The 288,358-nt window shown below is 47.9% G+C and overlaps 1 protein-coding gene across 2 annotated transcripts; it reads right to left on the reverse strand.

The window, feature by feature from the left end:
• Positions 1–26,145: 26,145 nt before the first annotated feature.
• Positions 26,146–157,136, reverse strand: PCNX1 (pecanex 1). Of its 2 annotated transcripts, XM_065404494.1 has the most exons (36): positions 156,984–157,136; positions 148,665–148,873; positions 145,170–145,275; positions 140,631–140,676; positions 139,087–139,176; positions 134,429–136,120; positions 108,769–108,901; positions 103,196–103,380; positions 92,061–92,151; positions 88,631–88,688; positions 86,194–86,411; positions 84,436–84,589; positions 80,979–81,011; positions 79,887–80,058; positions 77,909–78,019; positions 70,182–70,273; positions 68,318–68,427; positions 67,401–67,506; positions 65,557–65,649; positions 63,278–63,428; positions 59,109–59,250; positions 57,970–58,147; positions 57,173–57,281; positions 56,403–56,532; positions 55,095–55,153; positions 53,604–53,819; positions 52,892–53,145; positions 50,386–50,616; positions 48,859–48,959; positions 46,660–46,810; positions 43,363–43,593; positions 37,671–37,945; positions 35,947–36,152; positions 34,274–34,713; positions 32,754–32,894; positions 26,146–26,286 (listed from the first exon to the last, which is right to left on the reverse strand). In XM_065404494.1, the coding sequence occupies exons 1-36, from the start codon at positions 157,134–157,136 to the stop codon at positions 26,146–26,148; spliced, it is 7,008 nt and encodes a 2,335-aa protein (XP_065260566.1). The 2 variants fall into 2 exon arrangements, with proteins under 2 accessions (XP_065260566.1, XP_065260567.1); XM_065404495.1 differs by lacking the exons at positions 103,196–103,380; positions 108,769–108,901 and having other exon boundaries at positions 86,194–86,396.
• Positions 157,137–288,358: the final 131,222 nt, after the last annotated feature.

The raw sequence follows: 288,358 nt of genomic DNA on the forward strand, positions 1-288,358 counted from the left end.
TTTAATTTAAATTAAAAATCCAATAAAAAATCCATCTTTTTAAAACCATCCAATTTTATACACTCTGGTTCTCTGGTTTGAGAACTCTTAAGGTTATTTAGCAAGAATGAACAGGCCATTGCTGTAGCAGCATTGTGTGCAAGGTCAAATCACATATTTGGAGTGTTCATCACTAAACTCTAAGACAACATAGTTAATGAAGAGAATGCAGAGGAGATCCGTGGTAGGGCCACCCCCACTTACCTCCAGTCTGCTAGAAAGATGAGGAAGAGGTTGTTTCTCTTCCCTTGCATGTCTTTTCCCTATTTTGCTCTCGTTTGTCTTTTCTTCTTTTGCTATTTTTGTCTCTGATCCTCTCTTCTCACTCACTACCCTGTAACAGCTTCATTAGGAGCCAAGGCTTATTATTATTAATTATTATTATTATTAAAGTGACCCGAAAAGAGGAAAAAAACAGATTTGTGCCCTTTTCCCTTCTTTTTTGTTGTATGAAGAAGGCCTGAAAGTAAATTTGTGGGCTTTTTTTTTTTTAAAGGCAGCAGCTTCTTGTTTTTCTTATTTGAAATTCTGGTCTTTTCTACCCTGCTTTCCCTGGAAGACTAAGAAGAACTGGAGAACTGGTAGATTTATGACAAAGAGACCATACAAGTGAAACCTAATTAATGGATGGCGAAAGAATCAAACTTTCAGCACTGAAACCTCCAGCCAACCCTCCACTAAAACCAGAGAAGAGCAGACATGACATTCCTGCTATTTCTAGTATTATGAGAAGCAGCCACACAAACTCTTTTTGGGGTAGAGGTGAAGGAGAAGTCACTTTCAGGCCTTCTCAATCTGTCAAAGAAGCAAAAAGAGCACAAATCCAATGTTTTCCCTTTACAAGTCATGGTTAAGTGTTCACATGTGATCAGTGCTGTATAGGACATAAAAGAAGACAAGGTTCCCAGCCTAAGAAACTTACAAAGGTCTAAGACTGAGCACTGAAGTACTTTATACATTGAACCAATTGGGTTCAGAAACTAAACCCCCATCTACACTAGAAAAATAATTGGTGACACAGGATCCCCTCAACTAAGGCAGAAAACAGTCCATCCATTAGTATAAGCAGGGCCAAATGGTTTATAACACTAGTCACAGAAAGCCCGTGGTACAACAAGGTATCTAGCTGCTTTTTTTTTTTTTTTTTTTTTTTGCTATGATAAAGGTTAGACTCGTGTACTAGTGGTTAAATAATTTTCTGTCATTGTTTACGCAGAACAGAGGGGCTTGAAAATACCCATTATTATAGGGTCATTGACCTAGTATAAACACCCCCTACTAATGCATGATCCTAGTCAGTTTACCTCTACAGCCCGTTCTGTTGATAAGGCGGTATTGGTTAAAAAACTAATTTGGTTTACAGGGGAAGTAAAGGCAACTATAAAAATATCTAACAAATGGGAGAAAGGGGAAGATGATAGTAATGAATATAAATCAGAATCTAGAAATTGTAGACAATTGATGAGGGAAGCAAAGGGACACACGGAGAAATCTATGGCCAGCAGAGTTAAAGAGAACGAGTTTAAAAAAAAAAAAAAAAAGAATTCTGACAATGGTATTGTTCCATTACAGATGGAAATGGTAAAATTATCAATAATGCAGAAAAATGCAGACATGTTCAGTACAGGGGCGGCTCTTTGTTTTTTGCCGCCCCAAGCACGGCTGTCAGGCAGCTTTCGGCGGCGCACCTGTGGGCGGTCCGCTGGTCACGCGGATTCGGCGGCATGCCTGCGGGAGGTCCACAGGTGCCGCGCCTTCAGCGTTCCTGCCGCCGAATTGCCGCCGAAGCCGCGGGATTGGTGGACCTCCTGCACGCATGCCGCCGAATGCAGCCAGACTGCCGCCCTCACAGCGACCGGCAGGCCGCCCCCCGCGGCTTGCTGCTCCAGGCACGCGCTTGCTGCGCTGGTGCCTGGAGCCGCCCCTGGTTCAGTAAATATTTCTGTTCTGTACTGAGAAAAACACAGATGATATAGTCGTATCATATGATAACTCTCTTTCTTCAAATACATTGGAATGGACATGAGCAAGCAAGTGTGTGCGCGCTGGATGCATTGCTGCTGGAAAATTTTCCCTCAGTGGTATCCATCAGGTTGGCTCTGGTGCCCCCTGAAGTCACACCCTCATAGTGCCAGTATATAGGGGCCTGCTGCCCTGCCACCCCTCCAGTTGCTTCTTACTGCCCATGACTGTCGCTGGAACTTTAGCTTGTCTCTTGCGTTTCACAAGTGCTTCTTCTCAGCGGACTTTTCTGTAAAATAATTGTAAATAGTTACCATTAGTATTAGGTTAGTTCTTAGCTAAGTAGTGTAGTATAGTTAGTAGCATTCCCCACTTAGTGGGACTACCCCACCATGGGCACCAGGGTATGCCTCGGTCCCCAGGGTTTAAACTATGTGCAGCATGCCACAAACCAATGCCAGTTAGTGACCTGCATGAAAGTTGCCTTAAGTGTCTGGGAGAGGCTCAGGTGCAGGAATGGTGCAGGATCTGCAGGAGCTTCAGACCGAGGACAAAAAAGGACAGGGACACTAGACTGAAGTTCCTCTTTATGGAGGTAGTACTCCATCCCCCTTCGGCACTGACTCAGGTGAAATCAGCATCGTGTACTTCTATGTCAGTCTGAGGGAGGCGCAGTTCTACATCCCCAGCACCAAGAAATGTATCCAGGCTGATGGTCCAGGACTTCCGGCACCGACATGAGTCCTCGGTGCTGAGGAACTCAACTCCAGCGCAGGAATCTTGGCACTGCTCACCATCGCCAGTGGCGAAGAAAAAACAGAAAAAGACGGACCGGGGGCACTCTCTAACCCCAAGGTCTACAGGCCATAGGGATGCTGTCAGTGTGACTTGTGCCAAGCCACTTAGAGCAGCAATGGGGCATGTGGCACTGTCGACTTCGGCCCCAGCAAGGGCGCATTGAGTCTGGTACCTTCGGACTCCCCACCTAGGGAGAGCCACCACAGTGCAACAGCCCTGACTCTACTGTCAACATTGGAGGCTTTTGAGGTAGCAAGGACTTCCTTTCCCTCCTGGTGCCACTATCCCATACCATTTGAGAGATGTCAGCAGCAGCAGCAGAGCCGAGGGCTACCATGGCACTGAGGCTGGTACTGGCAAAGGACAAGATGGCCATGATAGTGCAGCATAGATCCCCTCATTCACGCACTGCTCTCCGCAACTGCCCTGGTCACCGAGAAGCAACTCCTTGGACTCTGATTTGGAAGCAGAGTCCTGCATAGGAGCAGACATTGCTCCAATCAACGGCACCCTGTGGGGGACATGAGCCAGGGCATGCTTCCAGTGGGCAAATGCCACTGCAGTGGCCATTTTGGAGCCCCTGGAAACTCCAGTCTATCCAGGGATCCCAGTCTAGAAAATTCTTCTCTGTGATATCGGAGGCACGAGCTCCCCGCCCATCTCCCTCAGAGAGGGGATTGGTCCCTGGTGCCGAGCCTGGTACTAAACCATAGGACTTCCCCTCAGAGGACTTATCTGGAGCAGAGGGAGAAGTACAGGGCCCTGTGCCTGTACAGGCCTCATTATCTTCCTCCCCCGCTGAGGCAGTGGGGTGAGGGGGGGGAACAGCTATGACGTCGACCCAGGATGATTATAGGGCGCATCAGGAACTCATGCAGAGGGTAGACCAGAATGTGAGCCTAAAACCAGAGGATATCTCTGAATCCTTCCATGGCTTAATGGATATTTTAGCAACTTCAGGACTATTGCGCGTGACTCTGCTGTTGAATGATGCCATCCTAGAGCCTATAAAAGTGCTCTGGCAGACCCACACATCCCTCCAACCTACTGCTAAGAGGATGGAGTGGAAATACTTTGTCCCTCCCAAGGGGTATGAGTTTTTGTATATAAACCCCCCACCCCCAAGGCTCGCTGGTCTTTTTGGTGGCGCATGAAAGGGAGAGACAGGGGCAACAAGGGCTGTCCCTAAGGCCAAAGATGCCATAAGACTCTACTTTTTTTTGGCAGAAAGGTCTACTCTACTGGTTGCCTTCAGTTAAGGATTGCCAACCACCAGGCTTTCCTGGGTCGGTATGACTTTAACTCCTGGACTGCAATGGCAAAGTTCAGGGAGCTCCTGCCGTTGGAATCCAAGGGTGAATTTTCAGTGCTGGTGGAGGAAGGCAAAGCAGTAGCCAAAGCATCCCTCCAGGTGGCTCTGGACATGGCAGACTCTGCAGCCCGCTCCATGGCTTCTGCAGTAGTCATGAGGCAGAGCTTGTGGCTTCAGTCTTTGGGGCTGCCCTATGAGGTCCAGCAGATGATCCAGGACCTGCCGTTTGAAGGCAGATTGCTCTTTTCGGAGCAAACTGATTCAAAGCTCCATAGTTTGAAAGACTCAAGGGCTACTTTGAAATTCTTGGGTCTGCATACATCAGCCCCCATTAGGAAGCCCAACCAATGGCCTGCTTTTGCCCTCTGCAGACCACAGCAGAGGTAGGAATACAGTAGGAGAAGGAACAGAGGCTACAAGAGAAGGCCTCCATCCCAATCCTCATCTGCTCCCTCAAGACATTTGGCAGGGTCTCAGCAGGCCTTTTTAGGGTGTGCCTGAGGACAGCTTACCAGGACAGTGTCTGGATCCTATGTCCCCTGCGTTTGTGGACTGGTTATCCCACTTCTGTCAGGCGTGGGCCCGCATTACCACGGATCACAGGGTACTGTGCACATTAGATACACCCTTCAATTCAGTTGTTCCCCTCCTTCCCACCCTCCCTCCCTGTCCCTCTTCAGGGACCCTTCTCATGAGAGACTTTTAGCTCAGGAGGTGCAATTGCTCCTAAGGGCAGGAGCAGTGGAGGAGGTTCTACCGGAGCTAAGGGGCTGGGAGTTCTACTCCCATTACTTCCTAATCCCAAAGGCCAATGGTGATCTCAGACTGATCCTGGACCTGCGAAACCTCAACAGATTCATAAAGAAACTGAGGTTCCACATGGTCTCCTTGGCCTCCATTATCCCCTCTCTGGATCCAGGGGACTGGTATGCCACCCTCAATTTAAAGGATGATTTAGTTGGGAATTGGTCCTGCTTTGAGCAGGGGGTTGGACTAGATGACCTCCTGAGGTCCCTTCCAACCCTGATATTCTATGATTCTATGATGCGTATTTCCACATTGCTGAAGTTAGACATTTTTAAATCAGTAGGGCCAAATAGCTTGCATCCGAGAGTTTTAAAAAGAGCTCAGTGGACCATTAATGTTGATTTTCAATAAGTCTTGGAACACTGGGAAAATTCCAGAAGACTGGAAGAAACTAATGTTGTACCAGTATTTAAAAAGGATAAATAGGATGACCTGGGTAAGTATAGGGTTGTCAGTCGGACATTAATCCCAGGCAAGATAATAAAGCGGCTGATATGGGACTCAATTAATAAAGAATTAAAAAAGAGAGTAATGTAACTAATACCAGTCAACATGGATTTATGGAAAATAGATCCTGTCAAACTAACTTGATATTTGTTTTTGGATGAGATTACAAATTTGGTTGATAAAGTTAATAATGTTGATGTAATATAGTTAGACTTCTGTAGGGCATTTGACTTGGTACCGTATGACATTTTGATTTAAAAACTAGATCAATATAAAATTAACATGGTATATGTTACCGCCCAAGTGCTCGAGGCGGACTTCAAATGGTCCGTGGCCCGGTGTGCTTGGCACCAATAAAGACACCGAGGGGAGAAAGCAAGCCAAGTTTATTTCAGAGCTCTGAAATGGCACTAGGAGACCAGCATGTCTCAAATCCAGTGCAACAAATACAAATAACTTTTACCTTTTATACTTCAAGCAGTCTCTGTGTAAGCCTTTGTCCTGTTACTCCCTCTTACACCTCCCACCCCTCCCTTCTCTAGCAGTTACAATTAGAAAAGTTCCCATACGCCTGCTTATCTTGTGGCCTTGCAAGGCCTGTTTACAGCAGTCTGCCTGCTAGAAAAGCTGACCCTTACATTTCTGCTTCAGCTTGCTACAAAGCCTGTAAGCAGCGAGCACAGAAGTAGGTGAGAGTTCACAAGATGGGGTTTGGGGGTGCAGATAGGCCCAGAGCAAAAGAGCTTCATCGACACTTTGGTCTTCCACTCTCCCGAGTTACCTGGTAGCTATGCCTAGTAGCCCCCCAACAATCCCTCCTTTGAGAACACTCAACAAACCTTTGTCAGAGTTTTCTCATACTCTAAAGACAAAATGCGATTAAGCTCCATACAATCAGGATTATCAATGAGAGGGTATAAAGGAACCTCTGGGGAGGGAGAGGTACAAATCTTACATATTAGCACTTTACAGCAAATGAGCAAAAGAACAAGAATAAAACATATCACCACACCTGTGAGCAAGATGCGAACAATGTTTCCCCCTATATCCCCTAGTTCCCCTAAACCAGGTATCCAACCCCAAAGGGAATCCAAAATAGTGGGTTCCCCTTCCTGGGCCTTCCACTGGTTAAAGGCCCGTTCTGCTGACAAGATGTGCTTGTTAATGTCCTGTGAAAACTCTGGGACACAGGTACAACACTCTTCTCCAATAAGGGCACTGACCCCACCTCGTGAGGCTAACACATAATCTAGGGCCTGTCGGTTCTGCAAAGCCAGCAGTCGAAGCTGGTATAGCTCAGAACTTATGCTTTTCTCTATGGCTAGGGTATCATTGGCAAACTGGGTGAGAAATTTAGATAGTCTTCTGTAAAGTTGGGCTAGTCGTCCCACCCCATAGGAAGGGAGGGCTATCATCCCAAACCTGTCTCCTTCACTGATGGGTTCTAAGGTAGCTCTCAAGGACCGATAGTACCTGGGACGACCTGAAGGAGCCTTGGGTAGAATGCGGAGGGGAGGAGCAAGATAGCCTTTGTAACAGCTACCATGCCAACCATTAGGAAGCCATTTGTAGGCACTAGTACCACAAACCCAAATACCCAGAGGACAAGAAGAATTGTCACTAAACAAGTCAAAAAATAACAAGACCAAATACAGAGGCCAGGTCCGCCTTCTGTGAGAAAATAAAACCAATGCTCAGGGTTTTCGCGGGGAGTATGCCGTGACTGTTCAGAAAGATCACAACGCATTCCCAGCGATCCTTACTGTCTTTTGAATAACAGCTTAAGTCCTAAATCGTCGTTAGCAGTCTTCTCCGCAGGCTGGACAGTCCACTGTTTAGGAGCGGGCACTGCTTTCAGTCGAGAGTGATGAATCCAGTTCTTGTGTCCTTCGACCTTTGCCGCTGTATGGGTGACAAGCAGGACGGTGTGGGGTCCCTTCCACTTCTCTTGGAGAGGCTCGTCCTTCCAGGTCCGCACGAGAACGGAGTCACCAGGCTGCAGGGAGTGGACCGGAGTATCCAGCAGAAGAGGCTGTGAATCTTTGGTGTACCTGTGCAGAAAAGAAAGAACAGCAGAAAGAGGGCACATGTACTGAGACAAAAAACCACACCCCACTTCCCATTCCCTTGCCAGAACTGGGGTACCATTCATAGGCCATGCTCTTCCAAACAAAATCTCGAAGGGACTAAGCCCTATCCTACCCTTAGGGAGAACACGAATGCGAAGTAACACAAGGGGTAAGGCATCAGGCCACTTAAGAGAGGCCTCCTGACAGACCTTTGAAAGGTGTCTCTTGAGCGTCTGATTTGTGCGTTCCACTACTCCACTGGCTTGTGGTCGCCAGGGTGTGTGGAGTTTCCAGGGGATTTGCAGAGCACTTGATATCTTTTGAACCACTTGAGATGTGAAGTGTGTTCCATTATCAGATTCCATCCATTGGGGGAGGCCGAAGCGAGGAATAATTTCCTTGACAAACTTAAGAGGCAGTGTTGTTGCGACATGGGAAGGCTTCAGGCCATCCGCTGAATCGATCCACTAAAACAAGAAGGTACCTGTACCCTTGAGTCCTGGGAAACTCAGTAAAGTCTATTTGCCACACCAATCCTGGGCCTGGGGTAGGTTCCAGGGTGGCTGGTGGCACTGCTACTCCTGGTCGTGGGTTATTCTTTTGGCAAATTAAACATTCAGCTTGTACCTGTGATGCTAGGGGTTTAAGTCCAGAGGTTAGAAAATATTTAGTCATGAGCTGGGTGAGAGCCTCTCTGCCTGCGTGTGTGGTTTGATGCAGTTTCTGCAACACCGGTCGAATCAGGCCCTTGGGCAGGAGGATTTTTCCCTCTGTGGAATAAAACCATCCCTCTTTTTCCTGGAGACCAAGACTGTCAGCCAGGTTTCTGTCCTCTTGGGAGTACTGAGGGGCTGCAAGCTCACCCACTGATGGGATGAGGGCATGCATTTGGGCATTCTCCTCTGTTGGTGATTTCAGGGTAGCAGCTCGCTTAGCTTCCCTGTCTGCTCTGGCATTGCCCTTGGTTACATCTTGATCTTCCCTTTGATGGGTTTTGCAATGCACCACTGCTACTGCTGAGGGGAGTTGTACTGCTTCTAAAAGCCGGAGAATTTGAGACCCATGCTTGACCGGAGAGCCTTGAGCTGTTAACATTCCCCTTTGCTTCCACAAACCAGCGTGGGCATGCAATACCCCAAAAGCATACTTTGAATCAGTAAAGATATTAACCCGTTTGTCTTTTGCCAGCTCGAGGGCACGGGTCAGGGCCACTAGTTCAGCAAGCTGGGCAGACGTTCCTGCCGGTAAACTCTCAGCTTCCACGGTATCATGAAGAGACACAATAGCATAACCAGCCCTCCTTTGCCCATCCACAACAGTACTACTTCCATCTGTATACCATTCCAAGTCAGCATTTGGGAGTGGCTGATCTTTTAGATCTGGGCGGCTAGAATACTGAACATCTATGATTTCTAAACAGTCATGTTCCTGCCTTTCTGTCTCTGGTAGCAGTGTAGCTGGATTAAGGGAGGGACAGATCTGCAGGGTGACTTCAAGATTCTCTAACAGCTTTGCCTGGTACCGAGCAACCCGAGCCTGTGTGAGCCAAAGACCCCCCTTAGTGTCCAGCAAGGCTCGGACCATATGAGGAACATACACTTGCACAGCTCCTCCCAGTGTCAGCTTCTCCGCTTCCCCAAGCACCAGAGCAGTAGCTGCGACCGCCCTCAAACAGGCTGACCATCCCTTTGAAACTTGATCCAGTTGTTTAGAAAAGTATGCTACAGGACGCTTCCAGGCACCTAATAGCTGGGTAAGCATTCCCAAAGCTACCCCTTTTCGTTCATGCACATACAGTTGGAACGGCTTAGATATATCGGGCAAGCCGAGGGCTGGAGCTTCCATTAGTTTCCTTTTCAAGATCTTAAATGCCCTGTCCGCTTCTGGGGACCAGTGAAAGGGGTCTTGATCCGCTCCCTTAACACATTCATACAGAGGTTTAGCCCACAGTCCAAACTCTGGAATCCATATTCTGCAAAAGCCTGCCATGCCCAGGAATGCTCTAAGCCGTTTATGGTTGCTGGGGATGGGAACTTGGCAGATAGCCTCCTTTCTTTCGTTTGAGAGCTGTCTCTCTCCCTGCCTGATGTGAAATCCCAGATATTGAACCTCTGAAAGAGCAATTTGGGCTTTGCTTTGAGATACCCTGTATCCTCGCAATCCAATAAAGTTTAGGAGACTCACAGTAGCTCTGAAACAAGGGATTAGACCTACAGCAGCAATTAACAAATCATCTACATATTGCAGCAAGAGGGCTCTGTCTGAATTATCCCACTCCTCCAAGTCTCTGGCCAAAGCCTGTCCAAACAGAGTGGGGGAATTTTTAAATCCTTGAGCCAATACAGTCCAACAAAACTGCCTTTTAACCCTTCTGTTGTCCTCATTATGCCTTGCAGTATTTTGCTGATCTCAGTTGCTTGGGCACATTCAGCCCCCCCTCCTTTTGGTTGTCAGCAAAGTCTTGGCTGTGAACACTGACCTTGGACTGAGGCCAGCTGTATTTTCCTCTCAGTTAACTCATTCTGTGCTTTTTCCTCTTCTCCCTTTCTCAGCTTCTTCTAACTTCCAAAGGAACCTTCCACTCTTCACTCATACACCTTTCCTCCAACCATTAACACATACTCATTGCCATCATATACTTTTCCAGTAACATAACTTCTATACAGAGCCTTGAAGCAACAAACCAGGACGAGCACACTCACTTCTGAGGATTCCACTCTGTACAACCTCTGGTGTCCAATAGCTTTCCCTTTTAAACCTTAAATGCCTCTCTGTGCCTTCTCCTTAGCCTTAGCTGTAACCTGATTCCGCTCCACTTCAGACAACAGGGTTCCCATAAGTACATTACAATCATCCCAGTCAGGCTTATGGCTAGCTAGACTGACCCTATCTGTGCTGGCCGTTCCTGTGTTCCTGGCCGGGCTACCACACTCTCAGTAATCAACGGATACAATCCCACGGGGGGGGGGGGGGGGGAGGGTACTCTCTAAAGCCTGTGGGGGCGGAGGAGCCGAAGGGGACACCGATTCTGGCATTACAACAGTGGGAGGGTTCTGGGGTTTAGCAGCACATACTACCGAGCCTGTCGGAGTCAAATGACACTTGAGCAAAATATCAGTCCTATTTCTTAACACCATAAACGTATACGCATAGAGATGTTCATTCCATTTACCTGTTTTCTGACAAAACAAAAGCAACTGAAGGATCGTGTTGTAATTAAGTGATCCTTCCGGTGGCCACCTTTCTTGGCACTCCAGCTGGTACTGAGGCCAATCAACTGTACAGAACCTTTTCAATTTACTTTTAATCAACTGATCAGATCCAAACACCTTCCAGTTCACCAGAATGCATTCTAAAGGTGTACACTGTACCCTGCCGGCTGTACTCTGTCCCTGCCCCATACTGAGGGAGACTCTGGGCGTCCCCAAGTCACAACAGGTAGACCTCTGGGCGTCCCCAGGTCAAGACAGATAAAGTCCCCACTGGACTATTCCTACCTTATCCACGGGTCCGGTTCTGCACCGTCGCCCTATCGACGGGACCGGTTCCCCACCGTCGCCCGCAGCTGCTTCTCCACTGTCTGTGTGTGTTGCACCGTTGTGCCCTCCGGGGTCGAACAAACCACGTCTCTGCCGAGGCCCCCGATGAAGTCACCGGTGCGCGCTGGGCGTCGGTCGTCGTCGTAATCCGTCGGCCACCAGGAGGGATCCGGGCAAGGCTAAATTTCAGCCTCGAGCCCACCCAGGGACGCCAAAACTGTTACCGCCCAAGTGCTCGAGGCGGACTTCAAATGGTCCGTTGCCCGGTGTGCTTGGCACCAATAAAGACACCGAGGGGAGAAAGCAAGCCAAGTTTATTTCAGAGCTCTGAAATGGCACTAGGAGACCAGCATGTCTCAAATCCAGTGCAACAAATACAAATAACTTTTACCTTTTATACTTCAAGCAGTCTCTGTGTAAGCCTTTGTCCTGTTACTCCCTCTTACACCTCCCACCCCTCCCTTCTCTAGCAGTTACAATTAGAAAAGTTCCCATACGCCTGCTTATCTTGTGGCCTTGCAAGGCCTGTTTACAGCAGTCTGCCTGCTAGAAAAGCTGACCCTTACATTTCTGCTTCAGCTTGCTACAAAGCCTGTAAGCAGCGAGCACAGAAGTAGGTGAGAGTTCACAAGATGGGGTTTGGGGGTGCAGATAGGCCCAGAGCAAAAGAGCTTCATCGACACTTTGGTCTTCCACTCTCCCGAGTTACCTGGTAGCTATGCCTAGTAGCCCCCCAACAGTATACATTAAACGAATTAAAAGCTGACCAACTGATAGATCTCAAAATGAAATTGTAAATGGGGAATCATCATCGAGCATGTGTGTGTCTAGTGGATCTTGCAGGAATCGGTTCTTAGCCCTATGCTATTAAACATTCTTATCGATGACTTAGATAAAAACAGAATTATAATTGATAAAGTTTACGGATGACATAAAAATTGGGGTTGTGGTAAATAATGAAGATGACAGGTCACTGAAACAGAGCCATCTATATTGCTTGGTAAACTGGGCTCAAGCAAACAATATGCATTTTAATACAGCTAAATGTAAACATATGATCTGGGGACAAAGAATGTAGGCCATTGTGAAAGGGTTGACTCACTGCTAGCACCTCCTTGTAGCCAGAACTGGTGTAGCAGCTCTCTTCCCGTTGGGTACCTCCTGCCAACGGTTGCTCTGCCTCTGCGGAGGTCTGTCTCTTCCTGCAACTTGTCCCTCCAGCCAGGTCACTGAAGCTAGACAAATTTAGAGTGGAAATAACGTGTATTTTTTACAGTAAGGATAATAAACCATTGGAACAATTTACCAAGGCTCGTGGTAGACAGGGCCGGCTCTAACTTTTTTGCCACCCCAGGCAAAAAAGAAGAGAGCCGCCCTGCCGTACCCCCCCCCCCCGCGAGCACCGCCGAAATCCCCGCCCCCCAGCGCCGCACCGCCCGAAGCCCCGCCCCCTCCAAGCGCCGCGCCGCCCGAAGCCCCCGCCCCACCTCCGAGCGCCGCACCGAAGCCCCCGCCCCCCCTCCGAGCACCACGCCGCCCAAAGCCCCGCCCCCCCTCCGAGCACCACACCGCCCGAAGCCCCGCCCCCCCTCCGAGCGCCGCGCCGCCGAATCCAAAAATAAAAAATAAAAAATCGAGCGCCGCCCTGCCCCAAGGTGCCGCCCCAAGCACGTGCTTGGTTGGCTGGTGCCTGGAGCCGGCCCTGGTGGTAGATTCTCCATTGCTGGCAATTTTAAAAGTCAAGACGAAGCGTTTCTAAAAGCTCTGCTCTAGGGATTATTGTGGGGAAGTTCTATGGCCTTTGTTATACAGGAGATCAGACTAGATGATCACAATGGTCTCTTCTGGCCTTGGAATCTGTGAATCTTGAGCTGTGCACTAACTGGGACTTTGCAAGTGTCTGCATACCAGGACGCTGCAGGATTATGGCAGGAGGAGAGGAAGGAAAGTATTGCTCAGAAAACATCAAGGGACATGTAGACATAGTGGGAGATGATAAATACATGGCTACTCAGCTATACTTTGAGGCTCTCATGGCACAGAGTAGGTATAGCACAGGCAGTGGAGGTTCCCTCTAAACAAACAGTCACCTTTTCTTCTTTTGGAGAGACCCAAAGAGAGATTAGAGTTGTCCACTCTCATTCAATCCTTGGCTTCTCTGCTGAGACTACCAGCGCAATGTTTGCTTGTTTGTTGAAGACAAAGCAAGTTCCTACACAAACCATTAGATGGAATAACATTTGGTCACTGCCAGCACATACCTCTTTATCATCACCAAGCCATCCAGTCCTGTCCTTTCTTCCTCCACTCTTAAATGTTCATGGCTTAAACTAGTTCTCTAGAAGTACCTTGCTTTTTGCTGATCTAACACAAGACTATATATATAGTTATTTTTGGCACCCCTTTGACATGGATTGTGTTGCATTATGGATTTTTTTTTAAATTTAAGAGCATATCTAGTTTGTGCAAAACAAATTGTTCTGTCTTGCTATAAGAAGTTTTACAACCACTCAACTCATCCCACATAATATATCGAGGACACCAGATTGACTATTATTGGCTGTTACAAACAGATAAAAAGGGAAAGGAAGAAGCAGGGGTGGGGAGAGTGTGTGTTAGATGTGCCTACCCAGAACATCACCAATGATCACGAGGGTAACTTCAGATAAGAAGTGTTTGGATGAGTCTGTATGTGAACATACCAAGCCAGGGATGGCTTGAGCTCGTTTCCCGATGTGTGGGGATTTCTTCAGTGGCCCTTTGTGACCCTAGTGCAGCATTGAGAATGAGCAGACAGGCTGAAGCCAAAACTCTGATGGACATAAATAGCCAAACTCATCTCAAATAGGTGATTAATCCTGAAGCCTAATGATGGCAAATTAAATGTGAACACTTAACTTTACTACTTATTTTAGCAGTCTGGATAGTCTGATTGGGGGTGGAAATTAAAGTGGCACCATCTAATTCCTGGATACAACATATAAACAAGCAGAAAAGCAACTTTACAAAATATATGTAAAGATTGCATTTTTAATATTCCCTTCATGCCTGGACTTTGCAATCACTGGGCCTGGCACACACCAAAAAAGTTACTCAGCCTCTTCTACTTCTTCATACCAAGAATGTTATTTTATGCCAATTAAAAAGAATAGTGTTTTTCCTGAAGCCTCCTCTCAGACAGGTTGGGTCAGGCAGTCTGCATTAATCTCATGGTTATTGGCCATTATTCTACAGAGCCCTGTTCCAGCATAAAGAGTAAGGTTTTCACAACTAGCTCCCTTAGTATACACAGTGCAGTGAAGGTTGGAAAAAAGAAAGCAAAACAGGTGAATCTGTTGAGGTAAGATAGGTGCATTGGCTATAAAAGTAGACATTGCATATAATTTAAATAGGCATCCTCAGCAGACAGCCAGATGTAAGAGAAATCCCTCTCCTATATGAGATGTATAGATGCTGCCATCTGCTGGCAGATTTCTAAGTTTTAAACCTTTACCTGTGCAAGAGAAGGTGTATAGGATTAGACAAGTTCAGTGATCAGCAAGGACTAGTCAGGTTTCATTTGCAATTAAAAGGTTCCTGGAAAAGTTAGGTTTGGCAAAATGCTGATGCATCAGCATTGGGGGGAAGGGGTGACTGGACAGACAATGGATTCTTCTTCAAGTAGTGTCCCTAAAGTCTATCACTATAAGGCATGTTTTCCAATCCTTCAATCATTCTCATGGCAGATGAAATTCAGTGTGGATAAATGCAAAGTAATGCACATTGGAAAACATAATCCCAACTATACATATAAAATGATGGAATCTAAATTAACTGTTACCACTCAAGAAAGATCTTGGAGTCATTGTGGATAGTTCTCTGAAAACATCCACTCAATGTGCAGGGGCAGTCAAAAAAGCAAACAGAATGTTGGGAATCATTAAGAAAGGCATAGATAATAAGACAGAAAATATCATATTGCCTCTATATAAATCCACGGTACACCCACATCTTGAATACTGTGTGCAGATGTGGTCGCCCCATCTCAAAAAAGATATATTGGAATTGGAAAAGCTTCAGAAAAGGGCAACAAAAATTATTAAGGGTGTAGAACAGCTTCCGTATGAGAAGAGATTAATAAGATTGGGACTTTTCAGCTTGGAAAAGCAACGATGACTAAGGAGGGGGATATGATAGAGGTCTATAAAATCATGACTGGTGTGGGGAAAGTAAATAAGTTATTTATTTCTATTAACACAAGAACTAGGAGGTCAGCAATGAAATTAATAGGCAGCAGTTTTAAAACAAACAAAAGTATTTCTTCACACAACGCACAGTCAACCTGTGGAACTCTCTGCCAGAGGATGTTGTTAAGGCCAAGACTATAAAAGGATTAAAAAAAGAACTAGATAAAGTCATGGAGGTCCATCAATGGCAATTAGCCAGGATGGGCAGGGATGGTGTCCTTAGCCTCTGTTTGCGAGAAGCTGGGAATGGGCGACGGGATGGATCACTTGATGATTACCTGTTCTGTTCATTCCCTCTGGGGCATTGGCCACTGTCAGAAGACAGAGTATGGGGCTAGATGGACCTTTGGTCTGACCCAGTATGGCCGTTCTTATGTTCTGTTCTCATGGCTTTTCTCTGAACTCTCTCCAGCATTTCAGCATCCCTTTTGAAGTTCAGGCAGCAGATTCACAGCTTCCCAGAATAGAGGCTCCCATCCTGTAAGTATAGCCTATATTCTTTGTTCCTACACGTATGACTTTACATTTAGCTGTTTTAAAACATATTGATTGCCTGCACCCAGTTTACTAAGTGATCCAGGTTGCTCTGTATCAGTGACCTATCCTCTTACTCCTCCCCCTCCCAGCCCCCAGCCGCTTTGTGCCAATTTTAAACCCATTTAATGTGTGCCAGCTTGATTTTGTATTGTTCTAGTTTCTGTAATGTGTAATCGAGTCAAATGCCTTTCAGAAGTGTAAGTATATTACATCAACATTATCACCTTTGTCAACCAATCTTGTAATCTCATCAAAAAAGATAGTTTGATTAAAATCTACTGTACATAAACCCATGGTTTTGATTATATTAATCAAGTCCCATGTAAGCCATTCCATCATTTTGTCTGAGATCAGTGACAGGCTAAAGGTCAATTGCTGTAGTCATCACATTTACTCTTTTTAAATATTGTCCTCTAGAAAACTTCCCAGTGTTCAAAGACTTTTTGCAAAGTCAAGAGCGATCTTTCCAGATACACCTCTACCCCGATATAACGCTGTCCTCGGGAGCCAAAAAATCTGTGTTATAGGTGAAACCGTGTTATATCGAACTTGCTTTGATCCACCGGAGTGCGCAGCCCCGCCCCCCCGGAGCCGCTGCTTTACCGTGTTATATCGGGCCACGTTATATCGGGGTAGAGGTGTAGTTCTTTTACAACTCTTGGATCCAGGTTATCTGGACCCACTGATTTTAAAATGTCTGACTTTAATAGCTGCTGTCAACATCCTCCTGAGTTACTATCATCTTCACCTACTGAAATCAGCTATTGGTACACAAACTTAATAGTTACTGATGCTTCTACCCAGATCCTGGTGTGGTTTTGCAGAGACTGTAACTTGCAATTTCCACTTACTGATATCCAGGCTGGGGGGACCATCCAATGTGAAAGGTGCCTGCTGGTGGAATCTCTCAGGCAGCAGGTGGGAGAGCTACAGGAGGAGGTGGCTAGGTTGAGGAGCATCCGAATCCATGAGCAATTCCTGGACAGTGTCCATGTGGAGACAGCTGAGGTAGCTGTCCCAGTACACAGGACTGCTGATACACCACTGGTGGAGGAGGAGAGGGCTCAGGGTGGACACTGGCAGCTGGTTACTTCTGGCAGCAGGCAGTGCTCCACCCCTGCTCCGAACCCTCCCGCCGTGGTAATAGGTAACCGTTATGCTCTTCTTGATACAGGAGAGAAGGAATCACCCCCTACAGTAAAGGAGGAGAAGCCTCGTACCCCTAAGGCTGGGAGGTCTGCTGCCACCACTGCGAATAGGAAACGTAGGGTACTGGTGGTCGGAGACTCTCTGCTGAGGGGGATGGAGGTGCCCATCTGTTGCCCTGACATTTCATCTCGGGAGGTATGCTGCCTGCTGGGGGCCCGTATCCGAAATGTTATGGAGGCATTGTCGAGGATTATCCAGCCCTCTGACTACTACCCCATGCTACTCATCCATGTGGGCACAAATGATACTGCAAGGTGTGACACTGAGCGGATCAAGAGTGACTACAGGGCTCTGGGAGTACGGGTGAAGGAGTTTGGAGCGCAGGTGGTATTCTCTTCGATTCTTCCTGTCAAAGGTAGTGGCCTGGGCAGAGACAGATGCATCATGGAGGTGAATGCCTGGTTGCGAAGATGGTGTTGCCAGGAGGGCTTTGGCTTCCTTGACCACGGGATGCTATTCGAGGAAGGACTGCTAGGCAGAGATGGCGTTCACCTTTCGAGGAGGGGAAAGACCCTATTTGGACACAGACTGGCTAACCTAGTGAGGAGGGCTTTAAACTAGGTTCGACGGGGACAGGTGAGCAAAGCCCACAGGTAAGTGGGGAACATGGAAACCTGGGAGATGGGTCGGAAACAAGAGGGAGTGTGGGCTATAATGGCAGAGAGAAAGGAGGGTCAGGGCAAAACTGGGAGGCAAGATCGAACCAGTATCTTAGATGCCTATATACAAATGCCAGAAGTATGGGTAATAAGCAGGAAGAACTGGAAGTGCTAATAAATAAATACAACTATGACATTGTTGGCATCACTGAAACTTGGTGGGATGATACACATGATTGGAATGTTGGTGTGGATGGGTACAGCTTGCTCAGGAAGGATAGACAGGGGAAAAAGGGAGGAGGTGTTGCCTTATATATTAAAAATGTACACACTTGGACTGAGGTGGAGATGGAAGTGTTGAGAGTCTCTGGGTTAGGCTAAAAGGGGTAAAAAAACAAGGGTGATGTCATGCTAGGAGTCTACTACAGGCCACCTAACCAGGTGGAAGAGGTGGATGAGGCTTTTTTTAAACAACTAACAAAATCATCCAAAGCCCAAGATTTGGTGGTGATGGGGGACTTCAACTATCCGGATATATGTTGGGAAAATAACACAGCGGGGCACAGACTATCCAACAAATTCTTGGACTGCATTGCAGACAACTTTTTATTTCAGAAGGTTGAAAAAGCTACTGGGGGGAAGCTGTTCTAGACTTGATTTTAACAAATAGGGAGGAACTCATTGAGAATTTGAAAGTAGAAGGCAGCTTGGGTGAAAGTGATCATGAAATCATAGAGTTTGAAATTCTAAGGAAGGGTAGAAGGGAGTACAGCAAAATAGAGACAATGGATTTCAGGAAGGCGGATTTTGGTAAGCTCAGAAAGCTGATAGGTAAGGTCCCATGGGAATCAAGACTGAGGGGAAAAACAACTGAGGAGAGTTGGCAGTTTTTCAAAGGGACACTATTAAGGGCCCAAAAGCAAGCTATTCCGCTGGTTAGGAAAGATAGAAAATGTGGCAAAAGACCACCTTGGCTTAACCACGAGATCTTGCATGATCTAAAAAATAAAAAGGAGTCATATAAAAAATGGAAACTAGGACAGATTACAAAGGATGAATATAGGCAAACAACACAGGAATGCAGGGGCAAGAATTAGAAAGGCAAAGGCACAAAATGAGCTCAAATTAGCTACGGGAATAAAGGGAAACAAGAAGACTTTTTATCAATACATTAGAAGCAAGAGGAAGACCAAAGACAGGGTAGGCCCATTGCTCAGTGAAGAGGGAGAAACATTAACAGGAAACTTGGAAATGGCAGAGATGCTTAATGACTTCTTTGTTTCGGTCTTCACCGAGAAGTCTGAAGGAATGCCTAACCTAATGAATGCTAATGGGAAGGGGGTAGGTTTAGCAGATAAAATTTAAAAAGAACAAGTTAAAAATCACTTAGAAAAGTTAGATGCCTGCAAGTCACCAGGACCTGATGAAATGCATCCTAGAATACTCAAGGAGCTAATAGAGGAGGTATCTGAGCCTCTAGCTATTATCTTTGGAAAATCATGGGAGACGGGAGAGATTCCAGAAGACTAGAAAAGGGCAAATATAGTGCCCATCTATAAAAAGGGAAATAAAAACAACCCAGGAAACTACAGACCAGTTAGTTTAACTTCTGTGCCAGGGAAGATAATGGAGCAAGTAATTAAGGAAATCATCTGCAAACACTTGGAAGGTGGTAGGGAATAGCCAGCATGGATTTGTAAAGAACAAATTGTGTCAAATCAATCTGATAGCTTTCTTTGATAGGATAACGAGCCTTGTGGATAAAGGAGAAGCTGTGGATGGGGTATACCTAGACTTTAGTAAGGCATTTGATACGGTCTCGCATGATATTCTTATCGATAAACTAGGCAAATACAATTTAGATTGGGCTACTATTAGGTGGGTGCATAACTGGCTGGATAACCGTACTCAGAGAGTTGTTATTAATGGTTCCCAATCCTGCTGGAAAGGCATAACAAGTGGGGTTCTGCAGGGGTCTGTTTTGGGACCAGCTCTGTTCAATATCTTCATTAACGACTTAGATATTGGCATAGAAAGTATGCTTATTAAGTTTGTGGATGATACCAAACTGGGAGGGATTGCAACTGCTTTGGAGGACAGGGTCATAATTCAAAATGATCTGGACAAATTGGAGAAATGGTCTGAGGTAAACAGGATGAAGTTTAACAAAGACAAATGCAAAGTGCTCCACTTAGGAAGGAACAATCAGTTTCACACATACAGAATGGGAAGACACTGTCTAGGAAGGAGTATGGCAGAAAGGGATCTAGGGGTTATAGTTGACCACAAGCTAAATATGAGTCAACAGTGTGATGCTGTTGCAAAAAAAGCAAACCTTCTGGGATGTATTAACAGGTGTGTTGTGAGCAAGACACGAGAAGTAATTCTTCCGCTCTACTCTGTGCTGGTTAGGCCTCAACTGGAGTATTGTGTCCAGTTCTGGGCACCGCATTTCAAGAAAGATGTGGAGAAATTGGAGAGGGTCCAGAGAAGAGCAACAAGAATGATTAAAGGTCTTGAGAACATGACCTATGAAGGAAGGCTGAAAGAACTGGGTTTGTTTAGTTCGGAAAAGAGAAGACTGAGAGGGGACATGATAGCAGTTTTCAGGTATCTAAAAGGGTGTCATAAGGAGGAGGGAGAAAACTTGTTCACCTTAGCCTCTAAGGATAGAACAAGAAGCAATGGGCTTAAACTGCAGCAAGGGAGGTTTAGGTTGGACATTAGGAAAAAGTTCCTAACTGTCAGGGTGGTTAAACACTGGAATAAACTGCCTAGGGAGGTTGTGGAATCTCCATCTCTGGAGATATTTAAGAGTAGGTTAGATAAATGTCTATCAGGGATGGTCTAGACAGTATTTGGTCCTGCCATGAGGGCAGGGGACTGGACTCGATGACCTCTCGAGGTCCCTTCCAGTCCTAGAATCTATGAAAGGGCCTTCCCTCTTGGTGAGACACATTTTTAGCTTTAGGGGACTGTATGAATCCATTACTAAAGCCTAGATTTAGCACTAGTGTCTTGTGGCAAAGGACAGTGGAATTATTCTTGAGTTAAGGGGTAAAGCCTACATGCGGTTAATATTTGTTAACAGATTTGATGTCCATAATATACAGAGGTGCTCAGAAACAATGCTGATGGGCAGGATTTTAAGTGACATACTGTAAATATAACTATGAAGTAGAAGTGGTTGGGGCAACGCTTGTATTAACTAATAGGTAACATCTAAATGTGTCAACGCCTAGTACAGAGTAAGGGAACTCAGTTTAATATACCAGGGGTTCCTTCAGAATGAAGGCTACATTTTAGTCATGGGTATTTTTAGTAAAAGTCATGGACAGGTGACGGCCTATGACCTGACCATGACTTTTACTATATACCCCTGACTAAAACTGGGGGTGGGGGGGACAAGTTCCCTACCCAACTCCTGGGAAGTGACTGGCCCAAGGGCTGCTCGAGCTGCTCAGGTGGCTCCCGGGCCAGCCGTACGGGCTGCTGCAGAAGTCACGGAAAGTCACGAAATCCGTGAGCTCTGTGACCTCCATGACAAACATGGAGCCTTATTCATAATGAATGGGGAACTGAGTGATATACTGAGGTATAATTTAAAAAAAACATCTTTATAGTCATTTGCAAGGTTGGCATCCCATGGAAGATGAAGTGAAAATGCAAGAAATGAACAGCACAAATGAAAAAAGAAAATTTTATTTCTCAGTGTTTCTTCACTGTCAATACTGTCCTTTTTGATACAACACATTGCAAAAAAATCTCTGCTTTTTCCATTTTAAACAACTACAATATTTACAGGCGGTTTTCAATAACACACACGCAGACACATACACGCTTACAGACACACGCAAGTACATGTATCCCTATCCCTGGCAAGATATCCATATGCTGGTAGAGGCAATGTGTATTTTTCATAGCCCATTCAAAACTAAACCCACTCTCCCCATCTATGTTTTATTCCCCTCCTCCCTCAATTTTCTAATCAGCAGCTCATTGTCAGGCCTACTTAGGGTCCTTATGGAACAAGTTAACATTCAGCTCTATGATGTCTGTCTATCAAAGTCACGGGATGATTGAATTTACCAGAGGTTATATGTTCAAACTGTACACCAGAAATTATTAGATTGCTTGTATTCAAATGTTTGTGACTGAGTGATGTACATATACTCCTGAAGTCTTTTGGAGCAGCCATCTTAAATCATTTTTCTTGGAAATATACGTATACAACACTGAGGTGAAACAAGTAATGTACTGTAGTTCCCACCAAGGTGTTATGTAACCATTGTTTTATTAAGGCACATAAATACAACTAATTTCTTACACTGTCTAGCTTCACTGAGTGAACAACATCAGGCTATCATGGACTGAGTAATGCCAGACAAGAAGAGTTAAAGCCTATATAATAGGTATAAAATCCCCTTAATAAAATTAGCTACATAAAACCTGTGGTGGTTTAACCAGATATCCAATATGAGTTACTTACATATTTTGAATGATTATTCATTATAAGAAATCCAAGTTGTTCTACTCCAGTTTGTGGAGGGAGAGTCCATTCTCTATTAATAAAGGTCTTCAAAAAGTATAAGTTATGTATCTACACCACTGGGTCATTTAGTCTCTTGGATGTGGTATCAGTGAAGTGATTCACAGTTGGATATTATTCCCCAAGGCAAAACTTTTAGGGCATCTGCCACAAACTGCCAAAGGCACTAATACCACAGCATATCTATTCTGAATTTTCAGTTAATTATTCACCTAGGGTCTGCCCTAAAAGATCACCATCTCACAGAAAGCAGAATGGGGTAGAGGAAGGACTGGAGATGAACTGCAAAGAGCTAATATGAAAATTGAGTCAAGGTCAGAAATGTGCCAAGTGCCCCACTAAACAGGATATAGGGCCATTAAACTACTTACCTTTTTTAAAATCCTTCCACCCTCAACCCCATTGTGAAATCCTCTGGCACTTCCTGGTTTGCAGAGAGATCCCAGAATTAATCCATCACTCCATGACATCACAGATACCATGAGTTGCGTAGAAATTCAGGTATCAGTGGTGGTCATATGCATTCTGGGATGTCATTAGCAAAACCAGGAAGTATCAAAAGATTTCACAGGTAGCTAGTGTGGGAGAGGAGGAATTCAAGAATTTAAGTTAACTTTAATTGTGTTTTGCTGCTGAATGCCCCTGCAATCTGCTTAGTACAGACATTCAGTGTATTTCTGTACTTAAATATTCATTTTAGGTCAGCAGTAAGCCCTTAATGTATTTATCTATAGATACCACCTTTAGAGAAATCTACTTACAGAAACAAAGTAGATGTGGATCCATATTCCAGGACACTACAAAGCTAGTCTTAACTGGAATGTTAATACAGCAAAATACCAGCAACACACAATGCTGCCAGAGGATAGGAGTGAAACCCTGCCACCACCTTTCTACAAGGCTGAAGTTTCCATGTTGGACTGAGAAAGTTTAAGAACTCTATTCTACAGCCATGACACTCTAGTCTGGTAGGACAACAATGTGAGAATATTCAGTGCTTCCACTGCCCCTCAAAAATAAAAAATTCTTATGCCTCAGTATTAACTCCTAACGATTACACCACCACAAAAATGAAAGCATAGCAATCAATTTAAAATAAATCTTGCTGGAGCACAGGCTGACCTAACATATTTGGAGTCAGAAGAATTTGGGTAGGTTTTGTCCATCATGAACTCAAGAGCCCACTAATTTTATACAAATTAATAGACAATCCAATATAAAATAATTGAGATAATTTAAGGACTTTATAACCAAGTAACTGGAATATTGTACGGTGACAGAGATAATTTTTAAAAGCCGTATGGAAGGGTAAAATTGCAATTAGCTGATTTTTAGTGAGCATATCTGAAAAGTTAATAGTCAATTATTAGGATTTACAAGCAGTTCTGGTGTCGGTGAAATACAACTATCTGAATGACATCACACAGACTTACTAATAACGCTTTCAGCAGAAGCTATTAACCTGTTAACTAACAACGTTGCAATCGGTCTTCAAATGTCAACAGATTGGAAACCTTAAGATTAAAAATAGAGATCCACAAGTCATATTTACTGTTTAAGACATGCCTTGGTTCTTCTAAACTTTACCTTTTAATTTAACTTTGAATAATAAAGTGTTACTGTAGTATTTGTATATAGCGTCAAAGCATATTATTAGGAATGGACTTGTTTCTTGCCCGAGAGAGAGTAACAGAGATTGCACATAAAAACCATATTTGAAGAGGTGCTTCATCCAAGTTGTGATTTTTTATAATGGGCTGTATGTATTTACTTTGCTTTTTAAGCATCTGATTCTCTCAAGGCATCAGAACAGTAAAGAACCCTTGTATGAACACCAAAATCCCCAGAAAGGATGCTCATTCGTTCGTCTTTGTGAAACAATATTCCAACTGATCAAGGAAATGGATCTTGTAATTGTCAGCAGAGAAAGGGCATAAAAGTACAAACCTTCATTAAAAATGTGTTCAACTCAAACAGAAATTTTCTTCACTCATGACAGCAAAGCTACAAAACTGCCAATGAAGTCAGCTACTTCACTATGTTTTCAGATAACTAGGAGATAAATGTAACCACACTATCACGTGCACGTTTGGGAAGGTGTTTGGAACAGAAAAATGATGTCTAAGGTGGTAGATTCTGAACTGTGCATTTATGCAAAGATTAAATACTGCATATGTATAAACTGTACAGTAATATGCAATTGTAAAATGCACAGTACATAAAGTGTACAAGCTTTGCATAGTATACAACATAAGCAAAGCCCTACAACAGTGCACTAGGAATAGGATTCATAACTGACCAGACACTAGGCATAGAAAAGGCTACTTTTTCATAGCTAAAAGCATATAGTAACTTGAGTCAGAATATCAACAATGCTTTGCAGTAGGCATTTGCTTCCTACATTTTCCTTACCCCTTGTATATTTACTCTTACATAAGTATATAATGGACTAGATTTCAGTGCTGACAGAGAAATAATTGCAACACATCCCCTGCAATCTGCTAAAAGTCTCCCCCAGTTATACTACCTAGGAAGAAGAGGTAATGATGGGGGAGAGAAGATGGCTGCTCTCAAAAGCTAGGACTGTGTAAAGTTCTCTGCAGAACTGAGTATAATTCCAGATCAGAGACAGGAAACAATCACAACATGTACATTTTTCTCATGGATTAAGAGAATCAAGTCAGAGGAGCTGCAACTTAATTCTAAACTGAAGTTTTCTCCTCACACCTCCATGGTAAATTTGAGTTACTTGTTTCCCTGAATAACACATTTTAAAAAATACAATAAAACCTAGGATATGTAACACATGAATAATTGAACTTCACAGTTATAAATACTCAAATTACAGTTACATAGAATATATAATCATTGAAAATAAAATTCAAGTCATAGAAAAGAATGAAGACTAGAGGGAAAGGAAAGGTGAGATGGTAAAAATGATACAACAGTTTAGGGCTGTGCCTCCTCTATTATTCCTTTAAAAAAAAAATACCAATCAAACCTCAGTTGTTTAACTGGATTGAATCTGAAAACCTTCAAAGTCGCAGAAAATAGACATGGATCATGGACTAAGATTCACCTCTACCTCCCTCAAAAATCAAGTGCCTTTTCCAGAGAAGAGCCATCAGTATAACTGAGTTAGCTCCAGGTGTAAAGGAGCAGAGAAGTCAGGACTATCTAAGGGAGACAAAGGATGCAAATTAGTGCATTGGGACCCACTTTAAAGCTGAATATGTTGTACAGATGATTGATGCACCACAACCAAAATAGCCTTTGATATAGTTATGGGGATATTCAGGTACATTACTAGATATTTGGTATTCTGCCATTTATTCTGAAAAGGATGCAATGCACTGATATGAAATACAGACTATTGAACCAAACAGAATCCCTGGCACAGCTTTTACCGTCAACATGTATATGGAGAGGGAGGGGGTTAATCCCAAAGGCAATTTAAATAATGATATTTTATTTATATATAAATAAATGTTCTGAGCAATCTCAGATATTTTAGTGCATCGCTGTAAAAAATTAGTGCAGTTCTCTCATTAAAGATTTTAGCTCACAAGGAAGAAGATAATCTATATGTCTGTTCAGTCTCTCGCCATACAGAAAACCTCTATACAGCTTTACGCTGAACCAAAGGTTTGTATGCTAGTCACTTTCTTTAAATAAGGTGAATGGACGCCACATCCTCTGTGACAAAACATGGCAATTTTTGGCAAAGCAATAGAAAAATATGAGGCGCTCCTATTTTAGAACTGAAGTTTGTTGATTTAAAGCAATACACAATGCATAAAACAAAGTTTCAAAACAAAAATGATGTCTCAACAAATCTTTACCCTTCATGCAAATGTTTCCTCAGCAGCTAACAACTTAAAAAACCCCAGCTCTTACACTTCTTTATTTTGGGGAAGGGCCTTCTACAAGCCCCCTGTTTTCAAGTCCTGTCCTATAGCTGGACTAAAGTTTCATGCCCGGGGAGCATCCTCTCCTGACCCTTCCTCTCTTCTGAATCCTTGGAGGAGGGGAAGTTTCATTATCAGTGTGGCTCACACTTCAGCCCCAAGTTCTAGGACTCCAGTTTCAACCACAGCAACATATTTGTCTTCAATCTGGACCAGCAGGATGGTTTTATCTATGTGGGACCTACTCCCTGGATCTCTGCTGCAAGGCACCCAGCGGTGAATCACCTGGAAAAGGCAATCATAACAATATGAAAGGTTAGTTCCACACGGATTACTGCCATTTCATGGTGTTGATTTATAATTCTGTACCATAAGAGGGCAGAGGCAAAACTACTGAAAATGTCATACAACCTAACCACACATTTTTCAATGCTAATATATCCATGGATATATTATTCTTGTAATACTTCCTCAAAATCTGCTATAATCTCTTTATGCCAGTAAGGAAAGCTTGGAAATACACTAAATAACTAGAGAAATGCTGTTTGGCACACAAAATCCAATCTGAGGACGACGTATTTTGAGGGAAGAGGCCTATAAAGGAGGTAAGACTTTACTTTTCTGTGCTCTGCAGAATCTTAGCTTTTCTTTTTGGTTTTCCTACAACCATAGAGTTTTCTAGTCCTCTAGATACAAAAGATGAAGACAGTCCTTCCTACTGCGTATTACTACACCCCTGTGTTTTTGTATCTATAGCAGTAAAGGATGAAAACTCAGAGGTTTACTTTCTGTCATTCATCTCAGTGGAGTGTTAAAAGAATACTTAAGTCTGTTTAAAAACACACTCATCAAGCTTAAACTGTTACATATAAATTGTAAAGAACAGCTGGGGTTGGATTTCAGCAAGAGGAATCAAGTTAATCCAAACCAGACCCCATGTAACCACTGAAAACTCAGCGAAGAGCTGAGGGGTGGGGGAAGACAAGAAGAAACTTGGATATAATGAGGCTCCATTTACAGTGAAAATAAAGAGTCCCAAATTATTTTGGTGCACTGCAGTGAACAAACTGCTATTTAGGTTATAGTGATGCTCTAATGATTTAGACCAATGAGACGTGAAATATTACACTCCTCCCCAAAAGAGACTTTCAGAAACACAGGTTTGTTCTCTACCTCTACAAATTATTCACAAGATACCACAGAAAGGAACAGTATTTCAGAAGCATTCTTTGCTGTCTGTGCAGGAGCTTTGTTAAACTGCATTTCTTCAACCAAGAAAATCTGTGCTATTTTGGTATACATTTAACACACTTTCACAAGGCAGGGTACTGTATTGTATTTAATAGAAAAGCAGAAGCACACTTAGGAAAGAAGCAGGATGCACATAATGTTGAGAAATTTGAGACCAATTCAGTTAAGTCACCTTTAAAAGCATAATTTAAAAAAAAAAGTATAATTGTAGGGGCCAACAAAAAACCCCCAGTGATCACAGGAGAATTAATACATACTTTCTGAAAGCCAGTGTACAGAACATCTCAAACAAAAACCCAAGTAATTTCTACAATTTTTTTGAAACACAGCTTACAAACTAGGTACAGAAGACACACACAGATCTTAGAGCAGAGGTTCTGAACCCTTCATTGTGGGAGCTCTGGTCCTGCCCATCTCATGTCCCATCATGCAGTGTCCAAAAACAGATTCTGTCCATTCATTCTTCACTCTCCCCTCCAAACCTTTTCCCCTTTCTTTTTGTTCGTTTCTGCTCTGGTTCACCACTTCTCTCCCTAGTTACTCCCTCTGAAAGCTATTCTCTTCCCCCTGGTTACTCAACAGAAAGCTACGCGCTACTTGGTGTGGGGGGTGCTTATTAGTTGCTCAGTGGTCCAGGACACATGCTCCTGCAGCTGAGCTGGATGTTTTGAGAGTTTTCAGACAGTGCCTTTGGCTAGTAAGCGTCTTCTTGTGTCCCAGCGTGCACGAGCATCTCCCCTGCTCAGTTGCATTAAAAGACTGCAAAAGGAGATATACCTATCTCATAGAACTGGAAGGGACCTCAAAAGGTCATCGAGTCCAGCCCCCTGCCTTCACTAGCAGGACCAATTTTTGCCCCAGATCCCTAAGTGGCTCCCTCAAGGATTGAGCTCACAACCCTGGGTTTAGCAGGCCAACGCTCAAACCACTGAGAAGTGAGTTTCAAGTGAACTTTACCAACAGCAGCAAGTTTGTTATAGGGAGTTGGAGTAGATCTAATGTCATGAAGGTTTTACCACACAACTCCTTCTATGCATACTCCTGGAGGGAGTGCCCTCCCTCTTTCCCCAGGTTAAAAGACACCATCCTAGAGAAAAACCGCTAGCACTATGTTGGGGTCCACTAGGCATAGCTACCAGGTAACTCGGGAGAGTGGAAGGCCAAAGTGTCGATGAAACTCTTTTGCTCTGGGCCTACCTGAACCCCCAAACTCCATCTTGTGAACTCTCACCTACTTCTGTGTTAACTGCTTACATGCTCTGAAGCAGAAATGTATTGGTCAGCGTTTCTAGCAGATGGCTGCAGTTTCACTCAAACTAGCAGAAATAATAAGAGATAAGGAGGAGAGAAAGGAGGGGTAGTTAGTTTGCAGGCATCTAACCCAAGGTCGCAGAGACTGGGAAAGTTTTCTCACAAGCTTATGTAGAGTTTATTGTAACAGTTGTCTGAAGGGGAGGGGATGGGGAAACAGACAAAGAGATGTATGCAAACAGTTTGGAGTATAAAAGGTAAACGTTGTTTGTATTTGTTGCACTGGATTTGAGACATGCTGGTCTCCTAGTGCCATTTCAGAGCTCTGAAATAAACTTGGCTTGCTTTCTCCCCTCGGTGTCTTTATTGGTGCCAAGCACACCGGGCCACGGACCATTGTTGTCCCCTCGAGCCTCTTAGGCGGGCAACAACTATGTTCCAGAAAGGAAGTAATGCTCCGGAATTACTAAACAGAACTATTCACACAAATATTAATAGAAATAAACATTTAGATCAGCAGCTTATTCTAACTTTCAAACCCTCTCTTTTTAACCACCTTCTTATCATCAAACAGTGTAGATGATGGCATCCTGTGACAAGCAAGGCCAATTAACAAATTCCTTGGAAGCAATTGCCAAGTGACCCTGGCCAACTGCCAAGGAGTACTCAGAATGATATGCATTATCACTAGGATATTCCTTATCTGCAATGGCTAACACAGTAAGTTCCAAAACTAGAAGGCACAGTATTAACAACCTAGACCCTTAGTTTGCTTATTGTGTCTTATATACAATACCACTAGCAGCTGCTGTATTAAGTCAAGTTTACAGCTTAGATTTAATGTACATGAACCATAAGAGTGGACTGCGAATGGCAATACAAATTCAGTCAAGGACAAGGGGAATTTATTTCTGTGTTCTTCATTCACACACTTAAAAATCAAGTTAGACTCTAGCTGTTCATGGAAGCCAATACTTCTAAGCATAAGACACCGTAATAGTGTCTTACTATTCTGTCTACTCTGCACTAGAACAGAGCACTGGGTGTCGAGTTCATTTCCCTGCTGCCACTATCTGCCCTTGAACAAGTTGTAACTACTCTGCACTTCTCTTTCTTCCCTCTCTTCCCCAATAGGTACAATAGGCATAAGTTTTTACCATCTTCATAAAACACTTTGAGAGTCTTTGTTGAAAAGTGCTACAAGGAAAAAGTATGTTGCATTTTTGGCTGCCAATTCAAAGCATGTTTTTTCCTTCAGGACAAAATTTCCCATATGACAAGCCCTACAAGAAAGTTTAGGATGTTTTAAAAAGTCTCCTTAGGCTTCTCAGGGCTGATTGAAAAGAACTGGGGTAGGGTGGATCAAAGATTTTATAAAACTGTATATTTCTAAGAGAATCTCAATACCCAGCCTCCCTGGAATAGCTTCCTGGATGCTTGGGGGGAGTGGAGGCTGCAACCTCCACCAGTTTATTTTCTAATGCATACCACTGAATGACTATGTGGGAAGTCTGAACTGCTAAGCATTAGGAAGTACACTGCTACCTCGATAGAACGCCACCCGATATAACACGAATTCAGATATAACGCGGTAAAGCAGTGCTCCGGGGGGGTGGGGCTGCGCACTCTGGTGGATCAAAGCAAGTTCAATACAGCGTTATATCGAGGTAGAGATGTACTTGTTCCCAGTGCCAATCAATACATGCACACATGATTTTAGAGTAGTAGTGTGTCTTCCCTGGTAGTTCTTATGCCTTTTATATTTAAGGGCATTCTGACTTATTTGATTGCTCTGAATATTGTAGTGATCTTGAAGAACACCCCTGTTGGGGCCGAGCACTGATCCAGGAATGACTAACTGTGTATAAGTAAAATGATGAGATTTCTGAAAGGTAGAGTTGCAGTTTTCTAGAAAGGAAACTATTTCAGTACATAATAATCCTCTCCACTAGGTGCAGTGAAAGCTGAAGTTGCAGCTCTAACAGCGGAGGAGGAGAAGGGGGATTATAATTAATACGCCACTGGAAAAAACTTAGACTATATCTTTGTTTTCAGTTGAATCTCAGAACTTCCTTTTAATATACAGAAATGAACTGGAGCCCTAATTGTGTTATCTAACAAAGTGACATTTAAACATAATTGACTCAACTCTATTTGCAGTATAGTGATTTGATTTAAAGCCAAATACCATTAACCAAGCAATTCCTGTAATATTAAGGCTGGCTAGTAAATTCATCTTTAGCATACTCTCAGGAGTGGATAATTTTAGGAAAGGAAAACTGAAGGCTGGGTGAATAGTACAGTAATTGAAATGCAATGCACATAAAGCGTTTTGCTTTAGGTTTATTTGTTGTTGTCTTTTGTATAGGGCTATTGATTAATCGCAGTTAACTCATGCAATTAACTAAAAAATTAATTGCGATTAAAAAAATTCATCGCGATTAATTACAGTTTTAATTGCACTATTAAACAGTAGAATACCAATTGAAATTTATTAAATATTTTGGATGTTTTTCTACATTTTCATAAATATTGTATTGTGCTGTAATTGAAATCAAAGTGTATATTATTTTTGATTACAAATATTTGCAATGTAAAAATGATAAACAAAAGAAATAGTATTTTTCAATTCACCTCATACAAGTACTGAAGAGCAATCTCTTTGTTGTGAAACTGGAACGTACAAATGTAGATTTCCCCCCCCCTTACATAATTGCACTCAAAAACAAAACAATGTAAAACTTCAGAGCCTACAAAGTCCACTCAGTCCTACTTCTTGTTCAGCCAATCACTAAGACAAACAAGCTTGTTTACATTTACAGGAGATAATGCTGCCCTCTTATTGACGTCACCAGAAAGCGAGAACAGGCATTTGCATGACACTTTTGTAGCCGGCATTGCAAGGTATTTACATGCCAGATATGCTAAACATTTGTATGCCCCTTCATGCTTCAGCCACCATTCCAGAGGACATGCTTCCATCCTGATGATGCTCGTTAAAAAAAAAAAAAAAGGGTTAATTAAATTTGTGACTGAACTCCTTGTCGGGGAACTGTATGTCCCCTACTCTGTTTTACCCACATTCTGCCATATATTTCATGTTACAGCAGTCTTGGATGATGACCCAGCATATGTTGTTCATTTTAATAACACCTTTGCTGCAGATTTGACAAAATGCAAAAGTACCAATGTGAGCTTTCTAAAAGATAGCTACAGCACTCAACCCAATGTTTAAGAATCTGAAGTGCCTTCCAAAGTCTGAGGGGGATGAGGTGTGGAGCGTGATTTCAAAAGTCTTAAAGGAGCAACACGCGAATGCGGAAACCACAGAACCCGAACCACCAAAAAAGAAAATCAACCTTCTGCTGGTGGAATCTGACTCAGATAATGAAAATGAATATGCGTCAGTCCGCACTGCTTTGGATTGTTATCAAGCAGAACCCGTCATCAGCATGGATGCATGTCCCCTGGAATGGTGGTTGATGCATGAAGGGACCTATGAATCATTAGCACATCTGACACATAAATTTCTTGCTATGCCAGCTACAACAGTGCCACGAGAATGCCTGTTCTCACTTTCAGCTTGACATTGTAAAGAAGAAGAGGGCAGCATTGTCTCCTGCAAATGTAAACAAGCTTGTTTGTCTGAACAAGAAGTAGGACTGAGTGGACTTGCAGGCTCTAAAAATTTTAGATGGTTTTATTTTTGAAAGCAGTTTTTTTGTACATAATTCTACATTTGTAAGTTCAACTTCCATGACAAAGAGATTGCATTACAGTACTTATATGAGGTGAATTGAAAAATACTATTTCTTTTGGGTTTTTTACAGTGCAAATATTTGTAATAAAAAATAATTTAAAAATGAGCACTGTACACTTCACTTTGTATTCTGTGTTGTAATTGAAATCAGTATGTTTGAAAATGTAGAAAACATCAAAAATATTTAAATAAATGGTATTCTATTATTGGTTAACAGTGTGATTAATCATGCGATTAATTTTTTTAATCGCGTGACAACCCTACTTTTGCACCCTTTGGATTGGTTTCAGAAATTTCACCCAGTTCAAGTGAGGACCTAGGCTTCTTCTTGCATACAGGTAGTAACTCAAAAGAACATCTGCTCCATCAGCGTATGATCAAATATACCTTTTGAATGGTGTCTGCACAGTGTTTCAGACTGACCTTTAACAAAGTTGACTCCCCCTCCCCCCCCCCCAATTCACAAAATCAGCTTCCAAGTGAAACTTACATGGCCTTCCATGCCTTCCTGAGGACTCCAGTCTTTCCAGCTATTTCTTCCAGCTTTTAGCCGTATCACCTCATCTGGCCACTGCAGCTCCTTCCTTTTAGACATGTTGATCCCTTCCAGTACTTGGCTGGGATCCATTATCTAAAATGAAAAGTAGAAATTGATTTTAGACTATTATGGAGCCAATTAATGGTTAATAGTGAACCCATAACTGTTCCCTTAGATGCTACTCATAAAAATGTTGCTCTTTAAAGGACTGATCTTGCACCCACTAAAGTCAATGGCAAAGCTTCAGTGGATTTCAGTAGTGCAGATTCAAGCCCTAAGTTAGCTAAGAGCTACACTTCAAAAAACTTGAGTGGCACAGGCCTCCAGATTTGGGAATGTAGGGCACAAGGCTCAGAGGATTTATCACTAGGTAAAAGAACGAAGTTCCATTTAGGATGCTCAGCAGAGACCAGCCAGTGTTTTGAAATTAACAGGCTTTCTGCACTTGGAAGAGGCCAGCAGGAAAGCATTGTGGAAAACCTCTCTCAACTTGTGAACAAGCAGGAGCTGCTTAGATACCCACCATCACACTATGAGTTTACAGAAGGGACACGGAAGAAATATTTTTGGGAAAAAACAGTTTTAAAAGAGCGTCCCTGAACGTTAGCAGATCTTAGCTGTATTTTACTTAGTTCACCCCTGCCTGCATACAAAAGCTACAAAACTGAGGCCTGCCAAATTTATTCGCAATTGTCCGTCGTTACTGAATGACTATGACCAAGACAGGCTTCACTATGGTATTAAGTTTTGTCACCATGTGACGCAAGCTGGATACGACCTTTGTCCTATTAGTGACTTCTTCTAAATTTATCCCAGCAACACTCTATTGTAAACATATACAAGGGTTTATTGAAAGCTACATGAGCTAGAGTTTGTGTTTAACTTCCAGATTTCAACAAAACTACCAAGATTTCCCCTGGCAACTTAAATCAATGGTGAACTGGCACATGCTCAAAGACTTTGTATGTGGCAGTAACCAAGAAGTGAACAATGAAAAAGAAACTGACAATATTTTTACAGTGACTTCTACAGAAAATTTTCTTAGTTTGCAAATCAAAAGATACAAACTGCCAGTACTGCAAAGGAAGCTGTTCTGCCTTTCATGTTACAACCAGTAAATAAAGATACCGCAAGCAAAACTAAGCTTATAATTTTGTTGTTAATGTATGAAGCAGAACAGAATCTAGCTGACTCTCTCACAGCTGTGTGCTAAAATAAAACATGTCTGTAATGTGAGTAGATATTGCTCAGTATTCCAGTACGCCACCTGTTCAGAAAAATAAAGATGAACCTTTTTAGTCATAACTGCACTTCTGTTCTGCACTGAGAAACTCCAGGACATGTGTGTGGATAGAAGGCAGAGATAGTGTTATTTAGTTACCACAAGGTGTAAGATGATAAAAATACTGTAATGAGGGGAAAAAATAAGGGCTAAAAAAGTGTAGATTAACATGTTCTTCTGGCTGATTCACCTGGATTCTGTAAATAACTTCATCCCTTTTGGCTTGCATATGGTTTGCAGGGCTTGCATTACCACCTGACTGTGCATCAGTTACGTTATTCCCGCCTTCTGTTCCTAGAAAGCCCACAAGGGCATGTTGTTTACAGGCTGGGATGCTTTGGCTGGAGCTGCTGGAAGAGGGTAGGCCATGCTGCACGATGACAACGCCAGTCTGGCTAGTGGGTTCCATTTGGTTCACCATGGATAGGCGGGACTGGATGGAGGATGGGAGGTTACGAAGGGATATCTGACTGGTGGAAGAGCGTCGGCAAGGCACAAAGCCTGTAGTGGACGTGCGAAGTGATGAATGGCGACTGCTGTAGCAATAAGATGAATGGCTGGCTACCGAGGCACGGGCAGGGGAATGTCTGACAAGGCTTGACTGCACAGAGTGGGAGCTGTGACTGGTGCCTAAAAGAAAACAAAAAACAAAAACAGAATCAGGAGAGTTGATAGTTTTAATACATGCCTGCCACACATTTTAGATTTTAGACACTTACACAAAAAAGTGTTCTTGCACCTTGCTACAAAATTGATGGGCATATTAGAAATGCCTAGAATACTTCAGAGACCAGATGTACTGGTCCTCTCAACAATGAAATATTTGAATATGTTCAATTAATCTTAACTGGTTTAAGAAACTGATATTACATTGCTAGGAGCATAGATGCAAAAGTGTAAGTGTCCTTGATAAGTATGAGCCCAGCTCTTATTGCATTAATGAAGTATTTCTTTAATGCTCAAGAATTTGGTTTCTCATTCTACGTTGTCTAATTCTGTCAGTAACATTTGCAGTGTTTCAGAACACCAAATATTCTTAGTCAAACATGTGGCTTGACTGCACTCCTAAGTGTGCATCAGAAAGTTTAGTTACTTTTGCTGCCATTTTAACTAGTTCTGAAATGTTTAATTAGATTTGAAGTTGGCAAAGAAAAACCATGAGAATTTTAGCTCTTATTAGTGTTATTTAATGCATATTAATTAATTAATGCTCCTCTCTGGTGCCAGTTGTAGATACCCCATCACAATTATGGACCTTATAATGCTATATGGTATGATAAGATTCAGAAGCTGGCAATGTACTAATCTGTAAAATAGTTCTATTTTTCTTGAAAGGCAAATGAAAGCAACTATACCTAAGGGGAAACACGTGCTCAATTACTTCCAGTTCCTCACTAGATCACTAACGGCACTTTCTTGGGTACTGTTTAACTGAAACCCTGCAGCAACAGACAATTTACTCCACAGTAGCAGTAACGTTGTAGTAGCATAAAAGACAGATATTCACATGTATAAAACTCTTGCTATGAGTTTGGTATTTGTGAACACAAGGGAACAGTAGAACTGGTGTAGGTTAGCCATACTGTAGGGAGGTGCTATGAAAGGTTATCCCACTCAGCTCTGGTCAGCATATCAATCCTGATCTGCAATCCTCAAACCATTCCAGTAGCGGTCCAGAGACCTGCCACTGTGCTAAACTGCATTGTGATTTTGGGATATGAATCCATTACAGAATCAAATTAATGTTGTGTTTGTAGCCCAGCCCTGATCTACAGTGGTGAAAAATACCATTCCCTCTGGGACAGCTAGCCTATGTACAGTTCCAGTATTTTATATAATATACACACTTTAGGTTAGTTTTACCTAATGTTGAGGGGTGAGATGTGACAGGAGGGTGGAGTCCCACTCCAGGGCCCTGCCCTGTAATTAAATTCCCTCCTGCTTGTGACATGCTGCTTTGCGACTCATTGGCAGCTGCATTGTTACTTGTGCAGGGAGCCCCACCTCCAGCATCTGAATCTTCAATGTTTCCACCACTGTTGCAGCCAGCACCACAACCTTTCCTTAATCTGAGAACACAATGAGAATCAACTGTATTAGCGAACAGAAAAAAGTGACCAGACATCAGTTTCAACTATATTGCTTTTTCTTCTGTACTATGCTTTCCCCAACTTGTAGGTTGCTATCTGAGACAGCACTAAAAATATTTTCCTGACAAATAAAAGTAAATATCACTTAAATGTTTATGTAGTACCAACTGTTTAAAAATGTCACTTTGAGAATTCAGTGGTATTACTTTTAATAACAAATACTAGAATTTATTGCTCTTCTATTTTGTGGTCATATTAGCACCAGAGTTTATGCTGTTCTGTCTATAATGGCAGTCATTTATCTGATCTCTAATTTCAGGCTTTTCCTCATACTTTTTCTCTCTTTATGTTTAAAATGAGTAGGAAAAAACTGTTAGCTCTTTTCATCTGTTTCTTTTTTTATTGCTTTAGCAATGGATTTAAGTTATGACATACTTTAGTGACTATGATGTGCTAGGGTTCTTTGAGATTTTTATACTACCCATGCCAGCATTTGAACATTTAGGTGGGCTAATCAATTTGTTAGTTAGAGCCTGTAAGCTTTTATTTTTACTATGTTGCTTGGAAAGCTACGCTTCATTTAGACTCACTAAAGAAAGCACATTTACTCATCCTCCAGTCCCTAGTACTACCCTTGTTCTTCTGTTCTCAAATACATTGCTAAATCCTTTCCCAGTCTCTTTGCTTCTTGATCTAGGATTTTGAAGTATAATTAGCTTAGGTCTAATGCTTTGTTATGGTACTGTGACAGGTTATTCTAGCAATATGCTGGAGAAGTGGTTTGGGGTGGAGAAGAGATACATCACGGTTTGCAGTAAATACACCACACAATTTTGAGGAAGCAACCAATTTGTATTTATATACTATAGGTGTACAGCATGGTTATACCTACATTTAGTCAAATACTCGTGTAGTACTGACTAACATTTAGAATGTTGCTTACATATTCAAAGTGCTGTACAAAGTCATCAATCTTGAAAGCATTAATGCCTTGCATAATTTTACTCATGAGAGAGTCCCAGTTACTTCAGTGGGACTACTCACATATTTAAGCATGTTAAAGTCCCAGACCTGCATGAATCTTCCCCACACCTTTGTGAGGTAGATAATTATACTCCTCTTATGGACAGAATAAACTGAGGCATTGAAAAGTGACACACACAAACCCCACAGCACCTCACTGGCACAGCTGAGATTACAACTCAAGGCATAATGTTTCCACCTAGAATTATTTTTATGAGTTGTTAAAATTGGACACGATATTCTAATTGACAAAATTCTTGTGTTGTTGTTCACGTGGCCTGCTGAATAACACTCTTGCCATAGCAGTGGCCATGTGTTGCAATTGTGATTGAAGGGGAAAATACTGAGAGGCATCCACACTTCTGTGATTGAATGCCATAAATTATGCTCTGCTAAGATGTACTAACATCTTAGCATTGACAGTGATGTTGCTGAATAGCTGAATGCTCTTGAGAACTCACTCCCATAGCTCACCTGTGCCATGTGGACACTATGAAGTTTCTGATATTTCCCAAACTGATAGCTCCCCCAAGAAACTCCTTGAGCTGATCATGGCTATCCGAATAGGAAGTAGTCAAAGGCGAGACGTAGATTGGGTATCCAATGGGCTGGTCACAAGAAGAATTGATCATATTCCTCAAAGCCTGCTTTGCATTTTGGATGCTCCCTCTTTCTGGGTTACGGTTACGCAGGAAGACAAGTTCCTGCTGCTGCCCAGCCCAGAGGCCACGCACACACTCCTTATTTACCTGCAAAAGAACAGCAAAAAAATCAAGAAAAAAGGACATATTGGAAAACTAGTCAAGGGGAGGAAGAAAAAAAAGCTTCTAACCTTCCATAACTGTTCTTCTTTGAGATGTGTTACTCATGTCCATTCCAATATAGGTGCGTGCTTGCCCCGAGCACTGCCGCCAGAAAGTTTTTCCCTCTGTGGTATCTATCAGGTCGGGTGTGGTGCCCTCTGGAGTTGTGCTCTCATAGCGCTGGTATAAAGGACCCTGCCAACCCACCGACCCCTCAGTTCCATCTCGCCGGCTAACTCAGATAGTGAGGTAGGAGTGGGAGGTTTTGGATTGGACATAAGCAACACATCTTGGAGAACAGCAGCTACAGAAGGTTAGTAACCATTTTTTCTTCTTCGAGTGCTTGCTCATGTCCATTCTAATGTAGGTTACTCCCAAGCAGATGTAAGGGGTGGGGGTTGGAGTTCATTGACAAGCAGATTGTAGCACTGCTCTGCCAAACCTAGCATCGTCTTTAGCCTGCTAAATCATGGCATAGTGAGATGCGAAAGTGTGGACCGAAGACCACACTGCCGCTCTACAGATGTCCTAGATAGGGACCTGTGCCACAAATGCAACTGAAGATGTTTGTGCCCTTGTGGAGTGTGCTGTCAGGGACAGAGCAGGGACTTTCATCAGATTATAGCATTTGTGGCTACAGGACGTGATCCATGATGAAATTCTCTGGACTGAGACTGAAAGACCCTTCATCCTGTCTGTAATAGCCACAAAAAATTGAGTAATTTTTCAAAATGGATTTAGTTCTTTCCGTGTTGAAGGCCAGCGTGCGTCTGACATCTAGTTAGTGAAGCCTCTGCTCCTGTTTGTTGGCATGCAGTTTCAGATAGAAGACCAGAAGGAATATGTCCTGATTACTATGGAATTGAGAAACCATCTTTGGGATAAAGACTGGGTGAGGACATAACTCGACCTTGTCCTTGAAGAATACTGTGTATGGAGGTTCTGAAGTAATTGCCCTAATCTCCAATACCCTTCTGGCCTAAGTAATGGCCACCACGAAAGCCACCTTCCAGGACAAATAGAGCAGAGAATACATTGCCAATGGCTCGAATGGGGAACCCATGATCCTTGAGAACATCAGGTTGAGATCCCATGGGGTACAGCCTGTCAAGTCCCTTGAGAAACCGACTGCAGATCGAGTTTGCAAAGATGGACCAGCCATTCACCCACAGATGAAAAGCCGAAACTGCAGTCAGGTGGAGCTAATCGATTAAACCAATAGCCCCTGCTGTTTCAGGTGTAGCAAGCAGTCCAGAATGAATGGTACTGATGATTGCATGGGCAAGACACCTTTCTGTGCTCACCAGATCAAGAACCTTTTCCAATTTGCCAGGTATACAGTTCTAGCGGACGGCTTTCTACTCCCTAAAAGAACTTCTCGAACTAGTCCGGAGCATGAGCTTCCAGACCGTGAGATGAAAAGCCTTGAGGTTTGGGTGACGCAGGTGACTGTGGTCCTGGGATATTAGGTCTGGAACCTGAGGTAGTTGGATTGGTGTTTCTACTGATAGATTCAAGAGCACCATGAACCAGTGCTGGCGTGGCCAGGCTGGGGCTATCAGGATGATTCCTGCTCTGTCCCATCTAATCCTCAGCAAGACCTTGTGTATGAGAGGAATGGCTGAGAATGCATAGAACAGATGCCCCGTCCAGGGCAAGAGGAAGACATCTGTCAGAGATCCTGGACTGTGGCCCAAGAAACAGCAGAATTGGAGACACTTCCTGTTGCACCTCGTTGCAAATAGATCTATTTGGGGAATTCCCCACTTCTGAAAGATGACTTGTAGGATCTCTAGGCAGATGGACCACTCGTGGTGGTTGGAGAAAACCCTGCTGAGGTGATCAGCAAGTTGGTTCTGAGAATCTGGCAGATAGATTTCCTTGAGGTGAATCAAGTGGGCTATGCAAAATTCCCATAAGCGAAGTGCCTCCTGGCACAGGTGAGAAGAGCGTGCTCCACCCTGTCTGTTGATAGAGAACATGGCTGTTGTGTTGCCTGTAAGGACTGACATGCACCTGCCTGCTACATGGGTTTGGAATGCCTGGCAGGCCAGGCGAACTGCCCTGAGCTCTCTGACACTGATGTGCAACAAGAGCTCTTCTGGAGACCAGAGGACCTGAGTCCTGAGGAAGCCCAAGCAAGGTCACCATCCCATTGCCAAAGCGTCTCATGAGAGAGACTGACAGTTGGGGTCTTGAGAAAGGGACTCCTGCGCACACTGTTAGCAGGTCTAGCCACCGATTGTGGGAAGTAATCACCAATGGGGGAACTGTAGTGACTGAGTCTACATGATGTAGGCTTGGTGAGTATACTGACGCCAGCCACGCTTGGAGAGGTATGAGCCGAAGTCTTATGTGATGAACCACATAGGTGCAAGACGCCATGTGGCCCAGGAGCTGTAAGCAATTTCTTGCCATGATGACAGGGTGATTCTTGAGGCTTTCTGTAAGTTTCTATAAGTTTTCTGTGCTTGGAAGCATGCTTCTGGGAGAGAAGCTCTGGCCTGTACCAAGTCCAGAACTGCTCTGATGAATTCTATCCTCTGGACCAGAAAGAAGGTGTATGTCTGTGCATCTATGAGCAGACCTAAGTTCTGGAAGGTCAACTGTATTAGTCTCATATCTGTCTTTACCTGGAGTCTGGATCGACTTTTCATCAGCCAATCGTCGAGGTATGAATAAACCTGAACTCCTTATCTCCTCAAGAAGGCTACAACAACTGACATGCACTTCGTGAATACCTGAGGGTCCGCCAAGAGACAGAATGGGAGCACCATAAATTGGTAGTGCACATGGTTCATGACAAATTTGAGGAACCTCCTGTGTCCCTGAAAGATGGCAATGTGGAAATATGTGTCCTTTAAGTCAAGGGCAGCGCACCAGTCCCCTGGATCCAAGGAGGGAATGATGGAGGCCAAGGAGACCATGTGGAATTTCAGCTTCTTCGTGAATTTGTTGAGGTTTTGCAGGTCCAAAATTGGTCTGAGACCTGCAATTGGCTTTTGGGATTAGGAAGTATTGGGAGTAGAACTCTCAACCCCTTAGCTCTGGGGGAACCTCCTCCACTGATCCCACTCTTAAGAGTGATTGCACATCTTGGGTTAGAGTTGTTTGTGAGAAGGGTCCCTGAAGAGGAACAGGGAGGGAAGGTGGCAAGGAGGGGAACAAAAAAATTGAAGGGTGTATCCTACTGCGACCATGCATAGCACCCGATCAAAGTGGGATAACCAGTCCACAAAATCTGGGGAATTTGGATCCATAAACTGTCCTGGTACATCGTCCTTGAGCATCCCATCAAAAAGCCTGCTCTGACCCTGCCAAGTGTCTGGGGGTGAAGCTACAGATGAAGACTGTGGGGGAGGTTTCCGCCAGTAGCCCCTGCTCTTCCTGTTGCTACAGTCCTGTCAAGCAGGCGGGAGGAAGAAGCGAGCTGTTTGCTGTGGCCCTTGTCTCTTCTAAAAACTGAAGTTTGGAGTCTGTCCGCTCTGAAAAGATTGACGTATCTTCAAATGGCAGGTCCTGCAAAGTTTGTTGGACCTTGTGCGGCAAGCCCGAGGACAGCCCGATGTGGGTTGCACCCTGGCAGCATCTCTCTGTCCCACTGACATCAGTGTAGGTGATCAGCCTCTGTCTGTCTTCCTTTGCTTCTTCCTAGGCACTAGTGACGGTGAACGGTGCTTGGGCTCTCTCGCATTCACATCCTTATTTGGCACCAGGGATGACTGATGGTGCCGAGGTTCCTTAGGCATGGTCGGAGCATGTCACCTTGGTGCTGGAGCTGGGGAATGGCGCCGGACATCCCAAAATGAAGGCAGGGTGCTTCTTACTGAGGCCAACGTACTCGGTGCCGAGTCCAAGTGGCCCTGCTCCAATAGAGGTCAGAGTGCTGCCTCCATGAGGATAGAGCGGAGTCTAGCGTCTCTATCCTTTTTGGTGCGGGCTTAAAATCCCTACACAGCTGAGCTTCTCCCAGACACTTGAGGCAGCTGGAATGGGGGTCACTCACAGGCATAGGCTTGTGACAAGATTCACAAGGCTTGAAACCTGGAGACTGAGGCATGCCCTGGTTCTGGGGGGTGGGTCGGTTAATCCCACTTAGCAGGGTTCCTAACTAACTAACTTAATAACTGAAACTTAATTAATAAATACAATCAACTATATACAATAAGAGTAGAGAAAAGTTCACTAAGAAATACTTGCAACAGCAAGAACGAGCCGTAGTTCCAGCGACCATCGCGGGCCATAAGAAGGAACTGGTGGGTTGGCAGAGTCCTTTATACCGAATCTATGAGCGCGCAACTCCAGGGAGCAGCAGAGCCGACCTGACAGATACCACGGAGGTAAAATCTTTCTGGTGGCGATGCTCATGGCAAGCACACACCTACATTGGAATGGACATGAGCAAGCACACAAAGCAGAACTACATTATTATGGATAGAGCGTATAAAAGTGTACACAGCACTGTACAACCATCAAGCATTCATGCTCCCTGCTTCAAAGGACTCAATATATGGGCACAAGCTGCAAACAGTACAGAATAAAGTGCACAAATACATAATGGCAGGTGGGCCCTCTAATAGGAGCTGGATTCTAGTTTTTGAAGAGTGAGTGGCAGTTTGGCATATGTTAATTGAGGATTCTCTCACATACCTTGGGGTGGGGTGGGGGCATACATAGATGATGATATGAAGCAGATAAAAGGTCCATTTAAGAATGACACTTGAGTGGACAAAGGGGAGCAGCAGGAAATAAAGCTGAAATCCAAAGTTATCGAGAGACCTGGAAGAAAAGCTTAAGCGTTGTTCAGAAGAGGGGGCATCTGTGTAAATACTGAAGGGGCAGAAGTAAAGCTATGGTCAGACTAAGGCTACATTTATCACTGTTGTCTAACTGTAGATAAATTCAAAATTGCCACCAACAGTACAAGTCACAATATAGACATGCTTTCATGGGGCCATGTTTATACAGCAGGAGTATTATGCTGACTTTACAAGGTATTCGACACTTTCCAGACCTCATACACATAATGGACAAAAGGGCAATAAGAAGATAAACAATTAGGTCCAATGAAACAAACATAAAGGGACTGCTGAAACTGTGTTTTGCGGCTATTGTCACTAGGTATTTTCAGAGAGGACATTACACTTTTTTTTCTGTCAATATTTAATGTTCATAGACAGCACTATCTTGATAACCAATTAAGTACTCTCTCTCCATGAGGGCAGCCCAAGCAGTAACCGCTTACTGAGACAGGTAATGGGTTGGGCTGAAGTAGTAGTTTTCTAATTTTACACTAAATTCTAAAACACCATGAAGCAGCAGATCATATGTTCATTCCATGTGCATATACAATAAACACACACCTTGATTACTCTGAAACTGAGATACCGCTTGTTCAGCATGATGATTTTATATTCATTGGTGCCATCATCCATCACATGGCGGAGGGCAAGCAGGGAGGGAGAGTTGGAAAGGACAGCACTCCTCCAGGCAGGGTCCCCTTCATGTGCTATAACCAGGTTTTGCTCATGGGACACAATGGCTTCGTAGAGGACAGTAGGGTCATCGTATTCATCTGGGGAAGTGAAGTGATCCTGAATGAAAGCATTATTTGAGAACAGTTTAGTGTCATAGATGCTAATTGCGTAAAAAGTAGAAATTTCAGACCTCAGAAATGATAGATAATGCATTGCACAAAATTACATTAATCAAAAACAGATTCCCACCATTGTTCAGATGAGTTCAATATCCACCATATCAAATGTTTCTGTAAGTTTGGGGGTAGGGAGAATTTATCTAGTACTGGGAACGGTTAGTTATTATAATTTTTATACTGATTTTATTGTGTATCTAGTCACATTGCCTACGGAGAGGCTCAGAAGCCTTGAAGTTTAAAGCCAAAGAAGTAAAGTACTGAGTATTCAGTGAGAGGCTTCTTTTCAACAGTTGGTCTCATTTACTGTCAAAAAAATACATGATTGTGTGTTCAACACTGTCCCGCACAGTCACACACTAAAAAGAAATCGGGTTTCAGGCAAAACATCGTATACGTCATCATGCATTCACAACATCATACTATTGCTAGCCGCATATTTATACCACATATTTACAGGATCCATTCAGTATTAAGTTACGGCTCCTTCCGATACGAAAGTACAGATTTAAATTCCAAAGGGTGAAGACCATGTTTGGGTTTTTCTTTTTCTTTGTTTGCTTGTTTTAGTGCCTAGCACAATGAGGGCCCAATCCTGAGTGGAGATACCTCAGGCCACTACCAAAATGCAAATGAAAAGTCACCAGTTATCTGTACTATATATTAGTTCAAAGGGTTATGTTTAAAAATATTTGTATTTTTATGTACATTTTCCATTTCTCACTTTTATCGCACCATATTCAGGTGCACACTTTGTAGTGGCCTAAGTAATATCTTGAGAACGTTTCAGGATTTGTAAGTTGTAATCCTGCCACTTTCACCATGACTTTATATTACTCTACTGAAGTTGTTTTCTGCATTTACTCCTACCGTTTGTCATTTTATATACACTGCTAAATTAAGAGAATTCCATGATCTAATGGAACAAGCTAACTCAATTATTGCTATGTCATTGCATGATAATTTTTGGTGACTTTCAGACCTTGCAGTGAGGCAAGCACCGTAGATCTATTTAATTAGAGCAAGCTTTTTTATTTAATTCGCTCACAGCTTGGATCTTTTTGATTTTCATATTTCAACAGAACAGATTTTTGGATTGCCAATCCCTTTTCTCTACAAGTTGCATCTCAGTTGATGTTTGCTACATTTGCTGAACTTTGCCAATAGATTACAGTGGACACAGGGAAGCTTGCTGCTTCCCCTGTGCTCCCATTGCACTGGAGTGGTGGATACCAAATTTAAGCTGTTTTGAAATGCAAACTTTTTATTTTCAAGTAACAGTGAAAGCTCTGTTTCAGGACAGAGTGATAATTAGACCTACAAATAATTTCTGGAAACACTTGCACCAGCATTTTTTATTAAAGGCCCTGTAATGGTACATTAAAATAAATTCTGGCTCACATGAGAGAGAGAATTCCTTCAGGCGAACCCTGTTTCAAAGGCATAATTCCCCAAGAAGGTAAAAGCAGCCAAGCTCACACAGGAACAGTAAGAGGACATGGAAGGTGTTCACTGTGATTCTGAGATTTGCAGCTGATGCCTTGGTGATGGGGGTAGAGGAGTAACATTAAGTGTCGGTTGTTGTTTTCACACTTCTGCAGCTTTGAATATATGAGATTATTTTTTAGCCAGAGGCTCAGTCAAAAAAGAAAGGCAGGCCCAGGAATTGCACTCTGCAAGGACAGACAGGACCCTCCCCATTCAACCAGTTGCGTATGCAGGGGCGGGTAGGCTTCTCACCGGGGAGTTATCCATGGATCTTGCTAGGTGGCCCTTTTTGTTTCATACTGGCCCCTGACTAGTCAGTGTCTGGTGAATTTTTCAAGCCTTGTATCAGACTCATAGATTTTAAGGCCAGAAGAGATTATTGTGATCATATAATCTGACCTCCTGCACATCACAGGCCACAGAACCTCATCCATCCATAGACCTATAACCTCTAGCTGAGTTAGTGGAGTCCTCACATCATGAGACTTCAGGTTACAGAGAATCCACTCTGTAGTTTAGTTTAAACCAGCAAGTGACCAGTACCCCATGCTGCAGAGGAAGACAAAAAAAAACCCCAGGGTCTCTCCCAATCTGACCCAGGGCAAAATTCCTTCTCAACCCCAAATATGGCCATCAGTTGAACCCTGAGCATATTGACAAGACCCACATGCCAGGCACCTGGGAAAGAATTCTCTGTAGTAACTCAGAACCCTCCCAATCTAATGTCTCATCTCTGGCCGCTGGGGATTTTAGCTACTAGCAGTTGCAGATGGGCCATATACCATTGTAGGCAGTCTCATCATACCATTTCCTCCATTTACTTATGAAGCTCAGTCTTGAAGTCAGTTGGTTTTTTTTGCCCCCATTGCTCCTCTTAGAAGGCTGACCTTTACCAGAGATGAGCTGCAGAGAGTACAGTGTATGGAGGTGATGTGACCCCAGAGTCTATGCTTAGTTCCCAATGTATGAGTTATCCACCCCCACCACAAGCCCTTTTTCCCCCTCCCTTGAGTCCCTTATCTCTTTTTTCTCTCTCCTTACTTTCCGCTTCTTCACCAAAATGGCTAAATTAGATGTCCCAGTGGAACATCCCAACTCAAGAAATATCTGACGTGAGGCACTTAACTGCGAGGATTTCATGTCCTTAGAGCTATTCAAAATACAGAGAGGGGAAGGAAGAATGATTGAATGAATTCCCAAAAAGGGAACAGGACCAGTCAGGCAAGCCAATGAGTTTGACCAGGCAGAGATTATATTATATTGTATTAACTGAACATGGTTTCACCTCAATTTGATTAGCCAGAATGAAAGGGGCCCTATAAACATTTAAAACACTGTCTTTAAAAACATATTATAGACTTAGCTAGCTCTAGTCAACACACTGTTACCTTAAACAGGATTTAAAGCTTGCTATGCTGGCCAGGCAAGCTGTGTGGAAAACTGCTCCATATATCAAAATTTAATCCATCAGTATGGACAGAGCCAAACAACCATACATCCCCCCCGCTAACCTTATTACCTGATGTAGTTTGAGTGACATGCGTATTCCAGGAACCACCACTTTCCTCAGCAATTCCATGTCAGCAAAGATCCATTCATCTCGGATTGAAGAGATACGGAAGTCGCCCTTAAACAGGGCATGCAGCCCATACAGGAAAGATTCCAAATTACTGTTTGGGATGGAAAGTAACCCCAAAACATTAACACATTTAAAAACCTCCATATGCAGCATCCCTTCATTACATCAGTAGAAATACTGATTTACATAATATAACACTGAACTATAGAGACAGGTACAGTTGTCATATTCCTCTGTACACATATGAACATAAGAATGGCCACACTGGGTCAGACCAATGGTCCATCTGGCCCAGCATGTGGTCTTCTGACAGTGGCCAATGCCAGATGCTTCAGAGGGAATGAACGGAACGGCAATTATTGAGTGAGCCATTCTGTGTCATCCAGTCTCAGCATCTGGCAGTCAAAGGCTTAGGGACACCCAGAGCACGGGGCTGCATCCCTGATCATCTTGGCTAATAGTCATTGATGGACCTATCCTCCATGAACTTATCTAGTTCTTTTTTGAACCCAGTTATAGTTTTGGCCTTCACAGTATTCCCAGCAATGAGTTCCATAGGTTGACTGTGCACTGCGTGAAGAAGTAACTTCCTTATGTGCTAAACCTGCTGCCTATTAATTTCATTGGACAACCCCTGGTTCTTGTATTATGTGAAGGGGTAAATAACACTTCCTTATTCACTTCTCTACTCCATTCATAATTTTATAGACCTCGATCACATCTCCCATTAGTCATTTCTTTTCCAAGCTGAACAGTGCCAATCTTTTTAATCTCTTTTGATAAGGAAGCTGTTCCATACCCCATATCACTTCTTATACCCTTCGCTGCACTTTTTCAATTTCAAATATATCACATCAGTCTGGGGGGGAAGAGGGCAATAGCAGGCCTGTTTAAAAAAATAAAACCTAAGTTACAGCAACATGGGTATAATTAAAAATATGATAATTATATTAACGTTTGCAGTGGGCATGCTATAGTTACAGGAATTAGATAGTATATATTTGACCAAGAATGCTGAGGGTCAGATTAAGTTACAAGAATGCATCATTTTGATACTTTTTTTAAGCAGCTGGAACTTTCCAGGGGAGTGCAACACTACAGTGTATGTATCCATCAGGAGATTGCCTCAGTTGTGCCATTCTTGGTGCAAAGATTAAGAGCTTTACTACCTTCTTTTGCTTCATCTCATCACCTCCATTTAACTCACCACGAGGATTTGTCACCTAATTAAATTCCTAATTATAAATAACATATTTTTAAAAACTCAATTGCTATTATTATAAGTGCTCTTTTGCTATTTTCAAGTGACTCAGGCATTTAGACTCCTAAGCTTTTCCAAGCTAATTTAAAAGACCCTGTGAAAGTTATGGACCTTGTGATCTGCCCCAATGAAGTTACTGTATTTCAGCAAGATCATATATAGTGACAATCCTTCAGAGGGCCAACTAGGCAATCTCGCTGTAATATGGTGAACTCAGAGGAGGAGTTAGTCAACAGTTGTCCTTTCACATGTGATAAAGAGTAAGTGTGCTGTGCTTGGTGTCCAGGAGGAGGACAACGTTTTAGTATGTGTTTTTGAGTCACCAATTTCCGGTTTGCCAACACACACAACTACATTTTACACTAATCTGTAATACAACATCTACCAACCACAGGTGACATGAACTGGGCAGGCCAATGAACCTGTAACACTGGTCTAACCTGCATCTTGATGAAGATTATTCCGTGTGCCATGTGTTACAACACTCCTCCCTGCACCCGTTTTTATATATAGGCCTCATGCTGGGAGCAAGGAATGAAGTTCAATTTCAAAACTTGATTAATCCTGCTCATTTTTCAGCAGGTATCATGGACAAGGAAGGCGTGAAGGCCCCTCCACTCCACCACTCTCAATTTCAATTAGTTAAGGAAGTGAGATGTTCAGTTTCAAGTCTTCTACATACTTCATTTGCTGAGCCTTGGCACATCTTCATTGGATCATCCACAATATTTATGAAGGAGGGTGGCCTAGAGTATCTGTTCCTTTTGGGGGTCCAAGAAGAACATTGCTTTTGTATAAAGAGTTAGACATTACCCCAAACCTAGATGCTCGCAGGCACCCCTCCTCCAAAATCCCTAAAAACAAGAGCGTAGTATTACCTAGACATATGATGGGAAGCAGTCCCCAAAGCTCTCCGCCCCAGAACACAGAGTCCGTAACAAAGAGTCACCAAGGAGGAGTCTTTATCTGCATCCAGCAGCTGGTAGTAATAAATACATTAAAAAATAAAGAGTCATGTGGAGAAGGTAGGGAGAGATTCATACTATAGCAAAATATATTCTGATAGGAGGAGTGACAAAAAGGCAAATATAGAAAGCTACCAGAAATCAACTTCAAGTGGCACTTATGCTAAATAAAAATGGGTTGGCATTCAGAAGCACCCGAATTCAAATTAGGGGTTCTTTTCAAACAGTGCTTTGTAAACGCTGCCTTACTAATGAGATTTGTACAAAAAAGCACTACATTGCCATTTGAATTAGTTGCAAGCTGAATATAGTACGTACTTGCATACTCTGTTCTTGAATTCTAGGTTTGAGTCATAGAAAGACTAGTCTTGATGAATAGAGATGTAACAGGCATTTTAATGGACCAGGCTATACACCTCTCACTTAAAAGTTATAAACAATATATATTTGTGAGTTTACTTCAGAAGTATGTAGACTGCTTCCATTCATCAGAACACCCAGAGCAAAAAGCCATTTGTGTGGTGCTTTGTAAAGCAGTTCTACTGATGTAACACTTCATTATAAAGATAATTCTCTAGGCAGTAAAATGTCATGTATCCAAGTTATTAAATCTGCTTTCCACTACCCCCACAAAATAATTGCCAAGTGTCGGTCATGTAATAGAGGCAGACAGTTTTCTTTGATGGCCATTCTCCACGTCTAAAAAAGGTTTCAAATATTATACTTTCTAGAAGAGGCCTCCTTTTAGTCACTTACCTCCAATGAGCTCCCCACTCTAAAGACCCAGGTATGTCATTAAATCTAAAGGATCAGGAGACCCTTTTACCCACGCCCTGAAGACCATGTCTATCCATGGTCAAACCACACATTTGAGAATTTAAATAAGCAGACAGATGCCAGTGTAATTCTCTAGACACACTTTTGTATGAACTTCCTTAAAAGGGTGCAGGAGGTTTGGAAAGAGGACAAAGAGGCTAGGAGATGAAGTGGTCCAGAGAAGAGCTTCAAATTTGACCATGAGGTACCTAGCAATGCTTTTGGCAGTCGATTTTAGATACTATAGAGAAATTATTTTGCAGTTAGGATTGTTTTGATGAACATGAGTGACACCATGGCTATTCGAAGACCACTCTTCTCTGCCTAAGCAGAGGCCCAATCAAGCCAAATTATGTTGTGTGATTTGGTCGCCTCCTCCTTTCCCTAGTGCACTTCCAACTACATAATATACTACTTGCAATCTAAGACTAATTTGAATTTTGGTCTCAAGAGATCAAGGTCAAAGCATTAACTCATCAACCCAAACCCAATGTAACACTTTCCTGCAAATCAATTTGTAATCTAAATGTCAATAGACAGTTAAATCCAACCCTACCAAAGAAAACATATTTAAGAGACTTTCCTAGAAAAGTTTAATAGTTCTGGTCACTCAGTCATGCCTACCTTTTCTCTTCGGGAGCAGCAGTACTCTATCCAGTTGAGGTAAGTCATACAGAAACTTTCTCTGGAGACCCCTGCTAGATGATGATCATAATCCTCATCAATATTTGGATTAAATGTAGGGTCCACATCAACATAGTTGCAGTCTGCACATGGCTGTAATCCTTCCTGCATTGTCTCATTAGCTAACCATTCCTCCAGCTTGGGGGACGTTGTGACATAATAGATAATGCCCTGAAATGGTACAAGTTGAAAATATTACAACCTATACTACATATCAAGGAAATAGTTTAAATCTAATTTGTTGTATTAAATTGTGTATTTCTCTGTTACACACAAGCATGGAAATAGCACACCATACTGTTTGAAAGTGCACCAGGTTTGATTAGTGGGGGATTTGTGACAGGCTTGTTTGTTTGATATGTTTTTTAAAAAGGACTGAATTTAATGATTTTAGTTAAGAAAAAACAAACTTCAAGCCCTTGTGGCTGCAAAAAGAGCCTTCTAAATGTGAACCATAAGTCTGACAAGTATTTCAAGGCCAGATTTATTTACCCCTCAGAAGTATGAAAGATTATGATCGTATTTGAGACAGTGTGCGTATCGATCTTTTGAAGAGATCAAGGCCTGTTGGCTCAGGGTGACCATTGAAGATCTGGCAACTGGCATCTTTTTGCAGAAGTAGACATTTTCCATGGAGTCTTTGGCCAATATTTTCCCTCTAACACTGTTATGCAGTGATGTGCATGACAGTGGCCTTCTGCCCCCATTCCCCCATCCCAGAGGTGGCTGCATTTCAAAGATGGTGCCTGTACATACTTAATAGAGAGTTTTGGGATTCTTGGGAATGAAGAGATCACAAGTATAATTTCCTATCATTAACACAAAATAGTATTGATGTGCAACCTTTGCAAGCAATGAGAGTATGGCAGGCTCCATACATTCCCCCAGGTTCAACAAGGCCCATCTTAGTTTTGGATTTGCAATAATTACAGAAATATTTTTAACAAAGTTTTCCTGCAAATAACCTTAACAAAGGTGCACTTACCCAGATCTAAAACAAAGAAAATGATTGTTCAAAGGTATCAATCGAACAGCAAGGAGGAGTTTGAGGATTTGGATATTTTGTAGTAGTGATGGGGGAGGGGATGGAACTTTTTTCCTTCTTCGGTTCTGTCCTGGCCAGATTCATATTTGGGTAATTACCTTCTGTCCCCTAAGCTTCCACTGATGTTTCAGTTGGATACAGTAGTCACTCTCTGTCCTAGATTATTGTTACACATGGCTGTCCAAATGTGAAAATAGCTGTTACACTTTACCACAAGGCATGTCTACACTTGATTCTCAGCTCGTGATTCTCAGCTCGAGGAGACATACCCACACTAGCTCCTTGCGCTACAAATAGGGCCCTATCAAATTCACGGTCCATTTTGGTCAATTTCACGGTCATAGGATTTTAAAAATCATATATTTCATGATTTCAGTTATTTAAATCTAAAATGTTACAGTGTTGTAATTGTAGGGGTCCTGACCCAAAGAGGAGTTGGGGGGAGGGAGGGGGAGAAGGGTGTTTCACAAAGTTATTGTGAAAATTTAGTTGGTGTTGGTCCTGCTTTGAGCAGGGGGTTGGACTAGATGACCTCCTGAGGTCTCTTCCAACCCTGATCTTCCATGATTCTATCATTGTAGGGGGGCTTGCAGTACTGCTACCCTTATTTCTGTGCTGCTGCCTTCAGAACTGGGCAGCTGGAGAGTGGCGGCTGCTGGCCAGGAGCCCAGCTCTGAAGGCAGAGACGTCGCCAGCAGCAGTAGCACAGAAGTAAGGATGGCATGGTATGGTATTGCCACCCTTACTTCTGCGCGGCTGTCTGCAGAGCTGGGCCCTCAGTCAGCAGCTGCTACTCTCTGGCTGCCCAGCTCTGAAGGCAGCAGCACAGAAGTAAGGGTGGCATAGTATGGTATTGCTACCCTTACTTCTGCACTGCTGTTGGCAGGGCGCTGCCTTCAGAGCTGGGTGCCCGGCCAACAGCTGCCACTCTCCAGCTGCCCAGCTCTGAAGGCAGCGCTGAAGTAAGGGTGGTAATACCGGGATCCCCCTAAAATAACCTTGTAACCCCCCAGCAACTCCCTTTTGGGTCAGGACCCCCAGTTTGAGAAATGCTGGTCTCCCCTGTGAAATCTGTATAGTATAGGGTAAAAGCACACAAGACCAGATTTCACGGGGAAGACCGGATTTCATGATCCATGACACATTTTTCATGGCCATGAATTTGGTAGGGCCCTAGCTATAAATCACACCCCCAGCTCAACTTGTAGACATACCCTCAAACAAGCTGTTCTCCTATGGTGAATGAGAGATTCGTGTATTCATAACTTATATTGCATTGTGTAATCCTCCTGATGAAAGGCACTATATACACACAAAAGTGTTCATGCTTCCAATTCCTCAAAACAACATTATGACAGCTGAATTCCCCCACAGCCGCATTTGCTAGGTGCAGAGCCATACCTTTACATAATAAGTGGTGAGAATTTTCCGAAGATCGAAGACTTGAAGCATGGAAGCGGCACTGTTGTCTGTGATGCTGTAGCCTTCCAGAACATACTTTGTCACAAGCACTTCCCATGCCAGCCAGCGTTGACCAAAGGTAGCATTGAACGAAAGCATATGTGGGATGTGGCCAGGTTCACAGCAACAAAACCCTTCATCTTCCTCTACCCCCTCGGTGATAGCCTCTACTTCTCGTTGCTGACAGTAAGTGCCTTAGGGGATGTTAAGGAAAGTAAGAATTTAGAGGACTAATTTGAAGATAATTGATATTTTAAAAAGTTTGAGACACCAGAATACATCACAAATTATGTTTCTGTGAACAGCAGGTAAATTAAGCTACTGTCTCTAGCTTAACTATTTAATGAAAAAAATTAAAATTGCTTAGTTTTAATTTACCACTCTATATTCAAACATGCAACTCAGGTATAGGAAAAGAGAGTAACTGTCCATCATTGTACGTGTAACACATTAAAATGTAATGAGAAACCTATATTAGCTCTGTTATAGAGCTCTGGTTTTCTCTCACTTACATAACAGTGGCCACAGAGACCCTGAAGCCCAAGTTCAAAGCCACTGGTTTAGAGAACCAAACTGTAAATAAGTTAAACTTCTCAAAAGAGAGTCAACTTTGTAAGCAACCAAATGGGTAATCAAAGCATAGAACTCTTACCTCTGAATTCAAGCCCCCTCAGCTGGAAGGTGACAAGACCATTTCCTATCTCTATAAGGTGTACTAGTGCATTGAGGTAGTCAGAAGCTAGGATGAAGCAGTCCCCAGTACTGTAGTTCCCCCACCGCCCCAGCAACAGGTCTCCACACAGGCTGTGCTGAAGGGAACGGGTTAAATGCTCATAGAAGATTGAATTCAGGTTGTTATCATCTGAACCTGCAGGAAAAACCCAAGCTTCTATCAATTAAAACTTGTACTTTGCCATCAAGAAAATGTAGCAGTGAATGTAATGTTATTTCAAAGATCTCAATCTCTTTATAGAGGCAACTATTCAACTAACTGGAATTTATTCTGAACGCATTGATAGGTTTAAAAAAACTAAAACTGATTAACCTAACCATTAATTTCTGTGATCTCCAAGCCACTCCTTCAGTTTCACTCATACTACTCCCATGTACCTAACTCCATGCAGTGCTATGCTTAAGCACATAGGCAAAAAGGAATCAAGCAACAATCAGTAGTACTACTTTAGGATCCCACTGCCCTGGCACCTAGATACCCTTTAAGCAGTGCTCAGTTCCCAAATTGCCCTTGTTCATAGCACTCAAACGCTATAGAAAACAAAACAGCTGTGCGGATACTGCAACAGGAAGGAGAGAAGTAGGTAGGCATGGAAAGAAGAAAAACAAGGCAGAGTATATGGTAGTTTGGCGGAAGAGTTGGAGAAAAGGGGATGTGAGGGCAGACAATGGAATGGCAGAAAGGAAAAAAGATATCAGAAAATACAGCTGTGACGAGTAAGGAAGAGATGACCACTGATCTAAAAAAAATTGCTTCCACCTTTGTAGTTGTGTGGTTTAACAAGAAGGGTAATGGTGGAGCTTGATCAGTTCATTTCCAAAAGAAAGAGGTCCTCATTCCATCATTGGATCAATCTGTTTGTTTTGCGCACACAATAAAATGTAAACATTATGCCTCTTCCTAGGTGATTGAAACTATTCCCTAATTGGTTCAGACATAACAAAAAAAACCCCTAATGGTTAGGGTACAGACATTGTCCATAGTTAAAGCTATTCACAGTTAAGCTAGTAGGAACTTTAGTGTCAAAGTACATTGAGTTTACTTCTGTAATAATTCCCTTCCCCAGCTAAAGCAAAACCCCCTGAAGATTAACTACATTTATAAAAGAGGTAGGTATTTCCCCCCACATAAATTAGATTACAGAGGGTGCTATGTATATAAATACACACAAGTCAAGCACTTTAAAAGAAACCCAATTATAAGCTGGGCTACATGTACTGCAGTCATATAACATTCAGTGTAGGAGGTGAACCTCAACTTGATATGCAAACACAATTTTTAATTCTGTCATAAGGAGTTCCCAGACACAAATGGAAGTTGATGTGTGTCCCTTTCATGTTAGTAATATCTGTACATGACAGACTCACATCTCCACTCTGTACCATTTCAACCAAAAAGTAGGACTATTACCTGGATTTCTATCAAGCTGGGAAGCGAGTCTTGTGTTTGAATGGTCCACACGCTTTGTGCTGAAGACAACAAAATTAAAACAAAACATATTTAAGAGTTTTTCGTACTATAGGAGAATATAGGGAAAGGAGTTGTAAATGATGCTGTACCAAAGAAAAGGTTTTTTTATGATAGCTTTGAAAGTTTTGCCTGCAATTCTTCTTTACATTCAACTTAGAATCCTGCCAGTACATAACAATGCCTTTTAGCTGTAGTAGTGTTAGAATCCAATATACCAAAGCCCTCTCCTTTGCCCACAAAAAGCCAATTAAGGTAGATAGTTTCTAAGTTCTGCATGAAGTTTTAGCTATGTTACTTGCATTGAAGTCAACAGAAGTAGCAAAGCTAACACTTGGCTGTGCTCAAAGTTTACTTTTCAGGGTGGCACTAGTAGTTAAGAAGCACAAGTGCTGCTCCATTTTAGTTCTCCTCACCCCAAAAACTGCCATTATGTTCGCTGAAGGAGAAACCCAAATTTGTACACCAGGTTTTAAAAGCAAGGTCTTTAAATAATTTTACTCTGACAAGTGACTATAAATGACGCCTAGGTTTCATTCATATTTATTGTCCGTGACTCGACATGACACTTGCTCATTTTACATGTGAAATGATTTTCCCCTTAAATGCTAGTACCATAAGCTCATCTTGCCATCTGAATGTCAAGCTGGGTTTTTTCTGGTTCAGGCATCATCAAAGGTAAAAGGTTCTGCAGGCCACATCTTACCTCAATGATACCTGCATAACCCCACTGTTTCAGTCTAAGGGAAGGTTTAATTGAAGGTACTATCTGACCTGAAGAATCTTTTATTGGTGGTGGTGCATAAGCCAAGAACTGATATTGACTAAGATATCAGGGTGAGTTTTTGGTTTTGGGAGTTAGGAAAAAAATATTTTACTTGTAAAATGAGCAAATGTGAAATGGAGTTACCAGTACAAATAAGGAACCCGCAAATGCCCTTTGTATACAGTCACTTTTCAGACTCAATTTTCCCTTAAAATTTCTGTCATTTTGGAGCTTAAATTATCCAGTTTATATGCTAGTGTAAATAAAAGCCACATGACAGGAATGAAACGTAAGCACTGTCAGTGTAGAAACAGCTGCTATGATGTTTCAGAAAAATAATATACTTGTATGAAAGTATTAAAAGCCATGAACAAGTTCTCTCTAAAAAAAATCATAGCACCTAGAAATAAAAAGACCACATTCAGTCACAGCTTTCTCTACTAAACACAGCTGACATGGCTTCTTAATGGCTTAACTTCACCCACTTGTAGTCTCTTTCCCAGAATTTGACAGGTCTGACATATGAAGTGATGAATATTGCACTTCCCAGAAAGGGGTTCAGTGGGGTGGAGAAGAAAGCCGACACAGCTGCTTGGACAAACAACATTGCAGAATCTGTGGGGTGACAGGGTTAAGGAAGCCAAGACTACAACGTGGTTCTTTTGCAATATCACTTTTAATCATCAGATCTCAAAACCCTTTACAAAAAGGAAGGTAAGTATCATTATCCCCATTTTAGAGATGGGGAAAGTGAGGCACAGATGTTGTCATCAAGTCAGAACAAAGCAAGATCTCCCAAATCCCTCATGTATTATATAAAGGAAAAAATTATTCAGCAGTACTGGGCACCGTATTTCCCCCCCCCCCCCCCCCCCCCGCAAACAGGAAAAACAAGACTAGAATTGCGAACTTCTGTATTAAATGAGAATCAACACCTGACCCAGGACAGTAAACAAAGTGCAAGTCTCTATCTGCGGATAAGAGGCTTCAAACCATGAACTAAAGACTGGAGATAGTTGTTAAAAAAAGGTGAGCCCTACAATTTTTCCAATGGAATAACCTGGTCTAGGTCTTTTCTATGATGGAACTGTTCTAGTTTTAGTAGTATATCCATACAGCAAGTGCATATAGTTGTCATTCACATTCATTAGGCAGGATAAGGTATTCTCTAGATTTAATTAAGTAAGTATACTACAGTACGAGTCAAATTATAAATAGATGTAATTAACAACAAGTTGGAATCTTCAAAGGATACGTGGCACAGCAAAGGGCTGGGCAAAAGCATGGAAAGCAGAGCCCCACGTGATCTGCCAAGGAGCAATATAAGTATACACAAATCTCAATTTATAAAAGAGTTCCCAAAGCTAGAGAGAAAAGGGGAGAAGATAAAATATATAAATCATTTTGTGACTTAACTAAAATCAGGGGGTTTTACGTATGAACTTCTCAACAGAAAATACATATAATTTTGACTTGCAGTAAGATATACACTTACCATTATTTTGTATGAATTTGTTAAAAAACACTCCTTTATATAGATATTGAAGAATCACAACAGTAAAACAGATAAACATTAAACGAGTCTTAAAATACATTAGAACATAAGTTTGGGAAAAAAGTAAACAGTTTTAGTCATAAAAATAGAATCAAATATTGGGCTAAAACAGAGTTTCCCCCTTCAATCTCATTGGTTCACTCTCAGTGCTTTGGAAAACTACTGGTCTTGTAAGCACTTGAACTGGTCTGCCAAAGTGCTTCTAGCCATACTGTGTGTCAGGAAACTGAAAACTAAATCACATAATTCACATCTTCTCTGCTCCAAGGAAGTGCGGGGACTTTAAAAGAACAGATACCTTAACACATGCCAAGGCCAAAAAATTGATCCTGGGAACCAGAGATTCCCAGCTATCCAGTAGTATATGGTCATTTAATCATAGCACAGATGACCTGGGAGATTACATAACCACCAGAAGGCTTTTCATTCCTTGGATTCTCAAACACGGTGATCTGAAATACTCAGTTTCAGGAATGTGTTATTTTGTGTAAAGTTACCTTGCTGAAGAGTATGGACATGAAGAAGAGGTCTAGCAGCATGGTCTCAGAAAAACTTTTGTAGTCAAATGTAAAGAAGAGCACTGTGAAAATAACAGTGACATACTGGCAGGTTGGGTTGCTGAAAGAGGAACGTAACAACTTCAAACCAGCTATGGTGATCATTAAAGCGCCAATCCTACAAAAGGAGTGCAGAAAGAAAAGTTACTCATCTGCAGTCTACTGCTTACCTGCTGTTAAGGAATTCCAATTTCTTCACATTCAGTGCTTAATAGACATGTGAAGGTTTTTTCAGGTTACGACTATAGTCTTTCCTTCATTATTCCCAATTCAATCAACACTCTACAAAAACAATATTAGCACAATCTGTGGGATAGTCTTCCTAAGAGATATAGCAAAAAACCCATGTGTGACAAATGTGGAGCTGATATATAATAATGTCATGAATACTGAGAGGCAATAATTTTATTAACACTGTGACAGGGTCAAGGAAGGGACGTTTATTGTGCATTGGTTATTAGAATTTGCTGTATGATGATATTGGACTAACCTATATTAGGGGTGGTGGAATATTACACACCTATAATGCTCAAATTCAATGAGGTTTGTGTATGAAGATGACACAATGGCTTCCCAGATAAGAGCTCCCCAGAAAACACTTGAAAGACAATAAGAAAAGCTGTTAGCTTCAAGGATCCAGTCTCTAGTGAGTTGCAAACCATTCTCTGCGAGAACTGGGAGTTACTAGATGAAAGGGCTACAAACATTTCAAGTGTTATTTGATTCCTACAAAACTAAGGAGGCAACTGGCTGACATGGAGAGATTCTACAGAGGGAATTTAAAGAAGTTAAGTCTTCCCAGATCCACAGAATGGTAAAGCTTTTTAACAAACCTGAAAACTCAATTTTATGATTTCTGCATTTAAAAAGTTTACATATTTCATTCAAAATAAGCCATATGGTGATCCAGACATACGAGTTTGCCAGGTACTGACATTAGAAACTAATTGTTACTACTTTGCTTTAATTGCAACTCGTATTAACTATACTTCCACTGCGGCTGTCAATTACGACACCCTTTGCCATTTAGTTCCACCATATTGGGTATACTCAAGTTACTGACAATCTTTTCTACTTACTCTGTGTCCAGTTTCTTTGGACTAGCAATGTTCTTGGCACTGCTGCTGAGCTCATTGAGGACTATCAGTGGGTAGATAACATTCTTCTCCACAAAGAGGAGCCATACATGAAGTTTCTCAAACCACATTACATGGGCAGCATCTAAACAACAAAAGAGATCACAGATTATACTAGGGGCCTAAATAGCACAGGAGATTTCTAATAGGATGCAGTTCATTTTGGCTCTAGATCAGTAGTTCTAAACCAGCCTAGGTCATCTGAGACCAAAAGTTCTGGCCCTCTGGCAATTGTCAGGTGGCATACACAAAGATCTGGTAATCTTTAGTACTGAGGCAATTTGTGAATAACTGCTCTCTCCCTGCCAGTTTCAGCAGAGAACCCAAAGACGAATAAGGATTCTCAGACTGAACTACCTTCTCATCCATAAAAACAATCCTTCCAAGTCATGGCTGAATGTCATTGGAGAGAAGCTTGCACTACCGTATCTACATAAAGTTTCCTGTAGTTTTGGATTTTGGTAAATGTTACAGTTTCTGCATATCAGCAAACATGATTACTTTTTTGAAGCGATGGAAGCTGTTACCATAGCTACTGAACAAATTACATTTCATTTTGATTGTTATAAAATAATGTTTTTCCACCCATATTTGAATTAAAATGCTTCAGATACATGTCCCTACAGTCTAGAAGAATTTACCGTATATACATTACAAACATTGAATCTATCTCCCCATGTAAGTATTCTCACACTTCTTATCAAACTGTCTGTACTGGGCTATCTTGATTATCACTTCAAAAGTTTTTTTTCTCTTACTTAATTGGCCTCTCAGAGTTGGTTAGACAACTCCCACCTTTTCATGCTCTCTGTATGTGTATATATATCTCCTCAATATATGTTCCATTCTATGCATCCGAAGAAGTGGGCTGTAGCCCACGAAAGCTTATGCTCAAATAAATTTGTTAGTCTCTAAGGTGCCACAAGCACTCCTGTTTTTTTACCGTATATACTCTATCATAAGCCAGTTCATTTATAAGCCAACCCCCCCAAGATGGATAAGTAAAAATGGAAAATTTTTATGACCCATTCATAAGCCAACACTATAATTCAGGGGTCAGCAAACTTTGGCTCCCAGGCCATCAGGATAAGCCGCTGGTGGTCCGAGATGGTTTGTTTACCTTGGGCGTCCGCAGGCACGGAGGTAAACCTAAGTAAACAAAGTGTCCCGGCACACCAGCTGCTTTCCCGGACGGGCCGGGACAGCAACTGGTGGGGAAAATTTGGGGGGGGGGGGAGAAGCTTGGGGTCAGGGGAGTAACCCCTGTGACCACCCCCCACATGACCCCACCTCTAGCCCGGGACCCCCACACTCTCCCCATCCCATCCCTTCCCACCTTATCTGGGGAGGGCCAGGGGAGGATGTCTCTGGCCTTGCTGGAGCTTCTCTGGCAGGCTGGGCAGCACGGCCGTAGCCTGCTCCGGCGGGCCAGACCAGGTGGCGCGGCCATAGCATGTTCCAGCGGGCTGGGCGGCACGGCCGCAGCGTGCTCCGGCGGGCCGGGCAGAGCGACCGCAGCCTGCTTTGGGGGGCGGGGCCGAGCGGCACGGCTGCAGCCTGCCAGCCCCGGAGCTGCAGCTGCTTCGGAGGCTGGGGGGAGAGCAGCGTGGCCAGAAGTGGAGAGACTCTGGCCCCGCCTCTTCCCTTCTGGCTCTGCTGCCTCTCCTTGCTCCCTCTGTTGGGGGGAGGGGCTGTGTCCCATCTCTCCTCTCTATACCCGTTCATAAGCTGACCCCCTTCTCTGGTGCTTCCCTTTTTTACTAAAAAAATTCAGCTTATGAACGAGTATATACAGTAATTATCCTGCAATTATAAACTGACAACCAACAGCCTCTTTTGATTTTTTGTATTAATTGCAAAAAAATATATAATACGACATTGTTATTGTTGAGAGCAACACACACACAAAACTAAGGGGGAAAAATCAAGGTTACAGAACAGCACTCACACAGGCCTGGAATCAGCTCTGGATTATGTCAGTTTTCAATTATACCCCTCCCTCAATGATATCAAATCTGCTGGGAAGAGGTTGCAGGGGTACAAGGTGGCCACAAGCTCCCCATCACCAGGGAAGTCCATAGGCGTCCACAACAGTCAGAAAAGTGGGAGGCACTAGCCAGGAAATGAGTTAGGATAGCTGAGACATACTGATTCAAACATCTCCACTGCAGCCTTCGGTAGCAAGGCTTCTTTGGAGCCCCCAGCAGAAATTAAAGTTGCTCCCCTCCCATAGCAGAACCCTCAGGGAGGGCAGACTACTGCCTGCCCTACCTCAGGTGAATTCTCTCTGCTGTGCAAGGGGCCAAGCCATGGTACATTATGATCTGTAAAATTTCATATTGATGTATATGGCTTTAATTTTGCATATACATATTAGTATGAGAGACAATATTACAAACATGTGAGCACTGCAGCCTAATTACAACAAAAGTTTCTCAATTTGTGCGCATGTTAATTCTCAGCCATAAAATTGTATTTAGGTAGGTATTTCTCATTTATATTTTTCATCAAAAAAAATCTGATATCAAATCAGACTGACTGTATTTATTTGAACATGTAATCACTGAAATAATGGAATTTAAAATTGCAGCTATGGGTATTGATGCTGAGACAGCAATTCACCTGACTAAACTGCAGGTTAATTAGAAGGCGCCCACAAATACATTCTGGTATGGGATGAAGTTTTAGATACAAATCTGACAGCCCCTCTAGAACTAGGTAAAGAAATAAGATGCTTGCTTGCTATAAATTTATTTTCTCTTCTTTACTACTCAGCTATCTACTAATTTCTATTTACAGGGCTATTAGAATGTTATTGACCTGGCAGTTCTTATTTGCCATTAAATGACTCAAACAGGAGATAGTACTATTTGCTGCTTCTTGTATGCAATGCTAGATTTGGCTCAGGTTAACACTGAGATGTGTGAACTTATAAACTTCAATGAAAATTGTTTTTTACCTCTAAACCTGGCTGCCTGCGAACTCAAGATCTGAATGCAGAATTGGACAGTTCTCTGGTATATTTTCACTAGCCCAATTCAGCAATTGGAGCAAGAACTAGGAATCAGGAAACTTAGGTTCTATATAGATTTTTCCACTGGCTTGCCATGTAATCTTGTTGGAAATATTTAGGCACTGATCAGCATGGACAAATGCTTATGCATACACACTCCACACCATGTGAAGTAAGACTCCACTAAAGCCAACGGGGCTGCATGCAAACTATAGGTGGTCCAACCACACAGATTGGCTTGCAAGATTGGGGCCTTAGTTTCTGTCCGTTTTCCCACTTATAAATGGGTGTAATAATTTTCACCTCTATAAAGGCTTTTAAGATCCTCACATGAAGGATACTACTGTATGTAAATATAAACTCATGTTAACACTTTTTGTAAGGATTTTCTTTTGGTTAACTGGGGTATATTTGCTACCTTTTTCAAATGAAAGTTCCTTAGAAAACAAGTTTCATAAAGAGTTTCATTAATGAAAGAAATAAAATGGAGGTGCATTTGTTAGATTTATAGTGCAGATAAATGTATGTTTAAGCATGTATATATGTGTAGTTTCACACTTAGTACCCTTTAAAACAAATATAACGCACTGTACTATTCTATTTTCAGATGTTTGGCTGTTATTTCCAAACTAAATTTCTACAAACATGCCAAAAGCATTAGTTTTTAATAAGGACCAACATAGCCAGCTGAAAGTATACAAGTGGGTCTGAAATAACTAAAATAAAAACAATTTAAACCCTCCAAAATATTGAAAAAAAGACAGTGAAAAAATATATGTTTGCCAAAATGTTGCAAGAGAAGTTTCAGCACAGAGAGTAAGTTTTCGACACTTGTAAGATCCTGAAAAGGATTCAATGCAACTGCGGTCATCATAACAATAGCATTGCTAATGTGACGCCATCATTATTACTTACTAAAGATACATAAAATGCCACAGGATCAAGCAAGGCATGCTGAGGTAGGAAAGAATTAACACTGTCAATCAGAGACCCTGGAACATTTAAGCAATGAGAAGTTGTAAAGCAAAAAGTTAAAGTAATGGTTAATATAAACTGCTCAACCATTAGTGCAAATTTAAAAAAAATTACTGATACTTACTTCGGACTTCAAATTGATAATATTCCTTGGTTTTCAGCAATGAGTGAGAGAAACAGTGCCAAGGAAGCTGCTTTCGAAGTTGAGGCAGCACATAATGGGTTAAAAATCCTACTGAGCCCACCAACGCATACAAAATGTAGCTAAGGACAGGCTAAAGAAAAAGCAGAGTTGAACAAAAGATAGGTTCTCAGTCTTATAAACAAAAAGCAAATCAGTTAACAACTTGATGTTTTCTATAACCTTTATAAATCAGCCTGTAAAAGCACGTCTGGACTTCAATTCCCCTTTTAACATGAGAAAGTATGTCAACTGTAAGAATGTAAAATAATGAGTGTTGCCTCAGAGGATAACACTTCTAAGATAGACAGATTATTCTACTTTTGATCTTCCCTGAAGACTGGGTTGCTACCTTTTCTTCTATAGTATTGCTGATCTTCTTTCATAGACGGTTCTGATTCTTCTGCGTTTCATCTCTAAAATGGCAAAACTATTATCCTTGAAGGAGGATTTCTGCTAGATAAAAAGGAGGTGCAAGTGCAGAAGAGATTGATCCTCATTCTGGATTATATTTTTAAGATTTCTCTTGAAGAAGAGTTGAATAGCACCCTCTTACTGAAGTATACCCTTTACATACAGCAATATAACATCACCTCCATGTATGTGAGCGCACTGCTGTTAAAGAATTTTACAGCAACACTCACTATATGTGAACACAGTATCTTTAGAGACATGAAAACAACGAGAAGTCTGGTGGCACTTTAAAGACTAACAGATTTATTTGGGCATAAGCTTTCATAAGCCCACGAAAGCTTATGCCCAAATAAATCTGTTAGTCTTTAAGGTGCCACCGGACTCCTCGTTGTTTTTGTGGATACAGACTAACACGGCTACCCCTCTGACATTTAGAGACATGAGTATGCATTTTATATTACAGCAGTGCCTACTGCAGAGCTAAACTGGGGTTATGAATCATATTTTCATGGGTAGCAAGATGGCTGTGAATTCACAAACGTAAAACTTTTCATATGGGTCCGTCCAGAAGCTCATTTTTAAATTTCTGATGTCTTTGGCCATTTAAAATAAACCTGAGTGTAATAAACTATTTAGTTAACTCAACAGCAGATAACCAGTTGGGGATGGAGGCCACATTCATCAGGGATAGGTGGAGTTTGGGCTTTCCCTGGAAGGGACATCTGCCTTAGCAAAAACTAGTGTGGATGTGGTCATTTCTGCTCAACTAGAAGGACCCTCCATCTGAAAAAGTTTAGATTTAAAAATAAACAGACACAAATGCTTAACAAGAGCCTCTCCATTTTTGTAATGATAGAGAGCAATAGAGTACTGGAATTCTTCCAGAATGTATGCCATTTCTTTTCTTCGAATTACTTGGAACAGTGATGCTGGACAAACCAATTAGACATTCTAGTTCTTCCAGGTAGCCAAAATCCAGCGTATGTCATCTGTGTAGCAACTTGGTCCATCATATTTGCCCTGGCAATTTGATCTTTTGCTCAGAGTGAAAGTTACATTTGCTTTCAATACTGTAATCAAACTAGACAGTTTTAGAAGGTTTCTCCAGCTACTTAGGCAGCTAGCCTGATGTGTAAATAGCAAATTCCGCCACTGGATGTGCTTAGACAGACTCTTTCACTCACACAAATCCTGTTGCACAATGTGACCTTAAGTCACGTCAAGTTGAAAATATTTAAGGGTATTCTGAAGCATATGCTAATGATAGCTAGGCTGATAGGTGAAAGCTTAGAAAGCAACTGTAAGGAAAGGTCTCCTGCTCTCTTGATATCCTGCAAGGAACCATCCCTCTACCCCCCACTTCCATCCCATGGGAGATGGACACTGTCTAGGAGCGACAACTGGACACAACAGGTGAAACCCCTTTGAACCTTTTTGTCAGTTTACATTCTCCCTCCTCTAGAATGAGCCTGTAGGTATTTCTGTGGGTGGGTAGGGCGAAAGAAAGGCACTTTATCGAAAAAAGTGGAGCGCCTAGATAGAGAAGTAGGAGTGGGGAGGAGGGGAAGAAAAGGGAGAAGAATATTGGGGACACAAAAAAATTGAGATTTAAAAAGGTCTTCACGGCAGGTATTAGTCACACTGTATGTCCGAATAGCACCTAGTGTAAGTCATGCCCCAAGCCCAAATGGGGCCATTGGGTACAACCATAAAAGAGTATTAAATAGTAGCATTAGCAAAAAGGCATCTACAAGAAAAGAGGAAGTACAGATATTTTATAAATTGTGAGGCATAATGCAATAACTTACCTGCAAAACTGTGAATACTGTACTGACATGAATTGCAAAATAGAGTACACCAATGACGAGGCACACTATCAGGTCTGATTGTAACCGTTCATTCTATGGAATAAAAAGAAAATAGCTTGAGAGAACATAAATGTTGGTACTCTTCTTCCAGTCCCAGGGTCACCTCCACTTACCTCTTTGGTTAGTTAAAGGAATATGGGGAGCTATTGTCAAAAGAGTTCAGCACTGACCTAAATCTGCTTCCACTGAAGTCAACTGAACTTTCCTCTCTAATTTTGACAGCTGCAGCAGTTAGATAAGTGCTTTCAAAAATCCCACCATTTTTATTTCCCAACTCCCAAGAGAAGACTGCAACAAGCACCAGTGCATGGAAGATAACCCTTACTTACCTGGTTTTGATCAAGAGTATTTTCCCAAATGATTTAATTTAAAACATCTAATCACTGCCATAGGTGAAAAGTTAATGGACAAAACACTTTCATTCTGGATATTCTTCCCTTCCAAAGTTTGAGCCTATTGCCTCAATGTATGTAACTGAATTAAGAGCTTTTAAGGCCAGAAAGAAACACTGTGATCTAGTCTGTCCTCCTGCATAACACAGGCCAAAGATTTTCACCCAGTAATTCCTGCATCTAGCCCATAACTTCTTGCTGTGCTATAGCATCTCTTAGAAAGACGTGATCATGTTTTAAAGACTTCAAATGAAAGAATCCATCACATTCTTAGGTAAATTTTTCCAATGGTTCATTACCCTTGCTATTAAAAAAAAAATAACGCCCGCACATACATTATTTATTTTCTGAATTTGTCTAACTTCAGTTTGCAACCATTGGATCATGTTATGTCTTTGTCTGCTAGATTAAAGAGCCCCATACTATCTATCAGTAAATCTTCTCCCAGTGCAGGTACTTTTAGAACACAATTAATCTTCTCTTGGATAAATTAAATAGACTAAGCTTCTTAGGTTTCTCACTTACTGCTTGTTTATGTGAAACAGGATAACAACTGGATACTGTTATTTTCACAAGCATTTACAGTGGATTTACTCTAGGTATCCAAAGAATGTGATGATAAAATTAAGTCAACAGAGCAAGTCTCCAGTGTTACTAGAAGCAACTCATTCTTCATTAAAAAAATGCACCAGCTTTCCTTAGTTTTTAGTTTCTGTTTGTGGGCTGGATTGCCCAAAGCTCTTGTTTATCCAAAAATACTGAGTTAACATCTTTTGGCAACTATCACTCTTTTCCACTTGAGCCTTCATACACACACCAGGTATTACTGTGTTTATTTGGGTACATATTAAATTATGAACATGAATTACAGAACATCATCAATTATCCTTCACTGCTCTATCATTTGGGAGTTCTGGCCTTCCTAATTGTCTCTCTTTTTTGATAGCTTATATTGTCAAGGCACTGGTAATACTTTTTCTCAAGGCTGTGCATTTTTAATTGGGTGTATAGATAAAGATACAGTGTCGTTTCAATACGGATAGTCAATGAAGCAACAGACTCAGCATTTTATATTCAAAGTGGAAATGCATTCTAAAGGTAGATGCAATTGGTCTTCTGAATGTAAAATTTCGACTCAAATACCGATTAGCATTAACTCAATCCTTAAGGAGTTATTTTTCACCGTGTTAAATATAAGTACCTAAAATTCTTGAAGTCAAATGAAAGTCAATGGGACTTGAATGCCTTACTCCCTGAAAGTCCCAGCCCTGGACTGCAGAGTATATAGTGCTAACAAATTCCAACTAACTCAACACTAAACTAGTACATACTCTATTGGCCAGGATTCAGTATATGTCTGGGTTGAGTTTTACAAAAAGCCAGCCTACTTACCACTGAATTTCTAAGTTTTTCAGGTAAAGGATCTTTGACTTCAGACAGAGGATCCTCTGGGTTTTTGTCTTCGGAATTAGGAAAAAATTTTGATTGTACTAAAGAGCTAAAAAGATGCAAAGCAAGAATTCACTGTGATAAATACATTGATTTGGGTGGGTTTAGAAGAGGTAACAAAATAAGAGGCCTATTACAAATTAATAGAACATAAGCGGTCCCGATCTGCTATCTTTTGTGGCTCAACTTACTTAAAGGAGTTTAGAAATCTCAACAGGTATATAAAGGTAAGCCTACCTGTTTGCCTCATCTCTCTTTTACTGAAAGGAAAAGCTCAATAAAATCTGTTCAGATTTTCCACCCCCAACCCCCAAGTAGTCTCTGTTGGTCCAAATGCAAAATAGGCAACCAAGGACTCTAGTACTAACTAAAGCTCTAACAGACTAACCCACACTCCTTTAATTTGTAGGGCCATATTGACCAAGCAGCCAAACTCTTAGTATATGCTACTAATAATAAAGCGTGATATGGCCACATTTAGAAGCTTTTCAAAGTATTTTATGGCCTCTTTACCAATAGTATCTAAGTGGCTCACAACCTTTCATGTATTTATTCTTGCAACACCTCTATGAAGTAGGTAAGTATAATTATCCCTATTGCATACATAGGGAACTCAGACAGCGATTAAGTGACTTGCCCAATGTCACAAAGGAAGTTGTGGCAGCATAGGGAACTGTACCTGGGTTTTGAGAGTTCCCAGCCAGCATCCTAAGTACCAGACCATCACTCATCCCTCCCTTTTGTTTTCCACAGGGTTGGACCAACATCAGTTTCAGTAGTACTACTGGGTTTCTACTAATGATCACAATGTATCTCCTTTGAGAGTTGCCTTGAGGACAGATATACAGTCAGACACTTACAAAAGTACAGAAGGGTCACTACTCTGTCTGCTGAGATGATAGGATATCGCTACTAACAAGCCACAGAATATTGAGAAGAGGACTGGAATATGCTGGCCATCCCAAGAATCCTGGGGACAGAAGAATTAAATTTTAACAGAAAGACAAGGATATATAAAATCAGTATCACAAATCAGAAAACTTGTAAATTAATAAGAAAAAAGAAAGATGAAAAAAGTCATATGCTTTTCAAAATAAAGGTATTTTGTTAAAATGTTCACCTATACTTTCTGTAAGTTAAAGCCTTTAATCAGTTTTTATTCCCGTTAAATAAAGACTTGAACTGTCTCCTGTTCAAGTCAACGGAAAACTCCTATTAACCTTAATGATCATGTCCTAAGAGTGCTACCGTCTGATCAAGCATAAGGTTAGAATGCCCATGTTCATACACTTTATTTGTATAATTAGTGCTTATTTCATAAATATCTACATATTCGCTTCTAGTTTGCCTATAACCATGTTATGTAAGTGGCGAATACCATATGAACACCATAATAAATTGTTTTCAACTTTCCCTTGTGGTACTTGTTGACACACTGGGACCAGGTCTTCTTGGAGTCGGATTGCTTGGGAATGCAGCCCAAACCTGGTAGTAAACTCCATCTAAGGCTATAATAAATTAGTGTGCCTGTTCACTTGGGTTCAAAAGTAATTCACAAGGAATCCTCATTTTGGTTTTAGAAGACTGCAATAGTTTTATTATTTGAAGTTTATTTTACAAGTACCACACAGTCGTATGTAATTTACCCATGTAATTAAATGTTCAACAGTTTTAATGTACTGTACGTACTATTTACCACATACCGCATGATCATAATCCCTTAAAAATTATTCAAATTGAAGTTCCATTCTGAAAATTGACTATGTAAAAAAGTGTCACCTTCTTACTCAATAGAACTAATCCTTTTGTAACGTTTGCTGACTTTAGATGAAAAAATATTTATTCTTTTACTCCTACTATGCTGGACCTGCAGGGATCAGATTGATTTAACAAAGTTTTGTTCTATCTTGTATATCAACTGATTTGTTTACTATGATCTAATCAGTTACACCCCTGCAAAGATACTGAAAATGATTGCGGATCTATAGGTTCACCAAGGGCACAATTTGGCTAGTAAATCTTTCCATCATCACAAGTAATAAAAGAAGCTAGGTTGACTCTCAGAGCCCAGGCTGAGCATGCAGGACTGACAGTTAGAAAAAGTCATTTTACTTGTAAACTGAGCACATTTGACCTAGAAATCAATGACACACTACACACAAACATGGAAGTCAGAGTGTCATTTTTATAATAATCGTTTTTCAGAGTAAAACTGTACTTTGAGCAAGTATACATTTTTCTTTGTTCCCTTGCACTTGTCAGCTGCCTCTCAATCCCTCTCCCATAAACAGATATTCACCACATCAGCAGAGCAAACTATACCCTGCTTTCTTTTCAAAATTAGCATGTAAAAATATTTTATTTCTAATTTGCATCATCGGGAGTGAGTTTTCAAATTCAACCTTTTGGATGAATTAGGAAAAACACCAACGCATGAAGACAGTGCAAGTAGTTGACCAGCTGTTATGTGCCCCACACAAGAATCAGTGCAGAAAATAAATTTAAGGGAGATGGGGAGAGCTTCACTGAACACGAGTGCGTATTAGATTGTTACATGATCTTATGAAATTAAACATATGGCAAAGTAAGTGTAAAACCTTACCAAATCAGAATGGTAACACTTTACACCCACTTTTCACAAATGTAAATAAGTAGACAAAAGGGAAAGGCAGAGGAGAATCAAATCCTAAATATTTATTTATATACTATCAATGTACTGCTCACCTTCAGGGCACCATAACACAATCCATACAGTAATGCTACTGCCACAATACTACAGATGAAACTGTAAAGAGCTGCAAGCAGGCTTGTAGTGGCTGGAAGTAAAAGGGGGGGGGGGGAGAAAAGGATCAGCTGCACAAATTTGAAGACATAAGACTTTTTAAAGTTGACTGAACAAAAAACTACAAAAATTGCAACACTTCGTTGCTTCAGTACCTGCTCAGATGTTAGAAAAATTCTAACAATTCCTACTTCGCAAATACAGTCTCTCTCTCCCACACAAGTTATTTTTTTAGCTGAGCATGATTTACATGTTTTGTTTACCATTTATTCAACAGCACTGCCTTGGGAATAGTCAACTATTGCTGCAGCAAACGCAGTAGCTGAAAGCTAATCCTATGTTGGACCTATGTGATTAATCTTCTTAATTCTCAGCAATAAACCAGGGAATATTTTCTCTTTTATAAACAAAATATAAATTTAGAAGCTGGAGGCAATTTGACACTTGATACTCTTATGGAAGGTTAAATTCGGAGCCCTGCATAGTTGATAGCACTACTAACTTATATAATCTGTTCTCATTTTGGTTTTTGTTGATGAATATTTCTTGCCAAAAAGTATTTTTGAAACACATCACTGAAAAAGTTAAGGTGGGCAGCTAGTATTGAACGCATATGTTTTGGGATAAGGAGATTAGGTAACACAATAGGTGAGTTTGGTAATGAAGTGATGAGTGAGATATTTTCAAATCCTAGTGAAAGTGCAAGTCAACACTGCATCAGGAGCACTGCATGACTGAAAATGTCTGCTCAGAAATCTGAGAACACAAGGATGCTGCAGGAAAGGTATTAATTTAAATGTATACCTAATACAGTAACTCCTCACACTTAAAGTCGTCCCGGTTAACGTTGATTCGTTGCTGATCAATTAGAGAACATGCTCATTTAAAGTTGCGCAATGCTCCCTTATAACGTTGTTTGGCAGCCGCCTGTTTTGTCCAGTGCTTGCAGAAAGAGCAGCCCCTTGGAGCTAGCTGGTGGGGGCTTTGAACCAGGATGGACCGGCTCCCTGCTCCCTTAAGTTCCCTGTGCGGCAGCTGCCCAGCAGGCTATCAATTGCCAGCAGTTCAGCTGTCCCTACCCCCACTGCCATGTGCTGCCTTGAAGCTGCTTCTGGGAGCCTTCTGCTTGCTGTGCAGGGGAGGGGAGGAGACGAGGGGTGCTGTCAGGGTGTCCCCCTCCGCCCTGCTCCTGCCCCCCGCTTACCCCATCTCCATAGAGCAGGGGGACACACGACAGGGCTCAGAATGGAGGGAGCTTGCTGATCTACTTAAAAAGGCAATGTACTTAGAGTGGCAATGCTAGCAGCGAGCAGCGGTCGGCAAACAGGGCGGCTAACAGGGGAGTTTAAGTGGGAGTGAGTCTCATTGGAGGAGAAGGTATCTGTACTTGCGTCTGTCTTTGTGGTGCTTGTATGTGTAGAGGCCTGTAGGGGCAGTGTGCTGAGCCCCGAGCCCTGATTAGGGGGCGGAGCCTGGCTGATTAGGGGACCTATAAAAGAGGCCTCCCAGCCAGGCAGCGAGCAGCTAGCAGCGGTCGGCAAACAGGGCGGCTAACAGGGGAGTTTAAGTGGGAGTGAGTCTCATTGGAGGAGAAGGTATCTGTACTTGCGTCTGTCTTTGTGGTGCTTGTATGTGTAGAGGCCTGTAGGGGCAGTGTGCTGAGCCCCGAGCCCTGATTAGGGGGCGGAGCCTGGCTGATTAGGGGACCTATAAAAGAGGCCTCCCAGCCAGGCAGCGAGCAGCTAGCAGCGAGCAGCGGTCGGCAAACAGGGGAGTTTAAGTGGGAGTTTACAGGGGGAGGTGGAAGGGCGCGGTGGTCGGTGTGCTTTGTGTCCCCAGAGGCTGCAGGCAGAGACCATGGCAGCCATGAGCCAGGCAGCAGGGGACGCAATGCAGATGAAAGCATGTAGCAGCTGTGGTATGTATATAGTCCTAGCAGGTGCAACGGATCAGAGGTATGTTTGTATGAAATGCCGCCTACTTGCTCTGTTAGAGGAAAAGGTTCGGGGGTTGGAGATGCAGGTAGAGACCCTGGTAGAGTTTAGAAGGGGGTTTGAACAGCTAATGGAGCAAAGGCAAGGGGTAATTGAAGGGGAATGCTCAAGGGTGCAGGTGGAAGCGGGGGCTATGGTCTGTGAGGGGGGAATGTCGGGGGGAGAACAAGAGCAGTGGAAGCATGTGACCGTGAGAAGCAGGCCAAGGAAAAGGAGGGCTAGTGAGGGGGAAATAGAACTCAGGAACAGGTTTGGGTGTTTGGCTAACGAGGAGGGGACGCAGCAGGTGGTAACTGATGGTGGGAGGCAGAGGAAGAAAAGAAGGGCAGCTAGTCCAATAGACAGGGGGGAGGAGTTGATGGAGACAGCATCAATACTCAGCCCCGGGGGGATACAGGGTGGCAATAGGGGGACTATAAGGGTAAATGGAGACAGACAGGACTTACGGCCGCAGGGAACAGGGGATAGACTGGTAGATTGCGCTGCCCCTAGGCAAAGGCAGGTGTATGTGATTGGGGACTCCTTACTGAGGAGGTTAGACAGGCCTGTAACCAGGGCGGACCCAGAAAACAGAAGGGTGTGCTGTCTGCCGGGAGCTAAGATACGGGATGTGGACCTGCGGTTGAAAAGGATCCTAAAGGGAGCAGGTAAGAACCCCTTGATCGTCCTTCATGTAGGAACGAATGACACGGCTAGGTTCTCGCTAGAGAGAATCAAGGGAGATTATGCCAGGCTGGGGAAGACGCTTAAGGAAGTTGAGGCTCAGATTATCTTCAGTGGGATTCTGCCTGTTCCTAGAGAAGGACAGCAAAGGGCAGACAGAATTGTGAGGATAAATAGCTGGCTGAGGGAGTGGTGCTATAAGGAGGGCTTTGGGATGTATGGCCACTGGGAGGCGTTCGGGGACAGACAGCTGTTCTCGCGGGATGGACTTCACCTGAGTAGGGAAGGAAATAGACTTCTGGGAGGAAGGCTGGCTCATCTCATCAAAAGGGCTTTAAACTAGGAACTTGGGGGAGACGGTTGGGGGATGTCCAGTTAATCTCCACGCCAGATTCCAACACTGAAAATGAGGGCGAAGAGATAAGCACAGATATAGATAGGGGTAGGGAATTGGACATTAGAAGGACGGGGCGGATGGACACTAGGGGGTCCGTACCAAAGTGCATAACTAATGGGAGAAAGGACAGACAGCATACGGTAAGATGTTTATACACCAATGCGAGAAGCCTAGGTAACAAAATGGAGGAACTGGAGCTCCTGGTCCAAGAAATGAAACCTGATATCGTAGGAATAACCGAAACGTGGTGGAACTGTAGTCATGACTGGAGTACAGGTATCGAAGGGTATGTGCTGTTTAGGAATGACCGGAAAAAAGGTAAAGGTGGGGGTGTGGCACTGTATGTGAATAATGAACTAAAATGTAAAGAAATAATAAGTGATGGAATGGATAAGACAGAGTCTGTCTGGGCAATGATTACACTGGGTAAAAGAACTACTAGAGCCTCCCCTGAGATACTGCTTGGGGTGTGCTATAGACCGCCGGGATCTAGCCTGGATGCGGACAGAGAACTATTTAATGTTTTTAAGGAAGTAAAAACTAATAAGAGCTGTGTGATCATGGGGGACTTTAACTTCCCAGACATAGATTGGGGAACAAATGCTAGTAACAATAATAGGGCTCAGATGTTCCTAGACGTGCTAGCAGATGAATTCCTTCAGCAAGTAGTAGCTGAACCGACGAGGGGGGATGCCATTTTAGATTTGGTGCTGGTGAGTAGTGAGGACCTAGTTGAGGAAATGTTAGTAGGGGACAACCTTGGCTCGAGTGACCATGAGCTAATTCGGTTTAAACTAAATGGAAGGATTAACAGAAATAAAACTGTGACTAAGGTTTACGATTTCAAAAAGGCCAACTTTTATAAACTAAGGCAACTACTTAGGGAAATGGATTGGGCTAACATACTTAGAGAGCTAAAGGCAGATGAGGCCTGGGATTATTTCAAGCTGAAGTTGCACGAGCTGTCCGAGGCCTGCATCCCGAGAAAGGGGAAACGGTTAGTAGGCAGGAGAATTAGACCTAGCTGGATGAGCGGGCATCTCAAAGGGGCGATTAAGAAAAAACAGAAAGCGTACAAAGAATGGAAGAGGGGGCAGATCGGTAAGGAAACCTACCTTATTGAGGTCAGAGCATGTAGGGATGCGGTGAGAAAGGCCAAAAGCCGTGTAGAGTTGGACCTCGCGAGGGGAATTAAATCCAATAGTAAGAGGTTTTATAGCCATATAAATAGGAAGAAAACAAAGAAAGAGGAAGTGGGACCGCTGAAGCATGTAAATGGAGTGGAGATTAAGGATAATCTAGGCATGGCACAATATCTAAATGAATATTTTGCGTCAGTATTTAATAAGGCTAATGAAGGGTTTAGGAATAGAGGGAGCAGGACAGAGGGGAATAAAGGAGGGGCGATTGACATTACAGTATCAGAGGTGGAAGCCAAGCTTGACCAGCTAAATGGGACTAAATCGGGCGGACCGGATGATCTCCATCCTAGAATATTGAAGGAGCTGGCGCGAGAAATTGCAAGCCCCTTGGCGATAATTTTTAATAAATCTGTAAACTCGGGGGTGGTACCGATGGACTGGAAAATAGCTAATGTGGTTCCTATTTTTAAGAAGAGGAAAAAAAGTGACCCGGGTAACTACAGACCTGTTAGTTTAACTTCTGTAGTATGCAAGGTCTTGGAAAAAATTTTGAAGGAAAAAGTAGTTGAGGACCTTGAGGTGAATGGCAATTGGGACAAATTACAACATGGGTTTACGAAAGGCAGATCGTGCCAAACCAACTTGATCTCCTTCTTTGAGAAAGTAACAGACCTTCTAGATAAAGGAAATGCGGTGGATCTAATTTACCTCGATTTTAGTAAAGCGTTTGATACTGTCCCGCACGAGGAATTATTGGTTAAATTGGAAAAGATGGGGATCGATATTAAATTCCAGAGGTGGATAAAAAACTGGTTAAAGGGGAGACTGCAACGGGTAGTACTGAAAGGTGAACTGTCGGGTTGGACGGAGGTCACCAGTGGGGTTCCTCAAGGTTCGGTTTTGGGTCCGATTTTATTCAATCTATTCGTTACTGACCTCGGAACCGAATGTAGGAGTGGGCTGATAAAGTTTGCGGATGACACAAAGTTGGGAGGTATTGCCAATTCGGAGAAGGATAGGGATATTCTGCAGGGAGACTTGGATGACCTTGTAAATTGGAGTAAAAATAATAGGATGAGATTTAATAGTGAGAAGTGTAAGGTGATGCATTTAGGGATGACTAATAAGAATTTTAGTTATAAGTTAGGGACGCATAGGTTGGAAGTGACGGAGGAGGAGAAGGACCTCGGAGTCCTGGTTGATCGTAGGATGACTATGAGTCGGCAATGTGACGTGGCTGTGAAAAAAGCTAATGCGATTTTGGGATGCGTCAGGCGAGGTATTTCTAGTAGGGACAGGGAGGTGCTGCTTCCGTTATACAAGGCGCTGGTGAGACCTCATTTGGAGTACTGTGTGCAGTTCTGGTCTCCTATGTTTAAAAAGGATGAACTCAAACTGGAACGGGTACAGAGAAGGGCCACTAGGATGATCCGAGGAATGGAAAACCTTTCCTATGAAAGGAGACTCGAGGAGCTCGGTTTGTTTAGCCTAACCAAAAGAAGGCTGAGGGGGGATATGATTGCTATCTTTAAATATATCAAAGGGATTAATACCAAGGAGGGAGAGGAATTATTTCAGCTCAGTAGTAATGTGGACACGAGAACGAATGGATATAAACTGGCCGTGGGGAAGTTTAGGCTTGAAATTAGAAGAAGGTTTCTAACCGTCAGAGGGGTGAAATTTTGGAACAGCCTTCCGAGGGAAACGGTGGAGGCGAAAGACCTTTCTGACTTCAAGATTAGGCTTGATAAGTTTATGGAGGGAATGGTTTGAAGGGATAACGTGATTTTAGTCAATTAGGCATTAACGTGCCATCGCGGGTAAAATGAGGATCCGGCTGTAGAATCTTGCCTGTATGCTCGGGGTACTGCTGATCGCCATATTTGGGGTCGGGAAGGAATTTTCCTCCAGGGTAGATTAGCAGAGGCCCTGGAGGTTTTTCGCCTTCCTCCGCAGCATAGGGCAGGGCTCGCAGGCTGGAATATTCTGTTGTGGGTGGGTCAGCTTTTGTGGCCTGCATCATGCGGGAGGTCAGACTAGATGACCATATTGGTCCCTTCTGACCTTAAAGTCTATGAGTCTATGAGTCTAATGTGCATCTCTCTCTCCCACACACACACAGGGTGTGTGTCTCTGTCTGCCATGCTGTCTCCCCGCCCTCCATTTGGGCTGCCTTGTAGAGTGTGAGGCTACATTAACAACGTGTTAACCCTTGAGGGCTTAGCCAGGTGCTATTTCATCATTTAGCAGTAAGACATTCCCTGGGAAATAGCCCACCCTCTGACTTACACCTCAACCAAGCTTCACAATCATCATTGCTGTGTACAGTATTAAATTGTTTGTTTAAAACTTATTTTGTGTGTGTGTGTGTGTGTGTGTGTGTGTGTGTGTGTGTGTGTAACCTAACCTCCCCTATTTACATTAATTCTTATGGGAAAATTGGATTTTCTTAACATCGTTTTGCTTAAAGTCGCATTTTTCAAGAACATAACTATAACTTTAAGCGAGGAGTTACTGTATTTAAACTGTGTCCATGAACCCTCACAGATACAGGTACACTGAAGATGTTTACATCTTTGCCACAACTAAAATTAGTCAAAGAAATGTATTGGGCACAGGGCTGCTCTTTTGTATTCCCTGGCCCTGAAGAGAGTACAGTATGCATAACTTATCTGAGATGAAAAGAAAAGATCTCTTAGCAGTGCTCAACAGTTAAGTCACAAGCTAATTAAGTAGCTATGTTGACGTATTTAAAACCAAGTTTGGCCCTGGTCAGATGTGGATAAGAGTAGGGAAACTTTAGGATGCATAAGTGAGGGAGAAGCAGTAAGCAATCCTTAAGTAATGTAGAGAACAACAAGGAGATGGGGAGGGAATAAGGAGTTCTCAATACAGGTACACTTTCACCTGCCTTGAAGTGGGAACTGCAAGCGCTCTGATATTATAAAGATGTCAGAGTTCTACATATCTTAGGCATTCATGATCTGCTTTTTACCATCGTATCTAGATACCAAACACAACAATTGAAGGAATATTCTTCTGTGAATGGACCATTTTTCTGCCCCCCACCCAAGTACAAGTCTCTTACTGGATGTACATTTGGTAGGTTTTTAAAGGGAAGTGACAGTTTTCCTTTTCTCCCCTGCCCCAGAATTGAATTTTCTACCAGTGAGTTATTTTGCAACTTTTTGAAACAATAAGCTTACTGTAAAAGCACAAGTATTTTACTTATACTTGTAAAAGCACAAGTATTTTACACTGTGAAAGGAATTGCTCTTTGTTACAGAACTGTGCTACGTGAATGAGTATGGGTTCTTTTCACTGACTTCAGTAGGTTCTGTATTTTAAGCCCAGACCTAGAAATCATGTTACTAAATAGACTTTTAAATTACATTATTAATTTGATTTGGAAAATGGTAGCAGTTGCCTGGTCTAATACTTCCCTCTATCTTTGACATAAAAGCTGCACTCACCGTTGCCACCAAAGACATGAATATCCAGCTGTTCACAGAGGTACATCACAAATGTATTCACCTGAGGCAGGAGACCAATGAAGAATACTATAGGGAAACACAGCGTAAATACTACGGAAAAGAAAGGTGAAAAAAGTGAGTATGGAAAATCTGATATACTGCAATACTCCTCATAGTTTCTTTAAGCTCTGTGATATAGTCAAACAAGATACAATCCAACATTGCTATGGCTATACTATATGGACTTTCTAACAGTTTCCAATTATATTAGACTTCACTTTAACTTCCATCTCCAACTTAGATTAGTCACGGCATTCCAACAGTCAGAGGGATAAGTACATCTTCGCTGACTCCCAATTTAATCACCAGTAAAATCTGTGTGAGCCAGTCTAACATGACTGGACTTTTATATCACAAGCTTTTCATTTTCACATAGTAAAGATCATGGAAGAGGGTCTTCAGGTATAAAGTCTTGTAAATTTTTCACTCACTAGAATGAAGACTCTCATGCCTCTCATCAGATCAACTGTAGAACTCTAGGGGGGGAAAGTCTGGCCACATTTAACTCAACGGGGCCAAAATTTCACCCTGGCTTTTATTGTGCCACCATAGGTTTGTTGAACAGTCAGAAGAACCTCACTGTAACTGATAAATAAGTTTACAAATTGAAGAAGAGAAGATGTTTGTTTCTTTAATTCTAGTTTCCCTCCATCCCTGTTTCCTCCCTCTCCGCCCCCCAAGATGGAGGGCAACCATTCGATTGGACATTACACATAGGTTATATATGCTTTTCCACCACAATAGAGATATCTTAAGCTCCTTCTCTCCCATCTTAGTTCAGACTATCTGTATTGAACTGTTGTAGCACTGTTCTCTGACAGACATTTGGAGTGGATTTAGACTATGAACCAGGTCCACAAGTCCCACTTGGTGGCCAAATGATAACAGATGTCCTAGTTGAGCTCTCATTAGTCTGATGCCAGCACATGTCAATGAAACCAATCAACTCTGAGGTTTGTCTTGCCCTGCGTCTGTGTTCTCTGGCAGACAAGTCTTACTTCTCCAGGCGTGAACGAATTCTGGTGGTCTTGTGGTTCAGATCTGTGCTCTTTGCTTCTCCTTAGCAGTTTAAGTTTGCCACCAATGTACAGTTCTTTGTGGAATGCAAAACATTTTGTGAAACAGTGCCCTCAGTGTTGTTACTAGCTGCTTTGAAGGCACTGTCTCTATCTGAAATAAATTAGTGTTAATTGTTCAGAAAGAAGAGAAGAATTTAGCGGTGATGCACTGTTCACTGGGTTTTATGAGCACAATTATCAACACAAGTACAAATTGCATGGGTTGAGACAAGTCTACCTGAGCAGAATATTGGAAGGAAAGGATTAAGAAGTGGATTTTTAGACAGTAGAGCGAGAGTTAAAGTACATTGAAAGCTGTCTCAAAGATGGACAGAGCCTGGAGAAGATACCATTGCCAATCATGCTGACCAATATTGTCTCATTGTTTACTTGTACTCCCCAGTCTGTCTGTAGCTATCTGCTGCCTCTTGTCTTATAGAGTGTAAGCTCCCTCGGGTAGGGACCATATTTTGTTCCACATTTGCACAGTGCCTAGCACAATGGGGTCCTGGTACATGACTAGGGCTCCTACACCCTACAGTAATACAAATACAAATAATAAACACATCACCACCACCAGTGATACACTTATTTTAAATTCCTAGCGGTTTGAGAGAGGAAAATTTTCACACTCCAAAGCTCTGTTATGGACACCAGAAAGCCTAAAGCTGCTCTCTCAAATGAAAGGAGAGTGAACTAGGGTCAGAATGTAGTGCTGCAACAGTCTGACACAGAGATCTGGACCTGAGATTTAGATAATAAAAGCCTAAAATGCCTCCATTGTGGTGGAATAGCCAACTCTAACCCATGGTTAATAATATCCCGGTAATTGGATGTTCATGTACAAGAAAGTAACTCACCTATAACTAAGTCCCTGGCGGACAGCAGCAGCAACGGGTTGGTGAAAACCACTCCATACAACCTGAACCTTGTTGTAGATGTATTTCTGCTGCCATAATCCAACAACCATATAAGACCGCAACACAAACAGAAATAAACAGGCCTACTATAGGCTATGATACGATTATGACCCTGAAAATGATAGAAGATTTGTTTCATTACTGGATAGAAATGTGCTCTTCACATTTATAATGATAAATTCACATAACCACAAATTTTAATTTTTGTCCATCCTTTTCTCAAAAGCCCTCTCCCATAGTTTGTCATCATCTCTTAAAGAATATTTAAGTGCATCAAGGAGTTTTTATAATCTGTCTTATATTGCTGTAAAGACAGGGACACTTATGGCTCCAATGTTCAATGCCTTTCTAGACGAACAGATTTACCTTTATTCTTCATCAGGTTTTTAAACAACATTCCTTACTGAGAGATGAAAACAACAGACTATACTCCAAGTGTTCTTGTAAACAAAACTGAAAAATGTGTTTGTTTTTATTAGATGTATACCTCAAATTAAGAAACATTTTGTATTTACTGGTCAGATTTTGCTATTGCTAAAAAGCTAGACTGTTAGATATGTAATAAAAAATACAGTAATCACCACCTACAATACTGTACATAGTTTCCTTAAGAGGCCTGATATAGTTTCTCACCTCTGGCTTAGGTCACAAGTAAAATAAACTTCTGTCACACCGATCTAATACATGCTTAATAAAATTTTCTGCTCTCAGTCTTCAACAGTAACAATCTGAACTCTTTCCATTTTCAAAAGTGCTTTATAACTAGTCCTCATAATACACCTGAGAGTTAAATAGTCACAATTTTAGAGATTGAAAAACTACAGCAAAGAGGTTGTGACTTGCCCAACCCACAGAAAGCTATAATTGGAATTAAATACTCAAATTTCCCAATCCTGTACAATAATAGAAGTCTTTCATCCCAAAGATGGCACTTCTCCCCAAATGCTAAGGACTCAGGTAAAGAGAGTTAATCCTTAATGGTGGAAGTGCTGGACCCACTAGGGCACTGAAATGGCATACGTATTGACTTACATGTCGAGGGGAAGAAGAATCTGGTTGAACACTCTGAAAGTAAAATGGAAAGAGAGGAACATTATTTTGGGGCCTGCTATCTTTAGAGCATTATCCCAGGTGGTAACCCTGATTCAAGGTAAGATTCCAGGATTATTATATAGGTAAGATTCCAGGTGTGTCACTCCATCTGTGTATCACTGTGAAACCTAGAATGTCTGTTGAACCAGCGTAAAGCAATGGAAACAGCTTCAAGCATGGTTGAGAGCTCTTTTGGTTCAGAATATCACCAGTTGCAATCATACTGGGTTTCACTGTCTGTTACTATCCAGTTTTTTAGTTCTCGGCCATTTTGACTTTATGAATAACATCTGAGAGACAGCAAGGCACATGTCTATGCCATGCCAAGAGTCCTCGACCATTGGGATAGAGGAAACTCAACCAACCGTCACCCTGATTCTACAGCGAATCTGCATGCAACAATTTCATTGGTTGTATGAGGGAGACTATACGGATGGTGGGTTACTTGGCCCAGGTGCTATATCTGAGACACAGCATGGAGCTTTCAGCCACTAGAAATCTGTAACCTTTGTCAGGGCCGGCTCTAGGTTTTTTGCTGCCCCAAGCAAAAAAAATTTTGGCTGCCCCCCGTCCCAGCCCTGGGCTCCTCGCCGCACCCCCCTGCCGCCCCAGCCCTGGGCTCCTCCCCCCACCCGCACACCCCTGCCACCCCAGCCCTGGGCTCTCCCCCCCACACACACACCCTGCCGCCCCAGCTCTGGGATCCCCCCATCCCCCCACCATTGCCCCCCACACACATCTCCTGCCGCCCCAGCCCTGGGCTCCCCCCCCCCCCCACCTGCACCCTCCTTCCACCGCAGCCCTGCGTCACTGGTAACTCACTCCCGGGGCAGGTCATTCAGCAGGAATTTTAGATGTGCACAGAACACAGACAGGATTGGTTCCCATCTGGTTACAGAACTGCAGTAAAGTGGAACAATTTTCAGCTTGTGTGATTGGAGGATATCTGGATGCATATTATAAGACCACTGGGAAGCATTTCTTCCTCAATTTTATCCTACTTTTTCTACAGCAAGTTACAGTGGATCAGTATATTTGATTTGGGAGCAATGAAGTAACAGCTGCCCAAACTGAGCTTGAGCATTCCTGAATTTTGAGGTGTTCAAATCTGGAAGGCAGATGCTGGGGAGGGAGGGGGGCCCTGTGGCTCCGCAGGGGAGCATGGCAGCATGTATGCAGCAGCGTGTCTGGCGCTGCACGAAGCCAGACACGCTGGTCTGAGTGGCACGGTAAGGGGGCTGGGGGGTTGGAGAAGGGGTAGGGGGTTCCAGGGGGGCAGTCAAGGGACAGGGAGCAGGGGGGTTGGATGGGGCGGAGGTTTGGGGGGGCAGTCAGGGGCAGGGAGAAGGGGAGGTTAGATGGGTCAGGGGTTCGGGGGGGCAGTCAGGGGACAGGCAGCAGTTGGATAGGCATGGGAGTCCCAGGGGTTTGTCAGGGGACAGATAGGGGGTGGGGTCCTGGGGGGGGGGGGAAGTTGGGGGGGGTCTCAGGAGGGGGCAGTTGGGGACAAGGAGAAGGGAGGCTTAGATAGGGGGTGGGATCCCAGGAGGGGACAATCAGGGGACAAGGATCAGTGGGGCTTAGACAGGGGGTGGGGTCCTGGGGGGCAGTTGGGGCAAGGGTCCTGGGGGGGGGTGATCAGGGGACAGGGAGCAGGGGGGGTTGGATGGGTTGTGGTTTCTGTGGGGGGCAGTCGGAGGGAGTGGATGGTGGCAGGGTGGGGCTACCCTCCCTCCCCATGAAGTGTCCTATTTTTTGAATGTTAAAATATGGTATCCCTACTCACAGTGCAGCTCTCCATTCACAGCAGGCTGCAGCATGAGGTCTCAGCTTCCTCACTCCCTCCCCCTCTTTCCTGTTGGTAGTGGCCAAGGGAATGCTGGGAAATGTAGTTCTTTCCCTGCTCCAGGGCTGGCTCTATAGGCAGGGAGCTAACCAAGGAACTACAGTTCCCAGGGCCCCCTGTTGGTTCTTAGCTCCCATGCTGGATCCCTGCTGCCCCTGCAAATGGGCTGCCCCAAGCACCTGCTTGCTTTGCTGGTGCCTAGAGCTGCCCCTGACCTTTGTAAATATTTACTAGATACCTTGTGAAATTTAAAACACCTGATGGGGACCTGACAGAACTTCCAACACTAACTAATCTGACACTGTGGCACCTTTAAGACTAACAGATGTATTGGAGCATAAGCTTTCATGGGTGAATGCCCACTTCGTCGGATGCAGGAAGTGGGCATTCACCCACGAAAGCTTATGCTCCAATACATCTGTTAGTCTTAAAGGTGCCACAGGACTCTCTGTTGCTTTTTACAGATCCAGACTAACACAGCTACCCCTCTGATACTTAATCTGACACTGAGTAACTTTTTACTTTGGAAATTAAACTTTGACAAGCTTCTTCTCTGCACACATTTTCACTAAGGACTAGCATGCAAAAGCAATTAACTTCTTACAGCAAGTTTTTGAATCATGACTAGACAGTTAAATAGAGATTGAGACTCTGGAAGATTCATTTTTACAAGTCTTATAACACAACACAGATTATCTAAATTTTATAGAAGAAATTCTCATGCTAGAGGAGATCCAAATTACTTCTGACCCATTCTTCTTTTCTCAAACTCCCTTTGCTTCTTAGAATGTAAGCAATCTTTTCACCTAACTCTATTTTGGAATGACCTTCTTGGCAATTTGACATCTGGTGAAATGCTATGATATAGAGTAGAAAAAGGAATATCTATGTGTATTTTTGGAGTGAAATCCTCTTTTATTTAAATAATAAATTACAATAAAAGTGTCCTTCAATGTTCTGACCTTCGTTGCCAATCTTTTAAAAATACATCGACAGACTCCTCAAATCAAATAAAAAAATAAAACAACTGACATCTCCACACCACCAATACCCAACTCTACCAACACTCATATCTCCAATGGGCCAGGGAGAAAGGATGGGCCCTTGCCATGTCTCTGGATGGGTAACACACTCAGGCCATACCAGACCAGAAGGAAGCGAGTTCCAAAGGTCCAGGGCCCTAACAGAACACATTACCAATCACTCCCTTTTTTATAACAATGGGGTTTCAATTCAGTTGTTTCCCCGGACCACACCTGTGGTGGTATGTCATGGGCAGAGAGGTTTAGATTTTTATTGTTCCTGTTTAACAAATATACCCAAGGCTACTCCAGTGAAATGACCTTGTGTGGCCTTATTCCAAACTTTAGCAGAAGCCAAAATTTTTGTTTTACAAACTTCTATACAGCTCTCTTTCCAAAGTTCTTGGTAGCCTAAGTACTCAAACTTCACAGACACCTTTGAACAAGAAAATTTGTCACACAAGTCCTCAACTGTTTATTTCTATTGTTCAAAACTGTAATTAAAAATGAAGATAAAAAACTAAGGTACCTTGAGTAGTGAGTACTGACAACTGGCTATTACCAGGCAAAACTGGAAGATCCAGATATCCTTGAAAAAGCCCTCTATAAGGAGTACAGAACCCAGGAAAGCAACTAAAATGGCTAGGATGACAGCTAACACATTTTCAAGGATCTCACGATTCCTGTGGGGGAAAAAAAAAAGTAATATCAAAAAGCTGGATAGGTTTAGAAGAGATTGGCAGAGAACAGCTAGCAGAGAAGCCTAGCAAATAAGATATGCTGCAGGTAGCAAAATGGGCCTGAACTCTTGCATAGTACATATTAGCAAACTGTAATACATATCTGTTAACAAAGCTTAGGCAGAAGCTACCGTGAGTTCAGTGATTGAGATAAATGGGAATGGGGGCGGCAGGGGACATGATTGCCATCCCAGCAGCCTTTTGATGTACACATGGTGCCTTCTGAAGCATATTTACAGTTGATAAAAGGCGGTGTATAACACAAATTTTCATAAGGGGCTGGAGGGAGAGCCTGGTCTCACCCAGAAGCAGCAGCTCCTGTCCCACATGACTGGACACCTTGCTTTGCCAAGTACACCATGTTGCAATGCCACTCACGCAAATTTGGCCCAGCTAAATCTAAATGGCTCTCCGACCCCGTGTACCAGGTTGCAACGCCCAGGATGAAGAACGAGGCCCAGCCCTCTGGCCCAGGGCCGCCACTGCTGGGTAAGTGCAGGGCTGGCTTGCTTTCCAACCCACAACTAAATGACCCATTGCCCCTTCCTTTCCCTCCTCCACCCCCCATTCGACATCCACTGCATGAGTTCAATGAAGATTGAAGACACTCAGCATCTTGAAAAATTGGGCCTTTAAGAAGCAGCTTTGATGACCTCAGAAAGTAGTTAAATACTCTGCTAGATGAAGAATGGTGGCCTGTAACATGGGCCTGTCTCAGAATTCCATAAAGGATGCTCAGGAGCCCATCATCACATTAGGGAAGGCAAGAAAAAAAAAATACTTTAGCCATCTTATTTGTATGCAACATGGTTATTTATTTAACAGGACTGTGTAGTGCAAGAGTTGAAATTACTCTCTCATTCAGTGGCACTAAGCCACTCAATTCAGACTAAGCAAACTACAGGGTAATGCTGACTAACAGAAATAGGTGTTTACATAGTTATTATTGCACAGACAATCGCGCTGAGGAAAATTTAAAACTACTGTTTAAACTTTGATACACTGAACATGGCCAAAAGGGATTTGTGCTCACTTTATTTCAACAGGTGACACCAAGTAACATGATTTAGCTGTTTCTGCCTATAAGATAACACTCTGGAATTGCTGTCACCTCTTGAATCATACTTGCATAATTTCAGTTTGTAACCATCATTTGGAGTGGTTTTGAAGCTAATGTTATCTTGTACCAAGCCAATTATCTGGTTTTACAGCCAAGTGTGCAACAGCAATCCTTCTCATTCTGTTTTTAAACAGTTCCTAGAGAAGTCACTATCTGGTTTCCATACAAGGTATCTTATATTTGAATCAATAATTTGGAATTTTCCATGTTAACACTAATGGGGGTGGGAGGAAAAAAATAGAAGTTAGCTTTCATAATATTAGTACAATTAAATTTTGTTCGGTTTCTTTTTTCAGTGCTTAATAAATTTATATGGCTTGCCAAGGATACATCCATTTGTACTATATGATATATTATTCACAATTTAGATACAAATCTTAATCTTTGCTCCTTTGAGCTGCAATCTGGTAGTACATGAGTATCTCACCTATCAAACAAAGCCAAGAGAGTTAGCCTATCAAAATTAATGCCAATCCACAGCTTGGGTAGGATCCAAAAGCGATAGTATTGTTTAACTTTCTGGGCTGCTTCCTCTTGTGATTGCATACGGTCCTGAAGGTCAGGGCTTAGGTCAATGTCTTGGTGCTCCAGCAGATCTGTGTCTATAGTTAACAGCCTGTTCAACCTGATCTGAGGAAGAGAAAGCTAAAAGAAAATAAGTATTAAGAGTACTTTCAAGTTATAATTACACTTTCTACTAACTACATCTTTGAAGATTAAGTAGTTTTGGTTTTGAAATACTATTTACTAGTTACCACTTATTTTCTCTGCCCATAGACCAACATGTGAATGGCACCAGCAGAGGTGCATGCAAAGATAATTTGGCATTCTTACTTTTGCAGCATGCAAGTGTCTGCTAAACTAATTATTCTATTTATGGTGGAAACTCCAAATCTGAAGAGAGGTGAACTAATGAGGCAAGCAAAAGTAATACTTGCCACACATAGAGACTAATTCTGATTTTAGATAAGTGGCTATACATTGACATCTCATGTAGTCAGCTATGCTGCATGCAAACCCATGCTCAACTCGGTGGGTTGATTTTGTGAGGCAAAGCAACATACTCATGTTTCAATTATCAGACTTATGCTTAGAGTATTTAATATACACTTAAGTTTTAAACAATAGGGTTTGCTCTCACTAGCAAAGCATTATTCATGATTGGCCATGTGCTTTCCTAACTCTTCCTTCCCCTGCCATTTAATGTCAGAGTTCTTCCCCGAAATCTCAGTAACACCACAGAACACACAAAACTATTGAAACCTCAGGATACACGTGACTTAAGAGTAAGAAGCAGTGTTACAAAAGTATGTAGTACAAACCCTACTGCCTAACCAAGTGTGTAAATACTGTGAAAAGGCCAAGCGACATTTTAAAGAGGTCCCATTTATTCTTTACGTATAATGCTGTAGAGATTGTAAAAATTATTTTAATATGGAGTTGTAGCTGGCATTTAATTTAAGCTTTTTTTTTTTATTAGACAGACATTGTCAATTTGAACAAAAAAAACCAACAACACCTGCCTAGAAATTGTGTACCTAGATAGTTACATCTAAGATTATTGTAAACAAAATAAAAGGTTCTATTTTGCAGTTTGGTTACTTTGTACATTCAACAGCTATGTGTGTATAGTCAGTTTCAGAGTTCTCCTATATTGTCCTATTTTTTTTTTAAAGAGGAATTTTCAAAATTCAGAGCATACAATTTAAAATGGAGTCCTAGCAGAAACCTGAATTTTTTTCAAGTTAGTTTTTTAAAAGTTGACAGAATCCTTTTAAAGCAATGTCACTACAAAAGATTTGTCACATCTTAATGATCCATGCAGCTAAGTAGAGGCTTAAAGTGTCAATTTGTATTCATAAGGTTTGAGTTTCTCTGAATTTCCTGAATTTGCATAGTTACAAGAAAGGGGAACAGAGGATGGGGCTGCATACACAGGTAGTACCCATCAACCAGTGGGAGCTCTCCCTTGAAAGGATGCTCACAGTGTTTCCAACAGACATCAGGATTGAGCTGTGGAGATCACATACCCCTGTGCAGGGCCAGGAAGAAACAAGCTTCTTTCTGCTCTGCACTATTCTGCACCAAAATTCCAGCCTCTCTCTGGTTTTGGTTACATGATTTAACAAGTTTCATCATTCAATCATAAGTTGTGTGGATCATCAGAACGCTGATTATTTGTGGATTGAATGGTATGGGAATGGTAGAACACGGAAGGAAGTACACAGGCTAGTTTGGAGTTGACAGTAATATCAGAGATCTGTGTGTCACAGGAACACTGGGAACCGCAGAATTTTTTGCACAGGTACTGTCCGTTCAGTGATTTGGTGTGGGCCTTTGGCTTTACTTAAGTGTCTCACTTCACACGTTCTAACCTTTGCGCATTAGATCCTGGTGGCAGGGTGTATACCTTGATAGGAGAGTCATGATTGGTTCTGAGGACTGCAGATAGAAATTCACACCTCCTGTGTCCTACAGATCTTAGAGGTGTATAGGAATAGGGCTCTACCTGAGTACATGCATCAATCTTTTGGTCAGCTTTATGACATTTGTCAGAAGAACCCCTAATTCCAACATGTTTTATGATCAAATTATACAAATTGAAGATCATATTGTAGTCTTTGTTCAATTTTAAAAGGTGTAGATTACTCATGCAGTTATGCTTGTAGATGAATTTAGCTTTAAAATTTGCATGTATATATGTTCGAAGGCACTGCAATACTGAATATGAGCTCCTTCCAAGTCAAAAAAGTTGCTTTTTTAAAACTGGTAGAATAAGGTAAGGTGGATCAGTGCTCTAAAAATGTGCATGCAAATAGGCACAAGGTTGCTTTATCATACAAACAATTAAAAAAACAACTTACTAGATCATGTGGATAAAAGCGAACTGAGGTAGAACTTGATACATGAGAGTCCGTGTCACTATAGGAACAGAGAAAATACTTTAAATTAACGTTACATTTGACTTCAACAAGCCACTCCAGTGTATTAAAATGCCTGAAGTTTTATTTTCCCCAATGCAAGACCAAACTTTTAGCGTAAATACCTTCATTCCTTTTTGTAATTTCTTAGACTTCACACTAACATATTTTAAACAAATAAGTATTTTCATTTTAAGATGCTTCTTACATGTCAACCAAGAAGAGTGACAACAAATCTTACCCATATATTGAATGGCAAAGAGCTCATATGTGACAGTATCTGCTACAATCACAATAATAAAGACGCTCTCTTCTTCCTCACCTCTACCATATAAACTACACCTTGTCACAGATCCCTGGATTGGCTAGCAGTTGTTGACACAGAAGGAATCATCTCATTTCCTGTTGCCTGAGTGAACCCTTTTTTAAACTTGTTAGCCCTCAGAAGATGAGCACTAGTCATGCCTTAATGAAAATCTGAGTATTTCTCCTTTGGGCTCACAAGGTAAGAGAATCCGGTGGACTTCTGCTCCTACCTCCAGCTCTCTCTCTCCCATTTCTCCTGCACCTCAACATTGTTGCTGATTGTTATATAGTTAGGGTAAAATTAAGCAACGTAGGAGTCTAACCTTCATTGAAAGTCACTTCTATAAAAACTAAAACACGTTTGAAAATGTAACGTAGGCATCTTTTAAAATATTACCCTCAATCTCTAGTTAGAAGTTCAAACAAAGTTATCCCGCCATTTGCACTCATTTTAGGCCAGATTGCTTTTAATGGATTCCAATATCAAACCCTTGCTTCTCACAGCAATGTTAAATTTATAGCAAGAACTTGGACAATTAATTTCATGTAAATGTAGTATGCAATATGATGTCAGAATTACACCAAGTTTAAACACATTTCCTTTTTTCCCTCTCCTTCAGATACAAGGTATCTTAATTTGCATTTTATCAAAATTCAGAGGGTATTTTAACAGAGTAAGCAGAAGTGTAGCTACTCAGATTTTTTTCTAGTTTGTACCGGCCCCTATCATATGCTGTTTCTGACCATCAGACCATGGTCCTCATTGTAAGAGTAAGCCATGTGAAATAAGTTGTAGTCTTCAGTTTAAAATGAAGATTAAGTCATTCTGCAGGACTTTTTCAGTTAATTTTAAAGCCCACACCCAAAAGCCGTAGACAAGTTACACTTTAGATTGGAAAACATGGCAAAGCATTCATGCAAAAAAGCCTGCTGAAAAAGTTGTACTGTCAATTAGAAGAATTTACCAAAGGCCAATTTAGTTAAGGCACTCTGTATGTGGATTTTTGGGTTTGCAGTTGACTGCAAGTTCAGGCCAATGAGATTCCACTGCTCTGGCAAGCAATGGCCAATATAGCTAGTTGTGTACTCCCTGCAGGCGAAGGGTGGGAAGGAAAAAACACAACACCTCCTGCACCCTCCCTTTGGATTTAATAGAATTCTGAACAGGACTGAGTCATTTATAATTGGGCCATAGTGGTGTTGTTCCTCCAAGTGCCCAACTACTTATTACTCAACAAGCCTCACCTATCTGCACTTGTTCACCAGCCTCCATTCCTTCAGCTCAGTGAGGCTATCCTACATTTGTAGGATGTAGAATCAGTTTTCATTTTGCTTTTTATAAAACTGCAACATTCAGTAATTACCATAAGTACAGAATGAAGCTTCTAGTGTATGTGTTCCTGCACAGAGAAGCTGGCCAAAAAAAAAAAAAAAGTGAAAGCAACTCTGGACAATTCATCCCATAACTCTATAGTCAGAAGACTTATTCTACACCAGGGGTAGGCAACCTATGGCACGCGTGCCAAAGGCGGCACAGGAGCTGATTTTCAGTGGCACTCACACTGTCTGGGTCCTGGCCACCGGTCCGGGGGGCTCTGCATTTTAATTTAATTTTAAATGAAGCTTCTTAAACATTTTAAAAACCTTATTTACTTTACATACAACAATAGTTTAGTTATATATTATAGACTTATAGAAAGAGACCTTCTAAAAAACGTTAAAATGTATTACTGGCACGCAAAACCTTAAATTAAGAGTGAATAAATGAAGACTCAGCACACCACTTCTGAAAGGTTGCCAACCCCTGTTCTACACTATGCCAATGCATTCAGTGTATGGAGATTTTGGTGCAGCTAGGAGGTAAGTGTTTAAAGTCTCCCAAAAGCTAGACTAATTTTACCTCTCGAAATTACAACTACCCACAGAAATGAGAAGGTTGAAAGTTAATACCTCAATTAGATTGGGTCAGTTCATACTGCTCTTGGGTGCGAATCCCACTGCTTTCTCTACAGCTGTGTAGGGCCCTCTTAACAAGACCACTGCTATTAAAATGTACACTGCATAGGGGCAAGATCTGGCAGGCCCATGCAAGGAATACACAAGTTTGTGTCCAAGGTCAACTCCATAGGAGGTCCCTGTGTACTGTTGCACAGCAGGGATTTGGAGTGGTGTCTCGATCCATGGCTACATGGATCCAACAGTTGTTCGCAGGGACGGCTCCAGGCACCAGCGCAACAAGCGCGTGCCTGGGGCGGCAAGCTGTGGGGGGCGGCCTGCCAGTCGCTATGAGAGCGGCAATGAGGCAGGCTTCGGCGGCATGCCTGCGGGAGGTCCGCCGGTCCTGCGGCTTCGGCGGCAATTCGGCGGCGGGTACACCGAAGGCGCGGGACCAGCGGACCTCCCACAGGCATGCCGCCGAAGCCTGCCTCACTGCCGTGCTTGGGACGGCAAAATACATAGAGCCGCCCCTGGTTGTTCGCCCACGGGCACAAGTGATGGAGATTACTTCAATCCTGACGGTGGAGTAGTAGGCCCAGAGCAATTCTGCTGCACTTAAGTGGCAGACTTAGAACTCTTCTAGCACCAGGAAAACTTCCCAGTGCCCAGCCTGCTTTTCAGGCTATGTTTGCAGGCAGGCATGTTACACTTCTCTACACGGTTTCAGACTATCTGCACACTCAAGAACACAGTACTATCGATTTACATTTGCTTCACAATCGGAAGTTCATTTTGCAGCCCTAATTGCTAAATTTTATTTATCATATGCTCTGCAGAAACTGATAGTAAATTCCCCAAGGGAAAAAAAATAGTTTTCTACAGACTATATGGAAGTGCATTTGTCAATCCTTGAGTGAACACATTTACTATTATTTGGAATAGCAATAATTTTCCAAAGTATTTGTTACTTTAATGCTGTTTTCTGCTAAACTTGTTCAGATTTCACAATAGTAAAGAGAGACCCAGGATTACATTTTTTATACTTCAAGGTCTTCTATAACAGGAATTAAATGCTTGTAACTATACTGCAGATAAGATAAGAAGCCTTCTGACTGGCCTTCACACACACCAGATGTTGGATGATCTTCTTGCAGCTGGCTCAAAGTTCACAAGTGACATGTCACAGCCTCCCGTCTCGTAGAGTGTAGAACTAAACTTACCTATTAAAGAAAAGGTCAAGAAAGATCAAATATTCAATACTGCTTCATCCCAGCAGTGCTGATTTCTAAAGAGTAACATTTTAATGGATTGCTATAAATGTAGGTCTCAAAACAAATAAGTCATCACGTAAAATGTGACCAGCATAATGGATTAACAAAATATCAGGAAGGGGTAGCAAAAGCTTAGATTGCTTAGCATTCTCCTCTAATACCAAAGTTTTGTCTCTCATGTCAATTTACATGATATATGTTTTAGACACAACTGCAATTCATTATCAATTACGCTTGTCAGGATAATAAACAATATTGGAGATACAGGGAAACAACAGTGAATTAACCCAACAGAAATACAGTGGTAGCCTTTCAGTGACTATGTAGACAAGCTACTTGAAATGGCAAATTGCATTAGTGGGGTTTCATAGAAAATACACTACTGTATGCTTTGAGCCATGTGGCTGTTACAACAGTCTACTCAATCGTCCACCATTAGCAATTGGCAACCATGACATTTAACTAAGGCAGAAATCCCACAGGTGGCAAAAGTAAGAGGCTTTTAAAGCCAGGTTTCTGCTTGAAAAGAAAAATAAAATTCTATAGAGAGCATAAGTGAAATTTTGTCAGTTATACTTGTGTCCGTGCTCATCTTTGGAGAGGAGAAAAGAACTGCAAGCAGAGAGCTCTAGGATCAAGCACTTAACAGGGTTTGGAAAATGAAGGCATTATTGGGAGCTAAAGAAACACCATTAATTTGATGTTTTTACATTGGCTAAACCAGCATCTATTTCAACAATGATAAGAGAGAGCGAGCCTGTTCCTAAATCTAAGAACTATAGAAAAAAACAGTCAGAAATGAAAATCAAGCCCAAACAGTAAACTGCCTGGCCCACAAGATACTTGTCCTTACTGTGCCCTTCTCGCCCCAAAAACCTGGAAGCTTGCCCTAAAGTCCAGATTCAGGATATTTCAGCCTAAAGATTAGAAAATGAATTCTAAAGTCTTTTAATTGAAAATGTTCTATCAGCTCCATCTCGTCTAGAATAAATATCTCTGGCAATCTCTCATGTAGATAGTTTTAGAGCTATTAAATCAAAATCAACACTGTACACTTTAGCTTGTATGTCCTGTATTTTTTAATTTTATAAGAAAAATATTTTTCTGCTCTAGTGTGCAGTCCCAAGAGCAACACCTAACATGATCAGACCCTCTCCTTCTTCCTTTCTGTACATAAACCTGACTGCTCATAAGCTTCTATACCCCAAATTCTTGTAGAGTCTTGGAGGCAGGTACATCTGAGCTCCCTCTAGAGAAGTATAAGGTGAGGAGATAGGAAACGCAATTGACAGCCAACAAAAACAGTGTAACTGATGCAAAGTGCTTTTAAATGCACAAAATAAGCGGAAAATATCTGCATAAAAAAAACCTTCCCCCTGAGTTAGAGACTTTAAGTGCTACTTGTAACAGTAGTAGTTATAAAAGAGTAAGGAAAAAGGAAACTTGGAGCAATCTGGCCACTTGTAAATTAGACCAAAAGGGAAAAGGCTGTTTCAGCAAGACATTTATACGTTATAAGTTGCATACAATGTGCACTAAACTTGGCTAAAGGAAAGTTTGTCCACAATATCGAATTATATTTGCTATGGATTATAGTAGTCAGTGGACACTATAGATATTTGAATTAATATTTCAAATGTCAATGTCTTTTTGTAAGTTTAAGACCTCAGTTAGGCTCTCCAGTTAAGTGTCCATGGTTTGCCAAAACAAACGTGTTACTGAAGTAAAGTTTAATTTTAACTAATGCCCCATACATCGGCTCTACCACCACCGATTTATCCCATTTATATAATTAAGTTTCACAATTACATCAGGAGAAAGATTTTAGTAGTTGAAGTGAACTTCAACATCAGATTACACACTTCATATTCTGGCCAGGACATTATTATTTATGACTGATCAAAAAAAAATCACATTTCAACACATGAACAAATTATCTTTAAAAGAAACAGGTAAATCAGCTAGGGATATTCCCAATTCTTGAAGCTCTTGAACAACTGAGCTAACAGCCTGTTATGGGAGTCAGAGGCAATCCAGTTATTACAATCAGAGTTGAGTATTCACCAAAAATATCCTCTCAATCTGTTGGATTTAGATAATTTAGTTCAATAAAATGTATGTGCCATTAAGGACTAGTCTACTTTGGACATCGAAGTAAGTTTGTTGTCTTAAAAGATTATACTATTACATCAACATTGTCTCAGAAGAGTTTGCAGCTGCGGAAGTTCTAACATACACTTTCTTCACCCCAACACCTCTTTGAATCTATCAAAATCCAGATCTACAAATGTAGAATATTTCAAGCACTTAAGCCCATCGTGGGATAAAATATTCCCTGTAAGTAGAAATATGACAAATAATTGCAGCAAAAGACAAAACACTCAAAATGTAAGATTTCTTATTTCCATTTGAATGGATGCACCTTTACCAAGATATCTGCCATGCTTCACACTTTTGCTAAAAATGGATACCCTTCCTAGTGAAAGTTAGCTCACTTGTGTGAAAAATATGGCTCTAAGATTCAAATTTTGGCATCTTCCTGATAAAACATAGTTGTCCTTTTCTAAAAGAAAAGTGATGTTCTATTAACATATTAAGTCACCCAAAGCAGGAAAGACTAATAAAAGATTGTTTTTTGGGGAGGCAAGTTAAGTTTTGGGTGTTCTTAGAGATTCTATTATTAAACTCCAGAGTTTCAGTCTGAGTAAAATGATTTTTCCAACTGCAGTCTTCATGAATTGCTAAAATGTCAGTTGGCTAGATATCATATGCTCAGAAAACCAAGAACTAGGGCATCATGGAAACTTGTAGACAGACTTTCAGCTCATGTGTGAGATCCTTACAACGCAGTGTAGAAACGACCAGATGAGGAAGTAGTCACAAAGTTCCTCCCCCAAGTTCTAGTCAAAAGATGCCAATGGACACACATCTAATTCTGTATTTTTAATTATGGAAGACTATAAATAGATATTGAATGTTTACCTAGTAAGAATCTAACCCCCTCCATCCTCTTACCATAGCAGTCTTTGAAAATAAAAGTTAAGATTTTTTTAAATCTCATGTTACTTTTAACTAGTTTGAGTATAAAACGTCTGTACAATTTCAGAACAGTCCTTTATCATGTTGCAATTTTCGGAGGCAAAGCAGAAGTGATATTGCTTACTCCTGGGAATAAAGAGATAGTAAATAAAAAACTGCTTCAGTTTTAAGTATTCAGATTCTCAATATAGCTTTTTATTAAGTTATAATTGTTTTAACAATTGTGATTTGAGAAAGGAGACTATTTAAACAACAAATTTCAGCTGTGCAGCAGATCACCCAAGCTTATCCTGCAGGCACAGAAATACAGGTAGTAATATGGTTGGCCACTAGATGGCATCTGCCCACACAACTCCTTAGTTATTGTTCGATAGAAATATTAGTAACTTTTTATGCAAAGGAAGAGCTGTGAATTCTAAGAAAACTCTGCTTATAAATGTGTTCAAATTAAAAATACTTCTAGAGTATTAACAGTTATGTCAACCTATATAGAGAAGCTCTGGGATATTTGCATATAACCAACACAGTGGTACTCAAGCACTGAAGTACAGATTACAGTATTGAACTGAGATGGCAAGAAGGAAAGATGAATGTGGGCATTTGCGAAAAGGATCAGAGAATACTCTGTGCCCAAGGACAGAAGAGTGGTGGCTCTAGAATGAGAAGTGTAGAGATCCATGGGACCCTGTCTGAGCCGGCCTTCAGCAGCTACGAGGTGCAAGAAAGGCAGAATCAGCAGCTCAGATGGCTGAAGCCAGAAATACTTAACTTGCATAAAACATGCTTAGAATCTAAGTGTTCTGAAGTATTCTCCTGACAAATTACTTCCAGAACTCACTTCACGTTTCCTATTGGCTAAAGATCAGTTTGCCTTTATCTAGCCTCTTAGGGTCTAGTTCTGCAAGATCTTGAAAGCCTTGATGAAGCAATTTGGTCTACATTAACATTAGAATGAATTAGAACATGTTAGAAAGTATTAGGTAACACCATATCTTTAAATCCTAGTCAAGACAAACCCACTCAAATCAACAGAAGTTGAGGACATTCACCGCTGTGCAAAATTGCATCTTAAAAGGAGAGGAAATTTAACTGACCTCAGCTCTTCAGCTTTGGGGTAAAGTCCATATAATTATGTTTTTGGAACTCTAAAGTGGTTTTTTTTTTTTTTAAATATAAGGTAAGAGTTTGTGAAAATAGTAGCCCAACAATCGAGAGCAACCTGACAAACTACCAAACGGGAGATTTCCCAAAGGTACAAATGAAAACTAAGCGCCTGCTACTTGTGCCTTTAAAAATTACTCTACCCACACCCATTCATTTGTTTTATTATTTTGCACATATGTTTGAGAACCGATTCAGATTCAAGCATTTATACTGGCAAGTGATTGAGGTAATGCTGAGAGACAGTATTGTAAATTGTGATCTTCTATTGGACTTTTCCAAAAATCTCAAAATTCTGTAAAACATCAATAAATTAAAACCTTGCAATAAACCTGAGAGGTAATCATCATCCCCACTTTAGAGATAAGGAAAAAGGGGTGAAGTGATTTGCCCAAGGTCACAGAAGTCTGTGACACAGCTTAGAATAAAACCTAGGGCTCCAAACCCCTATATCTGTGCTATTACCACAAGATCAACCATATTACACTTTTTAAAATGAAGGATACAGCTGTCTGAAGTTCAGAAGAATGGTTTACAGCAGTGGTGGGCAAACTTTTTGGCCCGAGGGTCACATTGGGGTTGCAAAACTGTATGGAGGGCCAGGTAGGGAAGGCTGTGCCTCCCCAAACAGCCTGGCCCCCACACCCTATCCACCCCCCCCTTCCTGCCCCCTGACTGCCCCCCTCAGAATCCCCAGCCCATCCAACCCACCCTGCTCCTTGTCCCCTAACCGCCCCCTCCCAGGGCCCCCGCCCCAACCGCCCCCCCTGGGACCGCACTCCCTATCCAACCCCCCCACTCCTTGTCCCCTGACTGCCCCCTCCTGGGACCCCACCCCCCATCCAACCCCCCTGCTCCCAGTCCCGACTGCCCCGACCCCTATCCACACCCACGCCCCCTGACAGGCCCCCCGGGACCCCACTCCTATCCAACCCCCCCTGTTCTCCATCTCCTGACCCTTATCCACACCCCCGCCCCGACAGACCCCCCGGGACTCCCACACTTATCCAACCCCCCCCGTTCCCCGTCCCCTGACCGCCCCCCCCAGAACCTCTGCCCCATCCAACTGCCCCCCTGCTCCCTGTCCCCTGACTGCCCCCCGGGATCCCCCGCCCCTTATCCAACCCCCCGGCCCCCTTACCATGCCGCTAAGAGCAGCATGTCTGGCAGCCACACCGCCCAGCCGGAGTGAGACACGCTGCCACGCTGCTCAGCAGGAGCGCACCGCTCCGCCGCCCAAAGCGCTGCCCGTGCAGTGGCGTAGCTGTGGGGGAGGGAGGACAGCAGGAGAGGGGCCGGGGGCAAGCCTCCCCGGTCAGGAGCTCAAGGGCTGGGCAGGATAGTCCCCCGGGCCACATCCGTAGTTTGCTCACCTCTGGTTTACAGGCATCTCATCCTAGGTCTAGAAATCAAGCACTTGTTCAAGTAAGTTAGCACTCTTCATTTTTAAACTGTCCCACAAACATTAACATCCACACCCCTTTGTGACAAAGGACTTCACAAAATTTACCTAACACCTACTTGCCCTCGGACTTAACTTACTAACCACACTGAAAAGTATCTGTGCTGCCAGGCCATGCTCCCAAAACCAACATGCTGAAGTGTATGTTTTCACTTTCGTGGGCTCACACCAAATTAAAAGCTGTGTACAGTACATCAGGACAGTCTATTTGTTTTCAGAACATTTCGCTTTTCCTTCCGCACACTGTCTTCTACTGTCTACGCTATATTTTGCTCTCCCTTCCCTTCTCCCTCCCCCTCAAGATCTTTGATACTTTCTTCCTGAAGTAACAGTATAATCTATACAAGTCCCCAAACTCCCATAGCATCAGACATTGAGGTTTTACTAGACATCTAATAACGTGAAGGCTGCATCTACAACTAGTACTAAAGCTAACTGGCCACATGGAAGTACTGAAGATACTGCTCTCCACCATGCATCCATCCATCAAGTGCAATGCCCAGTTGAGGAGCCACACTTGTGCCTCCAGCTACTAGGAAAGGAAAAAATGCTGGGATTCTCACCAGAGTGCTATGCCTGGACCTTGCTCAAACACGTCATCTGGTGTGTTGCATTCAGCTTGGAAATGTCTTGTACATTTGAAGTGCTTCACTCACCATCACCACTGGCAGCTAAAAATGTGTGGCTACATTAGTCAACAGTGTAACACTGCTGCAAAAAAGCAATCATAATTTTGGGATGTATTAGTTGGAGTGTTGTAAGCAAGACATGAGAAGTAATTCTTCCGCTCTACTCCGTGCTGATTAAGCCTCAACTGGAGTATTGTGTCCAATCCTGGGTGCCACATTTCAGGAAAGATGTGGACAAATTAGAGAAAGTCCAGAGAAGAGCAACAAAAAATAATTAAAAGTCTAGAAAACATGACCTATGAGGGAAGACTGAAAAAATTGGGTTTGTTTAGTCTGGAGAAGAGAAGACTGAGGGGGGGACATGGTAACAATTGTCAATATATAAAAGGTAGTTATAAGACGGAGGGAGAAAAATTGTTCTCCTTAACTTCTGAGAATAGGACAAGAAGCAATAGTCTTAAATTGCAGCAAGGGCAGTTTAGGTTGGATATAAGGGAAAAACTTCCTGTCAGGGTGGTTAAACGCTGGAATAAATTGCCTAGGGAGGTTGTGGAGTCTCCATCATTAGAGATTTTTAAGAGCAGGTTAGACAAACACCTGTCAGGGCTGGTCTAGATAATACTTAGTCCTGCCATGAGTGCAGGGGACTGGACTAGATGACCTCTGGAGATCCCAGTCTTATGATTAAGGCTAAGATTATATCACGGAGGTCACAGAATCCAAGACTTCTGTAACCTCCGTGACATTTTCTGTGTCAGCACCAGGACAGCGAAGCTGGAGCTGTCAGCTGGCGGGAGACCCCTGCAGCTCCAAGCCACCATTCCCAGGCAGACACCTGTGCTTTAGCCACTATGCCGGTGGGCACTGGACCCCCCCACCCCCTTCTTTACCCTCCCACAGCAGGGCTTGGGCTTAGGCTTAGCCACATTTTGTCAGTTATTTTTAGTAAAAGTCAGGGACAGGTCACGGGCTTCCGTGAATTGTTGTTTATTGCCCGTGACCTGTCCCTGCTACAGTAGAGGTGTCCTTTACTACTACTCCTTTCCCTCAACTTTCTGGTTGCTGTCAAGCGGGAAGTATCTGTTACTGTACCTCTTTTCCCCATCCTCTATTTTTGAGTGCTTTTCCTGTGAGGATAGCTTCAGTGACTTCCCAAGCACCAACAGGTGAAACTGATTTTATTACCTGGGGGTTCTGCTTAGTAGCAGTGAAAGCTGATAAGAATCAGATTAGTTTTCACACTGTCATAACTTGGAAAAACTTAACAATAGTAATAGCAGAGTCTGTTTACAAACTTAAGACAGCACAGCATTTCTACACACTGTTCAAGTTCGGAAGGTTCTCTTTGCAAGTGCAAGGGCCAGATTTAATTTATTTATTTTTCAACATGAAAGCTTAGATCTTGCATAAGTTGATGGCACTCACTTAGGAAAACTTCCTATGTGACACATGCAAGCAGACTTTTCAAGCTCTGATTTTAGAGACAGAAAACTTAGCACGAGATGAAGACTGACCAATACTAGGAGGAAATCAGTATCAGAGTTGGGCATTTTAATTGAAGAGTTTCTGGTTCTAGTCTTATAACCCTCAATATCAACATCCCAGGGCTTTAACAAGGTATTTATTTAGATTGCTAAAAAGGATGGTGTGATTAAGATTTGATCAAAATAAAGTCTATTACAATGTACTTGGATGTGGCTACCAACATATAACTCAGGGGAGAGAATACAGAACTGAGAACATAGGACTTAACTAAAGAAATTCTACCAAAAGACCGTCCTCAAACTACGCTGCCAGTTGGAAATACATTATTATTAATTAGCTCCTTATATTTCATATATAAAAGCCTCCCAGGTTGCAAGAACAGATTTTCTGAATAGCATGGCACTCAGGCTGGGGAGCTCTTTTAGACAGGGGAGTTAAGGAGGAAGTGCGGTTCCTTCCATTTAGGTATGGCTGCACCAGGTTGTGAATACAGGTGATGAGGGAACAATTGCTATGCCCTGCCCTGGATGTGCTATGATTTCATTTTTGCTGAAGGAAATAAGATGCCTGGTTCCATGAAGTGCAAGTTTGTGGACATACCTGAGGAGAAGATACCTGGTCTGGAAGTGCAAATTTCAACTCTACACAGCATTCAAGAAAAATGAAGACGTCTAGTCAACCAAATTCAGACATCATTGGCACAGATGCCACAAGAAGGATGTGTGATAAGGGATCTGGAGAGATTAGCAACTAAGAAGCAGACCAGCGATTTGTGACCAAAAGAAGAATGAATGAGGAGACATTCAACCCAGCTAGAAGTATCAAATCATTCAGATACTCAGTGAGTCAACAACCAAGAAACCTGTCTCTGCAGGAATGGAACAGCTACTAGAACAAAACAGAACAAAAAAAGGTCAGTGATTTGAAAGGGTATGATTCACATTTCTGCAGTTAATGTTATAAAGCACAGTATCATGAAATGCAAACTTATGCTTTAAAATTTGAACACAATGGAACCAGAAGATACTTTTGAGTGGTAAGTTCTATGCTAAAACTGTACTTAAAATGTGCACTATACAAAGCAACTCTTTAATTCTCTCATCTGCACTGTGAAGAATAAGATGTTGCACATTTATCTCCTAATCAGGGATTATTGGTGAGGTCTAAAACAAACTAGCTGTTAGTTTATCAACATCATGATTTTACAGAACTGCACTCAAGCTATAATCGGTAGATCCTTAAAAAAATTAGCAGTCATTGATAAAAGTTATTGTTACAGGTGCCCTATTTTAATATCTTTGCTGTGTTTTTTGCCCAAGAATCTAGAAGTCCCATGTTGACCCCCAAATCATTAGCAGTTGTTTACATGTTGAAGTTAGGAACCAAGGTTTGTTGTTTAGAGAAAGGACCCCTTGAGATCACCTTAGTCCAGCAGTTCTCAAACTATAAGGTGGGCCTCCCAAAGGAGGTGCGGGAATGTGTCAAGGGAGGTGTGAGCTGGGTGACCCTTTTTTTTTTTTTTTTTTAATATAAAGAGCTCTGGCTGTCAGCCCCAGGTGGCTGGAGCTCATGCAGAAGGGCTGTGTACACCCAGGAGGCGGGGATAAAGGGGACAGCTAGAGCCCACCACTGGGCATGGGCTCTTCTTTCCCCCTCCCTCAATTCCTCACCGGGAGGCAGCCCAGGCTTGGGCTCCCTTCCCCCACCCTCCCAATCCCTCACCTGGCGGTGGTGGGGCTCCAGCTGTCAGACTGGGGTAGCAGCAGCCGCAGCACAGTAGTAAGGATGGCAATGGGGCGCTAAGTCAGCTGTGAAAAGTGAAAAGCCTATATTGACGAATATCACTTTTCACATTGCCACCCTTACTTCTCTGCTGCTGGTGTGGTGCTGCCTTCAGACTGGTGCCCAGCCAGCAGCTGTTAGAATCATAGACTATTAGGGTTGGAAGGGACCTCAGGAGGTCATCTAGTCCAACCCCCTGCTCAAAGCAGGACCAAGCCCCAGACAGATTTTTGCCCCAGATCCCTAAATGGCCCCCTCAAGGATTGAACTCACAACCCTGCGTTTAGGAGGCCAATGCTCAAACCACTGAGCTATCCCTCCCCCCCTGTTGCTGCTCTCCGCTCTGCCTTCAGATCTGGGTGGCACTATATGTACTTGTAGGGGGTTGTAAATGACTACAAACACAAAGAAGGGGGTCCCAATGAAATAAGTTTGAGAACCACTGCCTTAGTCCATTTCCATCTCTAATGAGATTATTGTATCACCTTGGGCAAGTCACTTAACATTACTGTGTCTCAGCTTCCCCATCTGTAATGATTTTACTGACCTTACAGAAGTGGCTGAGAGGTTTAATTAGCATTTGCAAAGACTTTGCTTTAAGACCTCTTGATTTAAAAGTACACTCTATATATTAAGAGGCACTAAAATGGCCCAGTAAATTAGAGAAGACTGACTTAAAGGGGGAAAGTGTGGAAATTTTTTCAAACTGACCAGTAAAGTTACATACAGAAGATATCTTCCTAATCGTGGTAACTAAATGCTTATAACGGCAGCAGCATAACATTCACGTAACTTAAATTTTTATTAGGAGACAATGTCAAAAATACAAACAATAAAATGCGTTAATCTGAATTAAGCTGCTTACTTCTTACAATTGTAACTTGCAATAACTGACATTGTCTGTATTCAACTTCCTATGATTTCTCACCCCTCCACACACATTTGAAAGTCCAATATATCATGGCCCACTAGGAGCAGGAATTTTTTGGAGACCATAAAAAGATGCTTTCAGTACATTTTTAAACACTCATCCTGAACCAGAAAAATATAGACTTCAATCCCTGCTAAACTCTGTGACCAAAATGAAATAGAGTCAATAGAGACCAAGAAAACTAAATTCAGCAGCTTCTAATGAGTGTAAATACTGGATCTATTGTGCTGTTCAAGTCATGAAAGCACATACATTATCCCTTAAATCTATGCCTCTTTTAAGGGTGTTTTTATAGTGTACTTGCTAAAGGAAATGGGGAGGGGGGGGGAAGGAATAATTATGAAGGAGTGGGGAACTGACCAGAAGTAATATTTCCCTCTAAGAAATGCACCCACACATTTCTGAAATGAAGATCTCGGTTTAAATTAATTTCAGTGCATTATTACCCATAAATCTGCGGCATTAAAACTTCCATGTCACCAAGGTTACATAAGGCCTGCATACCAAGTTCATCGTGCAAACTGCTACCGCCTACAGCAGATGCATTGTCATGTGATGCTTCTAAGTGGACACTCCCATTTCTCACCAGCAAGGAGGCGCTAGCGCTGAGCACAGCTGCCTGGGAAGGGGGGCGGGACTGGACTTTGACCTGTGTTGTGGATTGCTGGTCTTGCTGACCATCTTGAAGGCTACGAAAAAACATGGATTGGGGAAACATTACAGGGAATAATAAAAAATAGCTAGAAGTGATGAAACAAAACTATTAAAAAAAAGACAAAGTTAAAATAAAGCATACCATAGGAAAGCCATTAGGCCTACTAAATAGGCTATCACAACTCAGGAGTACTGTAGAGCAGAGTATTTAGAAGTTAGCTAAGTAAATATATTCCAAATCCTCTACTACACCATTTAAAAATTGTTTATTCTTACTGCTTTTTAATTTGTCCTTAAGCCCCACATAATGCTATTCTAGCGACATGTGCATTTGCATGTGAAATGGCAAAGTTGTGTAAGATATTACTTTAACTTTAAAAAAAAAATACTTAACTATCAGAGACACCATCTTTTTAATAGTTATGTGCCTCTGGTGCTTCTCAAAGCAAGAGCTGCTGAACTGTTGAATATCTGCTTTTGTCAGGGACCCATAGGAGCATTTGCTTGCCTGCTGGCTGTCCAACTACACTCTGTTCTCTACACCTTCAGGCCAAGTTACTAGTCAAACTCTGGAGTAGACCTTACAAGTAACTGTACTGTAGTTACATAAACTCTGGATATATTGCTTTATTTGGCTTACCTGTTCAAGCTGAATAGAGTACAAAACCTTTGTAAAATAAAACTGTAAAACTAGATTTCTAATGTTATTAGTTTGGATTTTTTTAAAACTGATTATTGTGCCAACATTCCATTAGAACTATCAGCACCCAATCTTGGTATAAAGAACAGAGATTCTTTTAAGCCCAAAGATATACACGTACCAAGAAATAACTTTTCTAATACTTCCATCTAGGGTCAAGAGGTGTTTACAGCCTATTTCCCTTCCAGTTTTAAAAGTTCTAAAAATACTATTTTCCTCTTACAACTTATTTCCACTTCAAAACTACCTTTTTGATATAAAGTCTTATTATTCAACAGAAACAGACCTGAAAGGACAAAAAGTGGGCAGAGTAACACACTGTAGGTGGTTATACCAAGCCATGACTAAAATCTTCTAAAACAAGGTAGCAAAAAAATATGCTATTTTAAAAATGTGTCTAGCAGATCGCATACTAGGCTACTGTGTTTTTAAATCTTCCTTCATTTGGTGAGGTAAGAAACTGCATGTTGCACAACTGTAGTATATACAATGTGTCTTTTTCTCTCTTTGATCAAATAAGAAATTATCTTATTTGAGGACCCTGATATGTTGTATATTTTATGGTTTGGTTGGACAAAACAAGTTTCCCCTGTGATGCACAGAACATCATTGTCCATTCCTGTTAGCAGTTCAAAGTGTAGGTGGTTTCTGGTGCCTTTTAGGAATATGCTGTTCTACAGCTGACTAACAAGGCAACAACTAAGTATATATAAAGTATATGTGCGGACTATACCTGATTACAGCAACAGAATATATTCTAGAACTTCTGCTTTTCAGTTCCCTTCTTAGAAAATCATTGGAAAAACCACAAGATTATGTATTGAGAATGGGTGTTAAAAAGCACATGCAAAATAAAGCAGACATGCACACAGCACATGGAGAAAAGCAAGCTTGCAAGTCACTATACCATATTTTAACATATTTGGGTTTGAATGCTTTTCAACCTTATTTAATTCAGTGTTTTGCTGCTGTAGACAAGGCTCTCGGTGAACTACATGGCAACAGAAGCCCTTAGGGAAATAAGATTCAAAGATGCATCATCCTTCAAGAATGCTTCATTGTCTCAGTTGAGCATTACCAAGAAGAGCAATAAGGCTAATCTAAACAGCCTATAATTACCTGAATAGATTTTCCTTCAAACACAGTTATAAGTTAAAAATTATTAATTATTATTACTTATTAACTTCTTTTAGCTATCAAATCCTATGACGATAAGAAAGCAAAACACCGAGTAACAGTTTTATAGAATATCCAACAAGGAGCGTTATTCTATCTAGTCCACAAGATAATTCTAAATACAAAAAGCTTCTGGAGCCATTCCATTTCAAACACAAGTAAATTTAGAAGTCAAATCTAAAGTCTGACATTAGTACAGATTGTCATGTACACTGAAATGTTAGTGTACAGCGTTATGTCTGAAGTGCCCAGCACACTGCTGGTACTTATCAGGGAGTTTGGAAGTAGTCTGTTTTTAAATGGGGCAATGTATATCCACGTACCTATTTTATCACCCTGCCTTCAGAGTTTACTGGAGATTTTCATTTAAAATCTTTTTCTTGGCCAAATGTCTAGTTACACAATGCGATTAGTCTATTTTAATAAAATGTTTCACTACTGAGACATCCTTGTAATGTTGGAAACTTCAAATGGGATTGCACAAGTCTTCTAATGACCGTCTCTATGAAATCGAATATTATGCCACAGTCAAGAGATTAGGAAAGAAAAGTCTCATTGGCAAGAGTATTAAAGAAAACAGTATCAGGGCAACTAAAGGTTAATATGCCTAACTGTTATTAAAGTTTAAAACTTGCAGCAATAGAGTTGAGCAGCAATATAGGAACTAGATAATTACTTCCTATTAGCAGAGATAGAAAATGCCTACGTATTTGCAGTGATCAATACTTTTCCAATAAATTACTAAAATCAGTTCATAATGGATTATATTCATATATTTCTCTGCATTTCTTTTTTACACATTAAGTTTTTATTTCTTACTTCACGGGTCTCTTCAGTGCACATACAACTCCCATTAACACCAAGTTACACAAACAAAGGGAACATCTTTTTATTTCTACTAGTTATGTAGAAGTCTGAAGAATATTTAACATGAATAATTTCCAAATACATTTCAGTTTGTATCTCAAACAAATTTGTGACCAATAACCAGTGACCCTCTTGCTCTAAGAATGAGGTCATTTGTAACACTGGTTGACTGGCAGTCAGATATAACATAGGCTAAGACATTTTAAACTATAATATATTGGGCTCCCAGCCAGCATCACAAATAATACTTTTAGTAAGGCGTCTGTTACCAGTATTTGGCTCTGCATGTATATTTCAAATACTTAATTTCAGTTTATTTCTGGTGATGTGTTTTTTTGTAGATGTTCAGAGATCTGAGATAATGGGTTCTGGTTTTCATTTACACAGGAACAAATCGGAGCATGGGCAACATGTATAAAGAAGATAATTTACTTGGCCGGAATTTTTCTATGTTCTCTCGTTCTTGAATATTTGTCTTTGAATAAGAAGTTATGTCCTTAAAGTTCAGCTCTCTCATTGTCCCCACAACAAAATCCACCTGTATGTCAGAGGCAATCGTGTCATGGAAATCTTGGTGCCTACACTAGTGGGGAGAAGGAGGCAGCTGCCAACTCCAGTTTTAAGCAGCAGGGACACCTGAGATAGTTCCTCATTTGCTTCCTATTCTGCTCTCTCTGATCCACATAAGTCACAGACATTACCATTCTTGGGCTGATGTGCAATGATTAGTGCTCACACTTATCTGCATGATCTCCTACAGACAAAACAATTGCTCTACCCTCCGTCAGAAGAGCAGAGAACACAATGCAAGTGAATATGATGTAGAGCACACAGAGGTGACTCAAGAAAGTATGGAGAGTTGCTACAGCCCACACTGTTAAGTTATTCACTTTTTTAAAATTATTTTTAATCATCTGTGTTCAATCAGAATAAAGATCAACATCTATTTTTCCCTTTAGTAAAATTTATTTTAAAAAAATCAACTCAATTAAGTATTGCTATGTACCGTAATAGCCAATAAAAATGCACCTCACTAACTTGTATCTTGAATAATAGAAGTTGGCTAGATGGGTATCAGAAGCCAAGCTATCACTAATTACTCCTTAACTGTACTCTGGTTTAACCTCACTTATCTGAGCTTCTTGAGCTCCTGTCTCTTGGGCAGTTTCTCCCTCTCATTGGCACTGTCTCTGCAGCTGATTACAAGTGCCTAGGGTCAGACCTATGCATCTTCATTAAAAAGTGGCTTCCAAAATTCAGGAGGAGCATGCCTATATACCTGCAATAAACCAATGCAACTCTGATATGGAGGGGAGAGGAAAAAACCCTGATATTTGATGTGGGAACAATGGAGAAATGCCCACATTTGGGAGAAAATGGAAGAGACGCTTGAGTAAGGTTCAGACACAGAAAGCAGATTTGAAACTTCCTTTCACCCCCACTCCTTTAAACTAGGATGAGCCACTGCATGGAAACGAGTAGGGTGTCAAATTCTGCATCTTATTTTTAGAATCAAATAGGAGATGACCAAACTGGGCAGGAATGTGGGAAAGTGTAAACTGTTTTATACTAGATTTACATTTTCTTCAGAATAAAATGTCATCTTCAAAGTGGGAAAGAAGATGTGTACATTTTTTACTTAAGTGTCTCTCTCCTTTTGCCCCAAAGAATAGAAAAATCGATGCCAAGTGTCTCAAAGCAAGACTTTGGAAGCATCAATCCCGATTTCCAAGGATATTTTAGAAACTCTGTCTAGTAGTTGCTTCAGTAGCGCCATGCTGAAGCCATGATTCCTTGCCTCCTGCTTAAGAACTGTTTGGTTTACACAGCATTAAAGATTTAAGGCATTAGTTTGCTCAGTTCCTGTATTCTTTCAGTAAAAGAAATTACAGGAGTACTACTGAAATTTAAAGCTGGACAGCTCATAATATTGGGAGCAATTAACTGTTAATTTAGAAGGTTGAGGACAGGCCTTAAGAATACAGAGATATAGACTATTACTTTAACATACATTTGGTACTTGATATAAGTAGAGTTAGCATCAAGCAATATTACGGGATTTATTGCATTTAATAAAAACAAGATTATGCTAGTTTATGAATTATTTCAAAGACTTCTATTTTGACAGGGTTGATTGCTGGCTCTTTATGCAGTGGTTTGCTGCATTCTAAGATTTAGAACTTTTGCAGGACAGTTTTGCTGTTTACATTATCCTGCTAATTTTATGGTGCAGATATCTTCCCCTCTACAGTTCCTGAGAAGTGTGAGTACTCCTATTCTCCTCTTTCCCCCTTGGGAGAAAAAAGAGATGCTGATTTAACATTTTCTTATTTATGTTTGAAATTTAAGTATCTAAGGATTTGACACGAAATTAAAGTGAAAGAGAACTGAGTATAAGTCAGTTTGTTACCATTCATTTGTTTTGTGGTTGATCTGAACCCACATGTGCCATGTTAAGAGATTGGCTAACCTTGTCGGGGGGGGGGGGGAGGGGGAGGGGGGAGAGAAGTGCCACGTACACATGCACAAATTCAGCTAGTCCAAAGACATGCAGAGACAGCCCAAAAAGGGTTAAAGGTGAGGAGAGAAAGGAAGTGCTTTTTGGAAATGCTAGTGGGTGTGGGAAATATGTAGTCTGCTGCATGCATGCTAAAGATGGTGGAACATTTAGATACCATACCTGAGGGGCGATCCGATGAGCAATGTGGGAGGGGTGGGGTTACTCCCTGCATTGTGCCGGCGCCGTACTGCCTGACGCCTAAATGTGCTGCGTTCACGGTGAAACATGACAGTCTCCTCGCTGGCTTGTGCTGCTGCATCAAGACAGACTTTAGGTCAAACAGGAACCCAGCCCCAGTTATATACACAGCAACTGAAGTCTCTCCTTCCCCCTCAACCCCCCATCCCAGTTAATGAATTTTGCAGCAAGAGAAACTAATTCTTTTCACTTACTGTACTCAAGTCATTTACTACTGTCATCTTTTACCTTAAATAGGATCACAAAAGCACATTTATTATAGCTAGATTTATATTTCCTTTAAATATACACCCTACTTGTCTTTCCCCATGTCCAAATAGCCAGGATTCCAAAAAGTTTTGTCTATTTCCTTCAAGACTTTAGATTTTGCTGTGAAGGGAACTGGATTAACTTCTCCAGCTCCCTAATATAAGGAATAAATTATAGGTGGAGTTGGTACCACTACCTATTAAGGTTGCTTGATACTTCCCATTATAGGACCCTCTTTTCACTTGCACATAAATTTCACTACACTTGAATCATTTGGTCTGAAGGTTTCTATGCTGGGTGTTTGCCTCAGGCTGAATTTTTGAGAAAATTTCAGCCAGAATTCTTCAGCTGTTTCCAAGAACAAGGCTAGAGAAAAATACATTTTCCCACATTCAAAGATTATGTACTTTTCCTTGAAAAGCTCTAATCTCCATCCTTAGAAGCAGGGAGTGGCAGCAAGGTAGCCTGTGTGTCAGAGAGGTACCTTTTTCAATCTCTGTGAAAAATTGGCCCATATTTGGTCAAGTTATAAACATTAGAAATAAAAGTTAGTTCACACATGCTCAGTGGCATCATCTTACATTTGAGCAGCTAAATTCCCAGAAAATTGCATCTGTACTGGGCCTTTTTCTGCCCAGGGCAGAGGATGACTTTTCCTGCTTTTTCAGTTCTGGGCTGCCGCAGGCCATTCTGGGGCCAGGTCTGGACACCTTAATTGAGGACAGGGCACTTGTCTCTTCTGTGCTCTCAATGACTCTCCTGCTGGGTCCAGACATTCTAAAGGAGTAAGCTACCTGATATGAAGGCAGAATAGATGACAGCTGGATCGCTGGACCTAGGAGGACTAGTTGGGGCAAGGAGACTGGAACTGAGAACCAGTGAGACAGGAAGAAAGAGGTATGGGGAGACGTTAATGAGAAGCTGGGGGCGCAAGAGGAGAACTGGGACTGGGAGTCTGGAGGCAATGAGGGTAGGATTTACTGAGCACAGAGAGTGGACTGAAATAAGATGCCTGAGCAGTGGAGACTGGGACTGGCTAGTTGAGCAGAATAGCACTACAGTGAGGAGCCAGGGATGGACTAGAGAAAGGACTGGAATAGCGACAGGTTGGAGGAGATGGGACAGAAGGGGTCATGTTTGGGGGTAGACGGGAAGTGAGCCCCCTAAAGAACACTCCTCTCTAAAGTCTGGAATGGAACCCATTATTCCCGAGTCCCACCATTCATCTGCGGTCAGCAAATATTTGAAAGCCACTCTCCATCCCACTCTCATGCTGGTCCACAGAGATAACCTACTATTACTATCATTTACTGCCATTAGGTCAGCAGAGGTCTGTGCTGTGCATCTAAAGGCTCCAACGCTGCTGATGACCCATATGAGTATCAATATGGCACATGGCATTTTTGCTTTTTCAGTTTGCTTTTTTAAAAGATAAGATACACACACACAAAAATCTACATTAAAAGAACATCAATATTGAAAAGTCAAGAACTCAAAGTTTGGAAATTGCAGAGTTAAGTCCACATAAAACCTTAATTCAGCCCCCTTGTGCATATGCATTTATATAGTCTTTAGTTACATGATCATATGCTAGAGACCCCCCTTCCAATTCAATGTATAGGATGGACCTGCCCTGGAGATGATTCAGAGGTGTATACTGAAAGGAGATTGTGGGCTATAGAACCCCTGCTTCCCTTTTTGAAGAACCTGGAAGGCATATAGTGAATGAGGCAGGGGATTGCTGGAAAAGAATTGAATTCTCTGAAGAACTGCCCTGGAGAATTGAACTGAATTCTATTTCTGCCTGTGTCACACAGTTCCTACGTGATTCTATTCTAGTCACTTATATCGACCGTTTCACAGATGGTCACTAATTGTGTGGTATTCCTCATGTTTTGATTGTCTGACTTCCGATCCTGGGGTCTGATTTACAAAAAGTGCTGAGCACTCACCACTGCAACTGAAGTCAATGGGAGTTCTGTCTTAAACATATTAAGTGCTATATAATGCTAAAATCACTCTCAAAAATCAGGTTGTAGGCCTGTAAAACAGGGATAACACCACCCCACTCACATCACAATGGGGTTTTGAAAATAAATTCATTAGTCTTTGAGTGCTCCACAAGTATTACAGTGATGAATGCCACAGATAAATCTCAAAATAAAATGTTAATAATTTTGTCTGTAGAGCAGGATTTGAAAAGGAAGGACAAAACAGGTGCCTGGGACCACACAATGAACAATGTGGAGAAAACAAAATAGTGAAATAGTTGCTCATTAACTGTACACTGAATAAAGCAGGGGTCCTATGGAAAAATATTGATCAGGTAATCAGGACTATATCAGAGTACATATGCACAGGGGGAACTAATTAAGTTGCCCAAGCAACTGTAATTCTGACATTTACTAGTTTATGCATGCTTGACTTTGCAACCTTAATGATGTTCTTTTAATGTAATTTTTGTGTGTACAATGTTCTAGATAACCTGACAGTGACTCCTATTGGGGTTTTTCATGATCTTAAGACTTTCCCTAAGGGTGGCAAGGGTAGCCCTCAGATGTATTTCAGCCTCTGGAACCAAGAGACACCATTTTGGGACTTAGTTGCCATTAGGCCACCCAATTGGCTTGTATGAAAGCCATTATGTATTACTTCTTTTAACTGCAGGACAAAAAAAAGCTTTCGACTGCAAGGACCTCTCCTGCTGTCAAATTCAGACCACTGAATAGTTGTGAGTTAGTGAATATTATACAAGTCTGTCCTCTCAAGAAGCTACATGTCAAAGCTGCAACCAAGAAACTCAGTCTAATGTAAACAAGTAACAAACTAGCGGCGCAGAAAGAATGGTATTCCAGTTTAAAACAACTTAAGCAAGACCATTAAGACATTGGGCTGAACAAGTTTAATTTGTTGTTTTTTAAAAAAGCAAAGCATCATTCTGAAAGTGAACAAGATTTAAAACACTGCATCATTATGAACATGTAAGACTAAGTACAGTTAAAATAAAGCTAGTATTTCTGTATCTTCCCCTATGCTTGAAGAAAGGGGATGGTGGCTGAAAAATCTCAAGCAAAATGCCTGCCATTTGGTTCACCGGTAGTAATGGAAGATGAAGTTCCTAAGCCAGTTTCTATCCCACTCTAGAATTTGTTTAACCATGATGATGACAGCTTTATTTTAGAACGTAAGATTCCTTTAGTGTTGAACAGAAGGTTATTTTGTAAGTCAGTATTTGAGCAGAATTGATGTTATTTACAACCTCTTTTAGGAGGGCAGTTTATCTAGACTGAATAGCATTAACTCACATTTGTACAGTGCTACCATCTGGGGATTGTGAACTTGTGGTCCATACAAAAACTTGGGCTCTTAAGACCTTTGAGAGAGGTCCAGCATCTGTGTTCACATGCAAATTTCAAGAGCCAATAGCATTTAGATTTGAGAGGTAGATAACCTTTGTTGTGTCTTGGCCAACACTCGCTCTCAGTAAAACTGATTCTATTCTACAATGCAGGAATTTTTTGTTTACTGAAGAGTGCAGGACTGGTTCCACTGTCTACAGCATCATTCACAAGACTCACCTCACGGAATTATTTTGGGAAGATTTCTAGACTAAGAAAGGCACTACCATAAAAATCAATCAATCTAAATTCACGTATGTTATAAGAAAGGTGGAGTTTATATGTAATCTTAATATTACAGGAACAAATAGTTCTATATTATTAGCAGAGTGTAACAACAGGATTATTGTAATTGTCTTAAAACTAGCTCATTCATTAGTTGCATCTTCACTTCATAAAAAGCCCAGTTTCAGTGGGTCAAAGTCAATCTTTGAAGTAAATCAGTTTACATAAGCAAGGCACCGCAGGATCATAAATGTGTCTGGGAAAATTCTGTTTACAATACAACCTTTGGCTCTCAAGTGTTGAAATTCTACAATGTTAAGGTGTGTTTGAAAAAGTTAAACTTTCTTCTGTTTAGCGATTTATTTTAATGAGCCATCTGAGACTTACTATCTACTTCCAAGATATGAAAATCAGGACGTGACGTTTACAAGACCCATACTAACTAGATATGTATGCTACTGCTCAGAGATGAATACAACAGCTATTGTGGAGGCCCAACAAAAACCTCAGCCCACCAACCCATACTTCCAGCTGTTGGGAGGAAGATTAAGTAGAACTTATCCCAGAGCACCATCCCAGAGCACCCCAGAGCCTGCCTTGGGCGAGGGAGGGAGGAAGGGGGGGGGGCTGTCTTTCATGGAAGCCTTTGGATGTTGGATGTGCAGCATCCCTCCCTGATTTCTGGATGAGACAGTCTCTGCCTGCCTCCTTTGTCCAGATCCTGGAAAAAACAGGTGAGAGCGAGGGGTTGTAGGAGTAGGATTTTATATTTGCATTAGAGGTTATAATGACTGATGGTTATAATAATGTAGTATGTATTAATGTATGATTTGATCACCCTGCCAGCCACCCTTTTTGAAAAGCAGAAAGGAATGACCCTCTGGGACATTGGTAGAAACGCATCTGACAGACTGCCAGTGTCTGTATTGATGTTAAGGCACGGACAAACCAGAACAATCCTTATGGCTGATTATAGTCACCCTCTGTTTTAGGATAAATTACAATGTTGACTATGGGGTCTTGTTTCCTATTTGCATTACAAATTAGGCCCTTTAGTTAAGTATACATTTCTTTGTTTTAAGGTTTAGTAAGTAAGAGACAGGATCTTGTATTGTGTCTATGTTAATGAGATTAGAGGCATGATGAAGGCCTGGGGCCTCAATGTGAACTCTTTTGGTCACAAGATTTAGTAAGGTTTAATTTACAATGTCTTTTTTGCTCAACATAAAACACTGCTGTTTGTATACCTTCGAAGGTCTCTGTAAAAGACTGTGTGTGAATAAGTAATGTATGCATCAGGAAAAGTTAAGGTGCAAAGGCCATTGTTAAAGTCAGATGGTGAAGGAAGGAGGAGTGAAGAGACTTAACGGCACCAGAGAACCATCAGCGCGCATCCATGATTAAGGAAGGGCAGATTGACGACTCTGAGGTGGAGGCTGGCACCCCTAAAGACAAGGTAACTGATTAAATCTGAAACCAGGACAGGATAACCCTCTCGAAGGTGCTTTGGAGTGTTAACATCAAAAGATAACACCAATTAAGGAGTAACTGGTCATAAATGACACAGTAAAATCCATAGACTTCAATGGAGAAAAAGGACTATAAGAACAGGCTGCTTTTGCATGGAACTTTGGGTTCGTTTTGCCACAACTCCAGGAGCATCGGATTGTGACCAACCGAGCCCAACTCGCCTCTGTGACCAATCTGGCTGGCCATTGATCCAGACTCTGGACTGGTAACTATAAACATCAACTGGCAGGACGGTGTGTGTGTGTGTGTGTGTGTGTGTGTGTGTGTGTGTGTGTGTGTGTGTGTGTGTGTGTGTGTGTGTGTGTGTGTGTGTGTGTGTGTGTGTGTGTGTGTGTGTGTGTGTGTGTGTGTGTGTGTGTGTGTGTGTGTGTAAAGCATATGCTAACTGCTGTATTCTCAATAAATGCGGCATATTGCCTTTTACCCTGAAAAAGATCCCGTGTGCTTCTTATAAGCATAACAGGGTGCCTTAATTAGTTTATCCCACCCTCAGCCTCTGTTTTGTTTTAGTCCTCCCTCCACTGCAAACTGCTGGTTGCCTGACTGCTGCTATTTATAGCTTTTCCCCCGAGCACCAGCAAAGTGAAGGCAAGAACTCTGATCTACATTAGTGTTTTACCCACTGATGTAGCTGCTCAGGGGTTTTATTACAATGGCCTGGCCTGCATACAAACTAGCACCAGATTAGCTAGATTCCAGTGAACAGTGCAAGCCGTAGACGGACATATTTCAGTTTAGTTTAAACCTGATCCTAATATACAAATTTCTTGGTCAAAGTATAGGCAAGGTCCAGATTCCAGAGAAAAAAATTAAACAATAATTATAAGTACATAAAAAGATTTCAGGGTCCGTTCAAAAGTGTCTGGTGGTCCAGATTTCGCCTGCGGTCCACCTATGATTACCCCTGGTACTAATGGCTTTAAGCTAAATTGAAAAAGCCTAGTTTAACAATCAGTTTAAAAAAATAATCACAATTTAAGTTAAACTAGTGCAACTCTGAGTAAAAAGATTCTTTTAATTTCACTAGATTGCTGCTTAGGGTAAAAAAGCCACTATGAGCAACAGCACAAGCATTGGATCCTTCTTTTAGAGAGAGTAACGAAGGCATTACTGTATCACCACAGACCTGGAAGTAAGGCTGTCGATTAATTGCTATTAACTCACGCAATTAACTCAAAAAATTAATAGAATACCAATTGAAATTAAATATTTTTGCATATTTTTCTACATTTTTCCAATATAGTGATTTCTACTACAACACAGAATACAAAGTTGTACAGTGCTCACTTTATATTATTTATTACAAATATTTGCACTGTAAAAATGATAAGTTGTATTTTTCAATTCACCTCATACAAGTACTGTAGTGCAATCTCTTTATCTTGAAAGTGTAACTTACAAAATGTAATTTTTTTTGTTACATAACTGCACTCAAAAACAAAACAATAGAAAACTTTAGAGCCTACAAGTCCACTCAGTCCTATTTCTTGTTCAGCCAATCGCTAAGACAAACAAGTTTGGTTACATTTACGGGAGATAATGCCGCCTGCTTCTCATTTACAATGTCACCTGAAAGTGAAAAAAGGCTTTCGCCTGGCACTTCTGTAGGTGGTGTTGCAAGGTTATTTACGTGCCAGATATGCTAAACTTTCATATGCCCCTTCATGCTTCGGCCACCATTCCAGAGGACATGCTTCCATGCTGATGATGCTTGTTAAAAAAAAAAAAAAGTCAATTAAATTTGTGACTGAACTCCTTGGGAGAGAATTGTATGTCTCCTGTTCTACACACATTCTGCCATATATTTTGAGTTATAGCAGTCTTGGATGATGATCCAGCACAGAACACTTTCACAGCAGATTTGACAAACCGCAAAGACGGTACCAATGTGAGATTTCTAAAAATAGCTACAGCACTCGACATATGGTTTAAGAATCTGAAGTGCCTTCCAAAATTTGAGAGGGACGAGGCGTGGAGCATGCTTTCAGAAGTCTTAAAAGAGCAACACTCCGATGTGGAAACTACAGAACCCGAACCACCAAAAAAGAAAATCAACCTTCTGCTGGTGGCATCTGACTCAGATGATGAAAATGAACATGTGTCAGTCCACTCTGCTTTGGATTATTATTGAGCAGAACCCTCCATAAGCATTGATGCATGTTTTCTGGAATGGTGGTTGAAGCATGAATGGGCATATGAAGCTTTAGCACATCTGGCACGTAAATATCTTGCGACGCGGGCTAAAACAGTACCATGTGAACGCCTGTTCTCACTTTCAGGTGACATTGTAAACAAGAAGCAGGCAGCATTATCTCCTGCAAATTGTAACCAAACTTGTTTGTCTGAGTGATTGGCTGAATAAAAAGGAGGACTGAGTGGACTTGTAGGCTCTAAAGTTTTCCATTGTTTTATTTTTGAATGCAGTTTTTTTTGTACATAATTCTACATTTGTAAGTTCAACTTTAATTTGCATTACAGTACTTGTATTAAGTGAATTGAAAAATACTATTTCTTTTGTTTTTTACAGTGCAAATATTTGTAATAAAAATAAATATACAGTGAGCACTGTATTCTGTGTTGTAATTGAAATCAATATTTTTGAAAATGTAGAAAACATCAAAAATATTTAAATAAATCATTTTATTCTCTTATTGTTTAACAGCGCGATTAATCACGATTAATTTTTTTAATTGCTTGACAGCCCTAATTGGAAGTCTATCTTCCCAATGTACGGTCTAGAATTTTATTTTAAAGAAAAATTATGCACAAGTTGATAGGTTGCATTCCCACCAATAGTAGGGTGGTCAAGTGGTTATTTCAAAACCTCAATATAACTATCAGATCCATCAAGCAGCGGACTGTGCAGTTGGAATATATGAACACTAGCTAAACCATCATGCCTGTTATACATGCATTTCTAAAGCCTACTTGCTTTCCTTTTGTACATATAGGTGAAGGCATATACACATCATTAAGTGCTTTATGCAGAATTATGTAACAAAGATTGAAATAGTTGTGAGGGCTCAAGAAGCTAGACTGTATATATTGTTATATAGTATATTACTAGTTTTTAAGAGAACACATGTTGCCATAAAATAAACTAATCTTTTATTCTCTTTCATAGCAGATTCTGTGTTTGAATACTTGAGGTAAACATAGGTGTGGAGAAACTCCGACTCCTTGGTACAATGAAGTATGCTACACCTCTCATGCACAAGTCATTGTTCTCGATCCAAACTGAACTTAAAAATTGAACGAGAAAATGCAAGAGGTAAAAATGCAATGTTTCCTCCTGTTACTGAAATTAAGGAGGCTCCATTCAATTTTATACTAACGAAGAGTACCCACCACAGAATCCCAAATTAATCCTCAAATCAGTAAAAAGAACAGGAGTACTTGTAGCACCTTAGAGACTAACAAATCAGTATGGTTTGGTGAACTCCTGAGTGAAAAGAAGGCAGCTAAGAGGGACAAGCTGCAGAGGCGGAGTAAAATTTTTCAAACACACAACTAAGGAGCCTAAGCGTCATTGAAAATCAGTGGCACTAAAATTCAAGTGCTTTTGAAAATTTTGCCTTCAGATTAAGCACAGTTAAACTCTTAAAAAACCTGAGTGACCTTCTGAAATTCCATTTATGTGGCTAGTTGAGTAAATTTGAACTGGATTTTAAAAAACCCACCTGTAACTAACAAGTGCTGCAAACTCATCATGACATCTGAAAGTCCAGACTGATTGTTAATGGCTTGTGCATCACACACTATAGAAAGGAAGAGCCTAATGTCTATTCATGTCCATGTTTTCAACCTGGGTGCCTGAAGTATGGCACACAGATTAGATCTGTAATCTTAAGCATTCAGATTTGAAAATATGACCCTCTGTATAAATCTTCTAGAAGAGAATCTAGGTCACTAGAAAAGTAAGAAACCCTACCTTTGTCAGTAAAATAAGCATATTACTCCTAATACTCTCACAGGAAGCGAACCAGATCAGCAAGACATTTTTACTCAGTATCTTTTCTGACCATGCCTACACAACTTAAGTTACCCAATTTATATTTCAATCATTCTGGTAAAATACTCCATCCTTCTAGAAGAAAGGCAGTTCAGTCCACATGGCTGCAGTGATGCACTCTAGGCCTTTTATTCTGAACACACACACACATATCAGCTAAAGAGACTGAGTGCAAATGAAGTTTACCATATCCTTTGCAATTAGAGGTAAGCCCTGAGCAACAAAATTTCAACCCAGACCCAAAATTCAAGTGTCCCATTCAAGAGTTCTGATGTGAAGCGCCACCTCTACTTATGTATGTATAAGAACTTGGAACTTCAGATGTAGTTAGGCTGAAGTGAAGGCGTGACGATTTGGGTAACATGGTTGATATTATGAAGTTACTATGAAAACTGCTGTCTCATGAATGCCTGTATGCATATCCACCATGAGCTGTCATATCTCTGCCAGACCAGGGACATTGGTGGATGTTAGATGTTCAGTAACTGTCTAATCAGGATTAAGCACCCTGGGATAATAGGTTCGCTAAGGAGGTTGGCTGAAGGCAGGAGTAGAACCAGTTTTCCCCACTCATCTCAATCCGGGACTGGCATTTAAAGTTATTAGAGCAAGAAAAAGACAGGCAGACAAAGCAAAAAGTTTATGAAAGGATTAATGGGGAAAGACTTATAGGCAGAGCCCTGCACAGATACAAAATTTGTATCTGCATCCCATCCACGATCTGCAAACATGGTCCGCGGATATCTGCAGATTTGCTGGGCTCTAGGAATCAGGACACACAGACAGAAGTTTGAGCAGGAGGAAGAAAGGGGACAGACAGGTCAAGGTCAGAGGAAGCCAGCTGACCAAGGGGGAGAGGCCCTATGTTTTGGAAGAGAAGAGAACTCAGAAAGCTGCAGGAGAAGGATCCTGCATCCCACAGAGGACCCTGAATCCAGCCCTTGCACTCCCTTCCCCAAAAAACACACAAAACTCTGGAGTGGAGGAGTAGAGCTGGTTGGGAATTTTCTGCTGAAGCTTAGTTTCATCAGCAAATGCCAGTTCAGTAGAGTGTAGTAGTCTGCTGAATCTATTACAAATTCAACAAAACTTCTGAAGCACAGCAGAGTGCCGACCCCCCCTCCCAACCCCAGTGGCACAGTACCACGGTGCCCTGCTTCTCTCCCTCCCCCTTCAAACTCCTCCTAGGGACAGAGAGGCATAGCACCTCTCCAGTTCCAGTTGGGGATGTTGGCAAGGAGTGGCTGGCTCTCCTTCCCGGCTGGAAGGCTCTAGTCAGTTTCACAAATATGAGGTCCCCCCGAAATCCCTTTCTATGGATATTTTGTTTTTGACGTTTCATCCTGCTTCAGAAGCAAGTGCTAAAAAATATAAAACATTTTTGCAGAAAGGGATTCCTTTTTTCAGCCACCTCTAGTTTAGAGGAAACTGCGGCAGAGAAATGCCTGGAGGGTTTATTATTTTTTTAAAAGGTTTGAGACTGTCTATGTTAGAATTCTGTGTTATGTGCTACACTTACCACGTGGCCCCTTGAAGAGGTAAACCTGAAGTCTCATACCTTTGGGTGGAGTTCTGGAAAGTGCGTCTAAGCTACTGGAGAACCTTGGGAAAGGAGCAGGAAGTCAACAGCAATCCTGACGGCCTAGGTAGCTAGTTGTGGAACTCCACTTCCGTGAAGGGAGTAACTCTGCTTGAACTAGTGCACTAAAATTAGCAGCATAGCTGTGGCTATACATGAGGCAGCTCAGGCTAGCTGCCCAAGTACAATCCCACTCAACCTCCTGGACGTACTCAGGCAGTTAGCTCAAGCTGCCGCCATGGCTACACTGCTATTATTAAGCACTAGCTCAGACAAAGAATCACACCTCCCAGCTGCTGTGTAGACATCTCCTGGGCATCTACTTTCAGGCTGTGTGTCAGGTGCATGTACCAAAGAAAAGAACAGTGCTGCAGCCTACTGAGACTCAGAGAAGCTTAAATCACACAGGGGTTTCAGTGTTTGGAGCCACTCGCAGTAACCTGGAGAAATGCCAGCAGGAAGAGCCTGACCAGTTTGTGACAGCAGGTTAACCAGGTTTCAGGAAAAATCAGAGGAACTAGAAGGCTCAGATGTTTTGTTATAGTTCAGAATCTTACAAACAGAAGAAGAGACCTGGCACCAAGTAGCTGTTAAACAGAGAGAGCATTTTAGTTTCTAATATGTAAAAAGTGTGTTTCAGAGAGTCAAACACAAAATGGCATAAGGATCTCTTGTCCAGCATAGAGGTGCAAAGACAGCTCAAGAGAATGAGAGCATAAGACATTCCAGGATAGTGGTACTGAAAGGTAGTGAACTGGAAAGCTTACACATCTAGGAGATCCAATACCCGTGGGAAGATCCTCAGTTGGTGTAGATCATTGCCATACCTTCACAATGGAGCTATGGCAATTTTACCAGCTGAGAATCTGCACCCTTGATTTCTTTGCAGAGATTAGCTTTCTGCCAGAGGAAGGGAAGAAAATACACAAGTTTTGGTGGATGTAATAAAAACCTTGTCTGTGTTTCTGGGACCTTGAAGTGAAAAAATATTCTCTAAGTTATATCTATCAAGCATCCACAGAAAGTTATGTCCAAGATTGGACATAACTCAAATGTGAAATTGCAGGACTACTAACTGTCATCTGTAACCTATCATTTAAATCAGCTTCTGTACCAAATGACTGGAGGATAGCTAATGCGATGCCAGAGGTGACCCTGGCAACTAAAGGCCAGTAAGCCTCACTTCAGTACCGGGCAAATTGGTTGAAACTATCGTAAAGAACAAAATTGTCAGACACATAGATTAACATAATTTGTTGGGAAACAGTCAACATGGTTTTTGTAAAAGGAAATCATGCCTCACCAATCTACTAGAATTCTTTGAGGGGGTCATCAGCCATGCAGACAAAGAAGATCCAGTGGTTATAGAGTATTTAGATTTCCAGAAAGCCTTTGACAAGGTGCCTCACCAAAGGCTCTTAAGCAAAATAAGCAGTCATGGGATAAGAGGGAAGGTTCTCTCATGGATTGGTAATTGGTTAAAATATAGGAAACAAAGGGTAGGAATAAATGGTCAGTTTTCAGAATGGAGAGAGGTAAATAGTGGTGTCCCCCAGGGATCTGTACTGGGCCCAGTCCTATTCAACATATTAATAAATGGTCTGGAAAAAAGGGGTAAACAGTGAGGTGGCTAAATTTGCAGATGATACAAAACTACTCAAGATAGTTAAGTCCCAGGCAGACTGTGAAGAGCTACAAAAGGATCTCACAAAACTGGGTGACTGGGCAACAAAATGGCAGATGAAATTCAATGTTGATAAATGCAAAGTAATGCACATTGGAAAATATAATCCTAACTATACATATACAATGATGGGGTCTAAATTAGCTGTTACCACTCAAGAAAGAGATCTTGGAGTCACTGTGGATAGTTCTCTGAAATCATCCACTCAATGTGCAGAGGCAGTCAAAAAAGCGAACAGAAAGTTGGGAATCATCAAGAAAGGGATAGATAATAAGATAGAAAATATCATATTGCCTCTATATAAATCCATGGTACGCCCACACCTTGAATACTGCATGCAGATGTGGTCGTAGATGTGGTCACCCCATATCAAAAAAGATATATTGCAATTGGAAAAGATTCAGAAAAGGGCAACAAAACACGATTAGGGGTATAGAACGGCTTCCGTATGAGGAGAGAGTAATAAGACTGGGACTTCTCAGCTTGGAAAAGAGGCGACTAAGGAGAGATATGATAGAGGTCTATAAAATCATGAGTAGTATAGAGAAAGTAAATAAGGAAGTGTTATTTACTCCTTCTCATAACACAAGAACAAGAGGCCACCAAATGAAATTAATAGGTAGCAGGTTTAAAACAAACACAAGAAAGTATTTTTTCCACGCAATTCACTATCAACCTCTGGAACTCCTTGCCAGAGGGTGTTGTGAAGGCCAATACTACAACATGGTTCAAAAGGAAGCTAGATAGATTCATGGAAGCTAGGTCCATCAATGGCTATTAGCCAGGATAAGCAGGAATGGTATCCCTAGCCTCTGCTTGCCAGAAGCTGGGATTGGGTGGCAGGGCATGGATCACTTGATGATAACCTGTCTGTTCATTCACTTTGGGGCACCTGCCATTGGCCACTGTCAGAGGACAGGATACTGGGCTTGATGGACCTTTGGTCTGACCCAGTAGGGCCGCTCTTATGTTCTTGTTGATTTCTGCAAGGAGTTGCCAAGAGATGGTGGAGGGGGACAGAGAAAGAGAAGGGTCATCCCCATTCCCTTCTCCACAAGGCAGCAAACTTTGGTAGGGAAATGGGGCAGATGACGACACCATAATGTAAGAATCCAGCAATCAACTCTTTTGCTAGTCAAAAAAGAGCAGCAGCTATAGAAAACTAAGAATAATAGAATATCAGGGTTGGAAGAGACCTCAGGAAGTCATCTAGTCCAACCCCCTGCTCAAAGCAGGACCAATCCCGAGACAGATATTTGCTTTAGATCCCTAAATGGCCCCCTCAAGGATTGAACTCACAACCCTGGGTTTAGCAGGCCAATGCTCAAACCATTGAGCTATCCCTCCCCCAAGGTCTAAGATTCCAGCGTTTTGGTTGATTGCATCAAGAGCGTCATTGAGAGGCGGACAAATGAATACTTCCCACCATGTCAACTTGTAGTTACTGAGTTTGTGAGATAGAATACTATCTACTAATCAACAATTATGGGCATAAAACCATCTGCTTTGAATATTGAACAAACATTTTTCTAGGCCAGGGGTCGGCAACCTTTCAGAAGTGGTGTGCCGAGTCTTCATTTATTCACTCTAATTTAAGGTTTCGCGTGCCAGTAGTACATTTTAATGTTTTTAGAAGGTCTCTTTCTATAAGTCTATAATATATAACTAAACTATTGGTGTATGTAAAGTAAATAAGGTTTTTTAAATGTTTAAAAAGCTTCATTTAAAATTAAATTAAAATGCAGAGCCCCCTGACTGGTGGCCAGGACCTGGGCAGTGTGAATGCCACTGAAAATCAGCTCGCGTGCCACCTTTGGCATGTGTGCCATAGGTTGCCTACCCCTGTTCTAGGCCATCTTGAAGTCAGATGGATATGTTTTTGCATTAATGCCCAAAGACTTAACTCTGAACCTTCTCAGTTGTTTTACCATATTTTATTTCTCAGAGCTATGACATTATCTGGGAGAACATTAAAAACATGAAGTTTCCGCATTTCTACATGGTCCACTTAATTGTAATATACCTAGTTTTTTAAGGCTAGAGACCATTATCTTAATCTAGTCTGATTTCCTGCATAAACACAGGCCATAGAACTTCAAGTGGTAATTTGGGCATCAAAACCAGAAGTCTGAAGTATTTATGCTGAAGATCTAACTTTCATACCTTAGACAGCTTTTATGAAGCTTTTTGTACACTTGACTTTCTAGGTAGGATAAATCATAAGGAAAAATATTGAGAATTTGCAGAACACATTGCTATTTTCTTGGTGGTATTGAAGGCGTTTTGTATTAAGCTCATATGCACCAGTACTCATGCTCGTTCCAAGTCACATTTAACACAAAACCATGTTGTAGGTATCCAAGTTTTAGTTAAATTCTGTACAGCCGAGAGTTACGTCCTATAGGTCCCTCTAGCAATAGCAGATGAAGTTTCCACTGTGGTGCACAGAGAATGGCATATATTACCTTCTTTGAAGGTGAGAAGTTGCTCATAGCTACCTGTGTAACAAATTCAAGCATGTCTATGAAGTGCATTCAAGAAATGAATTGCTAGTTTAACTGGAAATCAGATTTGATCTTGTAGGATCCAGATTGGCATACATCAAATGCTAAATATATGTAAATGCTGAAGTCAGCAATGAATCCAGCAAACAGCTTTGAAATGTGAGAAAAGTGTCCTACTGCTTGTGATTCTCTTTCAGAAAACTATACTTGGACCCTACCTATGTCAGGCAAAAAGGTATTTCAATCAAACAGTTGCACGAGTGTTGCCAATACAAGACATTCAAACACTTCACTTCCATTATCCACCATTTCAGATATTTCAAAATAATTGTCTGTTGATTTTTTCATGACACTTGAGACTATCTTTATTTCAGGTCCAGCCAAGATGATTCAGTCCTAGACAATTTTTTCCCCAGTGCAGGTGGAAAATAAAACATTTGGCTGCACTTTTTTTAAAACCATTCTCAAGTATCCCACAATACGTTTGTTTGGGTTTTTTGGGTCAAGCACTCTGTACCTTCCATCATTCAGCCCTGTGGAAAACGAGATAAAATACCTAGAAGTCTGTAATCGGTATTCTAAGGGGAAGTTTTTCCTGGGGTAACAGAAAACTTAGCTGTAAATAATACCCAACACCTGGGGTAAGCAACTAAGGTGTACTCCTTATTTTCAACAGCCACTACTTTGAGTCAGACAAGTTTGTGCTAGTTACACATGCCTCAATTCCTTCTATGACTGCTCCAGCAAAAGCCTATCAAGCTGTCACCTGCCCAAAGGCTGATCAGCAGACCCCACTCAGGATCTGTAGCAATAAGGTACGATCACATATGGGGTGGGCAATAATTTTCACAGGGGGGCCACTCCATGAATTTTGGTAAGTCATCATGGGCCACACATTTCTACTATATTAATGGAGGGGATGTGGGGTTTGGGTGCAGGAGGCAGCTCCGGGCTGGTGCAGGGGGCTGGGATGCAGTGCGAGGTGCAGGCTCTGGCCAGGAGGCACTTACCACACGTGGCTCCCAGCCAGTGGTGCAGCAGGGCTCAAGCAGGCTGCCTGCATGCCGTGGCCCGATGCTGCTCCCAGAAGCTGCTGCGGCTGGCGTGTCTCTGCGCGCCCCTTAGGCGAGGGGGGCAGCAGGTCTCCATGCGCTGCCCAAACCTGAAAGCACCGCCCCTGCAGCTCCCGTTGGCAGGTTTCCAGCCAATGGGAGCTGTGAGGACAGTGCTGGGGGTGGGGGCAGCGTGCGGAGCTGCCTCCTCTCCCCCTAACCCCCGCCAGGGGCATGCAGAGATATGCCAGCAGCAGCCGGCCGGTTCCGGGAGCAGCGTGGGGCCACGGCGGGCAGGCAGGCAGGCAGCCTGCCTGCGCGCCCCACTGCACCGCAGGACTTTTAGCGGCCCAAATTTTGAGATCGCGAGGGGGGAAGAGGAGGCCGGACAGAAATATTAGTCATTGCAGGCTGGACAGAAATGTTAGATGGTCTGGACCTGGCCCACGGGCCGTATTTTGCCCACCCCTGAATCAGATCAAGGTGTCACAGATCCACTGCTCATTGGACACCCAAGGTTGAACACAATGCTAAGTAGTTTCAGGAGAAGATCAAAAGGCTAAGATTCAGTACAATAGGCCTTGCACAATAGTTTCTCTAGGGACACACAAAACGCCTGAAAGGAGCAGGATTATCTTGGTACATAAGTCTTCCAGTGAAAAGGCCCAGATTGTCCACCTTTGCCAGAAGAGCATAGAGAGGACCAGAAAGCAGCAATTAACTGCTGACTTATTGGTAGAAGAGGGACTTTCCACACAAGGTACTGTGCTTTCTAATTGTGTTACGCTTTTGCTATGGCACGTAGTGATATATGTGGGAAATATTTATTTTGAGCCCAGTGGCTAGCATTCACAGACATTGCCATTTTGGTTTTTGGGCCAGAAATAGCACCAATGAAAGCAAAACTTCCCTCAGAGAGCAGGAGGAAAAAAGATAGTTTAGGCTAATGACAAACCCCCTCTCAATATTAAACTTGCTTACTCTGTAGTCATATCCCCACTTGCCATGAACCTGCTCCTACCATTGACACCATGAAGTGTTAAATGGCTACTTATGAGGTTGGAAGTTTCTGAACTACTCACTTCATTTGGTTGCCTCTTACTGCAGCTAGGTCTAAGTGATAAGCGAGCTCTACCAACTTAAAGAAGTTTTAAGGCATTGCTGCACACCAGATCTTTACTTTTATTATATAACAATACCCTCTCCCCCCAAAAACTATGTTAAAAGAACATTAAGGCTGAGAAGTTAGAAAGTGCAAGAACTAAGGTTGCCATTGCAACATTAATTCAGCTGCCATGTGCATATGCATTATGATAGTTTTCCTATGTGACATCAGGCAAGAATGTGTGGCAGAATAAAGAATGAGACAGCTCTTCTGGGTCCTAAAGCCATGTCTTGACCATTGCCTCTTATCTATTCTTGTGACTCTGCCTAATTCACAGTCCATCCTGTGCAGTGAATGAGGCAGGAGTCCCGTAGAACAAGAAGTAATGTGACTAGGTAATTAGAGACTATCCTACTGAATATACACAAGGAGGCCAAAATAAGGTTGCACAGATAACCTAATTTTGGCATTTCTTAACTTCAGAGGACTTGACTTAGCAAGCAGAACATTCTCTTAAACAGTTTTATGTATGTCATTTCCAATGAAGAACCCCAAAAAATCCATCATGTGGAACTGTATTAACCTCCACATTGAATAAAATAAAAAAACTTGGTAGCAGTACACTGTTACATCTGTGGACAAGACATTGAAGTGAGGTATGGGAGAAGTGACACAGTACCAGTATGTTACAAAATTATCGGTTACGCTGCAGAGGAACATTGGGAATCATGAATTCTGTTATTGGCGTAAGAGGGGAATGTTGCCTAATGATTACAGACAGCAAAACAGGCATGTATATTTGACTCATTCAGCCTGAAAGACTTGGGTTGCCCATATTAGAGATAGGATTCTAGTTGCAGCGGCCAAAAACAGGGTAATGGTGGGGATTTACTATAGACCAACAAATTAGACAAGGGAATAGGATGAGCAGCTCCTTAAACACCCTCTGTATTGTGTAGGGAAAAAAACCTGCATTACCAAGAGGGATTTCAATCCGGGGAGGATAAAATTAGATTTAAAAAGGAGTTCTTAAACTACACACATTTTTCTCTTTAAAATGAAACCTGTTGCAAATTTAATTTGCAATTATAAGTAGTTTAGGCCTTGACATAGGTTGTTATAATCTCTTAACATTTAAATAGATAAAAACATGATGCAACGAGTCCTGATAAGCCCATGGATCTGCTTTTTTTAGTTACACAAAGAATTGGGGGGGACGGGAGACATATTTGTGAGGTCAACACAAGCATTATAAATACAATTTTATGTACTACATTATCGATATTGTGTTCAGTCTTTACAGTTTAGCAAATGCTGGTACTGCATTTTCTTTTTCCAGGTGCGAGTACTTACAGTTTCTGTTGTGCAGAAAGGTTTGCCTTACTGTTGGTTTCAGTTTAGTTAGTAGGAGCAGAGAGACTATTTTCTTCACTTGGACTATTTCATTCAAAATTGAGAAACCAATATGGAATGAAAGCAGGAAAGCTTATCTTCCCTGTCAAATATATGAATAAAAACCATTTGGAAGGGGATGAGATCTAATTCTAATAAAGTTGAAGAAAAGGAGCCAGACTATCAAAGGTATTTAGATGGAGAGAGATTTTCAAAAGCACTTCAGATTGTTTCTGGTCACTGTCGGTCAGATTTTCAAAGGTAGACAGGTGCCTAGAGGGATTTTCAAAAGCACTTTGATTATGCGCTCAGCTCCCATTGATTTCAAATTGCTTTTGAAAATCCCTCTAGGCCAGGGGTGGGCAAACTTTGTGGTCTGAGGGCCACATATGGGTATGGCCTGAAGGGTTCAGAGGGCGGGAGGGGGCTCAGGGCTGGGGAGGGGGAGAGGCTTGGGGTGCAGGCTTACCTCAAGCTGTTCCCAGAAGCAGCAGCAGCAGCATGTCCCCCCTCCGGCTCCTACACGGAGGTACAGCCAGGCAGCCCTACTGCGCGCTGCCCCATCCACAGGTGCCGACCCTGCAGCCCCCACTGGCCTTGGTTCTCAGCCAATAGGAACTGCAGGGCAGCACTTGGGGTGGGGCAACATGTGGAGCGGAGCCCCCTGCCTGCCCTTATGCCCGAGGGGGGGACAGCCCCCTGCCTGCCCTTATGCCACTGCTTCTGGGAGGTAAGCCTGCACCCCTGAGCCTCTCCCCCTGCCCCAGCCCTGATCCTCCTCCCACCCTCCGAACCCCTCAGTCCCAGCCCGGAGTACCCTCCTGCACCCCAAACTCCACATCCCACGGCCCATAGTTTGCCCATCCCTGCTCTAGGCACCTGTCTACCTTTGAAATCTGGCCCATAGTGACCAGAAGCAAGCCATCAATTCACTAACTATTTAATATTGCCTTTGTTTAATAAATCAGTTTTCAGTGCAAACCATGTTTTGCTAAATTTTTCTTATGTATCCAGCGTATTTAAGGTAGTTTTATTTCACTAATGAAAAACAAGTTTTTAAAATGCTATTGCTGTGTATTTTTGAGTTTTTCCAGACAAATGCAGCTGGACATAAACCAAAAGTAAAAGTCAAGAAATGTGTCAGTCACCATTTTCTAACCAAAATGTAAAAATCAAGCATCTGAAGTATATGTTAAGACAACTGCTTAAACAAATGTATATAGATACAGTGTACCTTCCATTTCATTTAGTTAAAAGCTAAATTTGTTTGCAAATAACCATGCTGTAATGTTTGTACCAGGGGTAGGCAACCTATGGCACGTGTGACGAAGGCAGCACGCGAGCTGATTTTCAGTGCCACTCACACTGCCCGGGTCCTGGCCACCGGTCTGGGGGGCTCTGCATTTTAATTTAATTTTAAATGAAGCTTCTTAAACATTTTAAAAACCTTATTTACTTTACATACAACAATAGTTTAGTTATATATTAAAGTCTTATAGAAAGAGACCTTCTAAAAAAATTAAAATGTATTACTGGCACGCGAAACCTTAAATTAGCGTGAATAAATGAAGACTCAGCACACCACTTCTGAAAGGTTGCTGACCCCTGGTTTATACCAACCACTGAGAATCAACCCTTTAGGAAGGCAACTAAAAAGCCCAAATGCAAAGCAAGATTACTTTTTAAATTATTCAAATCAAGGTTTCCTTCCTGTTGATTTAAATCAAGATTAACATTGGTGAATTTAGGTAGCTGATTAAGATCAATCCACCCTATTTCAATCTAAAGGACATACGCTCGAGGTCTCGTGTTATCACGCATAAAACAACATTGGAGTTCCTAAGATTTATACATGAAAGCTTTTTAAAAAACAAAATTACTTCAAGCGGATTGCAATTCTATACTAGACCATATTACGATGGAAAGAGATTAAAAAACCAAATTAAATAGATAGCTGCATAGGTTCAAGAGATCAAACTAATTTCATTTGCTAGGTCAAATAGAAATATATATTTGGTGCTTTTAAAAAAAAGTGTAGGTTTCCAAAGCTTAAAACATGAGCAAATGCAAATGGGAGGACATATTTAAACATAAAATTGTAAATAACCTGGAATTGTTTAAACATGCTCTATTACATTCAAAAAAATGAAAGAAAACTTCCTTCATTAAATCCATGGGGAAATGAAGGCATCAATTTAAAAAAAATCAATACACAGCAAGTGAAGCAACAGAGACACTGTAGACAATTGATAAGGGAAGCTAAAGATTATCACTAAAAAAATTAAATGGCCAGTAGGATTAAGCATAGTAAGGAGGAATTCTTTAAATATGTCAGGAACAAACAAAATCCTAGCAATTGAATAGCTTTGATGCAAGACATGGATTTTGAAGTTATTAGTGATGAAGCAGAAGAATTAAATATTTCTGTTCTGCATTCCAAAAAGCAGGATGATTTATTCATATCTCATAGTGCTAATGAAATACTTTAACATCCTCCCTAGTTACTGATGGACTAAACAGCACTATTAAACATTTTTAAATCTGCAAGACTGATAACTCATACCCAAGATTATTAAAAGAAGTGGCTGAGGAGCTGTTTGAACTCTCTCAACTACTAATGTTGATTTTTAGAAATTTTTGGAACACTGGGGAAGTACCAGAAGACTGAAAAAAGGTAATATTAGAGAGTTAATAGGATGATCTTGGTAACTAGAAGCCAGTACCCTAACAATGAACATGGACAAAATCATGTAAAGGCTGATATGGGATCTACATCAGTAAAGAATTAGAAGATGGCAGCATAATTAATGTTTTTTATGGAAAACAGATCTAAATACAAACTTTTTTTTTTTTTTTTTTAGGAGATCACAAATCAGATTGAGAAAGTATCTATGTTAATATAATTAGATTTCTGTAAGGCATTAGAATTAGTCCTTCATGACTTTGATAAAAAAATTAGTATTATACAAAGTCAATGTTGCCCATAGTAAATTAATTAAAAGCAAATTAATGAAAGATCACAAAAAGTAACTGTAAGTGGGGAATCTTCAAGAAATGAAGTGTTTCTATTGGGGTCCCACAAGTATCTGTTCTCAGCCCAATGCTATTCAGTAGCAATCAGTGATCTAGAAGAAATATAAAATCATGTCTAGTAAAACCTGCAGATCACTTAAAGTGGAGGAGTGTCCAGTAATGATGGGACATGTCAGTTATACAAACAAAACTGGACCACTTCATAAGGTGGGCTTTTAATACAGCCAAATCAAGTTCACACATCTAGGAATAAGAAGAATGTAAGTCACACTTACAAGATGGTAGACTGTCCTGGAAAGCAGTAACTCTGAAAAGGACTCTGGGCGTCACAGTACATAACCAACTGAATATCAGCCTCTAGTACAATGCCAGAACTAAGAGGATAAACAGGAGGTGTATTACCTTTGTTACTAGTATATGGTTACTAGTGAGACCATTACTGAAATGGTATGGCCAATTCTGGAGTCCACACTTCTAAAAGAATCTGGGGAAATCTGCAAGGATTCAGAAAAGAGCTAAAAGAATGATCTGAGGACTAGAATACATACCTTATAATGAGTGACTCAAGAGGAGCAGTCTAGTTAGAAAGAAAGGTTAAGAGGCGACTATCAGTCTACAAGTACCTACATGGGGAAGAGACTTCTGCTAAAACAGTTCTTTAATCTAGTATGAAAAAAGAGACATAACCAGAGCCAAAAGTTGGAAGCTGAAGCTAGACAAATTCAGATTAGAAATAAAGGTGCAAATTTTAAACAGTTAAAGTAATTAGCCATTGGAGCAACCCATCTAGGGATGTGATGGATCCTCCATCACTTGAAGTCTTTGAATAAAGATGTCATTCTAAAAGAAATGCTATAGTTCAAACAACTTAAGGGCTTGATGCAGAAGTTATTGGATGAGGTTCCTTGGGTTGAGTTATAGAGGGTCAGACTAGATGATCTGGCCGTAAGAATCCATTAAAATATTCCTTGAGATGCAGTTACTGTGAGTGATACGGGGTGGAGGAAAACACACACACAAAGAATAATGGAAGTCAAGGAGAAAGCAGTAGATGCTTAATTAGGCAGCTGTACATGAAGCTTGTCCCATCTTATGAAATCAATGGAGAAATAAAAACCTGAGACAAACTGCAAGGTACAGAAGCTAGCATTTCCTTCCAACAGCTTGAGACAAGGATGTTTTAGCCCACCGAAATATGCCCTTCACACTCCTCTCCAGATGTCCTCTTAACCCACCAGCCCTGAACTGAGTTCAGGTGTACTAGGTAGTTCTCCATAACTAGAGCAAATACTGTACAAATTTGATCACTTTCGCCCAAATATTCTTCTTGTTCATCCAAGCAGCCTATTCAGAGCATTAGGGATCTATGCCAGAAAACAGACATTTTGGAAGGAACAGCAAATGGAAGGACTTCCCATGTTAAACAAAATCTTATACTGTACAGCTCACTGCAGGTAAGTACCAAGGGTCAATCTCTTTTGGTTTGGTATGCATTGTCTTCATAAAGGGCCTGCAAGTTGGCAGCATATTTCTACTATCAATGCACCAACTCTTCCACAAACTAAAGGTGATTAGTGTTCACACAAAAATTAAGATCAGTCATCTCTAGAGACAGTGTATTGTATCCATCCTTGTTTGCACGTTAGAAACCATTCAAACAAAAACTTACTACAGTCAAACTACTTTAGTGTAATAAAAAACTAAGTGAATTTAAACTAAGAAGAGTGCAGTTATGGTCAGAACAGTGAATACATAAATAGGCCCTTTTATTAATCAGATCTGTTCCCAGGAGGTATTAAAATCAAAACTGCTTACCACTTTGGTGATGAAGGTGTTTTTACTATGTTCTAACAGTGTTAACCTTGAAGAGTTATTTCTGAAAGAACAAGCTGGATTCTTTCCTGACTCAGATTGCTCCATTAAGTGATTTGTTAAGTTCCAGAACTCATTACTGATGATTAGGGCTCTGTGTTTGTCATGGAGGTTGCGGAAATCCACGGATTCCGTGACTTTCCGCAACCTCCATGACTTCTGAAGCGGCCAGCCGGCCCCAGCCGGCCCTGGGGACCACTTGAGCAGTGGTCCCGAGGACAGCGGAAGCAGCCACAGCTCAGTGGCCCCCAACAGCACTCCCAGAGGCAGCCGGAGCAACTGCTGCTCAGCACCCCCTCCACCAGTGTTGCAGCCCCCGCACCCCCTAGAGCAGCAGACCCTCCCTGGGGGCCCCCCAGATAAGATTTAGTCAGAGGTATTTATAGTACAAGTCATGGACAGGTCATAGGGCTGTGAATTTTCGTTTATTGCCGTGATGTGTCCATGACTTTTAATAAAAATACTCATGACTAAATCGTAGCATTACTAATGATAGACAAGCTAGAAAGAACCCAATTTGACTTGCAGATTTCACACTAAAGGCAACTAAACAGGACCATATATATATTACAAACCAAATGAAATTTGATCAAGAATCACTGACAGAACCCTAATGCCAGTTTCACAATAATTTTTCAGAAATTAAATGTACTTTAAGTTATAACGCTCACTTCTAAACTAAGGGCAGTAAAGGGATAGTATAAGTTGTGTTTAGTCTTCCAGATGGACTTTAAACAAATTTCATCTTACAAGATGAAATATTCACTACCTTTTATGATTTAAGCAAACTTAATACTTGCTCTAATAAAAGTAACTTAATTACAATTTCTTACAACTTAATTACAAATGTTTATACAGGCTGCATCTACCTACACACTTGAAGTTTTATAGTTTTGATGACTTTCATTAACAGGATCCAGATATCTGCGATGAAATCCAAATTTAAAGGAAACTAGAAGTCAGACTGAAATAATCAGTAACTATACAGAGGTCCTGAAAATTCTTATTTCTGGTCCATTCAATGTCCACAACCCAGTGACAACCTTCTGGTCTAAGATAGCCAGTTTGGCAAAATGACTCATGAAAGCTCAGAAGCTGAAACAGAGATGATTGATTGATAGATACTGATGAAATCCTCAGTATGAAAAAAATAGAATAGTACATCCGTATGCTCATTTTGCCTGCAACCAATAAATCAAGTTTACGTCTCATGTTCCATCAGTAATCCAAGCAATTTTAAACAGCAACAGGAAGCTACATTCCCCTCATTGTCACTGGAAGGATTGGGTTGGCTCATAATAATGAGAAAAAAAGCTAATCCTGATGCAAATGACTTTGCTCAACCACCTTGGTAACAATGGCAAGGTTAATGCAAAAAATCAAATTCCTATAAAGATTTAGTGAAGTAACTAAACTGTCATGAGAAAAAGCAATTCAAGACATAACGGCAGATTTTTTTTTTTTTTTTTTTTTTTTTTAAGTGTAGTGCCAAGCCATGCTAGACAATTCCAATTAACAGGCACAGAAGAAGGGTTATTCTTACAATTTCAAGTAGCACACAGGCTTAAAAAAAGCTTTATAAATTAATGTAGGGTTCTTTTAATTTGTTTTGAGAGCAATAGTGAAGCAGGTCTAACCTCAGTTACAATGATATAACCCAAAGACACAGTTCTGGTAAAAAAAAAAAAAACAACAACAAAGAATATCAACAATGGATTCTATAATGTTTCATTACATGCCCTTACACACAGTCCCAAAAGCTTTGTGTCCTCTAAAACACAGAACTTCCATGGGGAAGCTTTTCTTTTGTCTCTAGTAAAACTAAAACCAGAACAGGATGAAGAATTGAAGCATAGTTTATGTTGTAAGTCAAAGAGCAAGTAATAATGGATACCAAATTTATTAGCAACATGTGGTAATGTTACCTCTGGTAGCTTTGTTACTTACCTCCACTTGATGATTCTTGCTCTTCCCCTTCAGGAAACATAGCCTGGCTTGGTAAACTATTCCTAGAACGAGTGACTGACTCTAAATGTGAAGCCCTTCCCAATAGAGATAGCTCATCTAGCACCTCTCCCTCTTTGGCCTCCAAATCTGATTTTGAAGTGGTTAATTGTTTTGTGTTACCTGGTGCCATTAAGCTATTTGGGTTATTTAAACAGGCTACAGTACCACTGTCCAGACTTAATACTCTGGCACGACTCTTCACACTGTTAGTACTAGAAGTTCGACGTGTTGAACGTTTTTTGCTAATTCCTTCAGAGCCTAAATGGGCTTTGTAGGTGTTTGAGTCTGCGCCTCCTCTTTCTTTAATGTATTTGGTCTTCAGAGCATTGTACTTGCCCTCAGGAGACTGGCATGAATGGGAAGTGGTGCTGGAAGAACTATCACTGCTGAACTGGTGGGCTGACTGCATGCTTGAGGTCCTGCTCAAGTCACTCTGATCACTGGAGTCCTCGTCATGACAAAACACAGCACTTTGGGGTTTGGTTCCAGACACGCCTCGAAAGGAAATGTATTCCCTATGCCGACTTGAGTCAAAACTACTAGCCCGCTTTTTTCCTGTCCGTCTCCTGGTCGATTTATGAACAGAGGCTGTCCGATGGATTAAGCTAGATGATTTAGGTCGTACATCTCCTTCCTTTTGTTTACCACCTGTTTCTTTACAAGTTCTTGAATCAACTAAGGCAGCCAATTTCTCACTCTGATCATCTCTTGTTTCAGCAGCCTTCCCAGGTGGCCTGTCTACTTGTGTAGTCAGTTCATTGGCATGGGGGTTCTTATTGGCTTCTTCTGAAGCAGAGGCACTAAGACCCCTTTGACTGTGTATCTCATCGGATGTGTTAGAATCCTTTGTTTCTTGAACACCACTATTAGTGCTCATTTCTACAGCAGTTCTTTCACTACTAGACCTTTTATCCGTAGCAGAGCTACTGTCATCCTCTGAGTCAATACAGCAGTCCTTTTTCTTGCTGGTCTCTCTCTCTTCTCTAGGAGACTCCTCATGCTCTGACAACACATTTTCTACATGAGTTGAACTGGTCTGCTCACTTTTGTAGCTACTGATGGTACTGTTAGTGTCACGATCAATTCCACTGCAATAGCTTTCTGTTGAACCACTACTCCTACCACTCAGGCTTCTCAGACTGTCCACGCTTTTTTCTGCTTTCAAACATTTGCTCTTCCCACTCTTGGCCAGCTGCTGGGGGCTGCTACTTTTCAGGATGTCATCTAACTGAAAGACTCCTGAAATACAAGAGTTCTCAGCTAAGGATTCTTTGGATCCACAATGGGGTTTGGAAGCTTCCAACTCACTGACTGGATCTAGTCCTCGTCTTTGTTGATAGAGAGGGAAGTCATTTAGAGAAGCATCTGGAAAAGCAACAGCAGAGCTAGAGGTCCTTGGCACACCTCGTGGTCTGTGATCTTTTCTATAGGAGTGGGAATGCAAAGGTACAAGAGAAGCCACTTCAGTGTCACATGCACTAGATAGAGACTGATCCACGTGGTGGTTGTTAGGGAGGCACACTTTATCACTGTTGTCCCTTGGCAAATCCTGGCCAGAGGATAACGAAGGCTGGATGGAGACAAAGGAGTCATTGGAGACCAGATGAAGAATCTTTTGATCAGCTGCCAAATCTGTGTAAGTGTACATTTGAAAATATTAAAGTCAGCAAGACATACAACTTTGCTTTTCTACTACTAGGTTACAAAAGAAACAGGTCAGTGAAAAGTTAGTTACTTGCTATGACAGTAATAAATAAGTTCTACAGGTCCAGTTAGCTAGACTGCAGCATTTCAGGTTCTGGGAGACCTGTTGAGCAGTACGTTAGTAGACAATGGCAGCAAAAATACTAATATCGCTGCAGCACTCATGTGAGTTAAACATGGGCTACATTACCAAACACTAAGAGTAAGATAGGACTGTGTCAAGACAGAGCACAGTTGTACATCATTTGTATTGAGAGTTATACATCTTCAATACTTGGACAGAATAGAATTATTAAACATTATGTACCATCACACCTTATTATTGAAGGTCAAAAAAGCGATTCCTCTCCTTTAGTGATCTGTGTCACAGACTTAATGTTCTTTGATACAGTATGTGCATTAAGTTCCTTTTTTTTTTTTAAAAAAAAAAGGATCAGATCTGCTCCTTTGTAGGAAAATACAGTAAATGTGACTACATTCACAATCTTACAGAAATTTAAAAAAGTGATCAGAGCAGTTAAGACCCCTTGACTGAAGTGACTAAAGTAGATCCAAAAGGCATACAGAAAAACCCATCAAGTGCATTAGTTTTCTACCATAGACTATAAAATGCTCATATTAACAAATCTGTATGCACTGGCAGTGAACAGCTTGATCACACTCCACCTGAAGGGGAAGTTATTAGAATTCTTCTAAACTGCAATGTTGAATCCCAGATTTAGGTAAATAAGTAGCTACTACTCATTCAAAATTGAACTGCAGCTCTACTCTGGAAAATGGTGCTGTACAAAGAGCATCATGAGGTGTCATGTGTCTCAACAACTGTAGTATCACATGCACTAAAATTACAATTATTTATATTATATTTACAGAAAGATTTTTTCCTTCTGTCTGCCTTGCAGAAAGCATCAAGAACGAAGCTCTTTTCCTTCTTGTGCATTACCACCAATATAGAAGACCTGGAGGCCAAATTAGGCCAACAGTTACCAGCCCTCATTGTTTACAGTGGGTTCATACAAGTGTAACTAAATACATACTTAATACTTGGAACTTAATACATAGTAGCGCTGCCTATGCACAAGAAGGAGCAGAATCCAGATAACTCTCAGCTAGCACTGCAGAGCTGGAGTAGAAAGCCTGAAACTTACTTGTCAGTGAGGCAAACAGTCGTGACTCTGAATACACAGGGAACCTACCTACTGGCAGGGGTGAAAGTAACTTAAAGGACTTACCGGTACATCCGAGTCCGGAGCAGGGGCGTGGTCTCAACCGGAAGAGGTGGGGCCTTTCATTATTTAAAGGGAACCCCAGGGCCTTTAAATCACCCTGGAGCTACCAGCTGCAGAGGCGGCTGGGAGCCCTGGGGCTCAGGGGTGAATTAAAGGGCCCAGGGCTCTGGCCACCGCGGAGCTCCGGGCCCTTTAAATCACCGTGGGAGCCCTGCCACTGCTACCCTGGGGCGGCAGGGCTCCGGCGGGGATTTAAAAGGCCTGTTGCTCCTGTCACTTCGGGGAGCCCCAGGCCCTTTAAATCCCCTCCGGGGCTCTGGCAGCCGGGCTCAGGCAGGGATTTAAAAGGCCCAGAGCTCCAGCCGCTGTGGGGAGCCCTGGGCCCTTTAAAGTGCCACTGGAGCCCTGCCGCTGCTGGGGGTAGTGGCAGCAGGGCCGGGGGGGGGGGGGTTTAAAGGGCCCAGAGCTTTACAAAGGCCAGGGGCTCCCGGCAATGGCTGGAGTTCCGGCCCCTTTAAATCCCTGCGTGAGCCTGGCTGCCAGAGCTCCGGTGGTGATTTAAAGGGCCCGGGGCTCCCCACAGCGGCTGGAGCCCTGGGCCCTTTAAATCCCCGCCAGGGAAGCCAGTCCAGTCCAGCACGGCATACCAGCTCTTGCCAGTACGCTGTACCGGACCGTACCTGCTTACTTTCACCTCTGCCTACTGGGTAAGAGGGTGCAATTTATACTTAGGCATTACTTAGGTGCGCTACTCCTCTGAAATATGACTAAGAGAAGTCACCATGAACAAATTCTCTAGGCTGCAAGTTTATACTAAGCTTCACATCTAACAAGATTTTTTCATAGAGTTATAAACCCATGAAAACAGGTTTAAAAATAAAACTACTGACAACCATAGAATGTAAGTTAACATGCAATGAAAGGATGCATGATCATACATTTCAAGGCATCACAGTAATAGTTCTCACACACACTGCTGCAACATGCAGTTTCTGATCCTGCAAGCAGTTTGCTGTAAATATGCCCTCAAGTACAAAAACCCACTCCAAAAATCTTACTAACCTTTAGTAAGTTGTACCTAACTACACCAGTGTCATGCCTTTTCAGAACATACAGCATACATCCAATACCCTTTGGACGATGCCAGATAATTGAGCATGCATCCAAAGGGTGAACTTCAGAGGATGCACACTGTATACCCAAAGGGCTTACTGTAATTAATTAAGAAAAGGAGAAACTTCAAGACACCATCTTTTTGGTTCCACCTAAAAAATAAATGAGTTATCCACATTCTGTCCAGCAGTATCAATAATGACACAGCATGAGCTTCATGTAACTAGGGTGACCAGATGTCCCGATTTTATAGGGACAGTCCTCATATTTGGGGCTTTGTCTTGTATAGGTGCCTATTACCCCCCACCCCCATCCCGATTTTTCACACTTGCTATCTGGTCACCCTACATGTAACAGACCCTGACATTTAACTGAAGTGTTAGGTTTTTTTGTATGACCAACTAGGAGGTTTTGAGTTGTTCTAAACTAACATTTATTAAAGTGACATTAGGAGGACTGAATAGCCCCGATGAAGTGCATACCAATATAGAAGTTTTATGGCAATCACTGACCATAATGCCAGATTAAAGCATAATAAACCAGAAGTCTCACCTTGTTCTTCACTCCCTTCTTTACAAAGACTACAACTCCGGCCAAGACTTAAACTGATATCATCAGAAGTCTTCGCAGTGTCAGTATCTCCTATATATTGTAAAAAGCATATTAGTGCTCAAAATATTAACTTTTAAATCTATTGAGGGTACACATATTTTTAAAATATTTCACTAACAAGATTCAAAATCTGCACTAAGACCTCAGCTTAGTCACTTTGCTTGAAAATGTTTTAACTACCATAATTAAGTAACATAAGATTACTGTAATAGAAAGGAATTGGAGAAAAGTTTCTACTTTATCAGTTAGTTTTACTTTGTGTATAAGCAGGTTCTCCTTTTGATTGTGTGGGTCTTCAATATAGCAAGTGGGAAAGGAAAAGGATATTCTTACAGAGAGAAATAGGAAAGTGAAAGCCTGCTGAAAATTTAGTTTTGCTCAGAGGTAGGTGAAGTACCCGAAGCTACTTTTTAAAAAATATTTACTGGATTGTAAATTTACAATATCCCTTAAAATAAGCTTGAAATGCAAATTCACAAAATAGCAATCATGTCAATTCTCTAATAGAAGATGGAGCATTTTAGGAGTTTGCCAGGTAATGCAGTAAGCTAGGTTAATCATGCTAACGTGACTGTATTTTGCAGACAGTAAGTTATTTGCTTTTAACAGTTAGGTGTTTTGTTGCCTATTTTTGAAAGCAACCTCCTGATTAATGAAGACTAGCAGAAACAAAATGCTATGACTTTCCTTGAGCCTTGTTTACATTACGGTTTTTAGCCACTGGAATAAAGCACAGACACAACACACTGGTATAAACTGTGAATTACACTGCTGCAGCTTCCCCAGTTTGAAGCCATGTTAAGCTGCATTGGTACAAGACACAGTTTACACCAGTGCACAGCTTCTCTATCAGAATTTTGCCCAAATACAGCCACACTAGTGGCTAAACACTGTTGAAGGGTGAACAGAACCATCAAGAGGATAAAAATGTACATAGATTGACTAGCAGGGCAGGGAAGAAAACCAGTTATTTCCTTATTTAAATTAAAAAGTTGCACATTTAAGGAGGCCACCTTCCATTTTGCCTGTTAGAAATAATCTTTTCCACTGAAATGCATTTTAAAATAGCTATTCTGAACAATACTACTTCCCTCCTTATTTGTTGGATGCTTAGCATCCAGTAATATCAAGTTAAAGTATTGCAGCAGGTGGACCAATGGCTGCAGGGTAAGTAATAAACGAGTATTTGAAAGGATAGGGAGTGAGGGAGAGGAGAAAAAAGTCAAGTAAGCACCTTTCAGGAAGTGAGACATGGATTTCTATGCTTTCCTTTCCCAGTGAAGTTTTAAAAAGTTTCTCTGCACTTGTAATCACAACGCTCAAAGAATTAAGAATTTTTTCAAGTCATCAGGCAGTGTACTCACTTACTCCTATAACAATGGCAGGCTGAAAGGTAAAGATGATGGACAGGATTTGGAAACATCACATGGACACTGACTTGAAATGCTGCTGCAAGGCAATATCAAGGATAGACAGAATCTTACCTTTGATGGTTGCTGTTGTTCCAAGACGAGATAATCCTGATCCAATCTGGAAACAGGGCATATAAAAAAGGAGGAAAAAAAAGAGTAAGCCTTTTCTGAGTTACACGGCAACTGCTGTTTCATAGTGCTGCAATGTGTACATTATTTACTTATACGTGTAAGGGAGATATCCAAAGGCACAAATGGGAGTTAGGTGCCAGAAGTTGGGCACCTAACAGTCCTTTGTGTCTTCACAACTGTCTGTGAATGGTAAGCCATCTAATTTATTATTCAAGAGTTAACACTAAGGCTCTACCTAATTTGCGATATTATGGATCCCACAATATTAGGCTTCCATCGCAATTTTAGCTTACTTTGCACAGTCCACAATTTTGCATATTTTGAGGTTTGCAACACACTTTTTCTCAATTAATACAGTAGACCCCATTTATATGAGCTGATAGGGGCTGGGGCTCCTGATGTAAACCCCAGGCATTAATGATAGTAAAATAGTTGAAGCAAAATGTCTGGTTATAAAAAAATATATATATATGCATAACAATACTTGAGTGTTTATAGTGCTCCAGCAAATTTTTCTTAAACATTAGGTCTTCTCTGGCTTTTTCAAATTACTGCAATTAATAAAGGTCCATTATTATTTTTTCCATGATTTTCCATTTCTCGTCTTCAACTCAGCCACAATTACTTGACAGTCATCCCACAATTCAAGTAGGGCCTTAGTTATTACCAAGTTGCATTCTTTTCTTTATACCCATTGGAAGTAGAGACTTCAGTCTTTTAAATATGCAGATTTTAACCTGACAGCTTCCCTTTAAATTATCCAATATTGAAATAAACCACAACAACGTTGTTGCCAGGCTGACAAGCGTCAGGCTATAGATGCCTATAATGATGAAGCCTATAATGGTTCAAGAAAAAAAAAAATGGATATTGAAATATTTGTCACTACTTCCTTTAACCTGTTTAAAATAATAAGCAGAGACATACTGGTGATGAGGATCCAGCTATGCAATACTGGGAGTCGATATTGTCCGAGTTATAGAAGACAGCTTTGGACAACTGCTGATGATGCTATACTATTAAAGCATAAATCTCTCCAACAAGCTGCATGGCTACAACTGATTGTATAGATGAAAGCTTAATAAATTATGCTGAAATCCCAAAAGCATATCCAGTATCATAACACAACTGATTTACTTGATCAGCTTTGTTCCTGGCAACTACTTCTGCAGCATATAATAAATAATAAATCTGAAAAGTATTACTATAGCGCCTAAGAAATCAAATCATGGACCAGGATCCCATTGTGCTAGGCACTGTACAAAACAGAACAAAATCCCTCACCTAGAAAGATTACAATATAAGCATTTAAAAAAAAAAAAAAAAAAAGATGGAGGATACACATTAATTCTAGCTTTGTGCCCTGGACAGTACAGCAACAATAGCATGTATTTATGCAGCTGTAGGAAAAATTAAGAACACAGATTCATAAGCTATTCAATTTTTATACATGAAGGGCAAGAGTGATGAAACCCTTTGAACACACAGAGCTGATCCTTTGGGTTGGTTTTGCTGCTACACTCCCAAGCCACTTGCCCAGTTCCTCAACCACCACTGCCACAGACTCCTTCAAAAACAGACCAGCAGCAACGAATACCTCCTACTGTGCTCTGACTAGGTGCAGTTATCTTAGCCTGCAGATTAGCAGGCTCTCTTTTTGCTGTTGCTCCTGCTCACTCCCCCCACATTACGCCCTTTCCCTTTATGAAAAGGATTTAAGAACAAAGTTAAAATGGCTGATTTCCAGCGAAGGGGTGACAGGAGAAAAAGACAAACATCTCACCCTAGGAAAAATCTGTAACAGATTTGAATTAGTTTGATAAACCTTGCAGAGCAGTAGCTGTTTTATAGCTAGAGCTTGTGTTCTTAATATCATGTTAAGAATTTTTAGCTTTCTTCACATATTTTGCTTCAAATTATCCCCATTAAGTACATAACTTAAGAAAACAAAAACATTCAAGATACAAGTTTTACTGCGCAAGGCCAAAACATACTTTTGTCTTTGCATCACATTTGCAACTACCAGTTAAAAAAGCAAGATTTGCTTAATGTCTAAAGAAAGCCTGATACATTTCTTTACCTTCAAGCATTAAAACTAACATTTTATTTCAGAATGCTCTCTTTATGAACTATGTCTTCACTTTACATTAAAGTTGTAGGAGGGTATGTAATCCACTTTTCTGAACAATTCAGTGGAATCGAAGTTTACCTTATTAGTACTATTAAAAAGCCATACAAGCATGCACACAAGTTCTGCTTCCTCACTCAACACTAGAGCTGAGTGAATAACTGTTTTTTTTCCAGTTTGGTGATTGACATGAAAAATCCAGAAAAATATTCTGTTAATTTTGAACTGGAAGTGTTTTTAGGGTTTGGGGTTTTTTTGTTTTGTTTTGTTTTGTTTTGTTAACAAAAACAAAAAGCCAAAACAAAGATGGTTCAAGTCAAATGAAACAAGATGTTATTTAGAATCAACATTTCATTTCAAAACAAACTTCCAAAACTGTTCCTTTGAAAGTGTAAAAATGGAACAGATTTCCAAAAAAAATTTCAGCTGAAACTATTCATTAAATTCAGCAACTCAAATCTGCAAATAGTTTCAGTGTCCCAAAAAACGCATTTTTCTGTGAACTTTCTATCCACTGACATTTTTTTGTCAAGCTCCACTCAGCACTTCGGATGCATCCAAAGAAGTGGGCTGTAGCCCACGAAAGCTTATGCTCTAATAAATTTGTTAGTCTCTAAGGTGCCACAAGTACTCCTGTTCTTTTTATAGTGATAGTAGTATACTTTCAGCTAAAATAGTCATTAACACATTAGATTGAAAAGAGAAGCCACAGGAATTTACTTGCTATAAGCATTTCCACTATTCTGCTCATGATTTACTGATTTGAAAGGGAAACTATCAAGGTTGACAGGCTCAAACTTGCAAATGGAAGAAGAGATGGAAAGAATATAAAGCAGAAAGCAAAAAGGAGTGGCAGCTGAAAACAGAAAGGGATTATGTAAAGCACCATCCTTACTTCATCTCCATGAAGAAAGGATGTAGGTCATACTGCCACAATCCAGCTATTTTCTCCTGTAAATCTTGCTGCCTTCAAGTGCTTTGCTGAACAAGCAGAACTGGTACATAAGCACTGGAAAAAGTTAATTCCGCCTACGCATTTAAGCCATACACAGGGCTCAGGTGTTTACTGTCCCTATGCCCAGTTAATATTACAACTTCCATGATTTGAGAATAGCAGGTCCCAATTTTGCAAGCACAGATGCAGCTTTAATCCACCCTCCTTCTCCACCATGGAGCCAAAGAACACTGTGCAGTTAGCATTAAAGCACACAAAAATGGGTTACAAGCAGCAAAAAGCAGCTTGTGCCCTCTCCATGTGCTTTAAACACTACCAGTCATACCAGTGCATCAAAATCACAGAGGAGTGTTTATAAAGCCACAAACTGTTTGAGTTCCCTTCAAACTTGGTCTGCGCCCATGGGAGAGATATCTATATATATTACCAACACTGGTTTAAAGAGCCCTCTCGTTATTCCTCCCACAACCCCAAAATACTTGTTCTATTGAAAAGATTAAATGCTAGCAGCAAGTTCTTACAGTCCTGCCCTGATGGGGAGGGAGAAGAAAACAGAAAGCCATGACACTTACTTTCTGCAAGATAGGTGGACAAGACAGTATGACCAACCTTATAAAAAGTGAGTATACATGTTTAGTGAAGGAAATGTTTCTTTGCTGTGAACATACTTCATTTTCGAGTACCCACGTAATGCTATAGAAACAAGTAGTGCATAATACAATTACATTAAAACTGAAATCTGAAAAATTCACACAACCTTGCCATTTTGGCTACAGTGGCCTGTAATTATAACCCCTCCCCTCCCCACCCTGCTTCCCCTCAAACCTCCAAAAAACATATCAGAGGATCAAAGTAACTGGGACACTGGCACAGTTCTTCTGGAAATGAGAGAGATTTAGCGTCTCTCCATTCCCATCAGCTTATCTTGCTCTGTTCCCTTTAGCCAACATTTATGACTACTCTCCCTGATATGTCAAGAGTAATGTCTCTCAAAAAAGCCAGTTAGCACAATAAGAAAAAGCCACACAAGGTAGTAATGGAAAAAAACTTCCTAGGAAGAAACTTCCATTCAATCTTCTTAGCAACTTAAATGAAATTTGCCATTTGGGTAATTAAAAAGGTGAATTTAATATGGAAGTGCTAGGTAAGAAGTTCCCAAAGAAATTAAGCTGTAGAGCTAATGGAGTAGTAGGAAAGAAAAGACATTTCAACTATTGGTCCTAGGGCACTGAAGAAGTGTTTTACAAAGAAACTAAAAAGGAACAGGGTGACAGAGCAGACTGTTTAAGCTTTTCTTTTGATGGAAAAACGGGGGACCGCAAGCTTACTGGGAACAGCAACAAAGACTACAGTAATGATTATAGATAGCAGTAGTTGGATTAGCTTTAATTCCTACCTGGTTGTTTGGGTCTAGAGCAGCATAAGAATTGCGTGAACTGCAGCCAACTGGGGGAGTGGCTTCTCGTATGAACTCAGACATCTCAATCCCTCCACCAGGGTCACTAAATAAAAAGTACAAAGACAATACAATGTTTTAAAACCACTCTTCCCATTACCTTTACTCATATTTGCTAGTAATTCAAAAGGCACAATGTTTCAAGTCTTGATTTAATACAGGCTGTTTGGGTTTGTTTGTTTTTTAAAAACTTCAAGGTATGTGAACAAATAGGTACCAAAGTACATTTTCTACTTCACTTACCATATGCTGTGCTAGGAGGGTTTGGTCACACAGCAATCTGGCGATTTTGGACTTGTGCAATGGCTCTTGGAGACAATGCAAAGCAGTCACTGAAGACATTCTAATTTATGCTGGGAACTAGAATGATCCTCAGCCACCTCCTGAATCTGAGCCTTCCCTTACCTCCCAAGATGGCAAAACTCAGCAGCTGCTAAGAATTAGGGCCAGAGGATTTCGAGCAGGATAAACTGAATCTTGTTTAAACTAAAATTAACAGATTTTCAGCCAGCCTACATTGACTCAAAGCTAGAGCCTTCTGCAACAAAAGTTTATGAATGGGATAAATATGCTCCATCTCCAACCAATTAGGAAATACTTGAAAATGGGACCCCATTTTGGCATGGCTCAACAGTGTAAAGTATATAGCAACAAGTAACTAATTATTCCTTAAGCTGAAGCATTCCTGCTATCATCAACAATGGTTGAAAGCAAACACTGAATTCTGGCTCACTAACTTCAGTTTTAGCTAAAATGGTGGATATTCCTTAAATGGTTTTAAAATAAATGAAGTTAAAATGAGCATTTCAGTTTAATTACAGTATACCTTACAGCCGCAACTGTGCTAGTATAATAATGCCTTGCAAAAATATTCCTATTTTGCCCCCACTGAGTAGCATACTCAGAAATGTTGCATGCATTTAAAATATTAGCATGCACATTACTTCTCAGTGTGAATTTTCAGATGGCTGGGTTGAGCAAAATTGGCACAGTTTTCTTTTAAATGATCTAAAAAAAGCTAGCATGAGGAATAGTTCACCCCACTAAGGCTCCCCCATACAAGTAAACCTAGAGTTGTACAGCAGTCATTCCTAGCAGAATATAAAAGACTGACAAAGCATTACTGAAGCTAGGAATATATAAAAATTAGTTTTGCAGGCATAGGAAGAAGTATGGATTTCAAAACTCAAATCATGGCATCTAAAAAGGATTTTGCAACTCCTCAAAACTCAGACCTTCAATTTACAACCAATTATAATCTTGGGCGAATTATATGTTCATTTGTTCCCTATGAAACACTGGAATTTTTCCATTTCTGATTTATCTGTTTACTTCTGCAAGTGAATTCTGAGTGAGAGAGAAGTTGCCAGTTTCAGAACAAGAGTCACAGAAGCAGACAAAGTTATCATACACAGATGGGAAGAAAACTTAATGCAAAAGCTATGTCCACAACAAGTAGTAACAATTAGTTCAAGATTAAGGAGTGAGACAGTCATGAGATAGGAGTTAGTAATTTGAAAATGTTAGGAAAAATTAGCAGTTATTTCAATGCCAACTACCACGATCTTATTTAAATTGGCTAGGAACAGAGTTCAGCTAGTGACTGTAACAATGAATTAAAGCATAAATACAGTGTAAATAAGATCTTGAAAGCTTAGTAGCCTGACTGAACATTACAGTAAAGCCACTTCCAACGAAAAACCAAAATACAATTTTATTGAAGAAGTCAGCAATTTTCTGATATGGAAGTTACCAGTTTAGATCCATGAAAGTGAATTGACAATCTGTCATTTTAAAAAATTGGCCTTCTGACTTGGAAACTGAACACACTAGGTGTAAAATGTGTTATTAGTTAGTACCCATCTGCTACTGTCTCTTTGTAACTCTATCTACAGTCTACACAATGTCATGTGTGCAACTTCCTTGACCAATTATCTCCAAAGAATATAAGCTTTTTCAAAAAAGCAAGTGTTTCATACTGATTTGTGCTGAAGAGTGCTATGGCAGAAATTTTTTAAACAAGTTTCAGATTTACAAGGGGTGTTCAAGAACAGGATTTGACAATCCATCTGCACCCCATAAAAGACAGACCCTGTAGTTAATTAGCTACAGATACAAACACACAAAGAAGTTAAGTCAGAATTTTAAAACCCTTTTTGCTCCAAGTTCCAGTTTCTGAATGGAAACAGGATGTAAACTGCTGTTGTCAGCAAATATACGGCCAGATTGACAGGCTTCTTTCTACATGCTCACTTTCAGCAAACAGTATGCAGCAGGCCAGTGCCAGTGCCAGTCTGCAAAAACCAGCTACAAACTTCAGAAGGAAGGAGGTCAGAGCATGTTAATTTTTGAAGAAGTATTAAGAGTGTTTTTTGGATTGTATTTTGTCCCTTTAAACAAAGGGCATATGGGTAAAGGGGCCTGGTTTGGCACACTAAATCAAAGAATACCAGATATTTAATTCCAGCTCTTATGCAGACTCCATTTTTAGCCTAGGCCAAGTCACTTACTACTTGACCAAATAGATCCCCTCCCCATGTGCCCATCCCAAATATTTGTAGAAGGGGGAATAATACCTACCAACTGTAAAGGAGGTTGTGAAGGTTAGCTAGCCAATGTTTGTAAGTTGTAACAGATATATACACCAATTATTGTCATTCATGACCTGACCATTACATCATTATCAGTATAATCATCATTAGAAGGTACTTGCAGAATCAGAACCTTAACCAAAATTCCCATTTGATTAGATGCACTTATAGCCATCTAGAATCCACTGGTAGAGTTGAGTGTTTACTTGATTTCCTACATTTGAAAGAAGGTGCTTTTTGGAACTATTATTAAGCAAGAAAGCTACAATGTGACGCCATCTCTAAAAAGATGCACCACCATCACTAGTTTGAACTTCAGTTAAGAGCAAACCTAAACATACTCTCCCTTCCCCACCGCCCCCCCCAAAAAGGTTTCCCTGCATGGAGTTGGGAACAGGGCCACTATGAGAGGCACAGAACTTGTGGATCTTCCAGATGGGAAGTGGAAAGTATGCTGTTACATATTAAACTCCACCCTCAAACTCACAAAATGCCATGAAATAAGCTACATTTCAGGCAACTGTTGTTCCTGATTAGGGTGACCAGACAGCAAATGTGAAAAATCGGGACAGAGGGTGGGGGGTAATAGGATCCTATATAAGAAAAAGACCCCAAAATCGGGACTGTCCCTATAAAATTGGGACATCTGGTCACCCTTTTCTTGATTGACTTTAAAAAGCCATTTGATTCCCTGAAACATCCAAAGTTACAGATATAGCTAATATCCCCAGTTTTTTCACATTACCTTGATTTACCAGTTATCAGCCTGATGAGGACTACTGTTATAAGTAAGTAGTGTGTGCAGAAACAACTCTGACCACATAAGCAGATGAAGCTCTCTTACCTGGGCCCATTGCTGTCTGTTCTCCTGGTTGAAGTATTGCCTTGTTCAGTTTTTGCACCCCTGTCCATATGTTCATTGGCATTCCTCTCCACAATTTCTCCCTCATCCAATGCCCTGTGCAAACGGTAGTTCACCATTTTCAGAACAATGAAGAGAGCTGCTATCACTGGACAGTAGACTGCTACTATCACCATTGAAGAAGGAAGGGCCTTTCAAAAGGGAAAAAAAAAAATGAAGTTACTTTTGCTTGTTATTCTTTAACTTGTATTTTCCCACCCCCAAGTTTTTGACTTCTAACTTGCCTCGTTGCTCTTGCTGAAGCTCTATAAATCTTTAACAGACCCAGTAGAACTTCAGCAGCAGTAAGAGGTGCTGGAATCAGCAGAGGAGTTAGGAACTTCCTACCAGTAAGTAATTAGTCAAGGGAACAGATACAAGCTTTTCCTATTTACATACATGTTGGTAGTGATGATGCCACAAGAACTTTAAACTGTAACTGCAAGCATCAACAGGTCCCAATTAGAGCAAGACAGGAGTTAGAGGTGTGGTTGATAAACTCGCTTTGAATGTTTGCAAACAAAACAAAACAAGTCAAAAAGAAAATTTTACCATGAAATTGATTCATTAACTCAAAATATTTTAAACTTGTTTGAAGCAGAGTAGCTTAGGTAGAGGTCCAAAGTGGTGGGTTTTTTGTTTGTTTGGGGTTTTTTTTGGGTGGTGGAGGCAAGAGAAAGAAAGAACTTAGTTTTAGGCCAAGATATCAAAATTTAAGTGTTTTCAATAAACTTATCCAGAAATTACTTTAAGGAAGCTACTATCATAATCACTAACACGTCACTATCATAATCTATTGATCAATTAACCCACGCCACGGAATTCAGTGCTTTTGTTCAGTTAGAAAAAGACTACTTGTAAAAATAGATTTGCAAAGCCAATACACTTGACTTTTGAGCTAGATTCTTGAAGCCCTGGGGGGAAAAAAAATAGTTGTGCCTGTGCCAGACTTAAATATACTTCTGGTTAAGCAGGCCTGTAAAGATCAGCCAAACAAATCTTAGAAGCAGGATCCATAGGGAAATACATTTCATTTTCTACTTTGAATTAGAGGACAAGTTATTGGTTCATATTAGCAGCCATTAGGAAAGGGATAGATAATAAGACAGAAAATATTGTAATGCCATTATAAAAATCCATGGTACTCACACACCTTGAAAACTGGGTGCAGTTCTGGTTGCCCCATCACAAAAAGATATACTAGAATTGGAAAAGGTGTGCAGAAAGGCAATGAAAATCATTAGGAGAGATTAAAAAGACTGGGACTGGTCAGCTTAGAAAAGAGCTAACTATAGGGGGAGGGGGGGAAATACAATAGGTCTACAAAATCATGAATTGTATGGATTGAGTGAGTAAGCAAGTATTACACATCCCTTCACATAAAACAAGAACTGAGGGTCACCCGTGAAATTAATAGGCAGCAGGTTTAAAAAAAAAAAAAGAAGGAAGTACTTTTTCCACACAACACAGTCAGCCTGTGAAATTTGTTGCCATTGCCATGTTGGGAAGGCCAAAAGTATAACTGGGTTAAAAAAAAAATAGATCAGTTTATGTACCTATTTGCTATTAGCCAAGATGATCAGGGATGCAACCCCATGCTCCAGCTGTCCGTAAACTCCAAACTGCCAGAAGGTGGGATTGGATGGCAGAGGATGGATCACTCGAAATTGTCTTGTTCTGTTCATTCCCTCTGAAGCATCTGGTACTGGCCAATGTCAGAGACAGGATGCTGAACTAGATGGGCCATTTTTCTGCCCCCATATGGCCATTCGTATGGCAACTAACTTAAGGTTTCTCAGTAACAGAGACCACTGGATTAAACACATTTAGCCAAGGAAGAAAGTTATATATTTGAAATGAGGTGAAGACAAGAAGTTTGTGTTTCATGACCAAATGTGATAACTAAGATGGTCTATTTCAGTCTGATAGAATCCAATCATCACAGATATCCTTTATCTCATAACTATTACATTGCATAGCAATTCTTAAAGTTTGAACAGTAGTGCTCATAAAAATGCCTTATACTGGTTAAAGCCATGCTTGATGGAAACAGGCATTGCATGAGCCTTCCTGCACAGATCTCACACTCACAATTTTGCAACTTCATCTTGACCTACAAGCACATGTACTATCCCCGGAACGGACAGCTGACTGCAACCCGATAGCGTTGTGACCAACACGGAAAAGAAGAAGATCCTCATGGTGGACGTCACGGTACCATTCAAAAACAGGTCACCGGCCTTCCACGAGGACCGAGCTCGGAAGGTGCTGAAATACACCCCGCTGACCGACACCCTGAGAGCCCAGGACTACAAGGTCCAGATCCACGCCCTAGTTATGGGAGCCCTGGGTGCGTGGGACCCCCACAACGAGCCGGTGCTGAAAGCATGCGGAGTTGGTCAACGCTATGCCCAGCTCATGGTGTCCGATACCATCAGGTAGTCTAGAGACATATACACAGAGCACATCACAGGACACCGCCAGTATTAGGTCGAGTAATCGAGACCGCCAGTCCGGGAAATAAACTTCCTTCCTTCCCTGATGAACCAAGGGACACACCCCACCCATGTACTTATGCGCTACACCAATACTGACTTGGACTCTAAATACATTCCAGCGGTAGTGTACCCGAGCTCACTTATCCACTGATATTTTAAAAACTCCCGCACCCCAATCTGGGTCGATGCTGGTTATGTGCTATGTATGTATCTCGTGAACCTTGTAACCGATACTTGTAATCCCTCATAACCCAAGCCTGACCCCAGATGTACAGTACCTTCCCTCTTAACTTGTGTAAATTTGATTTTAAACATTTACTTTAATAAAAATTTTAATTATAATCCTGGGCCTTTCCTGAGAAGACTGCCAGTTGGGCTTAATTCATTATGGTCCTATAACGAGAACAAATTTTGATGAAGTCTAACAATGACTTCACAACTAAGGGCTAGTCTACACTGGCAACGCTAAAGCACCGCTGCGGCAGCGCTTTAACGTGCCTTATGTGGTCGTGGCGCAGCTCTAGCACTGAAACTTGCTGCCGGGGGGTGGGGGGGAGAGGAGGTGTTCATACCCCTGAGCGAGAAAGTTGCAGCTCTGTAAATTGCCAGTGTAGACAAGCCCTCACTTTCACCTGTGACTGAAACAAAGGTGCTACTTCAGAGAGATTAGATTAGTTTTATTAGCTTTTGTCACTCTGCCTCTTTTGTATAAATATCTTATTTTAAACCTCAGAGAAATCCTGTTCATGAGTTTGTTGCACATCTCTTATTCTACAATATTTGTGTAGCTCTAGTATGTGGTACAGATAAAAATCATAAGCAGGTACTAGAAACTGACTTGCCTCTTAAAGGGACTAATTGTTGGTAGGATATACATCAAAAGATCAAGTAGACAAAATGCAAGAACTGCTTGTTCATTAGATGTAAGGTGGAGAAGAGCTTTTTAAATTTACGAATTAATTCAACTCAGCAAAAGTTTTATATTTTAATACTGGCTAGACACAATATGCAAATTCGGGGTGCTCAACTAAAGATTTCTCCATAAAGTTTTCTACCTCTGTTTAGGAACAGCCAATACTGGAGCTTCAGGCAATCCAAACTGAAAAAATATTTGTTTAAGAACTTCTGACTTTGAAGCATTTGGGTGTCCTAGGAGATTTAACAGGAAGTTTATGACATTTCCTCTGCAGTAATATGCACAGTGCTACAGTTTGAGTTAAAGTTTGACCAAATTGGAGTCAATACTGAATGTTTTTAGAAAGCCTGTAGAACAAGACACTGCAATAATATTCATTGCAAGAAGCAAGGTCCCACATTTTGTATGTTGCATCTAGTTGTCAGTTTTATTTAAAGCTTAAAGAATAGATAATACTTGAAGCACAAAAAAAAGCTGGGCCTAAGCCCAAGATAATTCCAGGTTTTTGACTTGCATTTCTCAAAACCTGAGAAGACATCCTCTAAGTATAAGAACGGCCAAACTGGGTCAGATCAAAGGTCCATCTAGCCCAATATCCTGTCTTCTGACGGTGGCCAATGCCAGGTGCCCCAGAGGGAATGAACAGAACAGGTAATCATTAAGTAATCCATCCCCTGTCGCCCATTCCCAGCTTCTGGCAAACAGAGGCTAGGGACATCATCCCTGTCACCCTGGCTAATAGCTATTGATGGACCTATCCTCCATGAATTTATCTAGTTCTTTTTTGTATAATGTATTTATGACCTCAACTGTTAAGTTTCTATAAAGAGTAGGAATAATGGGATTTTCTGAAAAACCAAATCTAGTTGGGAACAACAACAAAACATTAAGTACCACTTAGAGAAAGTAAGCGCAAAGTCACAGGGAAAACATCTCATTGAAACGCATTCCAGTGCCTAGGCTTCCTGGCTGTAATCATGGAACCATACCTATTTGTCTAAAAAGGTCCTACCATATCACACTTCTACATTGCATTACATTTAAGTGACCTATGTATGACTGGCTATTATATCGATTCCAGTTATCTAAAAAGATCTTGCCATTATAGATACGGACATATTCCATAAACATGTCCCACGCTTAGCAATAATGGCTCCAATGAAGTAAGTGGCAAGACTCCCATTCACTTCAGGGAAGCCAAGATTTCACCCTATTTCATTTCTGAGTGCTTGTTTGTTTGTTTGTTTTGGATAGGGGAGTGGTGAGTTTAAAATAATGTGGGCAGTGATTTGAATGCTACATTTACTGGAATAACAGTTAGGATTTATATAATATTCATTTCAAGAGACATGGGTTCTACTCCTGGCTCTGGCATGTCCTGCTAGATGATGCTGTGACAAGTCACTTCCCCTTCCTGTGCCTCAGGGCTTGTATACATTTAAAATGCTGCAGTGGCACAGCTCCACTGTCTCCACCTCTCAGGGAGTCTGAAGAGCTCCTGTCTCTGTGGTGCCCCTGGGGGAAGAGGGTGAAGGTGGGCCCAGCCCAGCCCTCTTTGCCCCCCACCAGCCTCCCTCCTACAGTAGGTGGAGGTTCCTGCCTCATGTGGTGTCTCCAGGAGGGAGCATGGGCCAATGGGCCTATATACTTGGATTGAGGCGCAGGAATCTAACAGAGTTGAAATTAACATGGTTTTGCTTTCTTCTGTATGTGTACTGATCATTGAATATCTCTACATCTCTGGGAACAGAATATGTTAGCAGCTGATGCTAAAGAAACTGAAACACTCACACAGACTTTTGGTACAACAAACTACATCTTTAGACAATGGAGGTATATTTGAACTTACTAGTTTGAAGGACAAGGCGCATCCGCTCAGATAAAGTATTTCTTGCCTAAAAACTGAGTTACAACTGAATGTAACTTGATTATAAAAACTTAAGTCACCTTTACCCTCAGAGAGCTTGCTACAAGCAAAGCACTGGAGGGACTTTGTGGCCTTCCTACCACAGGGTATTTTAGAAATATGTCCCAACCGTTGCTAACCTAACGCAGCAAAACAAGTGGGAATTTGTTCCTAGAATTTCCTACTGTGGGAAAACACATGAAGTTTTACAAAGTTAAATGTAATAAGATCTCCTAGCATTTGACATCTTTGTTTTAAAAATAACATAGGCTGTTTGTCAGTAAAAACTACTTTGAAGCTAGTTTAGAAATCCTCTCCTACACATAGTTATGAGCCACACTCCAAAAAAACAAAAAAATCCTGGCTTCCTCCAGGGATGTTTAACAAATGTTGCTTAACTGCGCAAATCCTGCAAAGATACAGTTCCAGAATATCAACAGTAAATGTTAAAATAAATAAATAAATAAATAAATGAGACATTCAGGAATAAGATGACCATAGTCATTCTGTCTGTTTAGTTTATGTCTAGACAACACTTAAAAACGGCAAAGGGTGGAAAAGGGAAAACAGCCAAATATGATTCAATCTGCTCTAACTTGTGACTAATCTTCCTACTTATTCTCGGAGCATTTGTCATTTGTTGTTGCATCTTTTTCTTGTCCAGGGCAATGGAGAATTTTTTTCTAATTACCTCAAAAAGAAACAGCTTGTTTGTTTGTTTTTTGCCTGCTTTTTCTTTCTTTTGTATCAAAGCACATAGATAGGCAGAAATAGTGCTTAAAATTTCACTCAAGGCAAAGACCCCTAAAGCACCAACTCCTGCTGCAAAAGCTGCACAAGATTCAAGTGTTTACTCCAATTTCATCAGTTATCAGAAAAGGACAGAAGATCCTTTCCAAAGGAGTTTCCTGAATTGACATCTTGCTGTTTGTTACAATGTTTATGGCAAGCCCTAGGGGTGCTACTAATTAAATAAGCTATTTTGTCAAGCATGACTGGATATAGGAAATTACCATAAAAATGCAGGACAGAACAAACTCCAACAAGCTGCACCTCAACAGAAGACTCCGAAAGGCTCTTCCTGCCTTTACATGGAAACAGATTCCCAATACAGCATCCATTTAGTTGTAAACTGGATTAGACTGCTCATCTATTACACACTGTAGTTTTGTTTTTGATTTTTAAAAAGAGAGGCAGCTGTTAATTAACAGCCTCCTGTTTCCTTGCCAGGAATGTATTATGTTTCAATAACGTGCAATGCCATTTTCATTTTCCAAAAAACACCGAAATTCAAAAGGAGAGGTAATCTCAAAGGGCTGTAGTCTTAAAATTTTACATGATTCCTCCACCTAAGTAATTTCTTAATATATTCTAATTACCGATATTGAGTCTACCCTCCTCCTCCACCAACTGTAGTGTTTGCTAATGAATCTAGCAGCCTGACCTATGACCTCTAGTTTGCCTGCCGTTACAAACTCACACAGGGTTTTACCCTGGGGACTCATTCACTAATCCACATACATTTTTCACAAGTCAGCTTCTGCTTTACGTTGTCAAAGCATCTTGATTTCCCACACTTGCAGATTAGATCTGACTGTGCCAGAGACCAATCACGTCACACCTAAGTGATCACACTGTACAACTGCTGAGAAATCCATGAGCTGAAATATTAATTTGTTTCGCAGATGACATACAAGTCAGAATTTGATGCTAAAAGTGGTGAGTAGTGTACAATGGGAAGTTACACACGGCCAGCCTGCCTGCCCTCCTTCCCACAACCCAAAACACAACATATTAACATTTAGAAAGGTTTTTTTGGATGGAGGGCAAGGGGGAACAAACAAAGGGTCATCAAAAATTAAGAGGAGCTTTTAGATTTGTAAGTCAGTCTTTTAAAAAAACCTAAAACCAAAACAAGATGCTAAATAGAAAGGTACCTTTAATAGCAGATTATATTCCTACAGCACCTATTCCCCCCAAGGATCCCAAAGTACCTTACAAGCTGCAAGGCATAAGAATGCCTTCCCTTACTATTATAACACAGTAGAGCAGACAGCACACAGTACACACAATATATGAATGGACCTTTAGACTATGATCTTTGAAGCATATCCTCTAATTTTAAGAGATGAGCCAAAGAATCTTTGCAATTAGACCACACAAAACCATGGTCAAGGTCTCATCTAAAGGTTCTTGAGGACAAAGAAAACGTTTATGTGAAAATAAAATAATAATACCACCACCACCACCTAGGTCTTATATAGCACTTTTAATCAAAGTACTTTAACAAGGAAATAAGCCATGTTATTCCCATTTTACAGATGGGGAACACTAGGACACAGGGAGGTAAAGTGATTGCCCAACGTCTCCCACAGTAGGCCAGAAGCTGAGCCAGGAACAGAAGCCAGGCTTCCTTAGTCCCAGTCTGCTGCTCTATAACTGTGGGAATTTATAATATATGAAACTTTTATTCTCGGCCATTATAACAGCAACCATCAGTTTAAACCAATTCAGATGTGCATTACAAACCTAAGGACTCTGTCTCATCTTTGACATTTCTATGGTAGCTATAGGAAATTCAGGCCCTTATTACCTAAACTGGCACAGGAGAGCATCTCGCTGGCTCTGGGTACCACAGAAAGAGCAGGAAGTTTAAAGTAAATCCAAGCGGTCTCTCTCGTCTTCCCCCCGGGACTTTTAACCATAACTGAAATTAAGCAAGAAGGGCCCCGCAGGAGCTGGCAGGGACGGGGCCGTACACTCCCAGCCCCCCGGCTGGGGTATTCACAAGGCTTCAGCTCGGATTCAGCCCAGGTGGAGCAGGAGCAGGCCGAAGAGCTCGGGGGCAGCAGACCCCGGCCCCAGGGGTGGGGGGGAAGCGCCCCACGCACACGCAGCCACTGCCCCGCACGCGAGCACGGAGGGGTGGGGGCCGCACTCACCATGTAGAGAGTGAAGGGGAAGCCCAGCAGGAAGAGCCACAGATACAGGTGCAGCGCGTTGACCCCGACGCCCTGGTGCGGGTCCTGGTACCAACCACCGCTTAGCGCCGCCCACACGCCCTGGCGCAGGATCTGCAGCGCCTGGGAGCCCATAGCGGCCCCGCTCCGCCGCGCTGGCCCCGCTCTATCCGCCCTGCGAGCCCGGCCAGAGCCGCGTCCCGCCCGCACCCCGCGACAGCCCGCACGTCCGCGGCCACCAACGCCGCCTCCTCCCCGCCAACGCCGCCGCCATCTTAGGTCCGGGCCACCCCCGCGCCGCCTCTGGACCGGCAGCCTTTGCGGCTGGAGACGCCCGCTGCCAGGGAGTGACAACGAGCAGCGCTGCTTGAAAGAGCGGCGTCCCCGGCAAAGCCCGCCTCGCCTGGGGCGCCCCCGTGCGGCGTGGAGGCAGGAACAGCACTTCTGAGCCAGGGAGCAGCCGCTGCCGCCTGCCTCGGCCCGGAGACCATGCAGCAGAGCCGGGTCAGTACCCACGTCTCCCCGTGCCTGAGCCACTTGGCAGTAGCTGCCGGCAGGGCGTGACAAGAGGGTGTCGTGGGCCCCTTGGTCACCGCCATAAGGTGGGCAGAGGCCCAGGGGTGGAGGAGTTTTCCCCAGGAATTGAAATTAGGTGGGGGTGTTTAAATCTATGGGAGGGGTGGCAGGCAGCTGATGAAGGGTCAGATCATGAGGGCAAAGGTGCGCTGTATGGCACCCTAGTAAAAACTGAAAAATATTTCATGACCATTTTATTAGGTTTAACTCATATTTTAAAATCATCACACAAAGCCAAGCCTCCTATGAAGCACGGCTGCTACTCTGAAACCTAGCGCTACATCTTTCTTGGTTTCTTGTACTTTTGCACAACTCTATTAATGAACTTCTGAAACTTATCAAATGCAGTGCATTCAGCGTTGGTGGCTTCTTATGTGTCCAGTACTTCCAGTCCTTCATGATATGCTCATGATCAGGCAAAAGGTGACTCCTTTAAGAACACAAAATTATATTCAATGAGGAAAAAGAACGCTGAACTGTAGCTGTTGGGACTGGGAGTAGAAAGAGATAAATTCCTACTTCTTTCATTGTAGGAAACATAATACAAAGTTTGGGCTGAACCACTAGTGATGATAAAGAAAAAGCTGAAGTCAAATTTTCATTCGTTTGTTGTATGATATTCCACTCTGTGTTCAAATTCTCTATTCTGTCCTGATCATATAGCAGCCCCATTGCTGGTAGTCCCTCACTCCATGAAACTGGCGGTGTTTTATAAGACAGGCATCTGCAAAAGCTCTGTAAAGGTTCAGTAGAATCCAAAGGTTGCTGTTGTAGATTTATAAGAATCAAGTCTGTGTACTTTTTCAGATGGCTTAACAAATGTTTCTTGTCCTCTTCACTTAAGGAGTCAATAGAAGTGCTTTAATTAGTCAATTTCTGACCTGAAGTCTTTGCTTCTTCCAGTATGTTTTCAATAGCTCTCTCTCTCTCTGATTGATCCAAGTGTAGCTTCTATTACTGGACAAAGATCTACTACTGTTGTAGCAGATGCCTGGATGGCATTGTTTAATGACCCCAGTGTTTTCAACAGTAGACTTTCAAGAGGGAGAATGACAATTGTCCTTTCTAAGGGCAGGTCTACACTCCGGCATTTAGTCGACCTAACTTATGCAGCTCCAGCTATGTGAATAACGTAGCTGGAGTCGATGCAGCTTAGGTCGACTTATTGCGGTGTCTACACCACGCTGGGTCGACAAGAGAAACTCTCCTGTCGACTTACCTTATGTTTCTCATTCCAATGGAGTACCGGAGTCGAGGGGAGAACAATCTGCAGACATTTTAGCGGGTCTTCACTAGACCCACTAAATCGACCCCCGATGGATCGATCACCACAGTGTCGATCCACAGTAAGTGTACACATACACTGAATGTAGTAGCAAAAGTAGTCCGCCAGCCTCACTACTTAGATCCATCCCATCTTGGTAGATACTTTCCAAAGCCAATAATAATGGTTGCAGTAATTTTAAGACAACAGCCAAGGATCGCTTATGAGAAAGCCAGCAGGTGTTCTTAGGTTGGACTCATTTGAACTTCAGCCTCAGTGTATCTTCTATTTTTTCCAAGACGTTCAGTCCTTTTGGACTCTTGCTGAAAAAAAGAGTATATGAAGAAATTTAAATATGTTTTTTTAATGTCTTTTGAAGATTCTGCAGCTCATACTAGTGCTAGTTGGAGTAGATGGCCTCTGCAGTGTGTATAGGAGAGATTAGGGTTACACTTTTCTCTGAGCAAAGCTTTTACTCCACTATGTCTTCCAGAGCAGTTTGCAACTCTATCAAATGCACAAGCAGCCATCTGTCTGGGGTTCAATTTACAAGCATTTAACTCTTCTAAAATGTGGGTTGTCACAGATGCAACCAATGTTTCTTCTATAACCTGAACATCTAGAAATGCATCTACTGGCCTATCACTGACATCAAGATAATGTACCCAGTGACTTAATACTTGATGCCAGTTTGCATCGGTGCACTCGTCAGCCATGTATGCACATTTTCTGAATGCAGTGAGAGAGTCCTTCACTTTTTTAACTGGTGAGTCTTTCACAGTTGCACTGCATGCCTCTAACCAGTCCGTTGAGTTTCTTGCAGAAAGATAGTGAGCATTTGCCGGGCTTAGTCAGAACCAGTGTCCAACTAACAAGTGACAATACACTTAACATTGGCCTCCAGTTTGTAGTGTTTGGTATCTTTTGCTTAAATAGAAAGTATGATGTGACAGCCATGTTTGTTTGCATAAACTGTGTTGTCTCTCCAGCATTCTTAACAGCCTCATAAAGTACTTCTAAAATAGGCTTTGACAGTGACTGGCTTATAAAGTTTTCTGCATGTCTAGGTAGTCCCGAGGCTTGGTGTTTTGCAGCCTTTTCACATAGGTTGTCAGCATTGGTTTGCTGATCAGTCTGGCAAACCAAGCTCCTCCACTTTTACAATATAAATCCATGGTATGCCCACATCTTGAATACTGCATGCAGTTCTGGTTGCCCCATCTCAAAAAAGATATATTGGAGTAGGAAAAGTTACAGAGAAGGGCAACTAAAATGATTAGGGGTATGGAACAGCTTCTATATGAGGCGAGATTAAAAAGACTGGGACTTTTCAGCTTGGAAAAGAGACCACTAAGAGGGGATATGATAGAGGTCTATAAAATCTTGATGTTGGGATATGTAAGGGTTAAGTAGAGACCAGGGAGACTGCTGGTGTGCTGGTATGGTATTAGGGAGTAGAGGCACAGGCAGGCACCGTTTCTTCGCTTGATACATAGGTGTCATCCCTCACCCTCCCATTCAGCTTGTTGGGGGATAAATAAATGTTGCAGCTGCATAAGGAATGTAGTTGTCTAAAGGATACCTTTGTGTAAAGAAGTGTTATCTCCCCATCCCTTCCTTTCCCAGCTACATAAACGACAACTGCTCATGGCCCCTCCCTCCCTCCACAGAGAACTGCTGATTAAGGGAACTTGTGGCAACCAATTACTGCAAAGAAATGTATTGTCCAGGTAAAAATGTGTGTATAATATGTGTAATGCTGTAATCAGTCAATAGGGGTGGGTATAATCATAGTATGGGTGTTTCTATTACTTAATAAGGGTTTTTTGGGGTTGTAACAGATGTAGGCGTTTACATACTAACTTAAATAAAAAGAGTGTGCTGTAACTAATCCAGTGCTTACTTGACAATTGGGTTGAGGCGAACAAGTATCGCAATAAAGAAGCCTGAACTCAAATCCGCCTCTGGGTCAACCTGCTCCTTCTTCTAACACTTGACTGATCTGGAGAAAGTGAATAAGGAAGTGTTATTTACTCCTTCACATAACACAAGAACTAGGGGTCACCCAATTAAATTAATAGGCAGCAGGTTTAAAATAAACAAAAGGAAATACTTCTTCACACAACACACAGTCAACCTGTGGAACTCATTGCCAGGGGATGTTGTGAAAGCCAAAACTATAACAGGGTTCAAAAAAGAACTAGATAAGTTCATGGAGGATAGGTCCATCAATGGCTATTAGCAGGATGGGCAGGGATGCAACAGCATGCTCTGAGTGTCCATAGCCTCTATTCGCCAGAAGCTGGGAGTGGACAACAGGGGATTAATTACTCGATATTTGCCCTGTTCTGTTCATTCCCTTTGAAGCACCTGGCATTGGCCACTGTCAGAAGATAGGATACTGGGCTAGATGGACCATTGTTCTGACCCAGTATGGCCATTCTTATGTTCTTATGCAAAAAGTAATTATAATATATAATATATAATAAAATAAAAATATTTAATACAGAAACTCCCCAAGATAATGACCTCTTGAGTCAGCGATGATATGTGATAATGATCTTGTCAAATAAAGCATTCTGAAAATCTTGGCCTTCTAGGAAATGTATATTTATATAAGTTTCCCAGTCACAAATCTAGCATTCTGGAGCAAAGTCACTAAAATATAGTCCAACAAATAAATGTTCCTTTAACATGCCTCTCCCTTCTCCCTCCACCGCCCCTGTCATAACTATAAAGGGAAGGGTAACAGCTCTCCTGTGTACAGTACTATAAAATCCCTCCTGGCCAGAGACTCCAAAATCCTTTTACCTGTAAAGGGTTAAGAAGCTCAGGTAACCTGGCTGACACCTGACCCAAAGGACCAATAAGGGGACAAGATACTTTCAAATCTTGGGGGGGGGGGAAGGCTTTTGTTTGTGCTCTTTGTTTAGGGGGTTGTTCGCTCTTGGGACTGAGAGGGACCAGACATCAATCCAGGTTCTCCCCATCTTTCTAAACAAGTCTCTCATATTTCAAACTTGTAAGTAAAAAGCCAGGCAAGGCGTCTTAGTTTTACTTTGTTTTCTCAACTTGTAAATGTACCTTTTACTAGAGTGTTTATCTTTGTTTGCTGTACTTTGAACCTGAGACTAGAGGGGAGTCCTCTGAGCTCTTTAAGTTTGATTACCCTGTAAGGTTATTTTCCATACTGATTTTACAGAGATGATTTTTACCTTTTTCTTTAATTAAAAGCCTTCTTTTTAAGAACCGGATTGATTTTTCCTTGTTTTTAGATCCAAGGGAGTTGGATCTGTATTCACCAGGAGTTGGTGAAAGGAAGGAGGGGGGAAGGGTCAATTTCTCCTTGTTTTTAGATCCAAGGGAGTTGGATCTGTATTCACCAGGAGTTGGTGAAAGGAAGGAGGGGGGAAGGATCAATTTCTCCTTGTTTTAAGATCCAAGGAGTTGGTGAAAGGAAGGAGGGGGGAAGGATCAATTTCTCCTTGTTTTAAGATCCAAGGGGTTTGGATCTGTATTCACCAGGGAATTGGTGAAAGGTTTCTCAAAGCTTCCCAGGGAAGGGAATTAGCTTGTGGGAAATGGTGGCAGCGGACCAGATCTAAGCTGGTAGTTAAGCTTAGAAGTCTTCATGCAGGTCCCCACACTTGTACCCTAAAGTTCAAAGTGGGGATACAGCCTTGACAGCCCCCCACATATAGTTGTTGTCCTTGGTCAATGGACACCCAGAGTTCAGAGGTGCTTTTGCGTGATTTCACCTCCCACCCTGGCGGGTGTGTGGGGGGGGGGTGAAGGCACCTTGCTCGTTCCTCCAGCCACTCGCTGCTCGCTCTGGCCGCTGTTCGTCATGCTCAGTTCACTCCATTGCTCCATCACCGATGACCCTGCGCCATCACCTTCTCTGGCGCCTGCCACTGTGACCTTGGTGAGTCAGTCTCCTGAGGTTCCACCCAGCAATCAGCGGTATCAGCTCTCTGGGGGAACCTCATTGCTAGTGCAGGCTGGGCATGGTCTTCCACAGAAACGCTGTCCTGCAGCAGGTCTAAGCACTTATACCTAATTATTAGTGATTTCAGCTCTAGTGGTCACTTAAAACAAAAAACTCTCAGTGGAGCCTAATCAGCCCTATCTTTAAACAGGGGATGGGAGCAGATCAAATAGTGCCTGTGACGCTTAGGCAGAGCTCACACCACCAAGCAAAACACCTGTCCCCACCCTCTCTCTCTCTCCACTGGGATCTGCCATCCAAACCCCTTGCTTAGTGAATGCATTTCAGTTGAGGGTGACCAGTGCTTAATTTGTAATGAAAGAGGTGCCGAGGCTCAAGCTATTAGGTGCCAGGGCTTAAGCAAGTTTTTGACTTTCATAACTGATGTGGCAATCCCAGAGGTCCCGGGGCTATGAACTGCCAAACCTAGATGTGCCAGGGGCTCAGACTTGGCAAAAATTAATCACTGAGGGTGACCCCCTTAATCATGACAGGCTAGGTACAGTTCTGATGCCCTTTACTCATACAATAAGGATAACAACATTTCATTACCCCCACATTCAATACTAAAGTGATTTGTAACCCAACACCAGCCAAAATTGATTATGTGGGCAACACAGCTCTGTCTGCTGGATACCTAGGCAGAGTAAGTGTGTTCATGTAAATCCAGTCTGGTCCTGAAGACTTCCCTCCACTCCCCCCCTCAGCCCACCCCTCCCGCTCATTCAGACCTTGCTTACAAATCATAATTTGAAATTATAAAGTTGTCCAACATCACCAAAACGAATGCACTGACATTGTCAAAAACAAACAAACAAAAAAACAGCTGTGTAAGGAAGCTAGTCTTTGTTCATACCTTTCAAACCTATTACACTTTTTCAGATACAAGTATTTTATCATATACTGTATATCAGTAATCTCCAGCCTTTTTACGCACAAGATCACATTTTGAATTTAAGTGCAACCCAGGATCTACCCTGTCCCTTCCCCAAAGCCCCACCTCTTCCCCGAAGCCTCACCCTGCTCATTCCATCCCCCCCCTCCCTCCGTCACTAAATTTTCCCCCACCCTCACTTACTTTCACTGGGCTGGGGCAGGGGTTTGGGGGGGGTACAGGCTCTGGGCTCAGGCCGAGGGGTGCAGAGTGTGGGAAGGGGCTCCAGGCTGAGCCTGGAGCAGAGGGTTGAGGTGCAGGAGGGGGTGAGGGGTGTAAGCTCTGGGAGGGAGTTTGGGTGCAGGAAGGGGCTCCAGGCCGGGGCAGAGTGTTGGAGTGCAGGAAGGGGTGTGGGCTCTGGGGCAGAGTGTTGGGGTGCAGTAGGGGTATGGGGTGCTGGCTCCGGGAGGGGGATCAGGGCTGGGGCAGAGTTACGGGAGGGGATTTGGGGTGCAGGAGGGGGCATGGGGTGCTGGCTCCGGGAGGGGGCTCAGGCCAGGCAGCGGTGCAGTGGGGTTAAGGCAAGCTCCCTGCTTGCCCTGGACCCACACTGCTCCCAGAAGTGGCCACCACACCCGTGCGGCCCCTGGGGGGAGAAGCACATGGCTCCGCGCGCTGCTCCTGCCTGCAAGCACCACCCCTGCAGCGCCCATTGGCTGCGGTTCCCCGTTCCCGGCCAATAGAAGCCTGCCTTAGCCCTGCTGCGCCGCCAGACTTTTAGTGGCTGCAGATCGCGATCGACAGGCAGAGGCTCCAGGATTGACCAGTTGATCGCGATCTACGGGTTGGTGACCACTGCTGTATATGCTTTAAAAGTGTGTATTAGTGTTTCAATTTCAATTCAAATTTTGAATCAATGACTAAATTGGCAACACTGCATACAGTTAGTTGACAACGGGGGGGGGGGGGTGTGCAGGGGAAATCTGGGTGTGTGTGTACACCCAGGGGGTGTAGGGAAATCCTTCCCCTTAGCCTGCCAACCCTGCCAACCCTTTGGTTAGCTAAAGGCAGCACAAACCTTTACTGCTCTACAGCTGCGGTTTTCAACCTTTTCTCATTTGCGGACCCCTAAAAAATTTCAAATGGAGGTCGGACTCCTTCAGAAAACTTAGACATGGTCTGTGCACCAAAAGTTGAAAACCACTAGCAGGGCTGCTGGCCTTAGGGGTGAGCATTGTGGGTGACTGCCCAGAGCGCTGTGGTCAAGGGACCACTGTATGCAGCGCAGAGGTGTGCGCTCCCGGCAGGCAGGGGAACACCCACAGCAGTGACTGACAGCAGGGAGTGAAGCGTATGGGCAGAGTTTGGGGGTGGGGGAAGGAGAAACGCATGGGGGTCACCCAGATTTCTTCCTGCTTCCTCCTCACGGAGGAATGTTTGGGGGGCAAGCAGTGATGCACAGAGTGCCTGGCATTGCTGCTTGCTCCCCCCCACACACGTTCCCCACACCCCTTTAGGGGACAGTGGGAGCCAGCAGCAATGCCCCATGCTCTGTGCATCCACGTCACATTCCCCACCTGGGCTGTGCAGCATCAGGAGCTGCTCTCCTGCCCTCCCCTGATGTAGCCCAAGTGGGGAAACTGACCTGAACACCTGGAGCACCTGGCATTGCTGCTCACTCTCCCCCTCCCAGCCCCCTGGAGGGGCACTCAGCAACATTCGACGGGGGGAGTGAGCAGCAATGCCAGGCGCTCTGTGCATCCAGGTCAGTTTCCCCACATGAGTGCAGAGGTTAGGGGACAAGGAGTTACTCATCGTTATTTTGTATTTTACAAATAATTTCAGACATACACCTCAGATTAGATGCCTCAAATCACACTCAGTTTTATCAGTGACTACTAACTCTCAGCTTCTCTGCACTAGCACAAGATGGGTCCATCTCCCCCTCTGTCTTCCTGGGTTTTCTCTTTCCCTTACTTTATTCTAGGGAGCCTTCAGAAACCTATCAGCAGGAGCCACAGATTTGATCCTGAAATCTTTACTCTGCAAGGAGTCCTTACTCATACAGTTAATCCCATTGCATAGGTGTTGGAACAATTTTTATAGTGGGAGTCCTGAAAGCTATTACCATGTATTTAGATGTTATTACTACTTCAAACCAGGAGGAACTGCTGCACCCCCAGCACCCAAGTCCCATTGAATTCATGAAGGTTGCAGGATCTGTCCCCAGCTCCTGCTATAGCTCAGCTGTTCAGAGTTTTAGAGCAGCTCTATATTTGTATTGATTTGTCTACAAACATTTTAATGTTTTGCTTCTGTTATGAGGAATAACGAATGATTCTGTGTTCTACCATATAGTCTTTGTATCCTCAAATAAAATCACATATGTCAGACTCCTGTTGGCTATGTATAGCACGTATTGTGAAATAAAGCATGGTTTTCTTGCTGATTCCCTGACAGACATTGCAGATGTGTAATACTGTTAAAGCTACAATGTACAGGTTTTCACAGGAGTAATTTCCCAACAAATTAGTTCCTAATAAAGATAATTTCTTCAGAATAAGCACTGGAATCAGCTTTTGCAATACTGATTAGCCTAATCAAATTATTTTTGTAAATACTGTTTAATAGCAGACAATGTATGTCCAAGTCCAAAATTTATATCCCTTATGGCACAGTTTTTGCACTTGTTTATATATTTTTAGCTAACCCAGAAGTTGCTAAGTTATACAATTGTAACAATGTTCTGTGTTCTGTTTGGTTATTGTGAATATAGTTTTTTAAGCCTTAATTTCTTGCCAGACTAATTCCATAGCTATGGATACTAGAAATTCCTGTAGTAGATGAAGCAGCGTCCATCCTATTTTACAGGAATGTGTGAAAGAGTATACTGCTGTTTTAGATTTAAAACAATAGGAAGTAAATTACAAATACAAAAACAAAATGGGTACAATAAGTCTTTATCCTGTTTGTTTGTTTTAAAATATTAACTCTGCAATAACAGACCAGCAAGAAGGAAAGGAAATCTATAAATGATACTTTCTCATGCCATTGTATTAAACCAGCTGGATAGAGCAGATATAAGAGACAAGCTCTTGGAAGTGGTGCCTTTTACAATGTACAGGAAGATCTGTTGTTCTCTATAGCATTTCGCAGTTGAATTCCCCCCCCCCCCCCAATCATGTGATGTGACCGTATGTGACAAATTTCTTGTAACTTAGTGGTTCTCTGTTTTTTTGTCTTCAGGGCTGGGTTGCTGGAGAACGGTGTCTGCTGGCCAGGTGCCCAGCTCTGAAGATAGTGACGCCACCAGCAGCAGTGCAGAAGTAAGGGTGGCAATACACCATGCTACCAGGAGACAGTTGAAGTGGGAACCTTCCAGTCCACATATCCCTCCTCCTCACATTTAGTAACCATGCCAACCCCCACAGTCAATATGCAATAAGGGGTAGCAACCTCAGTTGGTCAACATTAACCAATCAAAACATATTTCAATATTTTAAACTGTAAACATTTCCTCCCATTTCTCTAATCTTTCAGTTTATTGTCATGCCAACATATTTTCATTAATGGCATGTATAATGGAGCAGAGAGTATGCTTATCAAGTTTGCAATGAAACCAAGCTGGGAGGGGTTGCAAACACTTAAGAGGACAGAATTAAAATTCAAAAAACACTATAATGAATTGGAGAAATAGTCTGAAATCAGCAAGATAAAATTCAGTAAAGACAAGTGCAAAGTATTGCACTTGGAAAGGAAAAGAAAAAAATCAAATGCACAGCTACAAAATGGGGAATAACTGGCTAGGTGAAAGTACTGCTGAAAAGGATCTGGGGGTTATACTGGTTCCCAAATGGAAGGAGTCAATAATGTGATGCAGTTGCAAAAAAGGCTAATAATCATTCTTGGGTATATTGACAGGAGTGTCATATGGGAGGTCCTCCTCTACTTAGTTCTGGTGAGGTGTCAGCTGGAGTATTGGTGTCTGATGCTGGGCACCACACTTTAGGAAAGATGTGGGCCAACTGGAGAGAGTTCAGAGGAGAGCAACAAAAAAATAAATGATTTAGAAAATCTGACCTATGAGGAAAAGTTAAAAAAACTGGGCATGTTTAGTCTTCAGAAAAAAAGGCTGAGGACAGACCTAATAGTCTTCAAATAGGTTAGGAACTGTTACAAAGAGGACTGTGATCAATTGGTCTCCATGTCCACTGAAGATAAGCCCATTGCTTCTTGTCCTAAGCTGCAGCAAGGGAGATTTAGGTTAGATATTAGGAAAAACTTTGTGACTATAAGGGTAGTTAAGCACTGGAATAGGCTTCCAAGGGAGGCTGTGGAATCCGTCATTGGAGATTTTTAAGAATAGGTTGACAGAGGGGTCTAGGGATACTTGATCCTGCTTTAGTGCAGCGGGTGCGCCTTGATGACTTTGAGGTCCCCTCCAGCTCTACATATCTATGATTACTGTACCAGAGACTTGAAGATCCCTTCTCACTCACAGTTATTTAAACCTTAACAACCCAGTTTGTACCAGTCTGTGTGTTTCCAATTTTTGCTGACTTGCATAAACAGTTTTATTTAAAAGCCTGAGCTGGACTTGTTACTCTGGACAACTTAGATTAAAGGCCTTTTCACAACATGCCTAAGCACCTGGTGCCATGTCCCACTGAGCCAGGCACTGTACAAACATATTGCTTAATGCTTACAATCTGAGTATAAGAGGAGATTCATCATAAAATTGTCATAGTTGGCAATGCTGTGTCTCACATGCTTTGATGTTTTCTTAAAGTACCAACTTCTGGAGTCTTGTAATTACAAGAGAATCTCTACTGTTATATATATATCAATAAAATGAATAGCATTCATGGTTACAGAGAAAAAGCTTGAAACAAAACCATGACTCAAATGCACTGTAAAAAGCTCAAAAGCCAGAAGGCAAATAAAAAAATAAAAATGAAACACTCTTTAATTAAAATCAGGAGGTGGTTAGGGACCTGATTCAGCATTTTTGAACACTTAGGCTTGGTAATACTGTGGGTAACAGGAAGATATTGCCATTACAGCCCTATGAATGAGTAAAGTACTATTAACATTATTTTGATTAAAAAATAATTAAATATTACTCAGAGGAAATAGCAGCATGTATATAGTTTAATCATAGAACACTGTTGGCAGGAAAACACTTACCTGCTCAGGTCTACCCTGATAGCTAGAAACTGTCACACGAGCACCCACAAGGTAATTGCAGGGTAGCTCATGTGTGGTGGGATGCAGCAGTTCTAAGTTTATTGTAGGGTAGTGCATAAACATGCAGTACCTTGTCAAATGGTTGGGTTGTGCAGGGATGCTCCTAAGTATTGAATATATTTCTGTATCTATATATGAGAGAGAGAGAGAAATAGAAAGAAAAAAAATCTGTTTAGTTTCAGAAATTCTCCATGAAAAGTTTTATTCTCCTGGAGTATTAACTGAATCAACAGTAGCATTTTGCTACTTGAGAACCGAAAAGTAAAACTCACTAAACCAAAATGGGTGTGATTAGTCAATTTTCATTTTCCAAGATCAAGGGACATACCATAAAGAGCAGTACCAAAAGTAAAACACAAAATCCAAGTATAAATAATGAACAGTGGTTTTAATTCTGTCAATGTGGCAAGTGTTTCAAAGGATGCATTTTTAGTATAATTTTTATATTACTAGTGATCCATTACAGAAACATTGCTTTTTCAGTTAGTTTATATAAATGATACCGTATATGAAAGATACCTGGTCATTACAAAACTTTTGTTGTAACTGGTAGCAGGCATGGCTACAGTCACCTATTGAAGAGATCCAAAACCAAAGATCACTTTTGGGGGTGGAGGGAGAGCAAAGCTCTGCACTACACATATGGCAATAGCATTTGGGGAAGGATTCCAGTATGTGTATCCTTAACTATGAAATGAACTTGCACCCCTTGCTGTGAAACAAAGTCATCACCCACCATCATTTCTAGACGATCTTTAATCACCTTCCACTTATGGATCTCAAAATTAATTTAGCCTCACAACACCACAGTGAAGGAGATACTACCCTCACTTTATATCACAGCTGATAGGGGAACAGTAATAAAAGTGCATAATACTTGCAGCTGTATTTAGGGTGTGGGGACATTAACTTAAGTAACTGAATACCACCATTCTTCCTGTGATTGCATTTTTGTTTACGTAGGGCAAGACTGAGGCACACAACACAGAAAATAAGCAATTTGCTGAAGCTCACACAATATATCTGTGGCAGAGCTAGGAATAGAACTCAGATACTGTAGCCGCCCAAGCTTGTGGAAAATCATACAGGTCTTTCTACTACTCTATAGACCTGTTTTTCCAAGAGAGCTGATATAATTTTGGTCTTCTCACATTCCTGCCACAACCAACCTCTCTGGGGTTTTCTTTTCTTTTCTTTTTTTTGTGGCGGACTGAGAATTTTATGAGGTCTGTCAGTGTACAACATGATACTAAAAGATAGAAGGCCAATGTGAAGTAAAACAAACTAAGAGTGGATTTTGCAATAAGTTACAACAGTTTTCTTCACTGCATGCCCTCTAAACCCATGGGAATGTGGGTTTTGGAAAAATAGGGCAATATCAGATGTGGTTAAATGCAGACTGGTCAGATGAATTTCTACAACAACTCAGTCAGAGGGGATATTACAAAACCACAAAGTAAATCACAATAATTAAAAATACTACTATGTACTACAGAAATGCCTGAACACACTACCATTTACAAGTGTGATACTGCAGTATGTTTTGCACCATTCCTGGAATTTAAAAAGGAAACCTTTATGTGATTGTCAGCCTTCCTCATGGAACCATCTGATGCTATCATTTCTAAGTTAGGTACTGAGAGGTACACCAGGCTCAGTGGATATAGAAGTTAGACAAAAACAGATGAGCGGTTTGGGAGAAAGATGCAACAATGACAAATGCATTAACTGTTTTATCCCTTGCCAAACAGGACTTTTATTGTTTAGACATCACAAAGTTAGATTACAGTTGAACGACTTACAGGAAACTGGAAATAACTGTCACAGCAATTAAAGTTTGTTTGCAAGTATTTTTACATCAAAATATCAATTTTGGCTCATGACTGAAATAAAAAAAAATCAGTATTTCAATTGTTTACATTGCTACAGTCAACAATATGGCGAACTAGAACATTAAATAATCAGATCCATATGTATAAAACAAAAAGCCATATTACTTGTCTTGAAAGGGTGCTTCCAACATTAAACTATGCTCACACCATCCCTGTGAAGTAGGCAAATATTTATCCCTATTTTATAGATGGAAACTGAGGCACAAAGATGGTAGGTGACTTAGCCAAGGTCACAGAGTTTAAACTCTAAGAGGTTCCTAGCTCCTAGACCACATTATTCTGTTGTAATTCTGTGAATTGTGTGATGAACTCCTGGGGTGGGTTATCTGCCAGGATTAAACCTGGAATCACTGGACCCAAAAATCATGAGTCAACTGTTTCAACTAAAAGGACCAACTTCACTAACTCAGGCCTGGTCTACACTATAGGGATAAATCATGCATGCAAATCATGCAAAGTCATGAAATGGGCTACAAACACAATAAAAAAAAATAAGGTATTAAAATTTTTAACAAATGGGGAGGGAGGCACGTGCCGAAGATGCTCCTCGCCTGGGGCGCCATTTGGTCTAGGGCTGGCCCTGATCAGTAAGCAAACTTAGACGAGATACAAACAGCTTCTTAGAAAAAATTGCATAACAATTAACAGAAACCATTTCTTCCAGCTCTGCTTATTCATTCAATTAAACAGAAAGTCTTACAAGTTCTGCAAAAGCACTTTCTGGTGATTTCCAGTAATATTACACTATGCTAATGGAAAGTAAAAATTAGGACGAAACATCCCAAGAAATCATTCAACAACATTTCCGAGACAGAACAGCAGAGAGAAGATAAAAGTGCTTGAGATCAGTTTAAAGAATTTAATTTACACATAGGGCTGCCCGGGGGGGGGGGGGGGGGGCAAGTGGGGCAATTTGCCCCAGGCCCCGGACCCCACAGGGGCCCCCACGAGAGTTTTTCGGGGCCCCTGGAGCGGGGTCCTTCACTTGCTCCGGGGGCCCCGGAAAACTCTTGCGGGGCCCGGGCCCCTGGAGCTTCTTCCGCTCCGGGTCTTCGGCGGCGGGGGATCCTTCAGCTCCGGGACCCACCGCCGAAGTGCCCTGAAGACCCGCGGCAGGTGGTACTTCCGCCCCAGGACCCACCGCCGAAGTGCCGGGTCTTCAGCGGCAATTCGGCGGCGGGGCCCCCTGCCGCCGAAGACCCCAGGCCCACTGAATCCTCTGGGCGGCCCTGTTTACACAATATGTATATATGGACTAAAGCAAAGTCCACATAAACTGTTGTGTTCGCACTGGTCAGAAGTGCCTGAGAACAGTCTAAAAAGTTCCATTGTCATACTTCTCAACCTTCAAAACTGCCAACATGTAACACAAGCAACTGAAATGTGTGACAAATTAATACAATGGGGAAAAACCTATGATCTGCTGCACATCATGCCATAAATAATAGAGAATGGTCTTTGACTATAAAGCCTGTTTTTCCTCACTGTGTGGATTACATAAACCTTTTTAAAAAATTTTTTTTTATTCATTTGCTTCCCCCTCCCTCCGTGAAATCAACGGCCTGCTAAACCCAGGGTTTTGAGTTCAATCTTTGGGGGGGCCATTCTGTGTGACAGTTGTTTGTGTTTCTCCCTGATGCACAGCCACCTTTGTTGATTTTAATTCCCTGTACCTGTAAGCCATGTCGTCACTCGCCCCTCCCTCCCTCCCTCCCTCCCTCCGTCAGACAATAGTTTCGCGCCTTTTTTCAGCCCAGACGCCATAGCACTGGGATCATGGAGCCCGCTCAGATCACCGCAGCAATTATGAGCACTATGAACACCACACGCATTGTCCTGGAGTATATGCAGAGCCAGAACATGCCAAAGCAAAACCAGGCGAGGAGGCGATTGCAGCGATTGCAGCGTGGTGACGAGAGTGATGAGGAAATTGACATGGACATAGACCTCTCACAAAGTACAGGCCCCAGCAATGTGCAAATCATGGTGTTACTGGGGCAGGTTCATGCCGTGGAACGCCGATTCTGGGCCCGGGAAACAAGCACAGACTGGTGGACCGCATCGTGTTGCAGGTGTGGGACGATTCCCAGTGGCTGCGAAACTTTCGCATGCGTAAGGGCACTTTTATGGAACTTTGTGACTTGCTTTCCCCTGCCCTGAAGTGCCAGAATACCAGGATGAGAGCAGCCCTCACAGTTGAGAAGCGAGTGGCGATAGCCCTGTGGAAGCTTGCAACGCCAGACAGCTACCGGTCAGTCGGGAATCAATTTGGAGTGGGCAAATCTACTGTGGGGGCTGCTGTGATCCAAGTAGCCAATGCAATCAAAGACCTGCTGATATCAAGGGTAATGACTCTGGGAAACGTGCAGGTCATGGTGGATGGCTTTGCTGCAATGGGATTCCCAAACTGTGGTGGGGCAATAGACGGAACCCATATCCCTATCTTGTCACTGGAGCACCAAGCCACCGAGTACATAAACCGCAAGGAGTACTTTTCAATGCTGCTGCAAGCCCTGGTGGATCACAAGGGACGTTTCACTAACATCAACGTGGGATGGCCGGGAAAGGTACATGATGCTCGCGTCTTCAGGAACTCTGGTCTGTTTCAAAAGCTGGAGGAAGGGACTTACTTCCCGGACCAGAAAATAACCATTGGGGATATTGAAATGCCTATCGTTATCCTTCGGGACCCAGCCTACCCCTTAATGCCATGGCTCATGAAGCCGTACACAGGCAGCCTGGACAGTAGTCAGAACCTGTTCAACTATAGGCTGAGCAAGTGCCAAATGGTGGTGGAATGTGCATTTGGATGTTTAAAAGCGGGCTGGTGCAGTTTACTGACTCGGATAGACCTCAACGAAGCCAATATTCCAATTGTTATTGCTGCTTGCTGTGCGCTCCACAATATCTGTGAGAGTAAGGGGGAGACGTTTATGGCGGGGTGGGAGGTTGAGGCAAATCGCCTGGCCGCTGATTACGCGCAGCCAGACACCAGGGTGGTTAGAAGAGTACAGCAGGGCGCGGTGCGCATCAGAGAAGCTTTGAAAACAAGTTTTGTGACTGGCCAGGCTACAGTGTGAAACTTCTGTTTGTTTCTCCTTGATGAACCCTCCGTGCCCCCCCCCCCGGTTCACTCTACTTCCCTGTAAACTAACCACCCTCCCCTCCCCCCTTCAAGCACTGCTTGCAGAGGCAATAAAGTCATTGTTACTTCACATTCATGCATTCTTTATTAATTCATCACACAACTAGCGGGATAACTGCCAAGGTAGCCCGGGAGGGGTGGGGGAGGAGGGAAGGAAAAGGACACACTGCAGTTTAAAACTTTAAAACTTTAACTCTTATTGAAGGCCAGCCTTCTGATGCTCGGGCAATCATCTGGGGTGGAGTGACTGGGTGGCCGGAGGCCCCCCCACCGTGTTCTTGGGCGTCTGGGTGAGGAGGCTATGGAACTTGGGGAGGAGGGCTGTTGGTTACACAGGGGCTGTAGCGGCAGTCTCTGCTCCTGCTGCCTTTCCTGCAGCTCAACCATACGCTGGAGCATATCAGTTTGATGCTCCAGCAGCCGGAGCATCGACTCTTGCCTTCTGTCAGCAAGCTGACGCCACCTATCCTCTTCAGCCCACCACTTGCTCCCTTCAGCCCGCGATTCAGCCCGCCACCTCTCCTCTCGTTCATATTGTGCTTTTCTGCACTCTGACACTGACTGCCTCCACGCATTCAGCTGTGCTCTGTCAGCGTGGGAGGACATCTGGAGCTCCGAGAACATATCATCCCGAGTCCGCCGTTTTCTCCTTCTAATCTTCACTAGCCTCTGTGAAGGAGAAACATTTGCAGCTGGTGGAGGAGAAGGGAGAGGTGGTTAAAAAAGACACATTTTAGAGAACAATGGGTACACTCTTCAACGTTAAATTTTGCTGTTCACATTACACAGCACATGTGCTTTCGTTACAAGGTCGCATTTTTCCTCTTATATTGAGGGCCTGCCGGTTTGGTGTGAGAGATCACTCACGCAGTGCCAAGCAACAGATTTCGGCTTGCAGGCAGCCATGGTAAGCCACAGTCTTTTGGCTTTTTTAACCTTCTTAACATGTGGGAATGGTTTCAAATAGTAGCGCCCTCATTTCCCATACCAAGCACCCGTTGGGTTGGCCATTTAAAATGGGTTTGCACTGTAAAAGGAGAGGCTGCGGTTTCCGGGTTAACATGCAGCACAAACCCAACTACCCCCCCCCCCCCACACACACACACCCAATTCTCTGGGATGATCACTTCACCCCTCCCCCCACCGCGTGGCTAACAGCGGGGAACATTTCTGTTCAGCCGAGCAGGAACGGGCACCTCTGAATGTCCCCTTAATAACATCACCCCATTTCAACTAGGTGACCGTGAATGATATCACTCTCCTGAGGATAACAAAGAGAGATAAGGAATGGATGTTGTCTGCATGCCAGCAAACATCGGGACCATACGCTGCCATGCTTTGTTATGCAATGATTCCAGACTACGTGCTACTGGCCTGGCGTGGTAAAGTGTCCTACCATGGCGGACGGGATAAGGCAGCCCTCCCCAGAAACCTTTTGCAAAGGCTTTGGGAGTACATGAAGGAGAGCTTTCTGGAGATGTCCCTGGAGGATTTCCGCTCCATCCCCATACACGTTAACAGACTTTTCCAGTAGCTGTACTGGCCGCGATTGCCAGGGCAAATTAATCATTAATCATTAAACACGCTTGCTTTTAAACCATGTGTAATATTTACAAAAGTACACTCACCAGAGGTGCCTTGTGTGCCCTCAGGGTCTGGGAGCACGCCTTGGGTGAGTTCGGGGGTTACTGGTTCCAGGTCCAGGGTGATAAACATATCCTGGCTGTTGGGGAAACCGGTTTCTCCGCTTCCTTGCTGTGAGCTATCTTCATTGTCTTCATCATCATCTTCCTCGTACCCCGAAGCTGCTTCCCTGTTGTGTGATTCTCCATTGATGGAGTCAAAGCACACGATTGGGGTAGTGGTGGCTGCACTCCCTAGCATGGCATGCAGCTCCGCGTAGAAGCGGCACGTTTGCGGCTCTGCCCCGGATTTTCCATTTGCCTCTCTGGCTTTGTGGTAGGCTTGCCTTAGCTCCTTAATTTTCACGCGGCACTGCTGTGCGTCCCTGTTATGGCCTCTGTCCTTCATGGCCTTTGAGACTTTTTCTAATATTTTGCCATTTCGTTTCCTGCTACGGAGTTCAGCTAGCACTGATTCATCTCCCCATATGGCGAGCAGATCCCGTACCTCCTGTTCTGTCCATGCTGGAGCTCTTTTGCGATCCTGGGACTCCATCATGGCTACCTGTGCTGATGAGCTCTGCGTGGTCACCTGTGCTCTCCACGCTGGGCAAACAGGAAATGAAATTCAAAAGTTCGTGAGGCTTTTCCTGTCTACCTGGTCAGTGCATCTGAGTTGAGAGTGCTGTCCAGAGCGGTCACAATGAAGCACAGAGGGATAGCTCCCGGAGGCCAATAACGTCGAATTCCGTCCACACTACCCCAAATCCGACCCGCAAAGGCCGATTTTAGCGCTAATCCCCTCGTCGGAGGTGGAGTAAAGAAACCGGTTTAAAGGGCCCTTTAAGTCGAAAAAAAGGGCTTCATGCTGTGGACGTGTCCAGGCTTAATTCGATTTAACGCTGCTAAATTCGACCTAAACTCGTAGTGTAGACCAGGCCTGAGAGGTCCAGCAGCGTGCTGAACCAGTGTTGGCGTGGCCATGCCAGCGCTATGAGAATGACCTTCGCCCTGTCCTGCTTGATCTTCATGAGGACCCTGGGCAGCAACAGCACCGGAGGGAAGGCATACATGAGAGCCCCTGATCATGGGAGCAGGAAGACATCCGACAGGGATCCCGTCCCTGCCCTGGAACGAGCAGAAGAAGTGACAGAGGGGTTTGGCCTTTGACAGTCTGCTCTGGGTGCCTGGGCTGTCAGACCCCAGCCAGCCACTGGCATTGCCAGACTCCCTGATCTCTGGTGCTGCTGCTCTCCCTGCTTCTAGGAGTCACTGCCTCCCCCTGGGCCGAGACTCCCGCAGCAATCATCTCCTGGGGCTGCCGTGGCACTGAGCGGCTAGCAAGGCCTGAGACTCAGCTGGGGTGGGGGGCTGCTCTTAAAGCAGCTTTTGTGTTGTTGCCGCAGTGGGAGGGGAAGCAGAGATGGGGCCATTTTACATCCTACGGCCAAGGCGCCCAGCAGCTTGGGCAGGCGCAAAGAGCCGCCCGCGTGGGCTGGGAGCTGGGGGAGGGGAGCGTTCGGGAACCCCTGTTCTGCGCTGTCACAAGGAGGAGGAACCGGGATGGAACTGATTCTCCCACTCGGGGATCCGGAGACACCCCCCCCCCCCGGCTCCAGCTGTATGGATGCGGGGAGGGGCTCTGGCCTGGGGTCTGCAGGAGCTGGGACTAGATGAGCCCAGCGGTCCCTTCCGGCCTAAAGTCTGTGACTGTGGGGAGCGGAAGGTCCCTCCCATGACCCCGGTGGGGAAGGAGAGGCTCTAAATCCCTGGCGAGGCCAGAACTAGTCTGGGCTGGGGCATCCCATGGCTGGGCAGTCACACATTGACTGGCTTGTGACTCGCCTGCCCATTGTGACACGCCCCCTGCTGGCTGCCAAAGCCTCATCCCCTCACTGCCAGGCTTGTCTCTGGCAGAGCGAGAGCTGGCACGTGCCGCTGGGAAAGCTGATCCGGCCGTTTCAGCTCCGCCACTGGTAGCAGAAAGTGGGTGGCCCATATACACGCTGGCTTCTGCCCACTCCTGACTCCAGGTAGGAGAATCTTCTATTGCCCGCCTCTGCTTTTCCATTGCATCGCCAGCCACACCGAGCCTTCCCCGAGCTCCTGGCCGGGCGGCGCATGTCTACCAAGTGCCCCTTTATCCCCACACCTAGAGACTTAAGAAATGCATAGGGGAAACTGAGGCACCCCTACAGTATTCAGAGGAAACATTAAGAACAGTCCCACTTCATCACAGTGAGGGAGTTGGAGAGTCTGTGGGAAGCCACCTCTCTTGTGAAATCAACCACCCCCACACAGTGCGGGCCGCTCCAGATCGGGGGAAGGGGCCAGCTGTGAATTTGGAGCCAGATCCTGGTTTGGATCTGAATCCACCGGCGCTGCGGAGCGTTCAGCTGTGGGGAGCTAGCTCCCGCCCGTGCCAGATCACAAAGTGCCACTTCAGCCAGCCGCCTGCCAGGCTCTGACAGCGCCCTGTGTGAAGCTGCAGCTGGGCCCTCCAGAGCCGAGCTGCTGCTCCTCCTCTCTGCTGGCCAGCCAGCCGCAGCGCCTCAGCACCTGCCCGCTCAGCCCCACCTCAGTGCTCCTGCCTCCCCAATTTCCTCCCTGGCGCTGCACCTCGCCCCCTGCACCTGGCATGTCAATACCCAGCGGGGCCGGGAGCCAAGCGCCCCGGGAGCCATCTGTAAGGTGCTGATTCCCTCCTGTGCTGGGCTCCAGCTAATCCACAAGCCAGGAACTGGCCTTGTGACTCCCAGAGCAGGTATATCAGTCTCACAGCAGCAGCTCAGTCTGCTCAACATCACTCCAGGGCCAGGAACTCGCTCCTGCCTGACATAGGCAACAGGCTGAGCCTGCTCCAGCCCTGTTCCTAGTCCTACTCCAGCCCTGGTCTCGCTGCAGCCTTGCTCCACCCATGCCCTGCCCCGCCCCCTGAGTCCAGCTGCAGCCACTAGGCCTGACCACCTCCATCACCTTTACTGACACCATCACTTCCATAGGAAATGGCACTGAGGTTGCCGGGGGAACAGGCATTCTCAGGGTGCCAGGAGCCATTGTTCTATTTACCAGGACAGTCCGATGCCAGGACAGTGCCCCTGAGCGCTGGAGAGGACTAGGGCTGCATTAGGACACCTGAAGTGCAGCTGCTGGAGAGTCAGCAGAACCGCCCGGAGACAGCCACGCTTGCCTCCCAGCCCGGGAAGCCCAGAGACCCAGAGCATAGAGATCTCTCAGAGCATCTGTGCCAGCAGGAGACATTGGGTGAGGAATAGAGCCGTCCCGCCTTCGGGCAGGAGCCATTCAGGAGACCCAGCGTGGGGGGAATCGGGCTGTGTGTGTACAATGTCTAGCACTGCAGGGCCCTGATCCGGGACTGAGCCCTCTGGGCACTGCCGAAATACAAAGGAGAACAGCAGGGCTGGAGGATTTACCGGCTCCGTGTGAGGAGGGCTGGTTGGGTTGAGCCAGCAGTGAGTCCCCAGTAACACAGAGCTGCGCTAGTGATGGAAGATCTATTTTGTCTTCCCTACTTAGCACAGTTCAAAACTTAGCACTGACCAGCTGCAAGGATCCTGGCGGGCCCTGGTATGGTTGTAGCAGCAGACTCAATGTTTGGGAAAAGCGAGATATGTGCAATAGGTAATGTAGTTCCATCTGGGCACCAGCCAGCTCCTGTGCCCCAGAGAGCTCTCACAGCTCACACTGAACCAGGGACAAAGGGGGCAAGAGGTTGGAAGAGAAGGTGCCATCCTGGGACCCAGGAGACCCATAGTCAATTCCCAGCTCTGCCACAGATGCTCTGCGTGGCCTCGGGCAAATCCCTTATTCCCTCTGTGCTGCAGTTCCCTGTCTGTTCAGTGGGGGTAGCAGCCAGGCCCTGCCCTGCAGGGGGCGGTTAGAATAAATGCAATCGAGGTTGGACAGTGCTCTGATGCCACGGGGATGAGGGCCAGGATGGTGCCTAAGACAGACCAAAAGCAAGGGGGAGCTACAGAACCGGTGGTGAGAGGGGTTTGGCCTTTGACAGTCTGCTCTGGGTGCCTGGGCTGTCAGACCCCAGCCAGCCACTGGCATTGCCAGACTCCCTGATCTCTGGTGCTGCTGCTCTCCCTGCTTCTAGGAGTCACTGCCTCCCCCTGGGCCGAGACTCCCGCAGCAATCATCTCCTGGGGCTGCCGTGGCACTGAGCGGCTAGCAAGGCCTGAGACTCAGCTGGGGTGGGGGGCTGCTCTTAAAGCAGCTTTTGTGTTGTTGCCGCGGTGGGAGGGGAAGCAGAGATGGGGCCATTTTACATCCTACGGCCAAGGCGCCCAGCAGCTTGGGCAGGCGCAAAGAGCCGCCCGCGTGGGCTGGGAGCTGGGGGAGGGGAGCGTTCGGGAACCCCTGTTCTGCGCTGTCACAAGGAGGAGGAACCGGGATGGAACTGATTCTCCCACTCGGGGATCCGGAGACACCCCCCCCCCCGGCTCCAGCTGTATGGTGGGGGGGGGGGGGGGCTCTGGCCTGGGGTCTGCAGGAGCTGGGACTAGATGAGCCCAGCGGTCCCTTCCGGCCTAAAGTCTGTGACTGTGGGGAGCGGAAGGTCCCTCCCATGACCCCGGTGGGGAAGGAGAGGCTCTAAAGCCCTGGCGAGGCCAGAACTAGTCTGGGCTGGGGCATCCCATGGCTGGGCAGTCACACATTGACTGGCTTGTGACTCGCCTGCCCATTGTGACACGCCCCCTGCTGGCTGCCAAAGCCTCATCCCCTCACTGCCAGGCTTGTCTCTGGCAGAGCGAGAGCTGGCACGTGCCGCTGGGAAAGCTGATCCGGCCGTTTCAGCTCCGCCACTGGTAGCAGAAAGTGGGTGGCCCATATACACGCTGGCTTCTGCCCACTCCTGACTCCAGGTAGGAGAATCTTCTATTGCCCGCCTCTGCTTTTCCATTGCATCGCCAGCCACACCGAGCCTTCCCCGAGCTCCTGGCTGGGTGGTGCACGTCTACCAAGTGCCCCGGTGCTGGCTGTCTAGCCTGGTGCCAGTGAGGAAGTGGGCAGCGGCATGCGCAAAGGAGGGAGTCTGCGGTGGCCAGACAGAAGGGGTCACACCAGTCCAGCCCGGAGGGGACGGAGACAGGGAGGAGGGTTTGGCGGGGCTGGTGGCAGGGCACGGGAAGGCGACACAGGCTGGTAGATGAGGCATTGGGCTGGGATTCAGGAGAGCGGTGTTCAGTTCCCAGCTCTGCTGTAAGTCTTCTGTGTGAGATCAGGTGAGTCCCTGTCGCTCTGGGCCTCAGCAAACTAGGGAGAGCAGGTCCCTGCTCCATGCGGGGGGTTGAGAGGCTAAATACAACACCCGCATGCTCAGCCACTGCCATGATGGGGCCAGGTAAGGGTCCAGACAGGGAGGTAGCTGGTGGCCAACATGGGCCATGTGGGGGTGATTAAAGGCAAATGGGAAGAAGCATGAGAGGTGTGTGTCATGGAGTCCCCAGACAATGCTCTGGAGCTGCTCCCTATGAAGCCAGTCAGGACTCTGGTGAAGTCTCCTCTCTGTGAGCAGACTGTCTTCTGGGCCAGAAGCTCAAAGGGCTTTCACCTTCCTGGGTCTGACCTTGGAGCATTCAGCATCCTCTGCCCCTCCTTGCGCTTCCCACAGCGAGTCCGCCCAGGTGGGGTCCTGGGGAAGCCAGAGGGTCCTGCACCCCCACTTCGCAGTCAGACGTGACTCTTAGCCAGCCAGTAAAACAGAGGTTTATTAGATGATAGAAACATGGTCTAAAACAGCTTGTAGGTACAGAGAAAAGGACCCATCAGCTGGGTCCATTTTGGGGGCAGTGAGCCAGACACCCACATCTGCACTTCACTCCTAATCCCCAGCCAGCTCCAAACTGAAACTCTCCAGCCCCTTCTCTCTGGCCTTTGTCTCTTTCCCGGGCCAGGAGGTCACCTGATCTTTGTTCTCCAACACCTTTAGCTATCCCCTTGCAGGGGGGAAGGGCCCCGGCCATTAGTTGCCAGGAGACAGAGTGTTGGCCATTTATGCACACTGGCCTTTATCCCCCCACCTAGAGACTTAAGAAATGCATAGGGGAAACTGAGGCACCCCTACAGTATTCAGAGGAAACATTAAGAACAGTCCCACTTCGTCACAGTGAGGGAGTTGGAGAGTCTGTGGGAAGCCACCTCTCTTGTGAAATCAACCACCCCCACACGGTGCGGGCCGCTCCAGATCGGGGGAAGGGGCCAGCTGTGAATTTGGAGCCAGATCCTGGTTTGGATCTGAATCCACCGGCGCTGCGGAGCGTTCAGATGTGGGGAGCTAGCTCCCGCCCGTGCCAGATCACAAAGTGCCACTTCAGCCAGCCGCCTGCCAGGCTCTGGCAGCGCCCTGTGTGGAGCTGCAGCTGGGCCCTCCAGAGCCGAGCTGCTGCTCCTCCTCTCTGCTGGCCAGCCAGCCGCAGCGCCTCAGCACCTGCCCGCTCAGCCCCACCTCAGTGCTCCTGCCTCCCCAATTTCCTCCCTGGCGCTGCACCTCACCCCCTGCACCTGGCATGTCAATACCCAGCGGGGCCGGGAGCCAAGCGCCCCGGGAGCCATCTGTAAGGTGCTGATTCCCTCCTGTGCTGGGCTCCAGCTAATCCACAAGCCAGGAACTGGCCTTGTGACTCCCAGAGCAGGTATATCAGTCTCACAGCAGCAGCTCAGTCTGCTCAACATCACTCCAGGGCCAGGAACTCGCTCCTGCCTGACATAGGCAACAGGCTGAGCCTGCTCCAGCCCTGTTCCTAGTCCTACTCCAGCCCTGGTCTCGCTGCAGCCTTGCTCCACCCATGCCCTGCCCCGCCCCCTGAGTCCAGCTCCAGCCACTAGGCCTGACCACCTCCATCACCTTTACTGACACCATCACTTCCATAGGAAATGGCACTGAGGTTGCCGGGGGAACAGGCATTCTCAGGGTGCCAGGAGCCATTGTTCTATTTACCAGGACAGTCCGATGCCAGGACAGTGCCCCTGAGCGCTGGAGAGGACTAGGGCTGCATTAGGACACCTGAAGTGCAGCTGCTGGAGAGTCAGCAGAACCGCCCGGAGACAGCCACGCTTGCCTCCCAGCCCGGGAAGCCCAGAGACCCAGAGCATAGAGATCTCTCAGAGCATCTGTGCCAGCAGGAGACATTGGGTGAGGAATAGAGCCGTCCCGCCTTCGGGCAGGAGCCATTCAGGAGACCCAGCGTGGGGGGAATCGGGCTGTGTGTGTACAATGTCTAGCACTGCAGGGCCCTGATCCGGGACTGAGCCCTCTGGGCACTGCCGAAATACAAAGGAGAACAGCAGGGCTGGAGGATTTACCGGCTCCGTGTGAGGAGGGCTGGTTGGGTTGAGCCAGCAGTGAGTCCCCAGTAACACAGAGCTGCGCTAGTGATGGAAGATCTATTTTGTCTTCCCTACTTAGCACAGTTCAAAACTTAGCACTGACCAGCTGCAAGGATCCTGGCGGGCCCTGGTATGGTTGTAGCAGCAGACTCAATGTTTGGGAAAAGCGAGATATGTGCAATAGGCAATGTAGTTCCATCTGGGCACCAGCCAGCTCCTGTGCCCCAGAGAGCTCTCACAGCTCACACTGAACCAGGGACAAAGGGGGCAGGAGGTTGGAAGAGAAGGTGCCATCCTGGGACCCAGGAGACCCATAGTCAATTCCCAGCTCTGCCACAGATGCTCTGCGTGGCCTCGGGCAAATCCCTTATTCCCTCTGTGCTGCAGTTCCCTGTCTGTTCAGTGGGGGTAGCAGCCAGGCCCTGCCCTGCAGGGGGCGGTTAGAATAAATGCAATCGAGGTTGGACAGTGCTCTGATGCCACGGGGATGAGGGCCAGGATGGTGCCTAAGACAGACCAAAAGCAAGGGGGAGCTACAGAACCGGTGGTGAGAGGGGTTTGGCCTTTGACAGTCTGCTCTGGGTGCCTGGGCTGTCAGACCCCAGCCAGCCACTGGCATTGCCAGACTCCCTGATCTCTGGTGCTGCTGCTCTCCCTGCTTCTAGGAGTCACTGCCTCCCCCTGGGCCGAGACTCCCGCAGCAATCATCTCCTGGGGCTGCCGTGGCACTGAGCGGCTAGCAAGGCCTGAGACTCAGCTGGGATGGGGGGCTGCTCTTAAAGCAGCTTTTGTGTTGTTGCCGCGGTGGGAGGGGAAGCAGAGATGGGGCCATTTTACATCCTACGGCCAAGGCGCCCAGCAGCTTGGGCAGGCACAAAGAGCCGCCCGCGTGGGCTGGGAGCTGGGGGAGGGGAGCGTTCGGGAACCCCTGTTCTGCGCTGTCACAAGGAGGAGGAACCGGGATGGAACTGATTCTCCCACTCGGGGATCCGGAGACACCCCCCCCCCCCCGGCTCCAGCTGTATGGATGGGGGGGGGGGGGGCTCTGGCCTGGGGTCTGCAGGAGCTGGGACTAGATGAGCCCAGCGGTCCCTTCCGGCCTAAAGTCTGTGACTGTGGGGAGCGGAAGGTCCCTCCCATGACCCCGGTGGGGAAGGAGAGGCTCTAAAGCCCTGGCGAGGCCAGAACTAGTCTGGGCTGGGACTCGCCTGCCCATTGTGACATGCCCCCTGGTGGCTGCCAAAGCCTCATCCCCTCACTGCCAGGCTTGTCTCTGACAGAGCGAGAGCTGGCACGTGCCGCTGGGAAAGCTGATCCGGCCATTTCAGCTCCGCCACCGGCAGCAGAAAGTGGGTGGCCCATATACACGCTGGCTTCTGCCCACTCCTGACTCCAGGCAGGAGAATCTTCTATTGCCCGCCTCTGCTTTTCCATTGCATCGCCAACCACACCGAGGTTAGATGAGAAGGTACCAGCCTCCCTGCCGCTCTCCTGCCTTCTGCTCCTGCCCCTTCACGGGTGTGTCTGAGCAACTCCTGCTGCTCACGAGCCCGCCCCAGCTCCCCCACCCCGCTGGCCTCGCTCACCTGCGAACTGCCACGGCCCCAATATTCCTGGGGGAAGGGATCAGGGTCATTTCATTGGGCAGGAAGAATCCTGAGTGGTTGGATCCAGCCTGTCTGCTGTGCAGCTTGTGAACCAGGAGAAGGAGAGGTGGGAGTGACCCAGAGGAGGCTGTTTGGCCTGTGGGATGGGCTGCTGGCCTGGGAGTTCGGAGCCCTGGGTTCTAATCCTGGGTGACTTTGAGCACATTCCTTCCCTTGTTTCCCTGCTGGCTGCCTTGGCTAGTTAGAGTCTGAGCCCTCCAGCCCAGCGATTGTCTGTAGCACCTGGTGCAACAGGGCCCTGAGCTCAGCTGCATCTGGAGGTGCTGGTGGGACAGAAATAACTGGGCTGGCCCTGATGCTGAATGGGGCAATTGCCTCTCGTCACTCACAAGCAATGCCTTGTCCTGGCTCCTTGTAGGATGGCTGAGGAGGGCCGCCCAGAGCCCAGGCGCGCCTGGGAGGAGACAAAACCTCCCCCAGGGAAGAGTCGGCGGAAGAGGCCATGGCAGCAGCAGGGGCTGTGTGTGCCTCAGGCCTTCTGTGCCGGTGAGTGGGCGCCTTCTGGGTGGGCGGAGGGGGCTGCAAAAATGGCTGGGGCCATGGCCCTGCATTGGGGTGGGGCTTGGCCCCTGTGGGGGTTGGGTGGCAAGACTAGGGTGTCACTGGGGGGAGAAGACTCCATAGACCTTGTACTGCTCTGGGTTGCCACGAGATGGAGAGACAGACAGGAAAACCCAGGCAGGGGGGAATGGCCCCTCCTGCTGGCAGCAGCTGCAGCCACTAAAGCTGATCGGGGCATTGGGGCGGCGGCAGAAGCATCAGGTGGAGACTGACTGAATCGCCCACCCCGATCTGTCACGCTGCAGGGTCGGAGGATGTTTTCCACCAGTCGAAGGGGATGCTCGGTGCACCGTGGGTCCTTAAAGCCTAGAATTGCAGGGCGCCGGCCAGAGCATAAGATGCTCCCTGATGTTGCAGCCCCATCTGCTGGCTGGCTCCTTTGTAGCATGTCGCAGCACAGGGCATTTGGGGGGGGAGTGTTGACGATGGGAGCCCAGTGCCTGCCCAGGTTACACCCAGTGGCTGTGGCAGGAGAGGCAGTCAGAACAAGCAGAACGGGCAGGCTCTGGGTCCCCATATCCCATGCAGACTGGGCAGCTGTTCCCTCTCCTGCCGCAAGGACCAGACCGATTCACTCCCAGTCCCTCTGCCCCCTCCAGCAATGGCCCGGAGACTGGGGACACCCCTCATGGCCTGACATCGTCCCTCCTTCCAGGTGTGGCGCTCCCCAAATCCCCAGACTGAGCCTGCATGCTGGGTGGGGAAGTGGGGTGGCCGCTGGGAACCAGGGCTCCGACTGGGTCTTTGCTGGGCTGGGCAGCAAAGAGGTGGGGAAGCCAGGGATTGCTGTGCCAGACCCTGCCGTGCATCGGGGCTGCTCCCCTGCTGGGGCGGGAGTGGGGACAAGGGTTTTCTCTAAGATCTCTGTCACCCAGCCTGCAGCTTGGCAGACCCAGGTATTACCACTGCTCTGTCTTTGATCAGATTCACCATCCTCCTGCTTGAAGGGGCTATACTTGAATGAGAGAGAGGCCCTGGAGTGCATAGATGCCTTTCTGAAGGACAATGAACAGGTACCAAGAGCCCTCCTCTGACCTGTCAGCTAGTGCCCTGTCCACATGCACATCTGCCCTTCTCCAGATGATGCATGGATTCTAAGGCCAGACGGAACCACTGTGACCTCCTGTATAACACAGGCCAGAGACCTGCCCCCAAATAATTCCTGGCCATGACCATGGCGCCCCACCCAACTGCTGAGTCTTCCCTGCATCCTCTGAGCCCAACGCTCCCCCCCTGCAGCCAGGCAGAGAGATTGTGTGGGGGGAGGGGTCGCCTCACCACTCCTACAGCCACTGGCCTCCGCACATTCCCTGGCTGTGCTGGTGGGAAGAGCACAACCCTGGCCGTGGCCCCTACCAGGTGCAGGGCTACCCAGTCTCCAGATGGTGCACAGGACCCAGTGTGCCCTTGGCCAAGCGGCCCGGACAGCCCGTACTAGACATGAGATGCCCAAGCCGCGCCCCCCCGCCCCAGGTGTGTCTGCACATGCTAGCGCTCATGGCCACCATCACTTGGGAGCCAAATGCCACCAGCACTAATGAATTCACCCTCCTACTCACCATGAGGTGGGGAACTGAGGCACAGCATGAGGCCTAGCGCCTCAAAAGTATTGATCACCCATAGGCATTAGGCACCTAAATCCCTTTGCACCCCTGGGCCTCAGCAACTTGCCTGAGTTCCCGCAGGGAGAGCTGGGAATTGAGTCAGGTCTCCAGCCATTGCCTTAGCCACACCGCCGCCCTTCCGCAAGCAACCTGGGGCCGGGAAGCGTTCAGCACGCACGGCCTCCGGGTAACGAGGCTAGTGGCTTCCAGCTCCCGTAACCGTGGCCGGCTCGCCCTGGCCCCACTTGTTTTGCAGGTGTGTTGGGACACCCTCAGCAGTGCTGCGGAATTCCTGAAGTGGCACCAGCTCGGTGGCTTCATCCAGCACAAGGATACCTGGCAAAGCTGTGACTGCCTGGTGAGGGAGCCCTCAGGTCATTCACTGCGCAGCCCTCGCTGGTAGGAGCGGGGGAATCGGTGGATAGGGCACCCCCCATTGCCCGGCTCTGTGCCCACACTGAGCCCCAGCCCCGGGACCACTCCTGGCCCTGGGTGTAGTCCCTCTGCGTGATCCCCCCAGCACAGGAAGGAGGGGTGAAAACAGGACATGCGCTCCACACACCTGGAACCCGGCCTGCAGGACGGAAAGGCCTTTAATAACCTTGTGCTCCCTTGTTCTGGTCCTAGCTGACGCGCTACAAGTGGAGAGCCAACAACTTTCTGTGCCAGACCATGGCCTTTCTGGAGAACCCACAGGCTCCAATTAGAGAAGTGGCCATCATGTTCATAGGTAAACACAGAGCAGGGGTCCCTTTAGCAGGGGGGCTGGATCCGGTCCCAGGCTCTCCTCAGTCCCTGCCAGCAGCGAGAAGTAACCCTTGGGCTCCTGATTGTCTAATGAAGGATCAAGGGTGTCAGAAGTCCGCAGGAGCAAGCTCACCCCAAACTGCCCTGATCGGCTGATGGGCCCCCTCTAACCCCACTGCTCCCCATGCAGTCCCCATTCTCCCCCCCCCCATACCCCACCATGGGCACTTGGTAGTGGACCCTCAAGGTGCTGTGCTCTCCTTTGGCAACCAGCCCTGTAACCATCCCTGGGGACTCACCCTTTCCCCTGGGGACCTGGGAGCGCGTCCTGGCCAGCGAGGGGCGGGGGAAGCGAGGGGTTGCTTGGAGGGTGACATTTGACACCCTCGCTGGGGATGCGGGGATGTGATGAGCTGTTTGTATGTGTAGGGCTCACTGCCCGGCAGCTGGACCAGAGGAGCCAGGACAAGCTGGATGCCATCTGCAACGGTGAGTGGTACCTGCTTTGAGCACTGAGCGCTAGGGGGATGAACGGCCCAGGGCCATGGGCTGGGTTCGATCTCCAACACCAGCAACATGATCTCGGGCGAGAGCCACAAAGGGATGCAAAATGTAGATCCCCAAACCCCTGATCAGCTGCCCCCTCACCCTGTCATGTCTGCTGGTTGGCATGTGCCAGGCACTTAGCCCTGACCTGAGAGCTGCGGCCTGGCAGATCCCCAAACTGGGCCTGAGCTGGCTGGCCTTTGCAGACGATTGCCCCCCCCCCCAAACACAGCCGAGGTGGGGTGCTGCCTCCCCCCTTGCACTCACTAGCCCAGTGTTTGGAGCAGTCACCTCCACGTGGGGTGCCTGGGGTCAAGCCACTGCTCCAAATGAGGCCGAGGTGACGTCCGGTCACCTACCTCCTTGCTTCGTGCCCGGACCCCTGGGCAGCGCAGGGCAGAGCAGCATCTCCAAATTTGTTGGCGAATGGCGGGGGGGGGGGGAGTGATATAGATCAGACTCCTCACTCCCAGAGCAGGTTCACAGCTGGGCCTCCCAACCAGAGCTAGAGAATGGCTGAGCTCCCTCCTCAGCATTTCCTGGATGGCAGCAGGGCACCTAAAGTTAGGCATAGCCTAACAATGCCCAAGCCCCCTTTGTGACTCTCCCCCTCTCTGGACCTAAGTGCCCATCTGTGCATTGGGGGGAAGGCGGAGGGTAAATACAGGCAGGGATGAGGTGCTCAGATACTGCAGGGACGGGGCAGTCCTAGAAATAGTGAGTGAATGGGGTTCATTGGGACTTCTTGCCTGTGTCTGGAGGCTCCCCCATTTGTGGAGGGCAGCAGGGATGTTTAGTGAGGGTTGCTGGTTGTTCTTGCTAGTCCCTTGCCTCCCGCCTCCCAGCCTGCTGCCTCCTTGTCACAGGCCGAGAGGTACAGCGCTGGCTTGGGCTGCTGGGGCTCTCCAGAGCGCTGTGGCTCTGACCCCCATTTCCTTCCTTTCAATCTTAGACCTCAAAGGCTTGCAGGAGGACAGCAACTCCTCGGTCCAAAGCCTGGCTTATCAGACCATCTTCATCCTGGAGGCGTTCAAGAACCACCCTCCAGCCCGCTGCAGCCTATGCACATTTTTTCATTGGATAAGAACAACGTGTACTAAGGAGAGCCCGGTCATTGAAGCTGCCCAGCTGCCCTAGCTCTGGGAAAAGCCAGCCTCCCTTCCCTGGGAGCTTCGTACCAGAGCATGGCTTCTTCCCCATTGGCCGCCTGCCCTGCGCAGCCATGTGAGTAGTTAACTGCTCGATAGCTTTCATCACCATGTACTTTTTGACAGGTTTCCATGCACTGTGTAGCATTTACGTCCCGCCCTCTGTCCCCATTTCCGGTTGTGTATGTTTTTGGCGCTGTCGGCCATTTTGAAAATTTATTTTGTATTATTTTTCTGTGTTTGGCCGGGGGAAGGTTGTGTGCCTGTGTTTTGACATATTTAGAGAAAAAGTATGAATGAGTAGAAAGAGAGACTGTAAGGGGTTCACGGCTCCCTCCCCGTCCGTCTGGGCGGGAGACCACGCCCTTTGCTATGATAGTAGTATAAGGGCCCTACCATCAATTAAACCCTAGCCCCTTGACCCCTCCCACCTGTCACCAGAAGTCCCACCCCATGGGGGTATTACTTCCAGGGTCAAGGTGCCACCTGACCGGAAGCAAGGTGTGTCATGTGACCCCTCTAAGAACTCCCCCCCCCCTCTACCAATCAGGAGGGGTTTCGTCCCGATAGGGCCACCCCGAGAGGAGATTTTGACCAATCAGGGGGACTTCCGGGGCAGGGGTGACCCGTCTGGAAGTGGGTCGTGTGACCCCTCTAATAACTCCCCCCACTACCCTCTACCAATCAGGAGGGGTTTTGTGCCGAAAGAACCACCCCGAGAGGAGATTTTGACCAATCAGGGGGACTTCTGGGGCGGGGGTGACCCGTCTGGAAGTGGGTTGTGTGACCCCTCTAAGAACTCCCCCCACCACCCTCTACCAATCAGGAGGGGTTTTGTGCCGAAAGAACCACCCCAAGAGGAGATTTTGACCAATCAGGGTGACTTCTGGGTTGGGGTGACCCCTCCGGAAGGGAGTCGTGTGACCCCACTAAGAACGCCTCCCAAGGCCCTCCGCCAATCAGAGTGCAGCACCATTACCCCATAAGTCCCAGCGCCAGACAGAGGAGGCGGCCATCTCTTACCAAGGACACGTGTTTTCGAAAGCGCGGAAAGGCTGCTGAGAGGAAACATGGACTCCTTCACCACCCCCGTGAGAACTTCGGACTTTGTTTTAGCCCCAACCGTCTTTGACCTTGTGTGGAGCAGGTGTTACATCAGCGACAGTTCCAAGGAGGACCCTTTGACCCAGCCATTGATGGATACGTCAGAACCCGACCCCGAAACCCTCGTGAGACAGCCCGATGAACGTGACGGCCTCTCTTTCTTCACCCCCTCAGAGGTGGAAGGCGATCGCGGCTCGGGGGAGGCACTGGCGGACAAAGCGAACGGAAAAGATGGCGCTCAGGTAAATGAATGCTTAAGAAGCGGCGGTCGAGGAGGGGTGGGTAATGGGGTAGGAACCGGGGGTTGCATAAGTTAAAAAAAAAAAACAAGCAGTGAGGGTGCTTACACGGTTTCTTTTCTGAAAATCTCTCAACAGGTCGACGCTGCCTTTTTAGAGGCCTTTAAGAACTTACACATTGGAAGCCCTGTGGGAGTAAACATATCGTGCGTCAGCTGCTTTTGCTCATGTCTGAGATACAGATCTCAAGCCGAAAAGGACAAAATGGAAGAATGAACCATCTGAGACTCCCTTATGGTAGGGGTCATGGCATCCATTTTATAGGTGACTGTAAAAGGTCGTGTTAAACCAGGCGATTAATAAAACTTATTTAAATGTGTCAATATGAATGTGTCCCCTTTCATACTCGTGGTAGTAAAAGACGGTACCAGTAACAGTCATGTCTACACAGACGGCGCTGTTAAAGAAAATATATTAACCCCCCCCGGGGAAGTTGGGAGCTTTGGCGGGGTCAACCCTCTTTTTCAAGCGGCCAGAAAGCATAGTAAAACTTTAAACAGAAGACAGGTAACAGCATGGCTTTCAGACCAGGATGCTTACACTTTACACAAACCAGCTCGAATACGTTTTAAAAGAAACAAGACCATTGTTTCAGAGGTGGATGCGCAGTGGCAGGCAGATTTGGTGGATATGCACCGGTTCTCCAAACACAACAGCGGTTTTAAGTACATCTTAACAGTGATAGACATTCTATCCAAATATGCCTGGGCCTTAGGCCTAAAAGACAAGACGAGTGGTGAGGTATCCAAGGCCTTTAAAGCTATTTTCAGTGAAGGTCGCGTGCCTCAAAAATTACAAACCGATCGGGGGAAAGAATTTTTAAACAAACCTTTAAGTGGATTGCTTTTTCCAAAAGCCGTAGGGCAGGGTTTTAAAACCTTCTCCAAAGACCCTCTTGTTGTAAACCACTTTTTGTGTCTTTTTAAGGGTTTTTGTCTACATTTAAGGTAATACCTTTGACTTTCATACAGGCCTTTCCACCCGACAGCTTATACCCATAGGTTTTTGGGCCTGCCGACACAAACTCGGTGATTAGGCTCGTGAAGTCCCCTAAATAATCCCCCAGAGGGAGATTCCAGTCACCCTCCCTTTTCACAAATATCACCGAGTCAGTGTCGTGGTACAGGCACCGCTCTTGCAAACCGTCTAGGAGGCTGTATAATTCTAAGCGGGCATAAGCGGTGGTGAAACAGGCTATGAAAACATTGGTATTGCCAGAGACAGAGTACCGTTCTTTTGCGTGCTTCCACGACACGCACGCTGTTTCATCATCGATAAACTCGCAGGATGAAACCTCATAATTGGGGGAGAACAGGTACTGCAAGAGTTCGTCAGGGTCTCTCACGATGCTGGTGTTGGGTAGGTTGGATCTTTGGCCGAATTTACCCCACAGAGAATTTAAAAAAACAGTTTAGCGATTTGGCGTTTAACAGGGTTTGATCTGATCTCGTGTTGGCGTAAATGCACGCCTTCTTTCTGGTAGAAATCGCTAATGTACTTATTTTGTTTTTCCTCGTCTGGGCACCAACTGGGATACCCTGAAGCCTCTTGTTTCTGACGGAGGTGTAATTTTATGTACTCTGAAAAGAGTTTATCAGATTAAAACCCACAGTTTGCACCCAATACTTTTCAAAAACCCCACATGCATTTAAAAGCCACATGGTTTTTTCTGACCCCCAGCCATGTGCCTTTGGTTTAGTTAGTAGCATCCACCCCATTTTAAAAACCCATCACATTATGCACAGTAAAAAAAACAAAACCCCTGTGCCAAGTACTTTAAAAAAAAAAAAAAACTATGCCTTGCACAGCCCCCCCCCCCCACACACCAGCAGCTTTATAAAACACATCAAACCAAGTTTGCAGCCATATACTTTTCAAAAACCCATATGCATTTTAAAAGCTTGTTGCAAAAAAAAAATAAAGTTACCTTTCACTATGGGATAAAGTGTTGCAGGCACATGGTTGTTCTGTTCCCCCTCATGTGTGCTTGAGCCTTCAGGTTCAAGAACAAGCAAAAATGTTAGTTAGTATTACCACCAAATCCCTATACAGCCTGTGTAATACTTTTTTTTTTTTTTTTAATTCAACAGTATTAAGCACAACTATAGTTAAAATGGTTTTTACCTTGGCCTGGTGGTGAAATGCAGTTTCAAGTTACTGGTTCCATGCTAACAGATCACACTGCAATAAACATAGGCACCATTATTTACTAAGACAGCATGGGCAAAGAGTGGCCTTATATAATATATAGTTTCAGAGTTAAAGACAGCAAGTCTTACCTCTTTTTGCAGTCCAGCAGCTATCCAAGAAAGTTTTCTGTTGAAAAAGGACAACCTGCTGCATACCTGAGGTTTTTATACCCTCTTAGCCCATTGTTTCAAACAAAACTTCAGCATAGTTGCTAACAGGTTAATTTAATCACCCCTCCCATAGCATTCCCTTTTGTGATCTGGGATAGTGAAACCATTTTGTCTGGGTGTGTGTGGTTAAAACCCCATTCAGTTCAACAGACTAAGGATAGCTCAGTGGCTTGGCCTGCTAAGCCCAGGGTTGTGAGTTCAAGCCTTGAGAGGACCACTTAGGGCTCTGGGGCAAAATCAATATTTGGCCCTACTAGTAAAGGCAGTTCTATGAGATAAGTATATCTCCATATTAACTCTATTGTACTCAGACACATGTCTGAACTAGCCTTGGTTGTTTTATTGTAAGCACATTTTTAGGATTTTTTCCCCTTCCCCACCACAACATACATTTCAGCTTTTTGCTATACACATACACAAAAAACACAAGAGCTAATTCTCACAAACAATTATTTTTTTTATTTAAAAAACATACAGCTTCTTGAAAACAAAACCAAGATGCTTCATTAAAACTTTTTAGCTCACTTAAAGGCCAAAGGCCTTCTAACAAAACACAATAGTCACAAACCCCCCTTTTTAAAAAATTTACAGCTACCAAGTTTTATATCGCATGTTTGTCCCCTCACCATTCTCTAACTTAATCCTTTTAGATTTCTTACAAATAGTTTTTTTCTTAAGCAGGGTTCTGTAACTCTTTGTGCGGACTAGACGGTCAAGATAATGCTCTAAGCAGGCATCTTCCGGTTTGGTCATTTTCCTTAGAACATGGTCAGGGTCTGCACTGAATTGCACAGCATTTATCAAGGTCACCCCTTGCGCTAAATGTTCTTGGGTTAGGCACAGACATTGCATACCATAACCTATGGCAACAACAGTGTTTAATAAGCTTTCCAAACACAGCTCAGCACACAGGCCCCGGAGCTTGCAGTTTATATCCACTGAAGTCCAAGTCACACAATCATGGTGCCTTTGGCCTGGCACATCTATGACACAGCCCTCACAATCTTCAAAAAGCTTTTCCCTAAGGCAGTGTTTAAGGATAGCATAAACAGCAACGCGTACAATAGTCCGCATGACTTTTTTACGCCTTCTACCTCTGAGGGGGTGGACAAAGAGAGACCGCCATGCTCATCGGGGTGTCTCACGAGGGTTTCGGGGTCGGGTTCCGGCGTATCCAGCAACGGCTGGGCCAAAGGGCTCCCCTCGGTCGCTCCCTCCTCCTCCTCGGAACTGTCGCTGATGTAACGCCTGCTCCACACAAGGTCAAAGACGGTTGGGGCTAAAACAAAGTCCGAAGTTCTCACGGGGGTAGTGAAGGAGTCCATGTTTCCTCTCAGCAGCCTTTCCGCGCTTTCGAAAACACGTGTCCTTGGTAAGAGATGGCCGCCTCCTCTGTCTGGCGCTGGGACTTATGGGGTAATGGTGCTGCACTCTGATTGGCGGAGGGCCTTGGGAGGCGTTCTTAGTGGGGTCACACGACTCCCTTCCGGAGGGGTCACCCCAACCCAGAAGTCACCCTGATTGGTCAAAATCTCCTCTCGGGGAGGTCCTGTCGGGACAAAACCCCTCCTGATTGGTAGAGGGTGGTGGGGGGAGTTCTTAGAGGGGTCACACGACCCACTTCCAGATGGGTCACCCCCGCCCCGGAAGTCCCCCTGATTGGTCAAAATCTCCTCTCGGGGTGGTTCTTTCGGGACAAAACCCCTCCTGATTGGTAGAGGGTAGTGGGGGAGGACTTCCGGTGACAGGTGGGAGGGACCAAGGGGTAAAGGGGCGGGGCTTAAGGGGTCAAGCGGCGGGGTTAGGGTTTGATTGATGGTAGGGCCCTTATACTATTTATGATACTTCCGGGTACCTTGGTTCAGGGGAAAATTAGCTCAGTGTTAATGGTTCTAGCCTGCAGTCAGGCCAAGTAATGGTAGAGAGTCTGTTTGCCCAAGGCCATCAATCAGGGCAGGGCAGCAACTGAGTAGGGGCTCTGGCCTACGGTCAGGCAGGTAGAGCACCAGAAGATCCATTTGCCTGGCGCTTGATCAGGGCGGGGCAGCAAGCAAGTAGGGGGGCTCTGGCCTACAGTCCGGCAGAGCTGTCGCAGTCTAGGGGAGGTTAGCTCTCTGGTGGGAGAGTCCGCACAACTGTCTGGCATCCGGATTCAGGCGGGTGCCAGACCAATGCAGCCCTCCTGACAACCAGGTGGGGAGGCTACCACTCCTGACGTTGGGGTGGTGGGGGTAGAGGAACCCAGGCCCTCCCGCTCCACTGCGTCCCAGCCCAGGGCCCTAACTGCAGTGGAGTTGTCCGACACTGGGTCAGCGGCAAAAGTCCAACCGCAACGTGCTGGCCGGCTTGTAGTCAATAACACAGCTGAATCTGATTTGGCTTCCCTGGGCTACTTCCTACATTCGATTCCATGTGTACATGGGTTCCAGGGTTGTTGTTTGCTTCGCTGGGGTAGACGGCTAGTGGCAGCCCCACCAGCTCGTCGGAGACCCCGGCGTCTTGCAGCTCTGTCAGCCCCTCGGGGTCTCTGTCAGGATAGAGATAGATAGAGGGGGTGTATGGGGATAGATATATAGGGGGAGTGTATGGGGATAGATAGATAGATAGATAGATAGATAGATAGATAGATAGATAGATAGATAGATAGATAGAGGGGGTGTATGGGGATAGATAGATTAGATAGATAGATAGAGGGGGTGTATGGGGATAGATAGATAGATAGATAGATAGATAGATAGATAGATAGATAGATAGATAGATAGATAGATAGAGGGGGCGTATGGAGATAGATAGATAGAGGGGGTGTATGGGGATAGATAGATAGGGGGAGTGTATGGGGATAGATAGATAGATAGATAGATAGATAGATAGATAGATAGATAGATAGATAGATAGATAGGGGGAGTGTATTGGGATAGATAGATAGAGGGGGTGTATGGGGATAGATAGATAGATAGATAGATAGATAGATAGATAGATAGATAGATAGATAGATAGATGGGGGTGTATGGGGATAGATAGATAGATAGATAGATAGATAGATAGATAGATAGATAGATAGATAGATAGATAGATGTGGTGTATGTGGAGAGAGAAAGAGGGAGAGAGAGAACCCCATTGGCTTTAAGCCCTTTTACATTTTATGGGACTTTTCTGTAATCTCAGCTCCTTGAACTTTTTCGTGGTCCGAAGCAAACAACAACCCTGGAACCTATGTACACAAAGAATGGTCGTGTAGGAAGGAGTCCAGGGAAGCCGAATCAGATTCAGCTGTGTCATTGACTACAAGCCGGCCAGTGTGTTGCAGTCGGATTTTCCCCGCTGACCCAGTGGCAGGCCACTCTGCTTCTATTAGGGCCCTGGGATGGGACGTAGGTGAGTGGGAGGGCCTGGGTTCCCCTACCCCTGGCAACCCACCATCAGGAGTGGTAGCCTCCCCACCTGGTTGTCAGGAGGCCTGCATTGGTCTGGCTCCCACCTGAATCCGGACGCCAGACGGTTGTGCTGACTCTCCCACCAGAGAGATAACCTCCCCTAGACTGCCACAGCTCTGCTGGACTGTAGGCAGGAGCCCCCCTACTTGATTGCTGCCCCACCCTGATCAATGGCCAGGCAAATGGACCTTCTGTTGCTCTGCCTGCCTGCCTGTAGGCCACAGCCCTCCCACACTCCATGACAGGAGCCGCATGCTGCGCCAGGCAGGAGCCGGGTCAGAGCCCGCAGCGCAGGGGCACGGAGCCGCATGCTGCGCCAGGCAGGAGCCGGGTCAGAGCCCGCAGCGCAGGGGCACGGAGCCGCATGCTGCGCCAGGCAGGAGCCGGGTCAGAGCCCGCAGCGCAGGGGCACGGAGCCGCATGCTGCGCCAGGCAGGAGCCGGGTCAGAGCCCGCAGCGCAGGGGCACGGAGCCGCATGCTGCGCCAGGCAGGAGCCGGGTCAGGGCCCGCAGCGCAGGGGCACGGAGCCGCATGCTGCGCCAGGCAGGAGCCGGGTCAGAGCCCGTAGCGCAGGGGCACGGAGCCGCATGCTGCGCCAGGCAGGAGCCGGGTCAGAGCCCGCAGCGCAGGGGCACGGAGCCGCATGCTGTGCCAGGCAGGAACTGGGTCAGAGCCCGCAGCACCCGGGCACGCAGCAAGATTTATGCAATGCTGCAGACAGGAGGGATTGAGTAGTTTTAATCTCCCAACTGGCCATAAAGGGGGAAAGCTCAGGGAGGGCCAGGGAGGAGCTGGAGAGTGGGGGCGAGGTGCCCCTCGCTCTGGGGCAGGAGTCGGCGCTCCGGGAGGGGCAGTAGAGATGGATAATGACACCTGGATGATGCCCGCTGATGCTCCCTCCCTCTCTCGCTGTCCCTGCCCACTCAGACCGTGCCCCGGGCTGAGACGGCCTCCAGAGGCTGCCCAGCGAGTCGCTTGCCCCGGTACCTGGTACCCGACGATCGCTCCTTTGCAGGGCGGCAGCGGCTCTGACCCAGCCCTGATTGAGGGCTCTGGGCAAAACCCCAGGCTGCAGGCCTAGATAAAGGCCTACAAAAGGTACTCGGGCTGCAGAGGGGCAGCCCAGAGATAGGCAGAGGCAGCTGGTCCAACCCCCCTTGCCGATGATGCGTGGTTTATATACTGCAGTCCGCCCCAGTGAGCGGGGGCTAGACAGTGACTGGCAGTAGCCACTGAGGCAAGGTGTAGTTAGAGGGTTGGGGGTTCCCCTGGGCCCCTGGACACCCAGATAGTGGGTTACTGCCGGGGGCAGGAGCCTGACGTAGAGGGGCACCGGGGTCTGGGAGGTACACCGGGACCAGCGGCAGGCGAGACACCAGCCTGTAGAGGGCACTTAGAGGCCGGAAGAGATCATCCCTCACCGGTGAATCGTTGCCCTGCGACACAGACTCTCTGTCTTTGCTGGGTCTGACTGCAGGCCTGAACCATTAACACTGAGCTAATTTTCCCCTGAACCAAGGTATCCCAGAAGTATCATAGCGAGGGGCGTTGTCTCCCGCCCAGACGGACGGGGAGGGAGCTGCAAACCCCTTACAGCCTCTCTTTCTAGTCTTTCATACTTTTTCTCTAAATATGTCAAAACACAAGCACGCAACCTTACCCCGGCCAAACACAGAAAAATGGGGACGGCGCCGGCAATGGGGACGGGGCGTGGAAACCTGTCAAAAACTATATGGTGATGAAAGCTATCGAGCGGTTACCTACTCACATGGGGTTGTCAGGGAGGGGTAGTACCTCTGATGGGGGAGCAGTCGTACTCCTAGGAGTAGCTCATCCACTTTGGTCCCCACTTGACAACACCCAGCTCCCACCTGTGGCTCCAAGTAGCTGTCAGGATGCGACAGCGGCCACACCCCGGAGACCGTCTCGACTGGCGGGCTAAACCAGGTGAGGGTAGCTGATGAGTATGAGACTCTCGGTGAGTTAGGGCCTGTCTACCCATTGCATGTGAAGGCTGGATCCGGCTGACTGAGGCAACCTGGTTCAACCTGGTTCAATGGTCAGGAAGGCGATGACAGCAAGCATTGTGGAACGCTTAAGAGCACGACAAGACACGTAGGCGTCCTGGTCATCCACTGCGCCCTGCCCTATCTCCAGCCGTCTCGACTTCTGTCCTGCCACTGGATACAGATAGGAACTGGGAAGAGAGAGTGCGGCTGACGTCGCGCAACTCTCCCTCACTTTAATCCAATTCACGCGCAAGTCTCGACATCATATCATATCATATTACATCATATCAAGTCCTGTGGCGATGGGCGAGCGACGAAGCAGCAGGTGTGGATACACTGGGAGCTGTAGCCGCGGACCTGCACATAGGCGGCTCAGGCATAATGGTCGTTCCTCACTGACCGAAGCAGCAGTGGAGCTCGGCATCTTCTTGAGCGACTGAGCAGCCCTATTCAGGATTGCACTGCTCACCTCCGTAGAATGAGGAGGGGGCTAGAAAAGGTGCCCTAAACATTGCCTGCTTCACCAGGGCCGGCTTTAGGAAGTGCGGGGCCCAATTTGAACAGTTTCGACGGGGCGCCAGCAGGGATGACTAAAAAAAAAGCCACTTAAAAAGAACCCTTTCATTTCTTCCATGTATTATTTATTTTCCATGACTATATAAATAATAACAAAATTATATATTACATACATTGCATCATATATTAATTAGCTGATTTTCACTTTCATATTAGGAAAATAATTTATATTTTGATAGTTGTACAACTGATTTTCTTCAATAATGTTTATTTTATTAAAATTGATAAAATATTTCCTTATTAATATAAAATTGTGCCCTCCTCCCCCCCACCTCCCAGCGCCTCCTGGCCCGCGGAAACAAACCCTGCTTCCCCAGCGCCGCCCCGCCGAAACAGCTGTGGGCCGAAAAGGAAGTTTGGCGTGGGGGGGGGGGGGAAGAAACGGCACACATCGGGTGACCAGATCACAGCAGTAAAATAGGACCTGACCCCTCCCCGCTCGGCCCCACCATCACACCCCTCTTCACCCCCGAGCCCCCCGCTGGCTTGCTGCATCCCTCCTAGTCAGTCCCCCACCCACCACTTGCCTCCTTTCACCTTCTCCCTCCCCTGCCAGAAACCCCCATGCCCGCCCCTAGAACCCCTGCTGGCTCACTGCTTGCCTCTTTACCCACCCGCCGCTTGCCCACCCGCTCGCCCCCCCCAAAGTATAAAGCCTCATTCAAAGACCCAGGGGTCACTATATTACTGCACACAGCAGTCAATCAGTGCAGTTGTAGATAAATCGCTGCATTATGCATTTTTGTATAACTTTTATATGACTTTGTATTGAACCTTGGTAATGTTATAGCTGGCCCCTAAGGTAGTATAATTAAGGTAAAAGAAAAATGTCTTTTTGCTAGAAGTAGAATAAGATCTTCCCCCCACTTTGTAATCAATTGACCTGAATGAATGAGGTGTGAATGAGGAAGGTGTGGAAGGCAGGCACTTCCAGACAGCTGCAACCCTTGGAGAGGGGCTGAGAGCCAGCCAAGGAGAGCTTTGCCCAGGGCTGAGTGGGACAGAGTTTGGGTGCAGGGTCCGGGCTGGGGCATGGTGTGGGGTGCAGGATGGGTGGAGGGGTGCAGGCTCTGGGAGGGAGTGCGGAGGGGTGGATGCAGGCTCTGGGACAGAGTTTGGGGGCCGGAGAGGGGGTAGTGGGTGCTGGGGGGGAGGGGACTGCCATCACATGTGGCTTCCTTCCTCCCCTGCTGCCCCTCACCATAGCCTCGGTGGGGGATGGGGCTGCCCCTTGCCCAGTGTTTGCAGGAGTGGTGGCTGGGGGGAAACCCAGTCAAACTCTGGTTTTACTCTTTCGTTGATGGGTCACTTTAACCCCTTACAAACCCCTTCCCGCCTCTCTCACCCCCCTTTTCTACTGGGCTTATTTGATCTTTCTGGTGGAGCCAGATGAAAACCACAAACCCCAGCGAGAGCAACAGGCTGGAAGACTAGACTGAACCCACCACCCACCCAGCCTAGTCCATCCCAGAGCCCAGGACTGAGGGCAAATGTCCCCCCACCCCTGGGCCACCTGCTTCCACTCCTGGCCTCTCCTAGCGCCACCAGCGATTCTGTGTGCCTGCATCGGGTGGGATTTCAACCGGACCCCCCCCTCGCTAAATTCACCCCTGTTTTGCGACCACTCTGCACCAAGAGCACCTTCCTTCCCTGCCCTAGAGCTGCTGGATGGCTAGAAAGCTGAGCTGGGTGTTTGATCGATCCGGAATATTATCGTGGCCCCCCCAAAAAAAACTTAATGTCCACACAGCTTTGGGGGGGGGGATATTCCTCCCCCCCAAAACCGGTCTATTTTATTGTTGCAGGGCAAATGAATAAGCCAGAGTAATGGAAATATTCAGCCCCTACAGTGGTCTTGCAGCAGGGGAAGCAGAGTTGATGGGAAGGGAACTGGTTTGGATAGGAGCCCCCGTCCCCCTCCTTTGCAAAATAATTTGGGGAGGGGAATCAGATCACTCCGTGCCTCAGTTTCCCTCTCTCGGGGGAGGGGGGAGAGATAAAAGTCTCAGCCTGCCGTGTTGCAGATCTTTTGCATTCTCCCCTCTGGATGTATTTGATTTCCTCCTCCAAACCTCCCTCTCTCTCTCACCTGGAATTCACAGCACTAAGTACTGGCTCGGGGCTTTCTTCCTGGGTTACATGATCCTGAGTTTAGTTTTGAAACAGACACAGGCAGGCACAAACTCACCCTCAAACAGCAACACCACCGAAAACCACAAAACCAACCCAATATTGCAAACCTATGGGGAATCACGGGGTCAAACACTCACCGACAAACAGTCAGTTCAAACTGAGCAGTGAGTCCACAGTAACACAGAGCTGCGCTAGTGATGGAAGATCTATTTTGTCTTTTGCCACGCTTGCCTCCCAGCCCGGGAAGCCCAGAGACCCAGAGCATAGACATCTCTCAGAGCATCTCTGCCAGCAGGAGACATTGGGTGAGGAATAGAGCCGTCCCGCCTTCGGGCAGGAGCCATTCAGGAGACCCAGCGTGGGGGGAATCGGGCTGTGTGTGTACAATGTCTAGCACTGCAGGGCCCTGATCCGGGACTGAGCCCTCTGGGCACTGCCGAAATACAAAGGAGAACAGCAGGGCTGGAGGATTTACCGGCTCCGTGTGAGGAGGGCTGGTTGGGTTGAGCCAGCAGTGAGTCCCCAGTAACACAGAGCTGCGCTACTGATGGAAGATCTATTTTGTCTTCCCTACTTAGCACAGTTCAAAACTTAGCACTGACCAGCTGCAAGGATCCTGGCGGGCCCTGGTATGGTTGTAGCAGCAGACTCAATGTTTGGGAAAAGCGAGATATGTGCAATAGGCAATGTAGTTCCATCTGGGCACCAGCCAGCTCCTGTGCCCCAGAGAGCTCTCACAGCTCACACTGAACCAGGGACAAAGGGGGCAGGAGGTTGGAAGAGAAGGTGCCATCCTGGGACCCAGGAGACCCATAGTCAATTCCCAGCTCTGCCACAGATGCTCTGCGTGGCCTCGGGCAAATCCCTTATTCCCTCTGTGCTGCAGTTCCCTGTCTGTTCAGTGGGGGTAGCAGCCAGGCCCTGCCCTGCAGGGGGCGGTTAGAATAAATGCAATCGAGGTTGGACAGTGCTCTGATGCCACGGGGATGAGGGCCAGGATGGTGCCTAAGACAGACCAAAAGCAAGGGGGAGCTACAGAACCGGTGGTGAGAGGGGTTTGGCCTTTGACAGTCTGCTCTGGGTGCCTGGGCTGTCAGACCCCAGCCAGCCACTGGCATTGCCAGACTCCCTGATCTCTGGTGCTGCTGCTCTCCCTGCTTCTAGGAGTCACTGCCTCCCCATGGGCCGAGACTCTCGCAGCAATCATCTCCTGGGGCTGCCGTGGCACTGAGCGGCTAGCAAGGCCTGAGACTCAGCTGGGGTGGGGGGCTGCTCTTAAAGCAGCTTTTGTGTTGTTGCCGCGGTGGGAGGGGAAGCAGAGATGGGGCCATTTTACATCCTACGGCCAAGGCGCCCAGCAGCTTGGGCAGGCGCAAAGAGCCGCCCGCGTGGGCTGGGAGCTGGGGGAGGGGAGCGTTCGGGAACCCCTGTTCTGCGCTGTCACAAGGAGGAGGAACCGGGATGGAACTGATTCTCCCACTCGGGGATCCGGAGACCCCCCCCCCCCGGCTCCAGCTGTATGGATGCGGGGAGGGGCTCTGGCCTGGGGTCTGCAGGAGCTGGGACTAGATGAGCCCAGCGGTCCCTTCCGGCCTAAAGTCTGTGACTGTGGGGAGCGGAAGGTCCCTCCCATGACCCCGGTGGGGAAGGAGAGGCTCTAAAGCCCTGGCGAGGCCAGAACTAGTCTGGGCTGGGGCATCCCATGGCTGGGCAGTCACACATTGACTGGCTTGTGACTCGCCTGCCCATTGTGACACGCCCCCTGCTGGCTGCCAAAGCCTCATCCCCTCACTGCCAGGCTTGTCTCTGGCAGAGCGAGAGCTGGCACGTGCCGCTGGGAAAGCTGATCCGGCCGTTTCAGCTCCGCCACTGGTAGCAGAAAGTGGGTGGCCCATATACACGCTGGCTTCTGCCCACTCCTGACTCCAGGTAGGAGAATCTTCTATTGCCCGCCTCTGCTTTTCCATTGCATCGCCAGCCACACCGAGCCTTCCCCGAGCTCCTGGCCGGGCGGCGCATGTCTACCAAGTGCCCCTTTATCCCCCCACCTAGAGACTTAAGAAAGGCATAGGGGAAACTGAGGCACCCCTACAGTATTCAGAGGAAACATTAAGAACAGTCCCACTTCGTCACAGTGAGGGAGTTGGAGAGTCTGTGGGAAGCCACCTCTCTTGTGAAATCAACCACCCCCACACGGTGCGGGCCGCTCCAGATCGGGGGAAGGGGCCAGCTGTGAATTTGGAGCCAGATCCTGGTTTGGATCTGAATCCACCGGCGCTGCGGAGCGTTCAGATGTGGGGAGCTAGCTCCCGCCTGTGCCAGATCACAAAGTGCCACTTCAGCCAGCCGCCTGCCAGGCTCTGGCAGCGCCCTGTGTGGAGCTGCAGCTGGGCCCTCCAGAGCCGAGCTGCTGCTCCTCCTCTCTGCTGGCCAGCCAGCCGCAGCGCCTCAGCACCTGCCCGCTCAGCCCCACCTCAGTGCTCCTGCCTCCCCAATCTCCTCCCTGGCGCTGCACCTCGCCCCCTGCACCTGGCATGTCAATACCCAGCGGGGCCGGGAGCCAAGCGCCCCGGGAGCCATCTGTAAGGTGCTGATTCCCTCCTGTGCTGGGCTCCAGCTAATCCACAAGCCAGGAACTGGCCTTGTGACTCCCAGAGCAGGTATATCAGTCTCACAGCAGCAGCTCAGTCTGCTCAACATCACTCCAGGGCCAGGAACTCGCTCCTGCCTGACATAGGCAACAGGCTGAGCCTGCTCCAGCCCTGTTCCTAGTCCTACTCCAGCCCTGGTCTCGCTGCAGCCTTGCTCCACCCATGCCCTGCCCCGCCCCCTGAGTCCAGCTCCAGCCACTAGGCCTGACCACCTCCATCACCTTTACTGACACCATCACTTCCATAGGAAATGGCACTGAGGTTGCCAGGGGAACAGGCATTCTCAGGGTGCCAGGAGCCATTGTTCTATTTACCAGGACAGTCCGATGCCAGGACAGTGCCCCTGAGCGCTGGAGAGGACTAGGGCTGCATTAGGACACCTGAAGTGCAGCTGCTGGAGAGTCAGCAGAACCGCCCGGAGACAGCCACGCTTGCCTCCCAGCCCGGGAAGCCCAGAGACCCAGAGCATAGACATCTCTCAGAGCATCTCTGCCAGCAGGAGACATTGGGTGAGGAATAGAGCCGTCCCGCCTTCGGGCAGGAGCCATTCAGGAGACCCAGCGTGGGGGGAATCGGGCTGTGTGTGTACAATGTCTAGCACTGCAGGGCCCTGATCCGGGACTGAGCCCTCTGGGCACTGCCGAAATACAAAGGAGAACAGCAGGGCTGGAGGATTTACCGGCTCCGTGTGAGGAGGGCTGGTTGGGTTGAGCCAGCAGTGAGTCCCCAGTAACACAGAGCTGCGCTACTGATGGAAGATCTATTTTGTCTTCCCTACTTAGCACAGTTCAAAACTTAGCACTGACCAGCTGCAAGGATCCTGGCGGGCCCTGGTATGGTTGTAGCAGCAGACTCAATGTTTGGGAAAAGCGAGATATGTGCAATAGGCAATGTAGTTCCATCTGGGCACCAGCCAGCTCCTGTGCCCCAGAGAGCTCTCACAGCTCACACTGAACCAGGGACAAAGGGGGCAGGAGGTTGGAAGAGAAGGTGCCATCCTGGGACCCAGGAGACCCATAATCAATTCCCAGCTCTGCCACAGATGCTCTGCGTGGCCTCGGGCAAATCCCTTATTCCCTCTGTGCTGCAGTTCCCTGTCTGTTCAGTGGGGGTAGCAGCCAGGCCCTGCCCTGCAGCGGGCGGTTAGAATAAACGCAATCGAGGTTGGACAGTGCTCTGATGCCACGGGGATGAGGGCCAGGATGGTGCCTAAGACAGACCAAAAGCAAGGGGGAGCTACAGAACCGGTGGTGAGAGGGGTTTGGCCTTTGACAGTCTGCTCTGGGTGCCTGGGCTGTCAGACCCCAGCCAGCCACTGGCATTGCCAGCCTCCCTGATCTCTGGTGCTGCTGCTCTCCCTGCTTCTAGGAGTCACTGCCTCCCCCTGGGCCAAGACTCCCGCAGCAATCATCTCCTGGGGCTGCCGTGGCACTGAGCGGCTAGCAAGGCCTGAGACTCAGCTGGGGTGGGGGGCTGCTCTTAAAGCAGCTTTTGTGTTGTTGCCGCGGTGGGAGGGGAAGCAGAGATGGGGCCATTTTACATCCTACGGCCAAGGCGCCCAGCAGCTTGGGCAGGCGCAAAGAGCCGCCCGCGTGGGCTGGGAGCTGAGGTAGGGGAGCGTTCGGGAACCCCTGTTCTGCGCTGTCACAAGGAGGAGGAACCGGGATGGAACTGATTCTCCCACTCGGGGATCCGGAGACCCCCCCCCCGGCTCCAGCTGTATGGATGCGGGGAGGGGCTCTGGCCTGGGGTCTGCAGGAGCTGGGACTAGATGAGCCCAGCGGTCCCTTCCGACCTAAAGTCTGTGACTGTGGGGAGCGGAAGGTCCCTCCCATGACCCCGGTGGGGAAGGAGAGGCTCTAAAGCCCTGGCGAGGCCAGAACTAGTCTGGGCTGGGGCATCCCATGGCTGGGCAGTCACACATTGACTGGCTTGTGACTCGCCTGCCCATTGTGACACGCCCCCTGCTGGCTGCCAAAGCCTCATCCCCTCACTGCCAGGCTTGTCTCTGGCAGAGCGAGAGCTGGCACGTGCCGCTGGGAAAGCTGATCCGGCCGTTTCAGCTCCGCCACTGGTAGCAGAAAGTGGGTGGCCCATATACACGCTGGCTTCTGCCCACTCCTGACTCCAGGTAGGAGAATCTTCTATTGCCCGCCTCTGCTTTTCCATTGCATCGCCAGCCACACCGAGCCTTCCCCGAGCTCCTGGCCGGGCGGCGCATGTCTACCAAGTGCCCCTTTATCCCCCCACCTAGAGACTTAAGAAATGCATAGGGGAAACTGAGGCACCCCTACAGTATTCAGAGGAAACATTAAGAACAGTCCCACTTCGTCACAGTGAGGGAGTTGGAGAGTCTGTGGGAAGCCACCTCTCTTGTGAAATCAACCACCCCCACACGGTGCGGGCCGCTCCAGATCGGGGGAAGGGGCCAGCTGTGAATTTGGAGCCAGATCCTGGTTTGGATCTGAATCCACCGGCGCTGCGGAGCGTTCAGATGTGGGGAGCTAGCTCCCGCCCGTGCCAGATCACAAAGTGCCACTTCAGCCAGCCGCCTGCCAGGCTCTGGCAGCGCCCTGTGTGAAGCTGCAGCTGAGCCCTCCAGAGCCGAGCTGCTGCTCCTCCTCTCTGCTGGCCAGCCAGCCGCAGCGCCTCAGCACCTGCCCGCTCAGCCCCACCTCAGTGCTCCTGCCTCCCCAATCTCCTCCCTGGCGCTGCACCTCGCCCCCTGCACCTGGCATGTCAATACCCAGCGGGGCCGGGAGCCAAGCGCCCCGGGAGCCATCTGTAAGGTGCTGATTCCCTCCTGTGCTGGGCTCCAGCTAATCCACAAGCCAGGAACTGGCCTTGTGACTCCCAGAGCAGGTATATCAGTCTCACAGCAGCAGCTCAGTCTGCTCAACATCACTCCAGGGCCAGGAACTCGCTCCTGCCTGACATAGGCAACAGGCTGAGCCTGCTCCAGCCCTGTTCCTAGTCCTACTCCAGCCCTGGTCTCGCTGCAGCCTTGCTCCACCCATGCCCTGCCCCGCCCCCTGAGTCCAGCTCCAGCCACTAGGCCTGACCACCTCCATCACCTTTACTGACACCATCACTTCCATAGGAAATGGCACTGAGGTTGCCGGGGGAACAGGCATTCTCAGGGTGCCAGGAGCCATTGTTCTATTTACCAGGACAGTCCGATGCCAGGACAGTGCCCCTGAGCGCTGGAGAGGACTAGGGCTGCATTAGGACACCTGAAGTGCAGCTGCTGGAGAGTCAGCAGAACCGCCCGGAGACAGCCACGCTTGCCTCCCAGCCCGGGAAGCCCAGAGACCCAGAGCATAGACATCTCTCAGAGCATCTCTGCCAGCAGGAGACATTGGGTGAGGAATAGAGCCGTCCCGCCTTCGGGCAGGAGCCATTCAGGAGACCCAGCGTGGGGGGAATCGGGCTGTGTGTGTACAATGTCTAGCACTGCAGGGCCCTGATCCGGGACTGAGCCCTCTGGGCACTGCCGAAATACAAAGGAGAACAGCAGGGCTGGAGGATTTACCGGCTCCGTGTGAGGAGGGCTGGTTGGGTTGAGCCAGCAGTGAGTCCCCAGTAACACAGAGCTGCGCTACTGATGGAAGATCTATTTTGTCTTCCCTACTTAGCACAGTTCAAAACTTAGCACTGACCAGCTGCAAGGATCCTGGCGGGCCCTGGTATGGTTGTAGCAGCAGACTCAATGTTTGGGAAAAGCGAGATATGTGCAATAGGCAATGTAGTTCCATCTGGGCACCAGCCAGCTCCTGTGCCCCAGAGAGCTCTCACAGCTCACACTGAACCAGGGACAAAGGGGGCAGGAGGTTGGAAGAGAAGGTGCCATCCTGGGACCCAGGAGACCCATAATCAATTCCCAGCTCTGCCACAGATGCTCTGCGTGGCCTCGGGCAAATCCCTTATTCCCTCTGTGCTGCAGTTCCCTGTCTGTTCAGTGGGGGTAGCAGCCAGGCCCTGCCCTGCAGCGGGCGGTTAGAATAAACGCAATCGAGGTTGGACAGTGCTCTGATGCCACGGGGATGAGGGCCAGGATGGTGCCTAAGACAGACCAAAAGCAAGGGGGAGCTACAGAACCGGTGGTGAGAGGGGTTTGGCCTTTGACAGTCTGCTCTGGGTGCCTGGGCTGTCAGACCCCAGCCAGCCACTGGCATTGCCAGCCTCCCTGATCTCTGGTGCTGCTGCTCTCCCTGCTTCTAGGAGTCACTGCCTCCCCCTGGGCCGAGACTCCCGCAGCAATCATCTCCTGGGGCTGCCGTGGCACTGAGCGGCTAGCAAGGCCTGAGACTCAGCTGGGGTGGGGGGCTGCTCTTAAAGCAGCTTTTGTGTTGTTGCCGCGGTGGGAGGGGAAGCAGAGATGGGGCCATTTTACATCCTACGGCCAAGGCGCCCAGCAGCTTGGGCAGGCGCAAAGAGCCGCCCGCGTGGGCTGGGAGCTGAGGTAGGGGAGCGTTCGGGAACCCCTGTTCTGCGCTGTCACAAGGAGGAGGAACCGGGATGGAACTGATTCTCCCACTCGGGGATCCGGAGACCCCCCCCCCGGCTCCAGCTGTATGGATGCGGGGAGGGGCTCTGGCCTGGGGTCTGCAGGAGCTGGGACTAGATGAGCCCAGCGGTCCCTTCCGGCCTAAAGTCTGTGACTGTGGGGAGCGGAAGGTCCCTCCCATGACCCCGGTGGGGAAGGAGAGGCTCTAAAGCCCTGGCGAGGCCAGAACTAGTCTGGGCTGGGGCATCCCATGGCTGGGCAGTCACACATTGACTGGCTTGTGACTCGCCTGCCCATTGTGACACGCCCCCTGCTGGCTGCCAAAGCCTCATCCCCTCACTGCCAGGCTTGTCTCTGGCAGAGCGAGAGCTGGCACGTGCCGCTGGGAAAGCTGATCCGGCCGTTTCAGCTCCGCCACTGGTAGCAGAAAGTGGGTGGCCCATATACACGCTGGCTTCTGCCCACTCCTGACTCCAGGTAGGAGAAGCTTCTATTGCCCGCCTCTGCTTTTCCATTGCATCGCCAGCCACACCGAGCCTTCCCCGAGCTCCTGGCCGGGCGGCGCATGTCTACCAAGTGCCCCTTTATCCCCCCACCTAGAGACTTAAGAAATGCATAGGGGAAACTGAGGCACCCCTACAGTATTCAGAGGAAACATTAAGAACAGTCCCACTTCGTCACAGTGAGGGAGTTGGAGAGTCTGTGGGAAGCCACCTCTCTTGTGAAATCAACCACCCCCACACGGTGCGGGCCGCTCCAGATCGGGGGAAGGGGCCAGCTGTGAATTTGGAGCCAGATCCTGGTTTGGATCTGAATCCACCGGCGCTGCGGAGCGTTCAGATGTGGGGAGCTAGCTCCCGCCCGTGCCAGATCACAAAGTGCCACTTCAGCCAGCCGCCTGCCAGGCTCTGGCAGCGCCCTGTGTGAAGCTGCAGCTGGGCCCTCCAGAGCCGAGCTGCTGCTCCTCCTCTCTGCTGGCCAGCCAGCCGCAGCGCCTCAGCACCTGCCCGCTCAGCCCCACCTCAGTGCTTCTGCCTCCCCAATCTCCTCCCTGGCGCTGCACCTCGCCCCCTGCACCTGGCATGTCAATACCCAGCGGGGCCGGGAGCCAAGCGCCCCGGGAGCCATCTGTAAGGTGCTGATTCCCTCCTGTGCTGGGCTCCAGCTAATCCACAAGCCAGGAACTGGCCTTGTGACTCCCAGAGCAGGTATATCAGTCTCACAGCAGCAGCTCAGTCTGCTCAACATCACTCCAGGGCCAGGAACTCGCTCCTGCCTGACATAGGCAACAGGCTGAGCCTGCTCCAGCCCTGTTCCTAGTCCTACTCCAGCCCTGGTCTCGCTGCAGCCTTGCTCCACCCATGCCCTGCCCCGCCCCCTGAGTCCAGCTCCAGCCACTAGGCCTGACCACCTCCATCACCTTTACTGACACCATCACTTCCATAGGAAATGGCACTGAGGTTGCCGGGGGAACAGGCATTCTCAGGGTGCCAGGAGCCATTGTTCTATTTACCAGGACAGTCCGATGCCAGGACAGTGCCCCTGAGCGCTGGAGAGGACTAGGGCTGCATTAGGACACCTGAAGTGCAGCTGCTGGAGAGTCAGCAGAACCGCCCGGAGACAGCCACGCTTGCCTCCCAGCCCGGGAAGCCCAGAGACCCAGAGCATAGACATCTCTCAGAGCATCTCTGCCAGCAGGAGACATTGGGTGAGGAATAGAGCCGTCCCGCCTTCGGGCAGGAGCCATTCAGGAGACCCAGCGTGGGGGGAATCGGGCTGTGTGTGTACAATGTCTAGCACTGCAGGGCCCTGATCCGGGACTGAGCCCTCTGGGCACTGCCGAAATACAAAGGAGAACAGCAGGGCTGGAGGATTTACCGGCTCCGTGTGAGGAGGGCTGGTTGGGTTGAGCCAGCAGTGAGTCCCCAGTAACACAGAGCTGCGCTACTGATGGAAGATCTATTTTGTCTTCCCTACTTAGCACAGTTCAAAACTTAGCACTGACCAGCTGCAAGGATCCTGGCGGGCCCTGGTATGGTTGTAGCAGCAGACTCAATGTTTGGGAAAAGCGAGATATGTGCAATAGGCAATGTAGTTCCATCTGGGCACCAGCCAGCTCCTGTGCCCCAGAGAGCTCTCACAGCTCACACTGAACCAGGGACAAAGGGGGCAGGAGGTTGGAAGAGAAGGTGCCATCCTGGGACCCAGGAGACCCATAATCAATTCCCAGCTCTGCCACAGATGCTCTGCGTGGCCTCGGGCAAATCCCTTATTCCCTCTGTGCTGCAGTTCCCTGTCTGTTCAGTGGGGGTAGCAGCCAGGCCCTGCCCTGCAGCGGGCGGTTAGAATAAACGCAATCGAGGTTGGACAGTGCTCTGATGCCACGGGGATGAGGGCCAGGATGGTGCCTAAGACAGACCAAAAGCAAGGGGGAGCTACAGAACCGGTGGTGAGAGGGGTTTGGCCTTTGACAGTCTGCTCTGGGTGCCTGGGCTGTCAGACCCCAGCCAGCCACTGGCATTGCCAGCCTCCCTGATCTCTGGTGCTGCTGCTCTCCCTGCTTCTAGGAGTCACTGCCTCCCCCTGGGCCGAGACTCCCGCAGCAATCATCTCCTGGGGCTGCCGTGGCACTGAGCGGCTAGCAAGGCCTGAGACTCAGCTGGGGTGGGGGGCTGCTCTTAAAGCAGCTTTTGTGTTGTTGCCGCGGTGGGAGGGGAAGCAGAGATGGGGCCATTTTACATCCTACGGCCAAGGCGCCCAGCAGCTTGGGCAGGCGCAAAGAGCCGCCCGCGTGGGCTGGGAGCTGAGGTAGGGGAGCGTTCGGGAACCCCTGTTCTGCGCTGTCACAAGGAGGAGGAACCGGGATGGAACTGATTCTCCCACTCGGGGATCCGGAGACCCCCCCCCCGGCTCCAGCTGTATGGATGCGGGGAGGGGCTCTGGCCTGGGGTCTGCAGGAGCTGGGACTAGATGAGCCCAGCGGTCCCTTCCGGCCTAAAGTCTGTGACTGTCGGGAGCGGAAGGTCCCTCCCATGACCCCGGTGGGGAAGGAGAGGCTCTAAAGCCCTGGCGAGGCCAGAACTAGTCTGGGCTGGGGCATCCCATGGCTGGGCAGTCACACATTGACTGGCTTGTGACTCGCCTGCCCATTGTGACACGCCCCCTGCTGGCTGCCAAAGCCTCATCCCCTCACTGCCAGGCTTGTCTCTGGCAGAGCGAGAGCTGGCACGTGCCGCTGGGAAAGCTGATCCGGCCGTTTCAGCTCCGCCACTGGTAGCAGAAAGTGGGTGGCCCATATACACGCTGGCTTCTGCCCACTCCTGACTCCAGGTAGGAGAATCTTCTATTGCCCGCCTCTGCTTTTCCATTGCATCGCCAGCCACACCGAGCCTTCCCCGAGCTCCTGGCCGGGCGGCGCATGTCTACCAAGTGCCCCTTTATCCCCCCACCTAGAGACTTAAGAAATGCATAGGGGAAACTGAGGCACCCCTACAGTATTCAGAGGAAACATTAAGAACAGTCCCACTTCATCACAGTGAGGGAGTTGGAGAGTCTGTGGGAAGCCACCTCTCTTGTGAAATCAACCACCCCCACACGGTGCGGGCCGCTCCAGATCGGGGGAAGGGGCCAGCTGTGAATTTGGAGCCAGATCCTGGTTTGGATCTGAATCCACCGGCGCTGCGGAGCGTTCAGATGTGGGGAGCTAGCTCCCGCCCGTGCCAGATCACAAAGTGCCACTTCAGCCAGCCGCCTGCCAGGCTCTGGCAGCGCCCTGTGTGAAGCTGCAGCTGGGCCCTCCAGAGCCGAGCTGCTGCTCCTCCTCTCTGCTGGCCAGCCAGCCGCAGCGCCTCAGCACCTGCCCGCTCAGCCCCACCTCAGTGCTCCTGCCTCCCCAATCTCCTCCCTGGCGCTGCACCTCGCCCCCTGCACCTGGCATGTCAATACCCAGCGGGGCCGGGAGCCAAGCGCCCCGGGAGCCATCTGTAAGGTGCTGATTCCCTCCTGTGCTGGGCTCCAGCTAATCCACAAGCCAGGAACTGGCCTTGTGACTCCCAGAGCAGGTATATCAGTCTCACAGCAGCAGCTCAGTCTGCTCAACATCACTCCAGGGCCAGGAACTCGCTCCTGCCTGACATAGGCAACAGGCTGAGCCTGCTCCAGCCCTGTTCCTAGTCCTACTCCAGGCCTGGTCTCGCTGCAGCCTTGCTCCACCCATGCCCTGCCCCGCGCCCTGAGTCCAGCTCCGGCCACTAGGCCTGACCACCTCCATCACCTTTACTGACACCATCACTTCCATAGGAAATGGCACTGAGGTTGCCGGGGGAACAGGCATTCTCAGGGTGCCAGGAGCCATTGTTCTATTTACCAGGACAGTCCGATGCCAGGACAGTGCCCCTGAGCGCTGGAGAGGACTAGGGCTGCATTAGGACACCTGAAGTGCAGCTGCTGGAGAGTCAGCAGAACCGCCCGGAGACAGCCACGCTTGCCTCCCAGCCCGGGAAGCCCAGAGACCCAGAGCATAGACATCTCTCAGAGCATCTCTGCCAGCAGGAGACATTGGGTGAGGAATAGAGCCGTCCCGCCTTCGGGCAGGAGCCATTCAGGAGACCCAGCGTGGGGGGAATCGGGCTGTGTGTGTACAATGTCTAGCACTGCAGGGCCCTGATCCGGGACTGAGCCCTCTGGGCACTGCCGAAATACAAAGGAGAACAGCAGGGCTGGAGGATTTACCGGCTCCGTGTGAGGAGGGCTGGTTGGGTTGAGCCAGCAGTGAGTCCCCAGTAACACAGAGCTGCGCTACTGATGGAAGATCTATTTTGTCTTCCCTACTTAGCACAGTTCAAAACTTAGCACTGATCAGCTGCAAGGATCCTGGCGGGCCCTGGTATGGTTGTAGCAGCAGACTCAATGTTTGGGAAAAGCGAGATATGTGCAATAGGCAATGTAGTTCCATCTGGGCACCAGCCAGCTCCTGTGCCCCAGAGAGCTCTCACAGCTCACACTGAACCAGGGACAAAGGGGGCAGGAGGTTGGAAGAGAAGGTGCCATCCTGGGACCCAGGAGACCCATAATCAATTCCCAGCTCTGCCACAGATGCTCTGCGTGGCCTCGGGCAAATCCCTTATTCCCTCTGTGCTGCAGTTCCCTGTCTGTTCAGTGGGGGTAGCAGCCAGGCCCTGCCCTGCAGCGGGCGGTTAGAATAAACGCAATCGAGGTTGGACAGTGCTCTGATGCCACGGGGATGAGGGCCAGGATGGTGCCTAAGACAGACCAAAAGCAAGGGGGAGCTACAGAACCGGTGGTGAGAGGGGTTTGGCCTTTGACAGTCTGCTCTGGGTGCCTGGGCTGTCAGACCCCAGCCAGCCACTGGCATTGCCAGACTCCCTGATCTCTGGTGCTGCTGCTCTCCCTGCTTCTAGGAGTCACTGCCTCCCCCTGGGCCGAGACTCTCGCAGCAATCATCTCCTGGGGCTGCCGTGGCACTGAGCGGCTAGCAAGGCCTGAGACTCAGCTGGGGTGGGGGGCTGCTCTTAAAGCAGCTTTTGTGTTGTTGCCGCGGTGAGAGGGGAAGCAGAGATGGGGCCATTTTACATCCTACGGCCAAGGCGCCCAGCAGCTTGGGCAGGCGCAAAGAGTCGCCCGCGTGGGCTGGGAGCTGGGGCAGGGGAGTGTTCGGGAACCCCTGTTCTGCGCTGTCACAAGGAGGAGGAACCGGGATGGAACTGATTCTCCCACTCGGGGATCCGGAGACACCCCCCCCCCGGCTCCAGCTGTATGGATGTGGGGGGGGGGGGGGGCTCTGGCCTGGGGTCTGCAGGAGCTGGGACTAGATGAGCCCAGCGGTCCCTTCCGGCCTAAAGTCTGTGACTGTCGGGAGCGGAAGGTCCCTCCCATGACCCCGGTGGGGAAGGAGAGGCTCTAAAGCCCTGGCGAGGCCAGAACTAGTCTGGGCTGGGGCATCCCATGGCTGGGCAGTCACACATTGACTGGCTTGTGACTCGCCTGCCCATTGTGACACGCCCCCTGCTGGCTGCCAAAGCCTCATCCCCTCACTGCCAGGCTTGTCTCTGGCAGAGCGAGAGCTGGCATGTGCCGCTGGGAAAGCTGATCCGGCCGTTTCAGCTCCGCCACTGGTAGCAGAAAGTGGGTGGCCCATATACACGCTGGCTTCTGCCCACTCCTGACTCCAGGTAGGAGAATCTTCTATTGCACGCCTCTGCTTTTCCATTGCATCGCCAGCCACACCGAGCCTTCCCCGAGCTCCTGGCCGGGCGGCGCATGTCTACCAAGTGCCCCTTTATCCCCCCACCTAGAGACTTAAGAAATGCATAGGGGAAACTGAGGCACCCCTACAGTATTCAGAGGAAACATTAAGAACAGTCCCACTTCGTCACAGTGAGGGAGTTGGAGAGTCTGTGGGAAGCCACCTCTCTTGTGAAATCAACCACCCCCACACGGTGCGGGCCGCTCCAGATCGGGGGAAGGGGCCAGCTGTGAATTTGGAGCCAGATCCTGGTTTGGATCTGAATCCACCGGCGCTGCGGAGCGTTCAGATGTGGGGAGCTAGCTCCCGCCCGTGCCAGATCACAAAGTGCCACTTCAGCCAGCCGCCTGCCAGGCTCTGGCAGCGCCCTGTGTGGAGCTGCAGCTGGGCCCTCCAGAGCCGAGCTGCTGCTCCTCCTCTCTGCTGGCCAGCCAGCCGCAGCGCCTCAGCACCTGCCCGCTCAGCCCCACCTCAGTGCTCCTGCCTCCCCAATCTCCTCCCTGGCGCTGCACCTCGCCCCCTGCACCTGGCATGTCAATACCCAGCGGGGCCGGGAGCCAAGCGCCCCGGGAGCCATCTGTAAGGTGCTGATTCCCTCCTGTGCTGGGCTCCAGCTAATCCACAAGCCAGGAACTGGCCTTGTGACTCCCAGAGCAGGTATATCAGTCTCACAGCAGCAGCTCAGTCTGCTCAACATCACTCCAGGGCCAGGAACTCGCTCCTGCCTGACATAGGCAACAGGCTGAGCCTGCTCCAGCCCTGTTCCTAGTCCTACTCCAGCCCTGGTCTCGCTGCAGCCTTGCTCCACCCATGCCCTGCCCCGCCCCCTGAGTCCAGCTCCAGCCACTAGGCCTGACCACCTCCATCACCTTTACTGACACCATCACTTCCATAGGAAATGGCACTGAGGTTGCCGGGGGAACAGGCATTCTCAGGGTGCCAGGAGCCATTGTTCTATTTACCAGGACAGTCCGATGCCAGGACAGTGCCCCTGAGCGCTGGAGAGGACTAGGGCTGCATTAGGACACCTGAAGTGCAGCTGCTGGAGAGTCAGCAGAACCGCCCGGAGACAGCCACGCTTGCCTCCCAGCCCGGGAAGCCCAGAGACCCAGAGCATAGACATCTCTCAGAGCATCTCTGCCAGCAGGAGACATTGGGTGAGGAATAGAGCCGTCCCGCCTTCGGGCAGGAGCCATTCAGGAGACCCAGCGTGGGGGGAATCGGGCTGTGTGTGTACAATGTCTAGCACTGCAGGGCCCTGATCCGGGACTGAGCCCTCTGGGCACTGCCGAAATACAAAGGAGAACAGCAGGGCTGGAGGATTTACCGGCTCCGTGTGAGGAGGGCTGGTTGGGTTGAGCCAGCAGTGAGTCCCCAGTAACACAGAGCTGCGCTACTGATGGAAGATCTATTTTGTCTTCCCTACTTAGCACAGTTCAAAACTTAGCACTGATCAGCTGCAAGGATCCTGGCGGGCCCTGGTATGGTTGTAGCAGCAGACTCAATGTTTGGGAAAAGCGAGATATGTGCAATAGGCAATGTAGTTCCATCTGGGCACCAGCCAGCTCCTGTGCCCCAGAGAGCTCTCACAGCTCACACTGAACCAGGGACAAAGGGGGCAGGAGGTTGGAAGAGAAGGTGCCATCCTGGGACCCAGGAGACCCATAATCAATTCCCAGCTCTGCCACAGATGCTCTGCGTGGCCTCGGGCAAATCCCTTATTCCCTCTGTGCTGCAGTTCCCTGTCTGTTCAGTGGGGGTAGCAGCCAGGCCCTGCCCTGCAGCGGGCGGTTAGAATAAACGCAATCGAGGTTGGACAGTGCTCTGATGCCACGGGGATGAGGGCCAGGATGGTGCCTAAGACAGACCAAAAGCAAGGGGGAGCTACAGAACCGGTGGTGAGAGGGGTTTGGCCTTTGACAGTCTGCTCTGGGTGCCTGGGCTGTCAGACCCCAGCCAGCCACTGGCATTGCCAGACTCCCTGATCTCTGGTGCTGCTGCTCTCCCTGCTTCTAGGAGTCACTGCCTCCCCCTGGGCCGAGACTCTCGCAGCAATCATCTCCTGGGGCTGCCGTGGCACTGAGCGGCTAGCAAGGCCTGAGACTCAGCTGGGGTGGGGGGCTGCTCTTAAAGCAGCTTTTGTGTTGTTGCCGCGGTGAGAGGGGAAGCAGAGATGGGGCCATTTTACATCCTACGGCCAAGGCGCCCAGCAGCTTGGGCAGGCGCAAAGAGTCGCCCGCGTGGGCTGGGAGCTGGGGCAGGGGAGTGTTCGGGAACCCCTGTTCTGCGCTGTCACAAGGAGGAGGAACCGGGATGGAACTGATTCTCCCACTCGGGGATCCGGAGACCCCCCCCCCCGGCTCCAGCTGTATGGATGTGGGGGGGGGGGGGGGGGGCTCTGGCCTGGGGTCTGCAGGAGCTGGGACTAGATGAGCCCAGCGGTCCCTTCCGGCCTAAAGTCTGTGACTGTCGGGAGCGGAAGGTCCCTCCCATGACCCCGGTGGGGAAGGAGAGGCTCTAAAGCCCTGGCGAGGCCAGAACTAGTCTGGGCTGGGGCATCCCATGGCTGGGCAGTCACACATTGACTGGCTTGTGACTCGCCTGCCCATTGTGACACGCCCCCTGCTGGCTGCCAAAGCCTCATCCCCTCACTGCCAGGCTTGTCTCTGGCAGAGCGAGAGCTGGCACGTGCCGCTGGGAAAGCTGATCCGGCCGTTTCAGCTCCGCCACTGGTAGCAGAAAGTGGGTGGCCCATATACACGCTGGCTTCTGCCCACTCCTGACTCCAGGTAGGAGAATCTTCTATTGCACGCCTCTGCTTTTCCATTGCATCGCCAGCCACACCGAGCCTTCCCCGAGCTCCTGGCCGGGCGGCGCATGTCTACCAAGTGCCCCTTTATCCCCCCACCTAGAGACTTAAGAAATGCATAGGGGAAACTGAGGCACCCCTACAGTATTCAGAGGAAACATTAAGAACAGTCCCACTTCATCACAGTGAGGGAGTTGGAGAGTCTGTGGGAAGCCACCTCTCTTGTGAAATCAACCACCCCCACACGGTGCGGGCCGCTCCAGATCGGGGGAAGGGGCCAGCTGTGAATTTGGAGCCAGATCCTGGTTTGGATCTGAATCCACCGGCGCTGCGGAGCGTTCAGATGTGGGGAGCTAGCTCCCGCCCGTGCCAGATCACAAAGTGCCACTTCAGCCAGCCGCCTGCCAGGCTCTGGCAGCGCCCTGTGTGGAGCTGCAGCTGGGCCCTCCAGAGCCGAGCTGCTGCTCCTCCTCTCTGCTGGCCAGCCAGCCGCAGCGCCTCAGCACCTGCCCGCTCAGCCCCACCTCAGTGCTCCTGCCTCCCCAATCTCCTCCCTGGCGCTGCACCTCGCCCCCTGCACCTGGCATGTCAATACCCAGCGGGGCCGGGAGCCAAGCGCCCCGGGAGCCATCTGTAAGGTGCTGATTCCCTCCTGTGCTGGGCTCCAGCTAATCCACAAGCCAGGAACTGGCCTTGTGACTCCCAGAGCAGGTATATCAGTCTCACAGCAGCAGCTCAGTCTGCTCAACATCACTCCAGGGCCAGGAACTCGCTCCTGCCTGACATAGGCAACAGGCTGAGCCTGCTCCAGCCCTGTTCCTAGTCCTACTCCAGCCCTGGTCTCGCTGCAGCCTTGCTCCACCCATGCCCTGCCCCGCCCCCTGAGTCCAGCTCCAGCCACTAGGCCTGACCACCTCCATCACCTTTACTGACACCATCACTTCCATAGGAAATGGCACTGAGGTTGCCGGGGGAACAGGCATTCTCAGGGTGCCAGGAGCCATTGTTCTATTTACCAGGACAGTCCGATGCCAGGACAGTGCCCCTGAGCGCTGGAGAGGACTAGGGCTGCATTAGGACACCTGAAGTGCAGCTGCTGGAGAGTCAGCAGAACCGCCCGGAGACAGCCACGCTTGCCTCCCAGCCCGGGAAGCCCAGAGACCCAGAGCATAGACATCTCTCAGAGCATCTCTGCCAGCAGGAGACATTGGGTGAGGAATAGAGCCGTCCCGCCTTCGGGCAGGAGCCATTCAGGAGACCCAGCGTGGGGGGAATCGGGCTGTGTGTGTACAATGTCTAGCACTGCAGGGCCCTGATCCGGGACTGAGCCCTCTGGGCACTGCCGAAATACAAAGGAGAACAGCAGGGCTGGAGGATTTACCGGCTCCGTGTGAGGAGGGCTGGTTGGGTTGAGCCAGCAGTGAGTCCCCAGTAACACAGAGCTGCGCTACTGATGGAAGATCTATTTTGTCTTCCCTACTTAGCACAGTTCAAAACTTAGCACTGATCAGCTGCAAGGATCCTGGCGGGCCCTGGTATGGTTGTAGCAGCAGACTCAATGTTTGGGAAAAGCGAGATATGTGCAATAGGCAATGTAGTTCCATCTGGGCACCAGCCAGCTCCTGTGCCCCAGAGAGCTCTCACAGCTCACACTGAACCAGGGACAAAGGGGGCAGGAGGTTGGAAGAGAAGGTGCCATCCTGGGACCCAGGAGACCCATAATCAATTCCCAGCTCTGCCACAGATGCTCTGCGTGGCCTCGGGCAAATCCCTTATTCCCTCTGTGCTGCAGTTCCCTGTCTGTTCAGTGGGGGTAGCAGCCAGGCCCTGCCCTGCAGCGGGCGGTTAGAATAAACGCAATCGAGGTTGGACAGTGCTCTGATGCCACGGGGATGAGGGCCAGGATGGTGCCTAAGACAGACCAAAAGCAAGGGGGAGCTACAGAACCGGTGGTGAGAGGGGTTTGGCCTTTGACAGTCTGCTCTGGGTGCCTGGGCTGTCAGACCCCAGCCAGCCACTGGCATTGCCAGCCTCCCTGATCTCTGGTGCTGCTGCTCTCCCTGCTTCTAGGAGTCACTGCCTCCCCCTGGGCCGAGACTCCCGCAGCAATCATCTCCTGGGGCTGCCGTGGCACTGAGCGGCTAGCAAGGCCTGAGACTCAGCTGGGGTGGGGGGCTGCTCTTAAAGCAGCTTTTGTGTTGTTGCCGCGGTGGGAGGGGAAGCAGAGATGGGGCCATTTTACATCCTACGGCCAAGGCGCCCAGCAGCTTGGGCAGGCGCAAAGAGCTGCCCGCGTGGGCTGGGAGCTGAGGTAGGGGAGCGTTCGGGAACCCCTGTTCTGCGCTGTCACAAGGAGGAGGAACCGGGATGGAACTGATTCTCCCACTCGGGGAGCCGGAGACACCCCCCCCCCCCGTCTCCAGCTGTATGGATGTGTGTGTGTGGGGGGGCTCTGGCCTGGGGTCTGCAGGAGCTGGGACTAGATGAGCCCAGCGGTCCCTTCCGGCCTAAAGTCTGTGACTGTGGGGAGCGGAAGGTCCCTCCCATGACCCCGGTGGGGAAGGAGAGGCTCTAAAGCCCTGGCGAGGCCAGAACTAGTCTGGGCTGGGGCATCCCATGGCTGGGCAGTCACACATTGACTGGCTTGTGACTCGCCTGCCCATTGTGACACGCCCCCTGCTGGCTGCCAAAGCCTCATCCCCTCACTGCCAGGCTTGTCTCTGGCAGAGCGAGAGCTGGCACGTGCCGCTGGGAAAGCTGATCCGGCCGTTTCAGCTCCGCCACCGGCAGCAGAAAGTGGGTGGCCCATATACACGCTGGCTTCTGCCCACTCCTGACTCCAGGTAGGAGAATCTTCTATTGCCCGCCTCTGCTTTTCCATTGCATCGCCAACCACACCGAGGTTAGATGAGAAGGTACCAGCCTCCCTGCCGCTCTCCTGCCTTCTGCTCCTGCCCCTTCACGGGTGTGTCTGAGCAACTCCTGCTGCTCACGAGCCCGCCCCAGCTCCCCCACCCCGCTGGCCTCGCCCACCTGCCAACTGCCACGGCCCCAATATTCCTGGGGGAAGGGATCAGGGTCATTTCATTGGGCAGGAAGAATCCTGAGTGGTTGGATCCAGCCTGTCTGCTGTGCAGCTTGTGAACCAGGAGAAGGAGAGGTGGGAGTGACCCAGAGGAGGCTGTTTGGCCTGTGGGATGGGCTGCTGGCCTGGGAGTTCGGAGACCTGGGTTCTAATCCTGGGTGACTTTGAGCACATTCCTTCCCTTGTTTCCCTGCTGGCTGCCTTGGCTAGTTAGAGTCTGAGCCCTACAGGCCAGCCACTGTCTGCAGCACCTGGTGCAACAGGGCCCTGAGCTCAGCTGGTATCTGGAGGTGCTGGTGGGACAGAAATAACTGGGCTGGCCCTGATGCTGAATGGGCAATTGCCTCTCGTCACTCACCAGCAATGCCTTGTCCTGGCTTCTTGTAGGATGGCTGAGGAGGGCCGCCCAGAGCCCAGGCGCGCCTGGGAGGAGACAAAACCTCCCCCAGGGAAGAGTCGGCGGAAGAGGCCATGGCAGCAGCAGGGGCTGTGTGTGCCTCAGCCCTTCCGTGCCGGTGAGTGGGCGCCTTCTGGGTGGGCGGAGGGGGCTGCAAAAATGGCTGGGGCCATGGCCCTGCATTGAGGTGGGGCTTGGCCCCTGTGGGGGTTGGGTGGCAAGACTAGGGTGTCACTGGGGGGAGAAGACTCCATAGACCTTGTACTGCTCTGGGTTGCCACGAGATGGAGAGACAGACAGGAAAACCCAGGCAGGGGGGAATGGCCCCTCCTGCTGGCAGCAGCTGCAGCCACTAAAGCTGATCGGGGCATTGGGGCGGCGGCAGAAGCATCAGGTGGAGACTGACTGAATCGCCCACCCCGATCTGTCACCCTGCAGGGTCGGAGGATGTTTTCCACCAGTCGAAGGGGATGCTCGGTGCACGGTGGGTTGTTAAAGCCTAGGATTGCAGGGCGCCGGCCAGAGCATAAGATGCTCCCTGATGTTGCAGCCCCATCTGCTGGCTGGCTCCTTTGTAGCATGTCGCAGCACAGGGCATTTGGGGGGGAGTGTTGACGATGGGAGCCCAGTGCCTGCCCAGGTTACACCCAGTGGCTGTGGCAGGAGAGGCAGTCAGAACAAGCAGAACGGGCAGGCTCTGGGTCCCCATATCCCATGCAGACTGGGCAGCTGTTCCCTCTCCTGCCGCAAGGACCAGACCGATTCACTCCCAGTCCCTCTGCCCTCTGCCCCCTCCAGCAATGGCCCGGAGAGTGGGGACACCCCTCATGGCCTGACATCGTCCCTCCTTCCAGGTGTGGCGCTCCCCAAATCCCCAGACTGAGCCTGCATGCTGGGTGGGGAAGTGGGGTGGCCGCTGGGAACCAGGGCTCCGACTGGGTCTTTGCTGGGCTGGGCAGCAAAGAGGTGGGGAAGCCAGGGATCGCTGTGCCAGACCCTGCCGTGCATCGGGGCTGCTCCCCTGCTGGGGCGGGAGTGGGGACAAGGGTTTTCTCTAAGATCTCTGTCACCCAGCCTGCAGCTTGGCAGACCCAGGTATTACCACTGCTCTGTCTTTGATCAGATTCACCATCCTCCTGCTTGAAGGGGCTATACTTGAATGAGAGAGAGGCCCTGGAGTGCATAGATGCCTTTCTGAAGGACAATGAACAGGTACCAAGAGCCCTCCTCTGACCTGTCAGCTAGTGCCCTGTCCACATGCACATCTGCCCTTCTCCAGATGATGCATGGATTCTAAGGCCAGACGGAACCACTGTGACCTCCTGTATAACACAGGCCAGAGACCTGCCCCCAAATAATTCCTGGCCATGACCATGGCGCCCCACCCAACTGCTGAGTCTTCCCTGCATCCTCTGAGCCCAACGCTCCCCCCCTGCAGCCAGGCAGAGAGATTGTGTGGGGGGAGGGGTCGCCTCACCACTCCTACAGCCACTGGCCTCCGCACATTCCCTGGCTGTGCTGGTGGGAAGAGCACAACCCTGGCCATGGCCCCTACCAGGTGCAGGGCTACCCAGTCTCCAAATGGTGCGCAGGACCCAGTGTGCCCTTGGCCAAGCGGCCCGGACAGCCCGTACTAGACATGAGATGCCCAAGCCGCGCCCCCCCCCCCGCCTCAGGTGTGTCTGCACATGCTAGCGCTCATGGCCACCATCACTTGGGAGCCAAATGCCACCAGCACTAATGAATTCACCCTCCTACTCACCATGAGGTGGGGAACTGAGGCACAGCATGAGGCCTAGCGCCTCAAAAGTATTGATCACCCATAGGCATTAGGCACCTAAATCCCTTTGCACCCCTGGGCCTAAGCAACTTGCCTGAGTTCCCGCAGGGAGAGCTGGGAATTGAGTCAGGTCTCCAGCCATTGCCTTAGCCACACCGCCGCCCTTCCGCAAGCAACCTGGGGCCGGGAAGCGTTCAGCACGCACGGCCTCCGGGTAACGAGGCTAGTGGCTTCCAGCTCCCGTAACCGTGGCCGGCTCGCCCTGGCCCCACTTGTTTTGCAGGTGTGTTGGGACACCCTCAGCAGTGCTGCGGAATGCCTGAAGTGGCACCAGCTCGGTGGCTTCATCCAGCACAAGGATACCTGGCAAAGCTGTGACTGCCTGGTGAGGGAGCCCTCAGGTCATTCACTGCGCAGCCCTCGCTGGTAGGAGCGGGGGAATCGGTGGATAGGGCACCCCCCATTGCCCGGCTCTGTGCCCACACTGAGCCCCAGCCCCGGGACCACTCCTGGCCCTGGGTGTAGTCCCTCTGCGTGATCCCCCCAGCACAGGAAGGAGGGGTGAAAACAGGACGTGCGCTCCACACACCTGGAACCCGGCCTGCAGGACGGAAAGGCCTTTAATAACCTTGTGCTCCCTTGTTCTGGTCCTAGCTGACGCGCTACAAGGGGAGAGCCAACAACTTTCTGTGCCAGACCATGGCCTTTCTGGAGAACCCACAGGCTCCAATTAGAGAAGTGGCCATCATGTTCATAGGTAACCACAGAGCAGGGGTCCCTTTAGCAGGGGGGCTGGATCCGGTCCCAGGCTCTCCTCAGTCCCTGCCAGCAGCGAGAAGTAACCCTTGGGCTCCTGATTGTCTAATGAAGGATCAAGGGTGTCAGAAGTCCGCAGGAGCAAGTTCACCCCAAACTGCCCTGATCGGCTGATGGGCCCCCTCTAACCCCACTGCTCCCCATGCAGTCCCCATTCCCCTCCCCCCATACCCCACCATGGGCTCTTGGTAGTGGACCCTCAAGGTGCTGTGCTCTCCTTTGGCAACCAGCCCTGTAACCATCCCTGGGGACTCACCCTTTCCCCTGGGGACTTGGGAGCGCGTCCTGGCCAGCGAGGGGCGGGGGAAGCGAGGGGTTGCTTGGAGGGTGACATTTGACACCCTCGCTGGGGATGCGGGGATGTGATGAGCTGTTTGTATGTGTAGGGCTCACTGCCCGGCAGCTGGACCAGAGGAGCCAGGACAAGCTGGATGCCATCTGCAACGGTGAGTGGTACCTGCTTTGAGCACTGAGCGCTAGGGGGATGAACGGCCCAGGGCCGTGGGCTGGGTTCGATCTCCAACACCAGCAACATGATCTCGGGCGAGAGCCACAAAGGGATGCAAAATGTAGATCCCCAAACCCCTGATCAGCTGCCCCCTCACCCTGTCATGTCTGCTGGTTGGCATGTGCCAGGCACTTAGCCCTGACCCGAGAGCTGCGGCCTGGCAGATCCCCAAACTGGGCCTGAGCTGGCTGGCCTTTGCAGACGATTGCCCCCCCCGCCAAACACAGCCGAGGTGGGGTGCTGCCTCCCCCCTTGCACTCACTAGCCCAGTGTTTGGAGCAGTCACCTCCACGTGGGGTGCCTGGGGTCAAGCCACTGCTCCAAATGAGGCCGAGGTGACGTCCGGTCACCTACCTCCTTATTGCGTGCCCGGACCCCTGGGCAGCGCAGGGCAGAGCAGCATCTCCACATTTGTTGGCAAATGGCGGGGGGGGGGGAGTGATATAGATCAGACTCCTCACTCCCAGAGCAGGTTCACAGCTGGGCCTCCCAACCAGAGCTAGAGAATAGCTGAGCTCCCTCCTCGGCATTTCCTGGATGGCAGCAGGGCACCTAAAGTTAGGCATAGCCTAACAATGCCCAAGCCCCCTTTGTGACTCTCCCTCTCTCTGGACCTAAGTGCCCATCTGTGCATTGGGGGGAAGGCGGAGGGTAAATACAGGCAGGGATGAGGTGCTCAGATACTGCAGGGACGGGGCAGTCCTAGAAATAGTGAGTGAATGGGGTTCATTGGGACTTCTTGCCTGTGTCTGGAGGCTCCCCCATTTGTGGAGGGCAGCAGGGATGTTTAGTGAGGGTTGCTGGTTGTTCTTGCTAGTCCCCTGCCTCCCGCCTCCCAGCCTGCTGCCTCCTTGTCACAGGCCGAGAGGTACAGCGCTGGCTTGGTCTGCTGGGGCTCTCCAGAGCGCTGTGGCTCTGACCCCCATTTCCTTCCTTTCAATCTTAGACCTCAAAGGCTTGCAGGAGGACAGCAACTCCTCGGTCCAAAGCCTGGCTTATCAGACCATCTTCATCCTGGAGGCGTTCAAGAACCACCCTCCAGCCCGCTGCAGCCTATGCACATTTTTTCATTGGCTAAGAACAACGTGTACTAAGGAGAGCCCGGTCATTGAAACTGCCCAGCTGCCCTAGCTCTGGGAAAAGCCAGCCTCCCTTCCCTGGGAGCTTCGTATCAGAGCATGGCTTCTTCCCCATTGGCCGCCTGCCCTGCGCAGCCATGTGAGTAGTTAACTGCTCGATAGCTTTCATCACCATGTACTTTTTGACAGGTTTCCATGCACTGTGTAGCATTTACGTCCCGCCCTCCGTCCCCGTTTCCGGTTGTGTATGTTTTTGGCGCCGTCGGCCATTTTGAAAATTTATTTTGTATTATTTTTCTGTGTTTGGCCGGGGGAAGGTTGTGTGCCTGTGTTTTGACATATTTAGAGAAAAAGTATGAATGAGTAGAAAGAGAGACTGTAAGGGGTTCACGGCTCCCTCCCCGTCCGTCTGGGTGGGAGACCACGCCCTTTGCTATGATAGTAGTATAAGGGCCCTACCATCAATTAAACCCTAGCCCCGCCCCTTGACCCCTCCCACCTGTCACCAGAAGTCCCACCCCATGGGGGTATTACTTCCAGGGTCAAGGTGCCACCTGACCGGAAGCAAGGTGTGTCATGTGACCCCTCTAAGAACTCCCCCCACCACCCTCTACCAATCAGTAGGGGGTTCGTCCCGATAGGGCCGCCCCGAGAGGAGATTTTGACCAATCAGGGGGACTTCCGGGGCGGGGGTGACCCGTCTGGAAGTGGGTCGTGTGACCCCTCTAAGAACTCCCCCCCCCTCTACCAATCAGGAGGGGTTTCGTCCCAATAGGGCCGCCCCGAGAGGAGATTTTGACCAATCAGGGGGACTTCCGGGGCGGGGGTGACCCGTCTGGAAGTGGGTCGTGTGACCCCTCTAAGAACTCCCCCCCCTACCCTCTACCAATCAGGAGGGGTTTTGTGCCGAAAGAACCACCCCGAGAGGAGATTTTGACCAATCAGGGGGACTTCCGGGGCGGGGGTAACCAGTCTGGAAGTGGGTCGTGTGACCCCTCTAAGAACTCCCCCCAACACCCTCTACCAATCAGGAGGGGTTTCGTCCCAACAGGACCTCCCCGAGAGGAGATTTTGACCAATCAGGGTGACTTCTGGGTTGGGGTGACCCCTCCGGAAGGGAGTCGTGTGACCCCACTAAGAACGCCTCCCAGGGCCCTCCGCCAATCAGAGTGCAGCACCATTACCCCATAAGTCCCAGCGCCAGACAGAGGAGGCGGCCATCTCTTACACGTGTTTTCGAAAGCGCGGAAAGGCTGCTGAGAGGAAACATGGACTCCTTCACCACCCCCGTGAGAACTTCGGACTTTGTTTTAGCCCCAAACGTCTTTGACCTTGTGTGGAGCAGGTGTTACATCAGCGACAGTTCCAAGGAGGACCCTTTGACCCAGCCATTGATGGATACGTCGGAACCCGACCCCGAAACCCTCGTGAGACAGCCCGATGAACGTGATGGCCTCTCTTACTCCACCCCCTCAGAGGTGGAAGGCGATTGCGGCTCGGGGGAGGCACCGGCGGACAAAGCGAACGGAAAAGATGGCGCTCAGGTAAATGAATGCTTAAGAAGCGGCGGTCGAGGAGGGGTGGGTAATGGGGTAGGAACCGGGGGTTGCATAAATTAAAAAAAAAAAAACAAGCAGTGAGGGTGCTTACACGGTTTCTTTTCTGAAAATCTCTCAACAGGTCGACGCTGCCTTTTTAGAGGCCTTTTAGAACTTACACATTGGAAGCCCTGTGGGAGTAAACATATCGTGCGTCAGCTGCTTTTGCTCATGTCTGAGATACAGATCTCAAGCCGAAAAGGACAAAATGGAAGAATGAACCATCTGAGACTCCCTTGTGGTAGGGGTCATGGCATCCATTTTATAGGTGACTGTAAAAGGTCGTGTTAAACCAGGCGATTAATAAAACTTATTTAAATGTGTCAATATGAATGTGTCCCCTTTCATACTCGTGGTAGTAAAAGACGGTACCAGTAACAGTCATGTCTACACAGACGGCGCTGTTAAAGAAAATATATTACCCCCCCCCCGGGGAAGTTGGGAGCTTTGGCGGGGTCAACCCTCTTTTTCAAGCGGCCAGAAAGCATAGTAAAACTTTAAACAGAAGACAGGTAACAGCATGGCTTTCAGACCAGGATGCTTACACTTTACACAAACCAGCTCGAATACGTTTTAAAAGAAACAAGACCATTGTTTCAGAGGTGGATGCGCAGTGGCAGGCAGATTTGGTGGATATGCACCGGTTCTCCAAACACAACAGCGGTTTTAAGTACATCTTAACAGTGATAGACATTCTATCCAAATATGCCTGGGCCTTAGGCCTAAAAGACAAGACGAGTGGTGAGGTATCCAAGGCCTTTAAAGCTATTTTCAGTGAAGGTCGCGTGCCTCAAAAATTACAAACCGATCGGGGGAAAGAATTTTTAAACAAACCTTTAAGTGGATTGCTTTTTCCAAAAGCTGTAGGGCAGGGTTTTAAAACCTTCTCCTAAGACCCTCTTGTTGTAAACCACTTTTTGTGTCTTTTTAAGGGTTTTTGTCTCTATTTGCCACTGGTTTTTGTTTCTTACGATAGAGGGCTGCTGCACCTCTATCTTTTTTGAGGTGTTTTCTTGCAGACCCGTGCAATAGTCCAAGACTAGATCTTTCAAACTGTCGAAGTTGATCTTTTCGCAGTTTGCTACATTTAGGGTAATACCTTTGACTTTCATACAGGCCTTTCCACCCGACAGCTTATACCCATAGGTTTTTGGGCCTGCCGACACAAACTCGGTGATGTGTTGATCTGGCGGGATCTCGCTCGTGAAGTTCCCTAAATAATCCCCCAGAGGGAGATTCCAGTCACCCTCCCTTTTCACAAATATCACCGAGTCAGTGTCGTGGTACAGGCACCGCTCTTGCAAACCGTCTAGGAGGCTGTATAATTCTAAGCGGGCATAAGCGGTGGTGAAACAGGCTATGAAAACATTGGTATTGCCAGAGACAGAGTACCGTTCTTTTGCGTGCTTCCACGACACGCACGCTGTTTCATCATCGATAAACTCGCAGGATGAAACCTCATAATTGGGGGAGAACAGGTACTGCAAGAGTTCGTCAGGGTCTCTCACGATGCTGGTGTTGGGTAGGTTGGATCTTTGGCCGAATTTACCCCACAGAGAATTTTAAAAAACAGTTTAGCGATTTGGCGTTTAACAGGGTTTGATCTGATCTCGTGTTGGCGTAAATGCACGCCTTCTTTCTGGTAGAAATCGCTAACGTACTTATTTTGTTTTTCCTCGTCTGGGCACCAACTGGGATACCCTGAAGCCTCTTGTTTCTGACGGAGGTGTAATTTTATGTACTCTGAAAAGAGTTTATCAGATTAAAACCCACAGTTTGCAACCAAATACTTTTCAAAAACCCCACATGCATTTAAAAGCCACATGGTTTTTTCTGACCCCCAGCCATGTGCCTTTGGTTTAGTTAGTAGCATCCACCCCATTTTAAAAACCCATCACATTATGCACAGTAAAAAAAACAAAACCCCTGTGCCAAGTACTTAAAAAAAAACAAAAAACTATGCCTTGCACAGCCCCCACACACACACACCAGCAGCTTTATAAAACACACCAAACCAAGTTTGCAGCCATATACTTTTCAAAAACCCACATGCATTTTAAAAGCTTGTTGCAAAAAAATAAATAAATAAAGTTACCTTTCACTATGGGATAAAGTGTTGCAGGCACATGGTTGTTCTATTCCCACTCATGTGTGCTTGAGCCTTCAGGTTCAAGAACAAGCAAAAATGTTAGTTAGTATTACCACCAAATCCCTATACAGCCTGTGTAATACTTTTTTTTTTTTAATTCAACAGTATTAAGCACAACTATAGTTAAAATGGTTTTTACCTTGGCCTGGTGGTGAAATGCAGTTTAAAGTTACTGGTTCCATGCTAACAGATCACACTGCAATAAACATAGGCACCATTATTTACTAAGACAGCATGGGCAAAGAGTGGCCTTATATAATATATAGTTTCAGAGTTAAAGACAGCAAGTCTTACCTCTTTTTGCAGTCCAGCAGCTATCCAAGAAAGTTTTCTGTTGAAAAAGGACAACCTGCTGCATACCTGAGGTTTTTATACCCTCTTAGCCCATTGTTTCAAACAAAACTTCAACATAGTTGCTAACAGGTTAATTTAATCACCCCTCCCATAGCATTCCCTTTTGTGATCTGGGATAGTGAAACCATTTTGTCTGGGTGTGTGTGGTTAAAACCCCATTCAGTTCAACAGACTAAGGATAGCTCAGTGGCTTGGCCTGCTAAGCCCAGGGTTGTGAGTTCAAGCCTTGAGAGGACCACTTAGGGCTCTGGGGCAAAATCAATATTTGGCCCTACTAGTAAAGGCAGTTCTATGAGATAAGTATATCTCCATATTAACTCTGTTGTACTCAGACACATGTCTGAACTAGCCTTGGTTGTTTTATTGTAAGCACATTTTTAGGATTTTTTCCCCTTCCCCACCACAACATACATTTCAGCTTTTTGCTATACACACACACACAAAACACAAGAGCTAATTCTCACAAACAATTTATTTTTTTATTTAAAAAACATACAGCTTCTTGAAAACAAAACCAAGATGCTTCATTAAAACTTTTTAGCTCACTTAAAGGCCAAAGGCCTTCTAACAAAACACAATAGTCACAAACCCCCCTTTTAAAAAAAATTTACAGCTACCAAGTTTTATATCGCATGTTTGTCCCCTCACCATTTTCTAACTTAATCCTTTTAGATTTCTTACAAATAGTTTTTTTCTTAAGCAGGGTTCTGTAACTCTTTGTGCGGACTAGACGGTCAAGATAATGCTCTAAGCAGGCATCTTCCGGTTTGGTCATTTTCCTTAGAACACGGTCAGGGTCTGCACTGAATTGCACAGCATTTATCAAGGTCACCCCTTGCGCTAAATGTTCTTGGGTTAGGCACAGACATTGCATACCATAACCTATGGCAACAACAGTGTTTAATAAGCTTTCCAAACACAGCTCAGCACACAGGCCCCGGAGCTTGCAGTTTATATCCACTGAAGTCCAAGTCACACAATCATGGTGCCTTTGGCCTGGCACATCTATGACACAGCCCTCACAATCTTCAAAAAGCTTTTCCCTAAGGCAGTGTTTAAGGATAGCATAAACAGCAACGCGTACAATAGTCCGCATGACTTTTTTACGCCTTCTACCTCTGAGGGGGTGGACAAAGAGAGACCGCCATGCTCATCGGGGTGTCTCACGAGGGTTTCGGGGTCGGGTTCCGGCGTATCCAGCAACGGCTGGGCCAAAGGGCTCCCCTCGGTCGCTCCCTCCTCCTCCTCGGAACTGTCGCTGATGTAACGCCTGCTCCACACAAGGTCAAAGACGGTTGGGGCTAAAACAAAGTCCGAAGTTCTCACGGGGGTGGTGAAGGAGTCCATGTTTCCTCTCAGCAGCCTTTCCGCGCTTTCGAAAACACGTGTCCTTGGTAAGAGATGGCCGCCTCCTCTGTCTGGCGCTGGGACTTATGGGGTAATGGTGCTGCACTCTGATTGGCGGAGGGCCTTGGGAGGCGTTCTTAGTGGGGTCACACGACTCCCTTCCGGAGGGGTCACCCCAACCCAGAAGTCACCCTGATTGGTCAAAATCTCCTCTCGGGGAGGTCCTGTCGGGACGAAACCCCTCCTGATTGGTAGAGGGTGGTGGGGGGAGTTCTTAGAGGGGTCACACGACCCACTTCCAGATGGGTCACCCCCGCCCCGGAAGTCCCCCTGATTGGTCAAAATCTCCTCTCGGGGTGGTTCTTTCGGGACAAAACCCCTCCTGATTGGTAGAGGGTAGTGGGGGAGGACTTCCGGTGACAGGTGGGAGGGACCAAGGGGTAAAGGGGCGGGGCTTAAGGGGTCAAGCGGCGGGGTTAGGGTTTGATTGATGGTAGGGCCCTTATACTATTTATGATACTTCCGGGTACCTTGGTTCAGGGGAAAATTAGCTCAGTGTTAATGGTTCTAGCCTGCAGTCAGGCCAAGTAATGGTAGAGAGTCTGTTTGCCCAAGGCCATCAATCAGGGCAGGGCAGCAATTGAGTAGGGGCTCTGGCCTACGGTCAGGCAGGTAGAGCACCAGAAGGTCCATTTGCCTGGCGCTTGATCAGGGCGGGGCAGCAAGCAAGTAGGGGGGCTCTGGCCTACAGTCCGGCAGAGCTGTCGCAGTCTAGGGGAGGTTAGCTCTCTGGTGGGAGAGTCCGCACAACTGTCTGGCATCCGGATTCAGGCGGGTGCCAGACCAATGCAGGCCTCCTGACAACCAGGTGGGGAGGCTACCACTCCTGACGTTGGGGTGGTGGGGGTAGAGGAACCCAGGCCCTCCCGCTCCACTGCGTCCCAGCCCAGGGCCCTAACTGCAGTGGAGTTGTCCGACACTGGGTCAGCGGCAAAAGTCCAACCGCAACGTGCTGGCCGGCTTGTAGTCAATAACACAGCTGAATCTGATTTGGCTTCCCTGGGCTACTTCCTACATTCGATTCCATGTGTACATGGGTTCCAGGGTTGTTGTTTGCTTCGCTGGGGTAGACGGCTAGTGGCAGCCCCACCAGCTCGTCGGAGACCCCGGCGTCTTGCAGCTCTGTCAGCCCCTCTGGGTCTCTGTCAGGATAGAGATAGATAGATAGAGGGGGTGTATGGGGATAGATAGATAGGGGGAGTGTATGGGGATAGATAGATAGATTAGATAGATAGAGGGGGAGTATGTAGATAGATAGAGGGGGTGTATGGGGATAGATAGATAGATAGATAGATAGATAGATAGATAGATAGATAGATAGATAGATAGATAGATAGATAGAGGGGGAGTATGTAGATAGATAGATAGAGGGGGTGTATGGGGATAGATAGATAGATAGATAGATGTGGTGTATGGAGATAGATAGCTAGATAGATGTGGTGTATGGGGATAGATAGATAGATATAGGGGGTGTATGGGGGTAGATAGAGAGAGGGGTTGTGTATGGGGATAGATAGATAGATAGATAGATAGATAGATAGATAGATAGATAGATAGATAGATAGAGGGGGTGTATGGGGATAGATAGATTAGATAGATAGATAGAGGGGGTGTATGGGGATAGAGAGATAGATAGAGGGGGTGTATGGGGATAGATAGAGGGGGTGTATGGGGATAGATAGATTAGATAGATAGATAGAGGGGTTGTATGGGGATAGACAGATACATAGAGGGGGTGTATGGGGATAGATAGAGGGGGTGTATGGGGATAGATAGATAGATAGATAGATAGATAGATAGATAGATAGATAGAGGGGGTGTATGGAGATAGATAGATAGAGGGGGTGTATGGGGATAGATAGATAGGGGGAGTATATGGGGATAGATAGATAGATAGATAGATAGATAGATAGATAGATAGATAGATAGATAGATAGATAGATAGATAGATAGATAGATAGGGGGAGTGTATGGGGATAGATAGATAGAGGGGGTGTATGGGGATAGATAGATAGGGGGAGTGTATGGGGATAGATAGATAGATAGATAGATAGATAGATAGATAGATAGAGGGGGTGTATGGGGATAGATAGATTAGATAGATAGATAGAGGGGGTGTATGGGGATAGATAGATTAGATAGATAGAGGGGGTGTATGGGGGTAGATAGAGAGAGGGGTTGTGTATGGGGATAGATAGAGAGGGTGTATGGGGATAGATAGATAGATAGATAGATAGATAGATAGATAGATAGATAGATAGATAGATAGAGGGGGTGTATGGGGATAGATAGATTAGATAGATAGATAGAGGGGGTGTATGGGGATAGATAGATAGATAGATAGATAGATAGATAGATAGATAGATAGATAGATAGATAGATAGAGGGGGTGTATGGGGATAGATAGATTAGATAGATAGATAGAGGGGGTGTATGGGGATAGATAGATAGATAGATAGATAGATAGATAGATAGATAGATAGATAGATAGATAGAGGGGGCGTATGGAGATAGATAGATAGAGGGGGTGTATGGGGATAGATAGATTAGATAGATAGATAGAGGGGGTGTATGGGGATAGATAGATTAGATAGATAGAGGGGGTGTATGGGGGTAGATAGAGAGAGAGGGTGTATGGGGATAGATAGATAGATAGATAGATAGATAGATAGATAGATAGATAGAGGGGGTGTATGGGGATAGATAGATTAGATAGATAGATAGAGGGGGTGTATGGGGATAGATAGATAGATAGATAGATAGATAGATAGATAGATAGATAGATAGATAGATAGAGGGGGTGTATGGGGATAGATAGATTAGATAGATAGATAGAGGGGGTGTATGGGGATAGATAGATAGATAGATAGATAGATAGATAGATAGAGGGGGCGTATGGAGATAGATAGATAGAGGGGGTGTATGGGGATAGATAGATAGGGGGAGTGTATGGGGATAGATAGATAGATAGATAGATAGATAGATAGATAGATAGATAGATAGGGGGAGTGTATGGGGATAGATAGATAGAGGGGGTGTATGGGGATAGATAGATAGATAGATGGGGGTGTATGGGGAATAGATAGATAGATAGAGGGGGTGTATGGGGATAGATAGATAGATAGATAGATAGATAGATAGATAGATAGATAGATAGATAGATAGATAGATAGATGGGGGTGTATGGGGATAGATAGATAGATAGATAGATAGATAGATAGATAGATAGATAGATAGATAGATAGATAGATAGATAGATAGATAGATAGATGTGGTGTATGTGGAGAGAGAAAGAGGGAGAGGGAGAACCCCATTGGCTTTAAGCCCTTTTACATTTTATGGGACTTTTCTGTAATCTCAGCTCCTTGAACTTTTTCGTGGTCCGAAGCAAACAACAACCCTGGAACCTATGTACACAAAGAATGGTCGTGTAGGAAGGAGTCCAGGGAAGCCGAATCAGATTCAGCTGTGTCATTGACTACAAGCCGGCCAGTGTGTTGCAGTCGGATTTTCCCCGCTGACCCAGTGGCAGGCCACTCTGCTTCTATTAGGGCCCTGGGATGGGACGTAGGTGAGTGGGAGGGCCTGGGTTCCCCTACCCCTGGCAACCCACCATCAGGAGTGGTAGCCTCCCCACCTGGTTGTCAGGAGGCCTGCATTGGTCTGGCTCCCACCTGAATCCGGACGCCAGACGGTTGTGCTGACTCTCCCACCAGAGAGATAACCTCCCCTAGACTGCCACAGCTCCGCTGGACTGTAGGCAGGAGCCCCCTTACTTGATTGCTGCCCCACCCTGATCAATGGCCAGGCAAATGGACCTTCTGTTGCTCTGCCTGCCTGCCTGTAGGCCACAGCCCTCCCACACTCCATGACAGGAGCCGCATGCTGCGCCAGGCAGGAGCCGGGTCAGAGCCCGCAGCGCAGGGGCACGGAGCCGCATGCTGCGCCAGGCAGGAGCCGGGTCAGAGCCCGCAGCGCAGGGGCATGGAGCCACATGCTGTGCCAGGCAGGAGCCGGGTGACAGCCCGCAGCGCAGGGGCACGGAGCCGCATGCTGCGCCAGGCAGGAGCCGGGTCAGAGCCCGCAGCGCAGGGGCACAGAGCCGCATGCTGCGCCAGGCAGGAGCCGGGTCAGAGCCCGCAGCGCAGGGGCACGGAGCCGCATGCTGCGCCAGGCAGGAGCCGGGTCAGAGCCCGCAGCGCAGGGGCATGGAGCCGCATGCTGCGCCAGGCAGGAGCCGGGTGAGAGCCCGCAGCGCAGGGGCACGGAGCCGCATGCTGCGCCAGGCAGGAGCCGGGTCAGATCCTGTAGCGCAGGGGCACGGAGCCGCTTGCTGCGCCAGGCAGGAGCCGGGTCAGAGCCCGCAGCGCAGGGGCACGGAGCCGCATGCTGTGCCAGGCAGGAAATGGGTCAGAGCCCGCAGCACCCGGGCACGCAGCAAGATGTATGCAATGCTGCAGACAGGAGGGATTGAGTAGTTTTAATCTCCCAACTGGCCATAAAGGGGGAAAGCTCAGGGAGGGCCAGGGAGGAGCTGGAGAGTGGGGGCGAGGTGCCCCTCGCTCTGGGGCAGGAGTCGGCGCTCCGGGAGGGGCAGTAGAGATGGATAATGTCACCTGGATGATGCCCGCTGATGCTCCCTCCCTCTCTCGGTGTCCCTGCCCACTCAGACCGCGCCCCGGGCTGAGACGGCCTCCAGAGGCTGCCCAGCGAGTCGCTTGCCCCGGTACCTGGTACCCGACGATCGCCCCTTTGCAGGGCGGCAGCGGCTCTGACCCAGCCCTGATTGAGGGCTCTGGGCAAAACCCCAGGCTGCAGGCCTAGATAAAGGCCTACAAAAGGTATTCGGGCTGCAGAGGGGCAGCCCAGAGATAGGCAGAGGCAGCTGGTCCAACCCCCCTTGCCGATGATGCGTGGTTTATATACTGCAGTCCGCCCCAGTGAGCGGGGGCTAGACAGTGACTGGCAGTAGCCACTGAGGCAAGGTGTGGTTAGAGGGTTGGGGGTTCCCCTGGGCCCCTGGACACCCAGATAGTGGGTTACTGCCGGGGGCAGGAGCCTGACGTAGAGGGGCACCGGGGTCTGGGAGGTACACCGGGACCAGCGGCAGGCGAGACACCAGCCTGTAGAGGGCACTTAGAGGCTGGAAGAGATCATCCCTCACCGGTGAATCGTTGCCCTGCGACACAGACTCTCTGTCTTTGCTGGGTCTGACTGCAGGCCTGAACCATTAACACTGAGCTAATTTTCCCCTGAACCAAGGTATCCCAGAAGTATCATTGCGAGGGGCGTTGTCTCCCGCCCAGACGGACGGGGAGGGAGCTGCAAACCCCTTACAGCCTCTCTTTCTAGTCTTTCATACTTTTTCTCTAAATATGTCAAAACACAAGCACGCAACCTTACCCCGGCCAAACACAGAAAAATGGGGACGGCGCCGGCAATGGGGACGGGGTGTGGAAACCTGTCAAAAACTATATGGTGATGAAAGCTATCGAGCGGTTACCTACTCACATGGGGTTGTCAGGGAGGGGTAGTACCTCTGATGGGGGAGCAGTCGTACTCCTAGGAGTAGCTCATCCACTTTGGTCCCCACTTGACAACACCCAGCTCCCACCTGTGGCTCCAAGTAGCTGTCAGGATGCGACAGCGGCCACACCCCGGAGACCGTCTCGACTGGCGGGCTAAACCAGGTGAGGGTAGCTGATGAGTATGAGACTCTCGGTGAGTTAGGGCCTGTCTACCCATTGCATGTGAAGGCTGGATCCGGCTGTCTGAGGCAACCTGGTTCAACCTGGTTCAATGGTCAGGAAGGCGATGACAGCAAGCGTTGTGGAACGCTTAAGAGCACGACAAGACACGTAGGCGTCCTGGTCATCCACTGCGCCCTGCCCTATCTCCAGCCGTCTCGACTTCTGTCCTGCCACTGGATACAGATAGGAACTGGGAAGAGAGAGTGAGGCTGACGTCGCGCAACTCTCCCTCACTTTAATCCAATTCACGCGCAAGTCTCGACATCATATCATATCATATTACATCATATCAAGTCCTGTGGCGATGGGCGAGCGACGAAGCAGCAGGTGTGGATACACTGGGAGCTGTAGCCGCGGACCTGCACATAGGCGGCTCAGGCATAATGGTCGTTTCTCACTGACCGAAGCAGCAGTGGAGCTCGGCATCTTCTTGAGCGACTGAGCAGCCCTATTCAGGATTGCACTGCTCACCTCCGTAGAATGAGGAGGGGGCTAGAAAAGGTGCCCTAAACATTGCCTGCTTCACCAGGGCCGGCTTTAGGAAGTGCGGGGCCCAATTTGAACAGTTTCGACGGGACCCCAGCAGGGATGACTAAAAAAAAAGCCACTTAAAAAGAACCCTTTCATTTCTTCCATGTATTATTTATTTTCCATGACTATATAAATAATAACAAAATTATATATTACATACATTGCATCATATATTAATTAGCTGATTTTCACTTTCATATTAGGAAAATAATTTATATTTTGATAGTTGTACAACTGATTTTCTTCAATAATGTTTATTTTATTAAAATTTATAAAATATTTCCTTATTAATATAAAATTGTGCCCTCCTCCCCCCCACCTCCCAGCGCCTCCTGGCCCGCGGAAACAAACCCTGCTTCCCCAGCGCCGCCCCGTCGAAACAGCTGTGGTCCGAAAAGGAAGGTTGGCGTGGGGGGGGGGGGGGAAGAAACGGCACACATAGGGTGACCAGATCACAGCAGTAAAATAGGACCTGACCCCTCCCCGCTCGGCCCCACCATCACACCCCTCTTCACCCCCTAGCCCCCCGCTGGCTTGCTGCATCCCTCCTAGTCAGTCGCCCACCCACCACTTGCCTCCTTTCACCTTCTCCCTCCCCTGCCAGAAACCCCCATGCCCGCCCCTAGAACCCCTGCTGGCTCACTGCTTGCCTCTTTACCCACCCGCCGCTTGCCCACCCGCTCGCCCCCCCCAAAGTATAAAGCCTCGTTCAAAGTCCCAGGGGTCACTATATTACTGCACACAGCAGTCAATCAGTGCAGTTGTAGATAAATCGCTGCATTATGCATTTTTGTATAACTTTTATATGACTTTGTATTGAACCTTGGTAATGTTATAGCTGGCCCCTAAGGTAGTATAATTAAGGTAAAAGAAAAATGTCTTTTTGCTAGAAGTAGAATAAGATCTTCCCCCCACTTTGTAATCAATTGACCTGAATGAATGAGGTGTGAATGAGGAAGGTGTGGAAGGCAGGCACTTCCAGACAGCTGCAACCCTTGGAGAGGGGCTGAGAGCCAGCCAAGGAGAGCTTTGCCCAGGGCTGAGTGGGACAGAGTTTGGGTGCAGGGTCCGGGCTGGGGCATGGTGTGGGGTGCAGGATGGGTGGAGGGGTGCAGGCTCTGGGAGGGAGTGCGGAGGGGTGGATGCAGGCTCTGGGACAGAGTTTGGGGGCCGGAGAGGGGGTGGTGGGTGCTGGGGGGGAGGGGACTGCCATCACATGTGGCTTCCTTCCTCCCCTGCTGCCCCTCACCATAGCCTCGGTGGGGGATGGGGCTGCCCCTTGCCCAGTGTTTGCAGGAGTGGTGGCTGGGGGGAAACCCAGTCAAACTCAGGTTTTACTCTTTCGTTGATGGGTCACTTTAACCCCTTACAAACCCCTTCCCGCCTCTCTCACCCCCCTTTTCTACTGGGCTTATTTGATCTTTCTGGTGGAGCCAGATGAAAACCACAAACCCCAGCGAGAGCAACAGGCTGGAAGACTAGACTGAACCCACCACCCACCCAGCCTAGTCCATCCCAGAGCCCAGGACTGAGGGCAAATGTCCCCCCACCCCCGGGCCACCTGCTTCCACTCCTGGCCTCTCCTAGCGCCACCAGCGATTCTGTGTGCCTGCATCGGGTGGGATTTCAACCGGACCCCCCCCTCGCTAAATTCACCCCTGTTTTGCGACCACTCTGCACCAAGAGCACCTTCCTTCCCTGCCCTAGAGCTGCTGGATGGCTAGAAAGCTGAGCTGGGTGTTTGATCGATCCGGAATATTATCGTGGCCCCCCCAAAAAAAACTTAATGTCCACACAGCTTTGGGGGGGGATATTCCTCCCCCCCAAAACCGGTCTATTTTATTGTTGCAGGGCAAATGAAGAAGCCAGAGTAATGGAAATATTCAGCCCCTACAGTGGTCTTGCAGCAGGGGAAGCAGAGTTGATGGGAAGGGAACTGGTTTGGATAGGAGCCCCCGTCCCCCTCCTTTGCAAAATAATTTGGGGAGGGGAATCAGATCACTCCGTGCCTCAGTTTCCCTCTCTCGGGGGAGGGGGGAGAGATAAAAGTCTCAGCCTGCCGTGTTGCAGACCTTTTGCATTTTCCCCTCTGGATGTATTTGATTTCCTCCTCCAAACCTCCCTCTCTCTCTTACCTGGAATTCACAGCACTAAGTACTGGCTCGGGGCTTTCTTCCTGGGTTACATGATCCTGAGTTTAGTTCTGAAACAGACACAGGCAGGCACAAACTCACCCTCAAACAGCAACACCACCGAAAACCACAAAACCAACCCAATATTACAAACCTATGGGGAATCACGGGGTCAAACACTCACCGACAAACAGTCGGTTCAAACTGAGCAGTGAGTCCCCAGTAACACAGAGCTGCGCTAGTGATGGAAGATCTATTTTGTCTTCCCTACTTAGCACAGTTCAAAACTTAGCACTGACCAGCTGCAAGGATCCTGGCGGGCCCTGGTATGGTTGTAGCAGCAGACTCAATGTTTGGGAAAAGCGAGATATGTGCAATAGGCAATGTAGTTCCATCTGGGCACCAGCCAGCTCCTGTGCCCCAGAGAGCTCTCACAGCTCACACTGAACCAGGGACAAAGGGGGCAGGAGGTTGGAAGAGAAGGTGCCATCCTGGGACCCAGGAGACCCATAGTCAATTCCCAGCTCTGCCACAGATGCTCTGCGTGGCCTCGGGCAAATCCCTTATTCCCTCTGTGCTGCAGTTCCCTGTCTGTTCAGTGGGGGTAGCAGCCAGGCCCTGCCCTGCAGGGGGTGGTTAGAATAAATGCAATCGAGGTTGGACAGTGCTCTGATGCCACGGGGATGAGGGCCAGGATGGTGCCTAAGACAGACCAAAAGCAAGGGGGAGCTACAGAACCGGTGGTGAGAGGGGTTTGGCCTTTGACAGTCTGCTCTGGGTGCCTGGGCTGTCAGACCCCAGCCAGCCACTGGCATTGCCAGCCTCCCTGATCTCTGGTGCTGCTGCTCTCCCTGCTTCTAGGAGTCACTGCCTCCCCCTGGGCCGAGACTCCCGCAGCAATCATCTCCTGGGGCTGCCGTGGCACTGAGCGGCTAGCAAGGCCTGAGACTCAGCTGGGGTGGGGGGCTGCTCTTAAAGCAGCTTTTGTGTTGTTGCCGCGGTGGGAGGGGAAGCAGAGATGGGGCCATTTTACATCCTACGGCCAAGGCGCCCAGCAGCTTGGGCAGGCGCAAAGAGTCGCCCGCGTGGGCTGGGAGCTGGGGGAGGGGAGCGTTCGGGAACCCCTGTTCTGCGCTGTCACAAGGAGGAGGAACCGGGATGGAACTGATTCTCCCACTCGGGGATCCGGAGACCCCCCCCCCCGGCTCCAGCTGTATGGATGCGGGGAGGGGCTCTGGCCTGGGGTCTGCAGGAGCTGGGACTAGATGAGCCCAGCGGTCCCTTCCGGCCTAAAGTCTGTGACTGTGGGGAGCGGAAGGTCCCTCCCATGACCCCGGTGGGGAAGGAGAGGCTCTAAAGCCCTGGCGAGGCCAGAACTAGTCTGGGCTGGGGCATCCCATGGCTGGGCAGTCACACATTGACTGGCTTGTGACTCGCCTGCCCATTGTGACACGCCCCCTGCTGGCTGCCAAAGCCTCATCCCCTCACTGCCAGGCTTGTCTCTGGCAGAGCGAGAGCTGGCACGTACCGCTGGGAAAGCTGATCCGGCCGTTTCAGCTCCGCCACTGGTAGCAGAAAGTGGGTGGCCCATATACACGCTGGCTTCTGCCCACTCCTGACTCCAGGTAGGAGAATCTTCTATTGCCCGCCTCTGCTTTTCCATTGCATCGCCAGCCACACCGAGCCTTCCCCGAGCTCCTGGCTGGGTGGTGCACGTCTACCAAGTGCCCCTTTATCCCCCCACCTAGAGACTTAAGAAATGCATAGGGGAAACTGAGGCACCCCTACAGTATTCAGAGGAAACATTAAGAACAGTCCCACTTCGTCACAGTGAGGGAGTTGGAGAGTCTGTGGGAAGCCACCTCTCTTGTGAAATCAACCACCCCCACACGGTGCGGGCCGCTCCAGATCGGGGGAAGGGGCCAGCTGTGAATTTGGAGCCAGATCCTGGTTTGGATCTGAATCCACCGGCGCTGCGGAGCGTTCAGATGTGGGGAGCTAGCTCCCGCCCGTGCCAGATCACAAAGTGCCACTTCAGCCAGCCGCCTGCCAGGCTCTGGCAGCGCCCTGTGTGAAGCTGCAGCTGGGCCCTCCAGAGCCGAGCTGCTGCTCCTCCTCTCTGCTGGCCAGCCAGCCGCAGCGCCTCAGCACCTGCCCGCTCAGCCCCAGCTCAGTGCTCCTGCCTCCCCAATTTCCTCCCTGGCGCTGCACCTCGCCCCCTGCACCTGGCATGTCAATACCCAGCGGGGCCGGGAGCCAAGCGCCCCGGGAGCCATCTGTAAGGTGCTGATTCCCTCCTGTGCTGGGCTCCAGCTAATCCACAAGCCAGGAACTGGCCTTGTGACTCCCAGAGCAGGTATATCAGTCTCACAGCAGCAGCTCAGTCTGCTCAACATCACTCCAGGGCCAGGAACTCGCTCCTGCCTGACATAGGCAACAGGCTGAGCCTGCTCCAGCCCTGTTCCTAGTCCTACTCCAGCCCTGGTCTCGCTGCAGCCTTGCTCCACCCATGCCCTGCCCCGCCCCCTGAGTCCAGCTCCAGCCACTAGGCCTGACCACCTCCATCACCTTTACTGACACCATCACTTCCATAGGAAATGGCACTGAGGTTGCCGGGGGAACAGGCATTCTCAGGGTGCCAGGAGCCATTGTTCTATTTACCAGGACAGTCCGATGCCAGGACAGTGCCCCTGAGCGCTGGAGAGGACTAGGGCTGCATTAGGACACCTGAAGTGCAGCTGCTGGAGAGTCAGCAGAACCGCCCGGAGACAGCCACGCTTGCCTCCCAGCCCGGGAAGCCCAGAGACCCAGAGCATAGACATCTCTCAGAGCATCTCTGCCAGCAGGAGACATTGGGTGAGGAATAGAGCCGTCCCGCCTTCGGGCAGGAGCCATTCAGGAGACCCAGCGTGGGGGGAATCGGGCTGTGTGTGTACAATGTCTAGCACTGCAGGGCCCTGATCCGGGACTGAGCCCTCTGGGCACTGCCGAAATACAAAGGAGAACAGCAGGGCTGGAGGATTTACCGGCTCCGTGTGAGGAGGGCTGGTTGGGTTGAGCCAGCAGTGAGTCCCCAGTAACACAGAGCTGCGCTACTGATGGAAGATCTATTTTGTCTTCCCTACTTAGCACAGTTCAAAACTTAGCACTGACCAGCTGCAAGGATCCTGGCGGGCCCTGGTATGGTTGTAGCAGCAGACTCAATGTTTGGGAAAAGCGAGATATGTGCAATAGGCAATGTAGTTCCATCTGGGCACCAGCCAGCTCCTGTGCCCCAGAGAGCTCTCACAGCTCACACTGAACCAGGGACAAAGGGGGCAGGAGGTTGGAAGAGAAGGTGCCATCCTGGGACCCAGGAGACCCATAGTCAATTCCCAGCTCTGCCACAGATGCTCTGCGTGGCCTCGGGCAAATCCCTTATTCCCTCTGTGCTGCAGTTCCCTGTCTGTTCAGTGGGGGTAGCAGCCAGGCCCTGCCCTGCAGGGGGCGGTTAGAATAAATGCAATCGAGGTTGGACAGTGCTCTGATGCCACGGGGATGAGGGCCAGGATGGTGCCTAAGACAGACCAAAAGCAAGGGGGAGCTACAGAACCGGTGGTGAGAGGGGTTTGGCCTTTGACAGTCTGCTCTGGGTGCCTGGGCTGTCAGACCCCAGCCAGCCACTGGCATTGCCAGACTCCCTGATCTCTGGTGCTGCTGCTCTCCCTGCTTCTAGGAGTCACTGCCTCCCCCTGGGCCGAGACTCCCGCAGCAATCATCTCCTGGGGCTGCCGTGGCACTGAGCGGCTAGCAAGGCCTGAGACTCAGCTGGGGTGGGGGGCTGCTCTTAAAGCAGCTTTTGTGTTGTTGCCGCGGTGGGAGGGGAAGCAGAGATGGGGCCATTTTACATCCTACGGCCAAGGCGCCCAGCAGCTTGGGCAGGCGCAAAGAGTCGCCCGCGTGGGCTGGGAGCTGGGGGAGGGGAGCGTTCGGGAACCCCTGTTCTGCGCTGTCACAAGGAGGAGGAACCGGGATGGAACTGATTCTCCCACTCGGGGATCCGGAGACCCCCCCCCCCCGGCTCCAGCTGTATGGATGCGGGGAGGGCCTCTGGCCTGGGGTCTGCAGGAGCTGGGACTAGATGAGCCCAGCGGTCCCTTCCGGCCTAAAGTCTGTGACTGTGGGGAGCGGAAGGTCCCTCCCATGACCCCGGTGGGGAAGGAGAGGCTCTAAAGCCCTGGCGAGGCCAGAACTAGTCTGGGCTGGGGCATCCCATGGCTGGGCAGTCACACATTGACTGGCTTGTGACTCGCCTGCCCATTGTGACACGCCCCCTGCTGGCTGCCAAAGCCTCATCCCCTCACTGCCAGGCTTGTCTCTGGCAGAGCGAGAGCTGGCACGTGCCGCTGGGAAAGCTGATCCGGCCGTTTCAGCTCCGCCACTGGTAGCAGAAAGTGGGTGGCCCATATACACGCTGGCTTCTGCCCACTCCTGACTCCAGGTAGGAGAAGCTTCTATTGCCCGCCTCTGCTTTTCCATTGCATCGCCAGCCACACCGAGCCTTCCCCGAGCTCCTGGCTGGGTGGTGCACGTCTACCAAGTGCCCCTTTATCCCCCCACCTAGAGACTTAAGAAATGCATAGGGGAAACTGAGGCACCCCTACAGTATTCAGAGGAAACATTAAGAACAGTCCCACTTCTTCACAGTGAGGGAGTTGGAGAGTCTGTGGGAAGCCACCTCTCTTGTGAAATCAACCACCCCCACACGGTGCGGGCCGCTCCAGATCGGGGGAAGGGGCCAGCTGTGAATTTGGAGCCAGATCCTGGTTTGGATCTGAATCCACCGGCGCTGCGGAGCGTTCAGATGTGGGGAGCTAGCTCCCGCCCGTGCCACATCACAAAGTGCCACTTCAGCCAGCCGCCTGCCAGGCTCTGGCAGCGCCCTGTGTGAAGCTGCAGCTCGGCCCTCCAGAGCCGAGCTGCTGCTCCTCCTCTCTGCTGGCCAGCCAGCCGCAGCGCCTCAGCACCTGCCCGCTCAGCCCCACCTCAGTGCTCCTGCCTCCCCAATCTCCTCCCTGGCGCTGCACCTCGCCCCCTGCACCTGGCATGTCAATACCCAGCGGGGCCGGGAGCTAAGCGCCCCGGGAGCCATCTGTAAGGTGCTGATTCCCTCCTGTGCTGGGCTCCAGCTAATCCACAAGCCAGGAACTGGCCTTGTGACTCCCAGAGCAGGTATATCAGTCTCACAGCAGCAGCTCAGTCTGCTCAACATCACTCCAGGGCCAGGAACTCGCTCCTGCCTGACATAGGCAACAGGCTGAGCCTGCTCCAGCCCTGTTCCTAGTCCTACTCCAGCCCTGGTCTCGCTGCAGCCTTGCTCCACCCATGCCCTGCCCCGCCCCCTGAGTCCAGCTCCAGCCACTAGGCCTGACCACCTCCATCACCTTTACTGACACCATCACTTCCATAGGAAATGGCACTGAGGTTGCCGGGGGAACAGGCATTCTCAGGGTGCCAGGAGCCATTGTTCTATTTACCAGGACAGTCCGATGCCAGGACAGTGCCCCTGAGCGCTGGAGAGGACTAGGGCTGCATTAGGACACCTGAAGTGCAGCTGCTGGAGAGTCAGCAGAACCGCCCGGAGACAGCCACGCTTGCCTCCCAGCCCGGGAAGCCCAGAGACCCAGAGCATAGACATCTCTCAGAGCATCTCTGCCAGCAGGAGACATTGGGTGAGGAATAGAGCCGTCCCGCCTTCGGGCAGGAGCCATTCAGGAGACCCAGCGTGGGGGGAATCGGGCTGTGTGTGTACAATGTCTAGCACTGCAGGGCCCTGATCCGGGACTGAGCCCTCTGGGCACTGCCGAAATACAAAGGAGAACAGCAGGGCTGGAGGATTTACCGGCTCCGTGTGAGGAGGGCTGGTTGGGTTGAGCCAGCAGTGAGTCCCCAGTAACACAGAGCTGCGCTACTGATGGAAGATCTATTTTGTCTTCCCTACTTAGCACAGTTCAAAACTTAGCACTGACCAGCTGCAAGGATCCTGGCGGGCCCTGGTATGGTTGTAGCAGCAGACTCAATGTTTGGGAAAAGCGAGATATGTGCAATAGGCAATGTAGTTCCATCTGGGCACCAGCCAGCTCCTGTGCCCCAGAGAGCTCTCACAGCTCACACTGAACCAGGGACAAAGGGGGCAGGAGGTTGGAAGAGAAGGTGCCATCCTGGGACCCAGGAGACCCATAGTCAATTCCCAGCTCTGCCACAGATGCTCTGCGTGGCCTCGGGCAAATCCCTTATTCCCTCTGTGCTGCAGTTCCCTGTCTGTTCAGTGGGGGTAGCAGCCAGGCCCTGCCCTGCAGGGGGCGGTTAGAATAAATGCAATCGAGGTTGGACAGTGCTCTGATGCCACGGGGATGAGGGCCAGGATGGTGCCTAAGACAGACCAAAAGCAAGGGGGAGCTACAGAACCGGTGGTGAGAGGGGTTTGGCCTTTGACAGTCTGCTCTGGGTGCCTGGGCTGTCAGACCCCAGCCAGCCACTGGCATTGCCAGACTCCCTGATCTCTGGTGCTGCTGCTCTCCCTGCTTCTAGGAGTCACTGCCTCCCCCTGGGCCGAGACTCTCGCAGCAATCATCTCCTGGGGCTGCCGTGGCACTGAGCGGCTAGCAAGGCCTGAGACTCAGCTGGGGTGGGGGGCTGCTCTTAAAGCAGCTTTTGTGTTGTTGCCGCGGTGGGAGGGGAAGCAGAGATGGGGCCATTTTACATCCTACGGCCAAGGCGCCCAGCAGCTTGGGCAGGCGCAAAGAGCCGCCCGCGTGGGCTGGGAGCTGGGGGAGGGGAGCGTTCGGGAACCCCTGTTCTGCGCTGTCACAAGGAGGAGGAACCGGGATGGAACTGATTCTCCCACTCGGGGAGCCGGAGACCCCCCCCCCCTGGCTCCAGCTGTATGGATGCGGGGAGGGGCTCTGGCCTGGGGTCTGCAGGAGCTGGGACTAGATGAGCCCAGCGGTCCCTTCCGGCCTAAAGTCTGTGACTGTGGGGAGCGGAAGGTCCCTCCCATGACCCCGGTGGGGAAGGAGAGGCTCTAAAGCCCTGGCGAGGCCAGAACTAGTCTGGGCTGGGGCATCCCATGGCTGGGCAGTCACACATTGACTGGCTTGTGACTCGCCTGCCCATTGTGACACGCCCCCTGCTGGCTGCCAGAGCCTCATCCCCTCACTGCCAGGCTTGTCTCTGGCAGAGCGAGAGCTGGCACGTGCCACTGGGAAAGCTGATCCGGCCGTTTCATCTCCGCCACTGGTAGCAGAAAGTGGGTGGCCCATATACACGCTGGCTTCTGCCCACTCCTGACTCCAGGTAGGAGAATCTTCTATTGCCCGCCTCTGCTTTTCCATTGCATCGCCAGCCACACCGAGCCTTCCCCGAGCTCCTGGCCGTGCGGCGCATGTCTACCAAGTGCCCCTTTATCCCCCCACCTAGAGACTTAAGAAATGCATAGGGGAAACTGAGGCACCCCTACAGTATTCAGAGGAAACATTAAGAACAGTCCCACTTCGTCACAGTGAGGGAGTTGGAGAGTCTGTGGGAAGCCACCTCTCTTGTGAAATCAACCACCCCCACACGGTGCGGGCCACTCCAGATCGGGGGAAGGGGCCAGCTGTGAATTTGGAGCCAGATCCTGGTTTGGATCTGAATCCACCGGCGCTGCGGAGCGTTCAGATGTGGGGAGCTAGCTCCCGCCCGTGCCAGATCACAAAGTGCCACTTCAGCCAGCCGCCTGCCAGGCTCTGGCAGCGCCCTGTGTGAAGCTGCAGCTGGGCCCTCCAGAGCCGAGCTGCTGCTCCTCCTCTCTGCTGGCCAGCCAGCCGCAGCGCCTCAGCACCTGCCCGCTCAGCCCCACCTCAGTGCTCCTGCCTCCCCAATCTCCTCCCTGGCGCTGCACCTCGCCCCCTGCACCTGGCATGTCAATACCCAGCGGGGCCGGGAGCCAAGCGCCCCGGGAGCCATCTGTAAGGTGCTGATTCCCTCCTGTGCTGGGCTCCAGCTAATCCACAAGCCAGGAACTGGCCTTGTGACTCCCAGAGCAGGTATATCAGTCTCACAGCAGTAGCTCAGTCTGCTCAACATCACTCCAGGGCCAGGAACTCGCTCCTGCCTGACATAGGCAACAGGCTGAGCCTGCTCCAGCCCTGTTCCTAGTCCTACTCCAGCCCTGGTCTCGCTGCAGCCTTGCTCCACCCATGCCCTGCCCCGCCCCCTGAGTCCAGCTCCAGCCACTAGGCCTGACCACCTCCATCACCTTTACTGACACCATCACTTCCATTGGAAATGGCACTGTGGTTGCCGGGGGAACAGGCATTCTCAGGGTGCCAGGAGCCATTGTTCTATTTACCAGGACAGTCCGATGCCAGGACAGTGCCCCTGAGCGCTGGAGAGGACTAGGGCTGCATTAGGACACCTGAAGTGCAGCTGCTGGAGAGTCAGCAGAACCGCCCAGAGACAGCCACGCTTGCCTCCCAGCCCGGGAAGCCCAGAGACCCAGAGCATAGACATCTCTCAGAGCATCTCTGCCAGCAGGAGACATTGGGTGAGGAATAGAGCCGTCCCGCCTTCGGGCAGGAGCCATTCAGGAGACCCAGCGTGGGGGGAATCGGGCTGTGTGTGTACAATGTCTAGCACTGCAGGGCCCTGATCCGGGACTGAGCCCTCTGGGCACTGCCGAAATACAAAGGAGAACAGCAGGGCTGGAGGATTTACCGGCTCCGTGTGAGGAGGGCTGGTTGGGTTGAGCCAGCAGTGAGTCCCCAGTAACACAGAGCTGCGCTAGTGATGGAAGATCTATTTTGTCTTCCCTACTTAGCACAGTTCAAAACTTAGCACTGACCAGCTGCAAGGATCCTGGCGGGCCCTGGTATGGTTGTAGCAGCAGACTCAATGTTTGGGAAAAGCGAGATATGTGCAATAGGCAATGTAGTTCCATCTGGGCACCAGCCAGCTCCTGTGCCCCAGAGAGCTCTCACAGCTCACACTGAACCAGGGACAAAGGGGGCAGGAGGTTGGAAGAGAAGGTGCCATCCTGGGACCCAGGAGACCCATAGTCAATTCCCAGCTCTGCCACAGATGCTCTGCGTGGCCTCGGGCAAATCCCTTATTCCCTCTGTGCTGCAGTTCCCTGTCTGTTCAGTGGGGGTAGCAGCCAGGCCCTGCCCTGCAGGGGGCGGTTAGAATAAATGCAATCGAGGTTGGACAGTGCTCTGATGCCACGGGGATGAGGGCCAGGATGGTGCCTAAGACAGACCAAAAGCAAGGGGGAGCTACAGAACCGGTGGTGAGAGGGGTTTGGCCTTTGACAGTCTGCTCTGGGTGCCTGGGCTGTCAGACCCCAGCCAGCCACTGGCATTGCCAGACTCCCTGATCTCTGGTGCTGCTGCTCTCCCTGCTTCTAGGAGTCACTGCCTCCCCCTGGGCCGAGACTCTCGCAGCAATCATCTCCTGGGGCTGCCGTGGCACTGAGCGGCTAGCAAGGCCTGAGACTCAGCTGGGGTGGGGGGCTGCTCTTAAAGCAGCTTTTGTGTTGTTGCCGCGGTGGGAGGGGAAGCAGAGATGGGGCCATTTTACATCCTACGGCCAAGGCGCCCAGCAGCTTGGGCAGGCGCAAAGAGCCGCCCGCGTGGGCTGGGAGCTGGGTGAGGGGAGCGTTCGGGAACCCCTGTTCTGCGCTGTCACAAGGAGGAGGAACCGGGATGGAACTGATTCTCCCACTCGGGGATCCGGAGACACCCCCGCCCCCCCCTGGCTCCAGCTGTATGGACACCGGGAGGGGCTCTGGCCTGGGGTCTGCAGGAGCTGGGACTAGATGAGCCCAGCGGTCCCTTGCGGCCTAAAGTCTGTGACTGTGGGGAGCGGAAGGTCCCTCCCATGACCCCGGTGGGGAAGGAGAGGCTCTAAAGCCCTGGCGAGGCCAGAACTGGTCTGGGCTGGGACTCGCCTGCCCATTGTGACATGCCCCCTGGTGGCTGCCAAAGCCTCATCCCCTCACAGCCAGGCTTGTCTCTGACAGAGCGAGAGCTGGCACGTGCCGCTGGGAAAGCTGATCCGGCCATTTCAGCTCCGCCACCGGCAGCAGAAAGTGGGTGGCCCATATACACGCTGGCTTCTGCCCACTCCTGACTCCAGGCAGGAGAATCTTCTATTGCCCGCCTCTGCTTTTCCATTGCATCGCCAACCACACCGAGGTTAGATGAGAAGGTACCAGCCTCCCTGCCGCTCTCCTGCCTTCTGCTCCTGCCCCTTCACGGGTGTGTCTGAGCAACTCCTGCTGCTCACGAGCCCGCCCCAGCTCCCCCACCCCGCTGGCCTCGCCCACCTGCGAACTGCCACGGCCCCAATATTCCTGGGGGAAGGGATCAGGGTCATTTCATTGGGCAGGAAGAATCCTGAGTGGTTGGATCCAGCCTGTCTGCTGTGCAGCTTGTGAACCAGGAGAAGGAGAGGTGGGAGTGACCCAGAGGAGGCTGTTTGGCCTGTGGGATGGGCTGCTGGCCTGGGAGTTCGGAGCCCTGGGTTCTAATCCTGGGTGACTTTGAGCACATCCCTTCCCTTGTTTCCCTGCTGGCTGCCTTGGCTAGTTAGAGTCTGAGCCCTACAGCCCAGCCATTGTCTGCAGCACCTGGTGCAACAGGGCCCTGAGCTCAGCTGGCATCTGGAGGTGCTGGTGGGACAGAAATAACTGGGCTGGCCCTGATGCTGAATGGGGCAATTGCCTCTCGTCACTCACCAGCAATGCCTTGTCCTGGCTCCTTGTAGGATGGCTGAGGAGGGCCGCCCAGAGCCCAGGCGCGCCTGGGAGGAGACAAAACCTCCCCCAGGGAAGAGTCGGCGGAAGAGGCCATGGCAGCAGCAGGGGCTGTGTGTGCCTCAGCCCTTCCGTGCCGGTGAGTGGGCGCCTTCTGGGTGGGCGGAGGGGGCTGCAAAAATGGCTGGGGCCATGGCCCTGCATTGGGGTGGGGCTTGGCCCCTGTGGGGGTTGGGTGGCAAGACTAGGGTGTCACTGGGGGGAGAAGACTCCATAGACCTTGTACTGCTCTGGGTTGCCACGAGATGGAGAGACAGACAGGAAAACCCAGGCAGGGGGGAATGGCCCCTCCTGCTGGCAGCAGCTGCAGCCACTAAAGCTGATCGGGGCATTGGGGCGGCGGCAGAAGCATCAGGTGGAGACTGACTGAATCGCCCACCCCGATCTGTCACCCTGCAGGGTCGGAGGATGTTTTCCACCAGTCGAAGGGGATGCTCGGTGCACCGTGGGTTGTTAAAGCCTAGGATTGCAGGGCGCCGGCCAGAGCATAAGATGCTCCCTGATGTTGCAGCCCCATCTGCTGGCTGGCTCCTTTGTAGCATGTCGCAGCACAGGGCATTTGTGGGGGAGTGTTGACAATGGGAGCCCAGTGCCTGCCCAGGTTACACCCAGTGGCTGTGGCAGGAGAGGCAGTCAGAACAAGCAGAACGGGCAGGCTCTGGGTCCCCATATCCCATGCAGACTGGGCAGCTGTTCCCTCTCCTGCCGCAAGGACCAGACCGATTCACTCCCAGTCCCTCTGCCCCCTCCAGCAATGGCCCGGAGAGTGGGGACACCCCTCATGGCCTGACATCGTCCCTCCTTCCAGGTGTGGCGCTCCCCAAATCCCCAGACTGAGCCTGCATGCTGGGTGGGGAAGTGGGGTGGCCGCTGGGAACCAGGGCTCCGACTGGGTCTTTGCTGGGCTGGGCAGCAAAGAGGTGGGGAAGCCAGGGATCGCTGTGCCAGACCCTGCCGTGCATCGGGGCTGCTCCCCTGCTGGGGCGGGAGTGGGGACAAGGGTTTTCTCTAAGATCTCTGTCACCCAGCCTGCAGCTTGGCAGACCCAGGTATTACCACTGCTCTGTCTTTGATCAGATTCACCATCCTCCTGCTTGAAGGGGCTATACTTGAATGAGAGAGAGGCCCTGGAGTGCATAGATGCCTTTCTGAAGGACAATGAACAGGTACCAAGAGCCCTCCTCTGACCTGTCAGCTAGTGCCCTGTCCACATGCACATCTGCCCTTCTCCAGATGATGCATGGATTCTAAGGCCAGACAGAACCACTGTGACCTCCTGTATAACACAGGCCAGAGACCTGCCCCCAAATAATTCCTGGCCATGACCATGGCGCCCCACCCAACTGCTGAGTCTTCCCTGCATCCTCTGAGCCCAACGCTCCCCCCCTGCAGCCAGGCAGAGAGATTGTGTGGGGGGAGGGGTCGCCTCACCACTCCTACAGCCACTGGCCTCCGCACATTCCCTGGCTGTGCTGGTGGGAAGAGCACAACCCTGGCCATGGCCCCTACCAGGTGCAGGGCTACCTAGTCTCCAGATGGTGCGCAGGACCCAGTGTGCCCTTGGCCAAGCGGCCCGGACAGCCCGTACTAGACATGAGATGCCCAAGCCGCGCCCCCCCCCCCGCCCCAGGTGTGTCTGCACATGCTAGCGCTCATGGCCACCATCACTTGGGAGCCAAATGCCACCAGCACTAATGAATTCACCCTCCTACTCACCATGAGGTGGGGAACTGAGGCACAGCATGAGGCCTAGCGCCTCAAAAGTATTGATCACCCATAGGCATTAGGCACCTAAATCCCTTTGCACCCCTGGGCCTAAGCAACTTGCCTGAGTTCCCGCAGGGAGAGCTGGGAATTGAGTCAGGTCTCCAGCCATTGCCTTAGCCACACCGCCGCCCTTCCGCAAGCAACCTGGGGCCGGGAAGCGTTCAGCACGCACGGCCTCCGGGTAACGAGGCTAGTGGCTTCCAGCTCCCGTAACCGTGGCCGGCTCGCCCTGGCCCCACTTGTTTTGCAGGTGTGTTGGGACACCCTCAGCAGTGCTGCGGAATTCCTGAAGTGGCACCAGCTCGGTGGCTTCATCCAGCACAAGGATACCTGGCAAAGCTGTGACTGCCTGGTGAGGGAGCCCTCAGGTCATTCACTGCGCAGCCCTCGCTGGTAGGAGCGGGGGAATCGGTGGATAGGGCACCCCCCATTGCCCGGCTCTGTGCCCACACTGAGCCCCAGCCCCGGGACCACTCCTGGCCCTGGGTGTAGTCCCTCTGCGTGATCCCCCCAGCACAGGAAGGAGGGGTGAAAACAGGACGTGCGCTCCACACACCTGGAACCCGGCCTGCAGGACGGAAAGGCCTTTAATAACCTTGTGCTCCCTTGTTCTGGTCCTAGCTGACGCGCTACAAGGGGAGAGCCAACAACTTTCTGTGCCAGACCATGGCCTTTCTGGAGAACCCACAGGCTCCAATTAGAGAAGTGGCCATCATGTTCATAGGTAACCACAGAGCAGGGGTCCCTTTAGCAGGGGGGCTGGATCCGGTCCCAGGCTCTCCTCAGTCCCTGCCAGCAGCGAGAAGTAACCCTTGGGCTCCTGATTGTCTAATGAAGGATCAAGGGTGTCAGAAGTCCGCAGGAGCAAGCTCACCCCAAACTGCCCTGATCGGCTGATGGGCCCCCTCTAACCCCACTGCTCCCCATGCAGTCCCCATTCCCCCCCCCTCCCCCCATACCCCACCATGGGCTCTTGGTAGTGGACCCTCAAGGTGCTGTGCTCTCCTTTGGCAACCAGCCCTGTAACCATCCCTGGGGACTCACCCTTTCCCCTGGGGACTTGGGAGCGCGTCCTGGCCAGCGAGGGGCGGGGGAAGCGAGGGGTTGCTTGGAGGGTGACATTTGACACCCTCGCTGGGGATGCGGGGATGTGATGAGCTGTTTGTATGTGTAGGGCTCACTGCCCGGCAGCTGGACCAGAGGAGCCAGGACAAGCTGGATGCCATCTGCAACGGTGAGTGGTACCTGCTTTGAGCACTGAGCGCTAGGGGGATGAACGGCCCAGGGCCGTGGGCTGGGTTCGATCTCCAACACCAGCAACATGATCTCGGGCGAGAGCCACAAAGGGATGCAAAATGTAGATCCCCAAACCCCTGATCAGCTGCCCCCTCACCCTGTCATGTCTGCTGGTTGGCATGTGCCAGGCACTTAGCCCTGACCTGAGAGCTGCGGCCTGGCAGATCCCCAAACTGGGCCTGAGCTGGCTGGCCTTTGCAGACGATTGCCCCCCCCCCAAACACAGCCGAGGTGGGGTGCTGCCTCCCCCCTTGCACTCACTAGCCCAGTGTTTGGAGCAGTCACCTCCACGTGGGGTGCCTGGGGTCAAGCCACTGCTCCAAATGAGGCCGAGGTGACGTCCGGTCACCTACCTCCTTGCTGCGTGCCCGGACCCCTGGGCAGCGCAGGGCAGAGCAGCATCTCCACATTTGTTGGCGAATGGCGGGGGGGGGGGGGGAGTGATATAGATCAGACTCCTCACTCCCAGAGCAGGTTCACAGCTGGGCCTCCCAACCAGAGCTAGAGAATGGCTGAGCTCCCTCCTCGGCATTTCCTGGATGGCAGCAGGGCACCTAAAGTTAGGCATAGCCTAACAATGCCCAAGCCCCCTTTGTGACTCTCCCTCTCTCTGGACCTAAGTGCCCATCTGTGCATTGGGGGGAAGGCGGAGGGTAAATACAGGCAGGGATGAGGTGCTCAGATACTGCAGGGACGGGGCAGTCCTAGAAATAGTGAGTGAATGGGGTTCATTGGGACTTCTTGCCTGTGTCTGGAGGCTCCCCCATTTGTGGAGGGCAGCAGGGATGTTTAGTGAGGGTTGCTGGTTGTTCTTGCTCGTCCCCTGCCTCCCGCCTCCCAGCCTGCTGCCTCCTTGTCACAGGCCGAGAGGTACAGCGCTGGCTTGGTCTGCTGGGGCTCTCCAGAGCGCTGTGGCTCTGACCCCCATTTCCTTCCTTTCAATCTTAGACCTCAAAGGCTTGCAGGAGGACAGCAACTCCTCGGTCCAAAGCCTGGCTTATCAGACCATCTTCATCCTGGAGGCGTTCAAGAACCACCCTCCAGCCCGCTGCAGCCTATGCACATTTTTTCATTGGATAAGAACAACGTGTACTAAGGAGAGCCCGGTCATTGAAGCTGCCCAGCTGCCCTAGCTCTGGGAAAAGCCAGCCTCCCTTCCCTGGGAGCTTCGTACCAGAGCATGGCTTCTTCCCCATTGGCCGCCTGCCCTGCGCAGCCATGTGAGTAGTTAACTGCTCGATAGCTTTCATCACCATGTACTTTTTGACAGGTTTCCATGCACTGTGAAGCATTTACGTCCCGCCCTCCGTCCCCGTTTCCGGTTGTGTATGTTTTTGGCGCCGTCGGCCATTTTGAAAATTTATTTTGTATTATTTTTCTGTGTTTGGCCGGGGGAAGGTTGTGTGCCTGTGTTTTGACATATTTAGAGAAAAAGTATGAATGAGTAGAAAGAGAGACTGTAAGGGGTTCACGGCTCCCTCCCCGTCCGTCTGGGCGGGAGACCACGCCCTTTGCTATGATAGTAGTATAAGGGCCCTACCATCAATTAAACCCTAGCCCCGCCCCTTGACCCCTCCCACCTGTCACCAGAAGTCCCACCCCATGGGGGTATTACTTCCAGGGTCAAGGTGCCACCTGACCGGAAGCAAGGTGTGTCATGTGACCCCTCTAAGAACTCCCCCCACCACCCTCTACCAATCAGGAGGGGGTTCGTCCCGATAGGGCCGCCCCGAGAGGAGATTTTGACCAATCAGGGGGACTTCCGGGGCGGGGGTGACCCGTCTGGAAGTGGGTCGTGTGACCCCTCTAAGAACTCCCCCCCCACCCTCTACCAATCAGGAGGGGTTTCGTCCCGATAGGGCCGCCCCGAGAGGAGATTTTGACCAATCAGGGGGACTTCCGGGGCGGGGGTGACCCGTCCGGAAGTGGGTCGTGTGACCCCTCTAAGAACTCCCCCCACTACCCTCTACCAATCAGGAGGGGTTTTGTGCCGAAAGAACCACCCCGAGAGGAGATTTTGACCAATCAGGGGGACTTCCGGGGCAGGGGTAACCCATCTGGAAGTGGGTCGTGTGACCCCTCTAAGAACTCCCCCCACCACCCTCTACCAATCAGGAGGGGTTTCGTCCCGACAGGACCTCCCCGAGAGGAGATTTTGACCTATCAGGGTGACTTCTGGGTTGGGGTGACCCCTCCGGAAGGGAGTCGTGTGACCCCACTAAGAACGCCTCCCAGGGCCCTCCGCCAATCAGAGTGCAGCACCATTACCCCATAAGTCCCAGCGCCAGACAGAGGAGGCGGCCATCTCTTACCAAGGACACGTGTTTTCGAAAGCGCGGAAAGGCTGCTGAGAGGAAACATGGACTCCTTCACCACCCCCGTGAGAACTTCCGACTTTGTTTTAGCCCCAACCGTCTTTGACCTTGTGTGGAGCAGGTGTTACATCAGCGACAGTTCCAAGGAGGACACTTTGACCCAGCCATTGATGGATACGTCGGAACCCGACCCCGAAACCCTCGTGAGACAGCCCGATGAACGTGATGGCCTCTCTTACTCCACCCCCTCAGAGGTGGAAGGCGATTGCGGCTCGGGGGAGGCACCGGCGGACAAAGCGAACGGAAAAGATGGCGCTCAGGTAAATGAATGCTTAAGAAGCGGCGGTCGAGGAGGGGTGGGTAATGGGGTAGGAACCGGGGGTTGCATAAATTAAAAAAAAAAAAACAAGCAGTGAGGGTGCTTACACGGTTCCTTTTCTGAAAATCTCTCAACAGGTCGACGCTGCCTTTTTAGAGGCCTTTTAGAACTTACACATTGGAAGCCCTGTGGTAGTAAACATATCGTGCGTCAGCTGCTTTTGCTCATGTCTGAGATACAGATCTCAAGCCGAAAAGGACAAAATGGAAGAATGAACCATCTGAGACTCCCTTATGGTAGGGGTCATGGCATCCATTTTATAGGTGACTGTAAAAGGTCGTGTTAAACCAGGCGATTAATAAAACTTATTTAAATGTGTCAATATGAATGTGTCCCCTTTCATACTCGTGGTAGTAAAAGACGGTACCAGTAACAGTCATGTCTACACAGACGGCGCTGTTAAAGAAAATATATTATCCCCCCCCCGGGGAAGTTGGGAGCTTTGGCGGGGTCAACCCTCTTTTTCAAGCGGCCAGAAAGCATAGTAAAACTTTAAACAGCAGACAGGTAACAGCATGGCTTTCAGACCAGGATGCTTACACTTTACACAAACCAGCTCGAATACGTTTTAAAAGAAACAAGACCATTGTTTCAGAGGTGGATGCGCAGTGGCAGGCAGATTTGGTGGATATGCACTGGTTCTCCAAACACAACAGCGGTTTTAAGTACATCTTAACAGTGATAGACATTCTATCCAAATATGCCAGGGCCTTAGGCCTAAAAGACAAGACGAGTGGTGAGGTATCCAAGGCCTTTAAAGCTATTTTCAGTGAAGGTCGCGTGCCTCAAAAATTCCAAACCGATCGGGGGAAAGAATTTTTAAACAAACCTTTAAGTGGATTGCTTTTTCCAAAAGCCGTAGGGCAGGGTTTTAAAACCTTCTCCTAAGACCCTCTTGTTGTAAACCACTTTTTGTGTCTTTTTAAGGGTTTTTGTCTCTATTTGCCACTGGTTTTTGTTTCTTACGATAGAGGGCTGCTGCACCTCTATCTTTTTTGAGGTGTTTTCTTGCAGACCCGTGCAATAGTCCAAGACTAGATCTTTCAAACTGTCAAAGTTGATCTTTTCGCAGTTTGCTACATTTAAGGTAATACCTTTGACTTTCATACAGGCCTTTCCACCCGACAGCTTATACCCATAGGTTTTTGGGCCTGCCGACACAAACTCGGTGATGTGTTGATCTGGCGGGATCTCGCTCGTGAAGTCCCCTAAATAATCCCCCAGAGGGAGATTCCAGTCACCCTCCCTTTTCACAAATATCACCGAGTCAGTGTCGTGGTACAGGCACCGCTCTTGCAAACCGTCTAGGAGGCTGTATAATTCTAAGCGGGCATAAGCGGTGGTGAAACAGGCTATGAAAACACTGGTATTGCCAGAGACAGAGTACCGTTCTTTTGCGTGCTTCCACGACACGCACGCTGTTTCATCATCGATAAACTCGCAGGATGAAACCTCATAATTGGGGGAGAACAGGTACTGCAAGAGTTCGTCAGGGTCTCTCACGATGCTGGTGTTGGGTAGGTTGGATCTTTGGCCGAATTTACCCCACAGAGAATTTAAAAAAACAGTTTAGCGATTTGGCGTTTAACAGGGTTTGATCTGATCTCGTGTTGGCGTAAATGCACGCCTTCTTTCTGGTAGAAATCGCTAACGTACTTATTTTGTTTTTCCTCGTCTGGGCACCAACTGGGATACCCTGAAGCCTCTTGTTTCTGACGGAGGTGTAATTTTATGTACTCTGAAAAGAGTTTATCAGATTAAAACCCACAGTTTGCAACCAAATACTTTTCAAAAACCCCACATGCATTTAAAAGCCACATGGTTTTTTCTGACCCCCAGCCATGTGCCTTTGGTTTAGTTAGTAGCATCCACCCCATTTTAAAAACCCATCACATTATGCACAGTAAAAAAAACAAAACCCCTGTGCCAAGTACTTTAAAAAAAAAAAAAAACTATGCCTTGCACAGCGCCCCCCACACACACACCAGCAGCTTTATAAAACACACCAAACCAAGTTTGCAGCCATATACTTTTCAAAAACCCATATGCATTTTAAAAGCTTGTTGCAAAAAAAAAAAAAAATAAAGTTACCTTTCACTATGGGATAAAGTGTTGCAGGCACATGGTTGTTCTGTTCCCCCTCATGTGTGCTTGAGCCTTCAGGTTCAAGAACAAGCAAAAATGTTAGTTAGTATTACCACCAAATCCCTATACAGCCTGTGTAATACTTTTTTTTTTTTTTTTAATTCAACAGTATTAAGCACAACTATAGTTAAAATGGTTTTTACCTTGGCCTGGTGGTGAAATGCAGTTTCAAGTTACTGGTTCCATGCTAACAGATCACACTGCAATAAACATAGGCACCATTATTTACTAAGACAGCATGGGCAAAGAGTGGCCTTATATAATATATAGTTTCAGAGTTAAAGACAGCAAGTCTTACCTCTTTTTGCAGTCCAGCAGCTATCCAAGAAAGTTTTCTGTTGAAAAAGGACAAACTGCTGCATACCTGAGGTTTTTATACCCTCTTAGCCCATTGTTTCAAACAAAACTTCAACATAGTTGCTAACAGGTTAATTTAATCACCCCTCCCATAGCATTCCCTTTTGTGATCTGGGATAGTGAAACCATTTTGTCTGGGTGTGTGTGGTTAAAACCCCATTCAGTTCAACAGACTAAGGATAGCTCAGTGGCTTGGCCTGCTAAGCCCAGGGTTGTGAGTTCAAGCCTTGAGAGGACCACTTAGGGCTCTGGGGCAAAATCAATATTTGGCCCTACTAGTAAAGGCAGTTCTATGAGATAAGTATATCTCCATATTAACTCTATTGTACTCAGACACATGTCTGAACTAGCCTTGGTTGTTTTATTGTAAGCACATTTTTAGGATTTTTTCCCCTTCCCCACCACAACATACATTTCAGCTTTTTGCTATACACACACACAAAAAACACAAGAGCTAATTCTCACAAACAATTAATTTTTTTATTTAAAAAACATACAGCTTCTTGAAAACAAAACCAAGATGCTTCATTAAAACTTTTTAGCTCACTTAAAGGCCAAAGGCCTTCTAACAAAACACAATAGTCACAAACCCCCCTTTTAAAAAAATTTACAGCTACCAAGTTTTATATCGCATGTTTGTCCCCTCACCATTCTCTAACTTAATCCTTTTAGATTTCTTACAAATAGTTTTTTTCTTAAGCAGGGTTCTGTAACTCTTTGTGCGGACTAGACGGTCAAGATAATGCTCTAAGCAGGCATCTTCCGGTTTGGTCATTTTCCTTAGAACACGGTCAGGGTCTGCACTGAATTGCACAGCATTTATCAAGGTCACCTCTTGCGCTAAATGTTCTTGGGTTAGGCACAGACATTGCATACCATAACCTATGGCAACAACAGTGTTTAATAAGCTTTCCAAACACAGCTCAGCACACAGGCCCCGGAGCTTGCAGTTTATATCCACTGAAGTCCAAGTCACACAATCATGGTGCCTTTGGCCTGGCACATCTATGACACAGCCCTCACAATCTTCAAAAAGCTTTTCCCTAAGGCAGTGTTTAAGGATAGCATAAACAGCAATGCGTACAATAGTCCGCATGACTTTTTTACGCCTTCTACCTCTGAGGGGGTGGACAAAGAGAGACCGCCATGCTCATCGGGGTGTCTCACGAGGGTTTCGGGGTCGGGTTCCGGCGTATCCAGCAACGGCTGGGCCAAAGGGCTCCCCTCGGTCGCTCCCTCCTCCTCCTCGGAACTGTCGCTGATGTAACGCCTGCTCCACACAAGGTCAAAGACGGTTGGGGCTAAAACAAAGTCCGAAGTTCTCACGGGGGTGGTGAAGGAGTCCATGTTTCCTCTCAGCAGCCTTTCCGCGCTTTCGAAAACACGTGTCCTTGGTAAGAGATGGCCGCCTCCTCTGTCTGGCGCTGGGACTTATGGGGTAATGGTGCTGCACTCTGATTGGCGGAGGGCCTTGGGAGGCGTTCTTAGTGGGGTCACACGACTCCCTTCCGGAGGGGTCACCCCAACCCAGAAGTCACCCTGATTGGTCAAAATCTCCTCTCGGGGAGGTCCTGTCGGGACGAAACCCCTCCTGATTGGTAGAGGGTGGTGGGGGGAGTTCTTAGAGGGGTCACACGACCCACTTCCAGATGGGTCACCCCCGCCCCGGAAGTCCCCCTGATTGGTCAAAATCTCCTCTCGGGGTGGTTCTTTCGGGACAAAACCCCTCCTGATTGGTAGAGGGTAGTGGGGGAGGACTTCCGGTGACAGGTGGGAGGGACCAAGGGGTAAAAGGGCGGGGCTTAAGGGGTCAAGCGGCGGGGTTAGGGTTTGATTGATGGTAGGGCCCTTATACTATTTATGATACTTCCGGGTACCTTGGTTCAGGGGAAAATTAGCTCAGTGTTAATGGTTCTAGCCTGCAGTCAGGCCAAGTAATGGTAGAGAGTCTGTTTGCCCAAGGCCATCAATCAGGGCAGGGCAGCAATTGAGTAGGGGCTCTGGCCTACGGTCAGGCAGGTAGAGCACCAGAAGGTCCATTTGCCTGGCGCTTGATCAGGGCGGGGCAGCAAGCAAGTAGGGGGGCTCTGGCCTACAGTCCGGCAGAGCTGTCGCAGTCTAGGGGAGGTTAGCTCTCTGGTGGGAGAGTCAGCACAACTGTCTGGCATCCGGATTCAGGCGGGTGCCAGACCAATGCAGGCCTCCTGACAACCAGGTGGGGAGGCTACCACTCCTGACGTTGGGGTGGTGGGGGTAGAGGAACCCAGGCCCTCCCGCTCCACTGCGTCCCAGCCCAGGGCCCTAACTGCAGTGGAGTTGTCCGACACTGGGTCAGCGGCAAAAGTCCAACCGCAACGTGCTGGCCGGCTTGTAGTCAATAACACAGCTGAATCTGATTTGGCTTCCCTGGGCTACTTCCTACATTCGATTCCATGTGTACATGGGTTCCAGGGTTGTTGTTTGCTTCGCTGGGGTAGACGGCTAGTGGCAGCCCCACCAGCTCGTCGGAGACCCCGGCGTCTTGCAGCTCTGTCAGCCCCTCTGGGTCTCTGTCAGGATAGAGATAGATAGATAGATAGAGGGGGTGTATGGGGATAGATAGATAGGGGGAGTGTATGGGGATAGATAGATAGATTAGATAGATAGAGGGGGAGTATGTAGATAGATAGAGGGGGTGTATGGGGATAGATAGATAGATAGATAGATAGATAGATAGATAGATAGATAGATAGATAGATAGATTGAGGGGGAGTATGTAGATAGATAGATAGAGGGGGTGTATGGGGATAGATAGATAGATAGATAGATAGATAGATAGATAGATAGATAGATAGATGTGGTGTATGGAGATAGATAGATAGATAGATGTGGTGTATGGGGATAGATAGATAGATATAGGGGGTGTATGGGGGTAGATAGAGAGAGGGGTTGTGTATGGGGATAGATAGATAGATAGATAGATAGATAGATAGATAGATAGATAGAGGGGGTGTATGGGGATAGACAGATACATAGAGGGGGTGTATGGGGATAGATAGAGGGGGTGTATGGGGATAGATAGATAGATAGATAGATAGATAGATAGATAGATAGATAGATAGATAGATAGATAGATAGAGGGGGTGTATGGGGATAGATAGATAGGGGGAGTGTATGGGGATAGATAGATAGCTAGATAGATAGATAGATAGATAGATAGACGGGGTGTATGGGGATAGATAGATTATATAGATAGATAGAGGGGGTGTATGGGGATAGAGAGGTAGATAGAGGGGGTGTATGGGGATAGATAGAGGGGGTGTATGGGGATAGATAGATTAGATAGATAGATAGAGGGGGTGTATGGGGATAGAGAGATAGATAGAGGGGGTGTATGGGGATAGATAGAGGGGGTGTATGGGGATAGATAGATAGATAGATAGATAGATAGATAGATAGATAGATAGATAGATAGAGGGGGTGTATGGAGATAGATAGATAGAGGGGGTGTATGGGGATAGATAGATAGGGGGAGTGGATGGGGATAGATAGATAGATAGATAGATAGATAGATAGATAGATAGATAGATAGATAGATAGATAGATAGATAGATAGATAGATAGGGGGAGTGTATGGGGATAGATAGATAGAGGGGGTGTATGGAGATAGATAGATAGATTAGATAGATAGAGGGGGAGTATGTAGATAGATAGATAGATAGAGGGGGTGTATGGGGATAGATAGATAGATAGATGGGGGTGTATGGGGAATAGATAGATAGATAGAGGGGGTGTATGGGGATAGATAGATAGATAGATAGATAGATAGATAGATAGATGGGGGTGTATGGGGATAGATAGATAGATAGATAGATAGATAGATAGATAGATAGATAGATAGATAGATAGATAGATAGATAGATAGATAGATAGATAGATGTGGTGTATGTGGAGAGAGAAAGAGGGAGAGAGAGAACCCCATTGGCTTTAAGCCCTTTTACATTTTATGGGACTTTTCTGTAATCTCAGCTCCTTGAACTTTTTCGTGGTCCGAAGCAAACAACAACCCTGGAACCTATGTACACAAAGAATGGTCGTGTAGGAAGGAGTCCAGGGAAGCCGAATCAGATTCAGCTGTGTCATTGACTACAAGCCGGCCAGTGTGTTGCAGTCGGATTTTCCCCGCTGACCCAGTGGCAGGCCACTCTGCTTCTATTAGGGCCCTGGGATGGGACGTAGGTGAGTGGGAGGGCCTGGGTTCCCCTACCCCTGGCAACCCACCATCAGGAGTGGTAGCCTCCCCACCTGGTTGTCAGGAGGCCTGCATTGGTCTGGCTCCCACCTGAATCCGGACGCCAGACAGTTGTGCTGACTCTCCCACCAGAGAGATAACCTCCCCTAGACTGCCACAGCTCCGCTGGACTGTAGGCAGGAGCCCCCCTACTTGATTGCTGCCCCACCCTGATCAATGGCCAGGCAAATGGACCTTCTGTTGCTCTGCCTGCCTGCCTGTAGGCCACAGCCCTCCCACACTCCATGACAGGAGCCGCATGCTGCGCCAGGCAGGAGCCGGGTCAGAGCCCGCAGCGCAGGGGCACGGAGCCGCATGCTGCGCCAGGCAGGAGCCGGGTCAGAGCCCGCAGCGCAGGGGCATGGAGCCACATGCTGCGCCAGGCAGGAGCCGGGTGACAGCCCGCAGCGCAGGGGCACGGAGCCGCATGCTGCGCCAGGCAGGAGCCGGGTCAGAGCCCGCAGCGCAGGGGCACAGAGCCGCATGCTGCGCCAGGCAGGAGCCGGGTCAGAGCCCGCAGCGCAGGGGCACGGAGCCGCATGCTGCGCCAGGCAGGAGCCGGGTCAGAGCCCGCAGCGCAGGGGCATGGAGCCGCATGCTGCGCCAGGCAGGAGCCGGGTGAGAGCCCGCAGCGCAGGGGCACGGAGCCGCATGCTGCGCCAGGCAGGAGCCGGGTCAGATCCTGTAGCGCAGGGGCACGGAGCCGCTTGCTGCGCCAGGCAGGAGCCGGGTCAGAGCCCGCAGCGCAGGGGCACGGAGCCGCATGCTGTGCCAGGCAGGAACTGGGTCAGAGCCCGCAGCACCCGGGCACGCAGCAAGATGTATGCAATGCTGCAGACAGGAGGGATTGAGTAGTTTTAATCTCCCAACTGGCCATAAAGGGGGAAAGCTCAGGGAGGGCCAGGGAGGAGCTGGAGAGTGGGGGCGAGGTGCCCCTCGCTCTGGGGCAGGAGTCGGCGCTCCGGGAGGGGCAGTAGAGATGGATAATGACACCTGGATGATGCCCGCTGATGCTCCCTCCCTCTCTCGCTGTCCCTGCCCACTCAGACCGTGCCCCAGGCTGAGACGGCCTCCAGAGGCTGCCCAGCGAGTCGCTTGCCCCGGTACCTGGTACCCGACGATCGCCCCTTTGCAGGGCGGCAGCGGCTCTGACCCAGCCCTGATTGAGGGCTCTGGGCAAAACCCCAGGCTGCAGGCCTAGATAAAGGCCTACAAAAGGTACTCGGGCTGCAGAGGGGTAGCCCAGAGATAGGCAGAGGCAGCTGGTCCAACCCCCCTTGCCGATGATGCGTGGTTTATATACTGCAGTCCGCCCCAGTGAGCGGGGGCTAGACAGTGACTGGCAGTAGCCACTGAGGCAAGGTGTGGTTAGAGGGTTGGGGGTTCCCCTGGGCCCCTGGACACCCAGATAGTGGGTTACTGCCGGGGGCAGGAGCCTGACGTAGAGGGGCACCGGGGTCTGGGAGGTACACCGGGACCAGCGGCAGGCGAGACACCAGCCTGTAGAGGGCACTTAGAGGCTGGAAGAGATCATCCCTCACCGGTGAATCGTTGCCCTGCGACACAGACTCTCTGTCTTTGCTGGGTCTGACTGCAGGCCTGAACCATTAACACTGAGCTAATTTTCCCCTGAACCAAGGTATCCCAGAAGTATCATTGCGAGGGGCGTTGTCTCCCGCCCAGACGGACGGGGAGGGAGCTGCAAACCCCTTACAGCCTCTCTTTCTAGTCTTTCATACTTTTTCTCTAAATATGTCAAAACACAAGCACGCAACCTTACCCCGGCCAAACACAGAAAAATGGGGACGGCGCCGGCAATGGGGACGGGGCGTGGAAACCTGTCAAAAACTATATGGTGATGAAAGCTATCAAGCGGTTACCTACTCACATGGGGTTGTCAGGGAGGGGTAGTACCTCTGATGGGGGAGCAGTCGTACTCCTAGGAGTAGCTCATCCACTTTGGTCCCCACTTGACAACACCCAGCTCCCACCTGTGGCTCCAAGTAGCTGTCAGGATGCGACAGCGGCCACACCCCGGAGACCGTCTCGACTGGCGGGCTAAACCAGGTGAGGGTAGCTGATGAGTATGAGACTCTCGGTGAGTTAGGGCCTGTCTACCCATTGCATGTGAAGGCTGGATCCGGCTGTCTGAGGCAACCTGGTTCAACCTGGTTCAATGGTCAGGAAGGCGATGACAGCAAGCGTTGTGGAACGCTTAAGAGCACGACAAGACACGTAGGCGTCCTGGTCATCCACTGCGCCCTGCCCTATCTCCAGCCGTCTCGACTTCTGTCCTGCCACTGGATACAGATAGGAACTGGGAAGAGAGAGTGAGGCTGACGTCGCGCAACTCTCCCTCACTTTAATCCAATTCACGCGCAAGTCTCGACATCATATCATATCATATTACATCATATCAAGTCCTGTGGCGATGGGCGAGCGACGAAGCAGCAGGTGTGGATACACTGGGAGCTGTAGCCGCGGACCTGCACATAGGCGGCTCAGGCATAATGGTCGTTCCTCACTGACCGAAGCAGCAGTGGAGCTCGGCATCTTCTTGAGCGACTGAGCAGCCCTATTCAGGATTGCACTGCTCACCTCCGTAGAATGAGGAGGGGGCTAGAAAAGGTGCCCTAAACATTGCCTGCTTCACCAGGGCCGGCTTTAGGAAGTGCGGGGCCCAATTTGAACAGTTTCGACGGGGCGCCAGCAGGGATGACTAAAAAAAAAGCCACTTAAAAAGAACCCTTTCATTTCTTCCATGTATTATTTATTTTCCATGACTATATAAATAATAACAAAATTATATATTACATACATTGCATCATATATTAATTAGCTGATTTTCACTTTCATATTAGGAAAATAATTTATATTTTGATAGTTGTACAACTGATTTTCTTCAATAATGTTTATTTTATTAAAATTTATAAAATATTTCCTTATTAATATAAAATTGTGCCCTCCTCCCCCCCACCTCCCAGCGCCTCCTGGCCCGCGGAAACAAACCCTGCTTCCCCAGCGCCGCCCCGCCGAAACAGCTGTGGGCCGAAAAGGAAGGTTGGCGTGGGGGGGGGGGGGGGGGAGAGAAACGGCACACATAGGGTGACCAGATCACAGCAGTAAAATAGGACCTGACCCCTCCCCGCTCGGCCCCACCATCACACCCCTCTTCACCCCCGAGCCCCCCGCTGGCTTGCTGCATCCCTCCTAGTCAGTCCCCCACCCACCACTTGCCTCCTTTCACCTTCTCCCTCCCCTGCCAGAAACCCCCATGCCCGCCCCTAGAACCCCTGCTGGCTCACTGCTTGCCTCTTTACCCACCCGCCGCTTGCCCACCCGCTCGCCCCCCCCCAAAGTATAAAGCCTCATTCAAAGACCCAGGGGTCACTATATTACTGCACACAGCAGTCAATCAGTGCAGTTGTAGATAAATCGCTGCATTATGCATTTTTGTATAACTTTTATATGACTTTGTATTGAACCTTGGTAATGTTATAGCTGGCCCCTAAGGTAGTATAATTAAGGTAAAAGAAAAATGTCTTTTTGCTAGAAGTAGAATAAGATCTTCCCCACACTTTGTAATCAATTGACCTGAATGAATGAGGTGTGAATGAGGAAGGTGTGGAAGGCAGGCACTTCCAGACAGCTGCAACCCTTGGAGAGGGGCTGAGAGCCAGCCAAGGAGAGCTTTGCCCAGGGCTGAGTGGGACAGAGTTTGGGTGCAGGGTCTGGGCTGGGGCATGGTGTGGGGTGCAGGATGGGTGGAGGGGTGCAGGCTCTGGGAGGGAGTGCGGAGGGGTGGATGCAGGCTCTGGGACAGAGTTTGGGGGCCGGAGAGGGGGTGGTGGGTGCTGGGGGGGAGGGGACTGCCATCACATGTGGCTTCCTTCCTCCCCTGCTGCCCCTCACCATAGCCTCGGTGGGGGATGGGGCTGCCCCTTGCCCAGTGTTTGCAGGAGTGGTGGCTGGGGGGAAACCCAGTCAAACTCTGGTTTTACTCTTTCGTTGATGGGTCACTTTAACCCCTTACAAACCCCTTCCCGCCTCTCTCACCCCCCTTTTCTACTGGGCTTATTTGATCTTTCTGGTGGAGCCAGATGAAAACCACAAACCCCAGCGAGAGCAACAGGCTGGAAGACTAGACTGAACCCACCACCCACCCAGCCTAGTCCATCCCAGAGCCCAGGACTGAGGGCAAATGTCCCCCCACCCCCGGGCCACCTGCTTCCACTCCTGGCCTCTCCTAGCGCCACCAGCGATTCTGTGTGCCTGCATCGGGTGGGATTTCAACCGGACCCCCCCCTCGCTAAATTCACCCCTGTTTTGCGACCACTCTGCACCAAGAGCACCTTCCTTCCCTGCCCTAGAGCTGCTGGATGGCTAGAAAGCTGAGCTGGGTGTTTGATCGATCCGGAATATTATCGTGCCCCCCCCCAAAAAAAACTTAATGTCCACACAGCTTTGGGGGGGGATATTCCTCCCCCCCAAAACCGGTCTATTTTATTGTTGCAGGGCAAATGAAGAAGCCAGAGTAATGGAAATATTCAGCCCCTACAGTGGTCTTGCAGCAGGGGAAGCAGAGTTGATGGGAAGGGAACTGGTTTGGATAGGAGCCCCCGTCCCCCTCCTTTGCAAAATAATTTGGGGAGGGGAATCAGATCACTCCGTGCCTCAGTTTCCCTCTCTCGGGGGAGTGGGGAGAGATAAAAGTCTCAGCCTGCCGTGTTGCAGACCTTTTGCATTCTCCCCTCTGGATGTATTTGATTTCCTCCTCCAAACCTCCCTCTCTCTCTCACCTGGAATTCACAGCACTAAGTAATGGCTCGGGGCTTTCTTCCTGGGTTAAATGATCCTGAGTTTAGTTTTGAAACAGACACAGGCAGGCACAAACTCACCCTCAAACAGCAACACCACCGAAAACCACAAAACCAACCCAATATTGCAAACCTATGGGGAATCACGGGGTCAAACACTCACCGACAAACAGTCGGTTCAAACTGAGCAGTGAGTCCCCAGTAACACAGAGCTGCGCTAGTGATGGAAGATCTATTTTGTCTTCCCTACTTAGCACAGTTGAAAACTTAGCACTGACCAGCTGCAAGGATCCTGGCGGGCCCTGGTATGGTTGTAGCAGCAGACTCAATGTTTGGGAAAAGCGAGATATGTGCAATAGGCAATGTAGTTCCATCTGGGCACCAGCCAGCTCCTGTGCCCCAGAGAGCTCTCACAGCTCACACTGAACCAGGGACAAAGGGGGCAGGAGGTTGGAAGAGAAGGTGCCATCCTGGGACCCAGGAGACCCATAATCAATTCCCAGCTCTGCCACAGATGCTCTGCGTGGCCTCGGGCAAATCCCTTATTCCCTCTGTGCTGCAGTTCCCTGTCTGTTCAGTGGGGGTAGCAGCCAGGCCCTGCCCTGCAGCGGGCGGTTAGAATAAACGCAATCGAGGTTGGACAGTGCTCTGATGCCACGGGGATGAGGGCCAGGATGGTGCCTAAGACAGACCAAAAGCAAGGGGGAGCTACAGAACCGGTGGTGAGAGGGGTTTGGCTTTTGACAGTCTGCTCTGGGTGCCTGGGCTGTCAGACCCCAGCCAGCCACTGGCATTGCCAGACTCCCTGATCTCTGGTGCTGCTGCTCTCCCTGCTTCTAGGAGTCACTGCCTCCCCCTGGGCCGAGACTCCCGCAGCAATCATCTCCTGGGGCTGCCGTGGCACTGAGCGGCTAGCAAGGCCTGAGACTCAGCTGGGGTGGGGGGCTGCTCTTAAAGCAGCTTTTGTGTTGTTGCCGCGGTGGGAGGGGAAGCAGAGATGGGGCCATTTTACATCCTACGGCCAAGGCGCCCAGCAGCTTGGGCAGGCGCAAAGAGCCGCCCGCGTGGGCTGGGAGCTGAGGTAGGGGAGCGTTCGGGAACCCCTGTTCTGCGCTGTCACAAGGAGGAGGAACCGGGATGGAACTGATTCTCCCACTCGGGGATCCGGAGACCCCCCCCCCGGCTCCAGCTGTATGGATGTGTGGGGGGGGGGGGCTCTGGCCTGGGGTCTGCAGGAGCTGGGACTAGATGAGCCCAGCGGTCCCTTCCGGCCTAAAGTCTGTGACTGTGGGGAGCGGAAGGTCCCTCCCATGACCCCGGTGGGGAAGGAGAGGCTCTAAAGCCCTGGCGAGGCCAGAACTAGTCTGGGCTGGGGCATCCCATGGCTGGGCAGTCACACATTGACTGGCTTGTGACTCGCCTGCCCATTGTGACACGCCCCCTGCTGGCTGCCAAAGCCTCATCCCCTCACTGCCAGGCTTGTCTCTGGCAGAGCGAGAGCTGGCACGTGCCGCTGGGAAAGCTGATCCGGCCGTTTCAGCTCCGCCACTGGTAGCAGAAAGTGGGTGGCCCATATACACGCTGGCTTCTGCCCACTCCTGACTCCAGGTAGGAGAAGCTTCTATTGCACGCCTCTGCTTTTCCATTGCATCGCCAGCCACACCGAGCCTTCCCCGAGCTCCTGGCCGGGCGGCGCATGTCTACCAAGTGCCCCTTTATCCCCCCACCTAGAGACTTAAGAAATGCATAGGGGAAACTGAGGCACCCCTACAGTATTCAGAGGAAACATTAAGAACAGTCCCACTTCGTCACAGTGAGGGAGTTGGAGAGTCTGTGGGAAGCCACCTCTCTTGTGAAATCAACCACCCCCACACGGTGCGGGCCGCTCCAGATCGGGGGAAGGGGCCAGCTGTGAATTTGGAGCCAGATCCTGGTTTGGATCTGAATCCACCGGCGCTGCGGAGCGTTCAGATGTGGGGAGCTAGCTCCCGCCCGTGCCAGATCACAAAGTGCCACTTCAGCCAGCCGCCTGCCAGGCTCTGGCAGCGCCCTGTGTGAAGCTGCAGCTGGGCCCTCCAGAGCCGAGCTGCTGCTCCTCCTCTCTGCTGGCCAGCCAGCCGCAGCGCCTCAGCACCTGCCCGCTCAGCCCCAGCTCAGTGCTCCTGCCTCCCCAATTTCCTCCCTGGCGCTGCACCTCGCCCCCTGCACCTGGCATGTCAATACTCAGCGGGGCCGGGAGCCAAGCGCCCCGGGAGCCATCTGTAAGGTGCTGATTCCCTCCTGTGCTGGGCTCCAGCTAATCCACAAGCCAGGAACTGGCCTTGTGACTCCCAGAGCAGGTATATCAGTCTCACAGCAGCAGCTCAGTCTGCTCAACATCACTCCAGGGCCAGGAACTCGCTCCTGCCTGACATAGGCAACAGGCTGAGCCTGCTCCAGCCCTGTTCCTAGTCCTACTCCAGCCCTGGTCTCGCTGCAGCCTTGCTCCACCCATGCCCTGCCCCGCCCCCTGAGTCCAGCTCCAGCCACTAGGCCTGACCACCTCCATCACCTTTACTGACACCATCACTTCCATAGGAAATGGCACTGAGGTTGCCGGGGGAACAGGCATTCTCAGGGTGCCAGGAGCCATTGTTCTATTTACCAGGACAGTCCGATGCCAGGACAGTGCCCCTGAGCGCTGGAGAGGACTAGGGCTGCATTAGGACACCTGAAGTGCAGCTGCTGGAGAGTCAGCAGAACCGCCCGGAGACAGCCACGCTTGCCTCCCAGCCCGGGAAGCCCAGAGACCCAGAGCATAGACATCTCTCAGAGCATCTCTGCCAGCAGGAGACATTGGGTGAGGAATAGAGCCGTCCCGCCTTCGGGCAGGAGCCATTCAGGAGACCCAGCGTGGGGGGAATCGGGCTGTGTGTGTACAATGTCTAGCACTGCAGGGCCCTGATCCGGGACTGAGCCCTCTGGGCACTGCCGAAATACAAAGGAGAACAGCAGGGCTGGAGGATTTACCGGCTCCGTGTGAGGAGGGCTGGTTGGGTTGAGCCAGCAGTGAGTCCCCAGTAACACAGAGCTGCGCTACTGATGGAAGATCTATTTTGTCTTCCCTACTTAGCACAGTTCAAAACTTATCACTGACCAGCTGGAAGGATCCTGGCGGGCCCTGGTATGGTTGTAGCAGCAGACTCAATGTTTGGGAAAAGCGAGATATGTGCAATAGGCAATGTAGTTCCATCTGGGCACCAGCCAGCTCCTGTGCCCCAGAGAGCTCTCACAGCTCACACTGAACCAGGGACAAAGGGGGCAGGAGGTTGGAAGAGAAGGTGCCATCCTGGGACCCAGGAGACCCATAATCAATTCCCAGCTCTGCCACAGATGCTCTGCGTGGCCTCGGGCAAATCCCTTATTCCCTCTGTGCTGCAGTTCCCTGTCTGTTCAGTGGGGGTAGCAGCCAGGCCCTGCCCTGCAGCGGGCGGTTAGAATAAACGCAATCGAGGTTGGACAGTGCTCTGATGCCACGGGGATGAGGGCCAGGATGGTGCCTAAGACAGACCAAAAGCAAGGGGGAGCTACAGAACCGGTGGTGAGAGGGGTTTGGCTTTTGACAGTCTGCTCTGGGTGCCTGGGCTGTCAGACCCCAGCCAGCCACTGGCATTGCCAGACTCCCTGATCTCTGGTGCTGCTGCTCTCCCTGCTTCTAGGAGTCACTGCCTCCCCCTGGGCCGAGACTCCCGCAGCAATCATCTCCTGGGGCTGCCGTGGCACTGAGCGGCTAGCAAGGCCTGAGACTCAGCTGGGGTGGGGGGCTGCTCTTAAAGCAGCTTTTGTGTTGTTGCTGCGGTGGGAGGGGAAGCAGAGATGGGGCCATTTTACATCCTACGGCCAAGGCGCCCAGCAGCTTGGGCAGGCGCAAAGAGCCGCCCGCGTGGGCTGGGAGCTGGGGGAGGGGAGCGTTCGGGAACCCCTGTTCTGCGCTGTCACAAGGAGGAGGAACCGGGATGGAACTGATTCTCCCACTCGGGGATCCGGAGACACCCCCCCCCCCGGCTCCAGCTGTATGGATGCGGGGAGGGGCTCTGGCCTGGGGTCTGCAGGAGCTGGGACTAGATGAGCCCAGCGGTCCCTTCCGGCCTAAAGTCTGTGACTGTGGGGAGCGGAAGGTCCCTCCCATGACCCCGGTGGGGAAGGAGAGGCTCTAAAGCCCTGGCGAGGCCAGAACTAGTCTGGGCTGGGGCATCCCATGGCTGGGCAGTCACACATTGACTGGCTTGTGACTCGCCTGCCCATTGTGACACGCCCCCTGCTGGCTGCCAAAGCCTCATCCCCTCACTGCCAGGCTTGTCTCTGGCAGAGCGAGAGCTGGCACGTGCCGCTGGGAAAGCTGATCCGGCCGTTTCAGCTCCGCCACTGGTAGCAGAAAGTGGGTGGCCCATATACACGCTGGCTTCTGCCCACTCCTGACTCCAGGTAGGAGAAGCTTCTATTGCCCGCCTCTGCTTTTCCATTGCATCGCCAGCCACACCGAGCCTTCCCCGAGCTCCTGGCCGGGCGGCGCATGTCTACCAAGTGCCCCTTTATCCCCCCACCTAGAGACTTAAGAAATGCATAGGGGAAACTGAGGCACCCCTACAGTATTCAGAGGAAACATTAAGAACAGTCCCACTTCGTCACAGTGAGGGAGTTGGAGAGTCTGTGGGAAGCCACCTCTCTTGTGAAATCAACCACCCCCACACGGTGCGGGCCGCTGCAGATCGGGGGAAGGGGCCAGCTGTGAATTTGGAGCCAGATCCTGGTTTGGATCTGAATCCACCGGCGCTGCGGAGCGTTCAGATGTGGGGAGCTAGCTCCCGCCTGTGCCAGATCACAAAGTGCCACTTCAGCCAGCCGCCTGCCAGGCTCTGGCAGCGCCCTGTGTGGAGCTGCAGCTGGGCCCTCCAGAGCCGAGCTGCTGCTCCTCCTCTCTGCTGGCCAGCCAGCCGCAGCGCCTCAGCACCTGCCCGCTCAGCCCCACCTCAGTGCTCCTGCCTCCCCAATTTCCTCCCTGGCGCTGCACCTCGCCCCCTGCACCTGGCATGTCAATACCCAGCGGGGCCGGGAGCCAAGCGCCCCGGGAGCCATCTGTAAGGTGCTGATTCCCTCCTGTGCTGGGCTCCAGCTAATCCACAAGCCAGGAACTGGCCTTGTGACTCCCAGAGCAGGTATATCAGTCTCACAGCAGCAGCTCAGTCTGCTCAACATCACTCCAGGGCCAGGAACTCGCTCCTGCCTGACATAGGCAACAGGCTGAGCCTGCTCCAGCCCTGTTCCTAGTCCTACTCCAGCCCTGGTCTCGCTGCAGCCTTGCTCCACCCATGCCCTGCCCCGCCCCCTGAGTCCAGCTCCAGCCACTAGGCCTGACCACCTCCATCACCTTTACTGACACCATCACTTCCATAGGAAATGGCACTGAGGTTGCCGGGGGAACAGGCATTCTCAGGGTGCCAGGAGCCATTGTTCTATTTACCAGGACAGTCCGATGCCAGGACAGTGCCCCTGAGCGCTGGAGAGGACTAGGGCTGCATTAGGACACCTGAAGTGCAGCTGCTGGAGAGTCAGCAGAACCGCCCGGAGACAGCCACGCTTGCCTCCCAGCCCGGGAAGCCCAGAGACCCAGAGCATAGACATCTCTCAGAGCATCTCTGCCAGCAGGAGACATTGGGTGAGGAATAGAGCCGTCCCGCCTTCGGGCAGGAGCCATTCAGGAGACCCAGCGTGGGGGGAATCGGGCTGTGTGTGTACAATGTCTAGCACTGCAGGGCCCTGATCCGGGACTGAGCCCTCTGGGCACTGCCGAAATACAAAGGAGAACAGCAGGGCTGGAGGATTTACCGGCTCCGTGTGAGGAGGGCTGGTTGGGTTGAGCCAGCAGTGAGTCCCCAGTAACACAGAGCTGCGTTAGTGATGGAAGATCTATCTTGTCTTCCCTACTTAGCACAGTTCAAAACATAGCACTGACCAGCTGCAAGGATCCTGGCGGGCCCTGGTATGGTTGTAGCAGCAGACTCAATGTTTGGGAAAAGCGAGATATGTGCAATAGGCAATGTAGTTCCATCTGGGCACCAGCCAGCTCCTGTGCCCCAGAGAGCTCTCACAGCTCACACTGAACCAGGGACAAAGGGGGCAGGAGGTTGGAAGAGAAGGTGCCATCCTGGGACCCAGGAGACCCATAGTCAATTCCCAGCTCTGCCACAGATGCTCTGCGTGGCCTCGGGCAAATCCCTTATTCCCTCTGTGCTGCAGTTCCCTGTCTGTTCAGTGGGGGTAGCAGCCAGGCCCTGCCCTGCAGGGGGCGGTTAGAATAAATGCAATCGAGGTTGGACAGTGCTCTGATGCCACGGGGATGAGGGCCAGGATGGTGCCTAAGACAGACCAAAAGCAAGGGGGAGCTACAGAACCGGTGGTGAGAGGGGTTTGGCCTTTGACAGTCTGCTCTGGGTGCCTGGGCTGTCAGACCCCAGCCAGCCACTGGCATTGCCAGACTCCCTGATCTCTGGTGCTGCTGCTCTCCCTGCTTCTAGGAGTCACTGCCTCCCCCTGGGCCGAGATTCTCGCAGCAATCATCTCCTGGGGCTGCCGTGGCACTGAGCGGCTAGCAAGGCCTGAGACTCAGCTGGGGTGGGGGGCTGCTCTTAAAGCAGCTTTTGTGTTGTTGCCGCGGTGGGAGGGGAAGCAGAGATGGGGCCATTTTACATCCTACGGCCAAGGCGCCCAGCAGCTTGGGCAGGCGCAAAGAGCCGCCCGCGTGGGCTGGGAGCTGGGGGAGGGGAGCGTTCGGGAACCCCTGTTCTGCGCTGTCACAAGGAGGAGGAACCGGGATGGAACTGATTCTCCCACTCGGGGAGCCGGAGACCCCCCCCCTGGCTCCAGCTGTATGGATGCGGGGAGGGGCTCTGGCCTGGGGTCTGCAGGAGCTGGGACTAGATGAGCCCAGCGGTCCCTTCCGGCCTAAAGTCTGTGACTGTGGGGAGCGGAAGGTCCCTCCCATGACCCCGGTGGGGAAGGAGAGGCTCTAAAGCCCTGGCGAGGCCAGAACTAGTCTGGGCTGGGGCATCCCATGGCTGGGCAGTCACACATTGACTGGCTTGTGACTCGCCTGCCCATTGTGACACGCCCCCTGCTGGCTGCCAGAGCCTCATCCCCTCACTGCCAGGCTTGTCTCTGGCAGAGCGAGAGCTGGCACGTGCCACTGGGAAAGCTGATCCGGCCGTTTCATCTCCGCCACTGGTAGCAGAAAGTGGGTGGCCCATATACACGCTGGCTTCTGCCCACTCCTGACTCCAGGTAGGAGAATCTTCTATTGCCCGCCTCTGCTTTTCCATTGCATCGCCAGCCACACCGAGCCTTCCCCGAGCTCCTGGCCGGGCGGCGCATGTCTACCAAGTGCCCCTTTATCCCCCCACCTAGAGACTTAAGAAATGCATAGGGGAAACTGAGGCACCCCTACAGTATTCAGAGGAAACATTAAGAACAGTCCCACTTCGTCACAGTGAGGGAGTTGGAGAGTCTGTGGGAAGCCACCTCTCTTGTGAAATCAACCACCCCCACACGGTGCGGGCCACTCCAGATCGGGGGAAGGGGCCAGCTGTGAATTTGGAGCCAGATCCTGGTTTGGATCTGAATCCACCGGCGCTGCGGAGCGTTCAGATGTGGGGAGCTAGCTCCCGCCCGTGCCAGATCACAAAGTGCCACTTCAGCCAGCCGCCTGCCAGGCTCTGGCAGCGCCCTGTGTGGAGCTGCAGCTGGGCCCTCCAGAGCCGAGCTGCTGCTCCTCCTCTCTGCTGGCCAGCCAGCCGCAGCGCCTCAGCACCTGCCCGCTCAGCCCCACCTCAGTGCTCCTGCCTCCCCAATCTCCTCCCTGGCGCTGCACCTCGCCCCCTGCACCTGGCATGTCAATACCCAGCGGGGCCGGGAGCCAAGCGCCCCGGGAGCCATCTGTAAGGTGCTGATTCCCTCCTGTGCTGGGCTCCAGCTAATCCACAAGCCAGGAACTGGCCTTGTGACTCCCAGAGCAGGTATATCAGTCTCACAGCAGCAGCTCAGTCTGCTCAACATCACTCCAGGGCCAGGAACTCGCTCCTGCCTGACATAGGCAACAGGCTGAGCCTGCTCCAGCCCTGTTCCTAGTCCTACTCCAGCCCTGGTCTCGCTGCAGCCTTGCTCCACCCATGCCCTGCCCCGCCCGCTGAGTCCAGCTCCAGCCACTAGGCCTGACCACCTCCATCACCTTTACTGACACCATCACTTCCATAGGAAATGGCACTGAGGTTGCCGGGGGAACAGGCATTCTCAGGGTGCCAGGAGCCATTGTTCTATTTACCAGGACAGTCCGATGCCAGGACAGTGCCCCTGAGCGCTGGAGAGGACTAGGGCTGCATTAGGACACCTGAAGTGCAGCTGCTGGAGAGTCAGCAGAACCGCCCGGAGACAGCCACGCTTGCCTCCCAGCCCGGGAAGCCCAGAGACCCAGAGCATAGACATCTCTCAGAGCATCTCTGCCAGCAGGAGACATTGGGTGAGGAATAGAGCCGTCCCGCCTTCGGGCAGGAGCCATTCAGGAGACCCAGCGTGGGGGGAATCGGGCTGTGTGTGTACAATGTCTAGCACTGCAGGGCCCTGATCCGGGACTGAGCCCTCTGGGCACTGCCGAAATACAAAGGAGAACAGCAGGGCTGGAGGATTTACCGGCTCCGTGTGAGGAGGGCTGGTTGGGTTGAGCCAGCAGTGAGTCCCCAGTAACACAGAGCTGCGCTAGTGATGGAAGATCTATTTTGTCTTCCCTACTTAGCACAGTTCAAAACATAGCACTGACCAGCTGCAAGGATCCTGGCGGGCCCTGGTATGGTTGTAGCAGCAGACTCAATGTTTGGGAAAAGCGAGATATGTGCAATAGGCAATGTAGTTCCATCTGGGCACCAGCCAGCTCCTGTGCCCCAGAGAGCTCTCACAGCTCACACTGAACCAGGGACAAAGGGGGCAGGAGGTTGGAAGAGAAGGTGCCATCCTGGGACCCAGGAGACCCATAGTCAATTCCCAGCTCTGCCACAGATGCTCTGCGTGGCCTCGGGCAAATCCCTTATTCCCTCTGTGCTGCAGTTCCCTGTCTGTTCAGTGGGGGTAGCAGCCAGGCCCTGCCCTGCAGGGGGCGGTTAGAATAAATGCAATCGAGGTTGGACAGTGCTCTGATGCCACGGGGATGAGGGCCAGGATGGTGCCTAAGACAGACCAAAAGCAAGGGGGAGCTACAGAACCGGTGGTGAGAGGGGTTTGGCTTTTGACAGTCTGCTCTGGGTGCCTGGGCTGTCAGACCCCAGCCAGCCACTGGCATTGCCAGACTCCCTGATCTCTGGTGCTGCTGCTCTCCCTGCTTCTAGGAGTCACTGCCTCCCCCTGGGCCGAGACTCTCGCAGCAATCATCTCCTGGGGCTGCCGTGGCACTGAGCGGCTAGCAAGGCCTGAGACTCAGCTGGGGTGGGGGGCTGCTCTTAAAGCAGCTTTTGTGTTGTTGCCGCGGTGGGAGGGGAAGCAGAGATGGGGCCATTTTACATCCTACGGCCAAGGCGCCCAGCAGCTTGGGCAGGCGCAAAGAGTCGCTCGCGTGGGCTGGGAGCTGGGGCAGGGGAGCGTTCGGGAACCCCTGTTCTGTGCTGTCACAAGGAGGAGGAACCGGGATGGAACTGATTCTCCCACTCGGGGATCCGGAGACACCCCCCCCCGGCTCCAGCTGTATGGATGTGTGGGGGGGGGGGGGGGGGGCTCTGGCCTGGGGTCTGCAGGAGCTGGGACTAGATGAGCCCAGCGGTCCCTTCCGGCCTAAAGTCTGTGACTGTGGGGAGCGGAAGGTCCCTCCCATGACCCCGGTGGGGAAGGAGAGGCTCTAAAGCCCTGGCGAGGCCAGAACTAGTCTGGGCTGGGGCATCCCATGGCTGGGCAGTCACACATTGACTGGCTTGTGACTCGCCTGCCCATTGTGACACGCCCCCTGCTGGCTGCCAAAGCCTCATCCCCTCACTGCCAGGCTTGTCTCTGGCAGAGCGAGAGCTGGCACGTGCCGCTGGGAAAGCTGATCCGGCCGTTTCAGCTCCGCCACTGGTAGCAGAAAGTGGGTGGCCCATATACACGCTGGCTTCTGCCCACTCCTGACTCCAGGTAGGAGAAGCTTCTATTGCCCGCCTCTGCTTTTCCATTGCATCGCCAGCCACACCGAGCCTTCCCCGAGCTCCTGGCCGGGCGGCGCATGTCTACCAAGTGCCCCTTTATCCCCCCACTTAGAGACTTAAGAAATGCATAGGGGAAACTGAGGCACCCCTACAGTATTCAGAGGAAACATTAAGAACAGTCCCACTTCGTCACAGTGAGGGAGTTGGAGAGTCTGTGGGAAGCCACCTCTCTTGTGAAATCAACCACCCCCACACGGTGCGGGCCGCTGCAGATCGGGGGAAGGGGCCAGCTGTGAATTTGGAGCCAGATCCTGGTTTGGATCTGAATCCACCGGCGCTGCGGAGCGTTCAGATGTGGGGAGCTAGCTCCCGCCCGTGCCAGATCACAAAGTGCCACTTCAGCCAGCCGCCTGCCAGGCTCTGGCAGCGCCCTGTGTGGAGCTGCAGCTGGGCCCTCCAGAGCCGAGCTGCTGCTCCTCCTCTCTGCTGGCCAGCCAGCCGCAGCGCCTCAGCACCTGCCCGCTCAGCCCCACCTCAGTGCTCCTGCCTCCCCAATTTCCTCCCTGGCGCTGCACCTCGCCCCCTGCACCTGGCATGTCAATACCCAGCGGGGCCGGGAGCCAAGCGCCCCGGGAGCCATCTGTAAGGTGCTGATTCCCTCCTGTGCTGGGCTCCAGCTAATCCACAAGCCAGGAACTGGCCTTGTGACTCCCAGAGCAGGTATATCAGTCTCACAGCAGCAGCTCAGTCTGCTCAACATCACTCCAGGGCCAGGAACTCGCTCCTGCCTGACATAGGCAACAGGCTGAGCCTGCTCCAGCCCTGTTCCTAGTCCTACTCCAGCCCTGGTCTCGCTGCAGCCTTGCTCCACCCATGCCCTGCCCCGCCCCCTGAGTCCAGCTCCAGCCACTAGGCCTGACCACCTCCATCACCTTTACTGACACCATCACTTCCATTGGAAATGGCACTGTGGTTGCCGGGGGAACAGGCATTCTCAGGGTGCCAGGAGCCATTGTTCTATTTACCAGGACAGTCCGATGCCAGGACAGTGCCCCTGAGCGCTGGAGAGGACTAGGGCTGCATTAGGACACCTGAAGTGCAGCTGCTGGAGAGTCAGCAGAACCGCCCGGAGACAGCCACGCTTGCCTCCCAGCCCGGGAAGCCCAGAGACCCAGAGCATAGACATCTCTCAGAGCATCTCTGCCAGCAGGAGACATTGGGTGAGGAATAGAGCCGTCCCGCCTTCGGGCAGGAGCCATTCAGGAGACCCAGCGTGGGGGGAATCGGGCTGTGTGTGTACAATGTCTAGCACTGCAGGGCCCTGATCCGGGACTGAGCCCTCTGGGCACTGCCGAAATACAAAGGAGAACAGCAGGGCTGGAGGATTTACCGGCTCCGTGTGAGGAGGGCTGGTTGGGTTGAGCCAGCAGTGAGTCCCCAGTAACACAGAGCTGCGCTAGTGATGTAAGATCTATTTTGTCTTCCCTACTTAGCACAGTTCAAAACTTAGCACTGACCAGCTGCAAGGATCCTGGCGGGCCCTGGTATGGTTGTAGCAGCAGACTCAATGTTTGGGAAAAGCGAGATATGTGCAATAGGCAATGTAGTTCCATCTGGGCACCAGCCAGCTCCTGTGCCCCAGAGAGCTCTCACAGCTCACACTGAACCAGGGACAAAGGGGGCAGGAGGTTGGAAGAGAAGGTGCCATCCTGGGACCCAGGAGACCCATAGTCAATTCCCAGCTCTGCCACAGATGCTCTGCGTGGCCTCGGGCAAATCCCTTATTCCCTCTGTGCTGCAGTTCCCTGTCTGTTCAGTGGGGGTAGCAGCCAGGCCCTGCCCTGCAGGGGGCGGTTAGAATAAATGCAATCGAGGTTGGACAGTGCTCTGATGCCACGGGGATGAGGGCCAGGATGGTGCCTAAGACAGACCAAAAGCAAGGGGGAGCTACAGAACCGGTGGTGAGAGAGGTTTGGCCTTTGACAGTCTGCTCTGGGTGCCTGGGCTGTCAGACCCCAGCCAGCCACTGGCATTGCCAGACTCCCTGATCTCTGGTGCTGCTGCTCTCCCTGCTTCTAGGAGTCACTGCCTCCCCCTGGGCCGAGACTCCCGCAGCAATCATCTCCTGGGGCTGCCGTGGCACTGAGCGGCTAGCAAGGCCTGAGACTCAGCTGGGGTGGGGGGCTGCTCTTAAAGCAGCTTTTGTGTTGTTGCCGCGGTGGGAGGGGAAGCAGAGATGGGGCCATTTTACATCCTATGGCCAAGGCGCCCAGCAGCTTGGGCAGGCGCAAAGAGCCGCCCGCGTGGGCTGGGAGCTGGGGGAGGGGAGCGTTCGGGAACCCCTGTTCTGCGCTGTCACAAGGAGGAGGAACCGGGATGGAACTGATTCTCCCACTCGGGGATCCGGAGACACCCCCCCCCCCTGGCTCCAGCTGTATGGACACCGGGAGGGGCTCTGGCCTGGGGTCTGCAGGAGCTGGGACTAGATGAGCCCAGCGGTCCCTTCCGGCCTAAAGTCTGTGACTGTGGGGAGCGGAAGGTCCCTCCCATGACCCCGGTGGGGAAGGAGAGGCTCTAAAGCCCTGGCGAGGCCAGAACTAGTCTGGGCTGGGGCATCCCATGGCTGGGCAGTCACACATTGACTGGCTTGTGACTCGCCTGCCCATTGTGACACGCCCCCTGCTGGCTGCCAGAGCCTCATCCCCTCACTGCCAGGCTTGTCTCTGGCAGAGCGAGAGCTGGCACGTGCCACTGGGAAAGCTGATCCGGCCGTTTCATCTCCGCCACTGGTAGCAGAAAGTGGGTGGCCCATATACACGCTGGCTTCTGCCCACTCCTGACTCCAGGTAGGAGAATCTTCTATTGCCCGCCTCTGCTTTTCCATTGCATCGCCAGCCACACCGAGCCTTCCCCGAGCTCCTGGCCGGGCGGCGCATGTCTACCAAGTGCCCCTTTATCCCCCCACCTAGAGACTTAAGAAATGCATAGGGGAAACTGAGGCACCCCTACAGTATTCAGAGGAAACATTAAGAACAGTCCCACTTCGTCACAGTGAGGGAGTTGGAGAGTCTGTGGGAAGCCACCTCTCTTGTGAAATCAACCACCCCCACACGGTGCGGGCCACTCCAGATCGGGGGAAGGGGCCAGCTGTGAATTTGGAGCCAGATCCTGGTTTGGATCTGAATCCACCGGCGCTGCGGAGCGTTCAGATGTGGGGAGCTAGCTCCCGCCCGTGTCTGATCACAAAGTGCCACTTCAGCCAGCCGCCTGCCAGGCTCTGGCAGCGCCCTGTGTGAAGCTGCAGCTGGGCCCTCCAGAGCCGAGCTGCTGCTCCTCCTCTCTGCTGGCCAGCCAGCCGCAGCGCCTCAGCACCTGCCCGCTCAGCCCCACCTCAGTGCTCCTGCCTCCCCAATCTCCTCCCTGGCGCTGCACCTCGCCCCCTGCACCTGGCATGTCAATACCCAGCGGGGCCGGGAGCCAAGCGCCCCGGGAGCCATCTGTAAGGTGCTGATTCCCTCCTGTGCTGGGCTCCAGCTAATCCACAAGCCAGGAACTGGCCTTGTGACTCCCAGAGCAGGTATATCAGTCTCACAGCAGCAGCTCAGTCTGCTCAACATCACTCCAGGGCCAGGAACTCGCTCCTGCCTGACATAGGCAACAGGCTGAGCCTGCTCCAGCCCTGTTCCTAGTCCTACTCCAGCCCTGGTCTCGCTGCAGCCTTGCTCCACCCATGCCCTGCCCCGCCCCCTGAGTCCAGCTCCAGCCACTAGGCCTGACCACCTCCATCACCTTTACTGACACCATCACTTCCATTGGAAATGGCACTGTGGTTGCCGGGGGAACAGGCATTCTCAGGGTGCCAGGAGCCATTGTTCTATTTACCAGGACAGTCCGATGCCAGGACAGTGCCCCTGAGCGCTGGAGAGGACTAGGGCTGCATTAGGACACCTGAAGTGCAGCTGCTGGAGAGTCAGCAGAACCGCCCGGAGACAGCCACGCTTGCCTCCCAGCCCGGGAAGCCCAGAGACCCAGAGCATAGACATCTCTCAGAGCATCTCTGCCAGCAGGAGACATTGGGTGAGGAATAGAGCCGTCCCACCTTCGGGCAGGAGCCATTCAGGAGACCCAGCGTGGGGGGAATCGGGCTGTGTGTGTACAATGTCTAGCACTGCAGGGCCCTGATCCGGGACTGAGCCCTCTGGGCACTGCCGAAATACAAAGGAGAACAGCAGGGCTGGAGGATTTACCGGCTCCGTGTGAGGAGGGCTGGTTGGGTTGAGCCAGCAGTGAGTCCCCAGTAACACAGAGCTGCGCTAGTGATGGAAGATCTATTTTGTCTTCCCTACTTAGCACAGTTCAAAACTTAGCACTGACCAGCTGCAAGGATCCTGGCGGGCCCTGGTATGGTTGTAGCAGCAGACTCAATGTTTGGGAAAAGCGAGATATGTGCAATAGGCAATGTAGTTCCATCTGGGCACCAGCCAGCTCCTGTGCCCCAGAGAGCTCTCACAGCTCACACTGAACCAGGGACAAAGGGGGCAGGAGGTTGGAAGAGAAGGTGCCATCCTGGGACCCAGGAGACCCATAGTCAATTCCCAGCTCTGCCACAGATGCTCTGCGTGGCCTCGGGCAAATCCCTTATTCCCTCTGTGCTGCAGTTCCCTGTCTGTTCAGTGGGGGTAGCAGCCAGGCCCTGCCCTGCAGGGGGCGGTTAGAATAAATGCAATCGAGGTTGGACAGTGCTCTGATGCCACGGGGATGAGGGCCAGGATGGTGCCTAAGACAGACCAAAAGCAAGGGGGAGCTACAGAACCGGTGGTGAGAGGGGTTTGGCCTTTGACAGTCTGCTCTGGGTGCCTGGGCTGTCAGACCCCAGCCAGCCACTGGCATTGCCAGCCTCCCTGATCTCTGGTGCTGCTGCTCTCCCTGCTTCTAGGAGTCACTGCCTCCCCCTGGGCCGAGACTCCCGCAGCAATCATCTCCTGGGGCTGCCGTGGCACTGAGCGGCTAGCAAGGCCTGAGACTCAGCTGGGGTGGGGGGCTGCTCTTAAAGCAGCTTTTGTGTTGTTGCCGCGGTGGGAGGGGAAGCAGAGATGGGGCCATTTTACATCCTACGGCCAAGGCGCCCAGCAGCTTGGGCAGGCGCAAAGAGCCGCCCGCGTGGGCTGGGAGCTGGGGGAGGGGAGCGTTCGGGAACCCCTGTTCTGCGCTGTCACAAGGAGGAGGAACCGGGATGGAACTGATTCTCCCACTCGGGGATCCGGAGACACCCCCCCCCCCCTGGCTCCAGCTGTATGGACACCGGGAGGGGCTCTGGCCTGGGGTCTGCAGGAGCTGGGACTAGATGAGCCCAGCGGTCCCTTCCGGCCTAAAGTCTGTGACTGTGGGGAGCGGAAGGTCCCTCCCATGACCCCGGTGGGGAAGGAGAGGCTCTAAAGCCCTGGCGAGGCCAGAACTGGTCTGGGCTGGGACTCGCCTGCCCATTGTGACATGCCCCCTGGTGGCTGCCAAAGCCTCATCCCCTCACAGCCAGGCTTGTCTCTGACAGAGCGAGAGCTGGCACGTGCCGCTGGGAAAGCTGATCCGGCCATTTCAGCTCCGCCACCGGCAGCAGAAAGTGGGTGGCCCATATACACGCTGGCTTCTGCCCACTCCTGACTCCAGGCAGGAGAATCTTCTATTGCCCGCCTCTGCTTTTCCATTGCATCGCCAACCACACCGAGGTTAGATGAGAAGGTACCAGCCTCCCTGCCGCTCTCCTGCCTTCTGCTCCTGCCCCTTCACGGGTGTGTCTGAGCAACTCCTGCTGCTCACGAGCCCGCCCCAGCTCCCCCACCCCGCTGGCCTCGCCCACCTGCGAACTGCCACGGCCCCAATATTCCTGGGGGAAGGGATCAGGGTCATTTCATTGGGCAGGAAGAATCCTGAGTGGTTGGATCCAGCCTGTCTGCTGTGCAGCTTGTGAACCAGGAGAAGGAGAGGTGGGAGTGACCCAGAGGAGGCTGTTTGGCCTGTGGGATGGGCTGCTGGCCTGGGAGTTCGGAGCCCTGGGTTCTAATCCTGGGTGACTTTGAGCACATCCCTTCCCTTGTTTCCCTGCTGGCTGCCTTGGCTAGTTAGAGTCTGAGCCCTACAGCCCAGCCATTGTCTGCAGCACCTGGTGCAACAGGGCCCTGAGCTCAGCTGGCATCTGGAGGTGCTGGTGGGACAGAAATAACTGGGCTGGCCCTGATGCTGAATGGGGCAATTGCCTCTCGTCACTCACCAGCAATGCCTTGTCCTGGCTCCTTGTAGGATGGCTGAGGAGGGCCGCCCAGAGCCCAGGCGCGCCTGGGAGGAGACAAAACCTCCCCCAGGGAAGAGTCGGCGGAAGAGGCCATGGCAGCAGCAGGGGCTGTGTGTGCCTCAGCCCTTCCGTGCCGGTGAGTGGGCGCCTTCTGGGTGGGCGGAGGGGGCTGCAAAAATGGCTGGGGCCATGGCCCTGCATTGGGGTGGGGCTTGGCCCCTGTGGGGGTTGGGTGGCAAGACTAGGGTGTCACTGGGGGGAGAAGACTCCATAGACCTTGTACTGCTCTGGGTTGCCACGAGATGGAGAGACAGACAGGAAAACCCAGGCAGGGGGGAATGGCCCCTCCTGCTGGCAGCAGCTGCAGCCACTAAAGCTGATCGGGGCATTGGGGCGGCGGCAGAAGCATCAGGTGGAGACTGACTGAATCGCCCACCCCGATCTGTCACCCTGCAGGGTCGGAGGATGTTTTCCACCAGTCGAAGGGGATGCTCGGTGCACCGTGGGTTGTTAAAGCCTAGGATTGCAGGGCGCCGGCCAGAGCATAAGATGCTCCCTGATGTTGCAGCCCCATCTGCTGGCTGGCTCCTTTGTAGCATGTCGCAGCACAGGGCATTTGTGGGGGAGTGTTGACAATGGGAGCCCAGTGCCTGCCCAGGTTACACCCAGTGGCTGTGGCAGGAGAGGCAGTCAGAACAAGCAGAACGGGCAGGCTCTGGGTCCCCATATCCCATGCAGACTGGGCAGCTGTTCCCTCTCCTGCCGCAAGGACCAGACCGATTCACTCCCAGTCCCTCTGCCCCCTCCAGCAATGGCCCGGAGAGTGGGGACACCCCTCATGGCCTGACATCGTCCCTCCTTCCAGGTGTGGCGCTCCCCAAATCCCCAGACTGAGCCTGCATGCTGGGTGGGGAAGTGGGGTGGCCGCTGGGAACCAGGGCTCCGACTGGGTCTTTGCTGGGCTGGGCAGCAAAGAGGTGGGGAAGCCAGGGATCGCTGTGCCAGACCCTGCCGTGCATCGGGGCTGCTCCCCTGCTGGGGCGGGAGTGGGGACAAGGGTTTTCTCTAAGATCTCTGTCACCCAGCCTGCAGCTTGGCAGACCCAGGTATTACCACTGCTCTGTCTTTGATCAGATTCACCATCCTCCTGCTTGAAGGGGCTATACTTGAATGAGAGAGAGGCCCTGGAGTGCATAGATGCCTTTCTGAAGGACAATGAACAGGTACCAAGAGCCCTCCTCTGACCTGTCAGCTAGTGCCCTGTCCACATGCACATCTGCCCTTCTCCAGATGATGCATGGATTCTAAGGCCAGACAGAACCACTGTGACCTCCTGTATAACACAGGCCAGAGACCTGCCCCCAAATAATTCCTGGCCATGACCATGGCGCCCCACCCAACTGCTGAGTCTTCCCTGCATCCTCTGAGCCCAACGCTCCCCCCCTGCAGCCAGGCAGAGAGATTGTGTGGGGGGAGGGGTCGCCTCACCACTCCTACAGCCACTGGCCTCCGCACATTCCCTGGCTGTGCTGGTGGGAAGAGCACAACCCTGGCCATGGCCCCTACCAGGTGCAGGGCTACCTAGTCTCCAGATGGTGCGCAGGACCCAGTGTGCCCTTGGCCAAGCGGCCCGGACAGCCCGTACTAGACATGAGATGCCCAAGCCGCGCCCCCCCCCCCCCCCGCCCCAGGTGTGTCTGCACATGCTAGCGCTCATGGCCACCATCACTTGGGAGCCAAATGCCACCAGCACTAATGAATTCACCCTCCTACTCACCATGAGGTGGGGAACTGAGGCACAGCATGAGGCCTAGCGCCTCAAAAGTATTGATCACCCATAGGCATTAGGCACCTAAATCCCTTTGCACCCCTGGGCCTAAGCAACTTGCCTGAGTTCCCGCAGGGAGAGCTGGGAATTGAGTCAGGTCTCCAGCCATTGCCTTAGCCACACCGCCGCCCTTCCGCAAGCAACCTGGGGCCGGGAAGCGTTCAGCACGCACGGCCTCCGGGTAACGAGGCTAGTGGCTTCCAGCTCCCGTAACCGTGGCCGGCTCGCCCTGGCCCCACTTGTTTTGCAGGTGTGTTGGGACACCCTCAGCAGTGCTGCGGAATTCCTGAAGTGGCACCAGCTCGGTGGCTTCATCCAGCACAAGGATACCTGGCAAAGCTGTGACTGCCTGGTGAGGGAGCCCTCAGGTCATTCACTGCGCAGCCCTCGCTGGTAGGAGCGGGGGAATCGGTGGATAGGGCACCCCCCATTGCCCGGCTCTGTGCCCACACTGAGCCCCAGCCCCGGGACCACTCCTGGCCCTGGGTGTAGTCCCTCTGCGTGATCCCCCCAGCACAGGAAGGAGGGGTGAAAACAGGACGTGCGCTCCACACACCTGGAACCCGGCCTGCAGGACGGAAAGGCCTTTAATAACCTTGTGCTCCCTTGTTCTGGTCCTAGCTGACGCGCTACAAGGGGAGAGCCAACAACTTTCTGTGCCAGACCATGGCCTTTCTGGAGAACCCACAGGCTCCAATTAGAGAAGTGGCCATCATGTTCATAGGTAACCACAGAGCAGGGGTCCCTTTAGCAGGGGGGCTGGATCCGGTCCCAGGCTCTCCTCAGTCCCTGCCAGCAGCGAGAAGTAACCCTTGGGCTCCTGATTGTCTAATGAAGGATCAAGGGTGTCAGAAGTCCGCAGGAGCAAGCTCACCCCAAACTGCCCTGATCGGCTGATGGGCCCCCTCTAACCCCACTGCTCCCCATGCAGTCCCCATTCCCCCCCCCTCCCCCCATACCCCACCATGGGCTCTTGGTAGTGGACCCTCAAGGTGCTGTGCTCTCCTTTGGCAACCAGCCCTGTAACCATCCCTGGGGACTCACCCTTTCCCCTGGGGACTTGGGAGCGCGTCCTGGCCAGCGAGGGGCGGGGGAAGCAAGGGGTTGCTTGGAGGGTGACATTTGACACCCTCGCTGGGGATGCGGGGATGTGATGAGCTGTTTGTATGTGTAGGGCTCACTGCCCGGCAGCTGGACCAGAGGAGCCAGGACAAGCTGGATGCCATCTGCAACGGTGAGTGGTACCTGCTTTGAGCACTGAGCGCTAGGGGGATGAACGGCCCAGGGCCGTGGGCTGGGTTCGATCTCCAACACCAGCAACATGATCTCGGGCGAGAGCCACAAAGGGATGCAAAATGTAGATCCCCAAACCCCTGATCAGCTGCCCCCTCACCCTGTCATGTCTGCTGGTTGGCATGTGCCAGGCACTTAGCCCTGACCTGAGAGCTGCGGCCTGGCAGATCCCCAAACTGGGCCTGAGCTGGCTGGCCTTTGCAGACGATTGCCCCCCCCCCAAACACAGCCGAGGTGGGGTGCTGCCTCCCCCCTTGCACTCACTAGCCCAGTGTTTGGAGCAGTCACCTCCACGTGGGGTGCCTGGGGTCAAGCCACTGCTCCAAATGAGGCCGAGGTGACGTCCGGTCACCTACCTCCTTGCTGCGTGCCCGGACCCCTGGGCAGCGCAGGGCAGAGCAGCATCTCCACATTTGTTGGCGAATGGCGGGGGGGGGGGGGAGTGATATAGATCAGACTCCTCACTCCCAGAGCAGGTTCACAGCTGGGCCTCCCAACCAGAGCTAGAGAATGGCTGAGCTCCCTCCTCGGCATTTCCTGGATGGCAGCAGGGCACCTAAAGTTAGGCATAGCCTAACAATGCCCAAGCCCCCTTTGTGACTCTCCCTCTCTCTGGACCTAAGTGCCCATCTGTGCATTGGGGGGAAGGTGGAGGGTAAATACAGGCAGGGATGAGGTGCTCAGATACTGCAGGGACGGGGCAGTCCTAGAAATAGTGAGTGAATGGGGTTCATTGGGACTTCTTGCCTGTGTCTGGAGGCTCCCCCATTTGTGGAGGGCAGCAGGGATGTTTAGTGAGGGTTGCTGGTTGTTCTTGCTAGTCCCCTGCCTCCCGCCTCCCAGCCTGCTGCCTCCTTGTCACAGGCCGAGAGGTACAGCGCTGGCTTGGTCTGCTGGGGCTCTCCAGAGCGCTGTGGCTCTGACCCCCATTTCCTTCCTTTCAATCTTAGACCTCAAAGGCTTGCAGGAGGACAGCAACTCCTCGGTCCAAAGCCTGGCTTATCAGACCATCTTCATCCTGGAGGCGTTCAAGAACCACCCTCCAGCCCGCTGCAGCCTATGCACATTTTTTCATTGGATAAGAACAACGTGTACTAAGGAGAGCCCGGTCATTGAAGCTGCCCAGCTGCCCTAGCTCTGGGAAAAGCCAGCCTCCCTTCCCTGGGAGCTTCGTACCAGAGCATGGCTTCTTCCCCATTGGCCGCCTGCCCTGCGCAGCCATGTGAGTAGTTAACTGCTCGATAGCTTTCATCACCATGTACTTTTTGATAGGTTTCCATGCACTGTGTAGCATTTACGTCCCGCCCTCCGTCCCCGTTTCCGGTTGTGTATGTTTTTGGCGCCGTCGGCCATTTTGAAAATTTATTTTGTATTATTTTTCTGTGTTTGGCCGGGGGAAGGTTGTGTGCCTGTGTTTTGACATATTTAGAGAAAAAGTATGAATGAGTAGAAAGAGAGACTGTAAGGGGTTCACGGCTCCCTCCCTGTCCGTCTGGGCGGGAGACCACGCCCTTTGCTATGATAGTAGTATAAGGGCCCTACCATCAATTAAACCCTAGCCCCGCCCCTTGACCCCTCCCACCTGTCACCAGAAGTCCCACCCCAT

This window comes from Emys orbicularis, chromosome 4, assembly GCF_028017835.1.
Source record: "Emys orbicularis isolate rEmyOrb1 chromosome 4, rEmyOrb1.hap1, whole genome shotgun sequence".
Classification (NCBI taxonomy): domain Eukaryota; kingdom Metazoa; phylum Chordata; order Testudines; family Emydidae; genus Emys; species Emys orbicularis.

Coding starts and splice junctions, on each gene's coding strand:
- PCNX1 (XM_065404494.1), bottom strand. CDS start 157,136: ATGGGCTCCCAGGCGCTGCAGATCCTGCGCCAGGGCGTGTGGGCGGCG. Junction 88,689..92,060: donor AGAAGATCATCCAACATCTG/GTGTGTGTGAAG, acceptor CTGTTCCTATAG/TGACACGGACTCTCATGTAT. Junction 58,148..59,108: donor CCAAAGAAACTGGACACAGA/GTAAGTAGAAAA, acceptor CTCCTTTTGTAG/GATTGGCGCTTTAATGATCA.